At 45.6% G+C, this 288358-nt stretch overlaps 7 protein-coding genes, 2 long non-coding RNA genes and 1 other non-coding gene across 17 annotated transcripts; 6 read left to right on the top strand and 4 right to left on the bottom strand.

Annotated features, from left to right (window-relative positions):
* Positions 1-56429: 56429 nt before the first annotated feature.
* On the top strand, positions 56430-96062 carry DNAJC18 (DnaJ heat shock protein family (Hsp40) member C18). The gene is made up of 8 exons (XM_077823543.1): positions 56430-56518; positions 57923-58106; positions 60009-60154; positions 63065-63250; positions 78449-78561; positions 81261-81370; positions 85378-85550; positions 95852-96062. The coding sequence occupies exons 1-8, from the start codon at positions 56482-56484 to the stop codon at positions 95974-95976; spliced, it is 1074 nt and encodes a 357-aa protein (XP_077679669.1). The 5' UTR covers positions 56430-56481; the 3' UTR covers positions 95977-96062.
* Positions 96063-104894: 8832 nt separating this feature from the next.
* On the top strand, positions 104895-113440 carry SPATA24 (spermatogenesis associated 24). 2 transcript variants are annotated; one of them, XM_077823544.1, is made up of 6 exons: positions 104895-105006; positions 105795-105860; positions 108266-108396; positions 109505-109575; positions 111007-111109; positions 112497-113440. In XM_077823544.1, exons 1-6 carry the CDS (start codon positions 104905-104907, stop codon positions 112585-112587), a joined length of 564 nt encoding a protein of 187 aa, XP_077679670.1. In that variant the 5' UTR covers positions 104895-104904; the 3' UTR covers positions 112588-113440. The 2 variants fall into 2 exon arrangements, with proteins under 2 accessions (XP_077679670.1, XP_077679671.1); XM_077823545.1 differs by lacking the exons at positions 104895-105006; positions 105795-105860 and adding an exon at positions 106954-107410.
* Positions 113441-127801: 14361 nt separating this feature from the next.
* PROB1 (proline rich basic protein 1) lies at positions 127802-132331 on the top strand. The gene has a single exon (XM_077823567.1). The coding sequence runs from the start codon at positions 127802-127804 to the stop codon at positions 132329-132331; it is 4530 nt and encodes a 1509-aa protein (XP_077679693.1).
* Positions 132332-140713: 8382 nt separating this feature from the next.
* Positions 140714-152506, top strand: MZB1 (marginal zone B and B1 cell specific protein). Its single transcript, XM_077824021.1, has 4 exons — positions 140714-140975; positions 146923-147044; positions 149054-149158; positions 150058-152506. The coding sequence occupies exons 1-4, from the start codon at positions 140754-140756 to the stop codon at positions 150242-150244; spliced, it is 636 nt and encodes a 211-aa protein (XP_077680147.1). The 5' UTR covers positions 140714-140753; the 3' UTR covers positions 150245-152506.
* A 5057-nt stretch (positions 152507-157563) lies between these two features.
* Positions 157564-180350, top strand: SLC23A1 (solute carrier family 23 member 1). Its single transcript, XM_077824075.1, has 16 exons — positions 157564-157599; positions 159603-159692; positions 163333-163434; positions 164090-164247; positions 164385-164473; positions 165649-165716; positions 167646-167827; positions 169588-169708; positions 170404-170560; positions 171462-171609; positions 172780-172885; positions 175006-175135; positions 176248-176391; positions 177104-177199; positions 178466-178704; positions 179439-180350. Exons 1-16 carry the CDS (start codon positions 157564-157566, stop codon positions 179466-179468), a joined length of 1896 nt encoding a protein of 631 aa, XP_077680201.1. The 3' UTR covers positions 179469-180350.
* Positions 180351-181992: 1642 nt separating this feature from the next.
* PAIP2 (poly(A) binding protein interacting protein 2) lies at positions 181993-199137 on the bottom strand. Of its 4 annotated transcripts, none has more exons than XM_077825450.1 (5): positions 198989-199136; positions 196794-196901; positions 191791-191950; positions 186247-186426; positions 181993-183072 (listed from the first exon to the last, which is right to left on the bottom strand). In XM_077825450.1, exons 2-5 carry the CDS (start codon positions 196802-196804, stop codon positions 183016-183018), a joined length of 408 nt encoding a protein of 135 aa, XP_077681576.1. In that variant the 5' UTR covers positions 196805-196901; positions 198989-199136; the 3' UTR covers positions 181993-183015. The 4 variants fall into 4 exon arrangements, with proteins under 4 accessions (XP_077681576.1, XP_077681575.1, XP_077681577.1 ...); XM_077825449.1 differs by having other exon boundaries at positions 196794-196970; positions 198989-199127; XM_077825451.1 differs by lacking the exon at positions 196794-196901 and having other exon boundaries at positions 198989-199137.
* An 11999-nt stretch (positions 199138-211136) lies between these two features.
* MATR3 (matrin 3) lies at positions 211137-255877 on the bottom strand. 4 transcript variants are annotated; one of them, XM_077824502.1, is made up of 15 exons: positions 255733-255877; positions 241787-242851; positions 236149-236210; positions 235448-235489; positions 232262-232362; positions 230362-230414; positions 227736-227861; positions 226953-227078; positions 226138-226308; positions 223647-223778; positions 220245-220288; positions 219761-220151; positions 215641-216034; positions 214386-214507; positions 211137-212196 (listed from the first exon to the last, which is right to left on the bottom strand). In XM_077824502.1, exons 2-15 carry the CDS (start codon positions 242687-242689, stop codon positions 212146-212148), a joined length of 2718 nt encoding a protein of 905 aa, XP_077680628.1. In that variant the 5' UTR covers positions 242690-242851; positions 255733-255877; the 3' UTR covers positions 211137-212145. The 4 variants fall into 4 exon arrangements, with proteins under 4 accessions (XP_077680628.1, XP_077680630.1, XP_077680629.1 ...); XM_077824504.1 differs by having other exon boundaries at positions 255615-255735; XM_077824503.1 differs by lacking the exon at positions 255733-255877 and adding an exon at positions 255040-255198.
* A 6549-nt stretch (positions 255878-262426) lies between these two features.
* Positions 262427-266446, bottom strand: LOC144268966 (uncharacterized). Its single transcript, XR_013346870.1, has 4 exons — positions 266305-266446; positions 265483-265557; positions 263639-263738; positions 262427-262704 (listed from the first exon to the last, which is right to left on the bottom strand). It is a non-coding gene; the product is annotated as an uncharacterized LOC144268966 (long non-coding RNA).
* LOC144269710 (small nucleolar RNA SNORA74) lies at positions 262916-263114 on the bottom strand. The gene has a single exon (XR_013347016.1). It is a non-coding gene; the product is annotated as a small nucleolar RNA SNORA74 (small nucleolar RNA).
* Positions 266447-266494: 48 nt separating the features above from the next.
* LOC144268541 (uncharacterized) lies at positions 266495-287737 on the top strand. Its single transcript, XR_013346785.1, has 3 exons — positions 266495-266575; positions 268355-268438; positions 287534-287737. It is a non-coding gene; the product is annotated as an uncharacterized LOC144268541 (long non-coding RNA).
* Positions 287738-288358: the final 621 nt, after the last annotated feature.

The following is a 288358-nucleotide window of genomic DNA, read 5'->3' as shown; positions in this document are numbered from 1 at the left end:
TCTCGTCTATATCTAAGATCTCTCTAGAAACTATAAGTGGCTGTTGAAAGGGCGGGGATCACAGAGTTGCCTTGTGGTTGGGGTTGTGGCGGGCCTGACTTGCGGGTGGGTGCATTTCAAAGGTGGTAACTCTAGCAGCTACACTGGCTGGTGCACTGAGAGTTCGTGCGAGTATGTCTGTGTATGCGCCAGGGGAATCACAGCCCGGCTCATAGTATAGTGTCCCACTGGCAGGTGCCTTAGCTCACTGCACTGCCAAGGGGGACCACATTCAGATCCCAGCTGTTGCTCTCCGAAGCTGCTGCAGAGGCCTTCTCTGCCTCCCTGGGTGGGAGCTCCCAGGGTTATTCCCTGGCCATCATCATGACCCACAGGCCTCGAACGTGAGTCCACAGGAGCAGCCACGCTGCAACCCTCCACTTGGCAGCCTGCTGACCCGGGACCCATGAAGCCCAGCCCCAGTTTGAGGCTCCGCCCCTCATACCCCCTTGGCAGAGTCCTAGAGCAGCCATTGGACTGCTGGCCCTATTTAAGCCAGCAACAGGAAAGAAAAGCTGTCAGAACAACTGGGATCATAGAATCATAGAATATCAGGGTTGGAAGGGACCTCAGGAGGTCATCTAGTCCAACCCCCTGCTCGAAGCAGGACCAATCTCCAACTAACCCAATCCCTGCTCAAAGCAGGACCAATCCACCCTACTCTGGACTGTGTACCTTGTGCCTCCTGCTCCTGCTTCCCCAGCTTGACTTCCTGGCATCCTGACCTGGTTTGGCTCTGAACCTCTGATTTATGGGTCTGATCTCTGGTTTGTCTCCTGCCTCTGACCCCCTGGTATCCCAACTCAGTTTGACTCTGGTTACCGACTTGTAGTTCTGATCTCCAGTCTCTCTTTGGCTTCTGACCTCCCAGTATTCTGAGCCAGCTGACTCCCAACTTTGGACTCCAGCTCCATCCAGCTCCAACCACTATGTCTGGCTGTCCACAACCCAGCCCTAACAGCCACCCCCTTTGACCAACACAGCAAGATCCTCCTCCACTCCTTGACCAAAAAAGCCAGGCCAGTCTGACGTGTAGAAGGAAGGGGGAGGGTGAAAAACAGGAGGATCCCAGGAGAACCACCTTCCAAAAAGTTTGCTTACTAAGCAGATCTTCCTGAACTAGTCTAGCTCCCGCCCACACATCATTACAATACATGCTTCAAGTTCCCCAGAGGACTCTTCAGGGAGCTTCCGAAAACTGTTAGCAACGACCTGCAGGCTGTGCATCCAGGAATCCTGTTGTGTCACGGTAGCTGAGTCAGCAGCAGGTGTCCTTACGGGAAATAGTTCCAGTAACTGAATACCAGCACATCTCTGCTTTGAAAGTGGATCTTTGCTGTAACCCCAAGCCCGGAGCTGGCAGAAGGACTATGTCCTGTACACACCATAAGCAAGAGGCATCACTGCTGAGGCTTAGCCTCAGGGCCAGGTGGTCCAACCTCTAAGATTTGCTGGCTGTAAACCACGGGTGGACAAACTTTGTGGCCTGAGGCCACATCGGAGTTGCAAAACTGTATGGAGGGCCGGGTAGGGAAGGCTGTGCCTCCCCAAACAGCCTGGCCCCTGCCCCTCCCACTTACTGCCCCCCTCAGGATCCCCAACCCATCCAATCCCCCCTGCTCCTTGTCCCCTGACCGCCCCCTCCGAGGACTCTCCACCCCTAACCGCTCCCCTGGGACCCCACCCCCTTTCCAAGCCCCCCTGTCCCCTGACTGTCCCGATCCCTATCCACACCCCTGGACTCCCATGCCTATCCAACCCACCCTGTTCCCCGTCCCCTGACCCATCCAATGGCCCCTGGTGTTTATCTCCTGACTTCCCCATCCTGGGAACCGCCGCCCCTAACCACCCTCCCCCGGGACCCCAGTCCCTATTCAACCCCCCCCCCCGCTCCCTCTCCCCTGACTGCCCCCCGGGTGTCCTTGCACCTTATCCAACCCCACAGCTCCCCACACCTTTACCATGCCACTCAGAGTGGCAAGACTGGCAGCCGTGCTGCCCGGCCACAGCCAGCCATGCCACCGTGCTGCCCAGAGCGCTGGCGGCATGGCGAGCTGGGACAGCAGGGGAGGGGCTGGGGCTACCCTCCCCAGCTGGGAGCTCAGGGGCCGGGCAGGATGGTTCCGCGGGCTGGATATGGTCCGCAGTTCCGTAGGTTGCCCACCTCTGCTGTAAACCATGCAAGAGACTGGCTGGGACAAGCTTAACTCGGCTGCTGCTGTCTTGGTGAGATGGACCCCCCGCCCCTTTGGCTCATGTGGTAGAGCTGCTGCTTATGAACTAGGAGGGTCCTGGATGGAGCCTTGCTGGCAATAACCTGCAGGGTATGCACTAAGGGCACACACAGATGGCTTGGCAGAGGGGTTAAATCCAGCCTAGTGTCTGAGCACCACATGCCTGTGGTAGTCTTCAAGGTTAAGGACAACATGGTGACATTCAGGGATCAGAGCCGAGAACACAAGAGTGGCAGAGATCTCTTAGATCTCATCTCCAGTGCAGGATTGTTTCCTCTAGCTAGACAGTGCTTTGACCAAGGGAGAGCACGTGGCCTTTCCAGGTCCATCTGCATCTCTGTCTAGCATCTCTAGCCTAGGAAGGCTGCGGGTGCTTGGTACACCAGACTGCGTCTTGCAGTAGTTGTGAGATGACCACACTTTTCAAGCACTTGGCCACCTGGCCTCCAGCCCTATACCTCACCGGGCAGCCACGTGGCTAGTTGTAGGGTTTGATGCACTGCTCAGCTCCTGCGTTTAGGGGGGTGCTTCCATCTTTACACTGATGTTCTGGTGAATAGTTTTATTTTTGGATTAGACCCAGCAATTGTGTGGGGCAGTCAAGTGACTGGGGCGCCCTGATCCAGTAGCAGTGAAGGAAGAGGCATGGAATGTCACAACAAGAATTCTCATCCAAGATTCCCCAGAGTCTGGGGGTTTCCAGGCTGGGGGACTGGTCCAGGCCCATCTTGACAAGAAACAAGCGTGGCCTGCAGAGCCCTGGGACTCTACCATTGCACATGTGCTAGAGATGCAGACTGGGGCACAGAACTGGCTGCTACTGGAGTGACATCCACAGGAGCAAAGGTCCTCAAGCAACAGGAGAAATCATAGATCACTTTCTTGGGGTTGTGTGGCCCTAAAGCTAATGGCTGTGAATTACAGACCCAGTAACTGGAATGTTTAGCCCATTTTATGTTTATGTTTACACCATCTGTCAGGGGTGTACAGACCCATCCTACCACAGGAACTAAGGGGTTAACGGGCAGGTTAGACATATCCAGCTGGAGGATAAGAGGCTGCAGCTCAGAGGAGAGGGCAGGCTACTGAAGACCCAAGGTACAGAGAGGAGCCACCCTGAGCAACAACCTGGCAGGAAGTCAGACCCTCACCAGGGGAGAATCAGAGAATGTGAGTCTGCAAAGGGCCTATGCGAGAGGGGAGATGGGAGGCAGCAAGGAATTGTGGGGAGCTGGTCCCAGCTTCTTAACGTAGGGTCCTGGGACTGGAACTCGGGGCGGGGGGGGGATTCCCTTGCCAGCACACCCCCAGCAAAGGGGATAGTAAAATCCAGAGGACACTGCAGGGGCCTGAGATTATTGGGCTCCAGTGTATCAGACTTCTTACTGCCCTGGAAGGGGAGAGACTATAAATAACCCGGCTGCAGTCATAGGAGGAATCTCCTCTGGCATGGAGGCAAATGATTGTGGGTGGGGTGTGGGAAACTGAGGCAGGGTCACTGTGATGATGTGTGTGCACTGTGGTGAGAGGGTGCTGGCTGGCAAAGGCACCTCTGGACAGTACTTGAAAGGCCTGGATTGAACTTTTGGGTTAGAGAGCTGGGTGGAACTTTGCATGAGCCACCTGTGCGCTGACACTTGGCTTCTCATGGGCAGCGCATTCATCGTACTCCCCAGGCAGGCCAAGCAGCAGGAAGCAAAGAGGCCTGGCAGCCTTGCAGACCAGCCAGCCTGAACAGTAGGAGCAGTGTGTGCCCCCACCCCAGCAGCAGCCGTAAGGTGAGCCTGGGGAAGGTGACAGTGAATCCTTTGTCTCCGTGATGTGGAACAGGAAGCTAGTAACCTGGATGACTGGACTTGCCCCCTGCCTTCTCCCCCTTCCTCCTGCCTTTGCCTAATCCCGATGTAAGGGACCACAGCACAGCTATGTCCCAGCACATTCCTTAGTGCAGGCAGACTGAGGCTGCTCTCAGATGGAAGCCGGTGAAAGTGTTTACACAACTTCCCAGGGAGTGAAATGGATGAGTTCAGACAGGCCTGCTTCATCAGATACTTTCCCTTCCTCCCTCAGCTTTGGCCAGGAAGAACAGGGTGCTCAAGAAACGAAAGGGAAAGGAATTGGAATTACAAAAATCCACCCCGCACCATCTCCCTGCACAAACCCAAACCCTAACCCTAAGGGTGGGAGTTAATGCTGAGCCAGGCAGAATAAAATGAGGGGAAAAAAACAAATGCAAGTCTCCAGGAGAGAGCACAATGTATGTTTTCCCTGTAACATGCTGCAGCAGCTCTGAGAACAAAATGGCAGCCAGCCCTGATGCCAGCAGACTCCTTTGAAATTTAAAAGTGTAGTACAAAGAGAAAGTTTTGTACAAAATAACTAGTAGCTGAAAACCTGTATTATTGCACTGGTGTAGCAACTGGGCCAAGTAATCCACCATGTGTGCAGTCTCCCTCATAGAACCAATGAAACTGTTGCATGAAAATTAGCCGTAAAGAGGCTGATTGGTTGAGTACCTCTAATATCACAAGAGTCTAGAAAAACAACAAGGAGTGCGGTGGCACCTTAAAGACTAACAGATTTATTTGGGCATAAGCTTTCATGGGTAAAAAACCCACTTCTTCAGATGCATGGTTTTTTACCCATGAAAGCTTATGCCCAAATAAATCTGTTAGTCTTTAAGGTGCCACCGGACTCCTTGTTGTTTTTGTGGATACAGACTAACACAGCTACTCCCTGATACTTGACAACGGTCTAGGACTCTTGGCACAGCCTAGATACATGCCTTGCTGCAACTGTACACCGCAAAGGTGTAATTCATAAAGTCAAAATGGCTGAGAACTTAAAAACTGGACCGTACCAGACCATGAAATCCTGATGATTGACCCTGGGAATAATCTGAACAAAGAGTGCTCTCAGACATGCTTGTACCCGTTCTATCGCTTCACCCTGAGTCAACAGACAGTCCAGACTTCAGAATGACACACAGACAGGTGACAATCCTGGAATCTTATTAGCTAGAAATGCACCCTTTTCGGAGTGAACAGTGTCAGAACCCTGCACGATAGCTCTGTTCGTGGATAACGCTTGGGTTAGACAATAGCCATCAGCTAGCTAGGCTGGGAGCCTGCAGTGGGTTTCTGGTCCCAGCCTGAACAGAAGTTTTTCTCAGCCTATTTCACTCAAGCATGGCAAGCAGCAGATCCTTCCCCAGGCCAATCCCAGACAGACCCAAGAGGCCGAGAGCACCACTGCCATGGAAACCTAGAGCAAACACACCATTTTCCAAACAGAGGTGTCCTTAGGAAACTGGAAGCACTAGTAGGGCAGGGGATCTCCTGGCAGCAGCCAAGGACCTATTCTGAGGACACTGCTTCACAGAACGGATCTGTTTTGCTTGGACAGCTGACAATGTTAAGGAATGTTGGCATGGGGCGGACAAACGCAGGAGGCAGTTCTCCTAGGCCCAGACTTGAGGTTGGCACTGGAGGGAAGCACGTGCCCATGATTCACTGCTAGCTACTTGACTCAATGGAATTGGCAAAACAGGATTAAACAAATACCGTAACATGACTGCCCCGTCCCACACGTGCCACTTCCCCGCATTGTTTGGCTTTCGGCTTGCTGCTTTTTTTTTTTCTTCTTTTTTTTTTTTTAAGAGTCAAATGGTTTTTAATTGACTTCCCATAGAACACTGATCTGTCTCCAGCATGAGCAGCTAGAAAGCAAACCCAGTGAGTAGTGAACAAATGAGAACCAACCAGCCCACTGCTAGGAACATGGAGTTGTGGTTAAAGCTCTTGATTGGGACTCAGGAGAGCAGGGCTCAATTCTTGCCTCTGCTGTCAACTTACTGTGTGACCTTGGGCGAGTCACTTGATCTCTCTAGGTCTCAGCCCCCTGTCTGGGAACTGGGGACAATACTTCTTCCTTTCTCCTCCGCACGTTCTGCGTTAGATGGCAGACTCTTTGGGGCTAGCACTTTCTCTTACGATGTGTGTAGAACCATAGAAAGGTAGGACTGGAAGGGACCTCAACAGGTCACTAGTCCAATCCCCTGCACTGAGGCAGGACTAAGTAGAACATTCATGACAGATGTTTGTCTAACCTATTCTTAAAAAGCTCCAGTGATGGAGATTCCACAACCTCCCTGGGCAATTTGTTCCGGAGCTTAACTACCCTGACAGGAAGATTTTCCTAATGTCTAACCTGAATCTCCCTTGCTGCAATTTAAGCCCATTGCTTCGTGTCTTCTTCTCAGTGGATAAGAAGAATAACTTAGCACCCATCTCTTTATAACAACTTTTATGTACTTGAAGACTGTTATCATGACCCCCCTCAGTCTTCTCCTCTCCAGACTGAACAACCCATTTTTTTTTCCCAATCTTTTCTTGTAGGTCAGGCTTTCTAGACCTTTAATCATTTTTTTTTGTTGTTGCTGTCCTGTGGACTTTCCCCAATTCGTCCACATCTTTCCACAGTATGGTGCCCAGAACAGGACACAGTACTCCAGCTGAGGCCTTATCAGCGCGGCATAGAGCGGAAGAATTACATCTCGTGTCTTACTTAAAACATTCCTGCGAATACAACCCAGAATGATGCTCACTTTTTTTTTCTTTTGCACAACACGATTACATTGTTGACTCCTATTTAGTTCTAGTAGATCATAAACCCACAGAGCCTTTCTGCAGTACTACTTCCTAGGCAGTCATTGCCTCTAATTTTTCCTATCCATGAGCAGAATGAATTTTGTTATGTGCACCAATATGGAGCTGATGTGTGGCAGGGATGGGGCTGAAGGGTTTGGCGTGTGGGAGGGGTCTCAGGGATGGGGCAGAGGGTTAGGGTGTGGGGGGTGAGGGCTCCAGCTGGGGGTGCGGGCTGGGGATGAGGGGTTTGGGGTTCAGGCTGCCCCGGAGCTGGATCAGTTTAAACTCAGGCTGTGTATAGAAAAAATTCTTTTCTCTGCTTGTCTCTGAAACCCCAGTATGAACTAGTCTCTGCAAGCTCCCCCAGCTGACTGTACTTCTCTGGAGTTGTTTACAGCCTGAATGGGAGCTGACTGCAGGAATCATTCTGTTTAATGCCTGGAGGAGCTGTGGTAGCCCTCCTTCCCATAGAATTATAGGACTAGGAGGGACCTCGAGAGGTCAGCTAGTCCAGTCCCCTGCACTCGTGGCAGGACTAAGTATTATCTAGACCAGAGGTTCTCAAACTGTGGTCTGTGGACCACCAGCGGTCCATGAGCTCCCTTCAGGTGATCCACAGATGGCTCTCTCTGAGGTGCGCGGCTGTACACAAGAGAATGAAGGGCCACCCACCTAATTAATGGAGCCACGCATGGAGAAGATGCACATGTACAGTGAGGTGGTGGCCTTGGGGGAATAAGGGATAGGTGGGAGGGGGCAGTGGGGTGAGAAGAGTGGGTGGGGGGAATTTGGGACATGCCCGGCTGCGGCAGCCAGAGAAAGAGGCGACTTTCCCCAGCTCCAGGGCTGTGGCTGCCAGGGAGAGACGGCCCTCCTTCCCAGCCTCATCTCTGTGGCTGCTGTGGTGGGGGAGAGAGGGCACATCCATCACTTTAGAAAGGTAAGACTACTGATATTAAAATATGAGTTGTGTGCTTTTATTTGTAGGACAAAAAAAAATTTTTTTTTTTTAATATAGCACTTTTATCCAAAGTGCATGACAATAGTTAGCTAACGATACAAACATTTGGAAAGATCATTAAGTGGTCCGCAGGAAAAAAAGTGACAACCACTGATTTAGACCATCCCTGACAGGTGTTTGTCTAACCTGCTCTTAAAAAATCTCCAATGATGGAGATTCCACAACCTCCCTGGGCAATTTATTCCAGTGCTTAACCACCCTGGAGTTGCCTACAATCCATGGCCCTCAGTGATATATAAACTTAAAACAATATGGTCCCCAAAGTCTAAGATCCTGCATGTGGTTTCACTTGCTGTGACAGATATTAACTACAAAAATTATATACAGGATTCCACCCATCAAATTAAATTCTACTTAGCAGAATCTCCACCTGCAGCTTCAATGAGAGAGAGGATTTTCCCTCATTGCCATCATAAACTGTTCTTTACTGTTACTGTGTGCTGTTTAGCAGCTGCTATGTTTCACCCAAGGAGTGCATATCAACATTTTTGAAAATTGGGTCACTTAAGTGGCTAAATAATTTAGAAAGTGTTGTAGCAACCAGGCAAGGTACTAACAAACTTCAACAGGACTTTATTTTTAAAGTGGAAACCTCTTTACCAAGCTGCTGCTGCACCCTCGGTAGCTCTCACTCCGCCTCCTCAACTTCCCCCTTCCCGCTTCCTGTCTCCTGTCCTTTCAGACTCCCAACAGCCCGTGCTCCCAGTTCTAATAATTACAAGCAGCATCTAAACACCACATTCCCTCCTCTCTTAAGAAACTCTCCCAATAAAATAAACATTCTTGTTCTAATCACAGGAACAAATATGAAACAAGACACTATACTGTTGGCAGAAATATTACACTGAAAACACTGTAGATATTACATGACATAGTCTCTAGTCCAGACAGGTGGTCGTCTGGGTCTGACAGGCAGTCTCTCAAGCCCTGGTTCCAGTATAATGTCTTGTTGTGTTGATACTACGGTGAAGTCATCCAATGCAGACTGGGTGTTCGCCTAATCTCCTCTTGGTGCATAGGCAGGTGCAAGATAAGAAGCATTCCATACCTGCCCATCAGAAAGTTGATAGATGTAAAGTCCCTTCTTCTCTGATTTTAAGAGGAGCTGTGAATTTATGGTCCCCTTTACGTAAAATTCCAGATTTTCATATTCTAACAAAGGAACCACACTCAAACTTTGGTTCCTTAGCAGCCTACCACTTGTCTGTGAAAGCCTTCTACTTTGCTTGGTTCTGTTCAACTGTTTTTTCTCACATCATCCTCGATTGGGGCATCAGGTCGTGCCTTTAACAATCCAGCAATGTTCAGTTTAGTATTCATCTGTTTCCCATGCAGTAACTCTGCAGGTGATCTTTGCATTGTGGCATGTTGTGTAGCTCAGTATGCCTGCAAGAAATCAGTAGTGAAGGTTATACACAATCACCCTTCCAGTTTAGCCGTTTGCAAACTCTCTTTCAAACTTCTGTTAAACTGTTTGATTTCCCCATTGGCTTGAGGGTAATATAGGGATGACCTTCTGTGTAAAATGTTCCCCTCTGCTAGAAAAGTTTCAAACTCCAGGGAAGTAAATTGACTACCATTATCTGAAACCAGTTCTTTGGGGTTACCTTCCCTGCTAAAAACTGGAGAGAGGAACTTAATTACTGTAGCAGAAGAGATTTGCAATGTAAACACTACCTCAGGCCATTTACTGAAATAGTCTATTAAAGTGATGGCATAACAGCAGTCACTTCATAGAATATCAGGGTTGGAAGGGACCTCAGGAGGTCATCTAGTCCAACCCCCTGCTCAAAGCAGGACCAATCCCCAATTTTTGCCCCAGATCCCTAAATGGCCCCCTCAAGGATTGAACTCACAACCCTGGGTTTAGCAGGCCAATGCTCAAACCACTGAGCTATCTTGGAGCAGCATCAAAGGGTCCGTTAATGTCAATCACCACTTTTTCCCATGCAGATTCAGGAAGAGGAACAGGCTGTAATGGAAGGGTACGTGTCACAATGGAAGGGTACATTGGCCACCAATACAGATCCCATAGTCGTTGTTTGGTTCTGACACTTCCTTGATGAATATCATGTGCCAGGTGTATGAGTTTTGACTGTAATTCTTCTGGCACAAGTCACCAGTGTGTACCTCATAGCACACAGCCATCAAGCAAAGAAAATTCATCCCGAACCCTAAAATAAGGCCGCAAAACTGGGTCAAGGTTTTTAGGGTTACTGGGCCATCTCTTTGTCAGAAATTCCTGTCGTTTTTGTTGAATTGGACACGCTGAACAAGCAGCTTGAAATTGTTCTTTTGTAACTGCAGTAAGAGTGCTTGTAATAAGTGCAGCTACTACATCCTCATCCTCCGGTGGACCATCTGGTGAAAGCAAAGACAGGTGAAAAAGGCAATCAGCTACGACATTTTGGTTTCCAGGCTTATATTCCAGTTCATAATTGAAAGAGTAGTCTTGCAGACCATCTAGCAAAACAATATCCTGCTCTTCCCAGTCCTTTAGTGGTGAGCAACGTCATCAAAGGGCTGTGGTCTGTGCGCAACTTGAATGTGTGGCCCCACAGGTAAGTTCTCCATTTTTCAGTAGCCCAGACACAAGCAAGTGCTTCTTTTTCAACTGTAGAATATTTTCTCTCAGCATTACTTAGTGTCCTTGAAGCAAATGCAACAGTCCTCTCTGTGTTGTCCTCATGAAGTTGTGTGAGGACAGCCCCAAGTCCATAATCAGAAGCATCAGTAGTTACAATTCTGGGTAATGCAGGAGTGAATAGTGCAAGTACTGGACTATGTACAATCAAGTCTTTCACCGTTTCAAAACTAGCTTGTGCATCCGTTGTCCACACGCAGGTTGAACTTCTCCGTAGTAATTCTCGTAATGGTTCAATGACAGAAGCATAATTGGGAATGAATTTTGCATACCAGGAGGTAAGACCTAAGAAGGAACGTGATAAAGAAAAGAACCAGAAAACAACCCTGTAATCATGTAAAGCTAGGCTTCTGTCTTTTTTCTATGCTTATCTGTCCTTTCCCTATGTTTATGGGTAGAAAGAATTTGAACTATGTGTAACCTGTACTCCCCGTTTGGGGAAGGAATTCCTTATACAGATGGGCCTCCATGTTCATACCTCAGGACTCAGACCAACAGGGGTTGACCGGTTTGAACTGGAAGAGATATCACAAAGTATGTTGAACCAAGCTATAAAAGCTCTACCTTGTTCTTTGTTCTGGGCTTCGCCATATTCCTCTGTGTAGGAATTGGTGAGCCCTTCAGCTGTCGTACTTGCTAGCATTAAAGTGCCTCATTTTATCTAAGAGTCCTGACTCTGTGTTTGTTTGGCTAATACAGAAGTCCAGGGAAGGCTACCCTCCCAACCCTAGATGGGACGGAAACCCTTTTTCCCTAACAAACGTAAGGTTTGCAAATCTGTTGGAGGAGGAGCATTTGAAATTGCCAGGATATGATCTGGATCAGGATTTTAGTCCAGCCTGTGAAATTGTATGCCCCAGAAAGGAGAGTTCAGTTTGTCTAAATTTGCATTTGGACATATTGAGCTTGAGGCCTGCTTTGCTGATGCAGTTTAGTACAGACTGCAGGTTGTCATGCTCCTCAGAAGTATTTCCAAACATGATAATATCATCCAGATAGCACTGAACTCCACGTTGATTCTTCAGAATCAATGACATCATTTTTTTGGAAGGCACTTGGGGCTGATGCAAGACCGTATGGAACATGGTTAAAACGAAATAGCCCCTCATGTTTAATAAATGCTGTGAGGTCTCTGCTATCTTCATGCAACATAACCTGGTAGTATGCGGTCTCTAAATCAAGAGTAGAAAACATCTTTGCTCCACGGAGTTCTGCAAATACTTCTTCTGTGTGAGGAAGAGGATGGCTGTCAATCACAATAGCTTTATTTGGCTCCCTTAAGTCCACACAAAGCCTCCACCCTTCTTCTGCGTCACTACTTTAGGTGAAACTATTCCAAGGAGTCAATCTCTTCAATAATGTCCTTTTGAACAAGTTTTCTAAGTTCCTCTGAAACAGCTTCCCTGACTGAAAATGGTAAGCGCCATAACTTCTGTTGTACAGGCATCACATTATTCCATATTTTAATTTTATGCAGAAACCCATAAGCACAGCCAAGTTTCTCCTCAACCTGGTGTTGGGTCCCAGCTGAAACTGGTGTGTATACTGCAAGAGTGCTTTGCTGAGGAAGATCAATTCATCCATTAACTACCCTGAGATTTAAAGCAGCCAATAAATCTCTGCCACGGATAGGAGTGCCTTTGTGGACAATGAAGAACTCTGCAGTTACACAGCAATCACCAAAAGTAACTATTGCTGGCAGGCAGCCATGTACTAGAATATGTTTTTTTCAAATAGCACACCAAGTGGAGTTTGGGTTCAGTAAGAGACACATCTTTAAAGTAATGTAAATAGATGGAATCCGGTAGTATAGATACTGCTGAGCCAGTGTCCAACATTAGCTGAATAGAGTGTGATTTGCCTGAGGGTATGGCTGAAACGTTTACAGTGCACTTTATTTGTTCTGGAATATGTGCAGTAGTGATTATGTCCATGCTCAGCACAGTAACATCTGGTATTGTAACTGCATGCAACTGTTGATTGAACTGGCTGCTGCGAAATACTTTAGCAAAATGCCCAATCTTTTTGCAATGATTGCACTGAACTACTTTTGCTGGACATCCTGTGTAGCTTGCAAGGTATTGTGAGGATCCACAACGAAAGCATATTTTACTGTATTTTGAATTTGCTGATTCAGTGGTTTTCTATTAGTTTTCCTCTTGTAATCATTTGTCTGCAGCGATAGTGAACTTTTCTGCAAAGGAGTTACAGCCCAGACTGTGCCTCCTGTATCCATGCTCATTATTTTGGCTTCAGCTGTAGCTGACTCAATCTGGGTAGCAATGGTTATTGCTTTAACTAGTGTAAGTTGTGGTTCTAGAAGTACACGTTCTCTTACAAGAAGCATGGTTGTTTTCTCAATGAGCTGGTCTCTAATCATCTCATCTGCCATATTCCCAAAGTCACAAGTTACAATCAGACTCCTCAGGGAAGCAATATACTGCATTATAGTCTCCCCTGTTTTCTGCTGATGCTAGCAAAATCTGTAGCAATTAGCTACTACATTCACTTTTGGCACAAAATTCTTTAATGCAGAGAGTGCAGTCTCATATTTATCATCTGCAAGGGGAAAAGTGTAAAATATACGCTGCCCTTCTGCTCCAAGGCAGTGGATTAGCATAGCACGCTTTCTTACTTCAGAAATCTCTGTAGCACTGATTGCAAGCAGATAAGTGTCAAACATATGGATCCAGGCAGTACAAGCAATTGGAGGCTCAGCTGGGCTTTGCAGAAAGGGTGCAGGTGGGTTCAGAGGCAGAAGATCCATCCTCAGCACCAAAATGTTGTAGCAACCAGGCAAGGTACTAACAAATTTCAACAGGACTTTAAAAATAAAAGTGGAAACCTCTTTACCAAGCTGCTGCTGCACCCTTGGTAGCTCTCGCTCCGCCTTCTTAACTTCCCACTCCCCTTCCTGTTTCCTGTCCTTTCAGATTCCCAACAGCCAGTGCTCCCAGTTCTAATAATTACAAGCGGCATCTAAACATCACAGAAGCCTAAATTTAGGCTCGTAATTAGGAAAATCTTGGCTCAAGTGCTTTGAAAGACTGAGATGAAAGGTCAAAGTATTATTTGATGATTCCACTCTCTTCTCTGGAAGCATGTACTCTGTACCTCATAAAAAACAAAGGGGGGGTGTGGATCTCGGGGCAGAGGGCCGCTATAAGGTAACATAGGCCCTGTACTTACCATTTACAGAGCAGAGTGGGGGGGAGAATAGGAGAGCTCTCTGCACACTGAGAAAGGAAGGATTTCACCCCACCCCCAAACAGGCAAGAATCAGGCCAGGAGAGGGGCTGCTTATGTGACTCCAGTGGCATAACACCCTATATGTGTGATGCCAAGGCACAGGGTGTTACACAGCCCTCCTGCGGCAATGGGATGGAGTTCTGTCCCTCCAACCCCATACAGTTTGCCCTCATAAAGCCCAGCTCTGCGTCTTTTTATGGGTGACATGAATTTCCCCCCATGAGGAATCCAGCAATCTGCTAGCATGTGTCACTGAGCAGAGGCCTTCTGGGGCCTGATTCAAAGCCCAGTGAAGTCAAGGGAAAGATCAGGCCTCTGGTCCTGAAGAAGAAAATGAACCACAGCTGTTTGTTAAGTTCCTGCCACTGACTGTAACCTTCTTAAAGAGATCAAGTGCCTCTCTTTATGCTGCAGCAGAGCAGCTGGGAAATATGCCTGAGAGCAAAAACTCTTGAAACATCTGAAGTTCCAAAAATAAAAACCGACCGGGAATATCTAAAACCCACCACATCATTGTTTTAACGTGTGTGTGTGTATCTCTCTCTCTCTCTCTCTCTCTCTGTATATATGTAACCCTTCTGCCCGTCAGAGTTGGCAGCAACAAGGGCCGGGTTCAATATCTAGGGGATCCATTCCAATAACACAATGCAAACCGGCTCGAGCCCCCACCCAGTGACCTGGGACAAATATATACCACCCCCGCTGGGCGCCTCCAAGAGGCAATACTTCCCCTCTCGCAAGCACATAGTCTGAGTGTAGCAAAAGCCTTTTAATAACAGAGAGAAACAATGTGGCATTATGTTGGGGAAACACCACCAACAGGATTCATAACACAACCCATGAGCAAAAAAAAAACCCACCCCAGGCAAATTGGGGCATGCCCTTTTCCCTTTGGTTCTTGAGTCCAGCAACCCCAAATCACCCAAAGTCCCAAAAGTCCAATGCCCCAAAAGTCTCTGTCCCTGGTCAGGGCAGCCCCAGAGTTCGAAAGTTTATCTGCGGAGCTTTACCTCCCAGCCTGGGTGGAAATGGGACGGGGGTAAGAGGCACCTTACATGATCTGAAGCTGACCTCCCCATAGCTCCATAGCGGCGCTCCGCTCCGCCAGCCGCCCCACAAACTCCTTCGCTCAGCCGCGCTCCGCTCCGCCAGCCGCCCCACAAACTCCTTCGCTCAGCCGCGCTCCGCTCCGCCAGCCGCCCCACGAACTCCTTCGCTCCGCTGCGCTCCGCCAGCTGCCCCACGAACTCCTTCGCTCAGCTCCACGACCCACAAGCAGCTCCTGCCAGCCACACACTGCTCCGCGTCGAACTGCTTCACCAGCCATCCCGCAAACTGCTCCACAATATATCTTCAGGCTCCCCCACTACTTAACACAACACTCAGTGATTTCAGCTCTTAGGTGAATTCAGCTTGTAGTAGGGGAGCCCCAGTGCTGGTGCACTGTCAGCCCAAAGTGAGCTCAGCAGCCTATAACTAGACTTCCAATGAAATCAAAATTAGCTCTGATATTCCACAGTGGAGAGAGGAGGAAGTGCAATTAGCATGTAAGGCCCTCACCAAGGGGCCCATGCCACCAAGTATTAATACTTGTCCCCAGCCTCTCTCTATTCACACAGTTTTGGAACCCATGACCCTTGCCTAGCGAGTGCTACTTAGTTGATGGTGAATCCCTCCATCATAACAAAAGGCCACGTACAGTTCCAAGCACAGTTCCCATAATCAGGGTAATAACAATTTATTCTTCCTGCCCCAATAACAGAGACGCTGGGGATCCCACAGCAGCCAAAGTGACCATTTGGGCAGCTATGGCCTCATTCTAGGCGTGGTGGGTGTGCCTATGCAAATGACATCGGCCCCTGAAGTTCTTTTCCACAACTTGCCACACCTCACCACCAGATGTCAGGGTGGAGCTCATCCTGACACTGCTTACATATATATATATAAAATAGGATTAAAGAAGAAATACCACACATAGAATCCAAAATTCTCCTGCCTCTGGGCTAAAAAAAGTGCTCCATGAGTGAGGGAGGTGACATGTCTGTAGCCCTCTGGGAAGCCTGGATCACTGTTATCAGGACTTTCCTGTTACAGCAGGGCCAGAAACTGCAATATTTCCCGTCATGACTCACTCAGCAGCCTCCCATCCCCCACCTAAAACTGCACCATTTAACCGTAAATCACTCCAGCCTCAAAAAAAAGGGTAATTGGGCAGCACTTAAATTCAGTGGCAAGTCATTTGAATTGCTCTGAGGTTTATTGTAATTGCAGCCCTGCTGGAGGCGACCTACCTATTATTGTTACTTACTTCTATTTCAGTAGTGCCTAAGGCTGTTTTCGAGGGTTGGGACTGTGGTGTGATTGAGAGGCACTCTCCAAACACATAGAAGAATGTGTTGTATGACCCGAGTCACTCCGCCCCACCCCCTGCAGCGTACAACACGCACATTCTTTGTCAGCATTATTCCCCTCCCCACACACAAGGATTCACCACGTGGCAAGCCTGGCAACAGTGAGCCTGGATGCTTGGCATTTCCTTTAAACATACCCTTTGTGTCTCACTCCCATGCGTCGTTTGGGCCGGCTTTCATTGGGCCGGCTTTCATTGCTTCCCTGCCTCAGGGTTTAGTTGTCTATCTTCGGGTACGTGCACTCGAGATGGAAATTAAACCTTAGCTCCAGTGTAGACATAGCTGTAGGTGTGTGTGTAGGTGTGACTTGATTAGCATATAAATACTTTCCCCAGGAGAGAATACTGGGTACTAAAGGGCTCTTTAATCTAGAGGAGAAAGGCAGAACAAACAAGTCGGGACATTAAAGGCAAATTCAAATTAGAAATAAAGCACACATTTTCAGTGGCAGGCTTACACTGGTGCCAATGGCACTGTGGTGCTGGGCCCACACTTAGAAGGGGTCCCGGGCCCCGGATCGTGTTCCTGATCCCCGCTACGCCTGCACTCTGCCCTGAGGCCCCACACACCGCTTGCTCCTCTCCTGCTCCTCTCACCTGTGCGAGTGGCAGGCAGGGCCTCAAGGGGAAGAGGTTGAGCATGGGCGGAGCCTTGGGGAAGACACCAAGCAGGGGCAAGGCCTTGGGGCAGAGCATGGGCAGGGCTTCGGGCAGGGGTGGGAAGAAGCTGAACAAAGGTGGGGCCTCTGAGTGGAGCGTGGGTGGGGCCTTTGGGGGCCAGGCCACAGTCCAGGCACCAGAGCCCACAAAAGATTCATCAGGCCCTGCACATTTTTAATGTGAGGTTGATTTAACCATTGGAACAAACTACAAAGGAAAGGGGCAGATTCTCCATCTCGAAGACTTCTCAACAAGACAGGCTGCCTTACTGGCGTAGATGTTTTATTCAAACTCAAGTTATTGGGCTCAGTGCAGGAGTAGCTGGATGGAAGTCTCTGGTCTGTGTTACACGGGAGGTCCGACTAATCTAATGGTCCCTTCTATGGATCTCTGCCCTCCCCCTGGCAGACCGCTCGTCATGACTCCCTGTCTGAGTGCATGGTACTTCCATCAGGTAGCAGGGCTGATCAGCCCACTGCTCAACAGGTCAGCTGACTGGATGAAAAATCCCATTGTGTCTTTCCTGCTTTAAAGGGCCAGCTCCTAAGTGAGGCCAGGAGCCTGGCTAGCTCAGTCTCACTGGTGTTCTGCAGTCGTCAGTCTTACAAAGGTCTCCGGGAACTCTCAAGCCCTTCACTGACCTTCCTTTAACTAAAAAGAAAAGGAGTACTTGTGGCACCTTAGAGACTAACCAATTTATTTGCGCATAAGCTTTCGTGAGCTACAGCTCACTTCATCGGATGCATACTGTGGAAAATACAGCAGATGTTTGTTTTTATACACACAAATCATGAAAAAATGGGTGTTTATCACTACAAAAGGTTCTATTCAACTGGGCTGAAAACTGTATACATCAATTGCCAACTCAGAAGCCAATTCTCTTAAAAGTGCATTAGGCCCCAGCTAAGCTGTCTGGAAGTTACCAAGCATAAACAATAGCTATTGTAGAAATTCCAGGTGCTTGGAGTGACACGCATGCTCTAAAAAATATGGCTTAATCTAAAAAAGCAAATGCGATGATACAGGCAGTTAGTCCTCCAGGCAGGGTGACAGAACGGTGCCCTCGGTTTGGAAAAGTGATAGTTTGGGGAAAGAAGAGCTATTTGTTTTTGGGGAAATTTCTGTGGTACATTTGCAGCAGAGTATTTTTCAGGTAAGATATTTACAAACCCTGATGTTTAGGGCATTAATATTGCATCAATGCTTGTTAAGAGGTGTAGGAGGGATTGTGGCCCAGCAGCTGTTGTCAGTGCAGACTAACTTCCATTGAGATTGACGCAAATTGTTTTGCAGCCATGGAACGGAAAAGCAGGGGAGTATTTTCTGGGTAAGGGTGTTTTGTTGGGAGAAACTTTAGCTGGAAAGAAAACTATGGCTTAATATTATTCATCGAATTGTACGTGCTGTTACGCTCCTCATCTGGCTGGGATACTTTTAAAATGACTTTGAAAAAAACCTTCTAGCTGAGGAACTTCCATCTGAAAAATATGTACTAAGCATAAATTCCCAGGGGCCACACAAGCACAATCCAGTGGCTGGAAGTTGAAGCTAGACAAATTCAGACTGGAAATACAGTGTACATTTTGAACAGTGGGGGTAATTAACCATTGGAACAACTTACCAAGGGTCATGTTAGATGTTTTTCTAAAAGATCTGCTCTGGTTCAACCAGGAATCAGTCCAGGGAAGTTCTTTGGCCTGTGCTATACATGAGGTCAGACGGATGGTCCCTTCTGGCCTTGTAAACTATGAAAGCCCCATAAGCTTGGGTTCAGCAGGGCCAGGGTGTGATTTCACATCCACACCCACTAGTACTGCCCTGTATGGGTATCACTTCCATTACTCCCTTGCATGAGCTACTTGTGGGAGATCAGGGTCTGCTTGGCTACTGCTCCCTTCCCATGCAGGTGGGCGAGGGGGGGTATGCTGGTGGGGAAGGGGGCTGACCAGAACTTTGACTCCACTCCTACCCCTAGGGGCTGGTCAGAGAGTTGTGCTGCTGTGGAGGAGATATTAATCTGCGGCAGGCATAGGCAGGGTCAGAATAATGGATAAGCAAACTAGGCACGTGCCTATGGCCCAAATTAATGGGGGGTGCCTACATTTTAAAAATGTAGTTATTTTATTTAACTGATTTTATTTAACTAGGGTACATTAACTGAAAGACCGTCACTCCCCTGGATGAATGGCATTGTGACCTTGTAAAGCTGTTCAAATGTGCGGTTTCAGAGTAGCAGCCGTGTTAGAATGTATTCGCAGAAAGAAAAGGAGTACTAGTGGCACCTTAGAGACTAACCAATCGGCACCAGTGGATGAGTGGGCAGATAATTCTTACTCACAGCTGAGACTCACTTTGCCTTTCCCAACCCTGCCAAGGAGAGGGGAGGGGACTGAGTAAAGAAACCACTTCCTCCTCCAACCAGATAGGGGCCCAGGCATGTGTGTCTGCCTAGGGCCCAGCGATGGGTTAATCTGGCCCTGGATATAGGCTGATTTATCGCTTCTCTCCACGGGCAAAGGGAGAACCAAATGTGAGGTCCAAGCCTCCAAAACGATTTCTCTGGCCTGTCTGAAAGGGATTGGGTGGTCTTAATTATTCAGTGATGACAATGGGTCAAATTTTCAGAAGGGCCTAAATCCCATTTTTAAATAGAATTTAGGCCTGCCCCTGGGGCCTAAATGCCATTGACTTTAGGGTCCTAAATCACTTAGGTACTTTGGGTCAAATTTTCAAATGTGCCCAGCACTGTACAAAGCTCAAAAATGCAGTCAGCCCCAGTATCACCAACCCTAAACTTTCAAAACTCACAAGTTAGACCCCTCCAAGATCATGAGATTATCTTAAAAATCACAAGATTGCAAAATAAATAGAGTTGGAGTTCTTTTGTTTGCCTTCTGAGCCTCTAGGGCAGTGGTGGGCAACCTACAGCCCACGGGTCACATGCAGCCTGTCAGGATAATCCGCTGGCAGGCTGCGAGACACTTTGTTTACATTTGCACGGCCGCCTGCAGCACCCAGTGGCTCTCTGCATTGGCCGGGAATGGCGACCTGCGGCCACTGGGCGCTGCGGGCGGCCGTGCAAATGTAAACAAACTGTCTGGCGTCCCACCAGCAGATTACCCTGACGGGCAACATGCAGCCCGCGGGCCACAGATTGCCCGCCCCTGTTCTAGGGTACATTCAAGTGTCATTTTCAAGCATCTTCCCACAATCAGGAGGGCTAGATTTTTTTTTTTTTTGTCAAATGAAAGGAGATTCTCTTGTAAGCACAAGTGTCCAGGAGCTGGAGTGTGAATGAAACAGCAAACACCTAACGGACAGTGCAGAGAGGCCAGGCACCCTGGGGAATCCAGGGAAGGGACTCATGGTAAAATTGTTAGTTAATTATTATTATGTCTGAACTCACATTTTGGGGGCATTGTGGAAGGTCAGTTCCTAGCGAACAGGTGTGCACATCGCCGAATCCTGCACTCAGTCCATGCTCTCTGGGCTGTTATAATTCACCGGACTCCAACCAGCAGGAACAACGTCAGTAATGTGGTTTGCAGAGAGACGATACAAGAACAAGGTGTCAGCTGCCCGTTTGTTGGGCTACTCTCTGGCTTTCAGCCACGGGACCTGCATGGGAGGAGAGGCCCAACGTTTTCATTCTATAACCATGCTTTGGCAGAGGAATTATGGAAGGGATCATTATCATTCCTTCTGTACTTTTCCCTTCGGGCGGGGGTGTGTGTGTGTGTGTTGATAATCCTGGGCTATGCTCCGTCTGTGTGTAATAGCAACCATGGTGGGATACGCTCTGTGTGAGCACACAGACGCGTATGTGCCTGAGAACAGCAACGCAAGGGTACATCCTGGGCTTGCACTGTGAGGACAGAGCCTGTGTCGTGATGGGGCTGATTCAACCTCTGGGCGCTGTCTCTCGGCACCTGCAAAACAGTTTTCACCTGAGTATTGAAGAACTGACCTGGAACAATGGGTGCAAAGTCTCTGTGGCCTTGGCCTGTTTCAGGTTATATTACGTGCAATGATACTGCCGTGCATGGGACTGATGGAGCTGTAGGAGCCTAAGGATCACTTCCCCTGCAGCATTCACTGCTCTTAGAGCTATATGTGACTACTCCCTCCAACTTCTTCTACTTCTCTGGTCTGGTGGGAGGCCAGGTTGTGCCTAGAGAACAGGGAAGGGGAGATAGGACTCCTGGGTTGCAGTCCTGCCTCTGCCACTGAGCTGATGGGGGTTTTGATCATGAGCAAGACATTCCAGCTGTAGACAGTTCCCTGGCTATGGCGGTGCAAAGCAGCTGTAACCTTAGTTACACCCAAGGAGACGGTGCTTGTGTGAGGAAAGGAGCATTGGCTAGGGTGAATAGGGGATGTGCTGCTCCACTGCCTCCCATCTACAGAGCCTCACTGGGAACTAGACTCACTCCCCTAGCAGAAACCCAGAGGGTGGGGAATGGGGATGAGAACAAGGGATGAAGCACTCCTTTGAGAATAGGGAGGGGCGAGGTATTCCTGGCTGCACCCGCTTCGCCAGACCTGATCCACAGAATGCCCCACAGGCTATGAGGCTGCTCTTTGCCTAGGCAGCTGGGGGCTTTCCCACCTACACAGAGCCAGGTGCCTAGGGGTGGATTTACAGAGACCTGTTACAAATGGAGCCAGAATGGCCTGAGGGGCTCTGCCAAAAGAAATTCCCTCCCTGCCAGCCTCAAGGAAAATACCAGCCCATTGTTTCATTGACAAGCTGCCTTTTTTCTCTTTCAGATGCTGAGAACATAAATGCATCTCTCACTAAAGGAAGCCCAGCAGGTAAAAAACAAATCATCCTGGGATCTCAGCCCCTCCCTCTTCATATGTGTCTCTTAGAACAGTCACTAACTAGAGAACAGCTGGGATTATGCTTTAGGATGAAATTCACTCCTGGCTGCAGGGGCAATATAAGGTCCCCAGCATAGTGGGGTACTTCTGCTATCCAAGGGGCAGGCACATGGAGGTGGACTGGCTCCCCCTCCACCAACCCCACCCCACCCCACCCCGCCTGTGGTGGAGCTGAGCTCTGCACCAACTCCACCAAGCCCACCATGTAGAATGTGGGGAGGGATGGGGGCATAGCCATTGGGAGCCCAACTGGAGGGGTGGAGAGTCTGTCAAAGACCTATATTACTTGAACTGCCCCCACACGCAGGATCCATCCCCTGTCCCCACGTAGGTTCCTACTTACACTGCCTTTGTGCTGAGGCACGGAAGGCATCATAGTGAACAATCTGGCCCTCAGTTTGCAGACCGAGGGCCTGGCTTTCAAGGGAGTACAGTGCCCAGCAGCTCCCATTGCGACAGTCAGCATGCCGGGCATGTCAGAAACCCTAGCCCTGGCTGTAGGTGATGGGCTTACCTGAAAATCCAGCATTAAGACCCAGATCCTCAGAGGGATTTAGGTGCCTAACTTTCATGGAAACCAATGGCAGTTAGGCACCTAAATACTTCTAAGGGTCTAGGCCTAAGAGCCAGGTTTGTATAAGTATTTAGACATTGAGAGGTGCAGACAGGCACCCAGTGGAACAAAGCGGGTTGTTTTCCCCCATTAATGCGAACACTTTTGAAACTGTGGACCTTTAAAAATTCCACGCATGAAAACCCGCAAGGGCGAGGGAAACTGGAGCTCCAAGGAGAGCAAGGCAGGTCCAGAAGTGGGACAAACTAAAACGAGCTTTGTGCAATGCAGGAGAAATTGGGGACTCAGCACTGGTGGGTGTTGGCTGTGCTGTGGATAAGGAAGTTTACAAGGCCATTGGTTCTCTCTCCACAGTGGTGCAATCAGTTTTCCCACTACCTCACTCCAGATTCCCCTCCCCAGATGTTATCTCCCTGTTTACCATCAGAAATGTTGTATCTGGAAACCGGTGCTCTGGGGAACGTTATCTGTAAAAAAAGAATGGTGCCCCCAAGCTCCCTGGCTGGGGACTAATTCCTGTTGTGTCCCTTGTTTTGAGCTTCTGCTGCACATTTGAAAGCTGCTGTCACTTATCTAGGCACCATCGAGTTAGGAGCAGTGGATGCAAACTTGGACTCAGTATTGCTAACTCGTGCATTCAAAAATCATGGGTTAGGCTCCCAAAATTATGAGATTTGAACCAAATATTATAAAAATAATAATAATAAACTTCTGGATTTATTTATCTGGCCTTTGATTTCTGAGCTTTTAGGGCGTACTCAGCTTTTCTCTATAACCACGAGGACTAAACTTACTTTTTTAAAAAAATGGAAGCTGAGACCCTGCCCTAATCACAGGATTCCAAGAGCTGGGGGTTGAAGGCAAACACCAAATAGCACAAGATTCATGGTAAAATCGTGAGAGTTGGCAGGACTGGCTAGATGTGGGAAATGGTGCTTCTCACACATCCAGAACGGAGCTATCAGGTGGGAAGGACAACATGGTCAAGAGAAGAAAGGAAAAGGAATTGGGGTTACCAGAACCCACTGTGTCTCCAGCTCCCTGTCCCACCCAGGCCCTAGAGTAGGGGTGGCCAACCTGTGGCTCTGGAGCCACATGCGGATCTTCAGAAGTTAATATGCAGTTCCTGGTATAGGCACCGATTCCGGGGCTGGATCTACAGACGCCAGCTTTCCATGTGCCTGGGGGTGCTCACTGCTCAACCCCTGGCTCTGCCACAGGCCCTGCCCCCACCTCATCCCTTCCCACCCCCTCCCCTGAGACTGCTGTGCCCTTGCTCCTCCCCCCAGAGCCTCCTGCACACCACGAAACAGCTGATTGGGATGTGCGGGGAGGGAGGGGAAGGTGTTGATTGGTGGGGCTGCCGGCAGTTGGGAGGTGGTGGGAGCAGGAGGTGGGGAGCTGATGTGAGGGGCTGCTGACGTATTATTGTGGCTCTTTGGCAATGTACATTGGTAAATTCTGGCTCCTTCTCAGGCTCAGGTTGGCCACCCCTGCCCTAAAGCATAGTTAAGAGAGTTAAAGCTGAGCCAGGCAGAACCGGGTCCGGTGGGTGAGGGGCCCACTGGGGCAAAGACACCCCTACCCCAGACAATCCTGGGGGGCCGGGCCCCTTGCCCCCACACTCCATCCATGACAATAAGTTTTTGAGAGGGTGGCTCTGACTCAGTTCCCTAAGCCCCTGGCCTCTTTGGGTATGTCTACACTGCAATTAGACACACGTGACTGGCCTGTGCTAGCTGACTTGGGCTAAGGAGCTATTTAATTGTGGTGTGGATGTCTGAGCTAGGACCCCATGAGGGGGGAGGGTCCCAGAGTTTGGGTTGCAGCCTGAGCCCAAAAGTCTACACCACAATTCAACAGCCCCGCAGCCTGAGCCCCAGTCAGCTGGCACGGGCCAGCCACGGGTTTGTAGTTGCAGTGGAGACATACCCTTAGTCTTCCCCTACAGCTCACGCTGTGGGAGCTAACCCAACCCCAAGGCTGCAGTAGGCTTCCCAAAGCTGAGACAAAGGGGCCAGGAACCACAAAGAGCTGCTCAGGGAGTGGGGAGCTCTTTGGCAGCAAGGTGCTAATGCAGCCCTCGGAGCCCAGAGCTCCCGCATAAACCCTTTGCATGCCAGTAGGGACCAAGGTCACAGTCTTTACTGCTGTTGGCACAAGCAGCAGCGTGAAAGATGCAGCTACATTGAATGCCCCCTCCTCCCACTGCCACATCCACAGGCACTGAGATGGGCGTTTGGCTCCCAGGGAACAGCTTCTGTGTGCTGTGTAAGGTGGGGGTTTCATTCCTGGAAAGAATGCGAAAGAAGAGAAGATGGATGCTTGTTCTCTAGCAGAGATGGGCCTGACCTGGATCTGTGCTCTCCCAGGCTCTGGGGTGAGCGTTGTTCTTGAGATTCCCAGTCAGGAATGGCTCCGCTCTTCCATCGCCCCCCGGAGAACAGATTTGCCTGAAAGGCTTCTGCACACACAGGGTAGGATCCCATTCTCCACCCCGCATGGCAGATCTCAACTCCTCTGTCCCTGCTCACATGGAACTTTGGGAGGGTGGATCTGACAGCCAAATGTTGGCCTTACTTTGTTCCGGCCAGTCTAATCCGGGTACGGGGACACTCCCTGGCCCCTCGAGAACAAGGGGTTAACCTCAGCTCAGCTTCCCCCTCCCTTTGCAACACTGCTCAGGAAAAGACCCATAACTTGGCTGCTGGGGAAAGGAGGGAATGCTAATGGGAAGGTGGGTTCCTCCCCTAAAGGCAGAGGGCTGGGTTGCATCATAATCAGTGGGAATTTTGATAGGTTTCAGAGTTGCAGCCGTGTTAGTCTGTATTCGCAAAAAGAAAAGGAGTACTTGTGGCACCTTAGAGACTAACCAATTTATTTGAGCATAAGCTTTCGTGAGCTACAGCTCACAATTTTGATGTTACTCTTTTTTGCTTGTGTTAACTACAGTTGATTTCCACTGAAGGACATCCTCCCTGGAGGACAAGCTCTTGCTTGACTGTCCCTGTGTTTTCTTTCTAATGGTTGCTCCACCATCATAGAGGTGGGAAAGGTGATTGTGACAGCACAAAAGAGAGGCTTGGGAATTAGATTTCAGTAGTGTTAATGGCACCTGTCCTTGCCAGAACTGGTCAAGGGCATGCAAGCCCTTCCCCAAATACTGGAAATACTTTCCTTCCCCCGCCCTCCAAGGGGCTTTACTATGAAATATTGCTGATTTTCATATGCTTATTCCTGTCCCCTGAGGTTTATATTTTAATGAATTACTGGAAAGAAAGGATCTGAGAAGTTGCAGTTGGAAAACCGCTCTAACTAGGGCCCAAGGTAATTCTGGCATCTGCAGTCCAGTCCGGAGATGAAAACTCTGAGGAGACAGGCAGATTTTTAAAGCACCAGGTGGGATGCCTAGCTGCTTTTGAAAACCCCATTGAGCACCCAGCTGCATCTTTAGGTCCCTAAATATCTGACCCATGGTGCTCAACAGCATTAAGATCCCAATTTAACAAAGTGCTTTAAGTATTGCCTCAGCTCCAGAAAACCTCTCAAATGGCCTTTCTCCACCAAGATAGAGCAATGGGCACTAGTTTATTATTGCACGATGCCAAGCATTGGAAACACCCTAAGGAGCAGCACAAGAACAATAAGAGACCCACAAAAAACAGTTACCCTAAAATGAAGCACTGTTATACCCTCCTCTTGTAGCCCTGACCATTAGGAACCTGACTGATTATATTGCTGAGTTATACGTACCTGTGGGCCTTGTTCTTGGGGGATGAATTCACCCCAGGGCAGAGGTGTGGCACAAGACCTAGGCACCACTTAAATGAATTTCCGCATGAGTGAAATCATATCTGCACTTTTTGATTAAATAGAGAATAAAAATAAGATAGATTCCAACGGTGAAACATTGTGACCATCTAGTCTGACCTCCTGTAGCACACAGGCCAGAGAGCTGCCCCCAAATAATTCCCAAAGCAGATCTTTTAGAAAAACTTCTAATCTTGATTTAAAAATTGTCCGTAGTGGAGAATCCACCTCGACTCTGAATAAATTGTTCCAACGGTTAATTATTCTCCCTGTTATAAATTTACACCTTACTACATATACATATAGCTCCTTAAACAATACCATCAACAGGTGTCGCATTCTAAACAGTTCATCACCTCTCACTATCTGCTGCTTTTGGGAAGTGGGATTAAGTGTCTTCTGAAGCCTGACCAGACAGAAGATGGGACAGAGGACACAATCCAAACGATTAGCAGAGAAAAACATGGGAAGTGGGGTAGCTTGACTCTCCAGCCGTGACTCTGCACAAACTACCTTGGTCATGTCATTTCAGATACTACAGCCACGCCACGAATCACAGCCAGCGTCACAGCAGGTACAGTCAGCACCTCGATCCAGTTACAACATCCAGCACTAGCCGGTGGTGGTTTGAGAATAAATGGGGCCCAGATCCAATACAACCTGAGGGCTCCCTTCCTGCTGAAGGGTCTCTGTCTTTCCTATGGGACTGCATTTCCTCTCCAGTGCTGACTGCTGTGCAATGCAACCCCTCCTCCCTCAAGTCTCTGGGGTCAGAGGAAAGAGCAGACCCCTAATGGAGACATGAAGCATGGCCCCAGTCTGGCTCCTCCTCTCCTGGTCTGTCTGCCTAGGAGCAGTGAGTGGGAGGCTTAGCTTGGCTGCCTGTGGAAGGGAAGACTGCTAGCTGGGAGGAGAGTGAGCCAGGAGAAGAAGCTGTGAGGCAGGGATGGGGCCTACAAGTGGTTGTGTGGTGGCCCTCCTGGCTCCGTGCCTTGCCAATGCTCACCAATCCCCTCTCTCCCTGGGGCAGACCTCTGTGCTCTCTGGCAATGGGCCCCCACCCAGTCCAGGGGCTGGACCTGCCCTTAGCTACATCAGCCTGTCTTAGGCCTGGTGATGGATGAAGTCCTCTTCACTGCTGCTTCCTCCTCACCACATCAATTTCTGAACCCTATGCTGCATGGAAGGCCCCTTCCCATCGACCCATCGCAGCCTGCCTTGGGCCCAGCAGGATGACACCTGCTGCTGGGGTGTGAAGGATCTAACTTCATCACTTTGCTCCTGTTTCAGCTAGTGTTTCCTCACCATCGCCAGTCCCTGCAGGCCAGAACCACAGCTCAGGTAAAGTCGGCCAAAGGGAAAGAGCCTGAGGGATACTATGGACGTATAGCCCATGTGGCACTGGATGCCAGCAGAACCCACAGAGCAGTAGTGGAGGGAACATCCTGGCTGGCTTGTCCAGTAATTGGCCTGTGTTGTAGCCTGCTGGGCAGCTTTTGTGTTCAGCCAAGTGAAAACAGAAGCCATTTAGCAGGCAGGTGAAGGGGCCAATTGTGGGTCTGCATTCAGGAGGCCTGTCTGCTATGGCCTGCTGAGTGCCTAACTTTGGTGCAGGTCTTGCTTTCAATGCTTACCTTCTCCTCCCCCAGGATTGAGGATTTTTTTATCCGCCTGCTGGTTCACCATATGTATTGACTGTGAGCTCTTCAGGGAGGAGACTTGGTGTGGGTATGTGGGCCAGAAGGATAAAGTGTCCCTGGTGTCTGGCCTGGGCCTCTGAGTGCTACTGCAATAGAAATAAGGATAGCAACCACATCCTTCATTAGAAGAGGCTTCCCTGCACCACGCCCACTTTACAAAAAATTAAGTTTGAGTTACACAGGTGTCACTTTTTCATTCAAACAAGCTATTAACAATGTGTGGTGCTTGACACCCACTAAACACTCTTTACAACACCCCTGCTGGGTTGTTATCTCCATTTTACTGAGAGGGACATTGAACCAGAGCCGCCCTGTGAGAGTTGGGACTAAACTCACGCTCTAGGCTCCCAGTCCCAGGGTTAATCCATTAGCCCATGCAGGTCTGGCTAGTCAGGGCCGGCTCCAGGCACCAGCTTTCCAAGCAGGTGCCTGGAGCGGCATTCAGACTGGGGCGGCAGTCCGTGTCCCGCCGCGGCAATTTGATGGCAGCTCTGCTGCTCTTCCCGCCACGGCAGCTTTTAGGCGTCAGCTCCGCCGCTCTTCCGGGCGCAGCGGCAATTTGGCGGCAGCAATACGGCAGCGACTGCTTGGGGCAGCAAAATTGGTAGAGGAACCTTGTGGCCAGTAGAGGGTTCCTGTGTCTAGTTCCATGGAAGCAGCTGTCAAATCACTTAGAATGATGCAAAGGATTGAATCAATGGATTTTCAAACGAAAAGTGCTCCCTTACCTTATTTTTGCTTCTCTGCCTTCTGGTTCCACTGAAACTGGCTCAGGGAGGCTGCTGCAGGTGGCTAGAAGCAAGGACTCCTCCCCAGGAGATGGGAGACAAAGGCTGTCAACAGAAAGCTACAAGCTTCAGTCTTCAAATATAAACCCATATGGTAAGCAAGTCTGAATTTTTCCTATTTCGAGTCCACGTTTGCTATCTGGGTAGATTCCTCTGGAAATATACTACCCCTTTTGTCTGAAAAATTCCTTTAAAAACATAATTTTTCCCCAAACAAGCAAAACAAGTTGTCCTGGCTTAGAAATACCCAACAGTCCTTGGCTGTTCAACTCTGTGCTCTTTTTAACAGATTACCCATAACTCCCAGGAGGCCTGAGGACTTCCTGGGAAGGGCACTGCCTTTAGCTGAGCTGTTTCTAAATGAACATGGGTGATGAGAGCTAATCAAAAATAACCCTACATTTATTCCACAGCTTCAAATGTGTTGACTTTAATTACACCAACTCCCATGCCCTCAAAGCAGACAACAAAAGGCCATCTGTCTGGCCCAGCTGAGGGAAAATCAAAATCGGCATCAAGATCAGCTGCAGTTGGTAAGTGCCTGCTGTGTTCCTAGCACGGTACGGTACACTTAATTGTAGTCACACTGGGACTTTGCACACACCGGCTATGTCTACACTGCATGTGGAGGGTGATTGTAGCACAGGTTGGCATATCGGTGCTAGCTTTAATCTAGCTAGCAGGATAACACCACAAAGATGCACGCTAGTTGCTACACTGACATATCTACACTGCGCTACATGCCAAGTGTGCTACAGTCTCATCTTCCCTTGCAGTGTAGACATACAAAGAGAGTTAGATTGTACACCCCATGCTCCTGTCAGTGAGTGCTTCCTTATACAAGTGATGCCAGGAACACTGTGTCAGGAAGTCTGTGTAAGTAAAGGCCAGATTGTTGCATACCTAGCACCCAGTATCCCTTTGGAATAGCAGGCTCTAAGCGCTCATCAACAGGAGTATGAGCCATGCAGTCTGGCTCATATACTGTGTAGGAACTTCTCAAACTCTTCAGGAAGTTTCACACAACTTTCCCCTGTGTGGCTGTTCGGTTAGGCAGAAGAGTTATAGAATCAAAGAGCCATAGGATTAGAAGGGACCGCAAGGGTCATCTAGACTAACCCCCTGCCAAGATGCAGGATCTGTTGTGTCTAAACCATCCAAGAAAGATGGCTATCCAGCCTCCTTTTGAAAACCTCCAGTGAAAGAGCTTCCATGACCTCCCTAGGCAGTCTGTTCCATTGTCCTGCTGTTCTTACTGTTAGGAAGTTTTTCCTGAGATTTAATCTAAATCTGCTGTGCTGTAGTTTGAACCCCTTGCCTCTTGTCCTGCCCTCTGTGGTAAGAGAGCTACGACTTTTCTCCATCTTTTTTATGGCAGCCTTTCAAGTATTTGAAGACCACTATAATGTCCCCCCTTATTCTCCTCTTTTCCAAATGAAACATACCCTGTTCCTTCAGCCTTTGCTCATATGGCTTGCATTCCATCCCTCTGATCCCCTCCCTTGCCTCTGGATCCTTTCCAGTTTGGCTATATCCTTTCTATACATTAGTGACCAAAACTGGACACAGTACTCCAGCCAGGGCCTAACCAGCGCCGAGTAGAGCACTGAGTCTTTAGTTTAACATCTCGGCCGGTATCGCTGATGGTCACACAGGTAAGCGAATGCATGCCATGGACGGTTTATTGGCAGGCTATCTGATTTTGTGGGGAAGGGATGAGGAAGAGACAGCGCTTAGTTTCTAACAAAAGAGGTACGGAGGCTGCAGCAATTTTTTTACTTTCCTAAAAGAAGCAGGAAACCCTGGAGTGCCGGGGCTATGAACTGCCAAGCTAGAGGTGCCAGGACTATGAACTGCCAAGCCTAGAGGTGCCAAGGCTCAGCCCAAGCAAGCCCTGGCACAAATTAAGCACTGGGAAGAAAGTTTGTGGTTAAATTCAGGTTGAAAAAAAAATCGTCTGAAAGAATGCAGTAACAACTGCAGAGTTTTTTCCAGCTTGCAGTGTTCTCTTGTGAGCTGACTTTTGTGGGAGGTTTCAGTGAAAGCGACAGTTTCCCCAAGGAACTTTAAAAAACAAAGGGCAGCCCTACAGTTGACTCCCCTGCGCTGACACGCATTGTCTGGTGCATCTTCAGACCACGTTCTCCCACACTGCTGCGTTCAGGGTTTGCCTATTCGACATTGGTGAGGCCTCATCTGGAGTACTGTGTCCAGTTTTGGGCCCCACACTACAAGAAGGATGTGGATAAATTGGAGAGAGTCCAGCGAAGGGCAACAAAAATGATTAGGGGTCTAGAACACATGACTTATAAGGAGAGGCTGAGGGAGCTGGGATTGTTTAGCCTGCAGAAGAGAAGAATGAGGGGGGATTTGATAGCTGCTTTCAACTACCTGAAAGGGGGTTCCAAAGAGGATGGCTCTAGACTGTTCTCAATGGTAGCAGATGACAGAACGAGGAGTAATGGTCTCAAGTTGCAGTGGGGGAGGTTTAGATTGGATATTAGGAAAAACTTTTTCACTAAGAGGGTGGTGAAACACTGGAATGCGTTACCTAGGGAGGTGGTAGAATCTCCTTCCTTAGAGGTTTTTAAGGTCAGGCTTGACAAAGCCCTGGCTGGGATGATTTAACTGGGAATTGGTCCTGCTTCGAGCAGGGGGTTGGACTAGATGACCTTCAGGGGTCCCTTCCAACCCTGATATTCTATGATTCTATGATTCTATGCACTAATTTGTTCCCAACCTTGGCATTCAGCGTGGCAGGGTGGGGACTGTGGCACTGCAGAGGCTCAGGAAGCTCTTTGGGGTGGAGGGTGGTGGCAGCTGGCCAGCCGAGGGGTGGAATTTTCCAAAGCACCTCAATTGACTTATGATCCTGAGAGATCAGTGGAACTTGTGCTCTTAGTCACAAACACTTATGAAAATATGCCTCCCCCCGGCCTTTTGTTGGTGAGCTGGCACACAGCCAGCATTAAAGTTGAGCCTTCTGATCAGTCAGTAGCACAAATATCCTTGGCAAACGGCTTAGATAAGTTTTTGATCAGTCACAGGGGAATTTTTAATTCCTTGTTTCCCCATGGTTTCTATCTAACTTCAAAGCATGGAATAGGGGTGGGGATGGGGTACAACCACAGTAGGGGTTTCGTTTTGTTTGGTGGGGAAGGTGTTAAGCCTAAAAACAAAGCCCTTTTTCACTGGGTGCCACCTTGGTTAGGGAAAACCAGTATTTACCTCCATCTTGGTCTATAATTCTTTTAATCGCTACAAACTGTCCATTGACAAGTCTCGTGTTTTCCTCATCCAGATCCAGAGTCCAGGGGAATTGGGAGCACAGGCTGTGTCCCTTTATTTAACAACTTTTAATTTAAACAAGAATTCATTGCGATTGAACTAGTTGGTTTATGGGGTCCAGTGCTCTAAATGTAGTCTGACCTTGGAGTTCTGCTGTCCATAACACCTGGAATAAACAGGGGTGTCCTCCTAGCAGTCAGTATAGACCAGATGACAAAATCCAACCAATGCACCCTGACTGGACTGTGTTTGAATGTGAAAAGAATGACCTCACTTTGAGAGTAAAATGCCCCCTGTAATGTCTTGGAAAGACCTTTGCCATGCTTCTGACATAGGCCCTAACCCTGCAGTCCCTTCAGAGCAAGATTCCTGTAGACTTCAGGGAGAGTTCTCCCAGAGTAAAGGCTCGATCCAACCCTGAAGTCAGTGGAAATACTCCAATTAAGTTCAGTGGGAGTTGGATTGAGCTCTAAATCCTGAGTTCGGGCTTTGAACCCAAGACTGTGGAGCAACCAAAGTCCACCCCTGTCCTCTTAAGGGTCCATTCCAGATTTTACACAAGACCCAGTGCATGTGTAAATTAGTTCTATCTCTGTAGATGTTTGTGCTCAGTAAAGCTAATAGTTCTTTAGGGTATCACAGAGCCTGGTTTTAATTTGAATCCTGCTTTATGTAAAAGCTCAGTGCAACTTTAAGTATGGAGTTGCTACTGATATTTCCATTTTTCCAGGCTTTTGGTGTGGGATCTAACATTTCCCAAATACTAAGTACCCAAGCCTGGCTCAGCAAGCAGAGTAGCAAAGAAAGTCCTATAAGACAGTTGTCTAGTGACCATGGATAAATTAGAAGATGCAGCATTTCAGCACAAGGCAAACAACTTGATGACTAACAGAACCATTGTACAGCAACATCTGCAATCTGGATAATCCCACTACCAGTTATGTTCCTCCAGCACAGTTTTACTCTGGGAGGCAGCTGTTGAAGGCTGCTTGAAAATTTCAGTCAAAAAGGCGGTGTGTTTTTGGGTTTGGGGTTTTTTGGGGAGGGCGGGGGAATGCGTTGTTGGGAAATATGTTTTGTCTGCATTGAAATTTTCCATGGGTAAATGGCAGTCGGCATTAAAAATTTCCCTTTTCCAAAGTGACATTTTGAACCAAAACATTTCCATTCAAATTAACATTTTATTTCAACTAAAAAGTCAACATTTTTTATTTCAACACTTCCAAATGGAAGTTTTTCAGAATTTTTCATTCCGTGAACATTTTTTTGTCTTGATTTGGACGAAAATAAATGTTTAAACATTGGAATGTTCCACAGGACAAAAATTCCATTTTCTGACTAGCTCCTTTGGTTTCCACTTGTTAAATCTGTTTGTGCTCCAGTGTAGAAGCCCAAAGACGGTGTTACAACCCTTTGCACAGCATATCCTGGATTGGTACTGTTACATCACTGTGTCTCTGCCTCTGCTTATGGCAATGGCTTTGAGAGCTAACCAGTGTGTCTGATAGTTCCCATATGCTCTCTGGAAAACCTGAAAACACTACAGAAGTTTCCCTTCCTTGGGATGAACTGTTCAGGCGTGAAGGTCAGTTGGTTGAGCTAGGCAGGAAAGCTGGTTCTCTGAGAGGAATGCTGGTCTTGTGGCTAAAGCACACAAATGGAAATTGGGAAGTATGGGCTCTATACTTGGCTCTTGCTGCAGACGTGTCATGCCGCAAATCCCTCAGCCTCTCTGTGCCGGCTGTAAATGGTAGGTTGTGAGCATTTGCTCATTCATGTAGATCTTTTGATGAAAAGGGGCACAGAACTGCAAAATACAGTCCCGCTCTCATTGAGGCTAATGGGAATTTTGCATTGACTTCATTGGGAGCAGCTCAGTCTCTCTCTGCAGTAAAGCTAAATGTTCTTTGGGGGAATGAAGGCACCTTGCCAATGTGGCCTTGGAATTACATTCTCCCCGGATTCTGAGTAGAAAGTCTTTAAGTAAAACTACCTTTTCCACAGGCACTTCGAAACAAGTGACCTTTACAACCATTGCCTCTGACTGGAGCACAGGACCTTCCCTCCCAGACCCTGCCCCCACGGAGGAGAAATCGGCCCTGACGATGGCAGCATTTGGTAAGGGCCTGTCTTTTGGTGACGTGGAGGCGAAGCTTGGTGATGCAGTTGGTTTCAACCCTGGTAGGATTATACCAGGAGTAAACTCAGCCTTTTGGGTTAAAGATTCATTGGAAGTCAAGATGTATTGTCATTTGAGGAAAATACCAGTGAAGACAAAAGAGCAAGAGGTTTCTCATTCTAGGGAATATCACTTCTCTGGTCAATACACTTTGGTGTTCATTACAATAGAAATAAAAATCTGCTTAATGTTTTTCCTTAAGGATGCAATTCAAGTCCCATAGAAGTCAACAGGACTAACTCATTGACTTCAGTAGGAGTTACACTGGGCCCCAAACAGACTCGTTACATTAACATTGACTAATTATTCTTTTCTCCATTGCTCAGGTGTCATCAGCTTCATAGTCATTCTGGTAGTTGTTGTTATCGTCCTGGCCAGCGTGGTCAGTCTGAGATTCAAGTGTAACCGTTCCAAAGATGCAGAAGGTATTTGCATATGCTTGTGTTGTTACAGTCATTCCAGCAGTTCTATAGGGTGGTTGTATCCAGAGCTAAATGGCATTTCTGGTCCAGATCCCTGTTTTCAGTCACAGATGGGCTTCAGAACTGGGCCGATGTAATTTTGATATAAAAAGTCTTTGTAGGCCAAAACTGTCCATGTTTGGTCTCATCCTGGAATTATTCCTTTCCCTCTTCCGCTTTACCCCCACTAATTAGCAAAAAAATTGATCTGGCCACTTTGAGTAGAGGGGGAGGGGAATGAGCTTAAGATGCTTTTATTAAAAATGGCTTTGTCTTTCAAAATCAAACGTAATGCAGTGGAGAGGAGTCATTTTTGCCTATGTAAATAAAACAATCCAGTGTGAACGTATATTGAAAGACCAAGTCCTACCCTATACATACAAGGGACAGAGGTAAGTCTGGAGCTGCCTCAGTGCAATTTGCAGATTTTACTGGGTTTAAACCTCTTGCTCCATGTTGCATTAGCACAGATTTTTGCACTGAATTTGTAGAGCCTCAACAAAGAAAAGCGACCATGCGAGCTGCCATCAAGAAGCCTGCCCCCGTCGCCAGGCCAATGGAACAGGAGGCTGCGATCGAGAAGGTACCTGCTGCTTTGGGGAACATCACCCAGGTCCTCGTCAGCAGGAGGCCCGTCTCACCCTCTCATGTTGCCAAGCAAATCTCCATACTGAGACGACTTAGTGCTACCTTGCCACCTGTCCAGCATGTCCCGGTCCCCAGAAGGATCAGCGCCCCACCGCGCATAGCTGCTCGAGATCCTGTCGCCGGAAGAGTCAGCGCCGCCCCTCAGACTGCCCTGCAAACTCCAACCACCGGAGGAGCCAGAGCCCCACCTCAGACCACCCTATGAGCTCCAGCAGCCAGAGGAGCCAGTGCCAAGCCTCAGACCGCCCTGTGAGCTCCAGCCACCGGAGGAGCCAGCACCATGCCCCAGATCGCCCTACAAACTCCAGACGTTACTGGAGGAACCAGCCCCGCAGCCACAGCAAAGCACCTAGTCTTCATCGCCAGACGGCCCAGCACGGCCCCCAAGTCCATTCTGTGGGACGCTGCCTATGAGAGATCTCACGCTCCAGCAGCAACCGCCCAGGCAGCAGCCACTTCTAGAAGGACCAGCGGTGTCCCAGCAACCCCCGAGCCAAACCGCGTCTCTCCGACCACTAGCAACGCCAGCATCCCACCAGAGATCCCGCCCCAGCACCCAACCGAAGGGAATCCTGACCCACGAGATAGACAGCAGGCCGACCACGCAGGCTTTGAGCCTGCACCAGGCGAGGTTGAGGACTATGAGGGCCAGCAGCCGATGGTGAGGGCTGCCACTCCGTGGCAGACTGCCTGGACCGAGGAGCTACAAGCGGCAGCTTCCTTTGACGACTTTGACCTCCTCGTAGACAGGCTCACCCAAGAACTGTCTGAGGAAATCACTCCCAGGAGAAGTTCGAACCAGGAGAACGCCCCGCCTGCCCACAGAACGCCTGCTCCAAACCACACCACCACCACCAGGGGAACCAGAAGTAGAGACGCCAGCCGCCGCTACGATCCATCAGCGGCTTCAAGGATGCAAAAGCTGTACTGGGCAAATTGCTCCAAGGCCATGAGGGAGATCCTAGACGGGCCCTCGCCCTATTGCACGATCCCATCTGAGCGTCTCTACAGCTACTTCAAGGATGTATTTGACCGCATAGCCCAGAATGACACGCAGCACCCAGAGTGCCTCTGCCCCCTGCCGACGAAGCAGGTGTCCTGGAAACTGACTATACGCCCAAGGAAGTAATGGCCAGATTCTCAAAAACAAAAAACACCGCTCCTGGGAAAGACGGCATCCCCTACAGCCTCCTGAAAAAGTGAGATCCCGGCTGCCTGGTCCTTGCCACGCTCTTCAACCAGTGCAAGCGATTCTGCCCGACTCCCAGCTCCTGGGTGAAGGCCAAGATGGTACTGGTGTATAAGAAGGGCGAGCAGGATGACCCCAGCAACTGGAGGCCCATCTCCCTCTGCTCCATGATGTACAAGCTCTATGCCAGCTGCCTGGCATCGAGGATCACGGAGTGGTCGGTGAGCGGGGGAGCCATCAGCTCCATCCAGAAAGGCTTCATGTCCTGCGAGGGCTGCTATGAACACAACTTTGTCCTCCAAACCACCATCGAAATGGCCAGAAGGGCATGGAGGCAGTGCACGGCAGCATGGCTCGACCTGGCTAACGCCTTTGGGTCCACACCCCACCACCACATCTTTGCCACGCTCCTGGAGTTTGGGATGCCAGAGAACTTCCTTCGTGTGATCCGAGAGGTGTACGAGGGATGCAGCACCACCATTCGCTCGGTCAAAGGGGAGACCGCCGAGATCCCGATCCGGAGCGGAGTTAAGCAGGGCTGTCCCCTCAGCCCCGTCATCTTTAACCTCGCCATGGAGCCGTTGCTGTGAGCGACCTCCAATGGCACAGATGGCTTCAACCTCCACGGTGAGAGGATGAGCATCCTGGCTTACGCGGATGACCTGGTCCTGACCACGGACGACCCAGAGAACCTCCAACGTATGCTAGATGCCACCAGTCGAGCTGCCGATTGGATGGGGCTTCGCTTCAATGCAAAGAAGTGCGCAAATCTCCACATCGACGGCAGCAAAGGGACTTGGTGCAGACGACAGGATTCCAGATCCAGGGCGAGCCCATCATCCCCCTGGCAGAGGGGCAGATGTACCAGCACCTCGGCACGCCGATGGGTTTCCGTGTCTGGCAGACACCCGAGGACACCATCCAGGAGATCTTGCAGGATGCCGCCAAGATTGACGCCTCCCTGCTAGCACCGTGGCAGAAGATAAACGCCCTGAACACCTTCCTTATCCCCCGCATCTCGTTCACCCTAAGGGGATCCGCCGTGGCGAAGGTACCCCTCAACAAGGCAGACAAGATCATCCGGCAGCTGGTGAAGAAGTAGCTGTTCCTTCCCCAGAAAGCCAGCAACAAGCTGGTCTACATCACCCACAGGCATGGCGGTGCCAATGTCCCCCGCATGGGTGACCTGTGTGACATCGCGGTGATCACCCACGCCTTCCGCCTCCTGATGTGTCCCGACGCCATGGTATGGAACATCGCAGCAAACGCCGTCCATGACGCAACAAGGAAGCGGATCGGCAGAGCCCCATACAACCAAGACATCACCACCTTCCTGAGCGATTCCCTGGATGGCGAATTCGGACGGGACGGGCGCAACATCGCTTCACTGTGGTCCCGCGCTCGCAATGCCACGCTTCGCCTGGGGAAGTGCATCGGCTGCCACTGGGGGTGGTGCAAGGAGCACCAAGAGCTGGGAGTCCTGGTGCCGCAGATCAGGTCCGACGACAACACCATCGTCACCCCGAGCGCCAGGGGCATGCTGGAAAGGACCCTGAAGGCAGCCATCTACTCACTGTACATGGAAACCCTGAAGCGTAAACCGGACCAGGGTAAAGCCTTCGAACTGACCTAAGTGGGATGCCAGCAACCACTTCCTCGCCGGGGGCGGCTTCACCCGTTTCGCTGACTGGCCGTTCATCCACCATGCCCGGCTCAACTGCGTCCCGCTCAACGGAGCCGTCCACCATGGGAACCGAGACAAGCGTTGCAGGAAGTGCGGCTACTCCAACGAGACCCTGCCCCATGTCCTGTACAGCTGCAAGCCCCACTCCAGAGCCTGGCAGCTGTGCCACAACGCCATCCAGAACCACCTGGTGAAAGCCATCGCACCGTGCCTGGGGGAGGTCGCCGTGAACTGCGCCATCCCCGGTACTGACAGCCAGTTGCGACCTGATGTGGTAGTCCCCAACGAGGCCCAGAAAAAGATCATCTTTGTCGACATCACGGTCTCCTTTGAGAACAGGACCCCGGCCTACCGCGAAGCCCGAGCTCGTAAGCTGGAAAAATACGCCCCCCTGGCCGACACCCTGAGAGCGAAGGGCTACGAGGTGCAGATGGATGCACTGATCGTCGGAGCCCGGGGTGCTTGGGACCCCTGCAACGAGCGTGTGCTGCGGACCTGTGGGATCAGTCGACTCTACGTACGGCTCATGCGGCGCCTCATGGTCTCAGACACCATCCGATGGTCCAGGGACATCTACATCGAACACATCACCGGCCACCGACAGTACCAGAAGGCGTGAGCTGGTACGACATCGTGCATCAACTATGGGAAAGGGACTGAGAGACTTTTTCCATTGGACCATATGAACTGGAACCATAAACTCACTGAACATTAAATCCCACCAAATGAGGGTAAATCCATCCTCATCATCGTATCCACTCATTATACTCCACACCTGAACACAGCCATTATATGAACAACATACCCCCATATCTCAATGTCTGTACTTTGACCCCTTAACTTTTACCCCCAATCGGGGAGATTGCAGATTATGTATTCCTTACGCCACCTGTTCCTAAACTGAATTTTGCACCCCTTGATAATCTGTACCTTATTCCCTGATAACCAGAAACTTCTATGCTTAAACTCTGTACTGTTTTCTTTTTACTTCAACATCATCTTAATAAGTTTCAGAGTAGCAGCCGTGTTAGTTTGTATTTGCAAAAAGAAAATGAGTACTTGTGGCACCTTAGAGACTAACCAATTTATTTGAGCATAAGCTTTCGTGAGCTACAGCTTATGCTCAAATAAATTGATCATCTTAATAAGATTTCCTGGTGAAGCCTATATTCCAGTTCAAGCACTGTCCACTAGGGGGCAAAGCAGCTCAACCAACAGGACACATCATCTTAGCCAAAAGGCTGAAAAGAAACCAGTAAGGCAAACATCAGCACGCTGTTCAGCTCACTCAGCTTTATACAGTTTTCTCTAACCAGGGCTGAAATGCCTGGCAGAGGCTTTGCGTTCCATTGATGGCCATTTACGACACTACCAGGGTCATTCTGAATAACTCTCGCTTTGCTCATTGATAGATTTTTTTTTTCACCCAGCATCAACTTTGTTTCCCCCCCCCCAACAGATAAACAGAAACCGGGGAGCTCCGTCGTATCGGAAAGGTAAGGCTGCTCGGCAATCACGGCTTTCTTCATGGCCACTATGAAGCAATGGGGATTATTATCACTTCTTCGTATTGTCATAGCACCTGCAAGCTCTAAGCATGGACCGATCTCTTTTTTTTTTTTTTCAAAACTCACTCTAGCAAGGGAAGGGAAATGTTTAGTGCATTTGGGGTGCAGGGGGATGTTATGATATTTCTTTGGGATAGGTGAAAAGTGACACTGAGCCTGATTCTGCCCCCAATGGAGTTAGTGGAAAAACTGGATCTCGAGCCACGTATTTGGGTACCGAATTTCTGAGATGCATTGAGGCCAGTGGGGGCACAGCACCTTCAGGAAATCAACCTACTTATATTTAGGTACCTAACTCCTGTACTTAGATGCCTACGTTTAGGCCCCCAAATTTGAAAGCATCTTCACTGAGACAGGAGTGGTCCTAAAGACTAAGTTTATATGACACGCCCCATTACCACAGTATCTGAGCACCTCACATTCTTTAAGGTATTTACTCCCAGATTACAAATGAGGGATTGAGAGGCTAAGAGTCTTGCCCAAGGTCACTCAGAAAGTCTGTGGCAGGGAATTAATTCAGGTCTCCCCAGTCATAGGCTAGTGCCCTAGATACTGGACCACCCTTCTCTAAACGGTCTGACAATCCAATATGAATCAACAGAGTAAAGGTAAAGGATGCCTCTACCTGACTCACTTTTTTCACACTCCTCCACAGCACAAACGATAGAAATACCCTTGAATGCTGCTGCTACTTTAAAACCATATGTTCCTGGAGCTTCTTTGTACAACACAATCAGTACCTAATGCAGGGGTCGGCAACCTTTCAGCAGTGGTGTGCTGAGTCTTCATTTATTCATTCTAATTTAAGGTTTCGCGTGCCAGTAATACATTTTAACATTTTTAGAAGGTCTCTTTCTATAAGTCCATAATATATATATATTGTTGTATGTAAAGGAAATAAGGTTTTTAAAATGTTTAAGAAACTTCATTTAAAATTAAATTAAAAATGCAGAGCCCCCCAGAGCAGTGGCCAGGACACAGGCAGCGTGAGTGCCATTGAAAATCAACTCATGTGCCGCCTTTGGCACACATGCCATAGGTTGCCTACCCCTGACCTAGTGATTGCCAAAGCCCTGGAGGCTGAACGCCACTGTGTAGCCCCAGAACAGACACAGCATGAACGACACTCAGGGCAAGACTCCCCATGCCTAGCAATGTGTTCAACCACGATGTTGAAGGACCATGTAGTGAAAGGGTAATTCAGGCACTCTATCCATTGTGTCTTTGGCCTCTTCACGGAGTCTGCCAATGATGGTGCTAATTGTGCTGATAGATTTGTTACATGAACATTTATCGACTTAGGAATTGGTTTGAAACCACAACTTGAGACCACTGAGGAGACATCGGATGAGAAGAACTTTCATTTATAGCAGAAGAGATGAGTCAAAACCAGAACAGTGATTCCAAGTTCAGATAGAAATTTCACAGGACTGTGCTCTCTGTCACTGATCCAGTTTGGATCCATTAATCCAGATGCCTCCTACCGGGGTGAAAGTAAGTCTAGGGACTTACCGGTACGGGGCTGGACTGGAGCCGGCTCTGGCCCCCGGAAGGGGCAGGGCCTCAGGCGGAAAGGGCAGGGCTGGGGAGGTCAGAGCCAGCCCTGGCCCACCCTGTACCGGCAAGTGCCTCCTTCCCCCCCCCAGGGCAACAGCAGCAGCCGGGGACTCTGGCAGCGGTTTAAAGGTCCCTGGGCGGTAGCGGCGGCCGAGCCCTGGGCCCTTTAAATCGTCCCCGGAGCCCTGCCATCGCTTCCCCAGGGCTCCGGCTACCACTACCACGTCAGGCCCTTTAAATCAGTCCCTGGAGCCTGCCGGAGCCCTGGGGAAGCGGCGGCGGGGCTCCAGGGTCGATTTAAAGGGCCCAGGGCTCAGCCACCGCTACCACCCCAGGCCCTTTAAATCACCGCCCCAGCCCCGCCGCCGCTACTCCAGGGCTCCGGCAGCAGGGCTCTGGCAGCAATTTAAAGGTCCAGGGGCTCCAACTGCTGCTAGGAGAAGCAGGCCCTTTAAATTGCGCCTGGGGAAGCCAATCCACCCCAATACAGTGCACCGGCTCTTGCCGGTACGCCATATAGGGGCGTACCAGCTTACTTTCACCTCTGCTTCCTACCCATAACTATGGGGAGTGCCAGATCCAGATTTGAATTCTATAGCTTGGGCACCTTTCTTTGTGGATTGGAAATGAACCAGTAACCAAGAGGGGGAAAGCTCTAGCAGCTAGTCCTGGTCCACTGAGCCATCCTTTTCCCTAGCCTTTTCTGATTGTGATGAGAAACCTCTCCTCTTATGACAGTTGCTTTAATTTTCCAAAGACAATAATTGGCCTGCACCTTCTCTTGTTTGGCAGTTGTTCTGCTGCTACAGTCAAGGACAGCATCACTCTGATCTCCATGAAGAACTTAAGCACGAACAACAGTACGAGTTATCCCTCTTCGGAAAAGGTTTCTCTTTCTAGCCTTGCATTTTAGAGAATTGCTTAAGATTTTGTTTCTCTCCGTGGGCAGAAGATCCCTTTGCTTTCTTAATCCACCGGAAAGGTAGTAATAAACAGGTTCATGCAAACTTCCAGAGGTCTGAGTTGGTTCAGATGAGCATGGACGAATTTGGGTGCTTATCCAAAGCTTACCTGAACTATCTGAGTCCTATTTCAGAGTACCAGCCGTGTTAGTCTGTATTCGCAAAAAGAAAAGGAGTACTTGTGGCACCTTAGAGACTAACCAATTTATTTGAGCATAAGCTTTTGTGAGCTACAGCTCACTTCATCGGATGCATACTGTGGAAAATACAGAAGATGTTTGTTTTTATACACACATCATGAAAAAATGGGCGTTTATCACTACAAAAGGTTTTCTCTCCCCCCACCCCACTCTCCTGCTGGTAATATCTGAGTCCTATGAAGCCCCATTGGAATGTATTGTCTGTCTTTGTGGGTATAAGTGAGGGTTACGTTGCCATCTAGAGGCCAGCTGACAACACACTGGAAAGGGACTACCACTATGGGCTAAAAAAGGTCTTCTTTAGCTGGAGGTAGAGATCTGTGTTTGAGAGACAAGGACCACTGTTCTCCCAGCTCCCACTGTGGGTATGATGTATTGTGATTGGTGTTTGCAGTACATTGTTTCATTAACATATATGCCCTCCCACAACAGCTGGGCCATCACTTCCCTAGGGCTTACTATTTGACACCTGGTCTAGCATTTGGGATTGTTGGAGGGATGGACAGAGTTCCCAAGTGGCTCTCCAAGGGTTAGTCCCTAGGGATACTTTGCTTGTTTTCTTTTGCCTGCCAAGAAAGCCTGCTGATGCATCATGTTTTGGTTCTTTTGTAGGTGTTATGAAGACAGTGACATGACAGGAGCCAGGAGGAAACACTACTAGCCAATCTGCACTGACTTTCTATTTTGGCAGGGGGTGACATTTCCTTTATAAGTTATTACATCCTTTCCAATCAATATATGTACTCTAAAATCAAGCACAGTAACCCCATGTGGGTTATAAGAGTTTTCTCCAGCCAGAGCCAGCATCTCACAATGTGTCATGTTCTAACTATAATTCTGATAGGCACACAAACTTACAGCATGTTCTAGCAGCTCTTAGGGGGAGGAGAGCCAAACAACCTACAGCTTCACCGATGACACAGACCACTCCCTTAATGACCCTTTGGCATCCATGCCAGACAATCATTGGCTTGCCCCAGAGCTGATCACAAATGACCCAGTTCAGCTTTGCACTGAAAGGCATGATCCAAAGCCCACTGAAACAAACAGAAAGACTCCCATTAACTTCAGCAGGCGTAGATCAGGCTTGAAGTGCTTTTGCTAAATTGAGGCATAATTGCATAATCACCCTCTCCATGCCTCAGTTTTCCTATCTAAAACAGGAATGATATTTACCTACCTCCCAAGGGTGTTGTGAGGCTACATCAATTAATGCCTGGAAAGCAGTTGGAGATCCATGAATGAAAGCTGCTGGAGAGGTGCAAAGTACTTTTATTATAAATTACTACAAATTAAACTTCAGCCAGCAGATTAGCATGTTCCTATGACTACAGTATGCTCCCTGCAGGGAATAGCCATAACCCTTCCTTGATAGCAAATGTGGTCTTGGAGTATATGATGCTTCCAACAGGCCTGTGCTCTGATCCCTTCTGAATGGGGACAGCAACATCTCTCAGATAAAAGGATTCAATTACTTGGAATAACAGAAGTAAAATTACTTTAACAGAATGCAGCTCTCTCTTTTCTGCCAGTCTTTGGTTCCTAACAGTTCCAACAATCCACCATACTTAAGTCTATATCTACATTTAAAATGCTACAGTGGCACAGCTGCTCCACTGTAACACTTCAGTGTAGACAATACTGACAACAACAACCAGAGGGATTCCCCTGTCACCGTAGTTAATCCACCTCCCTGAGAGGTGGTAGTAAGGTCAACAGAGGAATCCCGTCACCTAGCACTGGCTACAGCTCAACTAGTTTGCTCAGGGGTGTGAGTTTTTTCACACCCCTGAGTGACACAGCTGGGTCAACTTAACTTCAGCGTAGACCCAGACCACAGGCAGAGAGACCTTGGCACATAATCACTATACACTGGTCGACCTGAACACCAGCCTGGGACAAACAATCAGCCACATGTAGTTACATTTTAGCCCTTTCTTCAGGGCTCTATTTATTCTTCAGCCCACAAAAAGAAATGTGGAATAACAACACAACCAAGTCCTGTTTCTGACTGAGACTGGCCTCCAATAGCAAATGGGTCTAATCTCCTCCAACCTGGGGGTCTGCTTGCTCCTCAGAGCCTTCTGCTGTAGCTACCAGAGAGGGTATACTGAACTCTCTCCTGGGCCCTCAGTGATATCCCTCAGCTGGGAATCAGACCCAATCATTAGCTGCTGTCCAGCTGGGTCAGCTGATCCGCAGCACCTGCCTGCTGGGCTTCCCTCCACAACAGGGCCAGGTGCTCCCTGGCCCAAAAAGCAACACACCACACCCTTGTTACACTCTCTATACAACACTTAACAGGAAACATCAATGACATTCTCTGCCTAGGCATTTATATCATGATCATCACTGTGATGTTTGAGCACTGGTACCTCAGGTTTAACACAGACGTTTCTTTGCTAACATGTCTGTGACCAGACCACCTCCAGAGTTTTGAACTTTCAAAAGCTAAGTGATGCTGAGCTAGGGTAGTATGTAGATTGGAGCCCTCCAAGGAAGATGAAAAGTGCTGCAGGAAATTATATTGATGGCTGCTCCTTCCACCTGCAGTCAGTGCTGAACACTGAGCATGCTGGAGGTGGTATCCTTTGGGCAAGACATAGAACAGAGATCCTGGGACACTTTTGGTAATAGCACAGATGACCCGTTCAACTTCCCAGCCTCCTGGTATGGTAGAATTACATTGTACCTACCTCCTACATTTTCCTCACTTTCAAAGGGATCTGGGGATGTTCTACAACCTAATCCACTGTGCACTGTTAAAGGTGATATGCAAAGAACTTTGTAAGTCAGACTTGCTCCTTTTTTTTTGGCTCCTGTGTGATGTATATGGAGAGTTGGATAGGGTTAATTTCAAAAGTTCTGTTAGTTCACCTTTAATAACAGGAATTACTATTATTTACAAGAGGGTCTCACCCTTTGTTGCTTGTGTTGGCTAAGGCTGAGCTGTACATCCAGTGCCCTTGCAGTCTCCAGTGTGATCTGAGAGATATAGAAGAGAGACAATAACAAAAGTATGCTGTCTCCTGGCATGTGTGTATGCGTGTTGCCTTCCTGCTTATTGCGTCCTGCTCCCTTCCTGGTCCCATTCCTGTTTGTTCCCTGGTTCCTGAACTCAGTGTTCCAGTTCCTGGGGTGTGCTGCTACATTCCTGCCAGTTGGACTGCAGTTAAATTTTGTTTGGACTGTTTTGATCTAATTGGTTCACAGTTGTTACATGTTTTGATTAACCATCTACCTGAGGGCCCTGCTTCCGTTTCCTTGTGTTTAGAGACTGCTCTTCTGGAGTGCATCAGAGTGTAACACCTGGCTCCCCATAGCAGCCTGGCCTGTCTAAGGAATCCTCCAGCCAGGTAACACATGATAATCCTCGAGGATAGCCCAGACTCTTGTGACTGGCTCCCTGGGTGGCACACCAGCCTAATCCAGATAAGGTTCTTGCAGCCAAGACATCAAAAAGGTTCATGGGTGAGCACCACAGAACCTACGAATACCCAGATGACTAATGGACCCCTGTCTCAGACTAAGGTGCCTGAGGTAACCCCAGCAGAAATCCCCTTGAGGCCAGACAGCACCTCCACTCAACGTAGCCAGCAGAGAACTCACAAAGGCCCTAGCTCAGCAAAGTGGCACTGTGTGGCTATGGGTTATAAACAGGTAGGGGATAAGACAAAACCCACCTACCCCAGTGGAGTTGAGGCACCCCAAAGTTGGTTAAATGGATCCTGAAACCCCTCTGCACTTGCCTCTGATTGGGCCTAAACACATTGGTTCCCTTCTGCAACCTTGAAGAGGCAGGAACTAACCCCAGGAACAAGCACTGCACTCAGCAATGAAACAACAAGCCCTCCAACAGCACCAGAGATGATTTGGGGGGTTTTCTGGAGGGCACGCACACAACTCCCCCAATCCCTGCAATAGTACAACCAAGAGCCAGGCACAGGCCTCAGGGCAAGTGTGCTCTTTCTAGCCCCACCCCGTGGCCGGCGATCAGCCCAGAGCCAGTCCGATGTCCTGCAGCCAATGCCCTGCCCCTGCTCTGAAGGGGCATTCCTCCTCTTCAGTGGGGCAGCTGGCGGGCAGCAGGCTGTCGGAGTGGGATTTCCTCCCCATCCTCTAGAGCTAGCTCCTTTTTCAGCCTACCCGCTCCTGGGGACAAAGCTGACCCTTCCACGCTGCAGCCACTCTGCACCAGCACTAGGTCATCAGAAAGGCGCCCTGGGTCAGTACAGGGCCCCCCCCGGGTTACAGCATCCAAGTCTCACTGCCTCTGTGCCCAGCTCCCTGCACGTCTCCCTCCTTCCATCCGCCACAGAGCTGCTCTTGTCAGCAGAAGAGCATTGTGCCAGTTTCCCATACCCAGGTATAGTGGTGCTTTCACCCTGGGCTTGCTGACTTGGCTGGGCTATAGACTAAAGCCTGAGTGAGGCTTTCACTTGGGCTGGTCACCCACCCACTTCGCAGCGAGGACGCAGGCTAAATCACTCCAGTCATGGGCGGTGGGTATAATAGGCCAGGGAAGGCTAAGTCTTCGCTGGAAAGCTGCTGCTGACCCGTCGCTGGACACCAGGCTGCGGTGGCCCCGCCTCTTCCCCAAGGTCCTCACTGCCCCCTGCTGCTGCTTGCCGGTTAGTCCTCCACTACACCACCGCCCTCTGGAAGTCCCCGCTGCTCGCCACATCCCTCCTCCTCTTGGGAGGGGGAGTGCAGAGGGATGCGGCAAGCCAGCGGTGGGCGAGCGGGGGCATCTGACAGGGAGTGAGGCGGCTCGGATGGGCGCTGGGGTCAGCCTGGTGCTGGAAGGGGGTGGTTCAGTGTGGTGGGGACTGGCAGCTCGGCCCAGTGCTCGGGGGGCCAGCAGCTTGGTCGGGAGAGCCTTCAAAAGAAGGGGGTCCGGCAGCTCGGCCTGATGCTCGGTTCGCCCAGACCAAGGCCCTGGTGCTCAGTGGGCCAGCGCCCATAACTCCAGTGTTGATAGTCCTCCAATGCCTTCTCACAATTCTCCCCAGTTGCTCAGGACAGGCAAGTTCTCCTACAATTCACTGGGACAGAATCATAGAGCAGCTCATCTTCCTGCAGCACAAAGAACCAAGTGCTGTGCCCCCAGCAATTCTAACTACACATGCAGTGAATGCAGCATGATTGAGGATGCATTGCAGTAGCTGGGGTATGGCTTGGCATGCCAGGTTGCTCACACAGGTGACCAGATCCAGGTGCCGATCCCTTGAGTTAAGAAAACACACCTACACTGGCTGAGATTCCCAAGGCCACCTAGGGGATCTGGATCCCCAGTTTCCATTTGATTGAAAGGGGAATTTATCCTCCAAATCCTTAGGTAGCTTTGAAAATCTCAGCCACTATATTTTGCAAGGTAACATTCTAAAGCCCAGATTCCAGGACTGATAACTGTACATTCCTCTCTGCCCAGCCTACGCTCATGACTCGCTCTAACAAAGTTAACTTGCTCCGTAGCCTGAAGGAACAGACTTTTCAAAATGCCTTATTTAACATGCGGCACAACAGGCAAATCTTGACTTCTTTTGAGGTGAACATCAAGATGTATTGATCCTCCAAATAAACATTGATGGCAGTGAAAGAAAAATAAATCTAATTTTCACTGACAGAATTAATATATGTATTCTTACATATACTCCATTGCACAAATCAATCAGGCACAATCATTTAGCCTGGTTTAATTTCATAGGGTGATTTAAGGATGTAGTCTGGAGAATGCAGGATTGAAACATGCTGATGCCAATTATGGACCTGCAGCTGGGTTTTACAGAAGATAATAAAGCGTATGGAATAATAAATGCAATGTTTTCACAAGTAACTATTGATTGAGTTTCTAAATATGTCCATTAGTTTCATAATTTAAAAGTGTGTGAAAGGTGGACTACAAAGGATGTTTATTAAATAACCTGCCAAACTCTTCTTTAAAATTAGGAAAGGGAAAAACATATAGTTTGGAGCTGATGGGAAAATGGAACTTCTGTCCCACTGAAAATTCTGGTTGTCACAGTCTGATCCAGTCCCCCTCTCTGGACAGACACCAGTCTGTTGTGAGTGAACCCCAATGCCTGGATTCCATGTGCTCTTAAACTAACTGGGTCTGGGCAGAACAGGGTCATTATTCCTAGTTCCTAGTTCTCCTGGGTGCAGACCCTGTGTTGCCACCCATTGTTGGGGTGCAGACTCTGCTGCCCAGCTGCCTTAGACCCCCATCTCTGTAGGTCACCTTGAAAATGAAAAGTGTAAAAATGTTTGCAATATTGAATAATATGAGGGTCAAATTCCAAGAATTCTCCTTCTAGCCCCTAAACCAGGGGTGGGCAAACTACGGCCAGTGGGGCATTTTAAGCCGGCCCGTGAGCTCCCGCGGGGGAGCAGGGTCTGGAGCTTGCCCCGCTCCAGCACTCCAGCTGGAGCGCTGGGTCGGGGGCTGCACCACACAGCTTGGCTCTGCTCTGGCGCTCCAGCCAGGGCACAGGGTTGGAGGCCGCACCACGTGTCTCCCGGAAGCTGCGGCATGGGCCCACTCCAGGTCCTATGTGCTCCAATGGCCCCCGCCGGCGCTCCAATGGTACCTGTGGATGGGGCAGCATGCAGAGCTACCTGTCCGTGCCTCCGTGTAGGAGCTGGAGAAGGGACATGCCACTGCTTCCAGGAGACGCTTGGGGTAAGCACTGCTCAGAACCTGCACCCCTGAGCCTCTCGCCACGCCCCCACCCCCTGCTCCAGCCCTGATCCCCCTCCCGCTCTCCAAACCCCTTGATCCCAGCCTGGATCATCCTCCTGCACCCCAAACCTCTCATCCCCAGCCCCACCCCAGGGCTCGCACCCCCAGCTGGAACCTGCACCCCTTCCCACACCCCAGCCCCAGCCCCGATCCCCACCCCCTGCTCTCGGTCCCAGCCCAGAGCACCCTCCTACACTCCAAACGCCTCATCCCCAGCCCCACCCTAGAGCCCGAACCCCCAACCAGAGCCCTCACCCTCTCCCACACCCCAACCCCAATTTTGTGAGCATTCATGGCCCGCCATACAATTTCTATTCCCTGATGTGGCCCTCAGGCCAAAAAGTTTGCCCACCCCTGCCCTAAACCATGTGCACATGTACCTCTGAAAACCTGTCCCTTCATGCTAATTGTTCCTAGGGTCCTACTGCCCCTTCTCAATCTCTAAACTCATGGAAGACACAGTCTACAACCAATTAACTCACTTCCTATTCTCCAGCTCTGCCTTGGATCGCTTCCAGTCTGTCTCCTGACATCCCCACTTTACAGAAATTACTCTCAGTAGGGTCTCTAATGACTTCTTTCTGGCCAAACCTCAGGCCCTCTACTCTGTTGCTTTTGACATTATCATTTATTCCCTCCTTGGCATCCTACCCTCACTGGGCTTTCAAGATACTGTCTTCTCCACCTACCTCTTTGACTTCTCTTTCAGCATCTTTTCAGCCTCCTACATATTGCCCTAATACAATTTGGTCATGTAACTAAGCAGTACAGTTGCTCCAAATAAAAGTGTGGAATGAGGCCACGAAGTTTATGAGGGAAGTTGGTCTCTGAGGGCGTCTGTCTGAGGAAGTGGTCAACAATAGGAACAAGTTTGAGAACCACAATATTGAATCATCCAGCCTGGAGGAACTGATGGGCCCATCTGATTGCAACCTGGGCTGTTCTTGCAACCTCATCTCCAGGTTCACTGACACTCACTTAGCTCCCTTCAGGCTGTATAAAATGCAGCTGCCAAAATGATCTTCTTAACATGTCACCCTCCTCTTTGGATCTCACCACTTATTACCTCCTTTTCCACTACATCAAAATCAAGCTAATTGTGACTTGCTCCTCTCTACCTATGGGACCTTGTTTCTTACTGTGGTGCTCCCCACCTCCTCCACTCTCAGTGATGCCAGTTTTGTTGCCCCATTTAATTGAATCTCCCACAACTTTCTCTGCATTTTCTTCCATGCTGTCCCTACACACTGAATGCCCTTCCCAAGCTGATACACTATGGCCTGGTCTACGCTATGAGTTTATATCGGATTTAGCAGCATTAAATCTGAATTAACCCTGCACCCGTTCACACAATGAAGCCATTTTTTCGACATAAAGGGCTCTTCAAACCGATTTCTGTACTCCTCCCCAACAAGGGGATTAGTACAGAAATTGACATCGCCGTTTCAAATTAGGGTTAGTGTGGATGCAATTCGAAGGTATTGGCCTCCGGGAGCTATCCCACAGTGCACCATTGTGACTGCTCTGGACAGCACTCTGAACTCGGATGCGCTGGCCAGGTGTACAGGAAAAGCCCCGGGAACTTTTGAATCTCATTTCCTGTTTGGCCAGGCGAGCTCATCAGCACAGGTGACCATGCAGAGTTCATCAGCACAGGTGACTATGCATTCCCAGAATCGAAAAAGAGCTCCAGCATGGACCAAACGGGAGGTACTGGATCTGATCGCTGTATGGGGAGAGGAATCCATGCTATCAGAACTACATTCCAAAAGACAAAATGCCAAAACATTTCAAAAAATCTTAGAGGCCATGAGAGACAGAGGCTACATCAGGGATGCAACACAGTCCCGCGTGAAACTTAAGGAGCTCAGACAAGCGTACCAGAAAACCAAAGAATCAAACGGACGCTCCGGGACAGAGCCCCAGACATGCCGCTTCTATGCTGAGCTGCATGCAATTCTAGGGGGAGCCGCCACCACTACCCCCCCCGTCCGTGGACTCCGAGGATGGGATACTCTCCGCCATGGCTGAGGATTTTGCAGATGGGGAAGACGAGGAGGAGGACGAGCTTGGGGAGAGCACACAGCACACCGTTCTCCCCGACAGCCAGCATCTTTTTATCACCCTGACTGAAATACCCTACCAACCCAACAAAGCCGGAGAGGGGACCTCTGGTGAGTGTACCTTTTAAAATATAATACATGTTATAAAAGCAAGCGTTTTTTAATGATTAAGTAGCCCTGAGGACTTGGAATGCATTCGTGGCCAGTACTGCTACTGGAAAAGTCTGTTAACATGTCTGGGGATGGAGCGGAAATCTTCCAGGGACATCTCCATGAAGCTCTCCTGGAGGTACTCTAAAAGCCTTTGCAGAAGGTTTCTGGGGAGAGCAGCCTTATTCCGTCCTCCATGGTAGGACACTTTACCACGCCATGCTAGTAGCAAGTAATCTGGTATCATTGCATGACAAAGCCTGGCAGCGTACGGTCCCGGTGTTTGCTGGCATTCAAGCAACATCCGTTCTTTATCTCTCTGTGTTATCCTCAGGAGAGTAATATTGTTCATGGTAACCTGGTTGAAACAGGGGAATTTGATTAAGGGGACACTCAGAGGTGGCCGTTCCTACTGGGCTGTTTGCCTGTGGCTGAAAATAAATCCTCCCTGCAGTTAGCCACGCGGTGGGAGGAGGGGCCACTGGTGCCGAGCTGTTCGCGTTTGGCTAGCAGGGATCTTCCCTGATACCAGTCAGGCGGTGCAGGGAGGGGAAAAGCGATCATCCCAGAGAATTGGATGGGGGGAGGGGGTTAGTTTGGTTTTCGCTGCTGCACGTTAACAGGAAAACTGCCGCAGTAAATGGCCAACTCAACAGGCTTTGCTTGGTATGGGAAAGGAGGGGGCTGTTATGAAGCCGAAAGACTATGGCTTACCATGGCTGCCTGCAAGCCGAATTCTGTTGCTCGGCCCTGTGTATATGCTCTCTAACACCAAAGCCGCAGGCACTCAATATAAGATGCAAAATACGACCTTGTACTAAAATCTCATGTGCTATGTAATGTGAATAGTGTTGTTCACTGTGAAAGAGTATAGCCATTGTTCTCTAAAATGTATCTTTTTAAATACTTCACTCCCTTTTTTTCCTCCAGAAGCTGCAAATGTTTCAAGCCTCCCTCCTCCATCCCAGAGGCTATCTCGGATAAGGCAGCGAAAAAAAACGCACGCGCGATGACATGTTCTCTGAGCTCATGCAGTCGTCTGGCACTGACAGAGCTGTGTGGAGGGACACAAATAGCAGAGTACAGAATGGTGGCTGATGAATGTGAGGAGAGGTGGCGGCAGGAAGATCAGAGGAGACATAAGGAAATGCTGGGGATACTGCGGGATCAAACGGACATGCTCCGGCGTCTGGTGGAGGTTCATGAATGGCAGCAGGATCACAGACTGCCGCTGCAGCCCCTGCTTAACCACCCTCCCTCCTTCCCAAGTTCCATAGCATCCTCACCCAGACACCCAAAAACGCAGGGTGGGAGGCTTTGGGCACCCAACCACTCCACCCCAGTGGACAGCCCAAGCAACAGAAGGCTGTCATTCAACAAGTTTTAAAGTGGCCTTTTCCTTCCCTCCTACCCTCCTCCCACACCCCGCCCGGGCTACCTTGTGAGTTATTTCCGTATTTTTATAACCAATTAATAAAGAATACATGTTTTTTAAATGATAGTGACTTTATTTCCTTTGCAAGCGAGCTGTGATCGAAGGCAGGATGGTGGGTGGCTTACAGGGAATTAGAGTCAACCAAGGGGGCGGGTTTTCATCAAGGAGAAACAAACAGAAGTGTCACACAGTACCCTGGCCAGTCATGAAACTGGTTTTCAAAGCTTCTCTGATGCGCACCGCTTCCTGCTGTGCTCTTCTAACCGCTCTGGTGTCTGGCTGCGCATATTCAGCGGCCAAGCGATTTGCATCAACCTCCCACTCTGCCATAAACGTCTCCCCCTTATTCTCACAGAGATTGTGGAGCACAAAACAAGCAGCAATAACAATGGGAATACTGGTTTCGCTGAGGTCCGAGCGAGTCAGTAAACTGCACCAGCGACCCTGTAAACGTCCAAATGCACACTCTACCACCATTCTGCACTTGCTCAGCCTATAGTTGAACAGCTCCTAACTACTGTCCAGGGTGCCTGTGTACGGCTTCATGAGCCAGGGCATTGAGGGGTAGGCTGGGTCCCCAAGGATAACTATTGGCATTTCAATATCCCCAACAGTTATTTTCTGGTCTGGGAAGTAAATCCCTTCCTGCAGCCGTTTAAACAGACCAGAGATCCTGAAGCATCATGAACTCTTCCCGGCCATCCCACACCGATGTTGATGAAATGTCCCTTGTGATCCACCAGTGCTTGCAGCACCATTGAAAAGTACCCCTTGCGGTTTATGTACTGGCTGCCCTGGTGGTCCGGTCCCAAGATAGGGATATGGGTTCCATCTATAGCCCCACCACAGTTAGGGAATCCCATTGCAGCAAAGCCATCTAGTATGACCTGCACATTTCCCAGAGTCACTACCTTTGATAGCAGCAGCTCAGTGATTGCATTGGCTACTTGCATCACAGCAACCGCCACAGTAGATTTGCCCATTCCAAATTGATTTCCGACAGAGTGGTAGCTGTCTGGCGTTGCAAGCTTCCACAGGGCTATTGCCACTCGCTTCTCAACTGTCAGGGCAGCTCTCATCTTGGCATTTTTGCGCTTCAAAGCAGGGGAAACGAAGTCACAAAGTTCAATGAAAATGCCCTTATGCATGCAAAAGTTTCGAGGCCACTGGGAATCATCCCATACCTGCAACACTATGCGGTCCCACCACTCTGTGTTTGTTTCCCGGGCCCAGAATCGGCGTTCCACAGCATGAGCCTGCCCAATTAACACCAGGATCTCCAAATCGTGGGGGAACGCGGTTTTAGAGAAAAGTGTGTTCATGTCCTCATCACCGTGCTGCCGTCACCTCTTCGCCTGGTTTTTCAGGTGCTGGTTCTGCATACACTGCATGATAATGCGCGAGGTGTTTACAATGGTCATAACTGCTGTGGTGAGCTGAATGGGCTCCATGCTTGCTGTGCTACGGCATCTGCTCCTGCTCAGGCAATCCAGGGAAAAGGGCGCAAAACAATTGTTTGCTGTTGCTCTGGTGGAGGGAGGGGCGACTGACAACATGGCTTACAGGGTTGGCTTACAGGGAATTAAAATCAACAAAGGGGGTGGATTTGCGAGAAACAGAATGGCCCCCTCAAGGATAGAACTCAAAACTGGGTTTAGCAGACAGTTGATTTCACAGAGGGAGGGAGGAGAAAATGAATACAAAACAAATCTGGTCTATTTCTTGTTTTGATCCACTTCATCTATCTTTATACATCTTGCTGGCAGTAGACTGTGCAGTATGACCACTAGCCATCGTCATCACCTGAGTGCTCGGCAGAAGACGGTGCAGTATGACTGCTGGCCATTGTCTTCTGCTGGCTGCAGATTAAAAGACAATGAGACGAATCGCCATGAGATGAAACTTAAAAGGGAAATGACCTGGCAGAGTTACTCCCATGTTTGCCCAGGCACCCCTGACCTCATTGAGGTCAGTTAAAAGAGTATCCTGGACTACATTGACAACGGCTACCAGTCATACTGCACTGTCTGCTGCCAAAAGGCAATAAACTGTTGCTGTGTAGCAATGCAGTACCACATCTGCCAGCACCCAGAAGACATACGGTGACGGTTAGCTGAGCAGGCTCCGTGCTTGCCGTGGTATGGCGTCTGCACAGGTAACTCAAGAAAAAAGACGCAAAACGATTGTCTGCTCTTACTTTCATGGAGGGAGGGAGGGAAGGGGGCCCTGACGATATGTACCCAGAACCATCTGCGACAATGTTTTAGCCCCATCAGGCACTGGGATTTCTACCCGGAATTCAAATGGGTGGCGGAGACTGCGGGAACTGTGGGATAGCTACCCATAGTGCAACGCTCCGGAAGTCGAAGGTTGCCTCAGTACTGTGGACACACTCCGCCAACTACATGCACTTAGAGCATTTGTGTGGGGGACACACAATCCACTGTATAAAAACGCTTTCTACAAAACCGACTTCTATAAACTTGACCTAATTTCGTAGTGTAGACAAGGCCTATGACACTATCCTCTCACAAGCAGCCACATGTCCAGGTTCAAGCTGTCCAGTCCTGTTTTTGCCCTGTCCAGCACTGATATAAAACTGGATGTGATTGTTTCCAGTATCATGCACAGGGGACGCCATTTTGCAGAGCACACTGCTCTGCCCCCGTCAGCAAGCCACATGCTAGGTCACGCAGGTGGGAGCAGGGCATTCTGCAAAATGGTGTCCTCCTTGCAGCATGACCTCACATGCACTGTGCGTGAGAGGTCACACTGGTGAGGGGGGATCACGCAGGTGGCAACAGGGACAGCCCAGGGGATGTCCTGTATTCTGTGGAGGCACCAGTGGCCACCCTACCCTCTCATCATGTAGATCCTTCAAGATCCACTTTTGCCATGAAGACTGCAAGAGGAAAAGAGTTTGTGCACCTCCCCACCCCAAAAGCAAATGGATCTACCAATATGTGCCAGCCACTGCCCTTGTCACCTGTGACGCCTTCCCCCCACCCTCCTCCTGTTGTACTTGTGTTTCAGGATGTCAGCCATTCAGACAAAGGACCGTGAGGCCCCCTAGGCCTTGTGTGCTTTGCGGGCGTACACAGTGACAATAACAGCACTGCTACCACACCGGAGCTCACTTCGGCTCCTGAGAGCTGCCGGGCAGAGCCTCCTCTGAGCCAAGCTGTACGAGACTAAACCTGTACTAAAGCCCAGTGCCAGCGGAGGGGATGCTCCGAACAACCAGCCGCAGCCAGCCCCGAGGAGCTGCCTTGGAGGGCGCAGGCCCACCTCAGGTCTCCCAGCATGGCGGGGCCAGCCGCGGGGCTGAGGCCTTCGCCGAGCGGCGGGGAGGGACAGGCGCTGGGCAGCACCAGGCGGGCTGTTGCCCTGCTGCCACAGACCTGGTGGCTGGCTGGGGGGTTGATTTTACAGAGTCTCCATGACGTTACTGACCGTTCCCGTGACGCCATCGCCTATTTCGATGACGTTGCCACTCGCTGACGGCGAGGGCAGGGGACTCGCACCCCACGCGCCTAACGCCCTCCCTGCCCCCAGCCGCGCGGAGCCTCTGGGTAATGTAATCCAGCGGCAGGACTACAATACCCAGGAGGCCCCGCGCCACGCCCCCTCTGCCTGCGCCGCAGTAACGCCGGGTCCCGCTCTTGTCCCAGCCCCCTCCTCCCCCCGAACAACATGGCGGGGCTGGGCAGCGGGGAGCGCTGGGCCGAAGGTAGCGAGCGCCGCGGCACTTGGCAGCGGCCGAGGGAGCCCGGGGGGCTGGGCGGGGAGGGAGTGGGGAGGGGCACTGTGGGGGCTGGGCAGGGAGGGGGGTTGAGCGGGGAGGGGCACTGTGGGGGCTGGGTAGGGAGGGGAGGGTGCTGGCAGGGAGAGGAGTGGGGAGGGGGTGCTAGGGGCTGGGGAGGGAATGGGGATGAGGTTATTATGGGGGTTGAGGAAGGGCCTAGGGCCTGAAGCTGCATTGCATTTTCCTCTGCATTCCGTTTTGTGCAATCTAGCCCTGAAGCTGTAGTTTTCAGTCCATGCAGCATTTATATCGTTCTGCACTATTATTAATTTGCAATGTGTATTTGGTTCTTGCTTTATTGATATAACTGGTGAATTTTCTCCTTTGTTTTCTCTATTACTTGCTTTGTGTAATGTTTTTCTCAGGTATAGCACACACACAGAAAAGACCCCCATTAAGGATAATCCATGGATAATGCTGTGATGAAAGATGAATTTTTTCTTTCATGGATTTTTGTATGTGAAAAGATGTTTCCATTAGACTGAATATTGGGATTATTTATGCAGGATATTATCACAACACTAAGTTAACCATAAATTACTTTATTAAATACGAAGGCTGACTGATAGTTATACAGTTGCTCTAAACATGCCTAAATAATAAGCAATGTACTACTCCAAACAATAACAAAATATTTATAAGCATTTGCTCAAGATATAGTTACAAATGGGCTAAACCCAGGGATGCTTAGACCAATACTGGGCCACTCCAACGTGGTCAGGCAGGTATTAACAATGAACCCTTTAAGAGCTTACTTTTTTTTTATACCCTTTAACAAACCAGTGATGTCCTTGCCAATTGCTGACTTCAGTGAAAAACTGATTTGAGGCAGTTCTCCCTTATTTGCAGTCTTAATCCAAATAAAGTTTCCAACCTTCTTTCTTCCAAAGGCCTTTCCTCCATGTCTCTCTCTTTCCTCCTTGCTGACTAACAGTTTTTCCTTTGCATATGAATTCAGATAGGCCCCAATTTTTGAGAACATTGGTAAGTGGGGTGGGAAGGTCAGTGTTGGTTATTTTTAAGACAGTCTCTTTGTCTTACCATCTGCAGTCACCATTATTGGTCAGAGGCCTTTTTAGGAACTTTCCCTTATTTCATTCTTTGAACAAGGTATCCTCCCTCCTTCATTCCTTCTGGCCTTATAGCTTGTTACTTTTAAGATCTTTCTTTTACTTGCTAGTTAGGGCCTTCCTTTGCAACACATTTCTTTAACCAAATTTATGCTAACTTTAATTCTCTAATTTTATATTTATTGTGCAGTGAAACATGCAATGATATGTCATTGCATTTTTGGTAATACATTCATAATGGGGACATGTTGCTTTGCAGCCTTAATTGATGCACTCAGAAGGAATGCATGCCCAACAGAGGAAAACAGTGAGAGTTCTGACTTCTGTGCTTGCAGCGACTGTATGAAAGGGAAGAAGGAGAAGTGTGACAATGAGAGGGGTCAACCGGGCTCTGGAGAAGCTAGTATGACTTACACAGAGGAGCAGTTGTATGGGGTACAAAGGTAAACTATTTTCAGTAGACTCTACATTAAATTGTATTGGCGGAGGGAAAAGTCTCACATATGTGATCTTTTAGTAACCAGATGTCAACTGCAAAGCTGCTGTAGTCCTGAGCAGCTAATGTGCACTTGTGGTTTGATTGAATGGCTTTTATGGGAGTTGTGAGTGTTCTGCACGTTTTGAAAATTGGGTCCTCTTATTATAAGTATCTCTGAGTGGTGAAATCTACAGTATCAACTATATTCTGAACCTAACTTAAACTTCCTTGAGGTGTTATGGGTTTAAGTCACAGTTAACGAACAGTTATGTCTATTATGAATATTTGTATTTAGTATCTAGTCAATTTAAACTATGGAGCCATCATAATCATAGGAGTAATATGCATAATAGTAGGTAATTAACAAAAGTTGCTATATATGAACAGAATATTAGTCACTGTGCCTTCCTAAATTTAACTGTGAATGTTTACTAAAAATACTGCAACCAATTTATCCATATTGTAATCTAAAGAATTTGTAAAAGATCATTTTAAAGCAGCTGTTTTTTTTAAAGTTAGAGGAGCACAAACATTTCCTTTTTAAATTACTAGGTTTTAAACTTTAAAAGGTAGAACCATTTTTAATTATTTTTTTTGTGGGGAGGAGACCTAGTTCTAGGTAAGACTTGAAATTCTAAGTTTCAGCCCAAGCTTACTTTTCCAGCTGAAACAGCCTCCATGAAAAGAAGGATTTGAAGAAAATAAGCATAACTATGTGTTTAAATTTAGGCCTTGTTCCTACAAGGACCTCTGCATGAGCAAGACCCCTGTTTCTGTTGACTTCAGTGGCTCTGTATGTAATGCTTCACATGAAAATGAGGCGTGGCTGAGGCAAAGGATAGTACAGTCAAGTACTATTCACCCTCCTGCATTGTCAGTGCATCTAAGTTTTAGCTCTTCTAGCCCTGAGTGCTTGAGTAGAGACTGAGGAAGGATGGTTCAGTGGTTAGATCACTAGTTTGGGTTGTGGGAGATCTGGGTTCAGGTCCTGCTCTGCCACAAACGTGCTATGTAACCCGGGGCCAAGTCACTTAGTCTCTCTGTGCCTCAGTTCCAAATCTGTAAAATGGAAATAATAATACTTCCCTACCTCACAGAGGTATTGTGAGCATAAGCACATTAAAGATTATGAGGTGCTCACGTACAAGATGGATGAAGGCTATATAAGTACCTGAGATAGGTAGACCAACATTGTAGTTTGCACAAATAGAGATAACAATGGGGGACCCACCAGGCTCTTTTTCACTTGTTGATCAATGTCAGGATTTTAAATGTAGTCTTCTCAGGTGAAAGTAATTTAAATAAGCTCTTCTACTGCAAATGATGCATATGCCTGGTTTGATATCCTATATGAAATGAACCTTGTGGTGTCCAGTTCCTGCTGGCCAGGTGTTCAGGTTCTGAAGTCATGTGCATCGTACAAATGGGCACACTAATGGCTTTCTTACCAGGGCAGGCAAGAGATGGATGAACGTGGAGACCAAATTACATACCAGCCCTTTAGATCGGCTCCTTTCAGTCGAGGGTTGAGCTGGATTGGTGGGGAAGCTTGTTTTACATCTGCCTGTGTTGTAACTGCTTTTTGACTAAACAGAGGACTTCAGTTTCTAGGATGTACAACCTGGCACCTTTCTTCAGCACTTACATTTTCACTAAGTGAATTTTAAGTGATACACATGACCCCATTCCTAAGACAGTGCTCTGATTCCTCATGCATCTTATCAACATACAATCTCTCTCTGCTGCTACTTTTTCCTCACCTATGTTAAGTGCTGTCTATTTGGTTTCTTGTAAAATTTTCTCTCAACTGTATTGTAGGAGGAGGCATGCAGACTTAAAAAAACCAAACAATTTTGTCTCTTTTCAGAATAAAGAAGTGTAGCAATTATTATGAAATTTTGGGAGTTGAGAGAGATGCCAATGAGGAGAATTTGAAGAAAGCTTATCGAAAACTGGCCCTTAAATTTCACCCTGACAAAAACTCTGCTCCTGGAGCAACAGAAGCTTTTAAAGGTATGTGAGATGAAGTATGGTTTATTTTAAAAAGAATCTTCATGCAAGGCTTGTTTCAGACTATGGCAATGCACCCTGGTTGAAGACTTCATAGAAACTTATAATTAGAAGCTTATAATTTTCATAGGCGATGGTAGGTTGCATACAGTTTTCTTCATAAAATCCCACAGCTGCCTGACAAAGAGTTGCTTTTGTTAGGAGGAGTTTCAAAGTACAGACCTCTGTGAGAAGCAGGATGGTAGTAAAATGAAAAGGCATGCTAAATCCCTTTGAATTTTTACGGTGTTGTTTAAGCAGTATTGTTTGTAACGAATAGCCCTCATCCATTTGATCAACAGTTTCCCTGGTTGTCTAATCACCTGTTGTTCTGTGTGTTCTATGTACTAGATTGTGAGCAGATCCCTACCATATTCACAGTACATTTTGATCAATTTCATGGTCAGAGAGTTTAAAAAATGGTCAATTTCACATTTTAGATGTTTACATGTGAAATTTCATGGTATTGTAACTGTGGGGGTCCCAACCCAAAGGTACCCAGAGGTAGGTCTGATCTCTCCTCCTCCTCCCCCTCCGCCCCAATCAGCCTTGCAGGGAATGGACAAATCCTGTCCCTCCCCAGCCTGCTGGGGTCTTGCAGCTAGGAGCCCCATGGCTGGGGTGCTACCAGCAGCAGGGGGAGATGGGACCCACCTCCACAAGCCTCCTCTAGCTGCAGCAATCTCAGGGCTGTTGCCCAGTCCCAGAGCTTCCGGAAGCAGGGGGAAGCTTCTGATTTTTGTCTGATTTTTCCCTCCCTCCCTCTCTTCCCCCACCCCCCCGCGGCCATGGAGGGGATGGACAAGTCCTGTTCCTTCCCAGCCTTGTAGCTAGGAGCCCCCGAGCAGTGGTGCTCCCAGATCAGAATGGGGAGATCAGATTTCACGGGGAAGGGCTTATTGCACTGTCTATGACCTGTTTTTCACGGCCGTGAAATTGGTAGGGCCCTAATTATGAGTTAAAAATCATGAAAACATTGAAAGTTTTTGAGTGTATTATTCTGATTCTCTGAATTTTATACTAAGATTATATTAACTGTATCAACAATCAGTATCTAAAGACTTAAATTAAATCTGTTATACCTTCTCTTTTTTATCTTCCAGCTATGGCCAGGACTATCTTAACACAGAGCTTGGCAAAGCCTTGCTTTCAATTAGCTAGTGTTAAGAGAGAGAAGACATGAAGTTGCAAAGTTTTTGGGTTTTTTTTTTTTCATCTTTGGGTTGGTTTTCAGTGTCAATTTGCCTATGAAAAATATATTTCAAACAGCGTTAAGGTGATACAAAAGTTCTAAATTTTAAAATCAAACTTCAATGTTCTTTAGTTGCATTATTATTTAGATACCTTGAACATTTGGAAAAACTATATGAACACAACTTTAGAAGAGAAAGTTGTTGCATACTTGAGTTTGTTGCAGCTATTTGACTCTCAGAAATTAATATCTGAAGATGTTGGTGTGTTCTGGGAGACATGGTGGCTGAAGGGTTTGGTAATAAAATCTGGGGTCTTTCATCTTTGGGACACTAGTTTAGAGCCAGCTCAGGTGGCTAGTGATGAGGTCATTGCCAGCTGACTAGCTGTATGGTGGCCAGTGTGAAACAATTCTCCTATTTCAGGTCCTGGTAGATACCTAAGTGTATCAGTTTGTACCTGTATTTTCAGTCTCAGCAAAGTGGCTACAGATTGAATAGGCATGACCATGGACACCAAACTGGTCTATTGGTGGCTCTTTCAGGTCAGAACTGAGACGAGTGTAGAGGAGAGGGGAAACTGCCAGGGATGTATTTATTCTATGAGGAGAGGTTTTCATTCTCCAAGGCTATCTCAGTGCAAAACATAATACGGTTAGTGGATTGCCTTTGGCATTAAAAACCATATTGGATAATTTTGAAAGCTACCACTTATTAATATAAAGGCAATTATTGTAAATTCCTTGATCCTTATTTGAGAATTCATTCCCCAAATGTTGTGATCGAGCCCTATTCTTGATAGTCTCTCAGGTGACTGGTGGAACTCCCTTAGCTCAAAACTACTGTGCCTTTGAATGGTGTTGCCAGCAAGTGGGCATTTGTAAGATAATGGCCATCCCCCACCCTCAGTTCCTTTCTTTCCACTGGTGCATGAGATCACTCTAACATTGCTGCCATTCTCACCTAGCTCTCTGTGGTATGCTGTACACGCAATTGCACTTGTTTAACTAAGGCCTTGTCTTCACTAGGGAAAAAGATATATTTTTAACCCATGCTAAGATAACCTGTGTTACAAGTCTAGTGAAGACAAGGCAGTTGTAACCTTTCAGCTGATTGAGGTAAATCCTAGGAGAAGCATAGTGTTTATCTTGTCCAACTCATAGGAATGTAACTCAAGTTAACTTAATACAAAGTTAAAAGTATACATCCTACAGGAAGGATGCAGTGTCATGTAATTAACCATATGGTGTGTGGACACACACTCTAATACCTACCATGTCACTAACTGGTTTCAGACTTGGCAAAAAGTTGTATTGTCACTCAGCCCTTTAACAGATTTCCAGAATGGTCTCTTCTCCAGTTTTCGGAGTATTTTCAACCTTTCCATATGCTATAGGAAATGTTTTAACTTCCTGCTTCTATCCACGATGAGTGAGCAGCTTTCATCAGTGCTAATACCAGTATCCACAAGAATAACTGAAAGGAGCACTCACTTTGCTTTAAGAATGACATCTCCAATGGACATAGTCTCTCTGTCCAGATGGTTTTGTGTTATACTTTGTCCAACAGAAAATGTCTCTATCAACTTGTTGCTACTCATCTTCTAAAATTCAGCTTATGAAAGGCATGACTTGAAAAGATTGGATGACATAAATGTGTAATTTTGCTCTCTCTTATTCTGTAGCAATAGGCACTGCTTTTGCCGTTCTGAGCAACCCTGAAAAACGATCACGATATGATCAATTTGGGAATGAGCAAGACACTTTCAGCACTCCCCGGGCTAGGAACTATGATTATTACAGGGAATTTGAAGCAGACATCACACCAGAAGAAATATTCAACATGTTTTTTGGCGGGCACTTCCCTACAGGTCAGTGTTCTGTCTATAGTGTTTTTGAAGTGTAAAGAGTTGGAAAGTTAGCTTTATTTGATACTGCTCAAGAACCTAAGGCCCTGTCTACACTACACAGCTAACTCAACATAGGCAGCTTACGTCAACCTCACTGTTGAGGTTTACGCACTGCAATGCTCCTCCCACTGATTTAACTTTCTTGCTATGCTCACGTAATAAAACCATCTCAACATTAGCTTCACAAATGTTATGCAGAGCACAGCAGGCTGCTATGACCATGGGAATATTTTCTTCTTTCGGGTTTAACCTGCCAAAAAAGCAGCGTCAACGACCCTTTAATCAGCAAAATGCACATTCAACAGTCATTCTGCACCTGCTGAACCTGTTCTTGAAGTGCTTCTTGCTGCAGTCAAGGTTTCTGGTGTATGGCTTCATAAGTCATGGGAGCAAGGGGTTGGCTGGGTCCTAAAGATCACTATTGGCATTTCCACATCCGCAGTTAGACTCCTCAGGTCTGGAAAGAAAGTCCTTGCTTGCAGCTTTCTGTACAGGCCAGTATTCCTGAAGACGTGTGTCATGCACCTTCCTGGACCACCATGCACTGATGTCGGTGAAATGATCCACCACATCATGCAATACCACAGAAAAATAGCTCTTTCTGTTGATGTACTCCATTGCAAGGTGGTCTGAGGCCAAAATGGGAATATACGTGCCATCTATCACACCCTGCAATTAGGGAATCCGTTGTCGCAAAGCCATCCACTATTTCCCGCACATTGCCAAGAGTCACAGTCCTTTGTAGCGGGAGGAGATTAATGGTCCTGCACGCTTGTATCACTACAACCCACATGGTAGACCTCTGTTTCACAACTGATCGGTAGCAGTCTGGAGTTGCCAGCTTCCATACAGCGATCACCACTTGCTTCTCCCACGTTACGGCAGCTCTCATTTTGGTATCCTTGTGCCAGAGGGTAGGGGCGAGCTCCGCACACGGTTCCAGGAAAGTGATTTTGCACATCTGAGAGTTCTGCAGCCGCTGCTCGTCATCCCATACCTGCATAACGATGCAATCCCACCACTCAGTGCTTATTTCCTATGCCCAGAACCAACAGTCCACTGTGTGCGGCTGCTCTATGAATGCCAACATCAGCCTGGAATTGTTTCTTTCCATGGCACACGGGGGCAGACACCACGGTGTCATCGGTTTCGTAGCTCATAAAATACTGCAGGATCAGCCACATTGTGTTCATAATGCTCATTACAATACAAGAGAACAGTCCAGGATCCTTGCTTTCAGACAGAGATGATGGGCAGGAAGTTTACAGGGGCTGTTGAAAAGTGGTGCAAAATGTAGTAGGAAGCCCATAGAACGATTGGACAGAGAACTGCATCATGGACCACTGAGTGATGGCTGGTGGTGAGTTGCACGGTGGGATAACTACCCACAATACACTGTTCCTCTCTGTTGATGCAATAGCACTAACTGTGGACACTTTCTGCTGTCACAAGGAGCATTATGTGGATGTGCAAAAGCGGTTTAATTACAGCGGTGGATGATCGTCAGCTTAACTTTGTAGTGTAGACATAGCCTAACTGTACTTTTCAGAATAGTAAAACCTGATAACTAAAGTGACAGTTGCTGTTACTTTTCTCACTTCTTCCTTTTTACGTCTAGCAAAACTCCTGAGATACACAATTTTAAATTGAGTTTGTTGACTTCAGATTTTCAGAATGTGAAAACCTACCCTAACCTTGCTTTCTTCACATGTGCTACTTCAACAGCATTCCCACATGGTTCAGTGAACCACTCATGCTGTTGCTGCTCTGGTGTGGCCAGCCAGCACACTACCAACCCCTGTCTGTGTCTTCTTGCCTCTCCTGAGAGTTCCTAACCAGTGCTGAGCTCCAGGGGTGAGAACCACTAATGCAGGAAGGGCTGAGGCAGGTTGAATTCCTTGTGGGCCACATTTTTAACTCCAGCTGTAGTTGGTAAAACTGCTTCTTCTCTCTCCCTGTTGCCTGAAGCCAGAAATGGTTTGGAGATGGGGAGGCGGTATTTATCTCCAGGGATCAGGAGTGTGCTTGCCAACCTCATTAACTGTAGTGCTACTGTCATAGACAGCTCACTGAAGCCTTGTAGACACTGGCAAGTTTCTGCGCAGTAAAGCAGCTTTCTGCAGTGTAACTCCCAAGGTGCACACGCTGCCAAGCCACTCAGTGGTTAGAAACTGTGCAGCTGCAGCGCTGTAAAAAGACCACCCCGACGAGAAGCGTACCGCTTTCCGCATCAGGGTGACAGTGCCGTGGTGCCAGTGTAGACACCCTGGTCGATTACACTGCTGCGATTGGCCTCCAGGAGGTGTCCCACAACGCGTGTTCTCACCTCTCTGGTCATCAGTTTGAACTGTACGGCCCTGCCCTCAAGTGACCAACCATGAGCCCTGCCCCTTAAATTCCTTGGGAATTTTGAAGGTTCCCTTCCTGTTTGCTCGGTGACGCATACAGTGGTCTCAGTGCATCTTTCCAGGTGACCATACCTGCTCCACGCACCAGGCTATCCCCTGCTTAGAGCAGTGCTGAGCTGCTGGACGTCATGAGCATTTGGGGAGAGGAGGCTGTCCAATCCCAACTGCGCTGCAGCATAGGAATTATGATATCTACGGTCAGATTTCATGACAGAAAGGGGCCATGAGCGGAACACACTGCGGTGCAGGGTCAAAGTGAAGGAGCTGCGGAGTACCTACCATAAGCTGTGGGAGACAAACCGCTGCTCCAGTGCTGCCCGTTCTGCAAAGAGCTGGACGCGATACTCGGTGGTGACCCCCATCTCCATTACAAAGGCCACTGTAGATACTTCGGTGGCTCGCATGCCAGTCAAAAGTGGACTGAGCCAGGAGGAGGAAATCTTGGACAAGGATGTATTGTGGGGAGACCGAGAGGCAGAGGACGACTCAGAAGTCAGAGATGCATGCAGCCAGGAGCTCTTCTCTACTCTGGAGTAAGCTAACCATTCACAGCTGTCAAAACTTGGCGAAGCGCAAACAGGAGAGGAGGCCCCTGGTAAGTGGCTTTGATTTTGGAAATTGCTGAAGCGAGTTGTTGGGGGCAGGGGGGTTGCAGAAAGCAGGCATGTGTCTATGATGCACATACCACCACAGGCCTTGTCTAAGTGATGGAACAGTGTTGATTGACTCCCTCACTTCACAGGAATCTGCCTCAGAGTTCTTCAGGAAACTCTCTTGGAGATACTGGGCAATCCGCTGCCACAGGTTCCTTGACCGAGCTGCTTTGTTTCTTGCCCCATTAAGGGTAACTTTCCCACCCCAATCTGCCGTCACTGTGGGACCACATAAGGGCCAAGGCCGGAAGCCGCAGTCTTGGCGAAGATCCTCCCTTGAATCCCTGCTCACCCTAAGCAGTGAGATATCTTCCATAATGAACACAGCCTGTGGAAAATGTGGGGACAGTAATGATTGTAAAGCCCCTGCTACAATGCTGGCTCTCCCCGAGAGCCACATGCCCAGTCTACAGTATGGTCCTGGAACACTGATTTTCCCTGCCCCTGAGGTTACTCACCATTTTGGGGGTCTTGTGTCTCAAGTGTGCTTGCCTGGCGTCAGCCAGTTAGTGACAGGTACGTGAATAGTGATTGTTTTAAATGACTGAATCAGTGGTCTGTGTGTTGCAAACAATAAATGTTTCTGTAAAATGTTGCATTTTGGCTTCACAGAGATGACCTTGGGAGCTCAGCCTCCCTCTTTGTTATTGCCAGCTGAACGGCTGCGCAGAATTAGAAAGTGGCCACAAAGAACTAAAGAGGATTTTCTGTGATGTCATGACACATTCCATGGCCGAAAAACAAGAATTGAAGGAGTGGCAGGACAGCGAGAAGAGGGACCAAAAGGAGAACGCGACACGCCAGAACAAAGCCACGGAGCGGCTCTTAAAGGTTATGGAATGCCAAGCGGACATGCTCCAGGTGCTACTAGCACTGTAAGTCGAGCAGCTCTGCACCCACCCTCCCCTGCAACCACTGTTGCAAAACTCTTTCCCATGCACCCCCAGACGCTGCCAACACAGTTTTATGAACCTCCCGGCTCCAGTCTGTACCCTCTGCAGTCCACTCTTGCCCTGTCACAGTCCAGCCCTGCGGACGCCCAGTACCCATTGCAGACAACACCCGTCCCTCTGCAGTTTAGCCCTGCTGAACTACAGTACCCGCTGCGCTATACTCCAAAAGACAAGGTTGTATATGACACCTGGACATACACAAATCTTTAACCATCCACGGACCCCACCTTTTCCTGGGACCCTCCCTTCCCCCACTCTCTACAGCTGATGTGGTTTTTTTTGCTTGTCTCTCCCTTCCCCTTGTTGCTTTTTAATAAAATAATTGTTTTGGTTTGAAAGCAATCTTTATTCCATTAACTGAAAGCAAACCAAGCCCTGCGAAGCAACAGGCAATTTTCTTAAACCTTCACAGTGCATCATCTGCACCAGTCACAATGACCTCCTAGCCTCACAAGCACTGCACTCCCGAGCATAGCAACAAATATTAGTAGCTTTCAGCTTCAAATTGCTGCCTCAAGACATTCCTGATCCTTATGGTCCCATACTGCCCGCCCCTCCAGTAACCCTGTCTCTGGCTGTTCAAATTCAGCCTCCAGGCACTGAGCCTCAGCAATCTAGCCCTGAGTGAAGCTTTCACCTTTCCCTTCACAAATATGGAGTGTACAGCACACGGCTAAAAGCATAGGAATATTGTCATCGGCCAGGTCCAGCCTCCCATATAGGCGGTGCCAGAGGGCCTTTAAACGGCCAAAAGCACACCCAACAGTGATTCTGCACTTGCTCAGTCTTTTGTTGAACCCCTCCTTGCTGCTGTCAAGGTTCTCCATGTATGGCTTCATAAGCCACGGCATTAGGGCTAGGCAGGGTCTCCCAGGATCACAATGGGCATTTCGATTTCCCTTAAGGTGATCTTTCTGTACGAGAAGAAGGTCCCTGCTTGCAGCTTCCTGAACAGGCCAGTGTTCCAAAAGATGTGTGAGTCATGAACCTTTCCAGATCAGCCTGTGTTAATGTCCGTGAAATGCCACGGTGATCCACGAGCGGCTGGAGAACCATAGAGAAATACCCCTTCCGATTAATGTACTTGGTGGCTAGGTGGTCTGGTGCCAGAATTGGAATATGCATGCCATCTATCGCTCCTCCGCAGTTAGGGAAGACCATTTGTGCAAAGCCATCCACAATGTCACGCATGTTGTCCAGAATCACGGTCTTTCGTAGCACGATGTGGTTAATGTCCCTGCACACTTCTGTCAACACAAGTCCAACAGTCAACTTTTCCACTCCAAACTCGATAGCGACCAATTGGTAGCAGTCTGGAGTACCCAGCTTTCCACAGTGCAATTGCCACCCGCTTCTCCAACGGCAAAGTAGCTCTCATTCTCGTGTCCTTGTGCCGCAGGGATGGGGCGAGCTCATCACACAGTCCCATGAATGTGGCTTTCCTCATCCAAAATTTCTGCAGCCACTGCTCATCATCCCAGACGTGCATGACAGTGTGATCCCACCACTCAGTGCTTGTTTCCCGAGCCCAAAACCAGCGTTCTACTGTGATCAACACCTCTGTGAATGCCACAAGCAATCTCATGTTATAGATAGTACGTATGGCGAGGTCAATGTTGAACTCCTCTTGCCTTTGTAGTTTAAGGAATAACTCCACTGCTACTCATGTCTTTGTTAGTGAGAGCGAGCAGCATATTGGACAACAGTATGGGATCCATTCCTGCAGAGCGTGCAGTACACAAACCACTAAAAGATGGCACCAAATGTGGACAGAAGCACAGGGATTGCTGGGATGCGAAGTAATGCATCACGGGTCATTTGGACAGGACCCAGGATGACCCGTGACCCCCTCCACCTTCCCACAACTCCTACTGGCAGAAGAGGAAGAGATGCTCTGTGGGATAGCTACCCAGAATGCACCTCTCCGAATACCGATGCAAGCGCTGCAAGTGTGAACACACTATTGTACAGGCAACTGACAGTGTGAACACATAACAGTGGTTTTCCTTCAGCGCTCTCTGAGCAGCGATGTAACTGCCGGCGCTGTAACTCTGCCAGTGTAGACATACCCTGAGTAAATGCAGATGTGCCACGACAGTTGCTGTGAGCGCTCCAGGTACAATAGAGTATTGCATCGATCCATAACCACAGATGCATATGAAAGGAAAAGCTCCATACGTTTGGCTTGTATACTGCAGAAATAAAGAACAAAAGGTCATAGGTCTACCTTCAGATTCACTGGAAGGCATCACCACATGTCTTCTACATACCTGGGCATAGGATACAACTGCACTTTGAACTTGGGGAGGGGCTAGCTACCCAAGTAAATACCTAGGGTCTTGGACATGACCACACTCAGGGCAGCTAGCCCCTTGCGCCACCGCAGCTACGCTTCTGTTTTTAGCACACTAGCTTGATCAGAGCTGGTGCGGGTGTGTCTCAAGCTAGAATTTATACCTCCTGTTCAACATGTGGACGTACCTGTAGATTCAAGACTTGTAGCAGTGCTGTGTGCGTATCTGAATCCAAATCTTTTTGGCTCCTGCATTTTTAAAATAACTAAAAACGGAGATTTCCAAATGATTAGTGGAATACACATGCAGACTTGGGTAGAAAATAATACATTTTAAAGATGCACTGGTATTTTCCCTGCTAAGATTGGAGTTCAGCGATCTCTTGATGACACAGTATTTAGCACCTGTGTTGTGTTTTTCACCTTCAAAGTGTCATACAAACATCACAGTAATCACTAACACCTAAAGCAGAGGCGGGATCTATGTTACTTATACTGATTATAATTATGGTGATTTAATATAGCCTCATTCATCTAAAAGAATCCTAAAGTACTCAACAAACATTACCAGCAAATTTACAAACTCTGGGCCAAACCCAGTATTGGCACAATTCCCATTGATTTTGTTGAAAGTTGCACCCGCTTACACCAATCACTTTATCCACTACTGAAAAACAACCACTTCTGGCATGTGGCAGCTATTCAACAGCACCCAGCAACATTATACAGCAGTTTAGAACAAGAAATGGAACAGCATTTGAAACTGCAGGAGGAATTTAGATGTCAGTGATACCAACTATAACAGGTGAAACAGAGTACCGAGTTAAGCTCTTGACAGATAACAAAGGCCTTGTCTGCACTACAGAGTTTTGTCGACAAAAGTCAGCTTTCATCAACAAAACAGTGGAGGTATACACACTAGAATGCTCCTTCTGCCAACAAAACTCTCCTGCTTTGACGACAAAATAAAGCCACCTCAGTGAGAGGCATAGAGCTTTTTGCAGCAAAGTTATATCGACAGTGTGTAGACACTGTGCTTGGTTATGTCACTATAAATGGCCTCCAGGAGGTGTCCGACAATGCCCGTCCTGACCACTCTGGTCAGCAGTTCAAACTCTGCTGCCTGAACTCAGGTACACAAGCACCTGTCTCTCCCTCTTTAAATGCCCAGGAATTTTTGAAACTCCACTTCCTGTTTGCTCGGCCTGGACAGCTCACATCACCTCTTTCCAGCAGACCACGCAGCAAATGCTCTCCCGCTTGGAGCACACCTGAGTTGTTGCATCTGCTGGCTCTGTGGGGAGAGGACGCTGTGCAGTTCCAGCTCCACTCCAGCCGTAGGAACTTGGATACCTACAGTCAGATTTCTCATGGCATGTTGGATAAGGGCTACAAATGCGATACCCATCAGTGCCGTGGGAAGATAAAGGAGGCGTACCAGAAGGCAAGGGTGTCAAGCCGTCGCTCTGGTCCTGCACTGGAGACCTGCCGCTTCTATAAGGAGCTGGACTCCATACTTGGCAGCAACCTTGCCTCCACCCCAAGAGCCTTGTGGATACTTCAGCAAGGCTAGAGACAGCAGACTCAACCCCGAGGACAGAGTCATGGACGAGGAGGTCAAGTTGGAGAAGAATGTGGAGCACACGGCAGGGTCATCCAGTGGTGCGGCAAGTCAGGACCTCTCTTCCACTCCAGAGAGGTCTAGCCAGTCCCAGCAGTCCGTCTCTGGTGCACATGATGCAGGAGAGGAGAGCTCTGGTGAGTGATCTTCTTGAGTTGTTGCTGCTTGGTTATATGAGGTAGAGCTGTCCTTTGCTTTGTATATTCTAGAAGTGGGTGAAGGGATAGCAATGTACTAGGCTAGTTGTGTTTGTGTGTGCTTCACATTCCCCAGTGCAGCTAAGCAGTGTGGTGGAACAGTGTGTTAATACACACCGAAACATCACGAGAAGCCTCCAGAGAACTCTCTAGGAAACTTTCCTAGAGGTCCCTTCAATCCTCTGCCGAAGGTTCCTTGGCAGAGGTGCTTTATTCCTTCCCCCATTGTAGGAAACTTTCTTGCGCCAATCAGCAATCACTGTGCAGGGACCAAAGCAGCACACAGGTGAGCAGCATATGGACCCGGTCTGAAGCCACACGCATGCAGCAGATGCATTGTTGCTTAACTTCAGGAGTGAGATAACCGCTTCAGTGACCCCCACCTGTGGAAAATGGTGGCAGAATTTACAATATTGTCCCTAGTTGCCTGCAATGATCCCCTTAAAAAAACACTTCCTAGATCTTTTGCCCCATCTTGAACGTCCTCCCCCCCAGCCAAACTCACCATGGTTAGGGTATTAGTGGAACTGTGTGCTTGCCAAGGGACAGTGAGAAACTCATTCATAATTGTAATAAGAGGTGTATTTTACTACAATGATTCGATGCTGTGTGTGCATGCTTCTGTTTGTTGTGCTTCTGTAGACTTGGCTGTCAGGGGAACCCCCTACACACTGGCGGAGCACCTCTGCCAGATAAGGACGCAACCAAGGAGGAGCAAGGAGGACATATTTCAAGAGGTGTTCCAATACTCGGAGACTGAACAACAAGAACGCAGGGTATGGAGCGAGTCTTTAAAGGAAAATTTTAAAATAGACAGACAGGACAGAAAGGAGAGCCAGGAGCAAATTTTAATGGGCCATGAGCAGATGATAAAACTGATGGAGGAGCAAACAGATGTTGAAGTCCATAATCACGCTGCAGGCAGAACACATGCGTGTTCACCCTCCCTGCAGCTGATACAGAACTGTGTTCCATGTTCTCCCAAATGCCTTCCACAAGTTCCTTGCAACTTCCTGGCCTGTGTTCAATACCCTGTTTACTTCATCCCTTCAGACAGCTTCCAAAATTATAGCTGGACTTACACACCTATACTCCCCTTCACTGTTATCTACTTAATTGGTATTTAATAAAAACATACTCTCTGAAAGATAACCAGTCTTTGTCTCCTATATGCGGTTGTTGCAGCTGGAATTAATACACAGTGCAATTTGATCGTTTGCTGAGTACAAATCCTGGTCAGGAATCATCAACATTTTCATGCAAAGTGGCAAATAAATAAATAGCATGGCAGAGTGCTGTGTATAGAAAAACACATTACTGATGCTTATTATCAAAATGGTGTCTTGAATAGCCTCTCATTGTGCCCCTCTAATTGCCCTGGTATCTGGCTGCTCAAAATCAGGTGATCCACCTTCACGCTCCACTCCAGGGGAAATTTTTCACCCTTAGTCTCACAAATATTATGGAGCGCACAGCAGGCTGCTATGACCATGGGAATATTTTCCTCATTTAAATCTAACCACTCATAAAGACAGTGCTAGTGTGCTTTTAGTCTACCAAAGGCACATTAAGCAGTCCTTCTGCAGCTGCTCAGCCTATTGTTGAAGCACTCCTTACTGCTGTCCAGGTTTCCCGTGTATGACTTCATGAGCTATCGGAGTAAGGGGTACACTGGGTCTCCCAGGATCACTATGGGCATTTAAACATTCCCCACTGGAATATTCTGGTCTTGAAAGAAAGCTTGGAGCTTTCTGTAAAGACAAGTGTTCCTGAAGATGTGTGCAGCATGCATCTTCCTGGACCACCCCACATTGACATCCGTGAAATATCCACCATGATTCCATCGCAAGATGGTCCGGGGCCAAAATTAGAATATGTGTGCCATCTGTCGCCCCACTGAAGTTAGGAAATCCCATTGCCGCAAAGCCATCCAGTATTTCATGCACATTGCCAAGAGTGTCAGTCCTTTGTAGCAGGATGTGATTAAGGACCCTGCACACTTGCATTAATGCAGCCCCAACGATGGACTTCCCAGTCACCAGATGCCACACAGCAATCCACACACGCTTCTCCACCAAGAGGACAGCTCTCATTTTGGTGTCCATGCGACGCAGGGCTGGAGTAAGCTCTGCACACAGTTCCAGGAGGGTGGCTTTCCGCATCTGAAGAAAGTCAAGGAAAGTGTGGGCCCCTTACTGAATGAGGGAGGCAACCTAGTGACAGAGGATGTGGTAAAAGCTAATGTACTCAATGCTTTTTTTTGCCTCTGTCTTCACGAACAAGGTCAGCTCCCAGACTACTGCACTGGGCTGCACAACATGGGGAGGAGGTGATCAACCCTTTGTGGAGAAAGAAGTGGTTCGGGACTATTTAGAAAAGCTGGACGAGCACAAGTCCATGGGGCCGGATGCGCTGCATCCGAGAGTGCTAAAGGAGTTGGCGGATGTGATTGCAGAGCCATTGGCCATTGTCTTTGAAAACTCATGGCGATCATGGGAAGTCCCGGACAACTGGAAAATGGCTAATGTAGTGCCCATCTTTAAAAAAGGGAAGGAGGAGGATCCTGGGAACTACAGGCCAGTCAGCCTCGCCTCAGTCCCTGGAAAAATCATGGAGCAGGTCCTCAAGGAATCAATTCTGAAGCACCTAGAGGAGAGGAAAGTGATCAGGAACAGTCAGCATGGATTCACCAAGGACAAGTCATGCCTGGCTAATCTAATTGCCTTCTATGACGAGATAACTGGCCTGTGGATGAGGGGAAAGCAGTGGACGTGTTGTTCCTTGACTTTAGCAAAGCTTTTGACACGGTCTCCCACAGTATTCTTGCCAGCAAGTTAAAGAAGTATGGGCTGGATGAATGGACTATAAGGTGGATAGAAAGTTGGCTAGTTTGTCGGGCTCAACAGTGATCAATGGCTCCATGTCTAGTTGGCAGCCGGTATCAGGTGGAGTGCCCCAAGGGTTGGTCCTCAGGCCGGTTTTTTCAATAACTTCATAAATGATCTGGAGGATGGTGTGGATTGCACCCTCAGCAGGTTTGCAGATGACACTAAACTGGGAGGAGAGGTAGATATGTTGGAGGGTAGGGATAGGATACAGAGGGCCCTAGACAAATTGGAGGATTGGGCCAAAAGAAACCTGATGAGGTTCAACAAGGACAAGTGCAGAGTCCTGCACTTAGGACGGAAGAATCCCATGCATCGCTACAGACTAAGGACCGAATGGCTAGGCGGCAGTTCTGCAGAAAAGGGGACCTAGGGGTTACAGTGGACGAGAAGCTGGATATGAGTCAACAGTGTGCCCTTGTTGCCAAGAAGGCCAATGGTATTTTGGGATGTATAAGTAGGGGCGTTGCCAGCAGATCGAGGGAGGTGATCATTCCCCTCTATTCGACATTGGTGAAGCCTCATTTGGAGTACTGTGTGCAGTTTTGGGCCCCACACTACAAGAACGATGTGGAAAAATTGGAAAACGTCCAGCGGAGGGCAACAAAAATGATTAGGAGACTGGAACACATGACTTATGAGGAGCGGCTGAGGGAACTGGGATTGTTTAGTCTGCAGAAGAGAAGAATGAGGGGGTATTTAATAGCTGCTTTCAGCTACCTGAAAGGTGGATCCAAAGAGTATGGATCTAGACTGTTCTCAGTGGTAGCAGATGACAGAACAAGGAGCAATGGTCTCAAGTTGCAGTGGGGGAGGTTTAGGTTGGATATTAGAAAAAACTTTTTCACTAGGAGGGTGGTGAAGTACTGGAATGGGTTACCTAGGGAGGTGGTGGAATCTCCTTCTTTTTTGGTTTTTAAGGTCAGGCTTGACAAAGCCCTGGCTGGGATGATTTAGTTGGGGATTGGTCCTGCTTTGAGCAGGGGGTTGGACTAGATGACCTCCTGAGGTCCCTTCCAACCCTGATATTCTATGATCTGAAAGTTCTGCAGCCACTGCTCGTTATTCCAGACCTGCGTAATGATGCGATCCCACCAGTCAGTGCTTGTTTCCTGAACCCAGAAGCAACAGTCCACTGTGTGCAGCTGCTCCATTAATGCCAAAAGTAATCTGGTGGTGTTTCTTTCCATGGCGCACAGCAGGTCAGGCACCTCTGATTCCTGTTCCGATTGGGTGCTTATGATATACTGCATGACCAGCGGTGATGTGGTCATAACAGTGAGCACAACAGTAGAGAGCAGTGCAGGCTTTGGGCACACAGTAAACAGGGGTCATTGAAAAATGCCATGAAAAACAGTCAGAACCTGGGAGGGGATAGCTCTGTGGTTTGAGCATTGGCCTGCTAAGCCCAGGGTTGTGAGTTCAATCCTTGAGGGGGCCATTTAGGGATCTGGGGCAAAAATTGGGGATTGGTCCTGCTTTGAGCAGGGGTTTGGGCTAGATGACCTCCTGAGATCCCTTCCAACCTTGCTATTCTGTGATTCTATGAACCTCATGGAATGATGGGACAGGGAAAAATGAGTCATGGGACATAGAGCCCGCACCCATGATGCACTGCGATCCACTCCACCATTCCACAGTTCCTAGCTGCAGAAGGTGGCAAGTAGGATAGTTACCCACAGAGCACTGCTTTCACTGTGGATGCTAAAGCTGTGGATGTGCCCCACCAACAAAAGGAACATTGTGTGAACATCCAAAAGCAATGTAACTATACCATTTTTTGATCATTGGTGTAACTTGCATCAAAAAAACTCTAGTGTAGACAAGGCCTAAATGAGGATGTTACAGATTCTGTGGCAAAGAAAAATAAGGGAGCACAGGGATTTTCATTACAACTCCCTATTAAAACTAAATAGCTATGATTTTAGAACATTTTTTTCTTCCCGTTTGCTATACAACTAAACATCTTCCTTGCAATTCTTTTGCAAAGCAGAAATTGTGTATGCTTTGCCTACTTCAAGCTTAAAGTTTAAAATTGTTTTGATATTCAAACCAAATCATAACTTCCTCCAACCAAATTAAATTAAATTAAAACCAAATCGTAACTTCCACCTCACTTTTGAGATGAACTTTCTGTACCTTTTCCTAGCTCAAAGGTTATTTTTCTCTTTAATTGAGGAAAATCCATCCAGCTATTTTGGTGCCCATGCACAAACCCCATGTGGACCAAAACGGTTGTAAGCTGCAGCATAGTCTTTTTGGGTATCGGAGTTGAAAACCTTTGGAGATGAGCAAAACTAAAGTTCCACACCTAACTTTTTCTTATGCTGGTAGGGCATTCTGCGTGAGGGTCCTGGGATCTTGGAACTTGCTCCCTCCACTTTGTCTGAAATATTCTGAACTCGATGTCCTTCTGTGCATGCCACAAAAGCCATTCGGGTTTTGAAGATATGGACCCAGAGGCATTAGGGATGGATGGATTTTCCTCAATTAAAGAGAAAAATAACCTTTGAGCTAGGAAAAGGTACAGAAAGTTCATCTCAAAAGTGAGGTGGAAGTTACGATTTGGTTTTAATTTAATTTAATTTGGTTGGAGGAAGTTATGATTTGGTTTGAATATCAAAACAATTTTAAACTTTAAGCTTGAAGTAGGCAAAGCATACACAATTTCTGCTTTGCAAAAGAATTGCAAGGAACATTTCTGTTCCTTTCCATTTGCTGGCCAACTGAGCCCTATTGGTCTACACTTTTAGATCAACCCCTGAATGCCATAGTTAAGTTGACCATACTTCCAGTGTGATGCGGCGAGGTTGACGGAAGAATTCTTCTATCAACCTAGCTGCTGCCGCTCAGGGAGGCAGATTACCAGCATTGACAGAAAAACCCCTTCTGCTGATATAGGAAGCGTCTACGTAACTGTGCCACTGTAACGCCCAGAGTGTAGACCTGCCCTGAATTAATTTGTTACTGTTTGTTTGAATGCTGCAAGTAGGCTGAGTTTATGGTATCAATGGGATTTTTTTTAATACTGCTGGATGGTCATTATGCTGTTGTAAATAATTGGCAGGGTGCCTCAAGCTTTGTGTATGGGCATTTTGTTATTTAGACTTTAATAAATAAAAGTCAAGAATTTATTTTAAGTTCAGTGTCTTGGAACAACGTTATCTTGTCCATGTTTGTAAAGTACTTTGAGAATCTTGAATGAAGGATGTTATAGAACTGTAAAGTTATATTAATTTCATGCGGGCTTAAAGATGGAGTCATATTTCTATGATTCTGATTAGGACAAACATTTTGAATTTGGAGCCTCTACTACAAAAGAGTTCTGAATTAGAAAGGAAAGAGCATAGCTATTCCGGTGTTCATGTGATGTAAAATTCATAGCTTTAAAAATTGGTAGAGCTTTTTAACAGCATCATTCTGATCAAAATAGCTTGTGCTTTTTTCTTCCCCCATCTTAGAAGTTCTAAAATAAATCAGCTATATACTGTGTCTCTCTTTAGCCTACAAGAAAAGGAAATCCTGAATTGTATTCTTTATCAAGTAGTACTTCTCCTTAATCTCTTCTCTCATTACAAAATCCTTAATGAGGCAATAAAGAGCTCAAAGAAAGAGAACAGAAATGATTACAGAAGGGCAAATTTAGTAATTAAGAGCAGCCTAATTTATGGACTGAATGATAAAGCCTATTTCTTATATTTGGAGCTTCAGGTTCCCATGCAAAATAGTCTCTCAATGGGACATGTTAAAACTCATGTGAAAGCAAGAGTTGCAGTATAAAAACCCCAATGAGTCTCTGGTTGTTGGTTTTTTTAGAAAATTAACTGAGATGGTTTTGCACCAAGTTTTGCTTTGCCTTTGGTGGTGGTGTTTTTCCTTTGTTTTTTAAAAAAAAAAAAAAAATTCATTTTCTTTTGGCACACCAATACACCAACATGCTGCAAACTGGCTAGCTCCCATGTGCTGTTTTGGAATTTCAGTTCTGAGTTGTATTATTTGAAGTTTACAATCTGGCCTTTCATGACTATGCCTGGTAACTCAGGCCATTTACTGTAAGATGGTATAGCCAGCTAGAATTTCTGAGGAATATTAGATACCTACAATTGAATGAAAATGGCTAGTTCACCTCTTTGGGTTTTTTTAAAACAGGAAATATTCATATGTTTTCAAATGTGACACCAGACACCCACTATTATCAGCGACGACACCGAAATGAGAGAGCCTGGATGCAGGACAAAGAGGAGGACGAGAACAGGCCTCAGGTACTGTGGGAGGAAGCTGTTAGCTTTAAATATTGATCATGGCTACAGTGGGTGCACTTCAAGATCATATTGGTTTCAGCAATGTTCCCTATACAGTAGAACCTCAGAGTTACAAACACCAGACTTATGAACTGACCAGTCAACCACACACCTCTTTTGGAACCAGAAATATGTAATCAGGCAGCAGCAGAAACAAAACAAATACAGTACGCTACTGTGTTAAATGTAAACTACCAAAAAAAATAAAGGGAAAGTTTAAAAAAAAAAATTTGACAATGTGAGCAAACTGTGTCTGTACTTGTTTCATTTAAATTAAGATGGTTAAAAGCAGCATATTTCTTCTGCATAGTAAAGTTTCAAAGCTGTATTAAGTCAATGTTCAGTTATAAACTTTTGAAAGAACAGCCGTAATGTTTTGTTCAGAGTTATGAACATTTCAGAGTTACAAACAACCCATTCTGGAGGTGTTCGTAACTCTGAGGTTCTACAGTTCTTAAAATGGGGAATGTCTCTAGAACCAGTAATATTTTTACAATTGGAAAGGACTTTTTATGTGGGACCACTGTACTTGTCTCTTTATTTGCTACTTCCAACATGTATCTTATTGCGAGAGGGCTCAGAAAAGAGCTAGTCTTTCATCAGTTGAAATGGATCAGTAGTGGCTAAAAATCATTACCATCCAATGTCAGTTGTGTAGCCTAATGGAAAATACATTTGTGGTGTGGACAGACAAGTGTTCATATCACATGGAGTTGCAGTGAGCATTCTTGTTGGTAATCTTGATACAGACACCAAGGACTGAATAGCTACAGACTGCTTTCTGCTCTTCCCCGTAAGGGCCAAAGTTGAGGCAGGTGGGCAAGACAATGTAAAAAGAAACTTATGCTGTTACTGTCCGGGCGGTTTGTTTTATGGAGTAACAGAAGACTTTTGTCCCTAGAGCCAACACTGTTTCACTTGCACTAAATTCACTTACTTTGAAAAACATATTCAAACAAATAAAAGAAAATACACGTATATAATTCCAAACTACACTATGTATTGTTTATTAACCTGTAACATTCTTAAGAGTTTCAGAGTGGTAGCTGTGTTAGTCTGTATCAGGAAAAACAACCAGAAGTTCTTGTGGCACCTTAGAGATTAACAAACTTATTTGGGCATAAGCTTTCGTGTGCTAAAACCCACTTCATCAGATGCATGGAGTGGAAAATACAGTAGACTGGTATAAATACACAGCACATGGAATGATGGGAGTTGCCTTACCCAGTGGGGAGTCAGTGTTAATGAGCCAATTCAGTTAAGGTGGAAGTGGGCTATTCTCAACTGTTGAAGGGGTGAATACCAAGGGAGGGGGGAAAATCACTTTTTGTAGTGCTAATGAGGCCAGTGTAATCAAGGTGGTCCATTTCAAACAGTTGACAAGAAGGTGTGAGTATCAGAAGGAGGAAATTAGTTTTTGTAGTGACCCATCCACTCCCAGTCTTTATTCAGGCCTAATTTGATGGTGTCCAGTTTGCAAATTAATTCTAGTTCTGCAGTTTCTCGTTGGAGTCTGTTTTTGAATTTTTTTTTTGTTGAAGAATTGCCACTTTTAAGTCTGTTATTGAGTGTCCGGGGAGACTCAAGTGTTCTCCTACTGATATTTGAATGTTACAATTCTTGATGTCTGATTTGTGTCGATCTATTCTTTTGCGCAGAGACATTCCCTGGTTTGGCCAATGTACATGGCAGAGGGGCATTGCTGGCACATAATGGCATATATCACATTGGTACATGTGCAGGTGAACGAGCCCCTGATGGTGTGGCTGATGTGGTTAGGTCCTATGATGGTGTCCCTTGAATAGATATGCGGACAGAGTTGGCAATGGGGTTTGTTGCAGGGATTGGTTCCTGGGTTAGTGTTTTTGTTTTGTGGTATGTAGTTGCTGGGACTGGGAGTGGATAGGTCACTACAAAAACTAATTTCCCTCTGCTGATACTCGCACCTTCTTGTCACCTGTTTGAAATGGGCCACTTGATTGCATTGGCCTCATTAGCACTACAAAAGTGATTTTCCCTCCCTAGGTATTCACCCCTTCTTGCCAACTGTTGAGAATGGGCCACCTCCACCTTAATTGAATTGGCTCGTTAGCACTGACACCCTCCCCCGCCCCCGCAAGGCAACTCCCATCTTCTATATGTGGTGTATTTATACCTGCCTATTCTTAAAAGTTTCAGTCATTGGGTAGAAAATAAATCTTAAGTATTTTATGGGATTTGAGAAAAAAAATTGTAAATTTTAGAAACTACAGGGCACCTGTAGATGTAAACTGTATCCAAGCAGGGTGTTCCTGGAATTGCATTGCCGCCTGGCAGCACAGTGTGCACATACTTTATGAGGAAAAAGATATTTGACTTATAAATGGAATTGTGCATTAAAGAAACTTTGCAAAAATTTGATTTGGAGAAAACTTATTTATTTGAAATTTAAGTTATTAAAGTGTTTTTCTAATAAAGGTAATTCTGAAATTTAACTAGTTTGAAATGTAAATGTCACACTTCTTCTGTAAACTCAGGTGTAGTCTCTGTTCTTGTTGTCTGTTTAACATCTGATACGTTCTCTACCTAGAGACAGCATGGCATCCTGCCTTTTACGAGCTAGTAGGTCTTATTCCCATCTCTAACTTTTATCATCCACTCACTATGGTTGTCCATTTCAGAATACGTACTCTGCATTTATTCAGTTGCTGCCGGTTTTGGTGATCATAGTTGTGTCAGTTATAACTCAGCTGATGGCCACTAATCCACCATACAGCCTGTTCTACAAATCGTAAGTCCAATTTTTAAAAAACTGTTTATCTGATCTAGGTTACTTGGGGTGGGGAGGTAGAGGGATGTTGGACTTAATAAAGAATTCACCAACTTTTCCTATCCGCTCTCTGCAGAAAGCATTATCATTTTGGAATTAAGGGACTAGGGCTATTTCAATTTTTATTGGTTGGTTTTCCTAGGCACTACCATAATACAAAACCATCAAGGAGCAGGGCCCCATTGTGACAGGCTATATACAGACAAGTAACAGAAGACAGTCCCTGCCCCAGAGAGCTCACCATCTGGTTTAAAACACTTTCATAGAGTGGGCTAGTAGCATTAGCACCTTCTAAGCCAGCAGGAGCTGGAGCATTACAGAGCAACCTGGTTAGCCCTGGAAGGAGTGGGGAATGCCTAGCATTGTTCTAATCAGGGCTTGGGGAAAACCCACTTGCCTGTTCATCCAGCGCAAGCAGAAATGCTGTCCAAGAGAGCAGGCCAATTCGGGATGGAGAGCTGGTGGGGGATTTTCCCTTGTGGGAGAGTAGAGCCACCCAAGTACCGCTAGTTGTTTTTTGGGGGAAAGGAGCCATAGCTAGGTGGAGCTGTAAGGCATGAGACCTGTGTCCTCAGGATGGCAGCAGCAAAGGAACCTGCAAAAGTTCTGGAGTTGCGAAGGTATTGTTGATTTGAATGGTAGGATGTGCATGGTTGATTTATACACCAGTGTAAATTCGATATCCATGGGCTTGGGTTTGTGGACTGCAGGTGTTTTTCAGTTGGATGAATAGGTGTCAGGGAAACATTGCAGACCCTCCTTTCAATCCAAAGCAGTTCTCTCATGCCAGTACTGGAATAGTATTAGCTTGGTGTTCAATCCTTGCTGGCTCAAAAGGCTTATCATGACTGTGGAGGAATATTTAAGGGGAGTTGGAACAAGTAGGTGGGAAAGAAACCAGCAGTACTGAACGCTCAGCCCACAGGGGTTCTGCTTTGTTAATCAGGAATAAATTGAGTTTGAGGGTTTAGGCATTTGCCTCCTTGCAGTTTTGTCATTTAAAAAGCAAATAGCTGTTTTGCAACAAAATTCCCCCCTCCTTTTGGGGCATTGTCACACGTTGTCTCCTCCTTCACTGGGGCCTTCCCAATGCTGAGAGTTGTTGGTTAGGTGACAAACTGGAGCATGTGTGAGAGGAGGGGCATAGTCACAAAGCATTCACTTCGGATGAAATCCAGTGTTTGAAAGGTCTGGGTTTGCTCCCTTTAAAGAACGGGGTCATTTCAGATTTCGGGGGGGCAACTTCTTGCAGGAGTCTAGGGGCTGCTTTGGCCCCTGGCAGCTGTTGAATGTTTTGAAGGATAAAAGGTAAAAATCAGTCTGTTTCATTTGTTGTGGTTATTTCCTATATTGTTAATAATAATTTATATAGGCTTTCTACAACAAAATTATCAACACAGGACAAACAGGAAACTTTTAAAGCTAAGCAATCTGCACCTAGGACCCACTGCCAAATAAAACCTAACTTTCAAGCTTATAAAGCAGCAAAGTTCAGACCATACAGGCTACAAATACAGTAAAATATTATTGATTCCAGATAGCAGTGCAGTCACACAGCAGTCTACTCCTAGAGCTGTTTGCCAGATATCTCTGCAATGACTATGCAGGATCACCCATCTTCAGTTTTTAAAACATAAAAGCATGAAATTTAGTGCTCACACCATACTTTTTAAAATCTTCTTTTCATCCCAATAACTTCCTGGCTTAGTGCAAGACTCCAACAACAACAACGACAACAAAAAACAAACGTCTTAAGCCCTTGACATAAAACATATTGTGCTTTCATTTGAAAAATGTGACAGAAAAACTTGAACTTCAGTTGCTGTTTGACAAGATAACAAAAGTGAAGATCTAATGATAAAATAACTGGGGGTTGAGGAAAGAAAAAATGGATTTGCATTGCCATCCATTTCTTGGCAAGCTCCAAGTGAGGAACCAGCAGTCTGGCGTTGGTCACAAAAGGGAACACATATTGATTAAAGCATGTTTTAGGGGCTAGTGAGGTAGGAGTACGAATCCAGTCACTGCACTGCTGGAACAGAGGCAGTGGTGAGATTGAGGGACTCCTTCAGAGAGAGATCACAAGAACATCACATGAATACGTAAATCCTGTGTCACAAGGCGACTGTCAGGCTTCTTGTGGGTTGTATCTGCTCCCACCTCCTTAGCAGAGACAGCTTTCCCCGTCAGCTCAGCAGGAACAGGCAGGATAAGGTTTCACCACCCCTCCTGTTGTGGGCGGCTTGCTCCCTATCCTGCTGCCTGTGGGGTGGAGTTTCCAGACTTTTCAGTGAACTTCTGGGGGTTTTGCTGCCTGCCTTTCCCAGCACTTGCTCCCTTGTACCCCTTCAACGGGACAGATGCCTGGCAGACAGGCTGTTCAGCATGCAGGAAGGTACCCACCCCACAGGCTTTGCCAGCAGCAGATGGCTCCTGCTCCAAGATACTGGCAAGCCCGATGGTCGGGAGCCCAGGCGGATGAGCTTTAGTCCTTAGTCTCTCCCCAGTGCAATGCAGAAGGACAATGATGCCAAGGAGGAGCTGCTGTGGGAGAGCTTTGCTTTCTGCCTCTGCCTGCCCTCAGCTACATGCTTCCTTTATCTTCAGCTGGGGCTGAGGCGCTTCATGGGGGAAGGAGGAAATTGCCCCTCCTAAATGGCACCCCTATTGGGGGTAGAGTAATTGGAACTCGCTGAGGTTGGACTCGCATTCTGTCCTTTTCCATGGAGCGTTTGTTTTTCAAGCTGCCCCAAAATTCTTATCACTGTTACTACAAGATGTCAGCCTGCATGTCTGGCAGACAGCAAGAGACTCCCCCACTGGGTCTTTTGAGTTGTGTCAATCCCAAGTGAAACCCCCCTGGCTGCTCCCAGAATAGGCAGTCCTTCCTGTTGCCTCCGTGCCCTTTGATCCAAGAGAGTCACACTTCAGTCCTGCACATAGGCACATATGCTCTGCCTCTAAACCTTATCTTTAGGAATTAAACTCTACAAACTTCATTGTTCTTAATGCAGAGAATAAAAACCCCAGACCTTAAGAGAGGAAGGAAAGAGGGTTTTTAATAAACCAAGAAGGAAGGGACAAACTGAACTGTGGAAGGAGGGAGAGGCATGTCAGATGGAGTGTGACCCTCCCTTCTTGGCTGCTTTCTCCTCATCCAGGGCAACAATTCTAAAGATGCAAAGAGAGGAGCCAAGGAGATTAGAAAGAAGAATATGGTTTAAACCTGCGGAGGAGACAGAGAGGCTAGCTCCACACAGCTCTCCTGACTGCAGGGCAGTTTCAAAACATTTGAAGAAAGTGGAACCAGGATCACCCCTTATTCAGAATTCCACATTCTATAATTTGCCCTGGGGTACCTAAAATGTGAGGCAGTGGAAATCTACGTGGAATGGGCTATATGACTACAGTCACATTGCACCCTAAGATATTTGGCCCTGTGCCCTAAATGCACCCTGAAGACTGCTGTCCTTTCAAATTTGTCCAGTCATTTCCCACTGATGTTGACAGGAGGCTGCTGGAAAGTGCAGGCAAACAAACAAAGCTGTGTTTGGGCCTTTTTGTCTTGGAAGTGACTTGACCAAGTTACCAAGAACTCCCCAGAAAAATGCAGTCTCATTAATGCATACTGTACTTGAGTTTGGGCAGTGTCAATTCTGAGGTTGCTCCTTTTAGATTCCATTTTTCATGTTAAATCTCTTTAGATAGTGTGTCTTCATTGTGTTTTTCTAGCCAGTCACGTTTCATCAGCTGTGTTAGGAAGGTGTAAGGTTGATTATGGAGCAGGGAGAAGTGTAATTTCTTTAGTGAATGATTGAGGGCGCTGTAGTTCTGCAATAGCTGCTGTAAAGAAGTTACAAGTATTTCCTGCTGGGAATATTGGAATGAACGAGCACTTCTCTCTCCTTGCCTTTTTTTAACATTCCTTGATATTTCTGAACACATTTGTCTCTATGCTTTTTTCACAGGTCCATAGGCCATACCATTCCTAGAGAAACACAAAACCTGCAGGTGCCTTATTATGTTGATAAAAACTTCGAAAATAGTTATAAAGGAGCAGAACTTCAAGAGCTAGAGAAAACCGTTGAAAAGGATTATATAGACTATATCCAGACCAGCTGCTGGAAGGAGAAACAACAAAGTAAGTAATCTTTGTTGTTTATAAGTGTATAGGTACACATCACATAAAAGCCAGAGCGTGGCTTTGCTTGAGCAGGTATTTCTATTATAAGCCCTAGCTTATGGAAATATATAACTTCCTAAACCATTGGTTCTCAACTTGCGGCCCAATCAGAACAGAGCTGTGGCCCATGTGACATCCTCAGGGCCATACAGGTAGTATATATATGGTGTGGATGCGGCCCACATAACACGTAGAGAGCTGCATATGCTACCCACAGTGGTAAATGTTTAGAACAGTGGTTCTCAGCCTAAATTACCCTTGCACTGTTTTTTGTCACACCTGCTCTCTTTTGTCACCTGGTGAATTTGTTGTTGAAAGCTTGACACAGTTCTCTTTGGCTGATTTTAAGAGATGAGTCTGAAGTGTTTTTCACCAGTGGACTTTTTTTTTTTTTCAGGTGCTTTCTTTTACACTTGAATAACTCGGGATAGCAATGTTTTAAACATGAAATCCACCACATTTATTCATCCAATCTTTGACAGATTCAGAAAATTTTTGAAAATGGCATTCACATACCATGTTACTTTGTATCATATTTTAAAAAGAGAGAGGCAGAAAGCATGTGCTTATTTGAATGTGCCACCTCTATTTGAGTCTGAGGTCATGTTTTTTACCATAGTCAAGCATTTATTTTACTTTAAGAAAATGCAATGCAAAAAGTGACAATCCAATAAAATGTTGAGACTTTAAAATGCACAAAAAAGTTAGGAAATTCAAAATTATTATTCTCACATCAACCTTAACTTGGTTACATGGCACATATATATTAAGGCATAAACTTTAACACCATATAGTACTGATATCTGAATTGATGTGCATAGAACAAAGATGCAGTCCTTGTCCCTTTCTTACATTTTAACAAAATATACACACACAAGGGGACCAAGTTATATGTGGAATCACAAGTTTGAATTTCCATAATTGAAATAACTAGACAAAGTGCATAGTATACTGAAAAAAAGAGAGAAACATTTATCATCATAAGTGTTTTAGTAATAGTAAGTTAAACCACTTTCACATAGAAGTTTTTCTTTTTAAGTTAATAGTATCCCTATAAATGTCAACCTGAACATGTTTTAACAAACTTTTTGCTTTTGATTGATCTCCTATTATGTCCAGCAATCAGGTCAATATGGCACAAACATTGTAGAGCACATGCCTTGTCCAAACAATATTTGCTGTATCAACAAAGAGGCAACAACAATGTTGCCAACTCTGGTAATCTTCTCACAAGTTTCATAATGTTTGGTGTTTTAAAAAGCCCCAGCTCCTGGATTCAGGTGATTTATGTGAGACTCTCAGCTTTCCTTAAAAAACAAACAAAAACCTAGCCATTTTGACTGCAGAGAAAATCTTGAAGGCCCAAAAACCAGAAATCAAGTTAAAAGAACCCAAGAGGCATGTAAGTTTGTTTTTTGTTTTTGTTTCTCAAATATCATGATTTTTAAGCTGCTACTCATGATTTTGAGAGGCCCAACTCATGATTTTTGGGTACTTGTGGACACAATACCAGCCTGTAGATACAACATGGCTGTCTATGAACTTGAATACAATGATAATGGAGTCTCACGTCAATGTCTACATACAAGGATTCAGCAAACACTGTAGGTGAACACATATATGTGAGGCAGACCAATACAGGAACCACAAACATGGTTACATCTGAGACACACAGGATTATCCAATACCATTGCTTTTATTCGTTGCTTAGTGCTATTCTTGTTTTTCACATAAGGTGTTAATGGGCCTTGCTTCAAAGCATATAACAGCGACATGACAAATCTGCTGCCACCTTGCTCTGTTGTGGGCTCTTCCTTCCCAGTTGCTCAGGTCAACCTGATATGCTTTCAGCTTTGACTTCAGTGTGTCTTTATATAATTTATACTGACCACCAGGAGAACAGATGTCTTGCTTTATCTGACCCTAAAACAGAGGTTCTCAAACTGTGGTCTGCAGACCACCAGTGGTCCACAAGCTCCATTCAGGTGGTCCTCAGATAGTTCCCTCTAAGGTGTGCGCCTGGGCAGTCGCGCACGAGAAAATGAAGGCCCACCCACCTAATTAGTGGAGCTGCGCAGGCGTGGCTCCACTAATTAGGTGCCTGGACCCTGAGAAGATGCACATGTAAGGTGAGGTGGTGGCCTTGGGGGAAATAGGGGTAAGGGGCAGTGGTGAGAAAGAAGTTGAGGGGTGAGAAGAAGAGGTGTGGGGAATTTGGGACATGCAGGGCTGCGTCGGCCAGAGAAAGAGGCAATTTTCCCCAGCTCCAGGGCTGCGGCTGCTGGGGAGAGACCCCCTCTCCTTCCCAGCCCCAGCTCGGGGGCTGCTGCAGTGGGGGAGAGAGGGCACATCTATTGCATTAGAAAGGTAAGACTACTGATATTAACATATGAGTTGTGTGCTTTAATTTGTAGAACAAATTGGTACAAACAACATTTGAAAAGATCATTAAGTGGTCCGCCGAGACCCTCAGCAATTTTCAAGTGGTCTGCGAAAAAAAAAAGTTTGATTACCTCTGCCCTAAAATATGGCCTTGGGTATTCTCAAGTTGGACATACGAATGAGATGCCCAGATTAAGGCAGCTGAGTTTTTATGAGCGTGCTTTGAATGCCAGACATCCAACAACAATTAAAGATTTCAATATTGGGAATCCTGTCCAACCACTTGATCCTGCAAATAGACCAAAGACAGCATGTATGGAACTGAACAAGTGACCTAATGTGGCAGCACTATATTGTCATGTCATGTCCCTCAATCATATAGAAGCATTGTAAGCATGACTGCTTGATAGACTTTTAGCTTTGTGTTTATTTTGACATTCCTATTGTTCTATAGGTGGTGTGACAGCATTCCAAATGCAGTGCTGGCCTTGGTTATGCAGTGGGTAATTTCATTATCAAATGTGGCATTCTGTGAAATCATACACCTAAGGTAGCAAAACTTCTCCATGGACTTGAGAGGAGCATTGTTGATCCTAACAATTGGGTAGACCTCCACATGTCCCAGAACAAATTGGTATGGTATGTCAGTTTTCTTTAGGCTGATGGTGAAATCAAAATGATTGCATGAGCAAAGTGATCAGATATAAGTTGAATGTTGTCAACCGAGGGAGCATCAGCAATTAAAAGGTCTTTAAAAAGTAAATCTGCCACTTTTGTGTGAGCGCAGAAGCATTGCAGGTTGAACAACTTCCCATCTGCATGGAACTGGATAAATACTCCTGTCAATGTCATGAAATGCATCCATAAGCATAGCCAAAAAAGAATGGAAAAGAATATGGGCACCAGCATGCAACCTTCTTTGGTGGCATTGGTGAGCAGAAAGGGGTCCGATATCATATTTTCAATATGACCTGTTCATGAATTTTCCCAGCAACAGAGTAGGGAAATGCCACAGTCATCATCACAATTTGCCCTATCATTTTTATGTTTATAGAGGTAGATGAGGTTGGCAGCCTTGAGAGTCTGTGGCACCAACTCTTGCTCCCAGATAATATGGAAGAGCCATCTGAGGTGCTTTGCATAGTGATAGCCACCCTGTTGGAATGTCATCTGGTCCAGGTGCTTTCCCTTGTGACATCTCCTGTGGCTGTGGTGATCTCATGTAAAGTGGGGGTTATTGCTAGTTTTTTCTTTTAAGAAGCATTGTGTAAGAGCATTAATTACTTCCTAAGAAATGTTGGGAAGGGTGATTAAGAAGCAAACTGAAATATTCTGTCCATCACTCAAGAATTTTTTTTTTTTCCAGCTAAGGGTCGATTGCAGTGCAGTTTGCATACAGGGCTTATCTTGTTGCACATGGTGCCGTATATAACATGAACACCAGCAAAAAAAGCTTTTAGTGTCTTTGCAGTCTGCTGCCAGTTGTAACTCTGCAGTTTTATTTTCTCATCACTGTTTTTGTTATTTGCCGAATTCTGGTCTGAACCATTGTTTTTGTTTGGTGGTATGCAGCTTTTCTAGCTGCTGAATCCTTGTGCTCTATGTAGGCTTGATGGGTAGCATGCAGTGAGTTCAAGAGCTGACATACTTTGGGGTCCTTCTCAACAAATCAGTCCTGATATTTCCTCTTAATGAAGCAGAGAACTTTAGCAGCCATGTTATATATTGTGTCCCCAGAATGTTTCCAGACTGCCTCAATGTCCACTGAGGCTTCTGTAACTGAGGGAAATGCTCCCATGAGTTTCTGTTGGAATTCAGACTGTTTGTCATGGTTTTCCAGGCTTGAAATACTGATATTCTTCGCTGGCTTGAGTTGCTATCAGTGTTGCTGAGAACACTACAGAGGAACATTTGACTTCTCATGAGTCTATGGGCTGACTAGAAGTCAGCGCCTCTCATGATGCAAGTGAGCCTGACATGGCAGAGATTTCTTCACCATATAGTAACATAATCATGTCCCAGTGTTTTGAACAAGGATGCATTCAGGTCATATACTTGTGGGCCTGTTGAAACGTTGTTGGTGATGATTAGGTTGTATTCAGTGCATTTGGAAAGTAGTAGCAAACCATTAGGTCGTCATGGAGTTGGCAATGCGAACTCTATACATTCCCCATGATTCATAGTTTTTGGCCATTTTAATGACAGGCATGATTGGAACCATCAGTTTATTATTCTGTGGGGCCAACCTGACAACGTTATCAAGGGTTTGATAGAAGTCCTCCGTATCCTCATCTGGGTAGATCATTGTTTGGTGCCTATACACTGGTGACAGTAGCATGACTGTTAGCAAGCCAGTGCAAAGGAGCATAAATGTGTCATTAACACCCTCCAGCAGTGACTCAAATCTGCAGGCAATCAAAGTCTGGATGGCAAATCCCACCCAGTGCATCGGCATTCATCCTCAGATTTGCCAATCCAGTAAAAAGTGTAACTAGCGCTCGCTGGTGAGTTGCAGCTAGAAGAAGTAAGTCTTGTCTCACTGAGCCCAGCAACATCTGTATTGTACTGCACCAATACTTTGCCAAATACAGTGGTCCTATGCTCAGGTCCATCGCCTCTGTTGAGGAGCATGTGAATATTCCAAGTTGCAAACGTTGTTTGTCTTCCTTATATTTTGACTGCAGAAAAGCTGGGTGACCAGTCATGTGGGACACTAACAGGTTTGGGTGGAGCAAGCATTTTTTAGGGTCCTTTCTCCATCCCACTCCCCCTTTGAAACGAGCAGCACTGTTCCTAGATAGGGCTGCTCTGACACTTGAGAAGGATACAAACGTGGCATCCAGCTATGACTAATGGCCATCACTCCCATTCAACCTGTGTGCAGGATTGTGACTAAGGACTTCCAACAGCATCCTCTGCCTGTCCCTGTTGCCATGCCCCCTCACTACAGGTCTTGGATTAAGAGATTGCGGAGTCACTATTGCCTTGTTGAATCACCTGCACTGTGATTGGGTTCTAGAGGGAAAGGTGTGTGCAGTTCCCGTCCCACTCTCCTGTCCATGCAAGCCATGTGCTGTTCTGGTACAGAAATTGCAACGAATAAGCGCAACAAACATGGATGCAGGTTTACATTTTGAGTTCTTTCTCCTAGTGAATGTCCTTGGCCCCTTGTGAGTCTTCCACCTTTCCAGAGTTACTTTTGGAAGGGCAATCACATGTCTCTATAGGTTGCTATTGGCTGTTGGCTTATTTGATGGTGGCCTACCATTTCCTGGTCCACTATTGACTTTAGGCATCTATGGCATTTTATAAGGCATTGCAAATTATTTCAGTTGTATACTTGAATACAGGTTTGGGTCTTTTCCTTTTACATAAAAAGATTTGATAAAATGACTTGGTGCTGGTGAAATGTGCCAGATGAAGAGCCCTGTGCTGAAGACCGAAATCCCTGTGCACAGAATGGGCTACACCAGAGGTTGTGGCAGTGCAAGCTTCCGCAGTCTGCTCCAGTCTTGTGCTTCAGGGTAGGGGAACACGTCAGTCTGCATGCACCTTTCAGTCCTTTGTCTCAGTTGAATCTATATTGAGTCCCTAGCTGTGTCCAAGCCTGTCTGTCTGTCTGTCTCTGGACAGGAAATGGTACTTTTGGTTTCACAGCATAGGGTGGAAGAAATGTCTAGTTTAGTCTGCTTATCTTGTGCTGATGATCCTGGGATTATCATTTCTCATACTCTTAAGATTTAGAGCCATTGCACCATGCAATTTCTTGTTTAACCAGCACCCTGGGACCTTCAAGTTTTTAAACGAAGAAGAACAGTATCTTCCTTACGTGAACATTCTTCTTCAGCGAATAATTGTTTTATAGAATTTGTGCTGTCAAATACTTCAGTTGGCTTCAGGATACTTACATTAAGCACATAGCTGATCTCCTTCATGTAGTTCTACAAAGGTCTCCAGAGCCAAGGAATGCAAAGCTGGAAATGGTTGCAATCACTTTGGAGGCCAGGAGTAGAACTCAAAATGACCATCACAAATTAGAGAAGTGGTTTGAAATCAACAAGATGAAATTTAATAAAGACAAATGCAAAGTACTAAGCTTATGAAGGAAAAATCAAAGGCATAGCTACAAAATGGTGAATAACTAGCTGGTGGCAGTATGGATTAGAAGGATTTGGAGGTTATAGTGAATTGAATATGAATCAACAAAGGGATGCAGTTGCAAAAAAGGCTAGTATTCTGGGATTTATTAACACAAGTGTCATATGTAAGACATGGGAGATAATTATCCCACTCTGCACAGCACTGGTGAGGCTTCAGCTGGAGTACTGTGTCCAATTTTGGACTTTAGGAAAAATGTGGATAAATTGGAGGGAGTCCAGAGGAGAGCCACAAAGGTGATAAAAGATTTAGAAAACCTCACCCATGAGGAAAGGTTAAAACCACTTGGTATGTTTAGTCTTGAGAAAAGAAGACTGGGGGGCTGGGAGGGAAGCACCTGATAACAGTCTTCAAATATGTTAAGGGCTGTTTAAAAAGAGGACGGTGATCTGTTGTTCTGCATGTCCACTGAAGATAGGACAAGAAGTAGTGGACTTAATCGGCAACAAGGCAGATATAGGTTAGATATTAGGAAAAACTTTTATTGTAAGGATGGTAAAGCTCTGGAATAGGCGTCCAAGGAAATTGTGGAATCCCCATCATTGGGAGGTTTTTAAGAACAGATTGGACAAACACTTGTCAAGGATGGTTTAGGTATACTTGGTCCTGCTGAGGGAGTCGACTCAATGACCTTTTGCAGTCCCTTTTAACCCTACGTTTCTAAAATTACATGCCCCAGAGTTTGCAAGTCTAAAAGGGTCTGAGAGTTAGAGGGAGGAGAAGATCCAAGTTCATAAATGCAAATAATCTTCCACTCATCATTTTACATTTGTACATTAGCTTTCAGCCCAAAGCACATCTTAAGGTGAGGTGGGGAGGGGAAGCGAGCCAGTGGATAGTACACTGCACAATCATGGGGAGAAGGAATATGCCTGTTGCTGACATGGAATGTGCTAGTGTAAACAAGCCTTCAGACTCTAGTAGGGCTGTATGTATTATGAGATGGCAATGGTTGCTCCATATTTAAGGTTAATAGATTGTAAGGCCAGAGGGGACCAATGTAATCATCTAGTCCAACCTCCTGCATGATGAGGGCCATAGGACTTCCCTGAATTAATTCCTGCTTCAAGTCCAATATGCTCTAGTTCAACTACAGCTATCTTTTACAAAAACCTCTCACCTTGATTTTAACATTGCCAGTGATGGAGAATCCACCACAACCCTTGTTAAGTTGTTCCAGTGGTTAAGTATTCTCACTGTCAAAAATGTGTGCCTTATTTCTAGTCTGAATGTGCCCCTCTTCAAGTCCCAGCCGTTGGATCTTGTTGTACCTTTGCCTGCTAGATTGAAGAGCCATTGATTGTAAAATTTCTTTTCCCCATATAGGTATTCATAGACTGTCATCAAGTCACTCCAAAACCTTCTCTTTGATAACATATGGTTGTAATAGGAGCCAGATCCTCAGCTAGTGTAAATGGTTGAGATCCATTGACTTCAATGCAGATTTATAGCAGTTGAGGATCTAGGACCTCTCTAAAATCCACAAATTTAAGAGAGATGTTTCCTAGGACCATTGTGCCCAGCAAAGGAAAACATTACAATTTTGCCATTCTGTTAACTAAAGAGCAAAAACATATGCTCCCATAATTAGCCATGGTATACGTTAGAAACACATCTGCAACTATATTTACAGTGTTCGAGATTAGCAGTTGACTGAGGACACCACAGTAATTAAAAACCGTTTAAGAATGATTATCATCTGGTCCGGTGAGCCAGTAATGAGTACAGCTGAGACTGTGCTAACTTTAGACAGCCAAGTTTGTAAAAATAAACTGTTTGAATGCAAAACACAGTCATGGAGAAAAGTTCTCTGGAGACCTTTAATTAGCTGTTTTGTAACTTTGGTCCATTAATTCCTTTCTGTTCAGATGTTTAGCCTCATTTGGGCCATGCATTTTGTTAAATGAGTACTTATTGATAGTAGGTAGTTTGTTTTATTTACTGGAGTTTACTTCGTTGCTGATGGATATAGATATATACAATTTTGCAAAGTTAAAACTACAGGAACAATGGATATTGTATTGTCTTTGATCTGACCATTGAAAAGGTTTCCGTCTGCTGTCTGTCTACCTCATTAATGGAGACTACAAAGTAGTCATTCAACAGCCTGCTAGTCCACTAAAGCACATGGTCGGCCGGTCACTTTTTTGGTGCCTCTTATTTATTTTAAAAGATTTGATTGCCAGCTGCAGGCAGTGTTTCTCCTCTTGTGGCTTAGTATTGCACAATAGGCTGGGTGTGCTGTGGCTTTTTGTCCTTTAAAACACCTGATATAGGCTGAAGGAAGGATACCAGATTTGGATGGACCGTTAGTCTGTTGTGGTAGAGCAATTTCTGTGTAAGACTGAAGTTAACAAAATTCAGGACCCAAGAACACCAAATAAAGACAACTGAAAATAGAGGGTTAAAATATGACATTGAAACAACATATTTGATGAATACCATATTACATTATTTTCCTTTATAAATTTTAACTGGATATTAAAAGATACAGGTATAAGGACAAATCAGCATAAAGAATCAGATAAAGTATAGGAGATTTACATGATGAAATTCATACCAGCAAAGGTGTAAACATCCCACAGTAAGAAGTTTGACCCCCATGAGAGAACTTGTAACAAAGGGACTTCATTTCAATAAGCTTTCATTTTAAAACTAGTTGACTGAGAGTCCCGCTGTGCTGAGACCAGCCTAGTCTTGGCTGACATCTGAAAACATGTTCTTATACAAGTGCCTGCTCCAAATCCATGTGTGTCTGTCAGGTGCATGCTGTACTCAGTGGATGGTATTTTAGTGTTCGGGAATGGAGGAATGGGTTCCTGATTCAAAATAAAAATCCTTGATGCTTGTCAGTGTATAGAGTCATTCAATAAATAAAAGAACAAAGTCCTACAGTCACTACTCAATCAAAACTTCCATAGATTTCATGGGACAGAGTAGCGACTACAAGATTTGTCCCATTGTGAGGTTCTTTCCATGCTGAATCAGCCTGTTGGCTGTGATATCTGACTGCTGTGTGAAGTTCTTCAAACAAATTGAATGACATCAGGTAGCTTGTGCATAAGGAAACTTTTCTGACCTGTTCAGAAATCCGTGTCTGCCATTCTCCATAGGTACATGTAACTGTTTTCAATTGGTAATTTCCTTAAGGAAAAAATTATATTAGTGAGCAAATCAGAAAGACTAAAAATAATTTTTCAGTGAATGGAATTAGGCAGTTTAGGATTTAGGCAGTGTAGTTGCTCCCTTGTTCATTTCCCTCCCCCTCACCCCCCGCCCCCCCCAATGTTCCTCCGTGCCCCCAAGAGGTGCACGCCTCACAGTTTGGGCACTACTGCACTATGCTGTTTGTTTACATTTTGTATTTTTCTTTGTGGACAATGAAAATAGACAATCAGTTTCATTTTTGATGTCTACTCAGTTTCATTTTCTGGTTCTCATACACTAGCACAAGGCTGCAGTGTTTGGATTACAAACACTGCAGGAGATGGTTTATTTCATACAGTTAAAATTTTAAATAATGATGGAAATATTTGTTTTTACTTTCCTAAATGCCTAGCCCAATTTGGGCTGACAACGTCTCCGTAAAGATAACTGCTAAAAAGTTATAGGATTTTATTAATCTTATAAAAATGTATTGAGGAAAATGAAGCATTAAACATGATTATACACATCAGGCTCAGTAGCTTTGTTCTAATGTTATCTTTTTCATCTTTCAGAATCTGACTTGTCGAATTTGGCCAGATTATACAGAGATGAGCGATTAAAACAGAAAGCGGAGTCACTGAAACTTGAGCACTGTGAAAAGCTCTCCAATCTTATTGGACTTCACAAGGGGGGCTGAGTAGGCCAGACAAATCCTGGGTTATTTATTGCTGTTTTAACTTGTTTCTATTTTCCTTTGTATTTATTAAAAAAAGAAAAGAAAAAGAGCCTAATGTAGAGTTTTAATAATTGGTAACTTTGTAATGTTCACCGAACTGGGCAACCCTGAGCCATAGACACAGTATTTGCTCTAATATACTGTATACTCTGGTTGGTTCCAAAAACCAATGGTATTCAATGTAAATTAACTCCCTAAAATGTAGCTTAGTTTGGCACCAGTCTTCATTTGATATAGTTTTTCTGCCACCCAAGCAACTTTGCTTCCCAGGAAAGTGTACATAATATCCCATATACCCTGTATTTTATTTGGACATAGACCACACTCAGTCATTCAGGCGATGTAGTTTTCAGTTATATGCTGACATTCCCATATTCATCTGAAGCTGATGTCCTTGCATCCAAAATGGCTTGTGAAAAAAAATTGAGAGAGGGCATACTCCCTGCTCCATTCTACTTTCCAGTGCTTACCTCAGGTATTCATCAAAGCCTTGATTCAGCTAAGTACCTAAGTATGTACTTAGGTCTCATTGAAGTCAGTGAGATTTAAGCATGTGCTTAAAATTAAGCATGTGTTATGTGCTTTGCTGAATTTAGATCCAAACTTATACTATTCTTTTATAATTAGTGATGTAATTAATCCAGATTGCCAGTAGGAATTTGGAAATTGTTTATTTCTGCAATAGCATATTTCAGTTGCTAACATTCATTTCTGTGCATGTGGGATGCATTCCTGGAGTCCCTGCTCTTGCCACAATGTCTCATTTGAACTCACCCATTTATCCTTTTCTCTCACATGGAAAACTTGCAATGATAACATTAATTGTGAAAATTACAGCTATTCTTTAGCTAAATTTGAAGGATGCCAGTGGATCTAATTAAGCAAAGGTGTATCCCATCTCTTTTGCAATGAGTGGGAGAAGCTTTCCCCCAACTAACTAAGAAAACAAGCTCAAACTTTGAGAGTTTCATTGTAATCAGAAACTTACAAGAGGTGATAATTTCTTAACTTTACAGTAGGAAAGGAATCTTAGGTGGATTCTTATGACTGCCAAGCCACTGGAGAAGAGGATGCAGCCAGATACATTGTTCTCGTGTATTCTATTCAGTGGCACAGTATTTTTATTTTTAAGCTTATTGTCTAGTTTGATTTTATCTCCAAGCCTTCTCTTTCTTGCTCCAACAGAGATTCTCCAGGCAGTTTTTTGATACAGTTCTTATTTAACACATTCTTGCTTTGATGTGCAATTGTCATGCATGTTTCACTCTAGAGATTGAATTTTTTTCTTTGTAATACTAATTTATTACTCTCCTGTTTTATAATTCTCTTTTATAAAATCTGACATTTAATGGAAGGCTGAGAAAGAGATGTACTCATATGTAAAGTCATGAGTGGTGTGGAGAAAGTGAATAAGGAAAAATTGTTTACTTGTTCCCATAATATAAGAACTAGGGGCCACCAAATGAAATTAATGGGTAGCAGGTTTAAAACAAATAAAAGGAAGTTCTTCTTCACTCAGTGCACAGTCAACCTGTGGAACTCCTTGCCTGAGGAGGTTGTGAAGGCTAGGACTATAACAGGGTTTAAAAGAGAACTGGATAAATTCATGGAAGTTAAGTCCATTAATGGCTATTAGCCAGGATGGGTAAGGAATGGTGTCCCTAGCCTCTGTTTGTCAGAGGGTGAAGATAGATGGCAGGAGAGAGATCACTAGATCATTACCTGTTAGGTTCACTCCCTCTGGGGCACTTGGCATTGGCCACCGTCAGTAGACGGGATACTGGGCTGGATGGACCTTTGGTCTGACCCAGTATGGCCATTCTTATGCTCTTATGTTAAGAGAACAAAATGTTACTACAAATAATCAAGTTACTGGCTGTGTTCCTCTAGTGCAGGGCAGCTACTGTGTACTGCATTACCATTATAATCTAGTTTAACTGGCCTAAGAACTGTAAGGCTGATCCTCCAGTGGACTAGATCTGATGTAGAGGCTCTTATTCCACACAACCACCCTGCAGCCAATGTAGCTGGGAAAAGAGGGCATGGCCCAGATGCTTCTGCAACGTTTCAATCCTCAGTTGCATTTTGGCCCCTTATAACTATTTCAGCCTGGTGTAAATTAGAGCATCCTTTCAGCTCCTCTAACAGTACAAAGAGACCAGCCTGCATGCAGCTGCAGGAGGATCAAGGCTGTCCAAAGGTGGGTTTTAAACCACTTATGCCTATACCCTTAATAGGACTCTGCAGCTTAGCTGCACCCCATGTTCTGGACTGTTGTATTTAATCTTTGACTTGACTTAGCAGCAGAAGGGGTAGGCACTCATCATACTTTTCTTTTTCTGTCTACAAATTTGTTGAACAGACTCTTCTAGAGGATGAAATTGCCTTTTTCCACGGACTATGTACATTACTTGTAGTGATAGTGCAGGCTTCTCCATGTTCAGCCCAGATCTTGTTAGTAATAGTGACTCTTGTAATGTGTTGACACCTCTCCACTAAGAACTAATCCAATACTCCACCCACTTTTAAACCTCACGATAGGTAGTGCAGGTAGCCACAATTTGCTTTTTTTTTTTTTTAAATCTAGGATATCACATACAAAATACTACCTGAGAATAACGTTAAAGTTGCAAAGTCATGGGCTCCAAAATTAAGAAATGGCAGAATTAAGGTTGCCCATGCAGCTTTAGTGCAGCCTCTGCGTACGTTATTTTGCAGTCTATAATTACATGATCACATACTTTTTTTTTCCCCCCCCCCACCGGACTGCTGCCTCGTTCAGTGTACAGGATGCAGTGCTGAGGAAAAATGAATCAGGGTTGCATAGAGACAGTTGTCTGTAAGACTGTTTATTGTAGAAATTGGAAGGTGCGTGGGGAATGAAATGGGATTGCAGTAAGAGAAAGGATAGTTTGATAGTTAAGGTAACTGAATTCCGCGCTTGAAAAGTTGGATTCTGTCCCTGCCTCTGCCATAAAGTTTTTGTGTGGTGCTGGGCAAGTCACTTAAGCCGAACTTTTTTCACAGATGGCCACTAGTTTGTTTGTCATCTTGTGAGTGTCTGATTTGAGACACCTGGGGGCTGATTTGCAGAAGTGCTGAGCACTCACAATTGTAGATGAAGTCTGTGTTTTGAACATATAAAGTGTTATAAAATACGAAGTTTTCTGAAAAATCAGACTACAGGCACCTTGGACACTTTTTTGACAGGAATCTCTCTGCCTCAGCCCCCCCATATGTGAAATGGGAATAATACCCGCTTTTCTCTAAGGGTGTTGTGAAGATAGATTGATTGATGGTTGTGAAGCACTCAAATACTATAGTGATAAGTTCTATAGAAAACCCACAAAGAAATTAAATCTGTATTTGATGCAGGGCTTGGATGGCGTGCAGTAAAAATAAGGATGGACGCCACAGACTGCTCAATGAGGATAAAACAAAATATTGAGTAGCTGCTTATTCAGCGAGCAACATCCATCCTGTGCTCTGAATGAGGCAGGGATCCTGCAGGGGGAAAAAATAGTATGTCCTCATATAATTAAAGATTGTATCATCGTGCATGCTCACAAGGGTGCCAAATTAACATTTCACAGGTGACCTTAATTCTGCTGTTTTCCTAATCTGAGTGCTGTACTTGACTTTATATTAAAAAACTTTATAAACAGCATTGTATATGTAATTTGATATATGCCACAATAGATTTTATGTGAACAGCAGGTCAGTGTTTACACCGAGTTTAGTATCCTCCAGTTATTTCTAATTTATGCTCCCAGTACTATCAAAAATGTGGTAGGAAAACTGAATGCTATGAGCTGGTTAGACATATAACATGTACTGTATATAACTTGAATACCTACATAATATTTTGTATTTACAGTATATTTCACCTTTCATCCAACAATCTTAAAGTGTTTTATAGAGGCAGGACATGATCTACAAGAAGCACCATCATTTTAGGAGTCTTCTGTAGGACTCAAGAAGAGAACATGATTAAGTGGAAAACAAGACTGAAAAGTAAAGAGATGTTTTAAAAAATAGTAAGATGTTCTGTATTCAGAATCATGGCCAGTCATATCAGAGATTAAAATCCTTCTCCGAGACTACTTCAATGCCAGTATTCTAGGGAATGTGAGTAAAAACAATTAGCAACATAAAGTGTCTTGTTCTAATGTTTGTCGCTACTTCGGTTTTTGCTAGGAAATAGATAAAATAGATCAAATCTAGTCAAATATTTCTTAAGGTAACAGTAACTCGTTAAATGAACTGCTTTCTTTAACCAGAAGGCATTTACCAAATTGTGATCAACTTCTATTTCCTGGTCTCTAAATTAGAGTGTTTTTCTGAGCAGCAAGTAGGGCGTGTTCATTTTTATTTAGGCTTCTAATATTTCCTGCCATGATATAAATGTGAGCTGTGTAAGGATATTTATTACTTTTAACAAGGTGCTTGAAGCTTTGTAAGCCCCCTGGGCTGTTTCTATGAGAATTCCAATAGATTTGTGAATATGATTATATTTTTAGAAATGAAGGATTTCACATTCTAATTTATGTACATACTGTGGGTGAAAAGATACTGAAAAGAGACATGGTTGTGGAGTTTTGGGCTTTATCATGTGAAATTGACAATGTGCAATGGTTTCCACAAAGACTTGTAATGAAAAATTAATCACTGTCCCACTGGTGGCCATAATCCTGAGGCAGTGGTTCTTCAGTTTTCTTGTAAAGATGGAACACTCTTGGCTTCTTAAGCAGCGGGAGGGGTGGGGAACAAGGCAGGGCAGCATAGCATTGCCACTTGAAAAGCCTGTTTTCTTCCAAGCAGAGAAAGCAAAGCAGTTTTTGAAGGCTGTCCTTGGAGAGTCTAGATTACCTTTTCAGACCAAGCCATTAACGCTGTCTTCCTATCTATGATCCACTTGAAAGTCCCAATCTCTCTTCCTCTTGCCAGCCCCCGAGACAACATAAGGTACAAACTCTATCCTTAGAGTACTCACACAAATATAGTTTAAGCCAATGGCAGTTTCATACGTGTATCCAAAGGGAGAATTTGGCCCTGTGCTTTGGAAACATGGCTCTATTGTGTGATCTTCTCTGATGCACTGGATTTTGACAGGAGCAGCCCACGGTAATCAATTAATTGATACTAGAAACGGTTTTTCCACTTTGATAAATTGCAAAGTGCAGTAATGTTACAACGTACAGATTTATAGTCAGGATTAACTATGTATTTTCTTCAATATTTGTCCAACTAAAGAGATGCTCACTTTGTGGGTAAATATAGGTGGTAATGTAAACGAAAGATTTGCATTTCCCGATGATATTATAAATTATTTCTTACCTAAGCACGCATGATGCATCAAAAGATGCAGCATTTATTTTGTTGGTTTCAAACTTTTGTTTAATGGAAAGTGCAATCTTAGTATTCCTATTTATTTAACTTATTTCAGTAGGAGATATTAAAGTATTTATTTTCTGAATGTATATTCCATTTACCTTAAGTAAATCCATATTGGCCATACTGTAATAGTGTATCAGTCCATTGAACCTTGATTGTACAGTTCTAATTTACATAAGTTGTATATTTGTGTATATTTCCTCTCTGTATTGTTACACTAGATGATTAGAAAATAAGCTGTTCTGTCCTTACTACAGTAAGAATTCTGGAAAAATCAATTCTGTCTTGATTGTTGGGTCTGAATAATCAGCTCAGTTCTTGAGACCTTAGTTTGTTTTGACTTGTGTACTCTTAATCAGAAGATGAAGTTTTTGTATTAAATGTAATGGAGTCACGCTGTTCATCTTGGAATGTTGATCTGAGCTATTACTGGGCTCCCTGAAGCACTCCTTTGGGTTATGAGATTTAACAAGGCTATATCTAAAGCTAGTGCCATCAAAAGTTATCAATGGGAAGTAGTAAGTGAAGCTACCATTCCATCGGTTTTGTGCTTATGTCTGTGCCAGAGTCAGGCCTGAAAAAGAGGTGCTAAGGCCAAGCCTAAAACCAGATCTGAGTACCAAACAGCTGAATAAGTGCTTAATGTGTTTCTGACCCTATCCCTATGCCTCACTGGAGTTTGAAGTGCAGAAACAGCCAAACCCATTGTACTGCTTAGGGTTGGCACGTTCCCTTCTGTGGCATGGGATGCCTGCCAGGATTCCAGGGACTGGTAGGCTCCCTGCCAGAGCTGTGAACCCTACAATGCTGGCACTTGTCCAGTAAAAACCTGCTTGCATTGAGGCAAAAGTTTTTGTGAACATTTAATAGATTCAACAAAACGTTTCACTGCAATGAATCAGCATTTGGTTTGTTGGAAATTTTCTGACCAGCTGTAATGATGTTAGCCAGTTGCAGCTAGGTCAGTACTCCTAACGAACAATCTAGCCTTTCTATAAAGATAATTGATCTGTTCCCTCTTCCCAAATCTTTGAGAAATATTTCACAGTTAACTGTCACACAGTAAACTGTTAACATTAGCAGACTCAAGTACATCAGCTGGAAACATCACATGAGGAAGTTCCTAAACCCCGATACAGCCAGATGCTTAAGTCCCAAAGGACTGACTTATCCCTTAAGCCTTCCAATATTGATAAATTGAGTACCTTGGAGTTTACTATGTGGAGGAAGCTTTCAGAAGGTACCTTTTAACTGAATTTCTACTTGCGCTCTCTCCTATCACACATGATCAAAGTAGCTGACTGCACCAGGCTCCTTAGCAAAATTGCCTACTCCCTGTCGTGTGACGTGCCAGGGCTGGCTGCTGATCTGTACCCCAATACTTCATAGTATAGTGCTTTGGCATCAAAGGTCATAAATGTAAACCATTTGCTTTTAATAGTCCTGTTAATCAGCAGCTGACAGAGGTTATCCATTGTGTACAGCCCAGCTACAGATCAAAAATATATTTAACATGAGTAAATCAGTACCTGTGCAACTGCATTTTCCATAGAACTTGGACTCATTCCCAGTGGGTCACTACTGAAAAAACAAGGAGAATGATTCTCAGTATAAACAGACACCATACAACTTTATTTCCTTAACAGAATCAGTGCCATTAATGCAGCTGGGGGGAGGGGCTGGAGTTTTGGGGAAACATGCGAGGGAAACATGCTTTAAGCAGAATGACAACTATTTAGAAGATGAGACCTACATTCTTTGATGTCACCTTATTGCTGTAAGATTCTCATTGCTTTCTAACTGCTCCTTTAACATATCTTTCCAGAGTTGCACCAGTGTTCCCTAGCTCCTCTCCTATATTTCCTGCTCAGACCAGTAGTTAGAACACCTGTACCGTGATCAGTGCTAGCGTGGATTCTGCACCAGCAGTGGGAGAATTACTGAAGTCTTGTATAGATAATGCCCCTGCATGTGATCTCATCTCTTGCTATGCTTTCAACTGTCACCAATACAGCAATGGCTACCATTTGATCAGGTATCAGAACAGAATATTATTAGAAGCAGAGCCCTGCCTATCGTAAGAAGAAATCACAGGGAGGGGCCTTGTCTATGACATTTTAGCAATTTTCCCACCATTTACTAAGCCCAAAACTTCCTGTACAGGTGAAATATAAGATCCACCTTTTTGAAGATGCTTTCCTATAGCAACAGTGCCTTTAACCATCGCCAGAAACAAAACCCAATGCTTCCATTAACAAAGCCAGAGATATCACTGTGCTTTTGGTTGACTGGTAATTTTGTGTGACAGCCAGGGGGGAAGCACCTTCCATGCTACCTTAGGTATTGGCATTAATTATTATTTGTGTTGCTGTAGCACCTCTGAGCCCGTGTCACAGACCAGAACCCTATTGTGCTAGGTGCTGTACAAACCCAGACCCAGCAAAGATGATCCCTGCCCTAAAGAGTTTATAATCTAGGCAGATAACCATTTATCCTCCATTCACTTCTACATCTGAACCTGTCTGATGGCTCCAGTGTCAGCTCCATGAGTCTGATGTTCCTTTTGCTTTACACAGGCATAAGGAAGGTGAATCCACACTGAATTTACTGACAGGTGTAAATGGGTTTTAGGCCCAACATGTCTAGGGTTGACTCACTCTCTTTCTGCCCAGGCTTCCCTTACTTAGTGTCAGTGCTCCCAGGAGCAGGCTGCCTAGCAGGAATGCTTACTCCTCTGGCTTGCAGGCCCCTGCAGCTGATACTGTGCTGGCCTCTTTGGCTTATCGTGGCCTCCCTTCCCTACCACCTTGGCCATTCCTCACCTGGCCTGTCCTGCAGGCCTTTTGCCACCTTGCCTGTGCTACCCCAAGCCATGCCCCGGCCCTCTCTCCTAGCAGCCAGTTCCCAAAGTCCCAGCAATGCTGCTGCACTGGAGAGAGACTCTTCCCTTCCCCATCTGTCTTAGCCACCGGTGCACAGGTCACACACCAAAGCTGGGGCTGCCCCACACCTGGGTTTATGGGTCAGCCTGCACAGCTTCCCTCTCTCCTCCTTTCTAACTCCTCACCCCCCTTGCTGTCTCCCTTCTTCCTCTCCCCCGCCCCATTTGTGTTTCCTTCTGTATATGTCTACACTGCAGTTAGACGCCATGGGCTAGCTCATGCCACCTGACTCTGGCCAAGGGGCTGTTTAATTGCAGGGTAGATGTTCTGGCTGAGGATGCAGCCCCACCTCTGGGGCCCTCCCCCCTGGCAGGCCCCCAACACCAGCCCGAATGGCTACAATGCAATTAAACAGCCCCTTAGGCCAGGGGTTTTTCTTCCCTGTGTAGACATACCCACACGTGGCTCCTTTCAGGAGTGGGCGTGTCCCCCGCCCGGTTGCCAGCGGGCGGTGCCTCGCTGTCCCCGTTGCTGGGGGCGGTGAGGGAGCTGGGTTGTGATTGGCCGGGGGGAAGCGGCGGCGGCCATTTCCAACGGCGCGGGGAGCGCAGAGATGGCGGCGGAGCCGGGGCCGGGTACCGGGGCTCTGGCCTTCCGGGAGCTGCGGGACCTCGTCGCGACCCAGGAGGCGCTAATAGAGCGGCTGCGGCTCCGGGTGCGGGCGGGGCCCATGGGCGGAGCGGCGACGCGGATGGGCGGGGCTTGGAGCGTTGGTGGGTGGGGCCATTTAGAGGCCCCGCCCCCTCACCCCTGTGCTTGTTACTCTTTGTCCTAGATGGTTCCTGCGGCCCCTCATCCGGCAGTAGGGCGCCTGCTGGGCTGCACCCGATACAGGGGTCTGAGCAATAGGTGCATGTGCTCACCCCCCCCCCCCCGCTCTATGATGTTTGCACGTGAGCAGGTGTGTTGTGTTGCCTCTGCCAGTGCTGTTTTCACGGGCATGCAAGGCCCCAGCTGCCCCCTTTTCCCTAGTTTTGTTTGTGTTCAAGGTAGTGAATTCCTCTTGCGACACCTCTGCCCCAGCGACTGGCTAGCTGCTGGCAGGCAGTAGGGTCTTTGTACCACACTTGGATTTTATGGCCAGGCCTTTAAAAAAACATGAGTGATTTGGGTGTGTCTGTTGTTGGGTGTCCAGGTTGAGACACCTTAAAAAGTGCTGATGATCAGAAGATGCTGAGCATTTGCCCTTGGAAAGCCAGCCTTCTTTGAAGGGTGTGAAGTTGGGCACTCAAAAGCTGTAGCTCACAGAAGCTTATGCTCAAATAAATTTGTTAGTCTCTAAGGTGCCACAAGTTCTCATGTTCTTTTTGCGGCTACAGACTAACACAGCTGCCACTCTGAAACCTGTCAAAATCACTAGTGACTCTGGTGGTCTGCCCAACATACATTGAAATTCTATCTGTGCATGTAACTGACTTATTGAACTTCAAATTCTTTTTGCAGATAGTAATACAGGAGGATAATTTTGTCCGTAAAGAGGATTATGAGGCTGTTGTGAAGAAGTTGGAGGTAAGTAACCTCTCGGGGGTAGGGACTACGTCTTCATACGTTTTGAACAGCATCTGGTACCATGGATCTCCAATCCTGGTGGAGGCCTCAATGAATAATGTAATATTTCTGTTTCTATTGGAAACTAGGCCAAACAGATTGAAATTAGCCTTGCAGTGCTCAATGAAAGGTAGGAGAGCTGCATTTGGACTCAAGGGTAGTTTTGATGCAGCTTAGCAATTCTAAAAAAAACTTGCTGAGTACCACATTAATTAGACACCAAAGAGAGTGAAGCTCATGGAAAGGACTGTTAATTGTCAGTGGACTGAGATTCCATGGGGCTACATGTGGCACAAACAGAATAAAAAAACGGTCTTAGTCCCACTAACGAGTCTTCTCTGGGTGTGTATTCTCTCTACCACCCCTGGGCCCCACTCCTTTTCCTGTCTTTTTGAATATTTGTGTCTAGCTATTTTGTGTTCAGTGGTGCTGTACTAGGGGCTCATGCTTGATTCATATGTGGTGAGCTGTCTAAAGAACCAGGTCAGTGCCCTGGAGCTTGCTTAGATGTTTGACATTTTAACTTTTTGTGGCTCCTGAGGTTATATAGGGTAAAGGGTACTAGGAGGCCCATGGAGCATGGATCTGGGGAGGAACACACACCTGTTCAGCCAGTGGAAGTGTTTGGGAGCTGGTCACTGAACTCCTTTCCCCTCCCCCTTCCCTCAAACTAAGAGCTATCACAAACCTTACCACCTTCCACTCCAAGTGCAAGGTTCATTTATTTGACCTTGCCTTCTTTAATATAAATACATAGCAACAGGTATATTTTAACAAAAGAAAAAACGCTCTGAGTGGGCAAGGGTGAGAGAGCAAACAACACATGTGAGATGTGCATTTCTACTACTGGATGGTGCTCAGATACTACCATGATGAGTGCCAATAAGAACCTGTGAAAAACAGAACAGAAAATAACCCTGTTTACTTTGGAGCTGTGAGCAGTTTGTCTGTTATGTGATGCCTGGTTGAAGATGAAGGTTAGGATGTTGCTTAAAGGTGATTAAAATGACAAATCCATTTACTTCATTTTAAAAAATAATTTCAATTCCAATAGGTATAAAATAATAGTGAATTTTAAATGCACTTTTCCAAAGTATCAAATATACCAAAAAATCTGCCACATGTTGGCCTCTTCCATGCCAGCTCCATAGTAACTGGGAGATCACAGCAGAGTGCATGTTCAGATGTCAAGGATGAGTGGGAGCTGGATAGCTCAGTGATAGAGGGGATCTAACAATGGAAAAAAGGTGTTGTGTTGAGAGCCACTTAGCCTGAATGGTAAGTTGTGTATGGTAGGAGCAAGTGAAGTGGGACACCCAGTCCATAGCTGGTAAGGTAGCCCACATATATTGTGTAATTAATGGATTTTTCCATCCTTTGATTGAGGTTCACCAGGAAAGATGTAACTAATAGACCCCCTGATTACTCAAGAGCTTGTAAGCAGAAGGATGAAATTGGTCAGTCAAGATCTTTTAATATTTACATTTAAAGAATTGTGGCTGGATAATTCAGTAAGTGGCACTCATCTCTCTGAGTAGATATTGAATTAATATTCCTTAGTGATGCTAGGGGCACCGTCCTGCCAAAGGTGGTATCTTTTGGAGAAGACAAAATGGTGGACTTGTCCACTTGTGATCATTAAAGATCCAGTGACACATTTCCTTAGAGTTTGGGTGTTAATGCCAGTGGCCTGGCCATTGTAGGGATTTGCATTCTGCCTCCTTCAACTCCCTTGCAGTTTCAACTGGCTATAGTAATTTTTTTTAACACATCCTGTCTTAACTTGCTTTGTAATTTTGCTGTGCACTGTTAACCAGCTACCACCTTCCATCCTAGCCATGGCTGCCTTTCATTAGTGGGCAAAATGATTAGAGTGTTCGTAAAGTGCTTTGGCAACTTCTGAAATGAAAAATCCTCTGGAACTGTAAGATAATGATCAACACATGTTAGATTTTGAGGGGGTGGGGGAACCTGATAAGTCTTCAAATATGCTAAGGGCTATTAGAAAGAGTACAGTGATCAATGGTTCTCCGTGTCCACTGAAGTTAGGACAAGAAGTAATGGACTTAATCTGCAGCAAGAGATTTCGGTTAGTTATTAGGAAAAACTTTAAGGCTAGTTAAGAGTTAACTCTAGGGGTAGTTAAGCTCTGGAACAGGCTTCCAAGGGATCCCTGTCATTGGAGGTTTTTAAGAACAGGTTGGACAGACTCCTGTCAGGGCTGGCATAGGTTTACTCAGTCCTGCCTCAGTGCAGGGGGCTTGACTTGATGACCTCTCAAGCCCCACATTTCTATGAGTCTGTGATTTACACTCTGTATTGGTCTGGGGCTGGCAGAGAACAGAGGGATGCTGTGTGTATTACAGAAAGAAGAGGAAGAGCACTCTAAGACCAAAATCCTGCTTGCCAAGGAAGCTGAGAAGCTGCAGTTTGCGCTCGGGGAGATTGAGGTTTTGTCCAAGCAGCTTGAAAGAGAGAAACAAGTCTTTGAAAAAGCGTAAGTTTGATTGGGGGAGAGGGGGGAGAGATTTTTGTGTTTCATATTTGAAAACAGGCAGCAAGTATTTTGTCTCGTTAGTAACCAGGCTGGGTATGACAGCATTGTACTTAATTAGGGACTCCATTCTCACGGGGGGGGAGTGTGTTTACCCAAATTTAATAGAATTAGAGATCGGAAAAAAGTTAAGCACATACTAAAGTGCTTTGCTGAATCGGAGCCAAAAGCTGTTAGCAACCTTTTTTTGTTCTGATTGTACAGCCCCTAGCACAATGGGGCACTCCCTGGTCAGGGAGTGGGGCAACTGGCCATTACAATAATACAAGTAATAAAATCTTCATCACAACAAACTCCCTTGTTGACTATATTTACCTATATATTTAAATTCAGTTGACTTAAATGGGACTTAAGCATGTGCTTAATTTGAAGCTCGTAATTAAATGCTTTGCTGAATCTGGACCCAAGTTCAACATTGTGAGGCCTGGAATTTAGGGTTTGGAAGACAAGGCTCTTTAGATTGCCTCTAAAATGTATTGCTTTGTGATGGGAGAGGTTCAGCAGCGTTTTTTAAAGGACATTTCTGCCTAAGGCCCCAGCCTTGTAAAGTGATTTGTGTGTGGAGATCATTTTGAAGCCACTGGGCCTTTGCCTGGTCTTACAGGTGTGCCCAAGTGGATCACTTTGCAGGATCAGGGCTTAAAATGTAGTCCCAATCAGTGTCATTTGGATGCCTGAGTACACAAGATGGGCTATGCTGGGCCAGACCAAAGGTCCATCTAGCCTAGTATCCTGTCTTCTGACAGTGGCCAATACCAGGTGCTCCAGAGGGAATGAACAGAACAGGTAATCATCTAGTTATCCATCCCCTGTCACCCATTCCCAGTCTGTCAAACAGAGGCTAAGCAGAGTAGCTGCCATGCGAGTGCACATCAGGTAATGAGATCTCTAAATGCTGTGGAGGTGGAGATGTTCAGAGCTGCCTAAGGGGGTTGCATGCCATTTGGGTGCAGAAGGAAGATCAGCCCTTGAAAATGGGAAGGTTCTTCAGCATTTAAAATTACACTGACACTCTTGTCACTTGCCTTCATTTTTGTTGCTTCTATTATAGACTTTCCAACATTAAGAACAAAGCGCTAAAAGAATCCACCAAAAAAGACAAGCTAATAAGCAAATGCAATGGTAAGTTTACCAGAGGCTAAAGTCTGTTATGCATTGCTCTACTGGCTTAGAAACAAAAGCCCAGTAACTAGGATTTACTTTAATTAGGAAGGGTGATGTGACTTAACATTGTACTCCGCCAAGACTCTGTACAGGCGTGTAAAGGGGAGTAAGACAGACACACACATGCCACCTGCCACGGGGTCTCTCTGAACCGTAGATCCAGGTGTAGGGGATGGGGGAGCAGGTTCCATGTAGTCACTATTTCCAGGCACCTACGAATACATGGGCATGAAGCAGGGCAGGGAGTTGGTGGAGCCGTAGTTCCATTCTCCCATTAGTATATCAGCTGAGCTGGTGCAGGAGGGAAGGAATCTGCGGCTGGGAAAAGCCTGGTGCAGATACTGGCCCCTCCTGGAGAAAGGGAGGAGCAAGGAGGGAATCATGCTTCTCTGAGTCACTGAGCAAAGGCTCGGAGTGGCCCTGCTTGACTGCTAAGGAGAGCTGGCTTTCTCCGCAAGCAGACAGCACATTTTAAATATCTACCCACTTTTTCCTCCCCAATCAGGTTAAGGTGCTCCCAGGGCATTAGGCTGAAATCCCAGGCCAGGCAGTCAGAGCCATGCATGGCCCAATCCAGGGTTTGAGCAGTAAAATATTTAACAGGGCAACGCTTTGTTCCACTCAGTGTCTTCTCATCTGTAATGAAAGCACCTTACTGTTTAGCTTCAGGAAGCACGACCTGGAGTTGAAGGCACAGGGGGACCTGGGCCTATCTCTCCCACAGATATAGCATGTGGTCAGGGGCAAGTCACTTAGAGCCTGATCCTGGGATGTGCCAGGCATCTCCTGGGAGGTGCCCAGTGCCTGCAGCTGAAGTCAGTGGTTGCTGAGGGCATTCAGGGGGTACTCAGCATTTCATAGGATTAGCCTTTTAACCTCTCTGTGCCTCAGCATCTCTAGCTGTACTATATTGCTAGTGATAAATACATGCTTCACGGGGGTGTGGTGAAGCCAACAGATGTCCGTGCAGTGTCCTGAAGCCTGCAGATGGAAGGGGTTAGACCCAATAACCTTTTTTTTTTGGTGTATTTCTGTTTAACAAGCTGTCCTCTCACCTTAACTGCCCAAGTTAGGTTTCATGCCGCCATTGCAGACAGTTCGTGTTTATGTGAAACCAATCCAGAACTGACTGTAGCCGAACGTCACTGTTGTCAGCATTTCAGCAGCACCTGCTGCAAAGCTGATCTCCATTTTTGGGGGGTGTGGGAACATTTTCCCCATGTTTTCGGTGTCTGTGTTTGTAGCTGTTACTATAAGAAATTCTTAAAACAAAGGCCAAAAAAACCCCAGCTGCCGTGCTGATGCCAGAGGAAATAGAAATGCACCTAAGATTAGCTGCATCTCAAGTGAGTTTTAAGCCTCAACTCCCCCTCCGCATTTTTTTGGTAGAAATTGAGAGCCATATTATGAAACAGGAGGATCTTCTCAATGACAAAGAGAATGAAATTAAGGAGCTGCAGCAGTTCATCACCAAGCAGAAGCAAATACTCAAGTAAGTATTACCTCCTTAGATCGTTATCGGCCCTACACTGCAGCCAGTGGGAGTTTGACGCTGACCTCAGTGGGAATATGGGGTCTGTTTTGTCTGTTTCAGTGTTTTAACAATCTACCCATCTGGCTCTCTAGCAGCCTCTGATGTCACTTCAAAAGTAATCCCGTTAAATTCATTCCAACTAGAAGCCACCTGCCTCCACACTGACCCTTTGCCCCTGTCAGTCCCTTTCCACCTCAGAGCCCTTGCAGCATGCCTGGAAGGTCAGCAGGCCGGTGCTGTTTCAGAGCAGGTGGGAGGGGAGTAGGTTCCAAAGTTGAGGGCCGCTCACAGAGAACATCCTGTCAACCCCCAACGTGTAAAGCAAGAGAGATCTAGCTCAAGTGCCTCTGCGGATTGCAACCAAGGCAGCATGGCACAAGGGCCAAGGCATCTCTCACGCAGGCAGATCCCAGTGGCTGGGAATGGGCATCTGCATTATGAAACCCATTCATCGGCCCCATTGCTAGCTGTCTCAGTAGAGCAGCTAAGGACTGAGCTGTCCATGGAGACTTCCCCTCTGGACCGTCCCTCCAGATCAAGGGGCAGGCACGTTAATTGGGGGACGTTTGCATTCTGTGCGCATGCTGTACGTGCTCTGTGGGTAAATGGAGAACGAACCCTCTCTGCGGCTGCCAGCCTTGCACTTTTCATCTGCATGAAATTCTCTTCAATAAAAAGCACTGCATTCTTCTTCAGGTGTATCTACAGCATGGGGCCCATGCTGGTGTCACCCACCAAGCATGGACACAGCCTACATTGGCAGACAGGGTTTCTGTTGGTGTAGGAACACCACCTTCCTGAATGACGTTGGCTACATCAACAGAAGCCCTCTTTCATCGATGCAGCTGTGTCCGCACTGGGGGGGTTTTCAGCATAGCTGTGTCACTCGGGGGGGGCAGGGGTTTCACACCCCTGGCCAATGTAGCAATGCAGACATAACTTTTAAGTGTGGACCAGGCCTGAGCTACCTCTTGACTGAGCAGTGAGTCTTCCCTTCACCTTTCACACTTGGAGTCTGATTTACCAACCTGACACTGATTGCCAGGAACAGGAAAGTTACGTTGCCAATGCCAAGAAGTGAAATCAGTGAACCCTGGTTTGCTAACACACCAGGCTATAGAGTGACAAAAAACTCCTGAGTGGTACCACCTGGGTAGCCGTTAGCTCTGGGTTAATGGAGCATCCTTGTTAATGCGGCCATTTCCTTAGTAAGTGCTTAAAAGATCCCTGATTAACCTGCCCAGGAAGCAACCAGGAGAATTGGTGATAAATTAGCAGTGTGATGTCTGCCAGTGCAACTTTCTGATGGGTGGTTTGTTTTTTGTTTTTGTTGGTTTTTTTGCAGGACTCAAGTGTCAGACTTAAAAATACAGAAACAACAGGAAAGTTACATAGCACAAGTGCTGGAAAAGAAACAGAAGAAGGGTTTAAAGTGAATGTATTAGACATTACACTACCATTCGTGTATCCCCTCAGTATGCAACCGCTGTTGCAAAAAGATTCTGGTGCTCACAGTTACTCTGGTGGCCAACAAGACCACTAGCAATATCCACCACTATCTCAGGAAGGTTGTAGATGAGTCGCCACGTTAACCCATCAGTGGGCCCTGGCTTACACAAACATACTTTTCCTGGCCTGGTGCAGAGGGGAGGCCCCCGGGGTAGGGGGGAGGTCAGGGCGGGAGTTAGAAAGCAAGCCCACCCTGCACTCATCCTTCATTGGCGGCTCCTGTCCTGTGGGGCTAGGCCCAACTCCCCATTCCAGGCAGTGCGACCTGGCACATGGGGTTTGCGTTGCTGCCGCTCACTCAAATTTGGCCCAGCTACCCCTCTGTCATGGCCAAACCTGAGTGCAGAGACAGACTCAGGCTGCTGCAGGTGTGGTTTAATACAATGGCCTTTCACCCCTGGAGCCTGGTGCAAGTGAAATTAATTAGAGGGGCTTCCCCTTGTCCTCTAAGCATTTGTGTGCTTCACAAAGCCACCACCTCAGCTGGGTCTCTGCTCAGAGCAGGCCCTGGGTTGCAATAGCGGCTGTTCCTTGGTCACTGCTGCTGTGGGCTAGGGGCTTATATGGAAACGCTCCCATTGCTTAGCCATGTTCTGCCCCTTCCTAGCCAGTGCTGTTTGTGTCTCACAGCTTCCCCTGTCTGACCCCCTGTACCCACCAAGAAAATGGCAGGGACAGTCCCCTGAAGCTTGGTAAATACTGTTAGACCCCAGAAGGGTGACAGGATGCATGTACAGACCAAGTGCCTTCAAATAAATGGTTTTATACTAAATACCTCAAGATCAGCTTCCCCTTTACTGCCCTGTCATGATCCGAGTTCAGTCCTATGTGTCCCTTGCTGGCTGAAGTCTTGAACCCGGCATCTCTGCACCATGCCCCTTCTTGGGGGAGGATGGGACTCCTCAGTGGTTCAAGAACTGCTGGTAAATTTCCTTCTTGACCCATTGGACTCAATTGGGACTCTTGGCACTGCATTCCTGCTCCCAGCCTTGCAGGTGCAGGTACCCAGGATGTAGTGGGGGGAGGGCCGGATGTGACTAGACTCTGACTCCCCTGCCCCCAGCAGGGAGACACCCCAGAGTTTCCCTCCAAGATGGACAGATGCTGGAGGGGTGCCTGTTGCTTTAAAACAGCCTGTGATGGGAGGGCAAGAGAAGCTGCATTGTATTCTGCATCCATTCAGCCCCAAAGGCTTGGCCAGAGATGCGTAATGCTCTGGGGAAGCCTTGCCCCACACTCCTCCTGAAGCACAGTTCCTGGCAGCCTCCTGCTGCCATCGCCCTGGCCTTCCAGTCGCTTCTGCATCACGTTCAAGCCTGGTGACACACAGAGCCCTGCATCCTCCATTCCCTAAGCTCCTGCCTCCCGTGGCTGTGCCTTTGTCCCCTGCCACCCTCATACTTTCCATTGTGCTGCACTGGAGCCCTCTCAGTTTCCTTGTCACCCCTGTTAAACCCAGCTCCCCAAACTCCCCTCCCTTGCCTGAGCCTTGTGTTTTTGGCTGCCCTAGACCCTGCAGTCCCTGTGGAAGCCTGTGGTGATAGGGGGGCTGCATAAGGAGCAGCTGAGAGGGAGCAGCAAGCTGCATGGGATAATGGTGTGGCCTAGCCAGAGGGGCCCCTGCATTGCTTGATTTGGGGTGGATGGGGGCGGAAAGTTGGGGAGAAGAACTGAGAGGAGCTGAGAGGGGTCAGCTAGAGAGGGAGCAGCCGTGGGGGGTGATGAGATGGGTGAAGCGGGAGAAGAGCAGAACAAGGAAAAGACAAACTCCACCCTGCAGGTGCCTGCTCTCCTGCCAGTCACAGCCAGAGGTGCCGCCTCCGAACACAGTGACACCCCCCTGGAGTGTGCAGATGGGGTGTGGAGGGGAATGGCAAACACCCAGTAAACTGAGACTCTCCACGCATGGACAAATGCCTCCCTTCCTCTTCCCTCTACTGCCCTACTCATGGCCAGGGAGCTTGTTAGCTCCCCCCTGTCTGAGCTTGAGCTATAGTGGGACACTCTGGATGTCAAGGGACTGCTGCTGGTGTACCAGATGGGGCTACGCTGGAGTCCTGGTAGCTCAAGTAAGACGAAACCCAGGGTCCTCCATAGGTGATGGCTGCAGAGCCCCTGAGGGATGTGTCGGGTGCAGCGGGTAGTTGGCAACATGATCAGTTGATCATGGTTGAGGGAAGTAAAGCTGAGGGAAGTAGACATTTTACTTCCGTTTTTCCCAAGGGTGATGGTTCCGGAGCAGTCTCAATTCCCCAGGGGAGACACAGTTTGGCCATCAGTTGCAAGTGTGAATCTTACACTAAGGAAGCAGCATCTGAGTGTATCCCCTGTGTAAATCTGTAGTGACTCCCCTGTTGTGCGCTAGGCTCACTGAGAGCAAGGTCCAGCCCCATGGGGGTTACACACGTATCCAAGGGCAGAGTTCTCGTGGGACAAAGCACTTTCTTAAGGCAGTGCCCCCTCATCCTGCCTCCTACTCTAGCCCCATTAGGATAAGCACATGACTAACCACACAGGGAGGCTTGTTGTTATACAATGGCCTTGCCTTGCTGATCCCATCTCACAGAGGACTATGGCATAAGCCTTAAGGAATGGTCTACAGGTGAAAATTAGATCAACCTAGCTACATTGCTCAGGCTGTGAAAAATGTTGTACCTTGTACAATGTAGTTAGAGTGAGCTAACCCCCACTGTTGATGTAGGAGGGTGAGAGAAGAATTCTTCCAGCGACCCAGCTACCATCGCTCCGAGAAGTAGATTATATTGACAGAAAAACCCCATCTGTCCATGTAGGAAGCGTCTATGCTATGGCGCTACCGGGGCACAGCTACAGCTCTGTAGTTCGGCTGCTCAAGTGTAGACATACCTTAAACTGCTTCGCTGCAGGTCCTGCCAGAGCTCAGCCTATAAAGAAATCCTGAGGCTAATCGACTGTTTCTGATCTGGACCAAATTCAGCTGTTTGTCGCATGGGGTGGAACCAGTAGGCTCTGAACCCTAATTAATGGAAGCAATATTGTGACTGTGAGGCAAATACTAATAGAACTAATAGAACAAACACTGGACAGCTGAGAGGGCTTTCCATTGTTGAGGGGGCTGAGCCTGAGTTCCTTTGCACACATGCAGCACAGAACTGGGAGAGTCTTGCATGTTCAAACAGCCCTGCCACACTGGTTGTATTTCACATAAACACACTGGGCTACCTCCTTTACACAAGTGACTTCAGTGGTATTATTCCAGCATTACCCTGGGCTACCTAGAGCACAATAATGTCACCCTCTTTCTCTGACAGGCTCTGTGCAGAGGGCCCTGTCTAACACACATCGCTGCAAAGGGCATTCTGCAGAGTTCACAGCGGACAGGCTTGGCCACGCATGTGAGTCAGTGCACAGAGCACTTTCCTCAGGCTATGTCTCCACCGCAATATGAGCCCACGCTTAGCGGATTTGAGTCAGCTGACCCACATTAGCGAACCCGGGGCTTGAGCAGCTACATTGTGTTTTAACCCTACATTAAGACATTTTAAACCTGTGCTCGAACCTAGGGCTCTGGCCTCCACACTGCAGAGCGCAGACTGGAGTCAAAATAACCATATCCCAGAGTCCCTAGCGTTCTCACTCCCCCCAAAATATGGTCATTCTAGTCCTAGGACCGTGATGCACTGTGGGAAAACTTTACTGCCCACCCTGCGCATCACAGGTGGTTTGAAGCAGCTCCCTTTGCAAAAGGTTTGAGGCCTTCACTCTCTATTGCAAAGCCCAGAGGCTCTCTGTAGTGTGCTTGCAGATTGGTGCTCAGGAGAGTGTTAATGCTGACTGGAGTGGCTGTCATTCACAGGGTGGAAACAGGCTCCTGTTATCAACAGCATGTATTTCAGATTGTTTGCCTAGAGAGGACTGAGGAAGTTATCCCATGGAATTGTGGGATACTTCTAGCTGACTCCTGGAACGTGAGTCAAGCGGGGCAGTGTCTACACTTCAAAGCAATAGAGCTTGGACCCTGGGTCCCAGCTTAACTCAAGCATGGACCCTCCAGCCCTGCAGGGTCCTGGGACCCTGGGTCTGAGCCCTTGGTTAGTGCAATTGCAGTGTAGACTCGAGGGGGGTTAGGCTTGAGCCCAGGTTCAAGCATGGGCTTACTTTGTAGTGTGGACGTACCCTTAGTCACGAAAGCACCAGCAGGAGGGTAGAGGGCACTGTGCTGCTTTCCTTCAGAAGAAATATAAACCCCAAAGCCTGGTCCCTTGTGCTCACTACAATCCTGCGGCACTCTGGCTTGTCTGCATGAGACGTTACTGTGCAGCAAGCCAGGTTGTGAGGCTATGGCACACTAGCTTGCCGAGAAGTAACAGTCTGTGTGGGCATGGCTAGAATGCACTGAAAGGCCTGGCATGGACTTTGGCTTATAACACTTTACAAGTAGTAGCCGCACTCCCGGCTTTTCAGTGCTCTGTAGCAGGGTCTGGACAGGATGTTACTGCACGGCAAGCTGGTGCACTGGAAGTCACACCCCAGCTTGCTGCACAATAATATCCCACATAGACCAGCCCTTTAGGGCCCAATTCAGAAAAGGATATAGCCCCCACATGCTGAAAGGTCTTTGGGCTCCTCAGTACCTTTGAGGATCTGGGCCTTAGGTCTTAAGCACATGCTTATGTGATATGGGGTCTGTACAAACAGTGTCCTGGCCAGATTTCCACTTGGTTAATTCCCATCTGCTACCTGAAGTCTTGCACTTTCATTTGGAGATGGGGCCAAATCTCCAACTGTGTAGCCCCACGGACATCAAGGGAGCAATGCAGTAGCCGAGGTTCTGGCTCACTATTCCTAAAACGGCTTTGTGGTGTTGTAGATGCTGTTAACAGCTACCACATCCACTCCAGAGGAGATTCTGTTCAGAGGGGCCTGTCCCTGCCTTACCTCCTGGAGCACTGTGAGGATTTCTTCATTAATGTCTGTAACATGTCATGAGAGCCTTTGCTGAAACGCCCCAGAGAAAGGAACATTGATGACTATTTAATACATAAGCAGGCGCTCACAGATGGCCAGCTGCAATGAGCTCGCACATATAATTACCGAAGAAGTACCTGACCCAGTTACAGACGGTCTGTCCTGCTAACACAGCAAGGACGGGGCAACGAAGAGATCTTTATGGACAAGTATTTCGCGTTCCTCCAGCATGTAGGGTGACCAGATGGCCCGATTTTATAGGGACAGTTCTGATTTTTGGGTCTTTTTCTTATATAGGCTCCTATTACCCTCCACACCCTGTCCCGATTTTTCACACTTGCTGTCTGGTCACCATACCAGCATGAGCGCTGAATAAAAGCGGCTTGTGATGAAAAGGGCCAGATTCTAAAATGCTCTCCCTTTTTCTGGCACTGAGTTCAGAAATCAAATGCTGGGGATCAAGGCTTGAGCGCTGAGCCAGCTGGGGCCTTTTTGGTGTAACAGGCTGTATGTCCCAAGCCCAAATATGTCCCACTCCCACTTTCATTCTTCCTCTGCTCTCTGTGCGTGATGTTATTCATCCTTGAGAGGCAAACGGGAATTGAACAAAGCAATCAATCCACCTTGAAAGCTTGTGAGAGCCATGCTGCCTCAGCCCTTAACTCCTCTAGGGCTGTTTATAAAAGATCACATTCAGTAGCACTTTTGGGTTCCTAGCTCTCCCCACCCCAATGATGGTGACATGAAATCACCTTTTGTGCTGAACAAGAGACTACTTCACAATGGCACTGTCTGATGAGCTCAAGGTAACACAGATTGACAAGGGCTCGGTCACCCCGAAGGCCACAGCTGCAAGGCTGCTGGGCAGTCATATGATTCTTCTTACATTTAAATAGCCCATTTGGGTGTGGTTGAGTTTGGCAGCTAAATTCCCCAAACATTCTGTCCCCACTGAGCGTGCTCCAGCACACTCAGTCCCTGCATGTGACCAGGCTGCTCGTGTGCCAAGCCCACAGAGTGACAGAGCATGTCCCAGCCCAGGGCTACAGGACTCAGGACTTTCCCTGTAATGCCAGCAGCTGGCTGCTCCAGGCTGGGCACTAGAAGTGAGAGTTGGAAGCCTGTCTCCTTGGTGTCTATGCCCCTGGCTGGTGCCCAGGCAGAAAGGAGAAGAAGGGTGGGGAGACTGGGGCAAGGGGTCAGAGGGATGGGAGGAGACTGGGACAAAGAGCCAGGGGAGTGGCTGGGAAAAGGAGCTGAAGGAGGTAGGATGGGGGCCCGGGCTATGGAGCTGAGGTGGGGTCTCGAATTGGGAAGTTGGGCTGAGGCAGAGGGTATCTGGGAGTGGGACACAGAGCCAAGGGGGAAGGGGTGAAGGGGAGACTGGGACTAGGACAACAAACTGAGGGGGCTGGGAAGAAGACTGGGACAAGGGTAGGCGGGAGGGGCCAGGAGCAGACGGGGTCAGACTTGGGTTACTTCCTAATTGCTAAGGGCAGGAGGCTGCAGTGTCAAAGTTCTTTGTGTGTAATACACGTTGAACAACACGGTAGGTATACGGCTCCCTCAGTGACATTCCAGCGCTGACCAGAACTGATTGCCTCCTCTCGTCAGTGACTGGACCTTCCGGAGACCAGACCCTCTCCCCGCCCCACCCCCAGCAGCATCCCTTAGTTGTCAGAGTTACGCTCTCTGGTCATTTGGTGGGGGACATTCACAGATACACACAATAGCATAAAGCATTGCTGGAAGGCTCTCAGCCCCAGACTTCAGCATATGAGCCAGGCACTAATGGTTGGGGAAAACTTGCCCCAGGGGCAGGTTATTTGGTAATTTTCCACGAGGGGGATTCTTGCACCTTCTTCTGCTGCTGGCAGTGGAGTGGCTGGACTGTGGGTCTGGTCCATGCTGGTAATGCCTATGGGACACTGTACGCCACATTTCCATCAGTGTGACTGAGGGAAGCATTTGCCCACCAGCCCTACCTGGCATGCCCAGAAGGCCTGCAGGCTAGCGCCACAACTCCTTGCTGCCTGTGTCATCGAGTGGTTAGGGCAGAGGACTGGACACTAGGACTCCTGGGTTGTGCTCAGCTCTGCCCCAGACTCGCTGTGCAAGCCTGGGCGAGTCACTCACGCACTCTGTGCTGCATTTCCTGCAGCTGCGAAAACCATAGTCCCTGACCGTGCACGGAGGTGTGTGCACCTGAGCGCCCAGGTGCCGGCAGCGCCGCAGTGAAGCCCGGGCAACTTGTAGCAGGGTCAGGCCCACTTCTTTACGTGCTTGTTTAGTTGGTATCAGCTGGGTCCATTGCAGCCTCTAGTGGCACAGGCATCGGTTTTTACACAGCACAGCTTCCTTGGCACCACGTCAAGCCCCGAGTACTCGGCCCAACAGTGACTCAGCAGGCGCCAGACTCCCGCTCCGGCCCAGCCTGAGGGCACAGATGGGCCTTTCTGCCTGTGCTGAGGGGCATTTGGGCTTGCTCTAGGGATGGGGTCTTACTGATGCCGGCCTGGCCTCCTTCTCAAAGATTACTGGATGTTTGCAAGGGGCTTTGAGATCCTAGAACGGGCGTGACACCTTGTTAATTGGCTCTGAAAGAAACCCAAGGAAAGGGGTGTGCAGGGCACTCAGTCTCAGAGCTGCCGTTTTAAGGTGTCTTCTTTACTAGGATGCAGCAGAGATCAACAGGATTTAGGCCTGTGGTTTTCCTCCAAGCTTGTCTCTTATTTCAACTCCAGCATGGCTCTCTTTGTCTTATGTTTAGCTGGCTGCCCCAGGCTGCCCCTGAATAGTCGAGATCTTTAAAGGGCCAAACTGCATGGACAGATCCTGCGACCAACTCATTTAGTTGTACATGCATCCTTGTGTGGCACAGCCTCTGGTGGTTTATGGGCCTTTCATATGCCTTCTGCTTAGGCGCTTCCTCTGTTTCCCTGAGCAAGGGCTTTGTGAGTTTGGGGCGTTCAAAGTGGCTGCCATCTGGAGCCTGGGTTTACACATCTCACTCTGGCACTCCCATGGTTAGAGCCTCTGCAGGTTTTTGATAAAGCTAGATGGTCATATGGGCTCACCACACTCTCATAGACTTGTGTCCTCCAAAGCCAGAAGGACTCCAGCAGCTCATATGCCAGGCTGTTTTGTGAGTGGAGACTGATGGCCAGTCAGAATAGGTGTTTATTATTTATGGCAGGTTTACTGTGGGCTAGATTGTACCTTCAGACTGAGACCTGAGCAAGGCGAGATTTATAAATGACACCACGCCGCACCCCCTGGAGCATCCAAGGGAGGTCCTATGCTGCAGAGACATTCCTCAGAGGCACAATTCCCTTCCTGGTTCCTCAGGCTGCAGCTTACTCCCCCATTATGTCTGACCAGCCACTCTGGGGGGAGTGGTTGGGAGCTTTGGCTCTGCTTCTCCTCTCACACTTCCTCACCCATGAGGATTGCAGAGGGTAAGGGCTCCGTACCACACCAGGCTTAATCAATCTGTCTGTCGTGTGCTTACACGGCCCTCATCCCCATAGTCTCAGAAACCCTGGACCCAAGATCCAGGTAGGCTGAGCAAAGCCATGAGGTGTCTTACTCCTGTGCTAGGCTGAGTAAGACAAGGGCATAGTAATGCTGCTCTGTGATTTAGCTTTATTAACCTACTGTCATTATGCATCATAGGCCCAACCCACGGCAGACCTTCAGTGCATTGAGCTCCTGCAGGATTTGTTTCTCTAGTCTCAAAAAATAATACAACTATTTGGATGTAAAATAATGATTGGGTGAAAAATACCAAAAGAACTGTCAATAACGATCTGGTTGCTTTAGCATATTGTCCTTTCTGGACATCTCCTGCAGAGTTTCATAGAGGAAAATCAACTTTCTATAGTGCTTGTCATACCATCCTATAGACTTTAATAGGGAATTCTATCCCCGCTACAGAATTCTACAGGACAGTTTAAAAAAACTATGGAAAGGACCTTATTCGCTATTAAGCTCTGTAGGTTTGAGAGTCCTTTCTATAGAAACTTCTTAATTCCTTGTTAAAATCTACAGGACATACCCATAAGGACCCAGGTGCCCCAAACATATGCTTCACAAGAGGGATTTTCAAACCCAAATTGCTCAGATGTCTGAAAATCCCTTCCTACAAACATACAATACAGTTCACTGCAGCTAGCATGTCTGTCGGGCTCCAGGCATGTCTCTGGTGAAGGAATTGACTGCAGGAGGCAACTCCTCCAGTAAGAGTTTGAGGAGTATGTAGCCCTGATTCTGCTGCAAATTGATGACCTCCGGCAACTCCCCTAGACTTCAGCACCCTGGAGGGTCAGGCCCCAAAGGCTGCACCTAAAATAACCCGGTGATCAAGCAAAGCAAACAGTCTGCAGGTTGTCTGAACACAGAAGAGTTAATTGCCCTGAGAGTTATTTCTAGTAACATCTTTTTTTAATTGCTAAGGGTTATATTTAGTCCCCTATGTGAACCCAATTGAACAGGAGTCTTCAGTTACTTCTGAACCTGGCACAGCTCTGATGCATCAGCACCTGCCGCTGTTATTTTGCTGATCTATATTAACAACCAACAACAACCCAGACCATAATCTCCAGTAAGACCAGCCTAGTGCATCTGATTTTATAGCTATGAAGCTGACACTTCTGCATCTCATTGATGTTCAGATGCAGATCCACGTGCTTTGAACCCAATGAAGAAGATCTTTCTTCACACAACTTTTTCTAAACATGGATGAGCTCGGAGCTGTCAGCTTCAAAGGCAGATTTGGTTTCAAGCTCTGCAGAGACAGAATTCATTCTTGGCGTTGACACAAGTTTGGCACCCACTTTGGGAATGGTGTGGTTGGATCCCTCCACTGTGAAATGACTGTCTAAGTCAGTGTCAGATGTACCCTTAACAGTCTCAGCTTTATTTCACTATGGCACTGATGTTCGGAGAGCTGGGTAAAGCCTTTGGCATTTGGAAACTGTGAAATGCTCACAAGAACACAGGTTACTTGCCACAGTACCCTGAGTACTTCCAAAGGTAATTTAAACTTTCTTAATTTAGCAGTCACTTGTGAATAGTTTTGTCCTCAGAGGCGGGGCGGGGCGGGGCGGGGGGTGGGGGGGGAGGCATCTCTGAAATGAGGGATGCAGAAAAGCCACATTAAATAAATGATCCTGGTGCAACTGATTTTAACTGTGGATTTCCTTCTGTCAGTGCTTAGGCAAAATAAGCTGGAGCCCCCTATGTATAAAAAAAAGAGGGGGGTCCAAGCAGGGTGTTGTCTGCAAGGGCCCTCAACTTGAGAGCTTGGTCCAAAAGCATCTATCTATGTTGCCCCCTGCATGCTGCAAAACACATCTATTGCCTGGCTTTTTTTTTTTTTTTTTTTTTTTTTTTTGGAGGGGAGTGGTTTGGGGAGAGTCTCAGTTCCTGCTTTTTGTCAGGCCCTTGCTGGCTGGGGGAGCAAGATGAAACCAAAGGATCTGTAGTGATAACACTTGTATTGGTAAATATTGCCCAGGGTGCCCTGAGCTGCAAAAAGGCAGCTGCTCTGTTATCCTTCATCTCTTAGAGAAAGGGAAATAAATACCACGCAAAGTGACCCTTCGGTTTAGAGATGGGTTTGAACTGCAGGGTTCAGCCCTGGATCTGATCCAAATTACCTCAACGCCCAGTAGGGTTCAGACTGAGGCCTTGAGTCCAACTTTTATCCTGTTCTGAGCTACCTAAGGGCCAGAGCCTATGCTCTTCTCCTAGGGCCCGATTCTGTTCCCACTGCAAACAATGGGGGGTTTTCCAGACTATAGAACTAATGACCCTACTGCTGCTCTCCTTGAAATCAACGGCAAACTATCCCCCGGCCTTCAGTGGAAGCAGCACAGAACAATGGAGGATTTGATGTGGCTTGTAAGCAAAATCCACAGCAAGGGACAGGCACTGCTCCCTTTGGAGCAGCTGGACATTGTTTCATTAAAATATTTTTGCATTAAAAAAAATTATTTTGCTCAAAGTTGGCCAGTTTTTCATTGAGAACCCTGGAAATTGAAAAAAATATCAGTAGAAAATGTTGTGGGCTTTGGTAGAGATTGTCTCATTTTTGTTTTTGAAAACTGAACATGTTTTATTGAAAATTGTGTATCAAAAACCGCACATTTGGGAGGCAGGGGGTTCCCGTTTTTTGTTGGGAACCCAACAAAACTTTCACTCGTTTAAAAAAAACTATTGTAATGAAAAATTTTCAAAATTTCCCATGACAAATAATTGTTATTTTTTCTAAGCGCGGAGTGAGAGGCGTTTTGCCTCAAGTAAGAAGAATGCCCCTGCACACAGCCAGTGTGCCCACTGCTACACAAAATAGTGGGGGATGGGAGACAGAGCCCTGGCACCATCTCTTCTCCAGGTATCCCCACCCCTTTGGGCTCAGGCCTGCACTCAGGGAGTGTAATTCTACCTGGCCCTCACTCGGGATCTCCTTGGATCCTGCCCTCAATCCAGACCCTGTAGGGCCAGGAAGGGTCTGGGCCTGAGCAGTTGGGGAAGGTCATGGGTATGAGCTAATCCAGATGTGTTGAGTAAATATCTCCTTTCCAGATGAAACATTCCCTCCATATACAATCGATAGCTGTGTTGCCGGCACCCAGTGCCGAGAGGCTGAACAACAGCTTGAGTTGGTTCGTTACCCGGTGTGCTGCACCCAATAATCACAACGGGGTGGAGAAGCAAAAAAAGTTTATTTGAAGCTTCAAAAAGGTACAGGGAGATTTGAATCTCAAATCCTGTACAACAAAGCAGGAAGTTACACAGGCTTTTATACATCCTTTTTCCCAGCATACTTATCCAATAGTAAGCTGCTACAAGTATCCATATAGCCAGCCAATCCAGTTCCCAGCTAGTTCCCTGATTCTCTGTATCATTTGTTAAACTATACATAAAGCTGCTTTATTCAGCATTGTTCTTCCATATCTCCCCTGTTTGGCCTTGCTTAGTTTCAGGCAGTCTGACTCTGCAACATACTGTTGCAGATTCTCAGCATAACTGCTGTGTGTGCCTCCAGGCGGGGGGGCCAAGGACACTTGGGCCTAGCACGCAGAGCTGCTGCGAGTGCCTCCAGGCAGGAGGGGGGCCAAGGACACCGGGGCCTAGCGCGAGGGGGCTTCATCGACACTCGTGGTCTTCCATCCCCTCGAGTTACCTAGTGGCCATGCCCCAGTGTTCCCAACAGCTGCATTCTTTGTCTCCAGACACTGAGTCAGTGATCCTGGCGGGCCAGTTTGCCAAGCATCTGTAATTCTAAAATGCCATCAAGGCCCTCCCTGAGAAGCTGGTTCTGAACTGCTGTGTGTAAAGGGATCTGTCACATTCCCAGCACAGGGCCCGTTTCTACTTGCTGTAAATTTTGCCTCTGGCTTGAGCCTAAAAAATCCCTCCTCAGACGAGTAATCCTTTCACACAATCCAGTCACTCCAAAGGGCCTGCCTGCATGAGCAACCGCTACTTGCCCGAGTGAAGTTTGGCAGGCCAAGGCCAGATCTCTGTAACCCTGAGCTGTATAAATACATTCTTATTAATCAATAACAACCGTTCACACTGAAATTGCTTTCTTCACTGTCTTTGCAGTTTTGAGTGCAATCCCACAATGATAGTAGCAAAATAAATATGCACTGGGGAACCCTGGGGCTACAGATTAGCATGAGGAGGACATGCCTGTGAAGGTGCTGACGCCCAGTAAAATCAGGTTTCAGAGTAACAGCCGTGTTAGTCTGTATTCGCAAAAAGAAAAGGAGTACTTGTGGCACCTTAGAGACTAACCAATTTATTTGAGCATGAGCTTTCGTGAGCTACAGCTCACTTCATCAGATACATACCGTGGAAACTGCAGTATCTGATGAAGTGCATCAGAAACTGCAGTATCTGATGAAGTGAGCTGTAGCTCACGAAAGCTCATGCTCAAATAAATTGGTTAGTCTCTAAGGTGCCACAAGTACTCCTTTTCTTTTTTCCAGTAAAATCAATTTGCCTGGAGGAAAACGATAAAAGCTAATGGCACTGCTTGCTTGTGAGAGGGTCTTTCCCCTACTGGGAGTTCTTTTGAAAGGCAAAAATGAAACCCAGCCTGTTGATTAATGAAAGTGCTTATCTGTGATTAACCATCATTAGTATTATAATTACATTCAGGTTTCTTCAAAAGCACCTTGTGCCTTCAAGGGCTAAATCTCATTAAAAGTCAATTGCACTTTGGCACCTAACAGTCAGGTCCTCAAAGGTTTTTAGGCCCCTAATTCTCAATGGGAGTTAGGCATCTAAACCCCTTTAAAAATCTGCACCTAGGTGCCTAAGTCCTCTGGAGAGAGTTGTGGTGGATTCTCCATCACTAGAAATCTTTCAATCAAGACTGGATGTTTCTCTAAAAGCTGTGTGTTATGTTCATGGCACACATACTGAGAAATTAGATAAAAAATATGCATACTCTTGCTGGAAGCTTGCAACATACCACTACTTTCTGTCTTAAAATCCAGAATGAGTACCATGATCCCAAGAGAGAGAAAACAGGCTGCTCTGTAAGGCAGCGAGAGGCACAACTCACCCCACCTTTCTTTAAACTGGACCTTTTCAGACTGACTCTGAATGTACACTTTGAGGCTTCCTTACCAAGCCCCCTAGCCTGCCAGCAGGACTAACAAGCCCTCCACAGTCTTAAAGTGATAGCTTGAAATTCCCATACAGCCCTCAATACTTCAAAATATGCTCTAGATCAGCCACAGCTACTGGATTTGAAAAGTAATTAATTCTGGGAAGTTCTATGGCCTGTGTTTTGCAGGAGGTCAGATGAGGTGATCACAACGGTCCCTTCTGGCTTTAAAATCTGGGTATGAATCTAAGTCACTTAGGTGCTTTGGAAAATTTCACCCTGCAGTGATATTATACGGCACAAGAGCTGCCCAACAGGGCTCGGATTTTTTCACTAATAAAACATTTTAATAATTTACGTGAAAAGTACAGCTGGAAATGATCCAGCTTTAAGGGGCTTGTGTTGTTACAGAATGAATTTTGAGGCTAAGACTTTCCGAACAGTCTAGGGGGGTTGAGAGATGCCTGGTTCTTGTTAATTTTAATGGGAATTGGGCATCCAAACCGCTTGGACCTGAGTATCTAATACTCATAATAAAGGGAACTTTTTTGTGAATGCTTGTTTGTAACACAAAAAACCTGGGCGTGTTCAGTCTTGAGAAACGAAGACTGAGAGAAGGGATGACCAGATAACAGTCTTCAGATATGCTACGGGCTGTTCTAAAGAGGACGGTGATCAATGGTTCTCCATGTCCACTGAAGGTAGGACAAGAAGTAATGGGCTTGATCTGCAGCAGGGGAGATTTAGGTTAGATATTAGGAAAAACTAACCAGAAGGCTAGTGTAGCTCTGGAATAGGCTTCCAAGGGAGGTTGCGAATCCCCATCACTGGAGGTCTTTAAGAACAGGTTGGACAAACATCTGTCAAGGATGGTCTAGCTTTACTGGGTCCTGCCTCAGTGCAGGGGGCTGGCCCAGACGACTTCTCAAAGTCCCTTCAAGCCCTGCATTTCTATAATATTATGATCTTTATCTCTGATTTATTCAGGGATGTTTAGTATTGTTCTCAGCATCCTGGCCATTTTTTGGGAGGGCGGCTACTAAATCGCCGTACATGAAAGGGGCAATCTAGGCAGAGACCTGTTAGATTATGGAAAGGGTGCTGCCTCTCACAGCACCTCCCCAGCTGAGCAGTCCGTGCATGAGAACCATGCGGGTATTTTGTTAGGACTGCATCTCACAGCTGTTTCTCAGAGCATAGTGTATAGCTGGCTGCATTTCGGAACGGCTTCCTGAATACATACTGTCGAGCTGAACTTTTCATTCCGTTGCCTTGCTTGAAAACAAAAATAAATCACTGATACCTTGGCTCTGGGCAGTTATTGTCAGTTGTGCTGCTAGCATATGATATCTGTTTGTTTCTCCTTTCCTAGGCTGGCAACCTATAACAGGTTTTGCTCTTTATTATGACCGTATCAAACGGTGGGGATGGAAAATGCGCCCCCGGAGAAGATCAGGTTCTCAAGTCCCAGGGGAAATAGCACCAGCTCCAACAAATATAAAGAGGTGCCTGAGTTGCATTTTCAAATGGACTCCTCTGAACCTAGCATGTGCTGCAGGGAATAAAAAATGATCCCTGCAGTGAAAAGAAATACTGTCCAGTTCTCTAGGCTGGGGCAGCCCCCTGAGCCTGATGGATTAAGTGGGGAGGGGACCTTCAGTGACTCTGAATGCAAAGAAGCTGCTTCAGAAAAGAACAGCCACACACCTAGCCAGTCCCCAGGAGACCCCCTAAAGGACACATCGGACTCCTCTGTCTCCTCTTACCACACTGCTCTGTGCTCAGAGGGGGCTGAGAGTTTTAAGGACTGCACGGAGTCTCTGGAAGACGAAGGGGACGCTCTGTTAACCCAGCCACCTGATGGTGACCCAGATGATGAAAGCGACCTGCATTGCAAGAACAAAACTGCACCGGTGAGCCTTCCTGAACGGAGCCCGGCTGGCGTGAAAGGGTTCTGGCCAAGCGCTTCTGAGGACACAGCGGGGCAACTACATGGGACGCTAAACGATTTTGACAAAGCCACATGGGAGCTGCCTGATAAGAACAGCAAAGATGCTGGTGATATTTGTGCTGCTGCCTCTGCAGCCGTAGCTCATTCAGCTTTAAATAGAAGCCGGGCTTCAGGGGGGAGTTTAACAGCCACAGCTGAGAGGACCTTGAGCCCCCAGGCAGGCAGGGAGTGTGCCACAAGCAATCAAGTTTGCAGATACAGAGGCTACCTCAGTGCCAAGGAGAAGCAACAGGTTCAGATGTCAATCACAGGCCCTGCTAAGAATAGCTCTGCTCCAGGGTACAGCAGCAGGATGGGTCTAGCCACAAGAGAGCTGCAGCCTGGAGGCGGTGGGTCTAAATATTTGGATCCACCTTTACGATTCAATGCACCGAAACCCAGGGAGATGTTCCTCAAAGCGCGCAATACGAAGGGCAGCAGAGCTCCTGTGATTAGCAAGGCCTCCTACCCCCAGTATTGCGCTGAGAACTCCAGCGCTGGGAGCGACTCCGAAGAGGCTGATAATGAAGTTCAGAAGCTCACTGCTCTGTCGTTCCGGAGCCTCTCGTGCCCTCACGGTGGTTCCCTACATATGTACAGTTCTAGTAACAGGACATCATCTAGCTTGTCCAATTCCTTGTCAGAAGACAGTAATGGAATGAACAGGTGGTCAACACGTAATGAGCTGAGAAAAGCAGAGGTGGTCAGCCAGGCAAAGGGCAGCAGACAATTCCCTGCTGGCAGCCAAGTCCCAGAAAAAGATCCGCCCAGTTACTCATTCGGGAAGGACCCGCTCAAGTGTGTTGATGTGGCTTTGGAAAGTGCCGACGGCAAAAAGGGCCACTCCAAAAAGAGGACCGTGCCCAAGAGGCAGATCCAGCTAAAGCAGAGAGACAGGAATCAGATGAGTTTCCTCAGAGCAGGGGACTGCACTGCTCATCAGCCCTTTGCAGCACCCAGGAACAACCCCTGCTTGAAGGGCAGGACCATCAGCGATGAATTCAGGATAAACTACAAACAGTTTATGAGAACAGCGTCATTAGACGACTCGTACAGCAAAACCAGGATGGCCTCCTGCCTGGTGAAAAATGTGCTGGCCAAGAAAATGCAGTATGAGCAGAGGATCAGAATGGAGCAGAAATCGATGCAGGGCAGCTTGACTTCTTCTGTACCATCCTCCGTAAGTACGGACCTTGTGGGGGATTTCACAGAAGGGAAGTCAAGTTCTCTGTCCAAGTCCGACTGCAGCTGTTCAGCTGAAGATCTGCAGAGTCATTCAATGAGTGAAAGGTCTGAGTCAATGAGCCAAGAAAGTACAGATGCCATGCGGCCTACCAAAGGGGTAGTGCTGAACGAGCAGCAAAGGGAAAATGTCTGCAAGCTGAAAAAGACATTCAATGAGCTGAATGAAAGACTGAAGTCTCAAGAAGCCACCCAGTCCAAGCCACTCCCCATCTTGGCAGATGATATGAACGGGGATTCAGGTGACAGCAGGAAGCAGGTTGCCAGAGAGAGGAAAGAATACTGGAGAGCTCGTGCCCTGTTTGAATCCAAGCAGGCTGAGGTGAAAGGCTTGGGTGTCACCCCGACGTTTTCCAAAGCACAAAAGCCATGGCCCAGTTTGAAGCAGCGAGCTATCAGCAAGAACGAGCACACGTCACGGAAAGAGGAGAAGGTCCCTTTCAAGCCAAAAAGCTTGGTGGTGCCCAGGGATCCGGCCAGGAACATCTTCACGTCCACAACGCAGGAGATGAAACTGATCCCACATAGCAAACCCGAGCAGCAACAGAAGATGCTGAATGTCTCCAGGCAGCTGACTCCGGAGGGAGGTGCTGAGGAGAAGAGGCCAGCAGCAGTGCAGAGCACCAAGCATTCTGCTCTCATTTTGCCCACTTCCTGCAGATCACGCAATGATGAGAAAAGCAGACCCCCTGAAGCATCATGCACTCAGAAAGCCAAGAAGACAGAGAATAAAGGGAAGGGGCGGATACATCAGCCCAGGGATGTCAGAAAGTTAGTTAAGAACACCTATAGCTTGTGCTTTAAATCTTCAGACAGCTTCAATATAGACCAAGAAACCAACAGTGGGGATAGTGTAAGCCTATCAACAAAGGAGTCCACTGCAACCTCCCCTCTGTTTATACACTGTACCTCGGTGTGTCGCAAAGATGATGTGCAAACAAAGACCCATTCACATGGAAAAAACCGGGAGCAGCCGCTGAACTTAGATGTGTCAGCGGTTTCCATACCAGATCAGAGAGCGAGTGACCTGCAACACAGTGCCACTTTAAACCCCATCACTAAGCCCCACGTGGATGGACCTGCCAGTCTTACTGAAAGCAAATGCACTGCAGTGAGTGAATCTTCAATGCACATCACTCAAATTCAGTCCAAGAAGAAGGTTGTAGCTGGGAATGAAGAACCCCAACTAAAGCCTGAAAATAAACAAGTGCATTATGAGAGGAGTGAGCTAAATGTAACACCATCTTCCAAAGCCACGAGGAAAGCACCTCAGATGGAATCCCAGCTTAATATCAAGGTCAACAGTTCTCTTTCCAAGCATCCACATAGAATACAAGCTGACCACTTCCCTGCTCCAACTTACTCAGCTTCGAATGGAAGGGCTACGAAAGACTCATTGACACAAGCTAATTGCAACTCACTAGAAAAAAGTGAAGCTGTTCTGTTTCCATCTTCAGCCTCTCCTAAGGACACCAAGAACCACACTGACATCAATCACAACACTGCCAGGCCAGGTCACAAGGAGTCTGAGTGGCCATTTCAGAAGCATTTATCCACTGAGATCATCTCATTGACACCTCGCAACAGTCAAGACTATTCTGTCAGTCCAAAAGAAGAAAACAAGGTCTCCGAACCGACCAAGGAAGGCTACAGACATCTACAGCCCATAAAGTCAACAGTGACAAGTACCCAAACATCCCACACAAACACGCCAGCAAACAATCAGTCTGCTAACAGTTCGCATCAGCAGAAGGCCCAGAACAAAATGTTTGATGCCCCCAGGCCATTGGATAGCCAAGTGTTTGTGCCAGCAACCCACATGTCTCCAGAGTGTGCCAATTCCAATACCCCCTTGAGATCAAAGGAATACAGCGAAGGAACCAGACTACCAGGAGTTCCTTCTGCTGCACCATCGCCCCCAGCTGGAAAGCTCCAAGATCAGAGGGAGAATTGGGATCACTTGAACAGACAGCAGGCAGGAAACGAGCAATATTTCACAGCCACCCATGCTGAGAATGCCAACTATTTAACGATTCCTGTGAAAGCCCAGAAACCCGAAGCAGCTCCTAAGCCCTTGGTGCCCTCCCATCCACATCACACTTTGGTCAGTTCCAACGTGTCCTTCCAGCCAGGCAGGGAAGCACCCATGAGCACAATGAGCAATGAGTCTCCTCAGCCGAAAGCACCAGAGGGCAAGACAGCCATGGACCACGCCGTGCATGACCAGCCAAGCCATGTCCAGCCCCACTGCAGAGTCAACGACTCACCCAATTTCCTGAGGAGGAACAATGGCGTTTCACCGGGCAGCAGAAGTGCCCCTAGCCCCACCAGGTCTTTTGCTCCCCAGCCCCAGGCTCACAGGAAAATGCTCGTTGATCCAGACAGCGGGAAGTGCTACTACATGGAACCTCCCAGACAGCCGCAGCTGAAAATGCTCTATGACCCAGAGACAGGCCAGTACCTTGAAGTGTTGATACCACCAGTCCCCTTGGCATCACATAGTAGGCTTTACCCAACTCCTTTCAACCCACTGGTCATGAATCCAGGGGTTTATGGACCGCCCTACATGCCATATCCGGGATTCCCAGGGTTTCCTCCTCCTCCTGTGGCTGTGCCATCCGTCCACCCCGATCTGCCAAACCAACAGCCTGGTCAAGAAAATACAAATGTTACTGAAATCTTCAGCCCTGGTCCAAAAGGCGAAGCTCCACCAGCTACTCAAGCCACCGACTGCAACTACATGGAGAGTTTATATTATATTCCTACTGGGATGAATTCAAGTCCTAGCCCTAATCAGCCTTTGTTCTCCCCAGCTGCAAGTTTCAGTCCTTCCATGCCGGAGAAAGGGCCCTTGTTCCGGATGTGAGACCCTCACCCAAATGAACCTGCAGCACACAGAGGGTTAAAATGGTGGGTTTCCCCTCAATGAATGTGTACTGCGTATTTATTTCTGACCATTCGTACTTGAAAACAAGTCAAGCCTACACCAGTCCCCAAGATGTGGTGGAAAAGGAGAGAGAGACCCACTGCCTGACCCTGCTGGTTACACTTTGCTCCCCTTGTCCAGATGTTTGGGCTTCCAAAGCAAATCAGAGGTAACAGTGCACCAAGAAGACAGCACGGGGCACATCACTTCTGGTTCATCTCATTGGTTTCTAATGAGAATGAAGAATGCAATAGCCAGACTAATTAAATGTAACCAGCCCTGACCATCCTGGTGCTCGTGAAGTCAATGGGAATTTTGCTATTGATTTCAAAGGGACCAGGATTTAGCCTAGCAGCCTCTCATCCATAACTGCTGATCTGTTTCTTGATGCGCAGAACAAACTATTCTAATGGGCCTGATCCTGGGAGGTGCTGTTCACCAGCCACCAGAGTTATATGTGCTCAGCACTAAGTGGATCAGGATCGGGCCCTGTGCCAGGTAACAATCATTTTATTTTGGTTTTTGCTTACTCTGTATTGGTCGGATGCTGTCCAGGAGAAACCCACTCTCTCGCTTTGAAAGACAAAACTTCCACTAGTCAGCATTACAAAAATTACCCACACAGCCTAGTTTTTATTTGTGAAGATCGCTGTTTCAAGGGGCTGCATGCATGAAGGCTGGAATGCATACCACCTCCCAGCTTGTTTTGTCCTGTCAAGCAAAGAGTCTGTGAAAAGGGGAGGGCATGCTGCGTTATGGGCTATGGTCACTGGCTGTGGAAGCTGACTGTAAAATTATTTCAGGGAAGTTTTCTACCCTGCAGGAGGGCAGCCTGGCTGGTCATGGTGTGACAGCCTGGGAATCTGTGAGAGCTGTTATGGAACTTGTCCAAGTATTTTCAGTATTAGCAAAAAGGGTCAATAATCATTTTTAAAAATAGGTTCTCAGACCTGTGGGAAATCTTAGCTGTTTCTTGGCTGCTTTGCGGGGCTGGCTGAATGAAATGCAGCCCTGCAGAGGAAAGGTACACCACGTAAGTCCTGCTTAAACTCTTAAGGCTCTTACCTGCCTGCTTAACCTCTTACCTGACACTGCAAACAGTTGCTATTGGGCTTGGCTTTGCCTTTTTTTGCAATGATTTGTTCTTGTTCTGACATATTTTTCACTGCATCGTTATTCCTTTGGTTTCTTTGGCCTACATGCTCCCAGGGTATGTCTATACTGCAGTAGGGTTAGTCGCAGCTTGATGAGACAGATTCGAGCTAGCTAGCTCCGGTGCGAGAGCAGTAAACCCACGGCAGTTTGGGCAAACCCAGCAAGTAATTACCCAGGCTAGATTAAAACATTGCAAGTTGCAACTCAAGTTGCACTCATGCCCCGTGACTGCAGTGTAGTCAGACCTCCCCGCCCCACACCAGCTCAGATCCTCAGCTGGTGTAAATCAGACTGGTACCACTGAAATCATATGAGGTTGTACCTGTTTTCCCCCGCTGAGGTCCTGGCCCAAAGAACTGAGTGAGAAATAATTAAGGAATCTGGCGCTTTTGTCCTTTGCTGTATAGAAAAGAAAAATTACAGTATGTCCAAAGCACGTCTGTTAATAACTATTAGGATAATTAATGTATTTATGTACACTGTGGCAGCGTCAAGGAGCTGCAGTCATGGCCCAGGACCCAGTTGTGCCAGGCCCTGTACAAACACCGAACAAAAAAGGCAGTCCCTGCCCCAAGGAGCTTCCAATCTAAATATAACAAAAGACAACACGTGGAGACAGACAGGCAGGCAGACAAGGGGGCACAAGGAAACAAGAGGTTCATATGGGTCAGCATGGAAGGCAATGGCTATTTAGTGATGTATTTAGTAAGTTGCATCTTAGTGCTCAGCAGATGGTCAGTACTGGAACAAAGGGACCCAGTCCAACCCCACTGGACGTGTGGAAAATAAGCAAGCAGTAGGAAGCGTGAGAAGAGAGTTAATCAATTATTAAACTTCTTCCAGTGTAAACGATCAGAGCTGCTGCTGGTAACCTGGGTACAGAAACTGTGTATGAACACGGTCTAAACCTTCCTCTGTGGCCAGGGGAGGTCCTGCCTCTGTCCACATTCAAAATGCTGGCAGTCTGCTGGTGTAGAAAGCACATCACATGCTCCAGCTCGGTGCTAGACCCAGCCTGCAGGCCCGATCGCGCAGCCCTTCTCAGCGCGAGTGGCCTTTGCCCCCCGCGGGAATCCCACTGACATCAGGGGCATGGCTCGGGTGAAGAACTGTGCATCTGAACGTGCCTCACAGGATCGGGCCCCAGGGGTGTTTGAGCTTCAGCGTCCAGGGCAGTGGTGCAGAGCTCTTGCTGCTGCTTTGCAGACAGCTCCCTGCTCATGGGCCAGCTCACTGGTTTCCAGCTGTTCTGCAGGTGTCAGGCTCAGTGTAAGGAAGCAGCCAGAGAGGCTGGAAACAAGGCAGAACCAGCTCAGCTGCCTTTCCTAGGAGCCACGGCACCGGCACCACAAGAGGAAAGGAAACCGGAGCAGCCCTCAGGGACCAGAGTCAGCCAGGGGGAAGGACTGTCTGGGGTGCAGAGAGTGAGGCTGCTCAGCAGTGTGTAGTGGGGAGAAACACGTGGCTGGCTCAGGGAAGAGGGGAGCAGAAGTGATGTGGGGGGAGGTGGAATGAGAGCAAAGGGCGACGGAGTTAGAGGGGATATTTGCCTTTCTGAGGCCAAAGTGTAGGCAGGGCCCTGTGCCGAGTTTTAACAAGGTTTAATGAGAATCTCTAGCTAACAGCTCAACACTGCTATGCTTTAGAGCTGCCAGCCCTGGAGTAGCTTGGACGTCCTGGCTGGGCAGGAGCCAGAGGTGTTAGGTCCAGCCATTCTAGCTCCTTGGAATTGATATCTGGTCAGGTGAAAGGAGGGTTGATGCAGGTTGAATAGTGTGTGCGAAATGGGAAGGGGTAATTTAATAGTGGTGCTTAAAGGTGAACTGCAAATCAAGCATGAAACCTGAGCTAAGCAGCGATTTCGATCCCTTATGCCCCCGCCCTGAGAGAACGCAGCATAGGCACGTGAATAGGGTGACAGAGTCATGGTGTCGGTCCTCTCTCTGCCACTGATTCACTGGGTGAGCTTGGGCAAGTCACTCAGATGCGGCATGTCTCAGTTTCCCCATCTGAGGGTTATGATAGTGACTCATCTCTGTAATGTGCCTTGAGATCTACCGATGAAGTGCATTCTGTAAGTGTGATTATTATTTATCACACTGCCGTGGGAGGCATTCAGCACAGAAATGATGCCCAGCACAGCAGGGCCCTGCCTTCTAGGCACTACTGCAGGACAAATTCATAATAAGAAGTAAACCTTTACAAATTCTTTCTAGCCCTCTTGGAAAGCCTCTCAGTACTTCCTGCTTCTCTGATGCGATTCCAGAATGCATCTTTTGGCGACATCCAATGGATTACCATGGATTACCCAGGCTGCAGTGCGACCTCCGGTATTTGTGATGTCACATCCTGGAATCTCGTCAGAACTAATGGGATTTCATGCAAGGGGGGGGGCAAAAGAATCGTATACAAGTAAATTAAACTGTATTTCTCTGCGGAATGCCCATCATGGCCTGGCAAGAGGTGGGGATGAGTATCTCTAGGGAAATCTACAGCCAGAAAGCAAGACATATGAGCCCACTAAACCTTTGCAGTATCATAGATAACACCTTTCTGTGCCTACTACAGAGCTTTTGGGAAAGTTCACTGTAGATGAACACAGCTCAACAGCCCTTGCCAGCCTTCTAAGCCACCTTAACTTTTCATCCCTTTGCTGTTTATCATGGACAGCAGCCAGGGAAAAGCTTGATCAGCCTTCTAAATTGCAGCCATCCTGGAACGCCTGACATGCTGACTCCATGACAAGCTGACCTGTTCAGAGCAAAGGACAACATGTTGAGCAAGCTGTAATCCCCACCATACCACACTAGGGCAAGCCATAGGTCTATGAGTATCCTAAATCCAATAAAGGAAGCACCCTTCCCTCCCATAATATCATATGTTCAGTGCCAGATCAGGAAAGAAGTGTCCTTCCTGACCCTATCAGTGATCAGCAGCAGCCCTGAAGCATGAGATTTTATTACTCAAGATGCTTTCAAATATTTTCTTTTTTATCTTAAACTAGGGAAGTTAAAAGCCAGTAACTATGTTAAATGCAACAGTAAAAGCTGGGATCTGAAAGCCACTTATGCCTGAAGAGACTCCCACAGGAACCATTCCACCATCTTCATGTGCACTGCAGTAGGGTCAGTCATTAGGTGACCACGTAACAATGGGGCAGGCTCGTCATTAGATATATAGGGTGGGATTTTCAAATGCACTCAGTTTTGATTGGCCTAACTCCACTCTCCATTCAAGCCAGTGGCAAAACTCCCGTTGATTTCAAAGGGAGTAGGGTTAGGCCAATGCAGAGAGCTTTTGAAAATTCCCTCCTTATTTGACAAATAAGAATGGCCATGTGGGGTCAGACCAAAAGTCCATCAAGCCCAGTATCCTGTCCTCTGACAGTGGCCAATGGCAGGTGCCCCAAAGGGAGTGAATAGACAGATCATCATCAAGTGATCCATGCCCTGTCACCCAGTCCCAGCTTCTGACAAATAGAGGCTAGGGACACCATTCCTGCCCAAATATAAGTGAAATAGCTGATATTATAGAAATGGGACAGACACTGAGGGGCACAACCTGCTCTCAGTTACAGTATGTTAGCCTGGAGTGAATCCACTGCAGGATCCGCACTGCAGAACATTGTGAGCTTTTAACAAAGAGAAGAAATGTGTAATGGGTCCATCATCTGGGGAATAAAAAAACAGAAGGCCTTTTTTCAAAGGTAAGCATGGGTTCATCTGCTGGAGACCCTGCTTGTGCAATCAGATCTGCTAGTGTAGCAGGTGAGAGGGGCGTAAATTAGGGTTACATTAGCCCAGACATCAAGATTCTTCACAGTGCTCTGGTCTGTGGGTCTGATTGCAGGACCAGGACATGGCGTGATCAGTATTTGGATTCCTAGTAAATGCAAGAGCTGATCAGTTGTCTACTGGTGCTAATCTGGTTTTGTTTTTTAAATGTGATCACGTGCGGCACCAGAAAAAAGCAACAGGAGTGACACTTGACGCTCTGAACTGCCAGGCCCTCTTCGCTCCGGAGAATATGCTTTGCCCAGCAAGCTGGAAAGATAGGTTCAGATGGACCTGCTAAAAGTGCCTTGTTGTCTCCCTTTGATGTATTTGTGTCTTTCCCCTGTTCCAGGAAAATTTTGTATACACTTGAGAAGATGAAGACACTGAACAAAATAGCTGGTGTTGAATACTTTGTTTTGCTTTGTAATGCAGAGGTTATATCTGCAATGAGATAGGACTGGACGGGACTGTCATACTGGACCCTGTCCTGCTCGTGGGGCTAAAGGAACCTTTCTCTAACATGCATAAAACAAATACATTTTTAAAGGGCAATAAAAGTGGTGAGATTTGAAACCATTATATTAATCATGTGTGTGAAATTGTATCGGAACCCACCTTACGGGGGGGCGCAGTATGTTGATGCAGATTCCTGATATGTTCGACTTGAATGCAATTCTTCTGTACAGTACAGGCTGATTCACTGAGGTGCCGATCCAAAGCACAGAGAAGCCAATGAAAAGCTTCCTGTGGATTTCAATGGGCCATGGGCACTTTGGTAGTCAACCTGCTATGCCAGTTCAGCCTCTGACCCCATTAAGGGGCTGGTCCTGGAAGCTGTCTATTTGAGGAGCCCCAGTTGAAGATAAGTCACCTCCGTTTGTAGGACTGGACCGTGACAGAAAACATCATTAAGAGACAATCCAAAAAAACTTGAAATCGAATACAGTGCTGCATGGAACAACAGCCCCAGGCTAAACCGATACTTGTTGCATTTCTGTATTGCTGCACTCCACAGGGTGTTTTGGGTAGGCAAAATATGCAGGATTCCTCGTGATGAGAGCTTCGCTCCTTCTTCTTTTATTATTTCTTTGCCTTTCTGTTGGGTTGCACAAACAGAAATGATTTAAGCCCCACAATGCCCCGGGAGGTAATTAAGTGGCATATTATTTTTATTTTGCAGATGGGAAAACTGAGGCACAGAGCTATGCAAGCTCTGATTCTGCACTGAAAGCTGTGCAGGTGGGAGGTTCGGGGGGGGTAGGGGGGAACCCAGGTTTAAGCAAAAATAAAATCTATCCACCTGGAAAGAGCAGCAACTGCCAGGAATGGTGCCACCTGGTGCTTTACTTGGCTACTGTATTCTATTCTATATGGGTTGTTATACCATGCTCAGCAGATCTATGTACTGAGACCTGCCAACTCATTTCACAGATGCCACTGACCTGCCGTCTTCCATTCACCAGCAGCCTGCTCCATTTGTGCCCATCTGAGCCAGGCTGACCTTTCCGCTGTATATCTGAGCCAGCTGTAGAGCCAAGCCCTCAGTGTGTGCTGCGTGGAAGGAAAGGGGTATGTTTGCTTGGACCAGGCCCTACATTTTCAAGCCTTAAGATTCTAAGTGGTTTTCTCCCCGAGGGCAATATAACTGCAAGTCTGCTCTTCCGATCTGCTGATTTACCTGGAGGCGACTGAAATTTCACAAAGATGGATCTGAACTTCCTTAGTGTAGCTAGGAATTGTGCCAGTCAGCTGATCGCGCCTGGCCTGCAGCCACCGGGCTAACCCTTCCTTGCACTTTTAGCTCTGAGCAAGGGACCTGCCGTGTTTTAGAGCACATCAGTGAGCCCAGGGGGTGGGGTGGGGGGAGCTTCTTGTAGCTAAAGCAAAGGGGGCAGAGCAAACTGCCATACAAATGTGAGAACCTGGTGGGAGTTTGGACAGAAGAGCTGGGGGTGGGGGGCTATGATGGATTTGTGCTTAGTGCCCAGCTCCACCCTCCAGTGAATTAATAAAGCCTGGATTCCCTGAAGATAGTTACAGAATCCAGGATACACCGACCAGCTGCCTGATTGCTTCAGTCAAAACACAAGGGGCCAAATCACCAGCTAGTGTAAATCAGGCAGCTCCAGTGAAGTCTATGGACTACCCCAGCTGAGGCCATTGTGTCATGGAACAGTATTTGTTAGGAGAGGCTGTGACTGTCCACAGAGCCTAGTGTAGTTAGGTGCCCCAATGAAACCATCTCTCACCTGTTGGAGTCATAGACTGTCTGAGCAACGTTTGGGGTCTGACCCTGCAGGCCTTAATCAGGTACTGCTCCCACTGATTCAGAGCCGCAGGGCTGGGCTCAGGCAAAGTTTGGCGCCAAAGAGAAAGTGAGCCACTCGTTACCACTGCTAGAAAAGCAACACAAGCTGTCACTTCCTCTATGGCACTGGGGAGACGTAGGGTGAGAAAGTGGAGGGAATGCAGCAGGGAAGAACAATCAAGTAATCAGGGGATTGTTGGGGGGCTGATTGAAAAAGAGAGAATAAAGGATTTCAGAGTGACCAGCTTGTAAGTGGGAACTTGAGAACTCTTTGCAAACCCTGGAAGTGTGCAACATCTCAGCTGGGGTGTGGAATTATTTAGGGTGGCATTATTTATCAGGAGGACAGAACTAGGGATCAGGGGGTGGAATTAAGCTGAAAACACTCCTAGGGGTTAGTGAATGAGGCAGAGGAATAAACTCTCCCAGGAAAGGGGTGGAAACCTGAGGCCTGGGGAAATGTAACCCTAGACTGGCCAGGAGGCTAGCTAATAAGCTCAACCCTGCATCAGCCCAAGAGGGAAGCAGTCTGGTTGCTCTCGTAGGACTTCCAGCTGTAACACCTTCATGCTTCTGTGTCTTTATATTTAGCTTTCAGAGTAACAGCCGTGTTAGTCTATAATTCGCAAAAAGAAAAGGAGGACTTGTGGCACCTTAGAGACTAACCAATTTATTTGAGCATAAGCTTTCGTGAGCTACAGCTCACTTCATGCATCCGATGAAGTGAGCTGTAGCTCACTGTAGCTTATGCTCAGATAAATTGGTTAGTCTCTAAGGTGCCACAAGTCCTCCTTTTCTTTTTATATTTAGCAGAACTATGGCCACAAGTGACCCCCAAACACCACAAATGCCTTGAGACTGAAGAAGGGGAAAACAGTGGAAAGCTGCAGCACCAATGCCCCCCAGGTGTTTGTACCAGGGCCTTAACCAACGGGGTTTTCATTTGTGTAAAAAATCTACAACAAAGCGGGTTGTGCAGAGGGTGACACTGCCTTAGTGAAGTGTCAGTGACTTCTCATTGGCCAAAGGGTTTGCTTATTGCTGACCTGCTGCTTCCTTTCAGCGCATTCAGCCTCTCTCCCTTCTCAGTAGCTTCCTGAGAGGGGCTCTCTAAGCAGGGGAAATGAAGTCACTGCTGCCGGCTGTCTTGGTGCTGACCTTTTTTGATCTAAGAGCAGCAGATGACAGAAAGCATTCTCCCTGCAGCAACCCCCTCGGGGACTCGGGCCCAGTCTCGGAGACGGCCTTCTCTGCTACGGCCCCCCGCTTCAACGCTGAGGAAGCCTATTCTGCCCATATGCCTGAGCACCTTCAATGTGATGCCTGCAGAGCGATAGCCTTCCAGGTGAGTTCCCGCCCCGCAAGCATTAGGGCCACTGGGCCTCAGCGGCCCGGGACAAAGGCCCACACAGAAACGCATTAAAATCTGAAGCAAATCAGTGGATCACAGAACTGAGGGTTCACCTGATGATAGTGACTGTAGTTACACTGAAGTTTATAATACAGTGACTGTAGTTACATTGTAGTAATTAGTGTATAGTCATAGTGTGGTTATGCTTCCAATACATGGAGATACTATTAACAGTCAAGTGAACTCCATGACTGAATTACTTGTTGTTGCCCTTTTAGGGTCACTCTTAACACATGACACTACAACAACTGGGAAACGGTAGTTTTGGGTACAGGTACCTAGCCTGAAATCCTTTACCCAGACAGTGAAGTAACTGGGTTACCCTCTAGCATTACGCTGTAACTGCCGTGTAATTACAAGTCGGCGTATTATAACGTATGAGCAAAAGGAGAGATGGACAAGACCTGTTAGAGTCTCTATTTTGTTGTTGTTGTTGTTACTGTTATTACATAGCAACCCCCTGTCATGGACCAGGACCCCAAAGAGAACAAGAAGACAGTCCCTCCCCTTGCAGGATCCTTACACAGGGATTTCCAATGCTGCTCAGCTGATTTTGCTGCTGGTATTTCCACCTGATTGACAGAGGAGTCCATTGGCACAGAGAGGCTGTATATGCTCCCCACCCTCCTGCCAGCCAGAGGAGCATGGGCCTCTTGGTTGTCCTGTGGAGGAACTTCTGAAGGCTCAATGGGTGGGTTGGATCAGGCTCTCACCTTCCGTGACCAGAGTAACCCAGCCCTAAATCTCTATGGGGCAAACACTACCTTATCCTCCAGCGCTGGGATGGGCTCTGCCCATCACTGAAGCACACAGGTTCTGCTGCTCAGGGAGCGAGGGGGCAGGCACTGAGAGTCAGAGCATGAAGGGGGATCAGAATACCAGAGCTGAGATCTGCCAGGCAGAGCTAAGAGGAGAATCCGTCTCTAAAATCTTGGCAAAGGAATTTTTGCCAGAGCTGCTTCCCTTGCCCACATTCCTAGAAACTGTGAGGGAAGAGGAATGGGTCAGCGGCCACTGTCAAGGGAAAGCTAGGGGAACAATGTCCATTCAGTCTCCCTGGCATGAAGCAGGCATTTCCTGGGCCAGAGATTTAGGACTCAGTCCTGCAATTGGATCCTCTAGCACTGGCTCTCCTGGGTATTTCTCCCCTTCCTCTGGTATAAATTCTGCAGTTGATGCAAGTGACTTGTAATATGTAACCCAGATTTAATGGCCTTTTATTTACTTTTTATGGTTGACATTGTGGACTGGGTACAAATTGCTGTGCCTGGCTATAAACCAAAGTTATATGCATCCCACACCGCTTTGCTGCAATAATCTTCTGGCTCAGCAAGGCACTCTGAGGCCAGATTTTGAGAACCTGGCCCCCAACACAATTTAGCACCCACTGTTATTCAGAGGCACAGTTTATGTTGTAGACACCTTATCCTCTCAGCCCATTCAGGGACTTTCCCATCCAAATGCCTTGTGCCACACTCAGAAAAACTCACTCCAAATCACCTCCTTAAAGTGCAGCTCTGCTCTGCAAAGTAACCCTGCAAAAGTGCAGCTTCTTACTTGGCAGATCTGTTCCTCATGGGTGTCAGAGCTGAGTTTATCTAGATTTGCTCTGAGCAGGGTTAGGCAATGCAGCAGCTAAATTCCAGCACCTTGTCTACACTAGAGCTGCCCTGGAGTTAGTAATGGTGTGAAGACATGTTAAGGGGGAAAGGCTAGAGTAGACAAGTGGTGCAGAGTCTTTCCGCTAACTTCAATGCCCTTTGGATCATGCCATTGTGAAACAAATGTTCAGTCCTAACAATGGCACAGCACCTTCCATCTAAAGCTCTCAAGGTGCTTCCTAAGCATGACTGAATTAAGCTTCGCCCCTCTCCCCCAAAAGCTAGGTGGGAATGGACAAACGGCTACCAGTGACCTGTCCTGAGCCGAAGTACTGGGCCTTCCCTGGGCTCCTGGCAGTCCTGCTCTCCTCCGGCTTATCTCCTTAGCAAAGCAGCATATCTGCATTGAACTCCAAGGCAGGAGCAACTGCTGAGGGCCTTGAGTCCCTGTATTTCAGACAGCCATGCTGCGCTGCACAGGAACTAATGCAGGAGAGCCCAGCTCCCCAGGAGACACAGGGGTGAGGCATTCATAGCTTGCCAGTCCAACATGGGCAGTTGCAGAAGTTAAATCTACATTAGAGGATGTCCCTGGTGTATTAAAAAGAAAACCTCCTCTTGCAGAGAGGGGCAGGATGCTGCCGTTAACAGCTGGCTCACAGCCGTCCCAAAGCAGCCTCTGTTTTCCCGCTAGAGGGTAAAAATGGATTTATGCAAATCACCCCAACCAGAAGCCTGCAGGTGCAGAGCGTCCCGGGAGAAAATCCCCGAGAAAACAGCCACACAGCTGCTTTCAATAGCCTTCGCTGGGCTCAGGCTGCAGTCAAGCCATATCAGCCCTGTGCGAGTCTGACTACAGCCCCTTCTGGCTGAGATCTCACAGCTCTTTCCTACCCAGGAATTCAGCCTTGCAATCCCCTGTAGGAGGTAGGGAAGCATTTATGCCCCATCCCTCAGAGGGTTAGGTGATTTGGCCATGTTCATGCAGCAAGTCAGTGTCAAAGCTGGTCATAGATCCCCCGCAGGAGCCCTGATCACTGACCAGCTGCTGTGTCTGTGCCCAATGCCTTTCTGCCCATGAGCTAATGAATGGGTTTCTTTTGCTGCATCCAGCATCCCGCACAGCTCACCGCTCTGACGTAGTACTAGAGCCCCCAGCTCTCTGGACTTGGCTCATTGATAGAGACTGTTGCATTGGGAACACTTTAGTGGTCTAGCTCAGCTCCTCAGAGGTCTTCAGGCACCTGACTCCCTTTGACTTCAATGGGAACTCAGCCATAGTGCCTATGCCTGGCTCCAAGTGTGTGTGTTCTGTGCTGGGCTGGCAGCCCCCTAGATAAAGCACTGCTAAGAGCAGCGCAAGCTCCCTCCCATCATGCCCTGCTTCCCTACATGTGCGTCAGACCTGGCCCGGAGGGACCACTCCTACAGGAGAGTGGGGGGTGCAGGCTCCTTGACCCAGAGCAGACAGCCAAGGAGAAAGCCAAGGCTGTAGCTGCTCTGAGTTACAGGGGTGGTTGCTGAGAGCTAAGACTGAGGCCCACCAAACTCATTACACATGTTCAGCAAACAGCTGCAAATGGGCACTGACACCCTGAGGCTATGGCAGGGTGCTGTGGTGACTGAAACAGGTCCTTTCCAACCATGCAGAATAAAGACGAGCTGAGCTGCAGCTGCCCCTGAGAGTAACTATTTTTTGGCTCTTGTGCCAGGCTTTGCCAAACAGCTTGGCATGTTGGGTATTGATAAATCAGTCCCTTGTTTAGGTGCTGAGCTCTAGCTAGCCTCACCTCTGTTGTGAGTGCTGAGCCTTCAATACCTAGCCTTTCAGCTTGGCAGGGTAGCACAGGGCTCATAAGAATTAGAGAGGGAGGGGCCTTAGGCCATCCAATGCAGGTTGTTGTCTTCCTATCTCTTTGTCCAGCTCTCTCTTCTCCATCGTTCCCCGCCCCCCTCCACCAGTCTCTTTCATCTGCCATCCTTCAGGGCCAATGCCTGTTTGGTTTTCTGTTGGCCTCAGGCTTTGCTCCAAACGTTTGCTAACAGGTGGCCTGCTGCTGCCTCTGCATGCCCACTGCAGCTGAGCCTTACTGGTATGTGAGAGGAGGATGTAAACTTATTTTAGCTTCTGGCCTGAAAGAAAGGAAACTCCGGGCAAGTGTTCGAGGACCACGTTGCGGACAGGCTCCTGCCCCCATTCACGTGCAAAATGGACTGGAGGCGTTGCTGCACAGCAATCCCTTGGCCTGTGCATCCATCCGTCCATCCCTCACACACTCACCGCTTCCCTCAGGGGTTTGGAGGGAGGGGACACGTGGTGTGTCCCACTTTTAAGCAGATTATTTAACGAGCTGATTTGCATTTTGAAAAGACTGCCCATATAACTTTCAGCTTCAGTCTGTGGGCAACAGGCCCTGGCCCCAGCAGTGGCCATACACGGAGCTGCACAAACCTTGGCATTAGGGGCTTATGTTCTAGAGAGCGCCAGGGGGCTAGGGATATGGGTGGATGCTGGCAGGTGCCAGAAGGGGAACCAGGGGTCAATGCTGTTCCCTGCTCCCCTTTGGTCCCTGCTCCCGCAGCGGCTGCTTCCTGGGCTGAATCCAGCAGGGGGTGCAGCACAGGGTGAGAGAAAGGGGTCTTCTGGCTGCCTGCGACTGCACCCCTGGTGGCCACCAGCTGCAATTGCAGGCCAGGCCTGCAGGATGGTTGGTGGCTTTGCTACCAGCTCAGTCCCCTCCAGCGCACTCTACTCCCCGCCTGTCCAGCCAGGCCCTGCCTTCCCCGCACCCAAATTCCCCCAGTCAGTGGGGGGTGGTTGAGGCAGGCCAGGGTAGTCAGAGCTGCCTAGTTAGGAGTCCCAGCTGCAGTCTGCCCAGCTGGGGACTGATGAGACCTGCTGGCCGAGCCCAGCAGCTGTTAGGCCGCTGGCACAGGAAGGGGGAAGGAGCTGGACAAAAGCTGGGGAGAGACATTGTTTCCTCCATTGACACCCCCCCGGAAAGTTGGGGATATATGTTGGGGGAGGGATAGCTCAGTGGTTGGAGCATTGGCCTGCTAAACCCAGGGTTGTAAGCTCAATTCTTGAGGGGGCCATTTAGAGATGACCTCCTGAGGTCCCTTCCAACCCTGATATTCTATGACAGACACAGCCAGGCTGGCTTTACGAGCTGCTCCTGAGCAGCCCCATTGACTGGGGCAGGCTTGGTAGGGCTTCCTAGCCAGTACTGGCATGGCTGCACCAGTGCAGGTCTGAGTGCCTCCTGGGTTCCTCCTCCATGCATCCCAAGGGGAAGGGATGGATCCTTCCACAGTAGGGTTCCAACTTTCTAATTGCTGAAAACCGAATACGCTTGCCCAGCCCCCTGCCCCACTTCTTCCCCCGAGGCCCCGCTCCTGCTCACTCCTCGCCCCCCTCCCTCCATCGCTCACTCTGCCAGGACGCACCTGGCTGGGAGGAGCTGACACAGAGCTTGCCCAATCAGGGCACTGCAAGGGCTGGGGCGGGGAAATCAGGGCAGAAGGGGGGTGGACAGGATCCCCACCACCACCAGGTGGCGGCACCTACCTCTTGGAGCCCGATCTGGAAGCCAGCCATTGCTGTGTCAGGCGTCCCAGCTGAGCGGAGAGCAGCGGCTCCAGCCGCAGCTGCTGCTCTTCCTACCCCCAGTGGCGAAGGCCAGTTACTGTGGCCAACTGGAACTGCCAGGTTCCTTTTTCAGCTGGACATTCTGGTTGAAAACCAGGCACATGGCAGCCCGATTCCACAGAGCAGGAGTCAAGGCCTGGAAAGAGTCGGTGACTTGCTCTAGAAGAGCCAAGAATTGAACCCAGCTCTTCTGAGTGCAGGGCCTTACCAATGACCCTTACACCACGGGCTGGAAGGGGCAGACATAGAGGCATGACACAGGAATCTCCTTATGCCAGGAGACCCTGGGAGTCATTTATCATCTGTTTACACCAGCAGAATGGTTTCAAGGGGCCACATCAGTTTGGAAGATTGGGCCCTGTGTGTGTAATTTAAATATATGGGTGAGGTACCCTGGCTAGGCACCATGAAAGCCTGCAGGTTTGTTTGTGTGTGCACTGTCACATCCGCTCGGTGTTTCCCTTCCACGAAAATCTAGGCACTAGAAGCACATTCAGACAAGTGGGTTTGGGCGTCCCCTGACCAGAGCAGGGCTGTGCATTGCTAACATCCCCACCATGCTTCATGGAGCAGTGTTCCCTCCTTAATATTATATCAGTCTCAGCTGACCGGTCTCTGTCTTGTATTGAAGATGCAGAAATACCTGACAAAAGCAGAATCCAAACGGTCATCTGCTAAAACGCCGGCCGCTCGCCTCAGCGAGTCCGAATATGTGGACACACTGGAGAACAGCTGCTCGCAGAGCTGGGAAAGGTGAGTCAGCGCACGCGTTGATCTGAGCCCATCATATGTGCGTGGTAGCCAGTATATCTGCCCAGCGTAGCCCAGCCTGCTCTCCTCCTCAGCCCCCAGAAAGGAATTGAGCTGCACTTCGGGACCCAGCAAAGCTAAACTCAGAGAGACCCGTGAGCATTTCCAGGGAGATGCCTGCTGATGCGTCAGATGGGAATGGGAAGGGCACCAGGCTCCCCACAGCAACTCAGTCCTCAGCAGTCCAGGGGGAGCTTAGAATGACTCAGGGAAGGTCATATTTAGACAGCACAGATGATCAAGGCAGGTCTTGGATTAGTGGGATTTCTTCAGACTGGGGAGTCGTGCTCCAAGCCCAAAGCAAAGGGTGATGGGGGGGCAGGGAACCACCCTTGGGCACAGCCCCATGCTCCGTGGCCCCTTAGGCACAGCACCGTGATCCTGGAAGGTGCTCAGCACCCATGGAAGACACCAGGAACCTGGGTGAACTGTCTCCCAGAGGTGCTCAGCACCTGGCAGCACTGGGCCCTGAGCAGGCTGGTAGCCTTTGTATTTCCCCAGCATCATTCAGCCTTGTGGTCTCCTCACTCAGGGCAGCAGCTCCCTGGCCTTTCTCACTGGAAAAGGTGGTTGCCGTCTCAGCTGGACTGACATCCCAGCTCCAAACACCTGACCCAGGCAGGCAAGGCTGTCGGTGCTGTTCGGTCAGCCTGGATCGCAGCTGGTTGGGAAAGGGGCTCTGCAGGCCCCCCAGCCTGGTGAGCCGACCAGTGACCAAAACAACAGTGCAGACCTGCAGCTGCTTCTCAGAGTGTTAGTCCCGCCCACGAGCCAGGCCACCAGTGCCTGGGCCAGCCCTTCCCAAACTCCGAGACCCGGGTGAGCCAGCTCCTTTGGGCCTCTGCCGCCACAGAGACAGCCTGGGCACCTGACACTGGCTTTCCTGAGTCCTAGGCAGCGCCCTGACCACTGGCCCATCCTTCCTCTCTACAGGGACAAGTCTGGGCTTTGTTGTCATGTAGACCAGCCCTATGTGAGAGCTGCCAGGAAGCCAGGCACTGTACAGGGTCCTGCAAGATGTGTGGGGAATTTTTTCTGCCTGCTGAAACTTGGCCCACTATGACACAGCTAGCCCTGCTCCTGGGAAATGGGCCTGGAGCCTTGAAGAGGCTCAGGACCCAATTTGACGAGACAGTGCCAGGAGCTCCCCTTTCCTGCCCACCCTGGGCAAGGCAGGCCCAGCTCCCCCCTCTTTCCACTGCAGGTGTGAGATCTCCAGTGGGCGGTGGGAAGGGGGCTGCACCCCCTGCCCTGGGTGTAGACTGGGAGGCATGCTGCAGCGCCCTCAGAGCTGGCAGAGGTGTGTCTCCAGTGTGCGCTCCCCATCCTGGCTGACTGCCACAGCCCTGCCTACGGCCTCCAGCCACGCTCTGGCCCCTCCACACTCCCTCTAGCTCACTCAAGGGTGCCAGGGGACAGAGCCCTGCGCTCGGAGAGCGGCCTGTTGTGTGAGGCTCAGCCCTGCACTACCCTGGCACTCAGAGCACTGGGATCCAGGGCTGCAATTCAGGCCCACCCTGGAGACAGGGGCCAGCTATGCCGCTCAGCTCTGGAGCTGCCCATCTCGACAGCTCCCGAGGGCTCAGCTCTGAGCTTTGGGCTCCAGCCCAGCCCTGCAATTGATCAAAGTTCAGATTCAAGCCAACCTCAGGGAGGGTGTTTTATTTAGCTGCAGGCAAATTCCCAAGGTTCAGTGACATGTAACAACAGGAACATAAACAAGGGGGTTAATAGATTCCTGCTTACAGGCCCCCCATGTAATCAGAGGAAAGGCCTGGGCTGCCCTCCCCTCACTAGCCCCAACCACCAACTGCTTGGCCTCACACTCCCCTTCCCCAGGGGACTTGGGGTTTGTGTGGAGCAGCTGCTTCCTCACAGCTTCTTAAAGGCACAGACTCATGTTTCATGTCACCATCACTGTGACTTTGTGATGTTCCCTCTTCTCTCCCCAGCTATGGAGTGAAAGAAGTGGGGGGCGTGAAACGCTTCGCAGGGCCTGGCCTGAAGAGCCAGGAGACCATGAGTGTCATGATGACGGGTGGACCATGGCCAGCAAGGTAAGCCCAGAGCCAGGCAAACAAGAGTGGGGGGCTGGGGAGCGTGTTAATGGAGGAGTAGCCTTGGGGGGCGCAGCAAAATTTGAAATACCAAATGCAATTCCCTGCTGTATTTGGGGGGAACAACCCCCCCTAGAAGCCAACTGGCTGTTTTTCTGGATGCTAAATGGGTTGCCAGTGGCAAACTGGGCTCTATTAATGGTGCCTTCCAAAAGAAATGGAAACGGGGCTTGCACAGGTCCCCTGGGGCTCTCGCTCCCAGCCAGGGACCAGCCTGAGCCTCCACTTCCTGCTGAGCACCAAAGGAGAGAGGGCAGCTGCTGAGCATGCTCTCCACACCTGACTCCCAGACTGGCACTGTGACCCGAGTAATGTTTGCAGAAGTGCCCAAAGGCCAGATTTTAAACGGGTTTTGGTGCCTAACTCCCAATTTAGATGCCTAAATACCTTTAAGAGTCCGGGCCTGAGTCCCATTTTCCACGGTGAACATTGCCAACCTTGTGCCAAGCAGTAGCAGATTTCGGAGCCATGCACGTTGGCGGAGAAATCCATGGCCCTGAGTCTGGATATTTTTGTAGTGTCACTTATTTGTTGACACTCTTTGTGCGAGTCCAGGAATGGCGGTGTTCACACAGCACCCAAACAATCCCCTCTTGCAGAAATCTCAGCCCCAGTGAGCAACTCTAGCTCAGGAGATTAAGGCAGAGAGCAAACTTGCTAGATGTTTGCAACAGCTCCCCGCAAAGAAACTAGATCACAACCCTGCATTGCTTCCAACTCCATGTATGGCTTACACGCTGAGATAAACAACCTGTTGTCCTGTGTGTGACAGCGCCACCTGGTGGCACCTGCCATAACAATGACGTGAATTCCTGTTTCTGTTTCTCTTGTCTTTGTAGGTTATATAAGCTGTGCCACAGCTACCTGGGTGAATTTGGGGAAGAGCAGATCTACGAGGAGTACCGACGCAGGCCGGCTGCCTTGGCAGAGTTCCTGTGCGCCGAAGAGCAGAGCACCTGTACAAGACTTCGCAACACCAAGGGCAAAAGCCTAAACAAAGCGAAGGCTCTGCAGATTGAGCTGTAGTTCTGCTCCCGCTCAGGGAAGATTGGCAAGTAGGGCTAAGCTGACGAGTGTGTTCCATCAGCCTGGCTTCTGCCAAGGCAGATTGGCCATCAAAGGAGACCAATGTGATGTTTCTGGGCTTTCCCCCAAAAAAGAAATGCTTCCAGGCTCTTTTACATTGTTGCTATTGCTTAAAAAAGATCAATCCCTGTAGCCTCGCAGGGCTGACAGGCAACCCAATAATAACAAACCACCGTGTGCATTCGGGCAACCCAATAATAACAAACCACCGTGTGCATCCGGGCAACCCAATAATAACAAACCACCGTGTGCATCCGGGCAACCCAATAATAACAAACCACCATGTGCATCCGGGCAACCCAATAATAACAAACCATCGTGTACATCCGGGCAACCCAATAATAACAAACCACGGTGTACATCCGGGCAACCCAATAATAACAAACCACCGTGTACCTCCAGGCAACCCAATAATAACAAACCAAAATATACAGTCAGGCAACCAAATAATAACAACCCAATATGTAAATCCAGGCAACCCTATTATAACAAAACGACACGTACAGTCAGGCAGCTTTATAAGAATAAAATTATATTCTTAGCCCAGCAATTATTTATTGGCAACCCTAAAATAAACCAACACACATATATAATTACACATCATATATCAATCCAATGCCAGAAACACATGGTGGCAGATCCTCAGTGTAAATTATCATAGCTTCAGCAAAGTCTGTTGGAGCTGGGCTGTAGTCAATGGCACTCTGACAATTTCCACCTGCTGAGGCTCTGCCCATTAGATCTCATATAAGCTCAGTACACTGAAATAGTTACATCCAGCCTGCTTTTTAGAAGCTCCAACTCCTCACAGGTCCCTTTGACTTCCTTTCCCGCATTGAGGCATGGGGCATATGTAGGTTTGCTGTTGAATTCCTCAGGTTTCTAGCTGTACATTCTATAAATAATGCATTTTACTAACTATATGAGTATAAATCAATGGCCCATCATTTCCCACTGTATCTCACATCTTTAAGTCATTCTCAGAAGGTCATTTCAATGATCGTCAACCCTATGGCGCCCATGGTGCAAATACATGTTTCAGGTGGTTTGAAAAATCTCTTTCTAGGCTGTTCCCTTGTATGGGCTAGTGCCCATTGCCTGGCAGTGCTAAGGTGTCTCCTCCACCACCCTAACTGAACACAAGGGCGTTGATGGCTTAAGTCAGTGTGGAAACTTTCTGTCTTTGTTTAGGTGGAGGGGTTTTAAGTGCATTTGGGGGCCTTTTACTCACTGTATGATCAATTGTTTTCCCTTGGCTATTCTTCCCCTGTTATTTCTATCTAATTTTAGGCTGCCTGTCTTTTGCTCATCACCTGTGGGCTCAACAGGTAACCCTGCTGCCCTATCTTCCCAGCACTTAGGGACGTTTCAACCCTTTCCCACCTAACTTCATTCACTTCTTCCTTCACAGTGGGATATTTCTGACAGCGAGAGTCATTCCTTTGGAATGTTTCCAATTATTAGCTGCTTCCTTTTGTGGCTCACAGACCTGCAGTCTGATGAGCAGGTTGTGCATTTAATACTTTGTTCTGATCCTGTTCTAGGTTCCTGCTTTACATTGTTAAGTTCTAGCTGGCCGAGTGTCTGGGCTGAATGGCGCTGTTATTACAGGGGATGGTTTGTTTTATAAAACATGATGGCCTGAAAACTGGTTTATTTTGCCACAGAAAAATACAATGAAAATTAAAGAAAACTTGAAAATGTTGACATTTCATTGAAAAATCAAAAAAGTTTGTCTGAAAAGCAAAAAGTGTTTGGTTTTCAGTTTTTCAATGAAAACTCAAAATATCCCAGGGAAAGCAGCCACTTTTGGGGAAAAAATTTATTGAGTTGAAAACTCAATTTTCTGTCAAAAACCTGCTGAGATCAAAAAATTTTGACCAGCCCTACTCATGGGCCTGGCTTAGTAAAAGGCTCAGGACAGTGGGAGCTGAGCACTCTGGGAGATCTGGCCTGATCTTATGTAGTGCTGAGCACGTCCTGAGCCAGCATTCTTCAGCTCTGATTACTGTCAGTAGGAGTTGGAGGCACTTAGCACCTGGCTGGATGAGTCCCTGCTTGTGTGTGTTCAGGCATTTGTGGAAATGTTCACAAGTGCTGAAAGTTTTCCCAGCTTAGCAAAGAGCGTGCTCGTCTGTAAAGCATGTTGTTCGTTAGCCTTTCATGTAACAACTTTTAATGATTCAACCATTTGCAGCTGATTAAAATGGTTCATTCTTCCAATCAGGGAATGGAACAATGTCATGTGACTTTTGGTAATCGACTACATGCCCCAAACAAGGAATAGTCTGAGTGAACTGTTCACAATCGACTTACGGTCTGAAAATTATTCACTCCAACACATTCACTGAAAAAAAGCCTAGACTGATTCATACACTGTTCTCTAACCAAGAAAGGGTCTGATGTCACAATGCATACTGTACATAATGAATAGCTCAACCAGTTCATGAAATGAGACCGTTTGTAGATCCTCTGTCGGGATCATCACATACTCTGACTTTTTTTACATTGTCCCTTTAAAGAGCCATTGACAAAACCAAAAGAAAAAGTGTAACGTTTTCCAAAGTGCCTATGTCACGTCGGAGCCTAGGACTCATTAAAAGTCAAAGGGCATTAGGCACTTTTTCAAATCGGATTTAGTTCCCAAGTCACTTACGCACTTTTGAAAATTTTACCCACAGCCTATGGCTGAATGAGCGCTGGCATCAAACTGAAAATGAGGGCCCGAGTCTGCTCCCCCTTATATTAGTGTAACAACACTGCAATGGAGTTGCTCCTGTTTTACACCAGTGTTAATGAGAGAAGAATAAGGCCCTAGGGCTTCGGCTACATGGGAAGGTTTTGCAGTATAGCCTAAAGTGTGAATTTAAACCATTATAATTCTACCAGCATAACTCCCTCTATGGACACTCATACCAGAATAAGTGTGTCCACACAGGAGGTTGGCTATGCAGTATAACTATAGCCATGTAACTGGCACAACTTTCCCATGTAGACAAGGCCTTAGTTAAGTCAAGTCAAGTTCTAATATGCTCCACGGCCATTATAGCATCCCTCCTCATTCTACATGAGAATAGCTACTACATTCATGTACAATGTTACCATGTCCCGTAGGGCTGAGTGCTCAAAGAATTAGGTACCTAAATACCTCTGAGAGTATAGTCCAGACTCATCTTCCCATCACGCAGCCCAAGCAGTGCTGGGCAAGGCAAGTGGGGGAGCATTGCCTTGTGCAGCATCACTTTGCATTGGGTCACTTGACCGCTGCAGGTGGCTTCAGGGGCAGTGACCAGCAGCCATCAGATGACAGCATGGCCAAGGGCTGTGGGAGCAGAGCAGGCAGCTATCCAAAAGCACTGGGCCTCCATGCAGATGGCATTGGCCTCTGCAGGTGTCCAAAGAACTGTGCAGAACTTAGCAACATTTACAGGACTAGGGGGCCAAACCCCCAGCTAGAGCCCTGTTCTTCCCAGCCCCTTAGGGAATGAGTTGGAGCAACTCTGGTAGTTTTCTGCCCCCTAGCTTGGCTTTTAATGTGGCCACCAAAAATTAGCGATGAAGAAGACATCTTTGGTCATCAAGTCAATCCCTGCCAGCATAGGATTGTACTTTGGGGTTTATCTATACATGGTGTTTGTATCACTATAACTCCAAGCCTCTAGTGTGGATGCAGTTATACTGCTGCTTATAGTTAAAGCAGTACAAAATCTGGTGTAGACCAGCCCTTATAGGGTCATTCTCAAGTGTGTTGCTCAGGCCAGTTCCCCACCATTCAAGCACTGGGCCTTGCAGTGCTTCCCATGGGGTTTCTCTCATTCCAGATGGGATTCCCAGATGAGCAGCCCATCCCATCTTTGTCCCACCACATTTGCCATCCTTCTGGATGCATCAAGAGCTAGGTTTCCTCTTTGTGATGGCAGTTAACATGACTAATTCCACACTCTGTGATGGGGTGTCCACACCACACAAGGCAGAGCAGGCTGCACCTTGGGGAGAGCACAGGATTGAAAGGTTGATTGATGATGGAGCCCAGCGGAGAAGGAACAGGTAGGGCTGGTATAAAGCCAGGAAGTTCACAGCAGAAAGAGGCTTCAGGAGAAGTAGTCTGCAATCACCCCCTGGGAGAAGGGAGTTTGGGCTGGTAAACCCAGAGGAGTCAGAAGACGTAGGAAGGAGTCCAGGGCAATAGCAGCAGCGTCTGGGAGAAAGCAGACCATAATTGCTAGACATAGGGTCCCTGGACTGGATCCTGGAGTAGAGGGTGGGCCGGGTTAGAAGTGGTGCAGACTGGACAGTGGAGCAGAAGACTGCCTGGGACTGTTGTACAATAGGACTTTGCAACCGCAGAATGGGAGAACTATAATGACCTGGCCTGAGGGCCAAGCCATGAAGAGAGAGCCTCCTGAGTCACACAGAGAGAGGGAGGGAGGTGGCAAGGTGTGTGAATGAGCGGCAGCAGTGGGTGTTGGACCCAGAAGGAGCTGGTCCCCAGAGAAGCCAGGAGGAGGTGCCCTAGTAGTGAGTGGACCCTGTGACACCTTGCCCTCTCCCATAGTCCTGGCCCCGTCATCAGCTGGGACTTGGAAAACATTAGCTCCCCCATCCATCAGCAAACATTCTTTAGCATCTAATGTTGCAGTTAATGCTTAATTTCATAGCAACCTTTGTAACTAATAGGCTACTAGAGAGAATCGGTGTGAATCATGGATAGACACGGGTACAGAGACTTTATGCCAACAGCAGCACAAGCCTGGGGCTGCGGACACCTTCCCACCAGCCTCCTGCCACCCTTGAGCTTTAGATGGTGAAAGACCCGGGATGGATAGCTCTGGTGACCAATTACTCTGGGTCTTCACAGCGTAGACAGTGGCAACACAAGCATCTTCCATATTCCCAGCCATTGTGACTCACCCCTGGCCTGGAGACACCAGTGTGAAAGGAGAGTTTGGTCTGCATGGCCCATTCAGTCCTTGGCCTATCTACTGTAGTGGTTAGCCACTGGGAACTGGATCAGCACCACCAAACAGCAGGATGACGGTGCTGACTTTCAGCTGCTGAGGTCCAGGAACAGATTAGAACCAGCATTATCAGGCCATGCCTTTAAGGGTGTGTCAACTCTGGGAGAAGTGTGTCAACTCTGGGAGAAGTAGCTCCCTGAGAAATGGGCTGTGCCCCTTTTCTGTGGGTCGAAGCATGTAAGCTGAGGGCCTGGTGCTGAACATAAACTGGGGTGAATCTCTGCTAACGATTCCCACCCATCCACAAGTTTTGTCAGGAACGCTTTTTCAAGAGAGAGATGCTTTTATGGGAAGGAAGAAGCTGTGGTGTTGTGAGATACAGGCCAGGTCTACACTAGACATGTTTGCCAAGGCAATGATGTTGTGGGCGGGGCCTGATTTTTACCACATTTCTGCATGGTCCAAGCCAAGACATTGGGATAAAAACCCAGGTCCAGAGCTGACTTGCCCCAGAGTTTGGGGCTGTCCTCTGACCGATGGTGAATCTGTTTGTAAAACAGCTGTGGTGTTTGCAGACCTGAAATGCCCATGTTGGGCTTGTCAGTATAATGTCTAGCCCTGAGGCAAGCATGACCCCAAATGGAGTGTGCGTTTGAAACTACTCAAGGCTGTAGCTTTGCCTGTGCAATGCACTGCTCTGTTTGCTCCTTGGGGGTCCCCCTGGGGAAGCCAACTCTGTGTAGCTGCCTCTTGAGTTGGGGAGGGTTCTGAGATCTATGAGGAAACGCTCCACCTCTTGTTGTCGGGTGATCTGGGACTTGGGATCACTGGGTTGCGTTCCCAGCTCTGCATCACCTTGGACAAGTAAGCAAAGGGCCTGCCACGCAATCCTTCCTTCATGAAAAAGGAGTGAAAGGCTAAGCCCTATTTGCCGTGCCTCAGTTTCCCTGTCTATAAAAGGAGGGTGTAAGAGGCTCAGTTCATTGATGTCTTTAGCATGCTGAGGACCCTGGGAGGGAAGCACAAAGTGCTGTTATTTAAGGAGCAGTAAATGCCTCCCATACTTAGTAAGGAGGACTGCAGCCTGCAGCCTGCTGGTCCCACATCTGCCATCCCACAAAGATCCCACTGGCCAGAATATAGCACACGAGCCTCTAACCATTTGGAGCAATAACACAGCTCTGATCTCATCAGCATGGACCTCCTGCCAAGTTAGCAGCTGGGGTAGAGGAAAGTAATCAGTGTCTGTAATAACCTCCACCAGTCCCCACTGGCTCAAGGTGAAAGGCAGCTGGAGCAGTAGCCTAAGAACAGGTCTGTCTAAGGTCATTTGTGCCTTCTTTGTTCTCATGGCATGACACTGACATATCACTGCACTCTCCTCTCCCACACAGACACCCTGGAGCAGCGGCTCTTTGCCCGCTGCTGTTGCTTGGCTCTGAGAAGCAGCAATGCCCATCAGCTTTGCCTGCCTACTTTAAAGACATCCCCCCACCTCCAATCACTGGCTCTAAAGGCATCAAGGTTTTGTGGGCACCAAGATCCAGACTTGCACACAGTCATTTTCCAGGCTCTAAAATATCCAGGTACCTTTTGTTATTTCTCTTTCTGCCTGTCCAGGTTCCATCCTCTGTAACAGGAAGTGCCATGGAACAATCTCTGATCCAGAGATGGCCAGTCCAGAGTTCAGCACGTGTCTGAGGTTTAGGGGTGTTCTGACTGGATTTGGAAAAGTCTGCTGGGCCCGAACCAAAACCCCAGATCCAAACACCCACTGCATTGTGGAACGTTGCATCTGGGGGGATCTGCTTCCAAACCAGAACCACCTGCCCAATGAATGTACACCGCACGCAGATCTAAGAGCCTCTGACTGGGGACGCTCCAGTGGGCTGACACATCAGAGAGTACAAGAGTGGGCGCAGATACATTGGCCCAGCAGGATGGTGCTTCCTGTCAGACTTGATGAGCTGATTAGTGCAATCTGTAATTCTGTCCATTTATGAACTAGTCAGTTACACTGTAACTCAGATCTCTAAGGTTTTCACGAAAGAGCTGTGAAAAACCGATACATTTAGGAGAGGCGGATCATTCCCCTGTGATGCCAAGCCTAATTAATGGAGTTAATATATTATCTTTAAAAACACAGCTCTCATTTCTTTCACAATCAGCAGCCAATAGCTGTGGTTATAGATTGACTCCGTGAACAATGTCGGGTGTATTGACTAAAGTCCTCCCCAGGACCATAAAACAGCGTCACTCTACAAAGTCCCCTTCGAAATCCCAGTGGCACTCTGCAGGAGAATGGGGAACAGTTCGGAAGATTTGTCTCAAACCAAGGTGAACATGTTGTTTGTTATTACCGTATTTTCACTCCCTCCTCTTCCCTCTCCCCAGATGCATCCATTTCCTTTCTTACCAGTGTTTGAGGTAACTATCTGAGAATTGGGTGGCAAACTATCTGTGTTGGTTGTTAGAAGGGAGGGGAGCAGCGATCACAGGTTCTTTCTTAGACTTGTGTCTGAAGGTAAAGGCAACTTATCATTTGATCATTTTTGGAAGCCAGATTTCACAAAGCGCTTCCCTTTGGACTGACTGATTAAACATACCCATCTATCTTAGAACCGAAGTGGAAGCGACTCGGCCCCCAGTGTGGGGTGACTCCGCTGTGCCACTCAGGAATGGAGCACTTGACATCAAACAATGACTTAATAGTCAGAATGAATAAGGTTCAAGTGATGTCCTTTTGTCGCTGCTGGTTCCCCTCCTTGGCTCTGCCTCACCCTGGGCAGCTCTCCCCTTCGACATGGCCCAGGGAGCCCTGGCAGCTCCACTATGCGTTCACGGACTCAGCTAAAAGCTTGTGAGGTTCTAAGAATCAGGCTGGGACTGGAGGTCAGGCAGACCCGTCAGTCAGGCCCCAGGAGAGAAGAGAGCCCGGAATCTGGGCCCCAGAGAGTAAGGACCACAGACAGAGAAATGGGATCCAAGAAACTGAGGAATCTTGGGGGTTTTGTCAGGTAAATTTGCAAGGAACTTGGCTTTATTTTGTACAGGCTACTGTAATACAGGGACTGATGCTGTTTTCTGCTGAGCGCATGCAGCTGCCACTGAAGATACTGGGTGTGAAGTGCACTGAGCACCCCACAGCAGCCTCAGCCCTTTACAGGATTGGGCCCATACTGTGGAGGATTTGGTGTGACTCCTTTACAATGCAATGTAGCATGTATTCAAGATCCAGCTTCCCTGGGGCGGGGGAGGGGAGAGCAGGGCGGGTATTAAACAGTAGTGTATTCTATAGCAATGATCCAGACCCTGTCAGCATTACTAGTGAAGGGAGAGTGAGCTGAGCCCCAGGAACTCCTGGCTGCTAATCCCACCACAGACACCAATGGACTGGGTGACCTTGAGCAAGTCACTTACTCTCTCTGCCTTGGATTTCCCATCTGTAAAATGGGGGTGATAGGTCACTACTATCTCCTGGGGTGCTCTGAGGTTTAACTAGTGTTCCGTAAAGCTCTTTGAATGTGCTACACAAATGGTGACAATGCTGTTAAATCCATTCACTTATTTTAAGGAGGGATATTATGTAGCTATGTAACTGCCATTTGATTTCTCTGTACTGTACCTTTGTGTTTCTAACGCCTGGCCTACACACCGACTGATATAGCTATTACAGTTAGGGAGTGTGATTTTTCACTGGTATAGTCATACTGGTATCAGTGGATGCAATTATACCAGTATAAAGGTGCTTCATACCAGTATCGCTCATTCCCCTTCCTGTATGGGGATTGCTCTACTGGTATAAGCACATTTATACTGGTTTAGCTGCCTCCACATTGGGGGATTGTACCACTTTAACTATACCATTCTGATAACATGTTAGATCCATATAGTTAAAGCTGAACAACTTAGATAAAGCCTAATCTGCTTAGCTTCAAGGCCAGCAGCCGTTGTGTGAGCAGGGCTGCTGCAGCGTGTCACAGAGGAGACACACACATGGTGCTCTCACTGAGCTGCTCCGTTTGTTTCTCGTCTCACATTGCTGGCTCCCTGTAATATCAATCCAAGCCACTCAGACTGGATCGTGGTGGCTGCTCTTTGCATGGGGAGCAAAGACCAATTCTTCACTCTCCAGTCCTGTGGTACATCTCTCTGGGTTCCCAAAACAGATAAGCTGCTTTTAGCAACAGCCACCAGCATGGCAGAGACAGTGGCATCCTTCCAATCCGCACTGCCTCTTCTGCGCTGCGATCTTTTATTTTCCTGGTGATGGTGCTTCCACCAGCAGTTTCTCTAAGAAGTGACTTGCTCTGTCTTCCATGCCCCTTGGGGAAATGCAGAATGGAAATGCAGCTTCCACCTGGCACGAGGGGACCCCCGAAATCATCACCGAGAATTCATATGGGAAGGAGCTGGAGAGCGAGGACAAGGTGAGACCAGCGCTCTGCCTAGGATGCCAGGCAGCTGAAACTGCAGCTTGCCACTAGCTTTAGCTGAGAGATGGGTCCATTGTTAGGTGAGGGGCTCAGCTGAGCTCTGAGCGAGGGGCAGCATATGGCTGCGCTGCCTGAGGGGCAGACCAAGGACCAGGTTGGGACTTGAGAAATCACAAACTGCCCCCTTTGGCTCCATGCAAGAGGCGATCTGTGCCAGCCTTTTACCCGGTGCACATTACTGCAGGCTCAGCTAGCATGCTGTGGGGATGCCACCAAGGCTCCACCCACTGCCTTCCTGCCACCCCTTCTTCACCCAGCTGGGTGCAAGGATGGGCAGTGGCCCCACACTTGCTGCCTGCTGCGATACAGGTAGCTACCACAGGAGAGAAAGGGGGCACTGTGGGCGCATTGAGCATGTCATAGTCTGCCCCTAAAAAAGTGACATTCCTTGTCTTTAAAGCTCATTGCGGGCTCGTTCCACCCTATCCCCTTGTCTCTCTGTTGCCCCCCGCCCTTGCTCAGGTAGCAGCTGGCCTGTCTCAGCACCTCACCACTGGCTTGGTGCAAGAGCCTTCTCCTCTGCAGCCATTGGTGTCTGCAGCAGCCCTCCTGTAGCCCACTGACTTGCTGGGTATTTTCCAAGCTCCCTGGAGAGTCATCCCTTCCCCTCTGAAACACAAACATTGGGGCCATTGCGGACTGTGGCAGAGTTAGAGCAGGTCTTTTTTTTTTTTCTTTTTGTTGGTCAGTGACGTTCCCAAAGCTGGGGATGTTTTGAAAAGGGATGGAGTGAAAAAAGGGAGGGGAGGAAATAACCCCCATGAGCGGTGTTCTATTTCACTCAGTGGCAAAACGGGGCAGGGGGGGGGAAGAGAGGGGAAGGAGGGGAACAACAACGACCCTTTCATGTCTAAAGAAACTTCGCTTTTTGAAAACTGAATCGACACACCAAGCACTCACTTGATTTTCCCTGGGAAATTTTCCTATGAATACTGAACAAAAGAGTTCAAAGGGAAATTTTTCATTTGAAATGTTTTGGAGGGACGGACAGGTATTTTGACCAGCTGTAATTGCAAGAGTCTAAAATCACTGGGGCTGGTAACACTAGCCGGAGGACTGGGGATAAAGCACTGGGTCTGGGCAGTGAAGCCAGAGGCTTGGTGGTAGCAGACGATCTTTTCTCTGGGTCTTGGCAACTGTTTCTGGGCTTTCAGAGGAGTACATTCACAGATTCCAAGGCCTGAGGGGACCATTCTGATCAGCTAGTCTGACCTCCTGTATGACCTAGGCCGGAGAACCCAGGCAGTGAGGCTCACATCTAGATCATCATTCCTGGCTGAGCTGTAGCATCTCAGTTAGAAAGACATCCAGTCTTGACTGACGGACATCAAATGATTCAGAATCCACCACATCCCTAGATCAAGTGTGCCAATGGTTAATTACCCTCACTGTGAAAAATTGGCACCTTGTTGCTAGTCTGCATTTGTCTAGTGTCAGCTTCCAACCACTAGATCTTGTTATGCCTTGTTCTGCCCTCTGCTGTCAGAAATCTCTTCCCATGCAGGTACTTATAGACCATGATCAACTTACCTCTTATTCTTTTCTTGGACAAACTAAATAGACTGAGCTTCTTTAGTCTCTCGCTATAAGGCAGGCTTGGCAGACGCCACATATTCTTGTAGCTCTGTTCCGCACCCTTTCCAATTTCTCCACATCTTGTTTGACATGTGGCCAGCAGAACTGTACCCAGTATCCAGGCCATGTGCAGAGGTAATAGCACCTCCTTATTCCTACTCGATATGGCCCTGCTCACACATCCAAGCATCACGTTCACCCTTTTAGCTACAGAATCGCACTGGGAGCTCCAGTTCTGTTGCCCCCAAAGTCCTCTGCAGCATCACTGCTTTCCAGGATCCTGTCCCTCCTCCTAAGCATGACCCACGTTCTTTGTCCCTTGCATTTGGCTGCATCAAAAGGCATGTTGGTCAAATGAGCCCAGCTTACCAAGTGATGTATAAGTGACCTGTCCATCTTGCCACCAATTTGTGTGTCTGTTGCCCATCTTACTAGAATAATTTTCTTCTTCCAGAGCTCTGAGAAGGATAGTGAATAGTGTTGGGCTGAGAACAGATCCCTGCGGGACCTCACTAGCAAAAGGGAATGCTGCAGGGGTTTGGGGATAGCGGCAGCTCCCTTCTTAAGCAGAAAACCTCAAGCAGCAAGGCCCTTACCAATGAGCTGTTGGGATAAGAGGAGAGCAGTTCTTCCCTGTGGATTGCACCATTCTGTACCACATCCTCATGCACAGCATTCCTCGGGAGAGGAGACACCCCCGGAGAGGCCTTTGCCCCTTGCATGTGAAATTCAGACGCCAAGCATGCACTTTGCCCAGGAAACCCTAGAGCTTTTGGAAACAGCAGGCAAAGGGCCAACAGCTGTAGAACTCCCGGGTAGCACATGGGGTAACACAGGGTCAGAGCCAGGCCCAGCTGACCGAGTTTTGGGGCCCTGTGCACTCTGGAAATTGGCAGGGGGCCCACCACTTTCCTTAAACTAGAACTCTGCTCCAGCTGCCTGTGCCCACTTATCCTGGCAGCCCCCACACATCCCAGCAGCCCTGACCTACATCCTGCTCACCCAACATCCGCCCACTTGCCCCCAGCCCCTCACCCACTGCCCCAGGGACCTTCCTGGCCACCAGCACCCTCTTCCCCCCATCTCAGCACCCTGCTCCCATCCCAAGCTAGGGCAGCTCCCCCTGATCGCAGCCACCCTCACCCAGCCCTGCGCTGCTCAGGTTTGACCCGGCAGCTCCCCTGTCATGATTGGAGAGCATGGTGCTGTGACCTGGCACACGGGGTTACAGCACCACTCCAGCTTGGATTGGGGTTGTTTCCTGTGGGTGGAGGCTCCCTTGAGACGGGGGCCCTGTGCAAGTGCACCCAATGCATGCTGGGTAATCCCGGCCTGCTCTGAGCACTGGCCCTAGGAACGTGTGGCTAATGGAAACAGCAGCGCAGTGGAACCAGAGGCTTCAGGGAACCGGAGACACCAGCTCTGGGTCTGAGTGGTGACACCCAGAACCTCGGGGGCCTGTTTGGAGCCGGCCCCAGGGGGGCTGTGCACAAGTGGGCAGGGAACAGAATGCTTTGTTCCCCCCTGTGCAGGAATGAGCCAGAATTCCACTGGAGAATGCAGCCCCGTCTCCCTGCTAGCCCTTCACTGTCTGAAGTGGGCATGAGAGGTGGGGCAGGGTGGTACTAAGTTCCCTTCCTCCCCTGCTGTGGGCATGAAGTGGGGAACACACTGCACTGGGGGCAGCACTATTGCTCCAGTGTGGGCTCCCTATGAGGAGCCAGCCAGGTGCTCGCCTATGGGCTCCAGCTGCAATGTGTCCCTTCAGCAGGCCCGAGGGCTCTCAGGACAGAGTGGGTGAGTATGTTACTCCAAGGCAGCCGGGGCATAGCAGATGTGTCTCAAGTCTCCCTGCACTGGGGCGATCGCTTCAGAGACCAAGTCATGGGGGAGCAAGGAAACCTATTCACATTTGATTTCTGTCAAGCTTCTCAGCCTAGCTGCCAGCCTCTGCTTTCTGCCCCTGCTGGTGCTGAAATCGTCCTTCCTCCATTTCCAGCGCCAAGCCACAGACACAGGGAGGGAGCAGAAAGAATTCGACATGATCTATAAAATTGAAGACGTGCCCCCATGGTACCTCTGCATCCTGCTTGGCTTTCAGGTAAGGAAGGAGAGAGCAGAGGGCTCTGCCCCACTCTCTTGCTCCCAGTGCTGTTATGGTCATGACATACACACAGAGAAGTTAGGATATTCTGTAGTTTTTAATCTTTCTGGAAGGGTGCAATGTAACACCACTTTATGTCTTAAAATCCAGTCCCTTACCAACACAAAGAAACAAAACCAGAGAGAGAAAAAGCAGGCTGCTCCCTAAAACAAGTATTACTCATTGTCTGGTGCAAACTGACAGTGGCTCACACACTTCCCTACAGAGCTCTCTAGACCGCAAGCAGGAGCAGGTGAGGGTGGGGTGGGCGCGGGGAGCGAGCGGAGCAGGGTGGCTGCGATCAGGGGGAGCTGCCCTAGCTTGGGATGGGAGCAGTGTGCTGAACATTTAAAGTGATTGCTGTACAATTTTAATATAGTTTTCCCTATACCACATGCCCTTATACGTGACTCTGAGTTTAAGTCTCATTAGCAGTGGCAAGAGCAAACCCCTGACATTCAGAAGTCCAGCACAAGTCACACATAGCACATTGGGACTTAAGTGTACCACAGCCTTGTGCAGAGGTGAACTTCATTCTCCCTGGGAATGGAGATGGGTTATCAGATCCTCCTGACAGCCTTAACCAAGGACTCCTTTCCCTTCCCCGCTCCAGCACTACCTGACCTGTTTCAGCGGGACGATCGCTGTCCCGTTCCTCCTGGCAGAGTCCCTGTGTGTGGGAAAGGACCAATACACAGTCAGCCAGCTCATCGGCACCATCTTCACCTGCGTCGGGATCACCACACTAATCCAGACCACGCTGGGGATCCGGTAGGTTGCACTCTATGGCAATTGTTCTCCACGCTTTCTTCTGGCTGTTGCTCCCTGAACCGTTGCACGGGAAGCTTTGAAGGTGAGGCAGAGCAGTAGGTGATTGCAAATGAGGCTTTTCCTTCTTGCTCATGCAGACTCCCCCTGTTTCAAGCAAGCGCACTCGCCTTTCTGGTTCCTGCAAAGTCCATCCTGGCCCTGGAGAAATGGAAATGTCCCCCAGAAGGTAACTGAAGCTTCGTTTACAACCAGGTCATGCGGTAAAGACCTTGAGTCACTTAACGGCCCCACCAAGTACAGCCCTTACAGGTAAAGATACAACAGGGCTCAAGGCCAGAAGAGGCCACCAGACCTCCACTAGCCTGAAGGGGCCACCACTAGCCTGACCTCCTGCATATCAGGCCAACAACCCAACCCAGGACCTGCACACTAATCCCAACAACCAAAAGGGGACCACGCCCACAGGAGACAGCACTAGAATGAGCACAAACTAGGGGGGGCTGAGATGCACCAGTGCCCGAGGCCCCTGCAGTGGCAGGGAACTGATTAAGTGAGAAATACCCAGAGGATCTTGGCAAGTGGCCTGCCCCCCACGCCACAGAGGAAGGTGAACCCCCCAAGGTCACTGCCAATCTGAGCTGGGAGAAAATTCCTGCCGTACCCCATGTAGTCCTGTGAGCAGGAACAGCCAGCCAAGCACCCGAAAGAGCGAACGCTCAGGGCCAGCACCAAGTCATGTCCCACCCTGCCGAGTGTCATGGCTGAAGCACAGCTATCAAGAGGTAGTATAGTCTAATGGGTAGGGCACCGGCCCAGGAGACCATGGCTCTGTTCCCAGCTCCCTGCTGGGTGACTTGGAGCCAGTCCCTTCCTCTCTCTCTCTCTGCCTCTGTTTCCCCTCCCACACTGGTCTATTGAGGGCACGTCTACACAGCAAATGAAGGTGTGATTGCAGCACCATTAGGCATGCCAGGGTTAGCCTGAATCCAGCTGGCATGGGTAATGTTGATCGTGGTGGCGCAGGCTTCGGCACAGGCAAGCCACCCCAGGACCAGCCCACCAGAGATCCTGGGTACCTACCTGGGCTGCTGGTCCATGCTGCTGCGTCTCCAGTGCTATTGTTGCCCATGCTGGGTAGATTAAAGCTCGCCCAGATCTGCTACCAGTGTTACAATCCCACCTTCACCTGCAGAGGAGACGTACCCTTTGCCAGTCGGCTCTTTGGGGCAGGGATCGGTCCTCGCTCCGTGGGTACATGGTGCCAGCACAACAGGGTCTCTAGATTCCAAGGGAGACGCACCAGTGTAAACAGGACTAGGGCAGCAGTGAATCATGCCCTGGGCGGCAGGGCCTGGAGGGCTGTTATCCCCGCGCGTCTAACAGCCTCGTTTTGCGTCTTAGAGGAGATCTACGGCAATTGGACGTTACCGCTGAACACATCTCACGTGTGGCACCCGAGGATGAGAGAAGTAAGCTGTGCTCTGTGACTACATGGCCGGGGGCGTACGTGGATCAGGGGCCCTGGGGATGAGTCTCACCAGGACACGGGAAAGAAGACTCCCCCCAGACAAATACCCAGCTTGCTTACATCTCGGACGCGTTATGGCCATGCACCTTGGTGTTTATGGCCTCGTCGGTGGGGTAGCGTGAGCGTGGATTGTTCAGCAGCACTGCAGCCTCCGCTCCCGAGTGAGATTCACCCCTGTGCAGGCAGCCAGTACAAAGTGTAGGTGCCACTTCTGTCCCTGGTAAACCACAGCAATTTCCCCCTCCTTCTGCAGTCATGTCCAGCCAAGGCGCACAAGCAGGAGGGCCCTCCAGGTGACTCTGGGGGCGCTTGGCTGGTCCATGGGAAATACCTTCAAACACATCTCAGGTCAGTGCTCAGACATGCCAATAGCACCATAGCTGTGAATGGTGCTGGTGTCTGTCTCAGTGCAGCACAATGGAGAGGAAGCATTGCCTATTAGTTAGGACACTGGGATAGGATGTGGGAGACCTGTGCAGAATTCCCTGCTCTGCCCTGTACTTCCTGTGTGACACTGGGCAAGTCACTTAGTCTGTCTGCCTCCGTTCTCAGCTGTGCAATGGGGCTAGCGCTGCCCTGCCACACGGGGTGTGGGACGATAAATACCTTTAAGATAGTGTGGTGCTTTGAGATCTGCTGCTGGAAAGGGCTATGTAAGAGCCAAGTATTGTTATTAGCAAGGTCTATGCTGATAGATGGAGAGATATCTAAATGACACCATCCTCCCTCAGCCCGGGAAGCTCCAATGTGCAAAAAAACCCAGTTTGGAATGGGACAGAATCTTCCAGGCTCTAGAGCATAAGCCAGCCTCTAACTATTGAGAGCTAGGAGGAATCATTCCCTCGGGGCTAGTTAGCCCCTAACAGCCCACTGCAGGGCTCCCTGCAGCTTCCGATGGAGAAGCTGGTGCTGGTCCCAGCTGGAGGCAGGATCCTGGATTGGATAGAGCCCTGGTCTGATCCATTGTGGCAATTCTTGAGTCCAACGGAAGGTGGTCACCAGACAGCATCTCCTGCTGGGAAGTAGGCTAAGACCCAGAAAATGCAGATCATCGCTGGACTGCCTGCGCCATGGTGGAGAGTTTCAGAGTTGCTGAGTTTTATAACGTGTAAAGTGCCGTTATTCTCCAGTGGCTTAATCTTCAACCAAACAAGAGGACTTACTTTACAGCAGCTACAAGAGTTCTGGCTCTCGCCCTGCATGCAAACAGGAGAGGCCTGGCCTGTGGCCTCCCAGACATCGTCCGACTGGACTGACTGTGGCTCCCGGGCTTATTCACTAGTCAGCTTCATTTTACCCAAGACACATTTTATGTGGTTTTAGTCATTTGCTCTTCTTTGAACCAGGATGCAGCCATTTAGAATTGCTCTTGCATGATACTGGCGTGTCCCCTTATGCTGTTCAACCCAACCTTCTCTAACTTGTGAAGAGCATGGGCTGGACGGATGGATGGATGGATGGATGGATGGATGGATGGATGGATGGATGGATGGACGGACGGACGGACGGATATATATAGTGACTGGATGGATGGATATTCCCATTACCATCCCAGTCCAAGGTTCTTCCATGCTTTAATCCTTCCCCTTCCTCCATGATGAAGCCTTCCCCAGCACAACAGCTAAACCCTTGTAGCTGATGGCCACGATGCTCCCTGCCCATGAGGGGCAGAATGTGCTGCCTCCACAGCCCCAGCGATGGGGGTCTGGGCTCAGCACGCAAGGTCAGAGCCATGCCAATGCCACTCGGCCTCCAGGCTCTCCCCTATCTCTGGCACCTGCACAGGCGGAGGAACCTGGCAGCATGTGACAGCTCTTAGCTGACCACATCTCCACACCTCACATGCTTTTTCCCCCCTTTTGCGCCATAGATCCAAGGGGCGATCATCGTGTCCAGCCTGGTGGAAGTGGTGATCGGGCTTGTGGGGCTGCCAGGAGCGCTGCTCAGCTACATTGGACCTCTCACCGTCACTCCCACCGTCTCCCTGATAGGACTGTCAGTCTTCCAAGCTGCGGGGGATCGTGCAGGATCTCACTGGGGCATTGCAGCACTGTACGCGCCTCGCTTATCATACAGAGACCAGCCACAGGGCTCACAGAGTGACATGCTGCTAGTACTTAGTGTCACACCCTCATGGGTATGCATATCTGGAGGAAAAATCTGGCCCTTAAGCTCCAAGTTACCCCCAGCTCAGAATTAAATTCCATCCTCAGACACATTTGCTGATTGCAGTGGGGTTTGCCCTATAGACCCGATCCTGCTCTTATTGAAGCCAATGGGAGTTTTGCCTACATTTGCACATTTCATATGGAAAACGTGCAGTGCTGCTCCATGTAACTTACAGCAATTGGTTTTTCATAATCAAGATCACTTGATAATGAGTATTCGAGCCAAAAAGGGGGGCAAAGGTTGAGAGGGGAAGAATAGATGACATTAGTCATTGCTTTGCTGAGTTTTCAATAGGATGCAAGGTTTAAAATCTGTCTGATAACTGATCTGTCTGTGTGTCTGTCTATCCTAGAAGCATATAGGGCACCAACCACCACCATATCAGAGCTGACTGAAAATACCATGAAAGTTCAACCTGTGCTTTTGTCCCAAATTAGGATGAAACACTGAAATATCAAAATTTTTGGCAGAGCAGAATGTTCTGAAAAATTGAATTTTCGTTGTGGAGCAAAAAGTTTGGAAAAATTTCTATTTGGAAATGTCAAAATATTTCAGCTCAGTTCTACATTAAGCTGTGTGTGCCTGAGCTGTACCAGTACTTCATGGGAGTTGTACTTCAGATGCCTCATGCCTCCATTCACCTCTATGGGCCAGGGTCCCTAGCCAGACTACACCTCCCATAATGCAACAGGGGCATGGGACTCTCAAGATGCACTGCGGCAGTTCAGCATGAAGGGAAACTGTGATGCATTATGGGAGATGCAGTCCAGTCAGGGAGTCTGGCCAATAGAAGAAAGTGGGGGCACAAGGCACCCAAATTACAACTCCCTTGAGGCCCTACCACAGCTCAGACAAACACAGGTTAACGTCAAACTGTCCCAGAACAAAACATTTGATTCAGTTTGACAAACCAAAATGTTTTGATTCAGCTGGACCTGACCCAAAGCAAAACATTTTTATTTGATTTTCCAAGTAGAAAACCAAAAAAATTCCATAAAATTGAAATTTTCCCTTGGAAAAATCTTGATTTTGCAGCCACTGCAGGAAAAAAACATTTTGACAGAAAATTCCTGAGCAGCTCCACTCAGCACCCAATACATCCTGCTGTTGTAGCCCAGCTAGTGAACAGTGGATTAGCTTACTCCATTCAACTAAACATATGTAAGGCAAACACCTCACCGGGATTATCTTTCACCATTTACTTGTGACACGTTCTCAGAAAACAACAGCAACTCTGAACTTAGCAGACACAAAATGATGAATGAGGAAATTGGCTACTGGCACCCACAGGCATGTTTGCCACACCAGCATGGATTGTGTATTCTTCTCAAACTCCAGATCTGTTCTCCTTCCCATTTCTGCATAGCCTAATGGACACTGGCTTGCATGGACTGGCCCGTAACTGTTTAAAAGCATTTGGGTTCAAATACACTATTGTTAATATTATTTATGGTAGTGCCCAGGAGTGCCAGTCATGGACCACGATCCCGTTGCATTAGGTGCTTTATAAATGCAGAACAAAAAGATGAGCCCTTGCCCAGAGAGCGTACTATCTCTGGACAATGGTGCAATTCGGCCCTCAGGGAGTTCCCCTTCTGCATTTCCTAGGGATGTCCTACTGACTCTTTTTCTCTTTTCAATAGATCCATTTTTCTGATTGTTTTATTTGCCCAGTACCTGCGAAATGCGACCTTTCGGCTGCCTGGGTACAAATGGGGGAAAGGCTGTATTGTGTTCAGGCTACAGATCTTCAAAATGTTCCCGGTATGGACAGTCCCGTCCTCTGCTAATTATCAGTGACAGGTGAAACCTCCCACAGCTCAACGGTCTGGGTCAGATCCATACGAGGGGGTCTCAGGCCTGTGACAGAAATGTCTGTGAACGATCTAATGCTGCTGGGGCTGTGGTGTCGGGCTAACAATCACTAGCACTTACAGCTGGGCTGGAAAGCCAGAAAGCGTGGCCGTGGCTGTGGCATTTTCGCACTAACCGTGCTGGCCATAACCCAGGAAAGCGAAATACTTGCAAATGTGAAATAAACAGGGGAAAGACTGGAGTTAACTGAAATTTTCCAGACCTCAAAATACTGTCTTGGATGGGTGTGGGTGCTGGAGTCATCACTACCCTCTAGAGTATGGACTGGGTACTATTCCACTGTGTAGCAGGGTCCTGCTACAGCCAGGGGCTGAGAGAGCTTCTTCACGGGGGGCTGAATTGTGGGGTTGGATGTGCTAATTTCAAGCCCTGCTGTTGCCATGCTGGTGTCAGCAGTCCCATAGCACAGGGATCTCTGTGAAACCATAGAGGTCCTGGAGTTGTTGGCACAGGTTGCGGGTTTTGATTCCATGGTGGAAAATTCTTGCTGTATTTGGAGCAGTTCTCCCATCTGGCTTCCGGGGTGTTGCTGCTCCGTGCGCCTGGACAATTATGTTACATAGGCCTCTGTTTTTCATCCCCAGATCATCCTGGCCATCATGGTGGTGTGGCTGTTGTGCTATATTTTAACACTGACGGACGTTTTCCCACGCGATGCTGAGGCATATGGCTACAAGGCCAGGACAGACGCCAGGGGGAAAATCATGTCAACTGCACCCTGGTTCCGCCTACCATATCCTTGTGAGTGAACGTGAGATTCTCTCGTGACTGGCTCTGCCCAATCACGAGGGATCAGGGAAAGTGTGTGCAGAAGTGTATGCACGTTTCCGTGCAGTGCACAAGTCGGGTTTGCCTACCATTGGTGCACATACCAGCCCAGCTTGCAGGACACTTTTGCACACTTCCCCAGGCAAGGCAAGGAGCTGGGGCACCTTGCCCCTGCTCAGTATCTTCCACTGATCCTCAGGATTTTCCCCCCTCGCTCTGCTCCCCATGCTGGAGCTCAGACTGGGGGAGTGAAATTACCCTTTCCCCTAATCAGATACTCAGCAGAAGCTGCTGTCAGGAAAAGCTCACCCTCTATCACCTCCCCTGGTGCACAGCACCATGCTGAGCCACTGGGGTCCGTACTGATTCACAGGGAGAGGAGCCCATTGGTAGCGCCCACAGCTGAGTGGGTGGCCCAGGAACAGAGGAGAGACGCTAAGGCTGGCTGGGTGTGGCCTAAGCTGGCATCCTCCTGCACAGGCCCTGCCCCCGTGGCTGGCAACACCACCGTAGCAGAGAAGAAGGCTGGGCGGTTCTCAAGTAGCAACCTGCAGCAGCAGGAGCTTATCTCCAGTGTGTGTGTGTTTGGGGAGGGCTCTAGGGGCTTGCAGCTTTTCCCACCCCCACTGCCCCACAGCTGGGGTTGGGCTGCCCGGGTCACCTGTGCCAAGCACAAGTCCATGGTGGGCTTTGTCAGAAGGATAATGGGCTGGGCAGCCTTTGCCAGCACACCCTGTCTGGTCCTCTGAGCTGGGCAGGGCGCGGTCCAGAACCCATGCTATTGAGCTAGTGCGGCTCCTGAGCGGGCATGGCCATGTTCAGGGCTTGGGATGCCCGGGCTAGCTCATCCCTTGCTCTGCTTTCCCCGATGCAGGTCAGTGGGGCTTGCCCACCGTGACGGCAGCAGCTGTGTTAGGGATGTTCAGCGCTACCCTGGCTGGCATTATCGAGTCCATCGGGGATTACTACGCCTGCGCCAGGCTGGCAGGGGCTCCAGCACCACCCATCCACGCTATTAATAGGTACGGTACAAGCAGCTCACCCATCTCTCTAAATCACACATGGGTTTGTGTGGGAGACCTGGGATTTGCACCACAGCAGGACGATTCCTACTGGGCAGCAGTGGGTGGGAGCCAGGACACCTGAGTTCTAGGCTAGCCAAGTTTTCAAATGCCCAGTGTTTGGCCCCCTCAGTAACTTTGGCCTGACTTTCTAAGGGGCTATGCACCTGAAGCTCCCATGAGGTCAGCTGGAGCTGCAGTTTCAGCACCTTGGAAATGTAGGTGCCAAAACATGGCTGTTGGTGCTACCCTTTGGCACCCAAATTTGACAACCGTAACAGGCTTCTGTTTGGCACCCGTAACCTGGCTGAGCTCGGCCTCCCCAGGTGGTAACTGGGACAATGCTCCCCACCTCCCATGTTTGTCGAGCATTTAGAACATGCAACATGCTGTGCAAGTGTCCCGTGCGTGAGTGTGAACCTCGCCCATGCTTTGTGCCAGGGACGGTTACAACGAGGCTGGGGCATGCCCCATCCATGGTGCTATTCCCCATCGCAGGGGAATTGCTAGCCACTCGTGGCAGGCTATGTGTGCCGCACCCTTTCCCATCACATGGGAGCAGAAGCCGCTGGCTGGAAATTCTCCCACCACAGCCCTGCCCCGTCTGCACCCCCTCCAGTGGAGGCTGTGTCTGCCACATGCAATCTGCCCCTAAGTGCCCTCATGCATCCCTGCCTCTCCAAATACTGCCCTCAGAGCTGCCGATGTGATGGGAAATGAAATTTCACCAGATGAAATTAATAGGCAGCAGATTTAAAACACACAAAAGGAAGTATTTCTTCACACAACACAGTCAACCTGTGGAACTGTCTGCCAGAGGATGTTGTGAAGGCCAAGACTATAACAGGGTTCAAAAAAGAACTAGATAAATTCATGGAGGATAGGTCCATCAGTGGCTATTAGCCAGGATGGGCAGGGATGGTATCCCTAGTCTCTGTTTGCCAGAAGCTGGGAGTGGGCGACAGGGGATGGATCACTTGATGATACCTGTTCTGTTCATTCCCTCTGGGGCACCTGGCAGTGGCCACTGTCGGAAGACAGGATACTCGGTTAGATAGATCTTTGGTCTGACCCAGTATGGCTATTCTTATGTTCTTATGAAATCTCTTGGATTGGCTTGTCTGTTTACAGAGGCATTTTTACAGAGGGGATCTCCTGTATCATAGCTGGGCTGCTGGGAACGGGCAACGGCTCCACATCCTCGAGCCCCAACATCGGCGTCTTGGGCATCACAAAGGTACCAGCCAGTGAGCTTCTTTGAACACCTTCCCTCTGTGCTGAGTCAGGAGGGATCGCTGCAAAGCTCTCGGCACCTGGACAGATCAGCTGGTGCCCAGCACAGCTCCCTGCCTCTCACCTGGGCTGCAGAGAATATCAGCATCTTCCACTGGCATCCTGGTTATTTTGTGGGTGCAACAGAGAGTGCAGGGTTCAGGCTATAAAACCCTTCATGGATCCATAAACACCATGGCCCAGGTTTTTTCCTTAGGAAGTAGCCCCTCTATGATGCTATTCCTAAGCCATAAAGAGGGCTTAAACGGCCCGTGCAATACTCTGCTCTTGAGGCTGGTGGGGGTTCTACAGCCAGCACAGAGCTGGCATAATAGCTCTCTCCAAGCCCCTGGTGTAGGTGATGGACTGGGGAAGCAAGAGATCAGGAAGAGGCATAACAGCACATGGAAGCTGACACAACTTAGAGCAGTACTAGGGCTGCTCTAAATTGCACCCAGAGCCCAGCATAACACTGAATTAGGAAGATGCTGTGGTGGCTTAATGCCATTTTGTGCGCCCAGTGTAGAACCAAAGGAGCAGAAACTCTGGCCTATTCTCACTCATAGTGCACTGGCCTGGCAGCTCCGCTCAGCTGAAAGTTGGTAGCCGCAATTTGCTGGGTCTGGGGCAGGTGGCAGAGCGTTCTCAGCAGCCAAACCTCCATTCTCGGATTCACACTCCATCTGGGCCTGAGTCCCAGGTCAGTATAGGGTCTATCTAGTTTCTGATGCTGGCCCTGAGGCCCTTCCTGGTCACTGTGTTTATATAAGGCATGTCTGCAATAGCCCCTCTACGACACTGCTGTGGCAAGGAGAGGGCAGCCTCTTCGGACCCTGAGTCCTTGGACCTGCCTGGTTCCTCTTGCCTTGCAATCAGAGTTCGCTTTCTGTCCCTGGCCACCTGTCAGTAATTCTAGCTATCTATGGTTCTTCTCTGCCCCCTCTTGTGTCTGAGTGCCTCCCACTCCCTGCATTTAACCTCACAACCCCACTGCGAGGTGTGTGTGGGAGGGGGGGTGGGGGGGGGATCCCAGAGCTTGGACTGCAGCCCAAGGCCAAAAATCAACAGTGCAATGAAACAGCCCCACGGCAGCGAGCACAAGTCAGCTGGCCCGGGCCAGCTGTGAGGTTTGAATTACAGTGTATATGTACCCAAAGTGCCTTGCCCAGGAGCGTGGCAGGGCTAAGATTGGAGGGAAGATGCTGTAGAAGGGCTCAAACTTGCTGGTGTTTCTTACCCAGTGCAGGGTAGAGCATGCACCACTGAGACTAACTAATAGTGCTTAGCCCATAGCGAAAGCTCTGGCTCACCAGTTTCTCCCCATGAAACAGAACATCCCTCCCCTCTTTAATTTCTAAAGTCTGATGCAGCTTGGTGCACTGAGCAGGGAGTGAGGAGGCCTGGGGTCTCAGCCACTGCATGAGCTTGCACAATTCTCACTGTATCTCAGTTTCCCCATCCCACTGTCACCCAGAAATCAGTGCCAGAGTCTGGGTATATTGTCAGTGCCGTGTATTTGTTTAGACTGTGTCACTCAGTCCTTGAGCAGAGGAAGTCACAGACAGCACCCAGAAAAACCACGTTCAGGGCTCTCAGAGAGCAACCCCGCTGCTGCAAAAATTCCCATATGTTAGAGAGAGTAAGGCAACGAGCAACTCCTGTCCTGCTTGCAAAAGGAACTGTATCACAAACCTAGCAACAACACAGCAGGTCTTCACAGACTGTGCTCTTGTTTGAGTGCTAAGAAAAGGAACTGGTAAAACTCTGGGTATGTCTACACAGCAAAAAGCCCCGCAGGTGCGAGTCTCAGAGCCTGGGTCTATAGTCTCAGGCTTGCAGTGCTCCCACTACAGTGCTAAAAACAGCCATGTAGACATTCCCACTCAGTCTGGAGCTTGGGCTCTGAAACTGTGTAGATGTACCCTACCCAGAGGCATCTGGTGTCTCCCACCATAACAATACTTACCTCCTTTGGGAAGTGCTTTGAGATCTCTGGATGAACAGAGCTGTATAATAGCTATGTATTATTAAGCCTGGAATGACTCTAGCCAATTTGCTTCACCTTGCTGCTGTTTTCCTCTACAGGTGGGAAGCAGAAGAGTGGTGCAATATGGAGCTGGGATCATGCTTGTTTTGGGAACCATCGGCAAGTTCACGGCTCTGTTTGCCTCACTCCCTGACCCTATCCTCGGAGGGATGTTCTGTACATTATTCGGTAACGTACCTATAAAGATATGTTTATAAATGTAATCAGCAGGGTGTCAAGGCAAAATTAACATTAAATTGCCGTGCTCTTTCCTACCAATTGTTTCCTAATATATTCTTTTAAATTTGATTTGCCTGAAGGTGACTTACAGAGCTTGCGCCAGGCTGAGATTTGCAACGCTGCCTAAGAGAGTTGGCTGCCCAGTGCCCATCAACATTGGCTTTGAAGCTCTCCACTTAAACTGCTTGCTTTCCTTTCAGAATCAGTTACAGGGAACAATCTCAAAGATGCAAAAGAACTGCAGCTCCATAGCATCACTGGGGATAGGGAGGGTAGCAGTGCGATGCACTGCTACTGCCTGTATTCTAGGGTTCAAGTTTTCCTCCAAACCTGAGACTATCATTAGTGCGAGCTATACTTTTGTCTCTTGACCCTAAGTGGTGGGGCTGCCAATGCATTATAGCAGCCTTAGGCCGTGTCCATATTTAAAGTCAAATCAGTGTAACTTTAAATTGGTTTCAGAAGTGATTAATTTAAACTGGTGCAGAATACAGTGTGACTGCAGTTAATTCAATTTCAGGCTGGTTTATATTGATTTAGCTTAACTTGGTAATGAATCAATTTAAGCTAAATTGATATAAACCAGATTTAAATCAAATTAAGAGCGTCCACACAGGTGTTTGCACCAGTCTGATTTTATCAGATTCAGATTGCTCTTTCAGGCTTGATCTACACTTCCAAGTTAAGTCAACATAGCACAGTCAGAGGTCTGAAAAAAATCACACCCTTTATTGACATAGCTGTGTCAGCCTAACCCCCGTGTAGACGCAGCTATGTCGACAGAAGCAACCCCTTCTGTCAATGTAGGCTGTGTCTACGCGATGGGTTAATGCCAGCATAGTTACGGCGATGTAACTATGCCAGTATAGTCTCTCTACCATTAGACATACCCTTAGTTAAACTGGTGCAACTTTCAGAATAGAGATGGCTTTAGTGGTACCTAATTTTTTGCCTCTCAGTCCCAATGACTCAGCAGGTGGCCACCTCTGCCTTGTCCCGAATGCACACAGACCCTTTGTGTCTGTAACAAGGCTGCGTTTTCTCTGTTTGCACATTTGCAGGAATGATCACAGCTGTTGGCCTTTCCAACCTGCAGTTCGTTGACATGAACTCATCCCGCAATCTTTTCATTCTGGGATTCGCAATGTTTTTTGGGCTGACGTTGCCAAACTACTTGGATTCACGCCCCAATGCCATTAACACAGGTATGCCTCTCTGAATGAAAGCCTCAAAACATGCTTTATATCCCCTCTTAGTACTGCAGTGAATGGAGGACTCTACTGAACTCTCGGTGTCTAGTAAGATAGGAATGTGGGTCTCTTGGGCACTATGCTAATGCGTGATATAAATGATTATCAATATTGCAATTCTTAATTATGATGGAATGACATTAGGAATTTTATGTAGCTTCCATAGGAATGTGGGGGGCTTTAGGGCGTTTGTCATGCTCCAAATGAGATCTAAACCCTAGTTAGCTTGCTTTTGTTTGCAGCTGTTGGTCTCTTCTCCCTTTTGATATGTGCCTATAGCTACTCTCAGCATTTCAACATAGAAGTGTGCTTTGTAAACTAGATTTTTAGGAACTCTAATAAAACAAAATGGACAAGGGGATACGAGATAACACATACACTGAGTCAGTGGGCCTGAGATACTCATATAAGCAGAGTTACAAGGGAAGGCAGGTAGATAAAACAGATGTCTTGGAATATCAATTTAATCTAATCTGGGCCCACAAATACCTTCGTCATAATCATAAAGTTATTGATTGCATGGCATCACTGGTGTTTATTGGTAGAAAACAGCCAGTCCTCCTTAAATATACACACTCTAGTCTTATTTTTCTTTTTCAGACAGAAGATAGTAGCATCTAACTTTGTTCTCCGTGTTAATTGGTGTAACATTCTGCATGTTTTGTAGGTGTTCCTGAAGTCGACCAAATATTAACAGTGCTGTTAACAACGGAAATGTTTGTTGGGGGTGGCATTGCCTTCATATTGGACAACACCATTCCAGGTACAGCCATTGCAAGCTTTCACAACAAGGCCTTATAATGCACTGGTGCTGTCAGCGGCTTGACTCACTTTGTGCATGTCTGGTTGTATACTGTTTTAGTTATGATTTCAGTCCTGGCTGGAGAAGCTGAGCTATATTAATTGCTGTCAGAGAACTGTCTTCTGGCAGAATCAGTGATTCAGGGTTGTAGCTGGAGGTAGAGCAGGATTTGTATGCGATAAGAGACTCTTTCTTTGAATAGAGTTAGAACAGTGATACTCAGACCTCAGTGGTTCAAGAGCCAAATCAGTGATCAATGTTACGCAAAAGAGCCACAGTTGTGTGAATTCATTGTTTCATTTACTAGTTATATATATATATAATGCTCACAGCAAAATGACTCACCAAGTATTCAACAATTGGTTAATAACATAGTAAAAGCATCTTGATTGGTTAATAACATAGATCGGTTATTAATTAAATCACAGTGTAACATAGATCGGTTATTAATTAAATCACAGGCAGGAGACACATTAAAGAGCCACTGGTGACTCATGAGCCTCAGTCTGAGTATCACTGGCCCAGCACAGTAGGGCCCTGTCTTGATTGGGTCCGCCAAGTGCTAAATAATAGGAAAAGAAAAGCTTTGAGAGAGGAATCTATTGAGTAATTAATTCCATATAGTGATGGGTAAAACTGGTCAGTCCTTCCTGTATATCCCATCTCATTCCCTGACAACAAAGGGTCACTCAGTGAAGTTAAACTATGAGGACATATTTTATGTAGCACATACTCAACCCGTGGAACTCACTGCTGCAGAAAAACACTGAATCAAGCTCAATGGCAGAGTTTGTTTTTAAAAAGGGTGGGATAATTTTACGAACACTAGCAAGATAGGTAGCACTACAAGCTTGATCCTGCCATGTTTCCTGTATGCAGAGGTCTCACTGGAACTCAGGATCATTTTAACTGCATCTCCCATCCCCTGATAGAGAGGTAATGCAATCTTATGCTTTCAGGTATAAAAAATAGGGGTGTCCCCCCCACAATAGAGCATTGAATAACTGGCCAGGTGCATTTTTCTGTCTTTTTGGAAGCATCAGGCCCTGGCCATTTCAGAAGGCAGGATACCAGCCTAGTCCATGGTCTGAGCTGCTGTGGAACAATCCTTTCTCCGGACCACTTTTTGTGCAGAACTAGAACCACATCCAGTGAAGGTTACTTTGAATGAATAAGCTATTTAGTTATTTTGCTGTCCTTACACTCAGGATCTCTCACTCTCCCCAGGGACACAGGAGGAGCGTGGGCTGGTTCAGTGGAAGGCTGGAGCACATGCAGACAGAACCACAGCTGCAAATTTGAAAAGCTACGATTTTCCATTTGGAATGAGTGTGGTAAAAAGGATCCAGTGGTTCACGTATGTGCCAGTATGCCCTGTTTTCAAGGGATTTCATTCAAGGAAAAGGAATTGTGACACAATGGAAAATGTACAAGAGAACACAGACAACCCGTTCATATGTACTAAGGTCTGAAAGACTCCTGTAATGTGACAAGCACAAGTTGTTCAGTGCCAGTTAGGTACAATGTACCACAGTTCTAGTTCGTAGGTTACTGAAGGAAGGCCAGGGCAGAGAGCAGTGTCAAACTGAAGAGGGGAGAACAAGGGGATCAGTTCATAGGGGTTCCCGCATAGTTTTGATTCATGTCCCTGTGGAGTCTACAAACGGCAACACACCCTAGTTTGAGTCATCTTTACGCTGTACTGTACATTCGGTCTAAGCATCTGAGACAGTTGTGGCCTGCTTACTCTTGAGATCACAGAAGCCTTCAGTATTATACATATGGCTAGTGTGTGTCATCCTAACAAACCCCAAACCAGCTCAGCCAAAACAGCAAAGTTGTGGCTGGACTGACTTCAAAACAACTTTTGCATAGTTTCCAATTCTAACCCCAAACTGGTTTAAGATTTGTTCAAAACTTGGCTCAGATTCACTAGAATGTTTATGAACCTAGGCAAAACTAGCTCAAGTTTTACACAGCTCAACTGGTCATCCTGTGTAATAAACTGCTATCTGGACACTCTGGGCTAAATTAATTTCTGGTGTAACTCAATAAACTTCAGCAGACTTATACCAGGGATTAATTCTGGATCAGCATGGCCACCATGGCACACTTAATATGGGGACTATGATGTTTTTTTGGGGATAATGTATTCGATACATTAATATTCCAAATCATTTGTTTCTGTTTTCATTGACAGTTGAGAGAACTGCCCCTTATATTTGCCTAACTAGTCCTGCAGCGTAACCCTGGAAAAGTTTATGTTGGATAGCTCTGCTACACCGACCATCTTTCCTATTGCCTGTTACATTGAGCGTAAACTACCTTGGCCTTTGCCACACTGCTATTTAATGGACAATTAATAGTTAAGATTTTTGCCAGGTGGGTGTTAGAATTCTTGATCTGTCATGCATGGAGGCCCATTAACACCTACCTGAATCCCTGATCCAATGGGCTGAGATTCAGAACCTTTTGTTAGCACAGGCTCTGATGGATAGCATCAATGTAGCAATGACCTCCATACTCAGCAGTTCATGACCAGAGTAAAGCAGCATTTTTCCACCTTATGAAGAAAGTTCTGCTAGACAAATGCTGCACCAATAACAGCTGAGCAACTACCTAACTTTCAATAGTTTGCATAAGTATAATTAGATCTTAAATAACTTAATTATGTCCAAGGATGAACAGACAAGCTCATTTTCTGAGCTGCCTTGGCTCTGCAGGGCTAAGAGAAGTAAACATGAGAAATTGACTCTGAACACAGGATCAGATATTGTGCCCGGTCACTTTCCAGAATTGCCTAGTAGGAAACTTCTGCAAGAAACCACTACACTAAGTCATACCTGTGAACACATCTCCCTAGGAAATGGAATGCACAAGCACTGCAGCTTGACTGGACTGAATATGGATATGTTTAATGCAAAGGTGATCCCGCCCTGGACCCTGATGAATTGCCCTGTTAACACCAAAATGCAGCTTGTGACTGGATATGCAAGTGTGCCTGAGCTCCCTTGCTGATAAGTGATAGGATCTAAAAGGGGAGGGCTTCTATGTGACTGACTAGCAACGCTCCCAGAGAACACCCACTGCCACTTTGAATATCATTAATAAACTTCTCATACTACACATGCTTTGTTAGCTCTTTTCTGCTGTCTAAGTCATTTTAAAGATTCTTGGTTGCATTACTACTCTACCACTAGCAGGCTCCTACATATAGTGTATGCAAGTGACAGGTTTCAGAGTAACAGCTGTGTTGAAGTGAGCTGTAGCTCAGGAAAGCTTATGCTCAAATAAATTGGTTAGTCTCTAAGGTGCCACAAGTACTCCTTTTCTGTATGCAAGTGAAAGCATTTAGCAGCCACATGCCTCCATAGCATCACATCTCAGAATTTAATCAAGTCGACTCACCGAGAGTTTAGAGACCCTTTCAAAGACAACTAAAGCTGGAGGAGGAAATGGTATTGGCAATGCAGGAGCACTCTTCTGGGGTGAAATTCACCCTACTCCCCAGCTGCAGGTGGGGGGGAACCCTAGTAGTGTGGCATTTCTTTTTTATTTATTTATTTTTTTAACTTGACACATTTCATGTTCACCTAACATTTGATACTGATATTAGGCTCTAAGCACTATTCTTCAAAGGAAATGGAAGAAAGGAAGTGATGAGATCAAGGTTTTTGTTGCTTCCCTTAAGAAGTCAGCTACAGACCTGATGAGACATGTATTAGAAAGGGGAATGATTTAGGAGGGGACAGGGCTAGTAAATGGAGACAGATGTCATAAGATGTTGGAGAGGCCAGTGGGTGCAGTTTGAGGTTAGTTGGTCTAGTTTGGTAGAATCTGTAAATATCTTGAAAGTGGGCATGGCCTCCAATAGTGTGGATTTATACTAGATTGTCAAATTCATCTTATTTTCCCCCCTAATCTCCAGAGATTCTTCTAGGTGGTGATTTCTCATTCTAAATGTAGAAAATATTAAAGTTGCTGATCAGTACTAGAAATGGGTGCTTAGATTACCAAATACCCGTGTGTGAATAAATTACTCAACATGCCTACCATCAGAAGAGGAAGTAATCCAGTAGATTTGAATGGAAACAAAGCTTCTAAAATAAAATGCTGGCATTGTCAAGAGTACATATAAGTAGAAGGACAGAAAGGATTCGGGTTCATCTCAGAGAAAGTCAGTTCAGCTTTAAGTGCAACATTAAACAAAGCTAGCTGGGTGGAAATTAGGATCCATCTCTATTCTGCCAACCCTCTGAAGCTACCCACTATACCCATAATGATCATTTAAGTCCCTTTCCAGTGTCTTCCAACAGCTTTTCATTATCAGCTGCATTCAGGCGCAATTTGTCTGTGACACCCAAAGTGTGGCAGGACTCAGATTGTGCCATAAAAGCTTCTGAAAGCTTCTGACAGTTTTAGCCATTGTCCCTCAATGGTGCCATCAGCTGGGCACTGTCTATACCAGGGTTTGCAATACTGCAAGCAATGATGGAGTTGAACTGCCATTAGTAGTAGTAATAAATGTACCTAAGGGAAGATTGTCAAGGAAATGCTAGTATGAAGAAAGGAGAAGTAAACCAGATACCAACTTCAAGTCATTACTTTGGTCTAGCCTGTTACAAGGAGCACCACTCATTAAAACCTAAAGTACTAGTCTTGCTGGGGTAGTGCAGAATTATCCCCCTCATTTCCTCACACTACCAAATGCAAGTGTCTGAGCAGGGTGCATATTAAAAGAGACAATCACCAAATCATTTCTACTATTATTTATTTTTTTAAATATTTTTGAAAAAATATAATTTTTTTACAATATTTTCAACTTAAACACTATTCACACTGAACACGTATGGCAGCTTAACCTACCCAAATATGAAGTTTAAGAAGCCAAAACTGTTCTAGCTTTATTAAAAGAAAAAAGTTGTTGTGCTGTAGACTATTGTGTAGTGATGATTAAACAAAGCAAGGGAAAAGCACCACTCAAATCACTAACGCTAAAGGTTTCTTGGTTAAATCCAGCTATCTTAAGGTTGTATGCTAAAAGTTACATAGACAGTGTGCTATGTATCCAAGTTCTTGGAAGAAATTGTGATGAAACTCACATCTCCTTAAATGTAATTAGGAAGTGAAACAAACATTTGTAACATGATAGACTGTAAATACAGGAAATTTCTTCCAACTGCTTATTTGTTAGTTCAGTAGCTGAGATCTAGGACTCTGTACAGGTCTGTGAAAGTCTGGTATGATAGTTCATTTACACTTCTCAAAAAGAAGAGCATGAAGTAAAGTTTTTCTTGATAAGGAAAAAATTAACATTAGTAAAAATACTGAAACGGAAAGTTAGCTAATTTGCATAATGATCCGATAACCTTGCTTTTATTTTTAAGTTAAGGCATTATCAGGTGCAAATTAACACCAGTTGACATGTTTTAGTAACAGACCATCCTTAGTTAAATCCTGTTAAAAAGACAGAGTCTGCAAGAGGTTTTAAAAAATTTGGTACTTTGTCTCAACTTGACTGGTGCTTCTTACCTCACTGTCTCCTTCACAGAAAGCCAGGGTCCAATTATGTTTTCATTAAACTTTTGACAGCTTTTTACTTAATAACAGTCTCAGCACTTTTATTAAGCATGCAAGACTAACAAAACTTTGGCAATGCATAAGTGTAACACAGTGACGAGAAGAGAGAGCTTTTACAATTAAATCTTCTAATACTGGCTTCACAGTGTGGAAATTGTGCTACATCCACCAAAAGAGGGCCCAGTCTACTCATATATTTAGTACTTCACCCCTGGAACAAACTCCTTTGCGTTTGGATTCAGATTACTCTTGACCTGGGGAGAAAGACAACCAAATCACGGTATTACTTATATCTCACTTTTCCTGACCAATCAAAGCATTGTTCATAGCCATAGTTTACAAGTTTAAAGTGACAGACAATTTAACGTGAGTTCTTGAATACACTAAATCCAGTGCAAAGAGGTTTAGAACCCTTCACCTGTTCATCATGGCTATTAATATCTTTTTTTAAAAAAAAACAAACCCAAACAGCAGCAGCACCTAGAGGCTTCAATTAAATCAGAGTCCCATTGTGTTAGTACTTATTTAGTTTAGTGTTTAGTTTAGTTTTGTGTTTAGTACTTATTCGCATAGTGCCTAAGGAGAAAGTCCCTTCCCTGGAAAGCTGTAAGTTAAAGCCTGTAGTCTCCCAAAAACACCCAAAGCACCAGAGTTTTAATTCAGTCAAATTGACTCTGGACAAGTGTCACATGGTCTTTAACCTTATACATTTGTTTGTAGACCCATTCTGTATGTAACATAAGCAAACAGACTTGACGTTAGATTTAAATAATTTTAAGCCATTGACTGACTGGTTTTTCCTTCAAAGAAGAGTTATGTTGAAATATAATATGAATGTGCTTATTTCATAATTAGCCACCCTATAGCATTTCCAGAGAACTCAGGAATGTAAGAACTTCCATTTGGGCAATAAGCAGCACCAAGAGAAACTTCACTTTACACAATTTCCATGTATTGCCTAACAAAGGAAGAGAACAGAAACTGGGATAGCTGGAAGCATGAATTTATTTAAACTCTTAATTGGTTTACACATTAGTTTTGTCATCAGCATCTTGGTTACCACTTTATATTTTAGGCCAGTTGTATGTTTTGCTATCTTGAGTCATTGGGCTGAAAGATACATTGGCCTAGAAGTTACAATTTTATTTTTTCAAGGCTTATTGTGAAGTATCGATATTTAACAAGAAACTTCAAGTCCACAAGAACATTTCAGCAGTACAGTTTAGTGTGTGGTTGATCACTAGCATTAATCTCTCTCTACTGTCGGATTTCTAGAGAAGTCCAACATTACTGAAAGTACCCTGTGTACCTCTATCATGGGTCAATAGCCATTGCACTGAAGGCAGCTGCAAGAGGGTGTGCACTGAATATCAGGGACATTAGGCAGCTGTAATAAGTGTCAGCGTATGTCTCAGCACTGCCATGTAGTTCCCTTGCTTTTGGGAGTGTCAGTGATAACATTTTATACTAGTTGCTCTTGCAAGTTAACTATTCTGGGCTAACAGGTACTTTCTGAAGCTTGTTTGGGTACTTTTAGTTCATTTCAACATCTTTGTAAATTTAAGAACAGTTCTTATTTTAGGAACCTAGACATTAAAATACTTCCAAGTACTTGTTAGGATATAGATATTCAGGCCTGTCTGTAAAGGCCTATACTCTAAGAATTTAGGTGTATCATCACTTAGCTAGTTATAGCAGTATAAAAGAATCAAAATCACTGTCTGCTGGTGTAAGGGCCTTCTCTTACTGTGACAGTCTGAGGCCCTGTTCTTAGGCTAAGGCCTTTGTCTAAGCAACAGAGGCAGCCATAAGCTGGGAAGGGACAGGTCACATCCTCACATTCCAAACTAGTCACATTGAAATAAGGTGCTATTGGGCTGTTAGGAATACAATCCTGTCCTGATAATGCCTATCGCCTCCAGAGAAAGGGAAGTAAGTGCCTAGAAGATATAAAAGGAAACTTAGTTTGATAGCATCCTGTCTGGCAAGAACTCACTTATCAATAGCTGGGATGTGAAATCCTCATTTCTTTGTTGTTCTGTCATTGTAGTCCCCATTTCCCTATTGTTTGTCTGTATAATCTCTGTCTGGTTCTAGAAGTGAGCTGTAGCTCACGAAAGCTCATGCTCAAATAAATTGGTTAGTCTCTAAGGTGCCACAAGTACTCCTTTTCTTTTTCTCCGGTTCTGTGATCATTTGTCTGCTGTATAATTAATTTTGCTGGGTGTAAACTAATTAAGGTGGTGGGATATAATTGATGAAATAATCGTGTTACAATATTTTAGGATTGGTTAGTTAAATTTCAGTAAAATGATTGGTTAAGGTATAGCTAAGCAGAACTCAAGTTTTACTATATAGTCTGCAGTCAATCAGGAAGTAAGGGAGGGAAATGGGAACAGGGAATGGAGGTTGGAAATTGGAATCATGTTTAGCTAAGGGCAGGAATGGGAACAGGGACACAGGTAAGGCTCTGTGGTTTCAGAGCTGGGAAGGGGGACACTAAGGAAGGAAACTAGAATTATGCATGCTGGAAGTTCACCCCAACAAATATCGAATTGTTTGCACCTTTGGACTTTGGGTATTGTTGCTCTCTGTTCATGAGAGAAGGACCAGGGAAGTAAGTGGGTGAAGGAATAAGCCCCCTAACACTTGTAAAGGAGAGTTAGCAAGATTTACACTAAGTTTTTGCAGAAGGTTTAGTTTTCCTGGCACAAATAATCATTCCTAAGTACAAGTAACAAGATCATCTCCACCTATTTTAAAGTTTTGGCCTGACAAATCAATAATTAATGATACTGGCTACAGTCAATACAAATTTCGGTAATCTCTTTCAAAATGTTCTTCCAATATATCTCAAGCTATATCTGGACTGTATTATTTCAGTCCTAAGGCTCTATTTCCAACATGCCAAATTCTGTGATAGTTAACATGAGGTCTGGATGTATATCAGACTTTGTCTGTAACAAGAGCTGTTAAATTAAACCATTGCTGTTGGATTACATGCTATGCAGTCAGTATGTTCAACCTTTTGCCTTTCATTTAGTAATGATTTCTGCCAAGCAGCGTATACACCCACACACCACTAGTATTTGTGGCATGAACTGTGCAAAACACCCATGCAATTCTATGGACAATCCCAAAGAACTTCAGCCACTATCACATTCCATACCATTTTTGGTATAAACAGTACTGTATCTAATAATTTAGTATTTCCCCCTACAAGTGCATATCAGGTTAAAGAGATTTCTGGATTATGTATGGGATCCGAGCTGGAGAGCCATGATATTACTGATAATTGGTTGTTGCTGTTGGTTTTTTTTATTAGCCATTTTAATGACCCATCAAAGCACGCAGAGTCTTTTGGAAGGTGATTTTTTTTTAAAATTTCAAATACAAAGTTATTAAGAACAAGCAGAGAGGAAACATACCACCAGATCCTCCAGTGATGAGCTGTCACTGATAACGAGGTCATTAAACTGGTCCTGGATTTGATCCATTGTTTGTGGGAGGTCTCGAGCGGGAATAAACCACTCATGTTCTTCCTCCTCTTCCAGCATTTCCTGGAAACAACGCTCAATAAATTCTTCTTCCCATAACTCCTCTTCAATCTAAAGTTAGAAAGGGGAAAAGAGTGTTCTGGTGGGTAAGTGTCTCTATGGCAGTGGTTCTCAACCCTCGACCCAATCAGCACACAGCTGCAGTCCATGTGACATCCTCATGGCTACACCGGTAGAATATGTATTGTGTGGACACAGCCCACAACACAGACAGCTGCATATGCAGCCCACAATGGTAAATGGAGCAGTGGTTCTCAACCTATCATATCTGCACAGTTAACTCAGCACCCAGGTGTGAGCAGCCACAGTGCAAAGCCCTGCGTGAATTACCGTGCGGTCACTGGTTCTGTGCCCGTGTGTGTGTATAACTAGGATTTTTGGGGGACATATAAGAACACAAAAACAACCCCACTGCGTAATACCAATGGTCCATCTAACCCAGTACCCTGTCTTCCAACAGCGGCCAATGCCAGGTGCTTCAGAGGGAATGAACAGAACAGGTAATCATTGAGCAACCCATCCCATCATCAACTCTCAGCTTCTGGCAGTCAGAGGCTAGAGACACCCAGAGCCTGGGGTTGCATCCTTGACATTTTGGCTAACAGCCATTGATGGACCCATCCTCCATGAACTTATCAAGTTCTTTTTTTGAACTGAGTTAAAATTTTTGGCCTTTACAACATCCCCTGGCAATGAGTTCCACACATTGACTGTGCATTGTGTGAAGTAGTACTTCCTTTTGTTTGTTTTAATCCTGCTACCTATTAATTTCATTGGCTGATCCCTGGTTCTTGTGCTACATGAAAGAGTAAACAATACCTCCTCACTTTCTCCACCCAGTCAAGATTTTATAGACCTCTCTCATATCACCCACAGTGGTCTCTTTTCCAAGCTGAAAAGTCCCAGTCTTTTTAATCTCTCCTCACAGGGAAGCTGTTCCATACCATTAGTTGTTTTTCTTGCCCTTCTCTGTACCTTTTTCTATTCTAATAGATCTTTTTCAGATGTGGTGATCAGACTGGCGCACACTATTCAAGGTGTGAGCACATACCATGGATTTATAAAGTGTTACTATGCTATTTTCTGTCTTATTATCTATTCCTTTCCTAATGCTTCCTAATATTGAGCTTTTTTGACTGCCACTACATATTGAGCAGATGTTTTCAGAAAACTATCAACAATGTCTCTTTCTTTAATGGTAACAGCTAATTTAGATCCCATCATTTTGTATATATAGTTGGGATTACATTTTCCAATGTGCATTACTTTGAATTTATCAACATTTAATTCATCTGCCATTGTTACTCCTGGGGGAATTCTGCTCCAAAAAATTAAAAATTCTGCACACAATATTTGTCAAAACAACACTATGTAATCATGCCAGTTTCAATTATTTTGTTAATTTATTTCAAAACACCGGTCAGCATGTCTGTAACAATACAGACAAAAGAAACTTCCCCAGGAGCAGAGAGTTAAAGAAATCCCTATGACAACCCAGTTCCTGTTTCTTTGCCCTCTCCCACCCGAGCCTGCCAGACACTCACTCTCCCCCAGAGCCCAGCTGTGGCCCCCCCCGGCCCAGACACACACACACACCCTACCCCCAGAGCCCAGCTCCGCGTTCCCTCTCCCCCCAGCCCAGACACGCAGACCCTACCCTCCTAGAGCCCAGGGATTCAGAGGGAGAAACAGCCTGATGCTAGGTCCCAGGGCTTGCTCAGCATTTCCTGCGTGTTGCTGTCTCCTTACTTCAGGGTGTGTGGGAAACTGCAGCTGCTGGAAACCTTCCAGTTCCCTCTCCCTCAACACAGCCTTGTCTTCTATTTGTGAGCTGGGCTCTGCCAGGTCCAGCAGCCCCTAGTGGTGGCCAACATCTCTGCAGCCTATTTCTATGGGGAAAAATGGAAATTCTGCAAGCCCAACATTAATTTCCACAAAATTCTGTATTGTGCAGTGGTGCAGAACTCCTCGAGGAGTACATTGTGTTGCCCAGTCACCCAGTTTTGTGAGATCCCTTTGTAAGAAGGGTTTCTTCAGGTATGTTGGCAACAAGAAGAAAGCCAAGGAAAGCGTGGGCCCCTTAATGAATGAGGGAGGCAACCTAGTGACAGAGGATGTGGAAAAAGCTAATGTACTCAATGCTTTTTTTGCCTCTGTCTTCACTAACAAGGTCAGCTCCCAGACTGCTGCGCTGGGCATCACAACATGGGGAACAGATGACCAGCCCTCTGTGGAGAAAGAGGTGGTTAGGGACTATTTAGAAAAGCTGGACGTGCATAAGTTCATGGGGCCGGACGAGTTGCATCCGAGAGTGCTAAAGGAACTGGCGGCTGTGATTGCAGAGCCATTGGCCACTATCTTTGAAAACTCGTGGCGAACGGGGGAAGTCCCGGATGACTGGAAAAAGGCTAATGTAGTGCCAATCTTTAAAAAAGGGAAGGAGGAGGATCCTGGGAACTACAGGCCAGTCAGCCTCACTTCAGTCCCCGGAAAAATCATGCAGCAGGTCCTCAAAGAATCAATCCTGAAGCACTTACATGAGAGGAAAGTGATCAGGAACAGCCAGCATGGATTCACCAAGGGAAGGTCATGCCTGACTAATCTAATCGCCTTCTATGATGAGACTACTGGTTCTCTGGATGAAGGGAAAGCAAGTGGATGTATTGTTTCTTGACTTTAGCAAAGCTTTTGACACGGTCTCCCACAGTATTCTTGTCAGCAAGTTAAAGAAGTACGGGCTGGATGAATGCACTATAAGGTGGGTAGAAAGTTGGCTAGATTGTCGGGCTCAACGGGTAGTGATCAATGGCTCCATGTCTAGTTGGCAGCCGGTGTCAAGTGGAGTGCCCCAGGGGTCAGTCCTGGGGCCGGTTTTGTTCAATATCTTCATAAATGATCTGGAGGATGGTGTGGATTGCATTCTCAGCAAATTTGCGGATGATACTAAACTGGGAGGAGTGGTAGATACGCTGGAGGGCAGGGATAGGATACAGAGGGACCTAGACAAATTGGAGGATTGGGCCAAAAGAAATCTGATGAGGTTCAATAAGGATAAGTGCAGGGTCCTGCACTTAGGACGGAAGAACCGAATGCACAGCTACAGACTAGGGACCGAATGGCTAGGCAGCAGTTCTGCGGAAAAGGACCTAGGGGTGACAGTGGACGAGAAGCTGGATATGAGTCAGCAGTGTGCCCTTGTTGCCAAGAAGGCCAATGGCATTTTGGGATGTATAAGCAGGGGCATAGCGAGCAGATCGAGGGACGTGATCGTCCCCCTCTATTCGACATTGGTGAGGCCTCATCTGGAGTACTGTGTCCAGTTTTGGGCCCCACACTACAAGAACGATGTGGATAAATTGGAAAGAGTCCAGCGAAGAGCAACAAAAATGATTAGGGGTCTGGAACACATGACTTATGAGGAGAGGCTGAGGGAACTGGGATTGTTTAGTCTGCAGAAGAGAAGAATGAGGGGGGATTTGATAGCTGCTTTCAACTACCTGAGAGGTGGTTCCAGAGAGGATGGTTCTAGACTATTCTCAGTGGTAGAAGAGGACAGGACAAGGAGTAATGGTCTCAAGTTGCAGTGGGGGAGGTTTAGGTTGGATATTAGGAAAAACTTTTTCACTAGGAGGGTGGTGAAACACTGGAATGCGTTGCCTCGGGAGGTGGTGGAATCTCCTTCCTTAGAAGTTTTTAAGGTCAGGCTTGACAAAGCCCTGGCTGGGATGATTTAATTGGGGATTGGTCCTGCTTTTCAGCAGGGGTTTGGACTAGATGACCTCCTGAGGTCCCTTCCAACCCTGATATTCTATGATTCTATGAACTCCTTGCAGTCTGCTTTGGACTTATCTTGAGTAATTTTGTGCCATCTGCAAATCTTGCCACCTATTTACCCCTTTTTCCAGATCATTTATGAATATGTTGAACAGCACTGATCTCAGTACAGATCCCTGGGAGACACCTCTATATACATCTCGCCATTCTGAAAACGGACCATTTATTTTTACCATTTCCTGTCTTTTAACCAGTTACTGATCCAGGACAGGACCTTTCCTCTTATCCCTTGACTGCTTGAAATATCGCATGGTTCTCTGTACTGCAGTAAGCTAAGCCACTCTGATTCTTTCCTAGTGAATTGTGGGAGAACCTGTCTACTTGTCTGTCCTGGGTGTGCAAGAGGAATTGTGGGAAGGCAATGGAAGGCTATCAGCACTCAAATAGGTTTAGCCTGTGTCCTCACTGCACGATAAGAAGGTTACCAGCCTGAATGAAGGAAGAACCCAGGCTCTAACCCACGACTCCAACCAGGCCAGCTAGCCTGGGTTGAAAACACCATTGAATTCACTTGAGCGAGGGGTGTGTGTGTGTTTGGAAAAGGGTTAGGGGAAGCACCTGAGTAAGAGCGTAAGTGAATACTCTAAAAACGACATAATTAAGGCTAAGATGATGTCACGGAAGCTGTGCCCTATGGCAACACTCGTGACAGTGGGAGCCCCGCAGCTGACCAGCCGCAGGTGGCAACCCCACAACAGCCCAGCCTGGCCTTCGCGGGCAGCAGGGAACCCCCCTGCAGCTGCCCATCAAAGCAGCTTCAGATTCCCAAAGCTGGTTTTGAGTAAGGATGTTCATATTTAATTATTTTGGCAGCACAATATTGCTAACAGTGCAAGTGAGAAGAAAATGGAGATTTTCATAAGTTTGTAACACAAACAACAAATGAAATTTCATAGTGCAGAGAAAGAAGCACTTTTCTAAATCCAAAGTCTTCTAAGAATTTCAGAGGCCTGCTGTAAACAGGTGTAAATCCTTCAAGAAAGAAGTCAAAAATCTTTTATAAAGGAAAGCATTAGGCACTTAAATATAGGGGTCACTACCAACTCCCCCTCTAATACTATGTTGCCTCAAGATTCCCATGACCAAGTAGGGTTCTGCAGGTGGATTTATAAAGGCCAATGGTGTACTTGTAGGCATGTTTTTCACCTAGTTATATCTTAAAAGCACAGTAACCTGGCCTCATGAGATTACCCCCCCCCCCACACACACACACAAAGGGTCTCATGAGAAGTCTTCGAACCCACAGTTCTTTCCTGTAAGCCACACTGTGGAAGACAGCTTTACACATAGCATATTCTCATGTAATTCTGTGCTAATAAAACAAAACTGTACTTCTACAGTGTTTTTCATCCAGTCATCAAAAGATGGGCAGTTACTTATTTTACTGGTGGGGTAATCGAATCACTGATTGAAACTTTCCTACAGTAACATCAGCAACCCAGTGGCAGAATCAAGACTAGAGCCCAGGTCTACAGACTACCTAGTCTCTACTCCAGTCACTAGACCATGCTGTCTTCCCTGTGAGCTAGAAACACAAGTGGAATACACCACAACAGATCTGAAAACTGTAAAGCAACTTACCTGTCTGTTAAACTCCTCTTCATTTTCCATCCACATATACTCAGCGAATGGATTGTCGTCTTCATGAGAGTGACCATTAATAATCACATCTTCGTTGATGATGCTTGGGCTAGTACTGCTGCGACTTGGATCTTTCATGGTTGAGCCTTTGAGTTGAAGCCTGAAAGTAATTGCAGTAATCAAAGACTTAAATTTGGCATCTGTATAAACCCCATCCAGTAACCATTAGTAAACACCGGACCTGTATTTACAGACTCCAGTCACCAACAGAAAAATCAAGCGTAGTTGTGGAGCTTGTAAATGACCACCACCCCACAGAGTTACAACTTCTGCTAGCTAAGCAAAAGTCACATAATGGCAAAATGTGGGAGAACCCTAACAGAAGTTCAATTTACATTTTAAACTCTGCTCTGTGTACATTCAAGAAGTTTTCCTTGTAATTACCTCAATAAGCCCCACCAAAACACTAAGAGGCCTGCTGATCTACACCTAAAGCTTAGGTCAACCTAGCTACATCACTCAGGGGTGAGAAGAGTTCAGAGAGATGAATTCAGGTACGTTAAGCCAACCTAAGCCCCGGTGTAGACACCCTACGTCAATGGAAGAATTAGTCCTTTGACTTAGCTACCACCTCTCATGGGGATGGATTTACTAGTGACAGAAAAACTCTCTTCGTCACTGTCGTAAGCATCTACACTACAGTGGAGTTGCTGCAGCACTTGCCAACACACACAACTTTGAAAGCAAAGGTTTTTTTGTAGATATGAGCAAAATGATTGGGAAAGTGTTCAAAAGTGAGTTTTCAACATACCTGTACCTTTATAACCTCTTTTCTGAATTAAAGTCCCCATAAAGACATTATCCCTACTACTACAGATGAGGTAACTAATGTTTCAGGGGATTGAATTCTTTTGAGGAGACTGGGGCAAGGTGGAGGTGGTCTAAAAAGTGAGACTTTTTACAGAACACCACGCATGCATGGATGGACTTTCAGATGGTCATTTCACTGCTCAGACACCCTGGGAAAGTTCAGAGAGACTGCAGTCACTGTATTTTAATTTGGTTCTCTCATACGCAGCCACTTTGGGCTTGTCTACACTTGAAATGCTACAGCAGCACAACTGCACCACTGTAGCACTTCAGCATTAAAACTACCTAAACTGATGAGAGGGATTCTACTGTCAGAACAGGTAATCTCCAGGAGAGGTGGTATTGTAGCCATCTATGCTGGAGGTTAGGTTGCCTTAACTATGCTGCTCAGGGGTGTGTGGATTTCCCCCCCCTCCTCCAGTGATGTAATTAAGCAATCTTAATTTTCCTAGTGTAGACCAGGCCTTTGATGGGACAATTCTATAGTTACCCCATTAACAAAAGCCCACTGACTGAGGAATTTCATCTAAGAGATCATATTTAGGATAAACTGGAAGACAAGACAAGCTTGTCATAGATCCCAAATCACTCTCAGTATGTTTAGCATTAACACATTTGCATAAATTCTAGAGTCAATTTCTCCTTTTGAGGTCAGGATTCTGCATTAGCCCTGCAGTACACAAGGAAGTCATCATAGCATACAGAGTTTTTGAGTTCAGGACTCTGGCAGGTATAATATGTGAAAAAATTCAAATCTTTGTTATAAAACTGCATTTGTAATTTAAACCTAGACTTTAATTTTAGTCTTTGCCAGTTTACAAGGTGTAGGTTCAATAGTATTCAGTATCATAACCCTTTTACAAGGCTGGCAGGCCATGAAGATCAAACAGAAACATATCACTTCTGAATCTATTTGAGTTGTAAACAGAAGAGTGGTTATTCAGCCCTTCATTTTCAGTTTATTTTGTTTAAGATTTCCCTGGAATTTATCAGTGTTTATTACAAAAATTAAAAATGGGTGAAAAGTGGCACAAAACCTAACTATTATTCTGGCTAAATATTGGGATTAACATTCAGGGATGGGAGGACAGAAAAAAGCAAAGAGAAAAGTAAGAGTATTGAAAATAAAAGCAGTTTAATGCTGTGGTTTATTCTGAACTGCACATTAAGAGTACGTACACATGCACATCTTTCACGACACTGCCTTGCTCTGACAGCCAAGCATTTACACTTAGACTCAATAACACATCTACCTAATGTAATGGATTGGATTTTCTTAACATAATCAGTATTTTCATGTACTTTAGTCCAAAATCTGGGTGAAAAAAAAATCAGTAAAAACTGAATAGCTTTTGTAAAACACAAACAAAATTTACAAATTTTAAAAAATGGTAAAAACTGAAAACAAAGAACCTGACAGTCCAAACTAAAAGGCCAATGTTTTGGTCTATGCTGCATTTAAACCTAGACATTCTTTTACTAGTCTTAGGAAACTTGACTATTCTGACCCCAAGACACCATGTTTACTTTTGAATCTAATCACCTTATGCATTTCATGGTGTTTTTCTCGCCATTTACTATAATTAAGGGAGCTGTGTTCACATTCAGAGTTCCTTCTTGGCAGCCCAATTTCTCCTCCTACTGGATGCTGTAGTGAGGTCATTGATACTACGACATCACAATAATTTGTGTGAGATATTAGTTCAAAACAAGATTATGACTTTGCAGATCTCTTTATTGAGATGATGTAAAAGTGGATCAAGCAGAAGGTGAACAAAATCAACTTTATCAAACCAGCTGGGGATACAGAGAGATACTGTCAAAGTAAGTTTTTGAGTAAGTAATTGGCTGTATCGAAAGATGAGAGTCTTAAAAACCACCCATGTACACCCTGGTACGCTTACTACAGTAGCCATATTAGCTATTAGGGCTTAGAAACGCTGGATTCTATCTTTGGATAGATATGCCATAGATTGCTTCAGAGAAATTGATTCTTGGATTATGAGAGTTCTAGGTCAAAGCTTCAGCTTGTCTAAATATCAACAAGACATTGAACAAAGATCTTCTATATGCCTTTTTGAAATCAACCTGGTATTGTATAGTGTTGATGAGGAAGATTAGCAGCTACCACTCCAGTTTGTTCCATTATGGACTTTATAATCCAAAACAAAGGAAAACAAAGTCAGTTTAACTCAACAGAAAATGCAACAAAATGAGATCAGAAATGAGATTACTGCCTGGTTAGCAATTAGCAGGATAAAGAACATAGTGGATTCTTTTTCTGGAGTTTTACTGAAACACTTTTGTAGTCCTATATTAAGCTGAAGAGCATTAAAACCAACATGACAATTCATATGCTTGTTTACATTTGTACTTTTTAAAAATGACTTTATTTACAGTATTTTACTCTTCACTCTTTGCAGCTTACATTTAGAAGTTTACAAAATTAAAAAGCTTTCTAGAATTTATGTCATCTTTCCCTTCTATGGCAAGTTCTTCCCCACCCCCTTAGTTTGGAGATCAACATTACATGTGACTTTTTGCACACCAGCGTAATTACCCAGATTTTTTTCCAGGAATTAGCATATAGATATAATCTATCCTGTTTTATTAAAATCCATACAAAGTATGAAGAAAGATCTATCTAGTCATTTATAGTCCCCCAATATAGCTAAGCACCTCCCAAATATGTATGGTATTATCCTCCACAGCCTTATGAGGAAGAGAAGTGTTTTTACAAGTAGGAACTTAGGCACAAAGTGATTTGCCCAACGACACAAAGAAACTGAATTCAGATTTCTTGAATCCCTTGCTAGTGCCTAACCCAGAAAGATAATTCTGTGTATTTCAATTTTCTGCAGCTCTTACTGAATAAAAAAATCATTTTTAATGCAACATGCAGTATATCTCCACTTCTCCAAAGCATGATCAGTTAATCTTCATAACTGATCACATTCATTAGGCAGACAAATTAAAATAGTCTTGATAGTTTCTGTAGCACTAGAAATAGGATGTGGTTGCACATGTAATTTGGCTGGTTCAGTAAAGCAGTGGATAAAGGAGGGCAGGCTGACAAACTAGACTTTCAAAAAGCCTTTGAAAAAAAATCCCACCCTAGAGGCTACTAAAGGAACCAAGGAGTCAGGAAGTGAGAGGCAGAACACTGTCATGGATCAAAAACAGCTGACACACAAAACAGTAGGAATAGTGGTCAATTTTTATTGTGGCTATAAGGAACACTGAGGCAACCTGCTGTTCACTTATCAAACTGACAAAAAGAAAAGAGTACTAGTGGCACCTTAGAGACTAACCAATTTATTTGAGCATAAGCTTTCGTGAGCTACAGCTCACTTCATCGGATGCATGAATGCATTCATGCATCCGATGAAGTGAGCTGTAGCTCACGAAAGCTTATGCTCAAAAAAATTGGTTAGTCTCTAAGGTGCCACTAGTACTCTTTTCTTTTTGTGAATACAGACTAACACGGCTGCTACTCTGAAACCTGTCATTATCAGATTGAGTGTTTAATATATTGATGACTATGTAACAGGGTGGGGACTTCAGAAAAGTTATGCCATAATGAAACAGCTTCATCTGGAATAGTGTGCGTGGTCACTCAATCTCAAAACAGATATGCCATAACTAGAGATGGGTCAGAGAAAAGCAATAAGAATGATTAGGGGCATGGAAGAACTCTCATGGAGAGATTTAAAAGATTGAGACTGTTTAGTTTAGAAAGGAGGCATGATTAGCACATATAAAAGTAAATGGTGTAGAGAAAGTAGATCAGCAGCTTTTGTTCTCTGTCTCATAACATCAGAGTAAAGGAACATTTGCTGAAATTAAAAGGTGGCAGGCAGATTTAGGATTGATTAAAAGAAAATATTTTCACACAATGCATATTTAGTTTGAAGATTAAGGACAAGAATTTAGCACGATTCAAAGAGACTAGATGTGAATATGGATCATAAGACTATCCAGACCTATAGTAGTTAACGTTAACGAAAAGTTTTGAAAGAGAAAAAGGCTCATGTTTCAGGTCTTAAAACAGATCTCTATTATGGATTAAGAGGAGACCCTTCATAGGGGGAGATTAACCCATATCTACTTACTGAGGGGATTCTTGCACCTACCTCCAAAGCATCTGGTGCTGACCACTGGACTGGACGGTCCACAGATGTAATTCAGTACAGTAATTCCAATGTTCCTCTACAAAAACTGATAGAGCTCCTTCCAAATTTCTAAAGTATTAAGCAGTACTGTAGAGACTGACCAACAGCATCCTCTTAACATTTACTGGTAGCAGTTGACTGAACATTAAGCAAAGTTATGTTACTATGCCAAAAGAATAAAAAACCTCACTGCAGTGTTATGTTTGTTTACACTACTGCAATTTTATTTCTCTGGCTCTGGCTTCACTAAATTCTTGGTCACATTATCTAAACAGATTTAGCAAGAGCCAATTACTAAATAAACAAGATTAAGAAACCAATTAACGATATGGGGAAGCCATATGATAAAATCCATGCAGGATGCAAACATATCACTCTGCATAGAAGAATATTTCAAAAATACTTCAGTTTTCCTTAATGGACGTGCTAGTGAATAAACTGAGAAACGAAGCTTTGTTAGCGTGATCGGACAAATAGCATAGAAATCACTATTAATACTAAACTGAAATCAAGATGCAATAAGAACAGACTTGAAAGTCAAGGCAGCCTGTTCTGTTTCAATTCTAAGTCAGAACTGGTTAGCCCAAGTCAGTTTCATTCAGGTAAAAAATGCCTATATTTTAACAGCAAGCCTGCTAAAACTCCTAAAGCCTTTTGTAGCCAACTGTAGAAAGGCATTAATACAGAGATCCACCCACTTACAAATTTCAAGGCATAGTGAAGAAAAACTTACGCTGTGTGATTTTGGGCAAGCCAAATATAGTATATATATATAAAATGGACATAGTATCTTCTTCACAGGGGCGAAGATGGTTTTAATTAATGTTTATGAGAAGGCTTTAAAGTGCTGAGATGGAAGGCATCACAAATTTAATTAAGTTGTGAAATAAACATTTTGAAGCTCTCAGATAGAAAGCCCTATAGAAGTGCCAACTATTTGTGTGGGGTTCCGTTACACCATTATCTCAATTAGAAGTTTAAGCTGTTTCCGTAGCATCACTCAACTGGACAAAAGGAGGACTTGTGGCACCTTAGAGACTAACCAATTTATTAGAGCATAAGTGTTCGTGAGCTACAGCTCACTTCATCAGCATGCATCCCACGGAGTGAGCTGTAGCTCACGAACGCTTATGCTCTAATAAATGTGAGAGTCTCTAAGGTGCCACAAGTCCTCCAGTTCTTTTTACGGATACAGACTAACACAGCCGCTACTCTGAAACCTGTCAACTGGACAGACAGCAGCTGGACTGGAACTATTTATTACCGGAGCTGAGCTCCAGTACGGTTCCTGCCCAGGGCATCCCCCGAACCTGGGCAGCACTCGGACCTAGAGGGGCTGCTCTGTTGCAGAGCACTCCGCACGGCACGGCGCCTTACGGCAGCGAGAACGGGACCAGGCACCGAACGGCAGGTGGCTGAATCCCTGGTCCCGCTCCATGCAGGGGGGCAGAGTGCCACTGCCCTTCCCCGGCCCGGATCCAACTTGCTCCCCTCCCGTGGCGGCTCGCCAAGCACATGTCTCTGCCTCCCGAAGGCTGCCCCAGCGCTAGGGATGGCCACGCCAGCTAGGGCTGTGCCCCAAGCCCTCTCCTCATGAGCCCGCAGGCTCCGCGCTGCTGCCCCGGAGAGCCCACCCCCCACCAGGGCCGCGCTCCCATGTGGAGGTCCCTGCAGGGATGCCCGGCGAGTTGCCAAGGAGGCAGGTCCCGCAAGCGGAGTAGCCGCGGCATGCCCAAGCCCCACCCCCCTCCCGGTGACGAGTCCCCGCGCGAGCCGCAGGGAGCAGCTGAACCCCCCAGGCGCGCGCCCGAAGCTCACCACTCTGTCGCGCGCGTGTGCCCGACGCCCCGCCTACTCCCCGCCGCGCGCGCTTTGTTCGCCAACAATAAGGCCACCTCGCCGATCTCGTCTGTGTGTGTGAGGGGGCGAGTGCTATCCCATCATGCCACGCGCGCGGCCAGAGACACCCCTTTCTTCCCCCACAGTACCCGGATGGAGAGCCCGAGACAATAGACAGGCGCCATTAGACGACCTAGGCCTTCGGCTCCGGATCCTTCAGGGGAGCCTCCCTCCCCCGCACAGAGCCCGGGGGGAGGAACGGTCCCCACCACCTTCCCCCAGCCGGGCTGGCTCGAACCCCACCTCCCCGGGCCCACCTGCTGTTGGGAGCGGGATGGCAGAGGGTGCGCGCTGGGGCTCCGAGCTGGTCTCTTCCGCCTCGTGCCCCCCCACTCTTTATTCGGGTTCTTCTCCCTCCACCCCTTTCCCCTTCCAAACACAACAGCCAGGCCGGATGTGAAATCACTTCCGCTACCTATGTGACCTCACAAGCCACGCCCCCTCCGCTCCGGAACCAGACAGTGCACTACACTTCCCGGCACGCCATGCGCCGACTTGGGGCAGGTCATCTAAGGGACACCGGCGGAGAGGTGGCGCGCTGCAAGCCGGGATTCGCAGTCTTTTCCGCGTCGACGGCCTCCACTTGAAGCGCAGGAGCAGAACGCTGACTGGCTCGGACGCGCCGCGCTGCATACTGGGACTTGTAGTCTGGGGCGGGGGTTATGCCTCCATCTTGAACATCGAAGGTAGAGCGATGAAAAAGAAGCATTACATGCTGGGACCTGTAGTCGGAGGGGGTGAGTGCGGAGTGAGCCAAGTCTCCATCTTCTGGCTCTGTGGGAGAGGCCAGGATGGAGGGATGCATGGGGCAGACTCAGCGTATGCTGTGGGGCCAGGACTCCTGGGTTTTGTTTGCTTTGCAGCCATAGGTGCTGAGCAGGTGTTGGTGCAGCTGCCTCACTAGTGTAGGAGCTGTGGGGTGATCACTGGACTCCTGTCCCCTTCATAGCGGATCTTCCACGGCCCCGCCACATGTGTTGGCAGCCAGGCACTACCAGAGCTCGGTACCGTCTGGACTGGGGTAGCCTCGTGCTGGGAACAAACAGCCAAGCCCGCAAGGAACAGGCCAAAACAACAGGGGAGGTGGGTGGCAGTCATGGAAAAGTTAGTACACCGATGCTACCATACCCAGCAAAATAGACAGAGACCTGACAGTTCCGTGGGTACTTGGTTACCATGTATTCAATAGCCAAAGTACATTCACCTGCGAACAAACAGCACCCTATCCAATGTTTGTGAATGTTAATGTGTGACAGACGTGTCAAATATGTGTGTGCAGAGTTTCACTCAATAAAATCACTAGAAACAGCATAGGTGTTGGAATAATGCTCACTCTGTAATACCTGTTAAATAAAAGCTCTGAGGACAATATTCCTGTTAATGTCTCTTTAAACAAAGCTCATTGTTGTAATGATTGGTTTGTGGCAGAGATTTACATGGCAAGGATTTATAAACTTATGAAAACCTCCTACATAAATAGTTTTAAAAAATCCAAGTCCTTCTGAGAACAATCCTGCAACACAGGATGGGTTGTTACTGTCTAAAGGCACCACACTTCAGTCTTGCCTGGTGCTGGAATACTGTTCAGGAGACAAAGGACTAGGGAGCCTTTCACCTTATTCGAGCAACAAGCACGGGAGAATACTAAGAGGTGGGCTTGTGTGAACCTGGTGTGTCCAGGCATGTCTGGGAAAGGTGACATGTAAAACCTCCACAACCCAGCTTTGTATGTGCCACCAGCAACATGTGCTGACAAGTCAGAATGCCTTTACTCCTGCTCCCCACACTATGGGGGCCTCAGCCTGCCCTGTGGAATTCTGGCCTAGCTGGCAGGAGCCCCGCAGCAGTGGATATCCTGGCCAACATCTCTGCTCCCATCGCTGCAACAGCCAGCCCAAAATTTGGCACTCAGCCTCCTGTCTGTCTAGCACGCTGGGTGTGGTAGCACTGGAGTATTACCACACTCTTTTGTCTTTCTGCTCACTGTAAATAACTTTCAACTCATGTGACTGTCTGAGAGAGGAGATGTTACTGAGGCCTTGTCTACACTATGGGGGGGTGGTGGGGAAGAGAGATCCACCCAAGTTATGCAATTTCAGCTATATGAATAATGTAGCTGAAGTGGACGTACTTACATCTAGGGGACCACACTATGCTATGTCGACGGGAGACACTCTCCCGTCAACTCCCCTCACGCTTCTCCTTCAGATGGTGTACAGGAGTAGATGGGACAGTGATCTGCCGTTGATTTAGTGGGCCTCCACTAGACCCATTAAATCAACCACTGATGCATTGATCGCCACACACCACTCGTGGGGTAAGTGTAGACAAGCCCTGAGAGGAAGAAAAACCCCATACGCTCTAGGACCACATAGGAAATGTGCTGTGACATAAGTCACACTGAGAAACAAATAGCACTTGAAGCTCTTTCAGGGCAACTCCACCGAGTGTCCTGCTAGCAATGCTCAAGAGGACAGGGCAGAACCACAGCAGCCTGTGCCCGGGGTGCAAACACCCCATGTGCTGTGTACCACACCATGACGGGACTTCTTCACCTCCACATGAGTGTGTGAAGGAGCAGGGCCAGTGGAGCTGTAACAAGGGCCACTCACCAGCTATTAAGGAGGGTGAAGGTGGTGGGAGGGTGCATTAGCCCTGAGGTAACATTAGCAAACAAAAGGGAGGCCAATGGGGATTCCCATCCCCCTTCAACCTCTTTAGGGATCCTCACAATATACAGTTACTTCATCTGTGTATGGGGAAGAGGAGTTAGTTTAGTGTTGATGACAAGGACCATATCAACAGCTGGGGAGAATGAAGTTTCATGGAGGTTCTTCCTCCATGCTGCCCGAGTTGTGATTGGGCAGCCCCCTTTCTGAGTTCAGTCACCACCACGCCTTTCTTAGCCTCATCGTGGCTGATGTAGCCAACAAAAGGAACAACTGTGAATGAGCACAGCCATCCATCTGGAACTAGAACAAGTTCATCAACTCATTTCTAAGGCCTTGTTTACACTACAAAGTTTTGCCATCAAAAGGCAGCTTTTGCTGACAAACCAGGAGAGGTGTACACACTGTACAAAACTACTTTTAGCAGCAAAACTCTGATGTTTTGCCAATAAAATAAAACCACCTTAAGAAGAAACAAAAAGCTTTTTGCAGCAAAGTTAAAGTGACAAAGCATCAATGTAGAGACTGCTAGTTGTTCTGTTGACATAACTGACTTCCACCACTATCCCACAATGCCTTGCTCTTGCTCACTGTTTACATCTCTGCTGCCCTGCAAGCATGCCTGCCTCCCCTTTCAAAGCTTCGGGAAGTATCTGACAGCTGAGCCTGCTGCTCTGTTTGGGGAACAAAGAGAAAATCATTAAGGTGGAATGCTTCTGTTCTGCCCTGCACTAGGAACACAGCAGCAGGCAGACTACTGCTGGGGGGAAGGGGCGGGCAGGACGACAGCTGTGCTGCTTTGACATTCCTCAGCACAGAGAACTCACAGAGCTGTTCAGGATGCTGCTCCTGGCTGTGGGAGAATTCGGAGGGAATCACAGAACCATAGGCAGGCAGAGAGGCAGCTTGGGGAGAGACTGCTGTGCTGAGCACAGCCAGGGGTGTCCCCCCCCCCCACCTCAGGATGGGTCAGTCAGCCTGCTGTCTCCCTCCCGCCACCACACTTCAGTTGAAAATCTACTAGGATGCCCCTGGAACGAGGAGCTTGAGACACCTGCCCCAGGAGGCATTGCAGACCCTTCCCAAAATACCCTATGGCCAGTTGCACAGTGAGATAGCTACTGCAGTGTACTGCTTTCTGTGTCGATGCAAGAGCTGTTAGTGTGGATGCACTTTGACAACACGAGGAGCTAGTGTGGACATACAACAGTGGTTTTAAAGTGCTTTAATTCAAGCAGCATAACTTTTATTGACAAAAGTTTATAGTGTAGACAAGGCCTTGTTGAGGTGGTTTTATTTTGTTGACGAAAAACAGGTTTTGCCACCAAAAGTAGCTTTGTAGTGTATACACCTCCTGTTGTCAGCAAAAGGCAGCTTTTGCTAACAAAACTTTGTAGCTCTATAAACCCATTCCCCCCAAGCCTTTCGAACCCCCATTCAGGGATATTTGATTTTGTCACCCTCAATGTCTGGCATACAACAGCGATGTTACAGACAAACAAGCCAGGCACTGTATGAGACAAAGGGACATACTTCCTGCTCTGACTGTGAGCTGGGCATTATCCAAGACACATTCAGGGATGTGGTCCTTTATAACCGAATCAGGAGCTGTATGTGACCTAGAAGAATATAGTTTTTGCCCCAACACTGAGCTGGGTGCTATAGGCTGATGGTGAGATGGACACTATGTGAAACTCCTTTTCCCAGTGGTGAGTGAGGCAGCCTATGAGAGGGCAAAGTTCTGTTCCCAACTGCAAGCCAGGAACTGTATATGACAGAAAGAGAGATGTTTCCTGTCCCAGGGAGCTTAGCTAAAGAGTTGACACAAGTCACAAAATACACTGAGTGAGCCAGAGAGTAGTTCTGGGTTAGTCTGCAGCTGTGTGAATAAGGAAGTTGAAAAGCTTTAAGTTGTCTGAGAGTAATCAAGAGTACAAAATGTTACTTTTATCCTCACCTTTCCTGGGAGAAGGAACAGCTGCCTCCTGCCCCATTTATGTTTGCTAGTAATGCAGATACCTGTGCATTAGACTTAGTTCTCTGCACTAGCTAATGTTGCTGCCAGTGATTTCCCTACCGCCCCCCCCCCCCCCCACAAGTTTTGTGAACTAGTTACATGCCAATTTAGTGACTGTTTGGAAATCTGAATTGAAATTGAAACATTAATACACACTTTAAAAGCATATAGAGTGTATGATAAAATACTTGTATCTGAAAAAGTATAATAGATTTGAAAAGTATGAACATAGACTAGCTTCCTTACACAGCTGTTGTTTTTTATGACAATGTCAGTGCATTCATTTCGGTGATGTTGGCCAACCTGATAATTTCAAATGATGATTTGTAAGCAAAGTCTAAATGAGCTCTCCCTGACAGCTAGTGATGAGCTGGGGGAAAAGGCCGCAGGACTAGACTATATTTTCATTCACACCTAATCTACCTAGGTATCCAGCAAACAGAGCTGCGTTGCCCCATTGACAGATTTTGGCTGGGGTTGGGTTATAACTCAGTTGAATGCGGGGTGGGGGGGGGGAAGAGATGAAATAATGTTTTTATTGTAGGAGTAAAGGGCAGTAGAACTGTACTTAGCCTGTGCTGATTGAGGGCATCAAGAGAGAGGGTGGGGACCTGTCCCTCTCCATTGTTTAAAGACAGAGCTCATTAGGCTCCATAGATAGTCTTTTGTTAAGTCACCACTGCAGCTGAAATCACTGATAATCAGGTCTAAGTGCTTAGTCCTGCTGTGGGGACAGTGTTTCTGTGGAAGACATAGCCCAGATTGCAAGAGCTGCGAGGTTCCCCCACTGACAGCTCAGCTGAAATCACTGAGAGCTGGGTGGAACCTCAAGAGACCAACTTGCAGAGGTCACAGTGGCAGATGGCAGCAGAAGGTGACTGCGCAGGGCCACTGGCAACAGAGTGGTGGAGTGAACAGTGGAACAACGCACAGCAGTGGCCAGAGCGAACAGGGAGCTGCTGGAGGAACAAGCAAGGTGCCTTCTTGCCCCCACCTGGGAGGTGTACTCATGTGAAAGCATCTCTGAACTCTAAATCTCCACTGACCAGGGACAACACCGGCGAGTGGGGTGCGGTGGAGGGAAAAGTGAGGGGCACGTTAAATAAACATTTGTTTGTTGGACTATATTTTAGTGACTTTGCTCCAGAATGCTAGATGTGTGACTGGGAATGGAAACTTATATAAATATATTTCCTAGTAGACCAAGATTTTTAAAATGCATTATTTGCCAAGGTTGTTATCCCACATCGTTGCTATCTTGAGAGTTTCTGTACTAAACATTTTTATAATTAATTTTTACATAAGAATGGTCATACTGGGTCAGATCAATGATCTATACAGCCCAGTATTGAGTCTTCCAACAGTGGTCAAGGCCAGGTGCTTCAGAGGGAATAAACAGAACAGGTAATCATCAAGTGATCCATCCCTTGTTGCCCATTCCCAGCTTCTGGCAAACAGGCTAGGGACATTCAGAGCATGGTATTGTATCCCTCCCGATCCTGCCTAATAGCCACTGATGGACCTATTCTCCAGGAATTTATCTAGCTCTTTTTTTTAATCCTGTTATAGTTTTGGTCTTCACAGCATCCCCTGGCAAAGAGTTCCACGCGTTGACTTTATGTTGTGTGAAGAAGTACTTCCTTTTGTTTTTTTTAAAACCTGCTGCCTGTTAATTTCATTGGGTGACTACTAGTTCTTGTGATATGTGAAGGATTAAATAACATTTCCTTATTCACTTTCTTCACACAAGTCAAGATTTTATAGACCTCTATCGTATCCCCCCTTAGTCGTCTCTTTGCTAAGCTGACAATTCCCAGTCATTTTAATCTCTCCTCCTGTTTCATACCCCTAATCATTTTAGTTGCCCATCTCTGTACCTTTTCCCATTCCATTATCTCTTTTTTTGGGATGGGGTGACCAGATCTGCACATAGTATTCAAGGTGTGGACGTACCACTGATTTATATAGAGGCAATATGATATTTTCTGTCTGAGTAAGAAAGGGATAGCTAATGATTCCCAACATTGTTTGCTTTTTTGACTGCTGCTGCTGCAGTGAGTGGATGTTTTCAGAGAACTATCCATGCCTCCCAGATCCCTTTCTTAAGTGTTAACAGCTAATTCAGACTCCATCATTTTGTACGTATAGTTGAGATTGTTTTCCAATGTGCATTACTTTGCATTTATCAACGTTGAATTTCATCTACCATTTTGGTGCCCAGTCACCCAGTTTTGTAAGATCCCTTTGTAACTCTTCGCAGTCTGCCTGGGACTTAACTATCTTGAATAGTTTTGTATCATCTGCAAATTTTGCCACCTCACTGTTTATCCATTTTTCCAGATCATTTATGAACATGTTGAACAGTAATGGTCCCAATACCGACCCCTCAGGGATACCACTATTTATCTCCCTCCATTCTGAAAACTGATAATTTATTCCTATTTACCATCTTTTAACCAGTTACTGATCCATGAGAGGACTTCCCTCTTATCCCATGATGGCTTACTTTTCAAGAGTCAATTTAAATTAAATACATTTTAAAAAAAATTATTTTTTTAGAAATCTAGACCTTTATCCTTATGTTAAATTTGCATTATCCTAACAAAACATTTACTTTATCTCTCTTTTATATGTTGCAGGTCAAAGTGAAAAGACAAAAAACAATTTTTCCACTCAAAAGCCTTAAAAACTAACCAAGGTGAACACCACATCAAGAACCAAGAATATATCAGCATGTCATCTGAAGGTTCAAGTGGTATATCTACATCCAACCCAGCCGAAGCACAAATACAGCTACCTATTGAAGAAACAGTGTCTCCAAAACCTAAAGGCAGTTCCCAGTGTTTGTTGGTCAAAGTGTTCCCATTTATTGAAGTTACAAAAGATGGCTACTGGTGCACCTCTTGCAAAAAAGCTTACAAAGAAGGAAAGCTTCCCAATGCTCTAATTGGTAAAAGTGGAGGAGCTTGGTTTGTCAAACCGATCAGCAAAGCCAATGCTGACAAACTATGTGAAAAGGCTGCAAAAACACCAGGCCTCTGGAGTACATCAACATGTAGAAAGTCTTATAAGCCCACTTTCAAAGCCAATTTTAGAAGTACTTAATGAGGCTATTAAGAATGCTGGAGACAACACAGTTCATGCGAACAAACATGGTTGTGGCATCCTACTTTCTATTTAAGCAAGAGATACCACACTCTACAAACTGGAAGCCAATGTTAAGTTCATTGTCACTTGTTCATCCTGAAGTTGAACACTGGTTCCGAACAAGACCAGCAAATGCTCACTATCCTTCTGCGAGAAACTCAACTGACTGGCTAGAAGCATACGATGCAACAGTGAAAGACTCAACAGTTGAAAAAGTGAAGAACTCTCACCACATTCAAAAAATTTGCATACATGGCTGATGAATGCACCGATGCAAATGGGCATCAAGTCATTGTGTACATTATCTTGATATCAGGGGTAGGCCAGTAGATGCATTTCTAGATGTTCAAGTTATAGAAGTCACATCGGCCGCATCTGTGACAACCCACATCTTAGAGGAGTTAAATGCTCGTCAATTGGACCCCAAACAGATGGCTGCTTGGGCATTTGATACAGCTGCAAACTCCTCTGGAAGACATGGTGGAATACAAGCTTTGCTCAGAGAAAAGTGTAACCCTAATCTCTCCTATACACACTGCAGAGGCCATCTACTCCAACTAGCACTAGTACAAGCTGCAGAATCTTAAAGACACTAAAAAAAGCTATACATTTAATGTCTTCATTACATTTTTTTCAGCAAGAGTCCAAAAAGACTGAATATCTTGGAAAATATAGAAGACACACTGGGACTGAAGTTCAAATTAGTCCAACCTGGGAAAACCCGCTGGCTTTCTCATGAGCAATCCTTGGCTGTTGTCTTAAAATTACTCCAGCCGTTATTACTGGCTTTGGAAAGTATCTACCAAGATGGGATGGATCTAAGTAGTGAGGCTGGTGGATTACTTTTGCTACTATGTTCAGAGAAGACTATTGCCATTCTCTCTCTTGTAAATCTACTGTTGAAACCACTTGGGTCATTAAACAATGCCATCCAGGCATCTGCTACAACAGTAGCAGATCTTTGTCCAGCAATAGAAGCTACATTTGGATCAGAGAGCTATCCATTGAAAAAGTACTGGAAGAAGCAAAGACTTCAGTCTAGAAGTTGACTAATGAAGGCATTTAAATCCAATCCTTAAGTGAAGAAGACAGTAAGTGTTTGTTAAGACAACTGAAAAAAAGTATACACTTGATTCTTAATCTACAACAGCAACTTCTAGATTCTACTCAACCTTTACGTAGCTTTTACAGATGCCTGGCCTATAAAACACCAACAGTTGAGTGGAGTGAGGCACTACCAGCAATGGGGCCGTGTGATCAGGACCGAATAGAGAATTTGAACAGAGTGGAATATCATATGATGAATGAATGACGGTTTGACTTCAACTTTTTTATCATCACTAGTGGCTCGACCCGATCTTTGTGCTCTGTTTCCTGGGATGAAAGAAGTAGGAATTCATCTCTTGTTACTCCCAGTCACAACAGCTACAGCTGAGCATTTTTTCATCATTGAATAGAATTGTGTTCTGAAAGAAGTCGCCTTCTGCCTGATCATGTGAATGAACTAATGAGCATATCAGTTGAAGGAATGGAAGTACCAGACATACGAGAAGCCACCAAAGATGAATGCACTGCATTCAAGAAGTTCATTAACAGAGTTGTGCAAAATTATAACAAGAAACCAAGAAGGATGTAGATGATGTGTTTCATAGAAGGCTTGAGTAGCCAACTTTAATTTGTGTGATGATTTTAAAACATGAGTTAAATCTCATAAAATGGTCATGAAACATTTCAGTTTTTACTAGGTGGGCTGTATGGCACCATTCACCCTCACAGTCTCAACACTCATCGGCCCTGACACCTGCCCCCTGCAAATTCGAGCACCCCCCCCAATTTCAATTCCTGGGGAAACCACTGGTTGCTGCTGTTTGAATGGCAGGAGTTCCATGTGGCTGACACCTTTTGTAGGGAAGGGGAAGTTGCTTCAAATGGAAGCAGAGGCTGCCAGTCTCCCCACTTTGCCCCCTTGACCCACCTTTTTGATTGTTGAAGGCTAAGGCCATGCTGGGTAACTAACCCCAGTTATACCTCAATTGTTCCAGTTTCCCAGAGAAGTTTAGTTTTAGAATTAGGTGTGTCCTGGAGGGGGCTTTTTGGGGGGAAGGGGAGGGAAAGGTAAGCATCTCCTCTGGCAATGGACATAGATCAAGGATTCATACTATTTTATTAGCACAGTCTTTACTAGCATGAGCTGTTGATGACTGCTCTGCAGGACCTGGCAAGGGTGAGGTCACCCTACTAGTAGAGAAGGCTTCTAGGGGCATGATGAGCCATAGCTCATTCCTGACTAAAAGCTCACTGCACTGCTGCCACAGGTTTCCATCCCCTCACCCTTGATTAAGGTGTATTTGCAACACCCAGGTGAGACATTTGGGGCTGTAGTACAGCTGATACAACTACAGTACTCAGTTCTATGCCTTATCCTCAAACCCAGTTTTATTCTACCTTCACCCTCCCAAGGTCTAGCTGGATTTTAATGAATCCATCACTACTCCAGGCTTCCTGACTGACAGAAGATCTGAAAAAATGCCTGTCTGGTTATCTTAACATTTTCTGGCTTATCTAGCAGATCTCAGGAGCTATGCCTTTGTCACCTCTCGTCTAGATTGATGCAATGTGCTCTAATTAGAGTTACTCTTGAAGTCTAGTCAGAATATGCAGATAGTAGCAGGCACCTAATTTATGCATCACAGTCTGATCTGAAAAATCGTTCCCACAATGCTCTATTGGCTCCGAATTTGCCTTTGGGAGCAAATCAAGGTGATAGTTATGTAAAAATCCCCAAGACACCTGGCATATGTCTGTACATTGCAATATGAGAATGTTCTTGATATATGTCCCCAGGATTGGATTATTTTGAGGGAAGGAGTTGTCAGATGGACAATTTGCTTCCTTTTTTATACTACTATATTGATTATTAAGAAACCATACAATGCATGCATCCACTCGAACTCAGTGTAGGTAGAAGGTGCTGCCCTTATCAATGATCGGAGTAGGTTTGAGTTATCAGTAGTTAGTAACAGTTATTTTCAAAAATTCTGTACTATATCCTCCAAAGGAGGAACAGGTGTATAAGGTAGGTAAGGCAGCTATAAAGGACATAAGGCTGAATTTTCAAATATCTTTAGGCACCTAATGATTCAGAGCACCTCATTGGATTTTCAAAAACACCTAGACAGATTAGGTGCTTCTCTGAATCTTTAGGTGCCTAAATACCCTTGAAATCTGGGTCACAGTGTACAGCATTTCTAGAATAGCTGATCTCTGGACTATGTCACCTTAAGACAACACTGTGGTCTTTAATTCTCTAAAGATTCCTTTATGCTCAACACCTGTAGACCATTCAATATATTACTTGTTTAATCCCTACTGTAATAATACACCTTCTATATTTACCACTTCATTGAGAGAACAGTGGATATTAAATCACTAAACTGTCTGGTATTTAGGAGGGCTGCTATAAGATGCCTAAATGGCTAAACTGAAGGGGATTTTGTTTTGTTTTTTTAAACAGCTTTGGGAGCATTTAAATGGATCAGTCAACTATATATGCTGTTAGGAACCAGGTCTCTCCTCCCCCAAAGGCAACTTTCTCCACACCCCCTCCAAAATCTATTAAGAAACAGATTAAACTTATTTTTGGCAGTCAGTGTGTGGGAAAAGTCAAATCCATTACATCCTCCAACTTGTCAATTAATGCACTCCTGGAACCATCTCCCATTCATCTGTTGCCTTTTGCACTAATGGCAGGATAGCTTCTATATTAACTAAATCAATGCAACTATTATAGGATTTATATAGCAAGTCTTATTCAGGGACTTACTCTTCTCTTTTTAAGGGGTACGGCCTACTGGCAGAATTGGTGTTCAAAGTGTATTGTATATAGTTGTATTTTACTCTATGTTTATCCATTTAACAATCAGCAATTAACTAATTAAAAAGACTGAGTGCAAAGCAAAGAATGTCACAACAGCTTGCTTACTGAAAAGGAAATACGGAAAAATGAATTATTGCAAATTACAATTTAATTTTGTTTTGACAGCATTTTAGGCTGTGCTATTTAATGAAGATTTGTGCACCCAAAGCCAAGCAGCATTTCACCCTCATATCTTGCTGATGTTCAGAAAGCTGCATACAGTATCAATTCAAATTCTCATTTTACCCAAACATCATAATTCTCTCAGAAAACAAGCTGCGCCCAATGCCAAGGGACAAAAAAGTCCAAAGAGTTACTCTTTACATTTCAGCCATTCTTAATGATCTTCATTCATGAAAATCTAAAGGAGTTTGAATCTTAGCATTAATGCAAATGTATTACTTCCAAGAGGAATAATAAATTCACTCGCAGAAGCGCCTAGAACCATTTCATTAAGTGGCATTTTAATTCATTGCGGTGCAGTGTGCGTGCATTAGGAAGGGGAGTAGCATAATGAGCTACTAAATCACACAAACTGTTAAACAAGCAAAATTAAAAACATTCACTAAAGGTTATGAGTTAATCAGATACCATGAACACACTGGTCTCAACTGCAGTAAACACATTGCTTAACATGCCAAACAAAAACAAATTACTGTTGCCTAGGTTTGTTTATTGGTAAATCACTTTAGTAACCTGAACCCACAAATAAGCAGTATATAATCAGAAAGACTACAGATAAACACAGATTATACATGCAAATTCCTGATCACATGTCACATGTGCAGGTACATTAATAGCACAGTTCTAGGAATTTGATCAAACCAGTTTTAAAATGCAGGTATGAAAAATTACATATGAAGAATATAAAGATATTTATTTTTTTACATTTCAGGACTCAAATGCTGCTTTTGCTTATATCAGAGATGTATGACAGCTACAGGATTCAAGTAGCAAGCAGTAAGAGGTCAAGAAAATAATACTGGTCAGAGAAGAATAGGACTTTACATTTCACTAAAAAGTACGCTGAATAATAGAACAGGGGAAAAAACCTATCAAGAACTTAGAAAAGAATCACAAAATTTTAAAGCTGACTACTTACTAATTTTCTTATTATCTAGATAACAGCAATGACATTAAAAGAAACTGCATCCAACATTTTAAAAATGCAACCTTTACATTTAAAGACTTTCCACAGTGAAATGCAACGACAATCTCACACTCCAAATTAAATATATGCTAGGCTCAGAATGAAATCTGGAATGTTCTAGATGAAAGCAATAAAAATACAATACCACGTTTTATTTTTTATTGAAGAATGGAATCAAAATTGAAGGATAACTTTGAAGCCGGAAAACAGTAGGTTTATATAAAGTTTGCTTTTTGTACATGAGCTTTCATAGTGGTGCAATAGTTTCTATAGTAGCTTGAAATATCAATTGAAAGAAAACTTTCTTCTGTTGCCATTCCCATATTTTCCATGAACAAAAAATTTCTATTAGCTTCATTTATGTTATAACATTTAACACATGAACAGAGCTATACGCCTACTGTATTTCACTAAAACAAAAGAGTATAGTATTTTCCATCTACTATTTGTACTGCATTTAAAAAAGGTTAACATTAAAAACAAAACCACTTTCCTTGAATCAAGTTTTTTTGCACTTAAGCCTCTTTCTTTTGTCTATGATCTTCTGCCATTTTATCCAGAATTTTCTGTAACAACAAAAAAGAATGAATTACAACAAAGCCAACCTGATTAGGGATTAATTAAATGAACTAAATAAGACCATAATTCTAAGTATAAAACCATTTTAAAGGTTGTCAGATTTGTGAACTTAAATGTATGACATAGTAATATGTCATACAATTTACTAACTACGCAAATGCCAAATAAGCCTGGCACTGGGCAAAATATGCCTGGTGCTCTTCTACTGTACCAGATACATAACTGATCCACTGAAATGAAAACTGCTAGAGCTCCTTTAAGAGTACTGCATTTTCCAGCCGCCTGAAGCTCTGAACAAATCAACAAGTAAAATTTACTTTCTACCTATGTCATACATCAGAGTCTTCATGAACATTTACCCAGTCCATGCACAGATATCTACTGTACTTGAGAGTCAGTCTAATCTGCGACAGCAGAGAACTGGAGTCAGAAAAAATGGTTTCCATCCCCTGTTCTGACACTGATTCACATATGACCTTGGCAGTCACTTATCCTGTGTCTCAATTTACCCATCTGTAAAATGGGGAGAATACATATTTACCTACCTCACAGGGGTTGCTGTGAGAATTAGTGCTTTGTGGAGCACTTTGAACAAGCAAAGCACTATATCACTGTCAAGTTTTATCATCTTTATCCACCTTTGCCATTATGAAGATAATGAAACTAGATGTATGATCCAAGATAGAGAGGGGGCATTATACTTATGCAAGTGTTGCTTTCTTTTCAATACTTTATCATTTAGAAATAATCAAGCTCAAATGAAGCTAAAGGTTACTGGCTGTGTGTGGCAGAGAAAGCAAATTAAATGGTTAATTTTACCTGTAAAATTAGAGAGATAAAATTCTGATAAGACTATTCAACAAGTCACTGGATTTGTTTTTCTCTTATACAAGTATCAATACTTCAGTGTCCCATCATTATGTACTTAACTGCACAAAGCTATGGATGAGGTGGTTTTCTACCCTAAGATTTGGATTGCTCCCTGGATTCTCTCATCTACTCCCTCCTTGCTGATGCTGTGGCTATTCCTCCTTTGCAGAGGCTTCATGATAAAGGCCAGGTCTATACTACAGACCCCAAGCAATGTAGTTATACCAACTTAAACCCCTCCCAAAGTAGACAGTGCTAGGTCAATGCAAGACCTTCTCCCGCCAACACAGCTACCACTTTTTGGGGAGGTAGATTAACTATGCCAACAGGAGACTCTCTCCTGCCAGTGTAGAAGCATCTTCATGTATAGCAGCACTGTAGTGGCACAGCTGCACTATACAGGAAGACAAGCTCACAATCTAGTTGCCCTTGTGTTCTCTCTACCACTTGCCCCCTTTCAGTTCCTGGGCTAGTTTGAGGCATTCCCTCTCCCACAGATGCATCCCCTCCACTGGTAACTCTCAGACATGTGCCTGCTTCCTTCCTATAGGACAGGAGGAACTTATATACAGCTTGGCAATGAACTGAAGTGAAATCAACTAAATGCAGAAGCTTGGAATAATTAATGTGAAGACTTACTGTGTTTTAATAATGGTGGTAATTACTTATTGTGTTAGGAGCACCCCATCCTCCCCCCGACACACAAAGTGTACAATGTCAAAGAGCAGCTCATAGTACACAAGCAGCACTAATGACAGCATAAACACATGTTGTGTTATTGCACAACATTTCACTCAATCAGGAACTCTAATACATGCCCATAAAATCAAAAGTTAGATATATCAACTTCAAAATATGCATGGGGTTCGGAGCACTATTTAAAAAAACCAAACCAAAAAAACCCCTCTAGCTTTGCTCTTGCAGTTTTTGGTCGTAAGCCACCCTCAAAGGAACTGTAGGGACAAGATTCAGTCACCTTTTATTCCTTCTTCAAAACTATTCTAAAGCTTACCTCTACTGCAATCAAAAAGTCCTATATATTCTCAATTCATAGAGAATCATAGGGTCCCATATTTGACTTGTTCATTACGCATTCAAATTTGAACAGAGGCAACCCTGGAGAGGATTAATTTAAAACAACTAAAATTACTGTGATATGAAGCAACAGCTCTTAAGCATGTTTGGATAATCCAGTGTTCTAACTGGATGAATTTGTTTTTTCCTTTTAATGAAGCCCCAACAAATCTATTCCTTACTCCTTCCCAACAAAGAATCACTTCACTTAAAATGGACAGTTTTACCTTACCTTCAACTTTTGATAATGTGGAAGGCTGCTGCAATGGGTCTTTTTTGCAACATCTTCATTTGTGTAAAACAAGGAACACAGTTTGCAATAAAACCCTGTTTTGGGTACCACATAATTCACACCTAGAGAAGTAAAGACCATAAAGTAACTAATAGAATGAATTAGAGTAATGTTTAAAACCTCAAATACACTGCTCACTAAGTGAATCTTACAGTAACAACTCAATTTGCACTGAACAGCTGCTTTACTTTAAATATCCTTGTTTTTATTTGTTCAAACCAGAACCTGTAATTAAATATGTACACACTTGCCTTTAGCATGTTTTTGGATTAAAACATGGCAGTTCTATTGGTTCCCTTTTCAGAAAGGTATGCAATGGTTTTAGTTACAATACATAGCGTTAATTTCAATACTAGTATATCTACTGCACATTACCCATGTCATGATGACAAATACATAATTTCATATATCAATCTAAAGTAACTCATCACTTCTGAAAGATATTTTGTGCTGTCATAATAGGTCTCTTTCATCATAATTCCAGGCTGGAGAGAAGCCATTGTCAAAGACTGCATGGGAAGAGTAAAAGGGACCAGAGATCATCATAGAAAGAGAGTGTGAAGTTCTAAAATGAAATGTTTCAGAGTAACAGCCGTGTTAGTCTGTATTCGCAAAAAGAAAAGGAGTACTTGTGGCACCTTAGAGACTAACCAATTTATTTGAGCATGAGCTTTCGTGAGCTACAGCTCACTTCATCAGATGATCATTCATCTGATGAAGTGAGCTGTAGCTCACGAAAGCTCATGCTCAAATAAATTGGTTAGTCTCCAAGGTGCCACAAGTACTCCTTTTCTTTTTGTAAAATGAAATGGCAATCTTTGATCTTACTTCAATGTCTACTGGCAAATCTACACTAAAAATGCAGCTGCACTGCTGTAGTGCTTTAATGATGCTTTATGCCGAAAGGAGAGAGTTCTCCCATTGGTGTAGTTAATCCACCTCCCCGAAGAGGAGGTAGCTATGTCGGTGAGAGCAGCTCACCTGCTGACACAGTGCTGTCTACACTGGGGGTTAGGCCGGTATAACTACACCCCTGAGCGATACGGTTATACAGAAATCGGCCTATAGTGTAGACCAGACCTAAGAGCCAGTGCGCACTGCAAAAAATAAAGTTAATTAAATGAAAATGTTACCATAAAGCCCCCCCCCCCCCCAAAAAAAAGCAGCATTTGAAAAGAGATGGGAAAATTCTTACCAACAGGAACATTTGGCTGATACGGTCCAATTCTATATTCGTCTGGAACAACAGATTTCTCCTGGATGCTTTTTGTTTCCTGTTCATCCTGTGCATCTGTATTTTCATTTGTATTTTTCTCCGTATCCTGGGTTGCTGTGTTGTCAGAAACTTCAACAGTTTCTATCTTCATATTCTCCTCAGTTTTGGTTCCATTTTCCAAGGTCTCATTTTCCTGCTCTGGTTCCTCCATCTTGTCTACCTTAATTTCAGCCAAACTATCATCATTTTTCCCAGCAGATTTAACTGCCATCCCCGATTTACGCAGTTTCTGATGATCTGAGTCTTCTTCATCACCAACCTCATCTAGAGTGACAAAACCTTCCATGCTCTGGGGGAAGCCACCCACATATCGCTGTTGAGAGACAAAGGTTTTTCATGTCTACAACTGTTAATTTACATGCATAAAAGTATAATTTCTCTTATTTTTTAAGTTACAAAAGAAAAAAAAAACCTTTTAACTTTTTTTTTTTTTTGGAAGAACCCTGTATTTCCTGCCCCCAAAGCTACCTATATTCTTCAGAAACACTGTTCAAATCACATGAATGGGTATATCAAATTGCTTATTTTTTGCTTGATTTGTAGAATACTTATTTTATTTTGAAGTATTTTAGCCTCCATTTGAAAAATATTTTATTTTGCCAGGTTTCCACCTGGCCTTTAGTTTTCAGCTTTTTGCACTTGCTTCACTGGATTACATTGATTCCTTCACTGCAGTAATTTATAAATTATTCAGATTAAAAACAGTTGCAATTTTAGAATGGTAATTTTAAAAAAATAAATTTTATCTTTTGTTTCTCTGCAACAAAGTAATTTAAAGATATTTACAATCTGGAAGACATTCCCACTGGATCCTAAATTTCAAGGGTACCTGATGGTACAAATTAAAAAAAACCCGAAAAGGTCTGAGGGGAGAAATGAATAAAGTGCTGATTAGAAATGCAAGGCTTACCTTACTATAAATAATCCAAGATGTACCTACCTAGCTTTTTACTGAAGCTACAAGCTAGCTAGGTTATACATACTATTTCTTTTGTTTATATCCAACACACTATTCTTAATAAACCTTATTTTTAGCATGGTCACTAAAGTCTGCCCTCGAAGGGCAGACAGACAACCTTCTAAACTCATGAAGCAGCTGGAGAGAAAATTGTTCCTATGCTGGAGCACTGAGTTGAAGCAATCTCCTAAAATGTACCACTGAGATACTGATAGCAGTCAACAGGGGCAGAGAAAGCCACCACGCAAATGAGGTGGGGAAACCAAGTTACAGCATGTTCGAATAAAGGATAAACAGTGTTCTCTAAATCAGAGTGGACAGTTGTAAATTTAAGCGATTTTAATAATGATTTAAACTGATAAGCAAGAAATCTTGATGCAAATCAATTTTAGTCTTGTTTTGTATTTTAGTTATTTTCCTGAAGAAAGGTTGTTTCTCATTGGTTGGTATAATTTGGAACTTTCTGCTAACCAGGAAGCTACGCTATATCTATAAACATTTACTTAAGCAATTATATAGCTTAACACATTTATTCAGATTCTTAATTTTTATTTTTTTTTTTTGTTAGAAAATGGTAACTGACGCGTTTCCTATTTACTAGACGATTAGTATGTGCAGGTGGTGGAGTCCCTATTGGTGCACCAGAGGTTGGTCCTGGCAGGAGTCACCAGGATCTGAGACCTCCTAGATAACGACCAGGGAGACTGGGTGGGTCCCCTTTGCGCTCACTCAGCGCATGGTGCTCTCCACCCTTTTAACTCCTGAGCATGTACTTCAGGAGGTTACGGCAGCCTTGTCGTCCATCTCTCAGGTTTACCTTGAGTGGGTCCTGTAGCAGGGTGCTCCCCACCCACCCTACACCCCAGGCCCTCTGGATCTCTTTACAGGGCCCCTGCCTCATGAGCCCCTGCCCGGCCGTCCCACCCACCCACCGTGAGCCAGCTGCACGACCTGTAGCCGGTTCGCTTTTGAACCGCGCCACGGGCACACCTGTACATGCTCATGGCTCCATACTCTCCATTTCCTCATCCTTGTGCCCCAATACTAAGTGGTGGAACCTATTGCCCCGTGAAGGAGCCACCAACCAATATACCTGGCGGGCTGTGGGACTAAGGTGGGATATAGGCTAGCCCACCTTAGTCCCACAGCCCGCCAGGTATATTGGTTGGCAGCTCCTTCACGGAGCCGTGAGCACGGGCATTTACCTAGCACAGTTCATCCCCATCCCCGATGCCTGTCCCTTTTGCGGCCTGAGGGAGATCCTGGCACAGGTTTACCTTGAGTGTGCCAGGTTGCAGCCCCTTTTCTGGCTCCTCCTAGACTTACTGTTATGTTTCTGGCTGCATTTCTCCCCACACCTTCTCATATACGCACACCCTATCCATGGCACCACAAAGTCGTGGAGCCTCCTCGTCAACCTCCTCCTAGCAATGGCCAAAGTGGCCATCTACACCACCAGGGAGAGGATGTTGGCTGAGGGGGTTCTCTGTGACTGTGAGGCCTATTTCTGATCCACCCTCCGTTCACGCATCCAGGCAAAGTTCCTCTGGGCAGCATCTGCTGGCTCCCTTGACACCTTCGAGAAGAAGTAGGAGCTGTCTGCGGATCTCTGCTCGGTGTCCCCTTCAGGTTCCCTTTTTTGACGCTTTCACCTTCACAGCTATCCGTGTTATTTTTTTCTGTTGTCCCCCATAATTATTTGAGTCCCGGGCTCAGTGGATCCTTCCCACAGGCTGCGGAAGGGTCCTTTAGCCGCGGGTGGGCCTGTGCCCATCCACCTCCCAAGAACCCCATAGAACTAGATGATTCATTTTACTTGGGATTTTGTCAAGCTATATTTCAATTAAAATTGCACAAAAACAATTAAATTTTTTGTTTATTAGTTAAATAAAAGTGCCTTAACTGTACTGGAAACAAGGAAAAAAATCATCAAAGCACATTTAAAACTAACTGATCTACTAAAACAAAAGTAGTATTATATAGTTAGTGAGATAAACGGATTTCTTCTAATCACCATGTCCTGCAAGTTTTTAGGACTAGATCTCAGCCTCACATCTCTCTTTCTCTCCATAGACTGGAAATGGGAAAACAAGCTTTCCTGCTTTTACAACTCTCAGTCTTGTTTCTCAACTCTGACTGAACTAGTCATTTAACTGAAATGAAGAAAATATTCTCTCTGCACCTGCAGAAGAGTTTACTACTTTTAAAAACTGGTTTTAGCTCTTCAAACTCTAGTTTCAACACTTAGCCAGTGATTCCTACCAGTTCAGTGGTTTGACTTTGAAAGTTTGGCAGCAAACATGGCCTGCTTGGAATTTTATATAATATTATTTTAATAGGTTATATTTAAGGCTACGATTCTGGCATGGAATTTTTTAGTACATGTCATAGTATAGATGGGGGTGTGGGGGGGGGGGGGGAGAGAGAAGACAAGTCACAGAAAGGTCAAGGAATTTTGAAAGATGAGACCTGGAGAGGTGGGCAGGTTTGGAGAGCGAGCCTGCGTCGCACACCCTCTCCAGTAGTTGCTCTTGTCCCACAGGGCTGGCCCCGCTCCTCACTCTGGGCTGCTGCAACCTGGCACCTGTGGCTGCAGCACCACTCAGGTTTGGCCTGTCCACTCTTCTGTGAATGGAGATGGAGAGGCGGATGGGCCAAACCTGACTGGAACTGCTACCCTGTATACCAGGTCGCAGTGCTGTTCAGTTTCACAGACCTTATTCAAATTCAAAATTTCTGTGACCCTTCCCAAGACAAAATTGTAGTTCTAATTATACTATGTTTACAACTTAATATAGGTTATCATGCCAAATGGATTTAAAAGAAAAATGTATTAAAATAAGAATTTTTTTTTTAATTTTTATCCACCCTACTTTGAATACCTGATCTCAAATCAGCATCACATTCTTTGAGGTACTGTATTTTCTTCACAGAAAAGCCGAACACAAATTGTTTCTTTCCAGAAAAGTAGGAGTGGGTGTTTGTTTTAAAGTCCTGCACAAAAGAATTGGAACTATGTGGAGGAGCACAAATTAAACAGATAAGGTTGCTCCCTATCCATACACCATGCCGTCGGATTACCTTTTTAAGTTTTTTCTTTGCTGCTGGGGGCACGCCAACATTTCCTTCAGTTTTTGTGGTAGTGTCATCTGCTGTATCCTTTTTTTCTTCAGCAGCCACATCACCTAAATTAGCAACATCAGCATCATCTCCTGCTGAGCTGCCACTTTCTAGCAATGCTGCTGCTTCTTCCTCATCTACTAGCAGCTCATCTTCAGATTCAAGAAGTAAACTAGGTTCCTCTTGGTCTGCCTGTTCACTGCCTTTTGCAGCTGATTTCTCAGCATCATCATCCTGTTTCTCCTCTTTATCTTTATCTTCAGCACTGCCGCTTTCAGTTTTCTGAGTTCCATCGGTCTTAGATTTTTTATCACTTGGAGAGTCTTTACTATCTGGAGAATACGTTCTCTTTCTGTAGGGGAGAAAAACATTTATCTTCATTATGTTTTAGTTTAACTATTTCAATTCAGGATTTTTAATAAATTATATTTAAAGACAACATTACCTAGCTTTATCTTTTTTCAATAGTTCAACTCCTTTGTTGGGAATCTAAAAAATAAAAAAAGCTTTCATAAGGTATAGCAGGTATATTATGTATTAACACACAGTTGTTACAGGATTCATTCAGAGCATGAATTGCACCTTGGCTGCTCAATTCCACTGGCCACGTTCGATGTCTTCACCTTTCTTCAAGACATTGTGGAGAACACTCCAGTGGTGGCTCTCCCTAGCACCAGAGGTGCTGTTATATTAATTAAGTAGTCCTATTAGTTGCCAAACAGATGGCTTAAAGGCTTAAGAACTGCAGCATTACTTTCCTTTTAGGAGCAACATTCCCTCCCCACTGTCCACACCTTTGGTCTATTTTCTTCCCCTTCTTTTAAAGGATACGTCTGCACTGCAACAAACCAAACCAAAACGAACAAACCAAAACCAAAACCACGGCAGTGAGTTTCAGAGCCTGGGTCAGCTGACTTGGGCTTGTGCTATGGAGCTAAAAATAGCAGTTCCTACTTAGGCTCTGAAATGGTGAGTGGGAGGGTCTCAGAGCCCAAGCAGGAACATCTACACTGCTGTGTACAGCCTTGTAGCACGAGTCCTGCGAACTCAACTCAGTAATGCTCAGACTCGCTGTTGAGGCTGGGGTTTTTTTTTTTTTTTTTTTGCAGTGTAGACATACCAAAACTTATTTTTTCAAAACTGCCTTTCTGTGCAATCAAGTCTTTCCTTTTAAAAGCTGCAGGTGGAAGTCCAGAAGTATAAACTGACACTTGAATGTGGTATTAACACTGGAAATCTGTTATTGTATTGGTTACCTATATGAACTTGGCACAATCCATTACACCGCAGGAAGTGCAGTGCAGGGCGGATAAACAAAGCCACCATCTCTATTAGTCAGATTTTACACAAATTATTCATTTTGAAGTGCTCAGTTATGAACAGCTTGATCGTTGCCATCCAGTGCCTCAAAACTCTGCATTAGCCCTTGCACATGTATAGCCAGTAGCTGTTTATATTCTTCCCTCCACCCACAAAATACACACATGCAATATAATAGAAAGAAAGATTTGGCGCTTCTTCACGTACCCTATCTGCAAAACAGAGAGGCAGGATATGCAATCAGAGAAATTAAGGGGAAAAGCCTTGTCAAGCTGATTTTTACAGCTCCAATAAGGTATTTAGATGAACGAGTTTCATTTAATCCTATCCTCTATTCAGAGCAGACTTTAAGAACTTTTAGGAATTAATGTGAATTTTTTTTTAAATTACACATTGCAGCCTTAAATTACATTTACTGAAAAAAGCTCAGTGCATACAAATGTGTTCTTGAATAGGTGCACTTCCAGGACAACATTTAAACATATATTAGTCATGTAAATGTTCAGAAATTTGTCAGTGCTTCCTGTATAAGAGTTTTGAAAAAATAACCAAATTCCAAATTTAACAAAAAAACTGTTACCGAACACTTGACCCAAATGTCAAACTGAATTGATTATAGAGATGAAGTGTTAATCACTACAATGGCTTTGTCCTATAAAATTAATGGGTCATGGCCAAATATTATATATGGGTCATTTTTTGAACTTCACAATTCAAATTCCTTAGATGACTTTGCTGCTATATGTTTTACAGAATCCTGTGTATTAAAGCTTCTAGTAACAGTCCTTGAAAAGTGGACTTTAACCAAACCTACTCACCAACCCTTTTTTCTGCAAGTCTATACATGTCCTCCCAGGCCCACTACCAATGCTGAAACTACCCACTGCAGAATTTTGCGTTTCTGTTGTGTCAGCCACCCACTCCTTTATTCAGATCTTTCACTCTTTGGATCAGGTGTGCCCAGGACTCATGGGGGAGGCTCTTTCAATAGAGACTGCAAGGTCTGCTGAGTTTGTACTACAGAATTAGCAAGGAGTCAGGTAGAAAAAGAAAACCTGCTAAGAGTATGCAAGGTAGTTATCACAATCAGCCCAAGATTTAAAGGTTCAGATCAAAATTTGTGCTAGTTCTTATATTCCTATATTAAGAATTATAATCGGATGGAGAAAGTCTTAGTTAAAAAAAAGAACACCCACACACATTTGAATTCTATCTAAGCACTCCACTGCCCGAAAAGGCCACTATTTTGTAAGCCAATTAGAGTCCCTCTCTTTTTGGGAATAATAAGAATTGCTACTGCAAAGTTGGTTTATATTACTTAAGAATCTATACAAATATCCTTTTCATGAACAAAAACTCATGAGAAATTAAGCCACCTGCAGTTAGTATTAATCCCCTTAGTCTTGCATCCAACATAATATAAAACGTAAGTTTCAATACTCTATCTTAAAATGCAAAAAAAGCCCCAAATAAAATCTTCTATGTACTAAAGAGATATTTAGAGCACAACATAATGAATACAACTCCCAACTGTAGAAATCAAAGGAAGGAAATCAAGAATGAAGTAGAAGGAACAGGTGGAAGAGTAGATAGTTTTAAAGTTAGAGGACCATTTTGAGGAAAAAATAGTTAAGAGGACATTTTGAATAGGATTCTGACATGAAAAGGAGTAACGAGACATTCAACTAATTCATCTTCTGCTACCCTTTTTTTAAAAAAAAAACCCAACATTTAGAAGCAAAAAGAAAAGGAGTACTTGTGGCACCTTAGAGCTGACAAATTTATTTGAGCATAAGCTTTCATGAGCTACAGCTCACTTCATCGGATGCATGCACAAGTACTCCTTTTCTTTTTGCAGATACAGACTAACACTGCTGCTACTCTGAAATTTAACAAGCAGAATCCCTTATTTGTCTGTAGCAATTAGTCACTTGGAGTCTTCACACAATGCACAGTTCACCTGTGGAACTCATTTGCCAAAGGGTGTTGTGAAGACCAAAAATATAACTGGGTTAAAAAAAAAAAATTAGATAAGTACGCGGAAAACAGCCATAGTGGCTAATAGCCATTGATGGATATAAGCCTCTGACTGACAGATGCTGGGACTGGATAACAGGGGATGGATCACATGATAATTGCTCTGTTCTGTTCATTCCCTCTGAAGCATCTGGCATTGGCCACTGTTGGAAGACAGGCTAAATGGACCATAGGTCTGACCCAGTATAGCCATTCTTATACAGAAACAATCTACCAGGGGAACCATGTTTCTTGTTTTTGCCAGTGATGCAAGCACACCATTTTCATGATGTGCTACATCAGAACACTGAATACGGACAGCTACTACACTTAAAGGGAAAGGATGAACTGGAAACATTCAGTTTACAAATGGCTACATTCTTATATAAACAAACTTGATAGGTGTCCTGTAATTATTGTTACTTACTTTCTCTCTCCCCTCGCCCACCCCTCCCCCCCCCAGCCAACAGAACATCTCAACTTAGAGTTTTCATTTTAAAACAGTACGTACCCTTAATACCAGCTTCTTGTATTTTTCAGACAAGTCCACCTTCACACATCTGCCCTGGAACCAAAGTGCTTTGTTTGAACAATGCTCAACCATAGCCAAAGCATCTTCTCTGGTTTCCATCTCTATGAAAGCCTAAAAAAATTAGAATACATATAAAAACTATAGGAAGTGTATGTAACAATGCTATTACACAAAGTTCTTTAAACTAGAATATGGCTAAATCCTACAACTTTGATTTCACTACTTGATGTTTCAAAATGAGTATCTCCAGTTTCTACACGCTAATCAACCCAGTTTTACATTATACTTGCAACACAAACCAGGTGCACAGATGCACTCAGTCTTTGCAGTAAGCAATGTTTTCACTGCAAAGAAGTTCTGAAATTAGACGGCAGGAGCCCAGCTGATCTGAAAGTAATCTTAAAGACAGTGTCAATGTATCCCTTCTTTGAAATCTAATTAAATGATAGTTCGTAAACAGGAAACACCCTCAAGTCAATAACCGTATTCTGTGCTAAAGCTAAAAAAAGGGCTGAAAGGCCTACTCAAGACTCATTCCATTCACAATTTCTGGAATGAAGTGTTAGACAGTTGCTCTCCCACAAGAGCTCTATGGTGGATGGATCTATTCTGTTTAACATGGATAAATTTGCTGGGGAAGACAGTGAGGCAGTTTTGGCTCAAGTGTCATCAGTTCACAAAGGGTATAGCTTTTGCATTAAACTCTGAGTGGGTAGGATCTATGCAATTTTAACACGCAGCTGAGATGAGGGTGATCTGGTTATGGCTCAAACCAGATTCTATCTCGCTGGGGAAAGCAACTAGAGAATAAAGTAGGTTTGGTACCTGTCCCCATTAGTGAGGGGGTACCCAACTTTGCCCAAAACATTTGCAACATTTTAAGAGGCTTCTGAATCCCCAGAAGAGCACTGAGTGGCCCGTAAGGTTTTTGACTTCTCTTGGCTGTGGACCTTCTGACAGGCATCCATGGTTCTTTCACTTCCTCAGTGGATTAATGTAATACATGGCACACTGCTACACTGGAAGTTGACTCAAACTTATTTCCCTTCACTTAGCAGTATAAGCAGAAGGATCTTTATATCACAAGTGTTCCAACAGAGAGCTCTAGCTGCAATTCAAGGTGCTATTGGAAATATAAAGTTCTCTTTAAGGGAACTAAAATGTCCTCTGATTTGGGTACTCATCCAAGAAAACCACCTCTCCTTCACAATCAATCTGCTCAAGCACTCAACGTAACAGCTGTTAAATTTAGAAGTCTGGGAGGCTCCTCAGAAGGTGCTTTCAATGGAAAACTCTCAACTCTGGAATTTGATTTACTTTTTTACCCCAGAGCCAGTGTGGTGACCATGGTGCAAGGCTGATCTGCTTACAGAGTCTCTTGCTTGTTGATGGAAGTATGTTTTTATGTTATCGAGTTACACTTTTGTTTGTGGATGGTGTCATATAAAAATTTTTGCAGTTTTGTTTTTGTGCTTGTGTCTTGAGATGGGACATTTTAATAAATTAAAAAACTAAACAGTAATACATCAAGCTACATACTTAGCCAGAAAAACAGGGACAGAAAAAAGTATATTTGTAGTAAGCAGCTAACATTGCTGTTGGATCTTTAACTTTTTTATTTTCACTGTGCAAATTTAATGTGTTAATGTATTTTGGCATCTAACTGCCTTAAAAAAACCCTCCAGAGCTAGTTAGCTTGTGAAGACAACAACATTTACCATCAGAGCTCATAAGGACCTTGAAGCAATTGCTCACAATTTGCTGTGCATGCACACATGCATGTTCAAGCTTGCTTGCACCCACTGAATTAAGAAAATGTTCTAATCTACCATACATGCTTACTATGCAATTTTCAAGCAGATTTGTGAAACCAAACCCAAGGGTAACTGCAGTATCTTTAGAAGGAGTGAGGGAGTAAAACGAAGGGCTTTTTATTGTTGCTATGTAATTATTTGTTAGACTGCCCATAAGAAGCTTATGATTGGCTTTTGATAATGTTTTTAATCAATGCAATGATCCCACAGATTTTTACCTATATAGGAGCTAATTAAATATTGTACCCAATACTGCATAGTTTCATAGGACTAGGATGCTTATGAGTTCCTCTTCTTCTACTAGACGTGTTTACTGGGAAACAACTCCTATATTTTGCCATGTTCTCCAGTAGTTTCCATATCCATACTGAATCAGAAAAGAAAAAGATGGCAAAATAGAGGTATCAATCTTCAAGATCAAATGTAAACATTTTATTCTGCCTTGAACATTTCTCCCTACTTCAAAAACAACAACACTTCAACTTAGTTTTTGAGATATTCAGACTGTATCCACTTTGGAGCTCTCACAATCCATTTAATCAAGTTCCCTACTTAAAATCTTGAAAATCTCTGGTTTCTTGCAGGCAGATCTATTCAACGTTCCACTTAATTATGCATGAATCAACTCAGTTATGTAAGTGTCTAGGGTGAATTACCTGGCTTTTCATTCTCATCAGTATGTAATTCTTTATTTTTCCATATGGCTCAGCTAGTTTGATTACGGCATTGTCAGAATATCCTGAATGAGGTAAATTACTGAGGTGAATCACGCGACCAGGTTCTGGTTTTGGTGGCTCAGTTTTTTGGTCAGGCTTCCCCTCTGGTTTCTAAAATTAAGAGTTTGTGAAACCTTAAAAATAAATACTACATAAAATCTGACATTTATATAACAAACAAACAAACAAACAAACATTGATATTAAAGATTAAGTTCCTAATTTTATTATATGCATTACAACTGAAATATAAGGCACCAATTTTGTCATGGAGGTCGCAGAAGAGATGGAATCTGGGACCTCCGAAGACCTCTGTGACTGCAGCCCCGGTGGCTGGGAGCTGCAAGGTCCTGCCGCCTCCCACGAGGGGCAGAGTTGAGGTACCCCTGCTGCGGGGTCTGGGGGACCCCCACAGCTCCTCTCTGCTGCTGGGGAGAGCTCCAGGGTCTCCCTGTCCCCTAAGCCCCCATGGGTGGTGGGGGCCCCAGACCTCCCAGCCACCCCACAACTGCCCAGTCCCTTCCCAATTTATCATGGATATTTTTAGTAAAAGTCAGGGACAGGTCACAGGCTTACATGAATTTTTCTTTATTGCTCATGACCAGTTTGTAACGTTCACTAAAAATATCCATGACAACCTTACCCGTAAACATAGCTAAAAACAAATTAATGCAAAAACTAAACATTAAGATGACATAACACTGAATATATTATATTGATTAAAAATAAGATTTTAAAATGCAAAATTGAATTTACCTTTATTCTTTTATACTTATGGGACAAGTGCACTCTTACTGGCTTGCCAAATACTAGAGCTGGTGTTGTCATATAATATTCCACTGCAGCCTGGGCATCTTCAGTAGTGGACATTTCAATAAATGCCTGAAATTGTAAAAATTTATTTCTGCATTTATTTCAGTAATACTCTTTTAGGAGTGAATACTTTGTCTAAGAGCTTGTGCTGTTGAGTGCCTCTCTGGCAAAAGAAGATGCACTTTTAAAAAAGTGCAGTCAGGAAATGCAAAAGTAAAAGCTTTTTACAGTAGCATTAACTGGCCCCACAGATATATACCCTTATGCAATTAGGTATAAATTGCATATAGCATATTACTTAGGTGTACACCAGATATGCTCAGGACAAATTAGTGTTAATATAACTTTAAACAATCAGTTATAAATTTAAATACAAGTTAAATATAATGTTGCAGAATACTCTCGGTGTATTTGATTTCTGTGTGCCAAGGGGGAAAAAAGAAAAAAGACAAGACATTAACCCTCCTTCCCCTTAGTGTTCCCCTCCTATGATAAGATGATACACAGTATATTCCAGGGAACATGGAGAATTCCAAGAACTCATCTGGTCTGAGAACAAGCAAAAAATTTCAATCTAAATAACTAACAAGGATTTGTAACATAAGTGGCTTTGTAAACTAAGAGTGCTCACTTTCACAAATGCCGTAAAGTTGTCTGGTGTTCACCGATACCAGTGAAATGTTACCCAGAACTAATTATGCCACCAAAAGATTTAAATAAACTTACCTCATTAATTTTGTTTAGAATCAGATGATTTGTAATTATTCCAAATGGCTCAACAAGCTGCAGCAATTGGTACCTCAAGTTTTTCCCTCTTTGAAAATCCATAATGTGAACAACTCTGCTTGTTTCCTGATAAAAGCAGAAAGAACTAACTAGTAAAGTTTACCAGTAGCATGAATTGAAATAGCATGTCAACTAACAAAGACATTATCAAAGGATTTCAGCCCCCAAATTTGACCTAAAATTACCAAGGAAAATAAGAACCATTTTACCAATGTCCTCTCTCCAGCCATAACTAAATGCATCAGGGCAAGACAGGGAATTCCAAGGGTACATAAGTCAATTCTGTACACCAAAGAAGAAGTTTATTCTGATCCAAGATGATGACTGTGACAATCTGGGGATAAGTCAATGTCAATTTATGAATTTCTTTCTGGTTTATGAATTGCATTTAACACTGTAGCCCTTCAGTGTGGATTGGAACAGCTATTTTGTAGCAGGAACCGACTGCCTGGGAAGCTGAAATACAGCCTTCAAAATTGAATAGAAGAACTGTGCTGCTACTAACATTTACTTTTAAAGACTCTCTGCCCCAGCAATCTCACCGGGGGTCAGAGCAAGGAAAATCCTGAGCAGAAGAACAAAGGTGTCACAGACCACTTTAAAGGTGACATGCTCTCTAAGCGAGGGAGTAATTACATCCCCAGAAAAAGACAACAGGTGGAGGACTGGGGGCAGGAGGGATTTTGCCATCCCCCAGGGACTCTCCAGAATGGTGAGGACTCAGAACGAGATTGTGTTCTGGCGTTTTTTGTTTTGCCTTAGATTTATAAGCTCTAGTGTGCCAAAGAGTAAAGGGCATGGGTTTAAGAAGTTCTCTGCAAAGCCTGTATTCCTTGCTTTAACTATCACATGTTCCCCAAGGGTTAAACTGTAAACCAGAGACCCCACAGCTCGGCTGAATTCTGGGAGAACATGCAAAACAGCTGGAGAGGCTTGGGAGGTCTCAGTAATAGCTTCAAGGCCAAGGGCAGCTGGACTGTGGAGTCCTTTATCCCAGGGAAAGGGACCAGACAGGGAACCTGCATCCTAAAAATGTACTTGAGAAGCCAGATCTAGAAACAGTGTCTGGACACAGCCCAGACCCACATGGGATAGAAAGTTTGGGTCCATTTAACAGTGTGGTGCCCATTCACTTGGTGGATCGTGACAATGATCTTAGTAGGTGGTGAAACATGATGACTGATAGACTTCGTAATTTTAATCCAAAAGAGTATACATTAAATATATTCTTACCTTTTAAAAAAAGATTTGTATATTGGACTAAGATGTTTGCTTCAACATCCAATACAACTTTGAATAAAAATAAATCTACCCTAATACATTTTAAAGCACCCCCTCCACCAAAAAAGTAAGTTTGACATTCCTTGAAGCACATGCAAGATTATTATCCCCTGTGCAAATGAGATTTTAAATTAAAATGAACTTTTGAGCATAACAGTAATGACTAGCACCAGCAGCACAGAAACAATTTCAGTTTCTTACATCAGTTTGCATCTGCTTTAATGGTGATTTAAAAAAAATAAAACCCGAAAAATTAGTGCATTTGTGTAAGCATTATGTAATGTACAAACAGTCAGACCAAAAAAGCTCAAACAAAGGAGAACAACATTCTAATGTATAGATGACCATGTCCCTCGCTGCATCTCAACCTAAAACTGACTTATGTACTAGACTACACCACTCAAATGCAATGCTTGAAGCTTCAAGGAATTTGGAAAAAAGACTTTTGAATGTTTTGGTCAGGTTTGTCTTATTTCTTCCCTCTTCTGTTTCTCAGGTGCCTCTCACCAAGGTATGTAACTACCCAAAGGGCTGAGAAGTGATGGTCAACATTCAAACTCTCTAGTCTTTGTTGTAAAACAACAGAATAGCGTGAGGAACCTCTCTTACAAAGGAGTTATAAACCTGTTTTTTCAAGGTTGTATGGTTAGTCACGATCAGGCATAATATGGCTAAGGGAAATGCAAGCGGTGTCTCAATATCAACCTTGAGAGATTACCTCAAAGGCTGTGTTTGTCTCCAGGTTTCTTCAATTCTTGACCTCTTTGCTAAGACTACAAACAAGATTTCCACTTGGTACCAACAGCAATGAGGTCCGTATGACTGTCTGGTATGTGGACTGAGTACCAATCCATTTTACAACAGCCAGCAAATCACAACCATAATGACTGTCACTATCAACTTGTACTGTACTCAAGTGAGCTAGATATGAAAGATTCTATAAAGGACGTTTGGGTCCACTGGCCAAAATGGACTGGGAGTCAGAAACCTGGGCTCTATTCCTCGCTGCGCTACTGACGTGCTGCATGATCGGTAAGTCACCTTTCCGGTCCTCTATTTCCCCTACCATCCATTTAGACTGTAAGCTCTTTGGGGTAGGGGTTGCCTATTTGTGTACACAGCACCCAGCACAATAGGACCATCATACAAATAAAAATAATTCTACCTCCCAAAGACATCTAATTCCCTCCTGTCGAATATATTAAAATGGGCAAGCTTCATAGCAGTGTAGCTGGATATTACTGTTTTGTAAAGCTGATTGTTAGAATAATAATTTAATACTAACCATTCTGTCTTTCTGCATATGTCGTGGTCCTGGCATGTTTCCATTTCCAGCCCCTTTATATTAGAAATTAAAAGTATATAAGCAACACTTAAATGCATTATGGTTACTGTTGACATTTCATCTTTTAAAAATGTAACAAGTTAAAGATCACTTGTAATGCCATAACGTGAAGTTATTTGTCAAACATTTCAAATTACTGTAAATGTATAAAAAAAATCAAATCCACATGTAATATTTTACAGTAAACCTTAAGAAGCAAAATCCATGGCTTGTGACCCAAAATTGGGGTCGCCAGAATGTGTCAGTGGCCCAGAGGGCTGATTCAGCTCCCTGCTCTGCGTGTTGCAACCTGTGCACAGAGCCACAGTACTATTCAGGTTTGGCCCAGCTGCCTCTCTATCATGACCTGGGGCTGGCCTGAGCAAGGCCAAATTTGAGCAAGTGGCACTGCAACCGTATGCATCAGGTCACAATGCCACCTGGGCCAAACCTGAGTGGCTCAGCAACCCTGGAACTCTCAATGCCCAGTGCAGGGAGCTGAGCCCAGCACACTCTGCAGAACAGAAATGGGAAGAAAGCTGTTGGTTTCACATTCTCTATTAAGCACCGCCACCCCTCTCCCCTGCCCCCACAAATGTACCCCTGCCCAGAAGCCAGGACACACCTCACTTTCCATACCCTGTGTCCCACTCCCCAGCCCAGGTCTTTCAAATGTACCCCTCCCAAACAACCAAGCTATCCGTTTTGTCATCCCACCTGTCCTAGTCCCCAGATCTTCCCCAATGCAGCCCAGTTCCTTCCCCAAGCCTCCCCACTTTATCCCCAGGGCCCTAAAATCCTCCCATCCCTTACCCTCTGCCCTCTCAGGGAGCCATGGGGGGCTGTCTCAGCTTGCTTCCTCCCCCAGCCCCAATTGCTGGTGGGGAGTACCCAGGTTTTCACATCTGGCTGGAGAATATGGAATCTTAGTGCCAAGCCCCCGATAGACCCCTAGCTGGGGAGGAGGCCTACACTAGGTCTGGGGGCATGCTGAGGAGTGTCTGGGTCACAACAGGCCATCAAGGTTTACAAATGGGTCCTGATCCCAAAAAGATTGAGAACTACTGCTTTTAGATATTGATCCAGAGCCCACTGCTGAAGTCACTTAAAGGTATGCATTGACCCCAATAACCCAACTGGAATTTAACAGAACTGCTATACTGAAAAGTCTCCCATATTTATTTATACGTAAATGAGCTGAAACATTTTTATTAAAGTGCAAAAAAAAAAAAAGTTAATGTTTTGGTTGAGATTTTGGATGCAAACCTCAGAATTATGACCCTACAGCAACACTGATTCTACCATACTGCATATATTAAGGAATAAATTAAAGTAAGTCTGTTAAGCAGTTAGTTAAGTCAAAATTTCGGCTTATGAAATTTCTAAGTATGAATGAAAAGAAACTAATGAAAACATTAGTTCTCTTTAAAACATTTTTCTGTAGCGTTTGCAAGACAGATATGCACTAACATGATGCTAGACTCTCGAGAATGACACCCAGAAAGCTAGATTGTCTCATCTATGATTCACATTACTTGAAGTGGAAAAGTAAACAGTATAAATGAAAGGTAGGGGTTTTTTTTTTGTTTTGTTTTAACAATATACGGTTTTAGTAACAAAAGAAAAGTTAACTATTTTTAAAGTTCTTGAGTTTTTTAATCTGACAGTGCCAACTTCAAACAAATTCAAAATAAAAACTTGTGGCTATGTTAATGTTGCTGTGAGATCCTTCAGTTTCCTTAGCTAAGTTTTGACTCTCATCCTGCATAAAGTTACATGCGTCATTTAGTAGAACCCAACATTTCAGATAACCAGGAATTTGAGAGGAGTGTATTGAAAAAGATTTGTTTACTCATGTTACCTCTTGGCCCAATTGGTGGTCCAAGATGAAACGGAGGTGGTGGAGGCCCCAAAATTCCTGGTGCAGGATTTGTAGATTGCTGCAACATAGACCGATCACCCCTTGAAATGTAGATACAAAACAAAGCATATTAACCTTTAAAAGAAAAACTTTTCACTGAGCCCCTAGAAAAGTTGTGTCCACATCACAAATACATTTGATACCATATCCTTGAGAGAAAGGAAAATTACAGCTAATTCTAGAAACCTCCCAAACTCACAGTAAGCTTTTCTACAAAGTTTGAAGAATTTAGCCAATTCCCAGTAGCCAGAGAACTAATCCTGAAGCAAGAGACAGACCCAAAAAGATGAAAAAAGAACGAGGAGTACTTGTGGCACCTTAGAGACTAACAAATTTATCTGGGCATAAGCTTTCGTGGGCTAAAGCCCACTTCATTAGATGCATGCAGTGGAAAATACAGTAGGAAGATAGCTATATATACACAGAGAACATGAAAAAATGGGGGTTGCCCATGTTCTCTGTATATATCTTCCTACTGTATTTTCCACTGCATGCATCTGATGAAGTGGGCTTTAGCCCACAAAAGCTTATGCTCAAATAAATTTGTTAGTCTCTAAGGTGCCACAAGCACTCCTCATTCTTTTTGCTGATACAGACTAACATGGCTACCACTCTGAAACCTGTCACCAAAAGATGAAGGTCACCATCTGCTAATGAAATCCAGGGACAACACATGCTGAGAAGCTTTGAGAAGGTGGAGGTTGGTGGGATTTCTAACAAGGGTGTTACTGGACTCTGTCTTGGAACTTCACCTGTATCCACCACCTCTAGTGAGTTGGTGTCTGAAGAACTCAGGGGGAAAAAACCCTGTTTACATTAAGAAGATTCTTTTTGCAACCATAAGGGCTAGAAAATAGATTTTTTTAAAACAAAATCCTAAATCTGTTAAAGGTTTAAGGCCCTTCTATGCATCTGGGAAAGCTTCCTCCACACAACCAAAGAGTGGATTTTTAAAGATGTTCTTTCCTACATATAATGCTTCAATAATAGTCCTGTCTTAGGACGTACCAGGGATAGCGAGCAAGTGCTGCATCACACGAAAACCAGTACTCTACTTCTTCCAATGGTATGTGTTGTCCATTTATAGCTGTGATAGATCATCGGATGTGTGGTGGTATAAAAGCTTTACTGGCACTTATATGGGCTAAACTGTATAAATCAGTAATGTCTACACTATTAATATTATTACAGCTAAATATAAAATTACCACAGTAATAATTAAAATGTACTTCTGCATCTTTATTGTATCAAGTTGTATACAGTTTAAAGATGAATTACTTATACTAGTAGTTTAAGAATTAAGGGGAAATTTGTAAGAATTATGCTATTTTAGCAGCTAATAGCTACAGTATTCATGATTGGAAGATTACAAACACAATATAATATATACACCACTACAGTGTGAGCACCCTAAATTCTACATATTTGTATGTCTAGGGGAAAAGATTACTGAAAACAAAAAGTCTTAACATTGCCTGATCAAAAGAGCAACCCTGAAAATCTTCTCACACAGAAGTTTTCAGGTGTCTGGCATTTGCCTTAGAAGTCTGATCATGAAGTTTTAGCAAGTCTGCCTACTCCTTAGAAAAAAGTAGTTTGTGCTTTATTAAAAAAAGTTTGTCCAGCTTCAACCTAATCATTTTGGGACAGTGAAATTTCCAAGACAGAAATTGATCATATTCTTCCCATGCTCCACATCTGTGATCGTTTACTGAAGTCATGATCTGACACTGAACTCCAAATCTGAGATTTGGATTCCTAGGTATCATAGGATTTATTAACCATTTTTATCCCATAGGTTTTATGGCAGGATTACTTCTCAAAATATGGCAATTTTATAGCTAAGATTTCAGTTTTAGTGTAATGTACTTTAAAGGCAGATACTTTCCTAAACAATGGATTTCTTTAGTTATTTTAGGCAAATGTTTAGTTAGTTAAATAAATATTATTTGATCACCATGTAAAGCTATTTAATAATGAATTATTTCAAGTTTTCATTCTGCAATTTATTATTCCCTATTCTCTGCACAAACTCCTCTAGAGCGAACATGAAGGAGTGAAGGAAACAGACATCAAAGCAGATAAAAATCAGGATTATTTTTATAAATCAAATAACTTAAAAATCACTTTTTTTACACTTATATGCTGCTAGTTGTTTACTTTCTTCCCCTTTTTAGTGTCTTAAATTGCTAAAGTGGCCATTTATATCTAATTTTCTAATCATTAAAAAAATTACGTAAAATCTGAAATTCTACTAAAGTTTCAAACTTAAAAAGTTCCTATTTGCTGGAAAAGAAAAAAGTCTAGAGCCTCATTAACACCCTCACTGTAAACATCACAAACTCAAAATTGATCAGCAAAAAGCCCATGCTCTATTTGGAATCAGCATCACCTTTCCATACACTGAACTTCCACAAGTCAATGACCTGATCCTGGTCCCACTGAAGTCAATAGCAAAACTCGCACCTATGACAGTGGTGCAGGATTTAGTCTTCAGTGCTCCTAAGTCATTTAGGCTCCCAAGGGTGAAATTTAAAACAAACCCTAAAAGCAATCTTTAGATTCCCATAAAAGCAATTAAGACTATACTTAATTATAAGCAAGAGTAGTCTTGTTGAAGTTGGAATCACGGCTTTCATTTTCCAATATTTTAGTAGTGGCATTTAGTTCTCTCCCGCTACCGCCAGGATTTATAATATAGTTCATTATAAATTTTTATCTAAAGTTGCAATAGCAAAAAAATTCAGATTTTACAAAGCCTCAATCTGATTTAAACAGCTACACTTCAGAAAATGTCTGTTTCCTAGATATAATTACACAAGGAAAGCCAACTCAGCTGAATCAGTGCTGCTTTTCAGCTGGTATAAAGAGCAGTCCACCCGTAAGGAAATTTGGACAAGTATCCAGATAGGATAAAACTTTAAAAAACCAAAACCCTGCACTCTATCCTACACTGCGAGATAGGAAACCGAGCCCCTTTGTTCTGACACACTGAATGATTTTAGTATTTCCAATATTTGACAAAGTTGAAAAAAAATGCCAAGTTTTAATTACAATCATTTCATTGCATTATGTACTTCCAATACAAAAGTAACTTATATTTTGCATTGTTCATGTTTTACTTACATTCCATGTCCAGAATCACTATCAGGATTCCACTCTGGATATCTTTAAATAAAAAAAGGTCATTTATAAGAAAGATATAAAATTGGGATTGCAAAGGACAGTATCTACACAAAACTACTGCAAATTCACATTTTTCACAGGAAGCAGGAAAACATGAACACATTGTACAGGAATAATTTGGATAGCATGATTGGCAGCCATAAAACAAATGCAATTTGTAACAGCCATAAGCACTTTAATGCTAATTAGGAGATTAGGTGGGGGGGTGGGGTTCCAGACTAGGAAGTGTATTGTACTTAAATATCAAATATCTAGCAATAATCTGTAGTATTACAAACAGGAGAGGTTTGAGTCTTCACTATGTAGAATAGACTGAAAGGAGAACCTCTTGGAAGTTTGCACTACAAGCACAACTAGGGAATATTGCAAGAAGTTACAAACATTGAATACCTGCAGCTGGCACTGTCTAACATATGTAAATTGTAAGGACTTAGTAGTCTAAATTGCCTTTCTCCAGCAAATTTGATTACTTTTTGGCCTGTAGATGCTTAAGGGGAATGGCTAAAACAAGTTTAACGTATGGTCTTCTCAGTGCACACCAGGCAAATTATTTAAACCTGCTCTGTAAAATATAGTTAACAGCTGTTGAAGTCTACATGCCCTCATGCCACAAGAATGCTTAAGGTATTTCAAACTCATACATTTCAAGAAGAAGCTGACAACGTCGACTGTGGGTTGCTCCATTGATATGGTGGTTCCACTCCTGCAGTAAAGTAAACAGTTACAATTAACATAGGATCAAATATTTTGTAACAAAACATTCCCTCTGACCAGCTATGTACCTACTCTTCTATGCAGAGGTATTTAACAAATATTTGTGCATAGATGCCGAAGTCTGTTTGTAGTGCTTTAAAGATACAATGAATTTTGACCTACCTTAAAACTGTTATAACCTGACAAAGTGTCCGATGGAAAATGTCCTCTGGAATCTAAGGGCTTGATTCTGGCTTCAGATATCCAAAGCTCATCATGAGAAAATTTGCTAGAGTATGCCTGCAGGGAGCCCAAGGTTTTCCTTTCATAGCCTTGAGATTTTTTCCTAACCCCTCTGCTTTACACCTCAGACCTTCAAAGACTAACATACTTACAAATACTGCATTCAGTAGCACAAAACCCAGAAGACGAAAAATTGTAAGGAACTCAAAAAACAACAACAAAAATCATTAAGGGGTTAGAGGGACTGACATATAAGGAAAGATTAAAAGAACTGAAAGTGCATAGCTCGGCCAGACGACGTTAGGGAAAAATAGAAATGTACAAATATTTGAATGATACAGACACCAAAGAGAGGAGGGACTTGTTTAGGATGATAATTAGGACTAATGGAATTAAATTAGGCAAAATAATATTTAGGTTAAACATCAGAAAAAGTTTAATGAAAAGAACCCCTAGAATGTGGGAAAGACTCCAAAAGCCAAATGGTAGAATCTCCATTTGCTTAGGTCATTAAAACAGGACTTAGTTTATCAAGTAAAAAACCATATTTTCCAAAGCTTTAACAGATCTACCAGACAACTACTAGCCAGAGTCAGATACAAAAGACAAGTACTGGGGAAGGGCAGAAGGGTCTCACATCTATCAGGTGCAGAGGCAACGACCTGATGATAAACCCAGTACTTCAGTTTGTGGGAAGAGGGAGGTTGCTGGGATTTCTATAAGGAGGCTATTCCTAGATCCTATCTAGGGGTTCAATTTTCCATATCAGCCTCTGAGAAAGTATCTGATAAATCTGAACTATGACTACAACTATTGAAAGAACTGAGTCTCCCCTCCCACCCACACTGTTCCCCAGTCTTCCAACCATCAAAGGGAGCTCTCTGCTACTCTATTCTTTCCCCAATGGCCAGTTTTGGTTCTCTTCCCTCATGAAGATGTCCAGTGCCTGCTCTTGCTGTTTCTCGCAGCTTTCATAAGCAACTGCAGAATGAAAGGGACATGATTTTGAGTTCCACTCTTGATCAGGGGTTCCAAACAAGTAGCAATGAAACTGACCAGAACCTTATTAATTCCACTCTGCTGCAGTCAAAGAAACCCATGATCATCAGCAGAAGTACTGGAGCAATTATAGTGCAACTATATTTTCAAGCTTAAATTCTGCACACATTGATGGCCTCTCTCTGTTCTCCAGAAAAATCTTACTCCGTATGGGCAACGTTTCCATTTTTAAGATGTTATAACCATCCTCCTGGGTAAAGCAATGAAGTATCTGAGGCTAATTGTACTGCCTTGCCTCCAAGAACTCGGAGTTTTAATGGCCTTGCAGCAAAAAAAAAAAAAATGAATGATCATTCAAGTCTCCCATGCAGCATTGTCACTAAGTTATAATTAGGGCCCTGCCAAATTCAAAACCATTAAAAATGCGTCACAGACCATGAAATCTGGTCTTGTGTGCTCTTTTACCCTATGCTATATAGGTTTTACGGGCGAGACCAGCGTTTCTTAAACTGGGAGTCCTGACCCAAAAGGGAGTTGCAGGAGGTCACAAGGTTATTTTAGGGGGGTTGCAGTATTGTCACCCTTACTTCTGAGTTGCCTTCAGACGTGGGGGGCTAGAGAGTGGCAACTGTTGGCTGGGTGCCCAGCTCTGAAGGCAGCGCCCCGACAGCAGCAGTGCAGAAGAGTGGCAATACCATACCATGCCACCCTTACTTCTGTGCTGCTGCTGGCAGCGGCTCTGCCTTCAGATCTGGGCCTCAAGCCAGCAGCTGCCATTCTCCAGCTGCCCTGCTCTCAAGGCAGCACCGCCACCAGCAGCAGCACAGAAGTAAGAAGGGTAGCAGTACCATGACACCCCCTACAATAACACTGTGACCCCCCCCCCCAAATCCTTTGTGTGTCAGGACACCTATAATTACAACACCATGAAATTTCAGATTTAAGTAGCTGAAATCATGAAATTTATGATTTTTTAAATCCTGTGACCGTGAAACTGACCAAAATGGACAGTAAATTTGGTAGGGCTGATTTTTTTTTTTTTTTTTTTAAGATATACAAAACACATCAGAGAGCAGGATGAAATCCTGATCACTCACTCTGTCAGAGGTTGGTTGGTTGTTTTTAAAAAGGAGGACACCACTTGGTGCAGGATTCACAAGATCTGAGCTCCCACTGTTGGCTCTGCAATTGTGAACTTGTAGATCAATGATTTTAACGCACAAACATGTGAACAAGCGTCAGTTTATTCCACTATATACCAAACATTCATTACTTAAAAATAAAAGGAGGCCAAATTTGGAAAAGGAAGATCATTTAAAGCTTTTAAAAGGTGGTGAAAACAGATTTAAGTCATTTAATACAAACAGGCATCCCCTAAACAATAGGAAAATGTAAACTTTGGAGTTTACAATGCACTTTTAATTTGAAAAGTTTCCAAGGCTGGCTCGGCTAGAAGTAAATGTGTATATGAAGTTGGCTTACAAGTTTATTCTTTAAAAGTGACAAACTAAATTAAATATCCTCTTTATAACCTGGCTGGGATTTTAACATATAAAGAAGTTGGGCAGCCAATTCCACACTGAATTTCAAATTCCCTCAGGTTCTTTTGAAAACCCATCCTATACATACATTTACAAATTAATTTTTACAAGTGAAGTTTTTTTTTTTAAACTAAGGTGAAGTTAGCTTGCCTAGTTAGTTTTTTCTTTAATAGTTTTACCACATTCTATTAAAAGGGTTCTAGACTCCTTAAAATATTACTCAGGTTGCTTCAGGATCCAAGTTTTCCAATTCTGAATTTTCAGGGCATATTTACATACAGACATTGGTCTAGGTGCATGTCTGAAATTAAACTCTTAAGTACCCTCAGCTCCCACTGAAGTCAATGGCATTGCTCATGACTTTAGAAAAAAAATCAGGCCAAGCTTATTTAGGAGCCTAACTTTAGACATATATATTAGAGAGTCTTAGCTATTACTTTTAGAAACCCATGTCTCTTGAATGTTTTACTTTCAAGTTAACCTACTCATGCTCTTCCGTCTACCACAATGGGTCTGTTTTATTTTACGGGGAGAGTTAACATTTTCCTAAATCCTGTTCTATGATGTAAGGGGTCAAAACTGATAAAGTTCGTAATCAGACAATTTGGGCAGTGTTTCTTTTCACAAGTAGATGTTAGAACAAGCTATCAATCATCAATGAATATTTATACACAAAGTTAAAGGAACAACCAGTAATATATACAGAAAAGGAGCGCAACTTTTTATATTTGTGAAGTCAAGTTAAGTTTTTCCCTTTGGCAGACTTTGATAAACCACATAGTCCCTTCTCTGTCCTCCTGATATTATTTCATTTTAGAGGAAAGAGAAGATATTGTAGTAATAAGCTAGAGTTGTCCCAGCTCAGAGAAGCATATTTCAATCTGCTTCCCCTAGAATCTGCTTCAGATCTTAGTGTTTTATCTGTGACTCAAAATCAGAAATACTATAACGTAAGGAATATCTAACAAAACTGGAGAAAATATGGTACCTATATCATTGCAGGAAAATATTTTCTTCTTGCAGTGGTGTTATTTCTGGATAAGAAAGCAGACCCCAGGATTTGGATCCTGGCAAAATAGAGGAACCAGTTTCCAAAATATTTTATATGATGTATTGGAAGTTTAAGTCTGCACATGTATTATGTTACTAACTTGATCTTAAACAGTTTAAAGTGAGCTAAAGAATGTTTATAAATTTAAAGTGTTTTCAATACACTGTCAAAACGGGGGAAATATTTTTTCATATTCTAAAAAAAGCTTCCTTTCACAATTGGCTTCTTTTATGCCAAGTTCCTGTACAAAACAAAGCAAGCAGAACAGAGTAAGTGAAAGTGCTAAAAAAACCCTTTATAACAGAAGAATTAGTTGATACCATTATAAAGTATCTCAAGATGTTAACATTTAACTTCTGTAACCAAATAAGATGTTTTCATAGAACTACTGGTTTGTTGTTTATTTTGTTTGTATCAGTTACAAAAATAAACTTCAAATAAAGGAGAAAAAAATATTATTATTGGAGTTACCGGAAGTAATAATTCATATACCTGTATTTGCTTTGTCAGGTTAGTAAATACAATATAACAGCTAAATTCTCAAGTTATATGGACACTTGAGGTTTCTTAATTTTAGTTGTTTTACACAAAATATTGCTTTAAAATGTTTTCAAGTGTAGGTAATACTTCCAGATGTTACTGTAAAGAAAAAGTTAGTAACAATACCACCACATTAAATCAATTTTAAGGCAAACGTATGTATTCTTAACTTGAATAATTTTCCCCAAAGCCTTCAAATGAAAAATATAATGTAATTGATTTTAACCAGAGGGGCATTAAAAGCCAATTTCAAAATTCAGCTGCCTAGTATATTGAAAATCAGCAAGAATGAATAAAACCAAAAAGCTGAAAGTAAGAGGGCTCTGAAATAATATCTGAGCAAATAAGCCAGTTTGAGTGAATTGTCACCTTATCAGAGTCCTGAACTATAATTATGAATAATTTAAGAGGGAAGTCTGATAAAAAAATAAATATACCAGAAGATCCACTCTATTTGCAAGTCAAGTAAAAGAACACTACCAGGAACACAGAGCAGGATACTGCAGCAGCAGACTGATTTTTTCTGAGCTTCTAAAGGGACAGATGCAACATGTGACAATAAAAAGGGAGTCTGAAGTGTGCTTAAGAAAGTTGTGAAAAAAGGAGAAAAAATGACAAATTTCAGCCATAGTATGAGATAGAGTGTTAAAGTGAAATTAAAAAGGCAAGAATGACCTAATCTAAAATGTGAATTATACTCCTGCAAATAAGTTCCAGGGCTCTACATTAACTCTTTCCCTTTGGCCATGGACAAGGAAAAAAGCAGTATTGTGCAAGAATGCATCTTAACTACATATAAATCAGCAATCAAGACAGATGTGGAGGAGAGCTGAATCTAGCTTCCTGAATAGCACAATAGATACACTGCGAAAAAAAACACAACCAAAAACAAAAATACCAAAAAAACTGCTTAAATGCCAGATGTTTGTGGTTAAGAGAACATGTAGGATGTAAAATATAAATAAGATATCCCAGCAGATGATAGCTGTTTGGTCTGAAGTTAAGCAATCTGGGCAAATAGAATATTAATGTAAAGCCCTGGTTTAAAGTGTTCATTAACAATTACTTTGTAAATAAACAAAGTGCCTTTTTCACTCTCAAATTTTCAGATTTTAAAAGTAATTAGGCTATAGAAATAGTCAAAGAAATAGGTAAAAACAGAATAGATACTACAATGTAAAGGAAAATAGAAGCATCTGATGCATAACTCACCTTATTAGAATGAACTGGCATATCACATATAGAGCACAGATGGGGATAACCCTTCGGTAAGAATCCATGGAAGTCTTCAATATTGCTATTTGGAGGAGCACCTCTCTTTTTCTCAAAGAGAGATCTCTCAGGACCAGGACCACGACCCATTCTGTCATACTCACTTTCATATTTATGATAGTTATGCGAAGTCTCACCATAAAAAGAGTCATCCCTACACCTTTCTCCATCTCTTAATCTGTCATCTTCATAATCCATTCTGTCATAATAACCAGATTCTTGAGAACGACTTCCATGGTCATAGTCAACCACTGGGTTGAGACTAGGACCACGATCATCAAAACTATCTCTTCTAAAGTGCCTTTTTTCTTCCCAATCATCCCTAGGTACTCTGTATGGTGGCTCCCGTGTAGATGATCTGCCATCTCTACCATAACTCAATGAAGGACCTTCTTCAGCTCTCCTCCTTTTAAGTTGTAGAAGGATTTGAGGCAAGTTTTCAGGAGTAATCTTGTCCTCGGGATAGCGACTCAGTTCATCTAAGTCTCTAGCAGACAGACCAAAGCTGGCCAAAATATTAGTGGCCTGGTCTGCATCTCCACGGTGCTGAGAAGACAAAGGGAGTGGACCTCTACTTCCAATGTTAAAAATAGATTGTAAATTATGGGAAGAGGTACTAGCAGAAGACAGTGCACTATGAGATCCTTGTTGGTTCAATGAAGAACTCATTCCAAGATTCATTAAGCTAGCAAGCCGTGCAGTACCCTGGTTCATCCTTCCAAGAGATGCTGGCATACTTAAAGACTGGGTAGCAGCAGTAAGAAGGCCTATTCCTGCAGATAGGTCACGCCCATGACCTTGTGAATCCCTACTTAGAGATGACTGCTGGAATGACTTGGACATTGTAGAACTATAGCTTGTCTACTTTATGGATCAAAATTTTAAAGATGGCTGAAAAGAAAGCTCACACTAGAAAGGTAAACTTCACTTCAAAATGGTAACGCCAAGAAAAAAGGATCAGTAATGACTGTAGATCTTCTTCAAGCTGAGAAACACCAGACAATTCTGTAGAAAAACAAGCAGTTTTAGTCATAAATCCCTTTAAACAGATGCAGTTTTAAACTTATGCATCATGTTGATCTAAAAAACATTTAAGATCTCAATCTTACAAGGCTTTTATTACATAGCTTAAACAGATTTGAGATGTACTCAGAACCTACATATATTACTTCAGATAAAAATACAATAGTTTTTCCTCCTATACAAACTAGTCTTCTCCGACAAAAAATGAGTCATACTGAAGATAAGTGAATTTCAGAAGCTTTAGATGTTAGAAAGCATCTCAAGTTTACTAGCACACAAGCCTTGATCTTTAATGGTTTTGTATACACCCTACATTACTATGCTAAATTCCAGAAGACCACAAAAAAAAACAAAGCCATGGAAACCAAGATGAATTTGCCATATACACATTTGGAAATGAAAACTATACCACTATAGAAAAGGACGAAAGGGAAGTTATAAGTAACTGAAGTTTGGGCAACAAGCGTCTATTATAAGATCTAGTAAATAAGACCAAACATAATATTCAACCTTTATGCAGTCAAATCAAATTACTGAAGTGAAGACAGATGTGAACAAGAAAAATAAGGTTGAAATTTTAATTTTGGTAGAAAGTTTTAATTTGGTAGAAAGTAAATAAGACCTCTTGCTCAAATTGCAATTATATGGTTAATACCACATATGAAATGAATCTATTCACTATACCACAGCCATAACACATCAGCCTGTGCTATCAGATCTCAAGCTAAATAAGGCCAGGTTTCGTCAGTACTTGGATGGGAGACGTCCAAGGAAAACCCTATTGCTGCAGGATGAGGCACTGGTAAATCACAAGATGGTGCTACTTTCCCTGCCCCCAATCCCCATCAGTTCTGAACCAACACACTGTTAGGAAACACTGATGATACTGCTGTCTTTTGGATGTGACTTAAAATTGAGATCATGACCATGATGGTTGTTAAAGGTCCCTGAGCATTTTTCACAAGAGATGAATATTATCTGGAATTTACCTATGATACTAGAGCAGAGTAATATATTCTGCCTAATTACATTTCTTCTGCAGTTTCAACTGGATATGGTATTCTTCACTTCCTACACTGTTTTGTAGGGTTTCTGTGCACTTTTTGACAGCTGTTTTATTCCAATCCACAGATGCTGTATTTCAAAGGGATTTCATTTTTGTGGAGAGGTGTGGTAGTATATTTCCCCTCACATTTACACCTCTACAGACTTGTGGCATGCGCTGCCTAAGCAATTCAATTCCCCATATGAATGCCCTTCTCTGGTAGCAGAGGACGACTGCATTTGGGTCCTGAAAAGAATACACCCGTTGAATTCCTGCATGGCCACTCACCCATAAAAGCATAATGGCCTTGCAACAGAGAAAAGAAACATTTTGGGGGAGAGACAAGGGAATAAATGCAGGGGTCTTCCTCTGAAGAGATGAATAGCGGAGAAGCTCTATGGCACACACCAGGCACTTAGCCTTGCAGAGTTTCCCGTTCCCAATACTAGGAGAATTCAAAAGTACAAGCAGGGGTTTACAAGTGTGTGATCCTCATAACTGCATACTGAATTTAAATCCATTTTTCGGTGGTGACTAAAGTAAAATATTTTTTCAGCAATATTTTTAAGTGTAAAGCACTTTGGTATCCTCTGGGGTGCAAGATGCTATATATGTCATATGTATCAATGCTTTACCAAATATTTATGATTTATATCAGAGATGTAGGGAATCCTATAATAGATGTGAATAATACACAAAGCCAACACAAAGGACCACCACCAATGCATCCAACGTTATGACTACAATTTTGCTTTACCAATGGTTAAAAATATCTGAAGCCTTTTGCAGTCAATTGACATAAGTTGCATTGTATATATTTCAGATGGGATCTATAAGATTAAGCAGCATGGGAAAAACTTATTTGGAAAGAGCAAATGATGTGGCGAGGTAGAAGGATACTTCAGACATCAGTAGTTGCACAACAGATTACTCAGTGACAAGAATGTAGGGAGGGACAGAGAAGGCAGGTGGCTAGGTGAAATGGTGAGATCCAAGACTCAAGCTGAACAAGTTTCAGGAGTCTCTATTTAAAAAAGGGACATTTTTGGACTGTATTGTAAAATTAAGAGCCAATTAAATGTTCAAGTATCAGAAATATGTTCAGACTTGCTCATATTCAAGATAAAGTTGGTAGCAGCATTCTGGAATAGTTCACACTACCTTCAAAATACTTCACAAACTACTCTACAAAATAAATTTTACTTCATTTTATATACATCTGCATTAACTTAAATCCTTAAAGTATAGTTCATGTACACATTTGTAGCATGGGACAGAATTTGGTTTGTAATAGTACCTTTCTTAAGGTTGATCAAGGAACTTTGCAAAACGGTGAGTTAGAAACTGGTAACAAAGGTTGAGCATACAGCCATATGCCCAGCAATAGCTTGATGTACATAGCTTTGGACATCAGAACCTGTTTAAACTAGAAGTTGAACAGGACACCAATGTTATCTACAGTATTATTCAAAAAGTAATGTTTCCCTCAAAAGCAGATCCACCACTAATCCTCCTGCCACACTTATTGTGAGTTCACGATCCATAGCTTTGGTCAGAATACCACTGAACAAAACCAGGAGTATTTGAGTAGTAGCACCTCATAGTTCTGCTGCAGAGAGAAACTGAGTTTCACTCTGTAGCCTGGCTCTACATATGAATTGCTTCTGCAGAGTGTAACTGCAAAGATGCTGCAGATCTGCAAAGAGGAAAAGAGAAAGCCAGAAAAACAGAAATGAAGACTACAAACACAGAAAAGACAGAGCAGGGAAAGAAACTCAGGGGAGGATGAAGACAGACAATTATGTGGAAAACCACTGCTGACAGAATTGTGGGTCTTTTAGTAGTTTGTGTACTATACCATAAATCTGTTTATCCTTGTTAACTTTCAAGAAGTAGAATATAGAGGGAAACTAAGCTTCTGGGTGGATGTCGCTAAACATTTCCTCATATCATTGGCATCTGATGATTGCCACCAGTCTTTTGTTTGTACATTAAGATCAAAAGTGGGAAGGGGACAAAAAAGAAAGAAATAAGAGCCACTAATTTCATAACCAAAGGATGTTTAATTTCTACATGGTCAAGTTTAACATCTCATTCAAAAGACAGCATTTCTAACACTGCATGCCCTTGAAGGATTGCAGTACAGTGTCTATACCAGGTATTGACAAGTCCTGATGAACCTATACCCCAAGATCTTCTGACTTCCAAGTGAGTGTGCCATCAACTGAGCCACACAAACAAGATGACCATGACTGATCAAAGCAGTGGAAGGAACTGAGGTTTGATTTAGCTCAGTTCAAAGTGTAGTGCTATGAAAGTGTTGTTCCCAGTATAGATAAAATTGTAACAGATGTGTTTTGGAATCTAAATTTTATTTAAAGATTTATAGTCAGAAAATGGATAATATCAAACTTTGAGAGTTTATAGTAAAAGCTATTTCAACATTAAATCATTTTTAAAGTCGAAATGCTACTAACTACAGATAAACATGAACAATGTCAAACAATCTTTAGAAACAAGTTGTGCAAGAAAGTTCTCCAAAATAAATCTAATGAAAGGTTGACAAAATGCAAAAAAGAAAAATTGGAACCATACTGAATGTGTAGCTGCCATATACAAAGGCAGATTAATGCTGATTTTCAAACAGTACTGGGATTTTGTTCTATTTTAATATAGAAACAGTATTCATACTCTGTTTCTAAACATTTAGAAGTCTGACAGCCATATTGTGCCATCCATTTTCAGTGGAAATTCCCCATGAAAATCAAGAAGCAGTCTACTTTAGCAAATGGATAGCACTACATAAGTCTAAGTTCTAAGGATACATCAATCTTCGGCCATACAAACCTTAGCAGCAGCATCTTTTTAAAGGTACACTTAGGCTGAAAATACTTTTAAAAATTAATTTCCTTACCTGTGTAAATACCTTGGGCTATTAAAATAAAGTTTTAAAAATCTAAATGACATTTCATAGTTCGTGCTGTTTTACTCTTTGTATTTCTCAGTTTGGACATTGAAAATCAAACAATTTTCAAAAATCAAACTTGTGTTTCTAGTCAGTTTCACTTTCTGGTGTTCCCGCACCAATATAGTACTGCAAACACTTGGAGGGAAGGGGTTAAATAAAAATACTATTACTGAAATAAAAATCATGATAAAACATAAAAACAACATCGTAGGGTTTTTTAAAACAATTTTTTCACCTAAATTACCTGACAAATGCTTCCTTTAAAAGGATACTAACAAGAGTTAAAGTCAAAAATGTAACCCAGCTTAATGTTTTCATGTTTGACATGCTAATTCGAAGTCTAATGTGTTAAACTATGTGTAAATTTTCTCCTTAAGAATTAGACCTACTAAACACACACCCCCACCCCTTCCATTAAGGAATATTTCAACCCTTAGTCTTTAAGGACTGATACACATGTTATGGCACAAATGTTTATATAATCTACATATGTCACCAAAAACCATTTAATAATGGGATGAATTTTCAAAAGTGTATAAAGCCTCTGAAGCTCGTTTGCACACTCCCGAAAATAGTTTTTATATAAGTTTAAATAAAAACCCTAGTCTCTAGTTGAGACTGTGTACCAAATTTCAGACAGCAAAACACAAACATGAGCACATAAAGACTTTAATTAAAGTGTTGACTAATTTGACTGTAACAGTATTAATATGCAATACCAAAATAAACTGACACTAAATACTGTACACATTTTGAAAATTAGACAAAAGCTTCAACGTCTGTCTTTTATGTTCCACATCCATGTTGCCTCACCTTGTGAAGTGAGTGGACAAGAGTAAATCTACTCAGGTTTATTGCAGCTGTTCCATTTCCAATATGAACAAAAATCCTAACTGTCTACTGTCAATGCAATTTTTGTACTTACCCCTATGTTCTTTGTTCAAACTCTGTTTTACTAGTCACAGCAATAATCCATAACTACAGACATGCACAATCTTCTTCCTACATTTGTTTCCAGCAACAGAATACCACTGTTAAAAAGTTGTTCTGTGTAAGGAAACTGGCTATTCCTATGCTGAAATAGACTGAAAGAATAGGCTGTGGACTTAAAAGAACTCCTCCAACTTCAGGGTTTTGTTTTTGTTTTTTTTAAAAAAACCTTTTAGTAACAGTTAACTCCTATAGTTTCTGTAACAAGGATTAAAGGAAACATAGGAAAATGCGATAAAGTCACAAAAACAGGCAGGAGAATCAGGAGCAGATGAAATACAAAAAATAACTGGTTTATATGTTAAAAAGCTTTGCAAGTCCTATTCTCAAATGCTAATTTTAGCATATAAACACACACACACCCCAAATATAATTAACAGAACTTATTCTAATATAAAGACAGATCCTACAGTCCTTAAATAAGTTATGTATCTATAATGGAGGTGTAATTTCTCTTAATAGGAAGCAGGTTTCACTTCTGCAGGGAGCCAAAAATCTGCCGTGTGTGTTTAGGATTGTAAACAGATGCAATAGACTGAAGTTTGTTCAGTTTGAAAGCTAACTGTTCTAACTTATGAATGATCAATACAGATCTTAATATGTTTGCAACAATCTCTATATTTTTTCTTTAGTTTAAACAGAAGCCCATTATAATTAAATGACTTTTTGTAATTGTTGTCCAATCTTTAATTCTAAAGGGTATGGCTTGAAAAATAAACCCAGTACCTAGAAGCCTGAGGATTAAGTTTGCCATATTAAACTGCATTGGTTTAAATCAATCCAATCACTGATTTAAATCTTGTTTTGCATTTATAATTTTTAATTTTCTAAGGAAAGGTTGAGTTTCATTCATTGGTAACCATTAAAACATGTTGATTTACAAATTAAACAAGTGCAACTAAAACCTTTACACTAAATTTGGTACGCATTGCTAACCAGGAGGAATACACTATATCAATACACATGTATGTAAGCTATATAATTGCTTAAATAAATTTGCTTACACTCTTTATTTTTACATTTTTAATATGTCACAAAATGATGAAAGATGCCTTTCTTATTTATAGATTACTACTTTACTGGAGACTGCATTTGGATGAAAAGTAGAAATTAAAAGAGCACAAAACAGCATTTTAAAATTGTTTATTAGTTTAATAAATCTACTTCAATTGTGCTGGACACAAGAAAATTTATCGAAACATATTTTGCATTTAAAACTGATTAAAACAAAGGGAGAGTATTCTCTGTAGTTAGTGAATTGAACTGATTGTTTCTGGTCACCAGACCCTTCCATTGTAGAACTGGCAGAATTCAGCCTCTCTCACCTTGTTTTTACTGAGATTGGAAGAGGAAAATAAGCTTTCCTACTTTTTCAACTCACAACCAATTTCTCAACTCTGAATGAACTAATAATTGAACTGAACTACTTGAATAAATTAAAATGAAAAAAACCAAAAAACAAAAACCAAACCCTGTATCTGCAGACATGGCTACTTCTGTCAAAACACAGTATAACACCAACAAATTCTGGTTCTACTTGCTTAGCCAGTGACTTCAACCAGTTCAGTTGTTTGACTTTCTCTAAAACTTCAGTGCCAGATATATCCTGCTTAATGTTATTTAATTTAAACTATTTTAACAGATCATAGTAAGTTTAGGCCTTAACATAGGTTGCCAACTTCAAAAGTTTTTTTTAATTTTAATAAAAATAGTTTAAGTAGAAAATTGATTTTAATGTATTTATTTTTATCCATTGTGTCCACAGACACAAGAGGTTGCAGGATTAGGGCCTCAGTTTCAGACCTGGGAATGCTATGTAGCAGATAACTGCATCAGAAAGCAGTGTCTCCATTGTTGTAAAAGAAGTTCTATTGTTTACCACAAAAAAAAATAAGTTACGTCAAATCAATGTTAAAAAATAAACTTTAGCTTAAAGTTAAGAAAGTTTCAAGACAGCATGGACGTGGAGACAAAACAGCTCTGCCAAAAAATAAGATGCCTGCTTCCTATCTCAGTCATATATAACTTTTTTTTTAAGTAGAGTCATACATTTTTGTTGTGCTCAAGTATGCAAACGAGGGGACAACCAGAAAATCATTATTTACCCCCCGCCTTTTTAAACAAAGGCTTTACTAAAAACAAAACAGCAATCCTAGAAAAAACAGATTTTAAAAAATGAAGAGGCTGAGCTAAAGAAAAATAAACGGGCACAAGAATTATTTTTAAAAGTTGAAAATAGGGAAATACAGAGTAGAGATTTTTTTTAAATGTAACTGAGTCAGATTCATCACATGAACAAGCTAGCCTATGCAACCACATTACCTTATCGGTGCTGTCCCTGTGCCTCTCCCCTTTTTCAATCCTGTTTGTTAAACCCAGTCTATAGAAAATCATAGAAACACAGGACCATTTCAGCTCGAAAGAGGTCATCTAGCCCACCCCACTGAGGCAGGGCCCGAAAAGGTGTTTGTCCAAACTATTCTTAAAAGCCTGCCATGACAAGGATTCCACAAGCTCTGCTGGAAGCTTATTCTGCTACTTAACTGTCTAGTTAGAAAGTTTTTCCTAAAACACCTAACCTAAATCTCTCTTGCTGCAGATTAAGCCAATTACTACTACTCCTATCCTCAGTGGACATGGAGAACAATTGATCACCATTCTTTTTATACAGCCTTTCATATGTTTGAAGACTTATCAGGTTCCTTCCCTCTCCCCCCGATCTTTTCTCAAGACTAAACACAACAAGTTTTTTTTTTTTTTAATTTTCCTCATAACTGAGGTTTGCTGAAACTCATCATTTTTGTTGCTCTCCTCTGGCCTCTCTTCAATTTGTCCACATTGTTCCTGAAGCATGGCACCCTGAACTAGAAACAATATTCCAGCTAATGCCTCACAAGTGCTGAGTAGAGCAGGACGTTATCTTCCACATGTCATGTATAACACTCCTGTTAATACACTCCAGAATTATATTAGCCACTCTCACAACTGTATCACTCTGTTGGGCGACATTCAATTTGTGATCTACTATAACCCCTAGATTCTTTTCTGTAATACTACTTCCTAGCCAGTTATTCCCCATTTTGGATCTCGGTGATTTTTCCTTCCTAAATGTAGTACTTTGCACTTGTCTTTATTGAATTTCATCTTGCGGATTTCAGAACAATTCTCCAATTTATCAAAGCCCTTTTGAATTATATATAAGCCTGTCCTTCAAAATGTTTGCCATCCCTCCCAGCTTGGTGTCATCAGCAAATTTTATAAGTACACTCTCCACTCCACTATCCAAGTCATTAATGAAAACATCGAATAGTACCTGACCCAGCATAGACCCTTGCGGGACCCCACTACAGTTTGACAGCAAACCATGTTAACTACTCTGTGTTTTCAGAGTTATAGTAACTTATAGTAATTTCATCTAGGCCACAGTCTCATAAGCCAACTAAGGAGATATCATGTGGGACTGTGTCAAAAGCCATACTAAAAATGAAGACATATCATGTCTAGGTCAGTGATCCTGTCAAAAAAGGAAATTAGATTGGTTTAGCATGATTTGTTCTTGACAAATCCATGTTGGCTATTATCCTCTAGGGGCTTATAAATGTACCTTAGGATGAAATTCATCCGGTCCTGCCAACTTGAATACATCTAACATCTAAATATTCTTCAGCCTGTTCTTTCCCTTTTCTAAAATGCATTCCTTCCCCCTTGTTGTTAATATTAATTTACGGCTTGTCTTGAACAAAGGCCCTGACCCTACAGTGAGATACAGTCAAGCAAATTTCTGCACTCAAGGGGAGCCTGACTGAAGTCCATGAGGCTCCACTCAGGACCGTGAGTCAACCTGTGCATGTGCCACTGAAGGACGGGGACCTTAGGTTTTAAGCTCACTGTAGCAGAGACCATTATTACTATGTGCTTATACAGCACTTTGCCACAATGAGGTCCTAATCTTGATTAGGGTCTCTATGCACTACAGTTACACAAAGAATTTATAACAAGAATTTTGAAAGTGAGATGGAAGATTTAAACAAGTAAATAAGACTTGCTGTTATGAACCCTCAGGGCATCGTGAGGTAATTACATGGAGGGTTGCGAGCTGTCAGCCTCCACCCCGAACTCCGCTTCGCCTCCAGCATTTATAATCGTGTTAAATGTAAAAAAAAAATTGGTTTTAATTTATAAGGGGGTCACACTCAGAGGCTTGCTGTGTGAAAGGGGTCACCAATACAAAAGTTTGAGAACCACTAAATCAGAAACAGTCACCCAAACATGGAGCAAGTCACAAGTAGCAGAATAATACAGACATCCCAACCTTAGGTCTCTTGACACACCAAGATATAGAAGCTAAACAAAAACTGCATACCTACAGATAAAAAGAAAAGGAGCACTAGTGGCACCTTAGAGACTAACCAATTTATTTGAGCATAAGCTTTCGTGAGCTACAACCATCCGATAAAGTGAGCTGTAGCTCACGAAAGCTTATGCTCAAATAAATTGGTTAGTCTCTAAGGTGCCACTAGTACTCCTTTTCTTTTTGCGAATACAGACTAACACGGCTGCTACTCTGATACCTACAGATATTTCTGTAATTGGACCAAGTTATTTTCTTTCCTGATGAGATCAAAAATGCTGTTTGTGAACTTGCTGGCACATATTTTACTTGCAGAGAAGACAACGTGATGGTTCATTCAACAGTTTTACTGCCGAAACCAAAAACCCCCTTGTTTAAGTTAAGATGACATCATAATACATGTGTGAAAACTGAGAAAGCACAGAAATACTAGGAGGCATTTATACTTATTTCTAAGAATTTTTGATTAGTTCTCTGATCAGCAAATGGCAACCAATCAAGAAGTCAACTGGCACAGAGGCAAGCAGCACAGGAATAGATACATGGAGATCAATTCCTTTTGTGTTTGGTTGCAGCAATCTCTCTTCCCATTGTCCGTGGCAGATCTAACCAAAGCTCTATTAGATGGGAACTTACCCAGTCCCCATCTTTCTCCTTTACAACATCTCACTAGCACTTTTTATTTGTATGGAAATGGCAAGGGAGGAAATCTATCAGTTCCTGATTTTCTCCTGTTAATGAATATTTGAATTTTTAGAAGTGAATTTCAGCATGGTTCCCTAATTCATTCTGGGGTATTTGAAAGTTCTTCCTGTTTTTTATGATGCAGATATTGCTGATAAAACTAGGGGATAGAAAAAGTTGTAGGCAGGATCAGTTTATAAGTACTTACTCTATTAGTTACTCTCGAATCATTTAGTCTTGGAATGCCTGTAGCATCCCAGTTATTTCCAAATCACAACTAACTGTAAAGTCTTCAAGTATGGAATACTCTGCAGATGAACTCTTCAAAAAATAAAGACCCTGTTATAAACAGAGTCCCTATTTAGAAGATAATTTGTTGTTCATTCCTTCCCTTCTGAAATATCCTATTATCACTTTATATAAGAAGTGTGGATATGTCGTTGTGACTGAACAGATGAGCTCAAAAGGTTCCCATTAACCTAGGTTGCAATTATTGAGTCAACATTTAGATACATGGCATCAGAGAGGTAGCCCTGTCAGTCTGTATCCACAAAAACAACGAGGAGTCCGGTGCAGACTCCTCATTATTTAGATACATGGAGTATTATTCTAAAACTAGAGCAGACTTTACTTTTTTTTTTTTTTTTTATAATTCATTAAACAGAAAAAGATTAAGACAAATATGTGTATTGCATTTGCACGTAGTACAAAGTTTCAACATTTGGGAGACAGAATAATATTTTTCTGCTGATGCTTTTATAAATAAAGGTAAGGTACTCACACACCAATGATGGGTAACCCTATTTAAAAAAACCCTTAATGATCAAGGTTTTTTTTAATTAAACAAAGAATATTAAGTCTCCTAGATGTGAGCTGCTTATCTCATTCTGGATGGAAAAACAAGACCCCTTATGTTCTTTGAGCTTCATGAAACTCGAGAATTCTTTAAGCTAAAGTTCTTTGTTTTTTTTAATTTAAAATATAGCCAAAGACCATTAAACAATAAGCTTTTACTACTTTCTGTATTTAGGGCACTATCAGGTAGTTCTAGCCCAAACTGTATGCTTTGTAAAGCAAATAAACATTTAAATAGGACATTTGACCTTTTTAAAGTCGTATTTCTGTCCGAGGATTTTTAACCTAAAGTTGAAAGTAATGCTAATGTAGCTATAACTCAAAGCTTTTTAATATCTCTCTTTCCCCCCTTATTTTATGCATTTAACAGCATTTTGTATGTGGTCACTTAGGCCCTGTGCATGAAGTTAAAACATGTGCATGTCTGCTAAATCAGGGCCCTAGTTGCCTATTTGTCTGGCTCTCTCTAGTGGCAACAGAATAATTTTCTGTTCTAAAAAAGAAAATGCAACTACAGAACCACAAAAAGTGGAGTGGGGCACACTGAAGGATGTGTGTAACACTTAAGGTAATTTCAGTTCACTTTTTGAAGTTCACTAGATTTCAAGTTAATGGTATTCTATTAAAAGGGACGTTATATATCATTTTAAAGGTCTAAATGACAAGTTTTCTTTTTCTGAGCCCAGGAGGCAAAGATTTAAACATGCCTGTGCAGTACTTGCAGCACACATATGGTTCAAGTTCCATGAAAGTGAAACAGAGTAGAAACATATGTTTTTAAAGTTGATATTTTCCTCTCTGCCTTTGGCCAGGATAGACATCTCTGGAAGTCCTCAGGAGCAACAGCCTTCAGAAATGCTATTAACAGAAGGCACATGTATTAATGTGCTCTTTAGCCTCAGAATGTGTGTTTATGAAGCAGGCTGCTCACCCCACACAGTCTATATGGGAAGAACAAAAACTTCACCTGGGGCACATCCACCTGAGGACACGGTTTATATGCTTAAACACCAGCGTTCCTGAGTCACCGACCAGTCCCCTGCATCTGAACACAGGCCAGGAACCTACAGCAACTAGAGGCAAGTTCACCACGTGGTATGGGGCTGGGTTATCCAACGTGGTGAAACAGGCTAGAGAAGAGTGAGTATACTGAACTGCAGCTGAAGGGGCCCAGCAGGACGCTGCGTGTCTCAGAACCACAGTGAAGAGCAATGTGGGGGAAAGCAGGCAACCCCCATAAGGAACAGAAACCAGGAGCGAGGCACGCACTCACTCACATGGGGTCATCAGAATCAGGGAGTTCGCACAGCACAGCACGATCTGTGCCTGGAGACAGGCGAAGTTCACGTTGCAATACGATCGGGGCCAGGCAGGGTGCGCGGAGTACGGTATGTGGTAGGGAGGCCCCACGAGACGATCCATGCTCAGGAACGCGCAGCGCTGTACAGCGGAGGAGGCACTGTGACCGGCCCAGGGAAGCACCAATAGCAAGGCATGGGTCCACACGGCTCGCTAAGGGGGAAGGGCAGAGCGTAATACTGCGAGCCGGGGAGAGGGGGCGCGCGCCGCAAGGCACGACAATGGAGGAAACCAGGCCCGCACGAGCCAGGGCTGCAGCGCGGCGCAGGGGAGGCCTGCTGGGCGGCCTGGAGCGCGGGCGCTGTACTGTTCTCCCCCCCCCCCCCCGCCGAAGTCTCCGCTTAGCTTTCGCACGTGCGCTGCTGTCCCCAGGGGCCGACTAAAGCCCCGCTTGTGTCGCCATCAGGCCCGACACCACCAGGGACACACACCCGCCATAAGCTTCGGCCACTGAGCAGAGACTTGTCACCACCTCCCGTAGAGCCTGGCCTACCCGTTCCGGTCACCAGCGGCCCAGGCCCCCGTCGCTGCCCTCACGGTGAGAGAGAGGAGGAACAGCCAACACCAGCTCCTAACATGGCGGGGACAGCGAATCCCAGCCCCGCGCCTACCTCAGGCCCGCGATAGCGTCTCCATCCGCTGTCGCACCACCACCAACGGCTCCAGCGGGGGGGAGGTGGCTGCAGCCCGTGCGCGAGCCTCACACCTCTCGCGATACCCCCACAAACAAACACTTCTCACTGTGCTCTCGCGAGATAACGACTACCCCTCCGCGCGCGCGCACACACACACAGTTGCTTCTCCGAGATTTAGCGAATTCCCACCGTGTTGCTACCTCTGAGATGTCGCGAGGCTACCTGCCTGCGCCCGCAACTTGTTGCCGTCTCACCGAGATCTCGCGAAAGCCCTTATTCTCCCGCGCATACTGCCGCCACGCCACATCTCTTGTTCTCTTGGACAACTCTCGCGATAGTTAGTCCAGTTATCTCTTCTCGCTCTCTCTCTCCAGATCCGCGCGGGGGATGAATTGAACTAGGCGGGGGCGAGCTATGGCTCTGTGCCCGGGCCCTCCGCCCCTACCTCGGCGTGCTCCCTCACGTGTCCCCGACTGTCATCAGCATGGGCCTGTGCCCAGCCTTTCCCCGCACCTACTGTCCTCACAGGACCCAGTCACCAGCAAAGGCCTGTGCCAAGGCCCTGCCCCTCACCTCGGCCTGCTCACCTCATGGGCCTGTCACCAGGCCAGGCCTGCGCCCAACCTTTCCCCCTCCCCACCTTCCCTCATGGGTCCCTGATTGTCACCAACGTGGGCCTGCGCCCAGGTCCCCACCCCTTGGTCTGCTCTCCTCACAAGCCCCTGACTATCACGAGCACAGGCCTGCCCCAAGCCCACCCCCCTCAGGCCCCTGACTTTCACCAGCAGTAGGCCTATGCCCAGCCAGCCCTCCACATGTCAGCCTACTCCTCTCACGGGCCCCTACCCCACTAAACAGGAACAAGGCCTTTGTCCGGAAGTTAGCGGCAGTGATCGATCATACCAGGTTTATTGACACAAACCGTAGATAAGGGGGCAGTGGGGAGTTCAGTAACGTCCTGACCTGCCTAGATTTGCACTGCCCCAGCATATCACAGCACCCCCCATAGCACCCAGTGACAGCCCTGGGATTTTGAAAACTGAGGGTGTGTGAAGTTGCACAGAAGTCTGAGATGACAGAGGTCCGCTCGCTCCCTTGCCAGATGCTTAATTCCTGACCTTAGGTTAGATTATATGCAGACCACAAGGTGAGATGCCCATCAAGCTCTTGTAAGGCCATAATTAGTGGCACAGGAACATGTCCGCTCCTGCTGAGCTCCACTACTGTATGACTACCTCAGATAGGTTTTCTAAGCCATGAATCAAGCACTCAGAACTGACACTGGACTAGAAAGTGGAAACCATTCAGCACTCAGCAATGCTAGGCAACAGCACAGGACAGGAAATGAAAAAGAATACTGGCTCCAACTGAAATTGCCCAGGTACTTTAATTACCCAAACTAGAATTTGGTCAGTATAGTGATGCTAATGCGCTTCAAGTTTCTGTCCTGGCCAGTTAAGACCTGGAGTTTAGCTCCTTAGCTCAGGCTTCTTGTAACTGTTGTCAGTGCAATCATACTCTTTCACCCTGAATCTCAACTGCCTGCTTTATCGAATGAAAAAAGATGTTACTGTCCCCAAAATGTTTGAGGCAACAGGCACTCCTTGCATACTAGGTTCATTACAAACCTTTGTTGTAGATTAGGAGATCCTGGTAAAAATATAAGAACACTGACTTTTGTATGTAATCCTTTCCACTAAAGTTGTGATGCCACCTTGCAGTCACATGAAGACAGAATGGTATTGTACTTCCATTTGTGTGTGTGGAGCTGAAGGCTTGGTGACCAAAATAATTGTAGAAATTGTACTGTCACTTTCAGGTTGTGGAAATTATTTCATAATCAATACTTTTCACTCCAATTAAATTTTCAGACTGGGCAAAGTTTACAAGACTGATTTGCTTTGGTTGCTTTGCAAAGGGGAGAGATGAATTCACTCTTCAATATGGTATAGTCCAATTATACCTGAATTATGAGCTTTTGGGGGTGGGAACTGCCTCCTGTTTGAAGTCACCAGTCAGGGAAAAACTATTTTTTTTATCCATTTCAGAGCACAGAAAACAACAAGATAATTTCATTGCCTGGAACAATTTGAAAAGGGGGAGAATTAGCACTAAATCTATACTGATGTTGTTAAAGAGCTGGGAGAGTAATTATAGGAAATGCAGAATTTATAAAGTTCCAGCATTAAATCCTTAGAACACAGACACATAAATCTAACCTTAGAATATATTTAATCCATTTAACTAACTCCATTTTGTGCTACAGTACTGTAGAGTAGCAATGATAAATGATAAAGCTTTTTAGATGAGATGTAAGACAACCTGACTACTTTTGCCCATTAAATATCTGTGATAGGAAATGGCTTTTTGTTTGTAAAGCATCAACAGAAAACTTATTGAATGATAAATCCCATGACACTTTTTCCAAGCACAAAAGCAAAGGATAACCCCACTGTCCTGACTTTATTCCAGTTTGGATATTTTCTTCACATTAGACTGCCTGCACAGCAATCGATACAGTATTAAAATCCTAATGTCTTGTCCCAGCCAGCACCAAGATCAGAGTCAAACCTCAGTGGTTTCTCTAGCTTCTGTCTCTCTTCAATTGTTCCAAAGCCATGGTCAGCAGGAACACAAAGGAGATCTTATCCTACCATCTGATCCATTTCCATGTCTACTGAGGACTAATCTGGTCCTGTGGATCTGCACAGAGGGTGGTGCATAATCCTCCCTCTCCTCAGCCTTGTAAAGAGGGAAGCAGAAGGAGCTAAGAATATTGAGAGCTTCTGGGCCTGGAAGAGGATCTTGATTCACCCATCTGAGACCTTGGTCAATTATGAGAAGAAAGTGGACTAGGGAGAGCTTCACCCACCTTGATCCCTAAAGGGACAGCCAGGATGAGATCATCACTCTCGCTATCAACAAGAGCTTCCAGGGTTCTGCCCCTCACTTCAGGTAATGGCCCTCCCCAACTTTTTCTTGCTGCATGTCTGAGGTGGAGCAACCACAGGGTTGGTCTTGTGAGCTCTGTGTTCAGCTCTGACAGGATAGGAATAGTTTAAAATTGTATTATAGCAGTTTCTCAAACACCTACTGAGGTGTATAAATTGTCCATATACCACATGCTTTCTTGTGCAACTGTGTCTTTTAGGGAATAGTATAACTATTCTATATTTTTCATATGACCTGTAAAACTGTGTTAATCTATTTCAGAAGTTAGCATCTGAATAAGTGAACACAATTTTTCCAATATTAACTGCTTTGGGCAGTGAAAATTTGTGTGTATATAATTTGTAGAGTATTGATTCAAAGGTCAATTTCTAGCTGGATAAGAAAAAGTTGACAAGTGTGTTTTCAGGTGTAAAGTATTTGAATTGGGGATTTTTAATCAAATGGAACACCATTTAGTGCTATAATCCTGAAAAGCATTAAATATTGTAATTCATTTCTAAATTCCTGTCACTACCAGCACATTTTCACAATTGTTATTTCTTCTGCAGAAATTATTTTAGTTGGTTACATTTCATCCCGCCCCTTATCTCAGTTATCTGAACTTAAAAAAAAGAAATAAATTACACAACATACACTATTTTTATGTGTGTGTGTATATATATAAACAAATCAAGTACTTATAACTCAGAAGAATATATCAATAATAAAACAAAGTTATTGCAATACATGACAGGATCTGATTTCCTCGCATTATTTCAATCTACATTAGTAGGACGCCCCCCTGGTTTAGGTGGGGTTAAGTAATAAAAAGAGAACAGAAAAACGGGGGAAGAGCGTGTAGTGGAGTGTAAGGAAGTCTAACAAAGTTCTGATTTTTCCCATGACGACACTTCAATGCTTTTTTTGAAATATCAAATATCAAATTTTTTCCAAAAAAAATCTTTTTTTTTGGTGCCCCCCTGCTTTGCTGGTGCCCTATGCATGTGCTTAGTCTGCCTATAGGGTAATCCAGCCCTGCCTATGATGAGATATTAGATGAGGTGGGATCTGAGTTACTACAGAGAATTCTTTCCTGGGTGTCTGGCTGGTGGGTCTTGCCCACATGCTCAGTTTAGCTGATTGCCATATTTGTGGTCTGGAAGGAATTTTCCTCCAGGGCAAATTGGCAGAGGCCCTGGGGGGTTTTCACCTTCCTCTGCAGCGTGGGGCACGGGTCACTTGCTGGAGGATTCTTTGCACCTTGAAGTCTTTAAGCCATGATTTGAGGACTTCAGTCGCTCAGAAATAGGTTAGGGGTTTATTACAGGAGTGGGTGGGTGAGATTCTCTGGCCTGCATTGTGCAGGAGGTCAGACTAGACGATCATAATGATCCCTTCTGACCTTAAACTGAATGAGTCTATGAGGAGCGGGCTCAAGGCAGGGGGCTGAGGTGCAGAAGGGGTTCGGGGTGTGGGCTCCTGGCCAGCGCTGCTTACCTGGAGCGGCTCTGGGGTGGCAGCAGCGCGAAGACAGGCTCCCTGCCTGTCCTGGCCCCGCACCACTTCCAGAAGCAGCTGGCACCCTGTCCCTACAGCCCCTGGGAGAGGGGGAGCAGAGGGCTCCGTGCACTGTCCTCACCTGCAGGTACCTCCCCCGAAGCTTCCATTGGCCATGGTTTCCTGTTCCCAGCCAACAGGAGTTGCAGGGGGTGGTGCCTGCAAGTGAGGGCAACACACAGAGCCCTCTGCCCCCCATCCCCCAGGGGCCGCAGGGACTTGGTGCTGGCCGGTTCCAGCAGCAGTGCGGGGCCCGCGGCACCACAGGGGTGGCAATCCCGCGGGCCGAATCCGGCCCACACGCCGTAGTTTGCCCACCCCTGCAGTAGAGAATGGGTTACCAGACACCCAGCATGCACTTTCACCCCTATGAAACAGAAGGTCCTGGCACTTCATCATCCCAGGGGCATATTTTAAGGAGTCCCTGTCACCCAGGAGGAGTTGGAACTGACTTTCACACACCCACAGGGGACAACCACCTCAGAACACCCCCTCCCTCCCACAGGGAACTGCTGATCACTAACCCCAGGCAGGCAGAAGTGGTCAATGGGCTATGGTGCAGCCAAAAGGGATTTTAGGTTAAAGCACTAATTTCAACAAGATGAGCAGGCAGGGTTAAACATAAACAACTGGAATAAACCAAAAAAAAAAACCGCAAAAGCCTAGTATTTATTTTTAAATAAAATTTTAATAAAAAGGGTGAGAGGAAACCATCAATCCATGTCATCCTTCTCCCCACCTTTCATGTTTTATCTTACTAGGCTCCTACCCTGCAAACACTTCTGCACAGGAATAGTCCCATTCAAGGCCTGGGACTACTCACATGCTTACTCCCACCTCTCTAAATATGTTGGCAGTCACTCTTTAAAGCAGCAGTCGGCAACCAACGGTGCACAAGCCGATTTTTAATGGCATGCTGCTGCCTGCTGGGTCCCAGCCGCCAGCCCCGCTCAGCCCACTGCCGAACCCAGGCCAGGACCCCAGCAGGCAGCAGTGTGCTATTAAAAATCCTGCCTGCCCTGGCCTGCTCTTCTCCGCCCCCCCCCCCCCCCCCCCAGGCAGGATGAAGAAGCTTGGTCCTGCCGGCTGCTGCTGCAGGGCAGGCAAGCTGCCCTGTCCCCCGCCTCTTCCCCCAGCGTACTGCGTTCCTGCCCCTCCTCCTCTCCCTGCCTCCTCTCAGCTGATGGCCCTTGCGAGGGAGGGAGAGAAGCAGAGCGGAGCCCACTCTCGCTGCTCTGGGGAGGAGGTGGAGAAGAGGTGGGGATGGGGCCTTGGGAAAGGGGGGTGGAATCAGGACATATCCCCTCCAGCCCCCTGCCATGAGCCGCTCTGGGCAGGGGGCTGGGAGCACCCCCACAACCCCAGCCACAGCCCTGACTGTTACATCCCCCCCACATACACACCCCCCCCAGCCCCCTGCCCTGAGTCCTGCACCCCCCTCACACACCACCAGCCCCCTGCACCCCACACACCCAGTGCTCTGCCCTGACCCCTGCACCCCCCCACGACCCCAGTACTCCCCCACACATACCCAGCCCCCCCCACCCCATGCCCTGACTCTTGCACACCCCCACCCTGAGCACCAAACAGGAGCTCCTTCACCCTCCCACATTCCCACCTGTACCCCTCACACCAAATGGGAGCTGCCCACGTAAGCACTCCACACCCAAACCTCTTGCCCCAACCCTGACCCCCCTCCCTCATTCTAGCTCCTGGCCAGACCCTGCACCCCAACCTGCTCCTTCGCCCCCAGCCCTGTGCTCAGTGCAGTCCCACCCTAAGCTCAGTGCAGAGCGAGAGAGGCAGAGAATGGGCTAGAACCAGGGAGAAGGTAGGTACTCATTCTATATGGGCAGGGCCAGGATCCCAGACCGGCAGCGGGCTGCGCGGGGCCAGGAGCCGGAACCCTGGCTGGTAGGAGCCGGCAAACTGAACCCTTCACCAGCAGCAGGCTGAGCCACTCAACCCACTGCCAGTCTGGGGTCCCGGCCGCCGGCCCCACTTAGCCCACTGCTGGTCTGGGGTTCCGGCTGCCAGCCCCTTGCCAGCCAAGGTCCCAGCCGCAGGCCCCGCTCAGCCTGCTGCCAGCCTAGGTGAATGGAACCCCAGGCTGGCACCAGGCTGAGTGGGCCAGCAGCGTAAGAGCAGCATTTTAATTTAATTTTAAATGAAGCTTCTTAAACAAGTTTTTCAAAATGTTTACTTCACATACAACAATAGTTAGTTATATAATATATAGACTCAGAGAAAGAGACCTTCTAAAAAACATTAAAATGTAATACTGGCACGCGAAACCTTGAAGTGAATAATGAAGACTCTGCACACCACTTCTGAAAGGTTGCCAACCCCTGCTTTAAAGCAACAGCAACAGTTCCTCTCTTCTCTTCAGGCAACTACTGCTGCCCCCACTAGCCTCACTCTTGCAATAATCAGTCCAACCGAGAAGGCTTTTATCTGTAACTAGGAAAAAAAAACAAGTCAGCCAGTGGAGCCCTAAAGATCCATATTTCACAGGAAAAAAAGAACAGGGGTGGGGATTGTCTGCATTTTTATATTTAAAAAGAGACCATGATTGGACCAGCCTGTGCCTAATTTTCAGAAGGGTGGATTGGAGGAGGAAAAAAAAGCATTTGCAGCCCCATTTTATATTACAGTACAGCAGGGAGATGATTGTGTTCGCATCCAGTCTAGGACTAACTCTACAGAGAGTTATTCCACTCTCAAGGATGCAAAGCGCTATCAAAACCTGGCACTGACAGGCACCAGAACAGTACCAGCAGTACCAGGTAACTTTGATGGCACGTTTCTCTCCCAGCAGTGTAACACTAGCACAGGCACAGAACTGCACTGGGCAGCTGACAACTGCTGGATTAAATAAACAGACCTTCCATGCTTTGGAAAGTGTGTAAGAGAAATACCCCCAAACGGACATTCCTTTGAGTAGTGTATATCTAAACTCCCCTCACTTGGGTCTTGCCTCACTGAAAAACACTTCCTCTAGCAATCTGCTACAAGCCAGGCTGAACTAGAGGAGCATTGGTTAGCACTCCCAGGCTGGAAGTGCTGCCCCAGCAGGCACCCCATTCAAATACCAGCAAAGACTGAGTATTCTGAATATTATTGATCAAATATTCAATTTGCCCATCACTGTTTGTGGCTCACAGAGGGATTTACACCAGGAAATTTCAAGGGTTTCTCCCCACCCCACACCCTAACTGCATTAAATATTGTTTCACATCTACAGAGCTAAGCCCAAAGGAGACATTTCCTAAGAAATAAGTTAGTGAGATGAGAAGAACCGCTTTCTTCTTAAGACAGAACTGAATGTGCTTCATTGGCTGCTCCCACATTTTGTAAGGCTCATTAGATCTCTTCAGTGCCTAGGAAGAGTTACCTGTCAAGTCTTAATTTTGCAGAAAGCTCTTTGCTCCCCTGAGACTCTTGGTTTACATTGTTCCCTTATGGATGCACAAGCTGCAGACCAGTTATGATACCTTAAACAGAACAGAGAGACACAGCACATCTTGAGTGTCAGATATCTTTTAAACTAATACATATTGAACAGCTGGGGTTTGAATTGTGGAAGTACTAAGGAGGTTTCCCGAAGTGAACATTACAAAGAATTCCACTTAAACAGGATTTGTTGACCAAATATTCTTTGACCCCGTTGCCTCACTGTAATTAAATGCAATTTCCCCACATATGCTGCATAGAATAATTTACAGAAATGCACAAAGCCTTGTGTATTTCATCCATTGATCTGAAAGTCAGCTGAAGAACAAACTCAGTTTCACATCTAAAAGCACTCCTGTTCTAGTAATCAAAATTCAGTTCACAAGCCCAATTCGCAAAGGGAAGTTAATTGGCTCCATAGAATTGCTATGATGACTTTGAAATAAAACAGAAACAGAGAGATTCCAGGCAATCCTCCATGCTAAAAAAGCTAAACTGGGCCTACAGTTTGTAAAATCATAATCGTATCCTCTTTAAAGCCAACCTCTGTCATGTCTACAAGTTTCAGCATATGGCACTAGCTGGGAAAGCATGTTGAGGCTGCTGTTTCTTCGGCTAAACTGTTTTATTACCTCTTCCTCCCTGCCACCCACTAAGTAGGGTCCATGTTACCATCAGTTGCATCCTGACACCTAGACTGTAGGCTATCTGGGGGCAGGGACTGTTTTCTTTATTACTTATCTGAACAGTGCCTAGCACAAGGGGGCTTTGATCCTCGACTGAAATTCTTTGGCCCTACCATTATACAAATAAATAAAAACAACTAGGAGTCTGGTGGCACCTTAAAGACTAACAGATTTATTTGGGCATAAGCTTTTGTGAATAAAAAACCCACTTCTTCAGAAAGATTTATTTGGGCATAAGCTGTTAGTCTTTAAGGTGCCATGGGACTCCTCATTGTTTTTGTGGATACAGACTAACACAGCCACCCCTGATACCTGACAAGTTACAGTTCTAAGTTATGCATCCAGCAGGTCATTTGTACACCCAAACAAGCTCACAGTCATGGTATTTGCAAGCACAAGTTAGCCATGCCTAAATATTTAAAAAGAAAAAGTCAGGCTCCAGAAGATTAAGTGGGTTTTGTGAGAGTAAGGTATGTGTGGACAAATGTTAATTCAAGTGTATTAGCATCCAGAGAACTTAATGCATTAATATCAGTTAAGGAATGCTAAATACCACAAAAACCTGTTATCAGTCAAAATTAATAAAACTTCCCCGACACAGGATTTACAAGGTAAATGCTCTCCAAACAGTGTAACACCATCAAAGGTATAAAGTGACCCTCAATAACTGATCACCACTGAGTACAGACAAGTGCTTTAGAGCCTGATGGCACTGCCTAAGAAGCATGCTACTGGCCACAAGAAGTACTAGAAAAGTTAAAAGAAAAGGAGTACTTGTGGCACCTTAGAGACTAACCAATTTATTTGAGCATAAGCTTTCGTGAGCTACAGCTCACTTCATTGGATGCATACTGTGGAAAATACAGAAGATGTTTTTATACACACAGACCATGAAAAAATGGGTGTTTATCACTACAAAAGGTTTTCTCTCCCCCCACCCCACTCTCCTGTTAAGAACTCATTAAAAAAAACAAAACCCCATCATTAAGTCTCAGGGTAGGAACTGGTCACCATATTTTACTGATTGCCAAGCATCATATAACCAACAATATTTTTCATAAGACTACATTCTATTAGCAACATTTTTGCTAACACCAACCTCTCAGAGGAAGAAGCAAGTTTCTGCCTTTGCATGCTTGCTTTTCTTGCCCTTTTCAGATTTTCACTATCTTCCCTGAAAGAAAAGACACATGAGCATAAATATCCAAAACATTTGTTTCAGCAGCACTGACTTAAATCCATCCAGACATTTTAAAAATAAAATTAACAGACCCTGTTCCCTTGTCATCCCTATGTGCACACACAAAAATGTCTGAGTTTAGGAGCGGATCTAAGCCGGTTTACGTATTTGCAATGAATCGCCTCAAAACCAACCCTCACGCCAGCAGCTGTGACCTGTAAAAGGGTCTTGGGACTGCCCGTCTTCTGGTAAAACACTCAATGAATGAGATCAACTGAGCAGCAAGGTGCATTGGGCAGTGCAGCTTAGCAGCTAGGACACTGGCTTGGTACTCGGGAGAGTACCTGGGTTTTAGTTCCAGGCCCTGCCGCTGGCCGGCTAGGTGACCGTGGGCAGATCACCTCCCTCCCTGTGCCTTGGGCACTACTGACGGAAAGTGCTCCAGGAGAGTTCAGGATTGTTATTGCTAGGTCCAGCCCAGCAGCCCCAGGAGGCTTGCTGTGGACGAAGGGCCAGGCCCCTCACAGGCGCAGGAAGACTGCCGGGTCTCAGCTGCACGTGGGTGGCCCCCAAGGAAGCAGGGCCAGTACAGCAGGGAGCCCAACAGCAGGGAGCCCAACCTTGCCCCGCCGGAGCCAGCGCACGTGGCCGCTCACCCGGCCCGGCGTAGGAGGGCTCTGCACCCCGCTGCTCAGCCCAGCCTCGCCTTCACCCTCCACCCCACGTCCGGGGGTCACATACTGAGTTTCTCCCCCAACGGGGCGGCAGCTCCGAGCCCAGGCCGGCCGCTACCATGCCGCATAGCTTGGAAGCCCCGTGCGCTGCAGCCTTAACCAGCGCCGGCCGAGAGAGGAAAGGAAGGAGGCGGGGCCGCCAGACCGGAAGGGCAGGGCGCGCACTCGCAAACCCCGCCCAGCGGCGGCTGCTTCCTGCCTCCGCCTCCTCCTGACCCAGAGGCGCAAGCGCAGGCGGGTGCGCTTCAATGCGCCTGCGCAGGATTCAGGCGACGCCTGTGCGTGGGGGCGGGCGCTGTGGTTTGGGATGGTGGGGGGCAGTGGGGTGCTCAGGGTACTGGGGAGAGGAGGCGCTGTGGCTTGGCGTGATGGGGTTTTTGGCTGTGGTGGGATGTGGCTTTAGGTGCTGGAGGATGGCTGTGGATTCATGCTGTGGGCAGGTTGGCTCAAGAATGGGGTTGCAGGTAGCTCCCTCCTGTCTTGTGCCAAACAGAGGGACCAGCTGCCTCTCATGCAGCGTCTTCTCCAGTCCTGGTGGGAAAAGAGAGGCATCGCTCTGACAAGCCCCCTCCCCAATGGGCATCCTCTTCAGTGACAAAGGGACCTCATGACGTAGCTTCCCCAGGGTATATGTATGTGGGTTGGGACCAGGAGGGTGGCAGAGCCAGAATCCACACAGAGGGCCTGATCTCTAGCTGCTCTGTCAGAATCGCTGGCCGGTGGATAGGGGTGGCAAATCCCATGCTTTCAGGAACAATTAGGGAGAAATCTTTGTGAAAGCCTCAAGGAGATGTCTGTCTTTTTAGCCTCCTTTCATGGTCTTTCCCACTGGAGCTGGCGCTGTGATTTTATATTTTGCGTATATGTAGATATGCCAGCAGGTGGATTTTGTAAACTGAAAAACATATCTGTAGAATTTTCACAAATAAGGCCCAGCACCGATTCTCAGGCACATGCATTAGTCAGTGCTCAAGTGGGAAACATCTAATAAGGTCCTCTCCATGAGGGATGGCTTTATTGTTTGTGGAGTGATTTTTATTGTGGGAGCCAGTGCGAGGGACCCATATTTTCCACTTTGCATAGGGCACCAGGATTTCCGGAGTAATCTGTCTCTTGCTATACAGAGTTGACTGATTCATTTTGTGGGCAAGGAACCATACAGCGACTGCCTAGAAGGGCCCAGGAGAAATGGAAGCACCTTGTTTGCTCTGGTGTTAATGGACTATTCAAGGTGTCTCAAACCCCAGACATTACTGATGTTCTGAATGCCCTGTGGGGTGCACTGTTGCTCTCAGACCACATGGTCAGGGTTGCACCAGCCACCAACATCCCCAGGCTGTGGAGAGCAGCCAGCATATTAGTCTTTGGAGGCTTCATTTTCTGAGGTGCTGAGCAGCCACAGCTTCCACTTACTTTAGTTAGTGGCTACTCTACACTTCTGACAAACAGGCCTTTCGTACTGACTTTCTTTTTCTAGAGGTCTATGAAATCCTCAGTCCCTGATTGGCCTTAGATCACCACAGTGATAGACATCTTCTTAATACCCAACATAGCAGATTAGTCTTGGAAGCAGTTAGATTTCAATTCCCTGATTTATCAATGTGATTTCACTCCCTTTCTTTGGCCTGGCATTTGCCCATCTTTTGCTGATGTCCAAAAGCGTTTGTGCTCTTGCCTGCTTCTTTTATTTCCCTGAAAACTCATGCGGGAGAGGGAGGGTATTGACAATCTGGAAGTCTAAACCAGAACAACATTAGTAGCATATGTGCTGAGTTCCCCAAATAAAAGGGCATTTAGCAATTTAGTAAGCTAAAGCTCCCAAGAAACAAAAAGTAAGACTTAAATCACAGATGAAGAGAGAGTGCAGTCAAGTGGTTAGAGCTACAGAGAATCAGGACTCCTGGTTCCTCTTCCAGCTCTGTAATTGAATTGTAGTATGACTGGGAGCAAATCACTTAATCACTGTTTTACCCATCTGCAAAATGAGTATATTTACCTACGTCAAAGGCATCTTGGGAGGCTTCATTTAACATTTTGTTTGTTGGGGTTTTTTAAAGGTCTTTAAGAAAAAAAAATCAAAGTGAGAGATGAAAAAGACTTAACGAGATCATCCAGTCCATCTCCCCCAGGGCCAATACCAGGTTAGTTCCTGTTGTACATTTAAAGTGTTTTGTTTAGTTTTAAGTCCCAAGCAATAGGGTTTCTACCCCTTCTCTTGGGAGGCTACTCCACTACCAATACATCTCACTGATATTCAGCCTATATTGTCCCTTTCTTTGGGCTTAGCTACACTTGCAAGTTAGAGCACATTAAAACAGACCTAGGCTCCCTAACTCCCAACCCGTCCACACTGGCAAGGCACTTAGAGTGCCTGGACTCTGCAGCTGGAGCACTCCTGGTAATCCACCTTCACAAGCAGCATAATGGTTGCTGCGCCTCCGTTGAAACACCCGGGCATCAGTGTGAACAACGTGTTGCATTAGTGCGCTGTGATCGGCCTCCGAAAACATCCCATAATCCCCTGAAGTCAAGTGGCCACTCTTGTCATTGTTTTGAATGTGGCTGTAGGAATGTAGATATCCCCTTTCAAAGCTCCATTTCTGACAACCGGCATGCTTATCCGCTCTGGGACAAAGCAATCATTACTGTGGAATGCTGCTTGCTGTGAGTGGGGGGGGGGGCGGTGGGGGAGGGTGGTCTGCTGCTGTCTGAACTTACAAGATAGCATGTTCACACACTCAGCACCCCAAAAAACCACACTCTCTCCCCCCACATACACACAACACACGGTCACACTCCACCGCCCCATTTGAAAAGCACGTTGCAGCCACTTGAACACTGGGATGGCTACCACAATGCACTGCTCTCTGTGGCATTGCAAGAGCTGATGTGGCCACACCAATGCTCTTGAATCGGACAGCGTGAACACACTGCAGCGCTTTCCCTATTGTGCTCTCTGAGGGCTGGTTTAACTCACAGCGCTCTCTACATCTGCAAGTGTAGCTATGCCCTTAGTTCCAACCCCACACCTACTCATCCTCTTGTGTATCCCATGTAATGATCTCTCTCCCTCTTTGCTGCTTACACGCCTCAGAGGCTTGTAAACAGATTCTCTGCACTAAGGCACTAGAAAAATGCAAATTATTACTACTCATGCTGAATGCCCCTCTTACCCTGCTTGTTTTAGGGAATTATGCTTTTTTTGTTCACATTTCAGATAGGTAGCAATACACATACACATCTCATTCCAGAAAGGTAGTCTTCCATTAGCGATTTTACTCCCCCCTCCTGCCTGGATAGTTTTGTATGTGTAAATGTAAAACAAAACCCCCTCATTGTGTGTAGTGGGGGTTTATCAGTTCCCCAGTACTGTCAGATCTCCACATTTTAAAATGTGGAACTAGTTTTAAGCAATAAAGAATGTCTGATGCCATCTAGTGGTAGATGGAGATTTATATATTTCAAGAAATCCGCAGAACATCCAAGAGGCTGAATTCATCAGTGTTTTTAAGAACTGTTTTCGCTGGCAGGTGATTTCGCTGTTTTTCCTCAAGTATCTATTAACAAGGTCTGTGAAAAGAATTTAAAAAATAGTGACATTGCGATGCGTTAGAGGTTCACCCAGAGCAGTGAGGCATTCTGTCATCTCCTGCCCTGGAACCCTGAATGCCTCTGTGCTCATAGAATTATAGAATATCAGGGTTGGAAGGGACCTCAGGAGGTCATCTAGTCCAACCCCCTGCTCAAAAGCAGGACCCATCCCCAATTAAATCATCCCAGCCAGGGCTTTGTCAAGCCTGACCTTAAAAACTTCTAAGGAAGGAGATTCCACCACCTCCCTAGGCAACGCATTCCAGTGTTTCACCACCCTCCTAGTGAAAAAGTTTTTCCTAATATCCAACCTAAACCTCCCCCACTGCAACTTGAGACCATTACTCCTTGTCCTGTCCTCTTCCACCACTGAGAATAGTCTAGAACCATCCTCTCTGGAACCACCTCTCAGGTAGTTGAAAGCAGCTATCAAATCCCCCCTCGTTCTTCTCTTCTGCAGACTAAAGAATCCCAGTTCCCTCAGCCTCTCCTCATAAGTCATATATTCCAGACCCCTAATCATTTTTGTTGCCATTCGCTGGACTCTTTCCAATTTATCCACATCCTTCTTGTAGTGTGGGGCCCAAAACTGGACACAGTACTCCAGATGAGGCCTCACCAATGTCGAATAGAGGGGGACGATCACGTCCCTCGATCTGCTCGCTATGCCCCTACTTATACATCCCAAAATGCCATTGGCCTTCTTGGCAACAAGGTCACACTGCTGACTCATATCAAGCTTCTTGTCCACTGTCACCTCTAGGTCCTTTTCCGCAGAACTGCTGCCTAGCCATTCGGTCCCTGTGCAGCTTTGACTCAGAGCCCTGACACCAGCCACCTGCCCACAGCACAATGGCCTTACCCTGGCTTCTGGCAGCCTGGTGACACCACTAGACCCTTCCAGCCCCAAGTCTCCTCAAAACTATTTCCCCAGTCCTCTGCAGCACTCACACCCCCATATCCAGTTCACTGCTCCTTTAAAGAGACAATCCATGGCACCTCTGTTAATTTGGCTGAAGATTTTACTCTTTCAGTTCAGAACACTGTACTGAGATGGCTGTTTAATAACAAGATTAAGTTTGTTAACAAAGAACAGAGATTTAAGTGATACCAAGTGCAAGGAATTGAGATAGAAATGGTTACAAACAAGCAAAAGTAAAAAAAAAAGTGCTTTTAAGATTAAAGCCTAATTTAACAATCTAGAGTCTTGGTTTCTCACGTATATTCAGTTTTCAGAAACTTACAACCCCTTGGCTGAAAGATTCCACTTTTCTCTGATGCACAAGAGCTCTGGCCTGTTGGCTGTGCCCCCTAATGGAGACCAAAATGGCTCTTGTCCTTGCTTATGTCTTCCAAAGTTCAATGACATTGCTTCAAGAGGCAGGAAGGTTTCCTGGAGCTGCAGCTTCCATGACCCACACGACTGGTTTATCTGGTGGCTTTGTCTACTTTGCATGTAAATGTAATTTAATTGTCTCTTTGCTCAGTTTACATTGGAGACACATTCAAGCAGGTGGAACCATGTTCCTTTGTCCATAGACTTAAACCTTGATGGCAAAACCCCTTTAAAATGCATTTCCAGCACATATTTATAATTTTTCATATATCTCCCATCCATACGCTATGCAAAAATATTAATGACCAGCATGTTGCCAGTTTACATATGATACCTGACATGACACCTTTTAGAGACAAATTATGACAATTGTGAGTTGGGGTACACTGAGAAGGTCAGGTCAACTGAGGTTCACTGCTACATACTGAGGAGCCCCTTGCTCTCTGGCATTGGGGTGCTCTTAGGGTCACAGACATCTATTGTAAGGTTCTACCTAAAGTCTGGCAATGTTTTTAAGAGTCAATATAGAGTATATGGTATATTGCCCAAGCCAAAACCCATTAGAAGTGTGTTTCAGTGGAGTCCAGCTAATGCCCAAAAAGCAAATTTTACATTCTTTGTTCAGTGTTGTGGCCAACTGGATGTGTAGTCATTACAAAAGGTAGTACTTACAAAAGGAATGTAGAACGAAATATACAGTAGAACCTCAATTTTATGATCTTATGAATGACCAGTTATATGAACCATTTTTCCCAACTGGGGGGAAAAAAACAAAAAATATAACTAATGTGATGTTGAGGAAGAACAAGTTGAGATCCATTCACATTCTGCTGCCATCAGTGCAATACAAGTCACTTTGCAGTGGTTTGAAGGATTAGAAGAAATACAGGGCACAATACTGCAACTTGTGTAGTGTATTGACTGTCACTTGGAGGTCAGTTTTAGGAACTCTTCAATCCCCATGTAGTACATAAAATAGGGGTGCTATTGTATTTATGTTGCTTGCAAATGTTTCACTAATTTATTGACCCTGCTCTTTAGTCTCACAATACTGGGCATATACTGGATATATCTCGGTTTTAGTAAAGCTTTTGACAGTCCCCCCCATGACATTCTCAAACAAACTAGGAAAATGTGGCCTAGATTAAATTATAAAGTGGGTGTAAAACTGGTTGAAAGACTGTACTCATGGTTCACTGTCAGTCTAGTGGGATCCTACAGGGGGTCTGTCCTTGCTCTGGTAGTGTTCAAAATTTTAAAATTAATGACTTAGATAACAGAATGGAGAGCATGCTTCTAAAATTTGCAGATGAAACACTGAGCTGGGGAGGGGTTGTAAGCATTTTCGAGGACAGAATTTGAATGCAAAAGGACCCTGACAAATTGGAGAATTTGTCTGAATTCAACAAGATGATACTCAATAAGGGTAAGTGCAAGGTACAATTCAGAAGGAAAAATCAAATGCTCATACCCAAAATAGGAAATAATTGGCTAGGCAGTAGGGCTGCTGAAAAGGATTTGGGAGTTATGGTGGATTACAAATTGAATACGAGTCAATAATATGATGCAGTTGTGAAAAAGGCAAATATTCTGGTATTTATTAACAGGCATGTCATATGTAACACATGGAGATAATTGTCCCACTGTACTCAGCACTGGTGAGGCCTCAGCTGGTGTACTGTATCTGGTTCAGGGTGCCATACTTCAGGAAAGATGTGGACAATTTGGAGATAGTCAGTGTAGCAAGGCAATGACTCACCAGTGCAGTGCCTCCTGCTGGTTGTCTCAGGAATTAGCTCTTCCAGCCCAGAGCTCCCTCTGCAGGCTGGTGTCTCACCTGCCATTGGCCCCTGTATCCCTCCTGGACCCCAGTGCCCCTCTACATCAGGGTTCTGCCCCAGCAGTAACCCACAATCAGGTCTCCCCACCCAGGGGAACCCCCAAACCCCTATCCCCACCTTACAGTCACAGTCTAGCCCCCTGCTCACTGGGGCAGACTGCAGTCTGCAAACCACTCATCATCGGCAAGGGGGTTGGACCAGCTGCCTCAGCCTATTCCCAGCCTACCCCTCTGTAGCCCCATACCTTTCCTGGCCTTTAGCAATGCCTGCAGCCTGGGGGTTTTGCAGGTTGGCACTCCCCAGCTCCTCTGGCCTTCCCCCAGCCCTACTCCACTCTAGGTGCCTACTCCATTCACAGGCAACCAGATCCTTCTCTCCCTACAGCTAGAGAGAGACCATTTTTGAGTTTTTGGCTCACAGCCCTTTTATAGGGCCAGCTGTGGCCTGATTGGGGCGTGGCCCCAGCTGTGGCTGCCTTCCCAATCAGCCTAGCCTTTTCTCTCAGCCCCAGCCCTCTCCAAGGGCTGGCTTTTAACCTTTTCCGAGCCAGAGCGGGGTGACCACCCTGCTACAGTCAGGAAGAAAGCAACAAAAATGAAAAAAAGGTTTAGAAAATCTGACCTAGGAGGAAAAGTTAAAAAACTAGGCGTTTAGTTGTGAGCAAAGAAGACTGAGGAGGGCCCTGATAACAGTCTTCAAATATGTTAAGGGTTGCTATAAAGAGAACTGAGATCAATTGTTCTCCATGTCCACTGAAGATAGGACAAGAAATAATCAACTTAATCTGCAGCAAGGGAAATTTAGGTTAGATATTAAGAAAAACTGCCTAAACGTTCTAAGTATAAGGCTAGTTTAGTGGAATAGGCTTCTAAGGGAGATTGTGGAAACCGCATCATTGGAGGTTTTTAAGAACAGGTTAGACAGACACCTGTCAGGGATGGTCTAGCTCAGGGGTGGGCAACCTTTCAGAATTGATGTGCCAAGTCTTCATTTATTCACTCTAATTTAAGGTTTTGCATGCCAATAATATATTTTAACGTTTTTAGAAGGTCTCTTTCTAGAAGTCTATAATATATAACTAAACTATTGTTGTATGTAAAGTAAATAAGGTTTTTAAAATGTTTAAGAAGCTTCATTTAAAATTAAACTAAAATGCAGATCTTATCAGTTTAGTGTGATCCTTGCCTTTGCTTTTCCTTGCTGAATTTTCCAGTGTCTGGCACGTATTTGGATGCTTTAAGCTCCACACAGGCTTCTGAGTGATCAGTTGTTAACCGGCTCTGAGAGGGACAGAGGACAGATTTCATGTGTGAAAATACAGGTTCACACAGGTATGTGGATCCAAATGCTGAAAACATTGCAAACCCAATTTTCTTCAAACAGTTAAATTTCACTGGCAGGGATGTCCAGCAGGTCAGAAAAGAGGCCCCATGATCTCTCTTAGTAGCTTCAAGTGCATTCCGCAGATCTCCAAACTTTGATGCCCACAATTCTGATCTTTTTAACTGAATGAGATGCATTTAGAAATCTTCAACACCCATCTACTGAAATACAGACAAATCCAAGTCGCTTTTGTTGAACTTTTCAGGTTTAATTAGAAAAGAAAGCATTTGCCCAACTCACTGGAAATCTTGAAATCTGTCAGAAAATTCTGATTCCAGTTCTTGCATGTACATTCTAATCTCAACGTCAAACACAGTGCGCTGTTCCACATGGCATGATAGTGATGTAAGCAGCAAATCAGGACTTAAAAATATCCCAGTACAGTGGCGCTGGAACAATTTTTAAAGTGGGGGTGCTGAGCTGCACCCCCTCTTGCCCCTGTCTGGACCACTCACTGCCCCAGGCTGGGGCTAGTGTGCCACAGCTGAGGGTGGCTGCAGAGCTCCGGGCCGGCGGCCGGGACCCCAGGCCAGCAGTAGAGCCCCCCGGACCGGTGGCCGGGACCTGGGGCCGGCAGTGGGCTGAGTGCGGCCGGCAGACAGTACCCCAGGCCTGCAGCGGAGCCCCCAAGACCGGTGGCCAAGCTCTGGGGCCAGCAGTGGGCTGAGCGGGGCTGGCGGACGGAATCCCAGCTGGCAGGGGGCCAGCATGCCAGGCCAGCAACGGAGCCCCCGGGACCAGTGGCCAGGACCCGGACAGTGTGAGTGCCACTGAAAATCAGCTCACATGCCGCCTTTGGCACGCGTGCCATAGGTTGTCTATCCCAGTCTAGCTTTACTTGGTCCTGCCTCAGTTTGGGGGTATGGACTAAGTGACCTCTCAAGGTCCCTTCCAGCCCGACATTTCTATGATACTATGATTTCTATAGCTCCTTCCATCCAAAGAAGGTGCTGTACAAACATTAATTAATTAATTAAGCTTTACAACATGGGTTATATATGGATCATGTTATTCAGCCTGAAATACCTCAGCTGGATAACAGCATGCTCCAGTTTAGGAGCAGAAGTGAATACATCTCTAATTGCAACTCCAGGGGGAATATGGGAAGAGCAAACATAATTACCAGAGATTTAATTTGGCTACGAAAACGCAGTTGAACACCTCTACTCTTGTGAAAAGAGTTAGAAGAGCTTTAATGATCACAGGTGCTCAGCAGCTTATTATTCAGACTATTATTTTATCACAGAGGTCACAGAAGTCACAGAACCTGTGACTTCCGAAGACCTCAGTGACTTCGGCCAACAGGCAGCTGGGAGCTGCAGGGTCCTGCCACTGCCCAGGGTGGCCAGGAGTTGCGGGGTACCCCTGCAACCCAGGCAGCAGGGCCCCCCCGAGCTCCGAGACAGCGGGGGTACCCCACAGCTCCCAGCCGCCACGAGCAGTGGAGGCACTCCACAGCTCCTAGCCACTGCAGGCAGAGGATCCCTGTAACTCAGCCGCCACAGGTGGCAGGGGAACCCCACAGCTCCCCACCACCCTGGGCCACAGGGGGATCCTGGAGCTCTGAGCCCCCATGAGTGGTGGGGGACCCTGGAGATCCCAGCCAGGCCCCCACAGCTGCCTAGCAGCTCCCCATTTTGTAAGGGTAATGTAATGATATTTTTAGTAAAAGTCAAGGCTTCCGTGAATTTTTCGTTATTGCCCGTGACCTGCCCCTGACTTTTACGTAAAATATCCATGATAAAATCTTAGCCTTACTTATTATTACATGGAACTTCCAACAGCACAGTTCCCTCCTCCTGCTATACTGAGGTACTGTTTCAACAATGATTTCTAGGGAAGAGTGCCCCCTACTGGATCACCAGCACCACTTCCTGCAGGACATGCATGTTCCTTGGAGGACTCATTCAAAGGCCATGGGCACCATGGCCACTTTGGATTTTATGTAGCATTATAGCTACATAATGGTGCAAGTCCCTCGCACACATGCACTGTGACAGTATAAGATGATGCTTGCTCTGGTTCAGGTCACCCTAGTAACTTACAGAGCCCTGGTTTGCACTGGTCCAGTGTATCTGCAGTAGATATTTGCTGTGGTGTAACTACGTATATGTACTACAGGTTTCAGAGTAGCAGCCGTGTTAGTCGGTATCCACAAAAAGAACAGGAGTACTTGTGGCACCTTAGAGACTGACAAATTTATTAGAGCATAAGCTTTCGTGGGCTACAGCCCACTTCATCGGATGCATAGAATGGAACATATAGTGAGAAGATACATATATACAAACAGAGAAGGTGGAAGTTGCCATACAAACTGTAAGAGGCTAATTAATTAAGATGAGCTATTATCAGCAGGAGAAAAAAACTTTTGTAGTGATAATCAAGATGGCCCATTTAGACAGTTGACAAGAAGGTGTGAGGATACTTAACACAGGGAAATAGATTCAATATGTGTAATGACCCAGCCACTCCCAGTTTCTATTCAAACCCAAGTTAATGGTATCTAGTTTGCATATTAATTTAAGCTCAGCAGTTTCTCATTGGGAGTCTGTACTACAACAGTGCAAGAATCCCAGTGTAGACTTGGCCTTTAGGTGAGACCTTTACTAGCCTTTCATCTATGTAGTTACATCCATGTGCTAGACAGGTGCTGTAGAAGCCCTCTACACCAACATTCCACACAAAGATGGACTACAAGCCATCAGGAACACTATCCCCGATAATGTCACGGCTAACCTGGTGGCTGAACTTTGTGACTTTGTCCTCACCCATAACTATTTCACATTTGGGGACAATGTATACCTTCAGATCAGCGGCACTGCTATGGGTACCCGCATGGCCCCACAGTATGCCAACATTTTTATGGCTGATTTAGAACAACGCTTCCTCAGCTCTCGTCCCCTAAAGCCCCTACTCTACTTGCGCTATATTGATGACATCTTCATCATCTGGACCCATGGAAAAGAAGCCCTTGAGGAATTCCACCATGATTTCAACAATTTCCATCCCACCATCAACCTCAGCCTGGTCCAGTCCACACAAGAGATCCACTTCCTGGACACTACAGTGCTAATAAACAATGGTCACATAAACACCACCCTATACCGGAAACCTACTGACCGCTATTCCTACCTGCATGCCTCCAGCTTTCACCCTGACCACACCACACGATCCATCGTCTACAGCCAAGCTCTGCGATACAACCGCATTTGCTCCAACCCCTCAGACAGAGACAAACACCTACAAGATCTCTGTCAAGCTTTCTTACAACTACAATACCCACCTGCGGAAGTGAAGAAACAGATTGATAGAGCCAGAAGAGTTCCCAGAAGTTACCTACTACAGGACAGGCCTAACAAAGAAAATAACAGAACGCCACTAGCCGTCACCTTCAGCCCCCAACTAAAACCCCTCCAACGCATTATTAAGGATCTACAACCTATCCTAAAGGATGACCCAACACTCTCACAAATCTTGGGAGACAGGCCAGTCCTTGCCTACAGACAGCCCCGCAACCTGAAGCAAATACTCACCAACAACCACATACCACACAACAGAACCACTAACCCAGGAACTTATCCTTGCAACAAAGCCCGTTGCCAATTGTGCCCACATATCTATTCAGGGGACACCATCACAGGGCCTAATAACATCAGCCACACTATCAGAGGCTCGTTCACCTGCACATCCACCAATGTGATTTATGCCATCATGTGCCAGCAATGCCCCTCTGCCATGTACATTGGTCAAACTGGACAGTCTCTACGTAAAAGAATAAATGGACACAAATCAGATGTCAAGAATTATAACATTCATAAACCAGTCGGAGAACACTTCAATCTCTCTGGTCACGCAATCACAGACATGAAGGTCGCTATCTTAAAACAAAGAAACTTCAAATCCAGACTCCAGCGAGAAACTGCTGAATTGGAATTCATTTGCAAATTGGATACTATTAATTTAGGCTTAAATAGAGACTGGGAGTAGCTAAGTCATTATGCAAGGTAGCCTATTTCCTCTTGTTTTTTCCTACCCCCCCCCCCCCCGATGTTCTGGTTTAACTTGGTTTTAAACTTGGAGAGTGGTCAGTTTGGATGAGCTATTACCAGCAGGAGAGTGAGTCTGTGTGTGTATGGGGGTGGGTTTTTGGAGGGGGGTGAGGGAGTGAGAGAACCTGGATTTGTGCAGGAAATGGCCTAACTTCATTATCATGCACATTGTGTAAAGAGTTGTCACTTTGGATGGGCTATCACCAGCAGGAGAGTGAATTTGTGTGGGGGGTGGAGGGTGAGAAAACCTGGATTTGTGCTGGAAATGGCCTAACCTGTTGCTCACTTTAGATAAGCTATTACCAGCAGGACAGTGGGGTGGGAGGAGGTATTGTTTCATATTCTCTGTGTATATATAAAGTCTGCTGCAGTTTCCACGGTATGCATCTGATGAAGTGAGTTGTAGCTCACGAAAGCTCATGCTCAAATAAATTGGTTAGTCTCTAAGGTGCCACAAGGACTCCTTTTCTTTTTGCGAATACAGACTAACACGGCTGTTACTCTGATTCCTTTTCGTGTTTGCTTACCCTTCAATTTTAAGTGCTGCTCCCGAATGTGATTATGGTAGAGTTTTATGCCAAAGAAAAATCCAACAAAAAACAGCTATGCCGGGGGCAGCGAGGGGCTTGGTTTGCGGAAAATTTTTAGATTAGACTATCAGCAAGCCTCTGGAAACTCATTCATCCAAGTCATTAATGAAAATATTATAGTATCGGATCCAGGATTGAGCCCTGTGGATCCCACTAGATATGTCCTCCCAGTTTGACAGCAAACTATTGATAACTACTCTTTGAGTACAGTCTTTCAACCAGTTGTGCACCCACCTTATAGTCATTTCATTGATAACTCTTGATCCAAAATAGCTTAAATGTAGTGAGCTTCCAGGTATACCGCAGATGATATCTCCTGGAGAATCTGAGGATGTTTCCTACATTATGAAGGATGTAGGTGGCTGGCTGAGCAGGTTCACGTGGAAGTGACGATTTCAATGCTGCTGAGATTGTATTTACTGTACGATAAAGTATGTTAGGGCACGTAGAGCCTTGGATAGAGGTTCTTGTTATTTTAAATCTACATAGAATAAAATAAGAGACAAGGTGGGTGAGGTGGTGTAAAAACCTGAAGAAGAGCTCTGTGGAGCCGGAAAAATTGTCTCTTTCACCAAATGAAGTTGGTCCAAAAAAAAATATTATCTCCCCGACCTTGGCTTTCTCACATGCTGAGACCAGCATGGCTACACCAACATTTCAAACATAAAATAAGGATTAGAGAGACAAGGTGGGTGAGGTAATATATTTTATTGGACCAACTTTTGTTGTGAGAGACACACTTTCAAGCCACACAGAGCTCTCCTTCAGGTCTGGGAAAGGTACTCCCAGGGTCACAGCAAAATGCAAGGTGGAAGAGATTGTTTAGCATAAGCAGCTAGCACAATCTTGTAAGGGACCATTCAAGGTAGAATGGCCCAGTAAGACCTCTGCAGTCGTAGGACAAAAAGGGGAGGAGGTTAGTCGGTTACTTACAGATTATTGTAATAAACCATAAATCCGGTGGTTTATTACAACAATACGTAATCCACTAACCCCCTCTTTTTGTCCTATGATAGCAGAGGTGTTAATAGGCCACTCTACCTTAAATGGCCCATTACAATATGTGCCAACTACTTATACTAAACAAACTGTTCCACCTTGCATTTTGCTGTAACACTGGGAGAGTACCTTTCCCAGACCTGAAGGAGAGCTCTGTGTGACTCGAAAACTAATCTCTCTTGCCAATAGAAGTTTGTCCAATAAAAGATACTAGCTCACCCACCTTGTCTCTTTAATATCCCGGGACCGACACAGCTGCAACTACACTGCATGAAATAAATATAACATTTGACATCTGCTAAGTGCTTTATGAGCAGTAACTAATTAATTTTCCCAACACTATGGGGAGGTAGGGAAGTTTTATTATCCCCATTTTATCAAATGACTCAATAAAACCTAATACTGAAATTATTCCCATCTGTGGATTTCTCAGTGCATCTCTCTGGAGGCCTTAATCCTGCAATCAGATATGCATAGGAAGGCACCTGCACCCAGCTAGAGGTCCATGTGGAGTCATCAGAAAACACAAAGCCTCAAAACAAAACAAACTGGACTTGTTTGAAAGCTTGAGAGTATGAGTCTCTGAGCACTGTGAGGATGCTGCTGGGTGCATCTTGCAATATGCTGAGCATGGAACAAGAATGGAGGAGTGCTAGTGCAGCTCAGTGACGCACGTAGTGCATTTTGTTGCCGAGCTAGGGGCTTGCTTGCTTGCTGAAAGGCATAGCTCTGTGCATAAGAGCTCTGTGCAAAAGAGAACTGGATAAATTCATGGAGGTTAAGTCCATTAATGGCTATTAGCCAGGATGGGCAAGGAATGGTGTCCCTAGCCTCTGTTTGTCTGAGGGTGGAGATGGATGGCAGGGGAGAGATCACTTGATCATTACCTGTTAGGTTTGCTCCCTCTGGGGCACCTGGCATTGGCCACTGTCAGTAGACAGGATACTGGGCTGGATGGACCTTTATGGCCATTCTTATGTTCATAAAGGGAATTACAGCCTCTGGTGTGCCTGACAGCACTGCTGCTGAGTGATCTAAAATTGAGGGAGTGTCACATTCAACCCTTTTCAAAGGCATTTCCTAAACAATGCAAAGGAATATAGTGGACATATGTGTGGTGTTAGAGAGCACATAGACAGTGACATGGGCAAAGCAGTGGGCTTTGCTATCCAAATGGCAGAGATGCTGGATGTCACCCCAATCACACTCTTCACTTATATAGCATCTTGAGTACCTCCCCCCCCCACCCCCCGGGGCACATTGGAAAGTTGGCGCCTGTGGCTCCAGCCCCGGAGTCGGTGCCTATGCAAGGAGCCTCATTTTAACTTCTGAAAAGCCACATGTGGCTCCGGAGCCACTGGCTGGCCATCCGTGACTTATTGAAACAAACAGTACCTGGCAACACCTTTCATCCCCACAGAGACTTGAAAACTTCCTTGAAACAGTGGGTGGTGCTGAGAGACACTGAACCAAAAAAGTAAACCCTGTTAATAATGGAAACCACTTCAAGCACCTAAGTTCCCTCTGAGCTGCGCAGCAGCCTATTAAGCACCACGCAGATGGGGCGGGGAGAGATGGCTTTCCTCCAGCCCTGGACCTGCCACGGCGGGGAGAGGCACCTCTCCCCGCTGGCCCCAGCCCAGGCCCGGACCTGCCGCAGCCAGGGGAGAGGCGCCTCTCCCTCCTAGTCCAGGTACTGCTGCGGGGAGAGAGAGCTAGGGGAAGTCCTCTCTCCCCATGGGAGCCCCAGGGCAGCCTTCACTGCAAACCCCGTATCCCCAGCCCCACCCCAGAGCCCTCAACCCCCTGTACCTCAACCCTCTTCCCCAGCCCAGAGCCCCCCACACACACTCTGAAACCCTCAGTCCCCCCACACATGAATTTTGTCATATGCACCAATATGCTGCACATAACCAAATTCATTCCACACATGTGTGGAAAAATTAGAGGGAACACTGCACAGCACCCCTAGTTCCAGCACCTATGCCTTAAAATGAATCCCAAGCAAGGGAGCCTCCCTCCTAAGGAGTGTCTCAGCAGGGCTATGTGCTCGGCCTACTAATTTTAGGGCTCAGTGCTGGAAGCTTAGCCATTGACTTCAATGGGAACAGCATTGGGTCCATAGTCATTTCTAAAGTGCCTGTCACTGCCCGGTACATCTCTTTTCACAAGGCTGTGGTGAAACAGTTAAACAGAAAGCAAACTAAACTGCAAACTTATGGTTTCTGGTTTAAGGCTGAATGTGTTATAAGCCCTGTGTTTCCTGGGCCCATTCTCCTAGCTCTTCAACATCATGCCAGCGTGGATTTTGTGCTAATTCTCCCCTTTCTCAAATGGATCCAAGCAATGGGCTCTCTGGTGCTAAACAGGGAAGAAAAATAGCTTTTCTCTATAACTGTGGAGACTTCAAACCACAGACTCTTTTCACCCTGCATCTCGTAATTCAGATGTAACTGGACTCTGCCATATTGGAGAGTCAGTTCAGCCGGCCCCTTCACAAAGCAACCGGAGCAAATCAAATTCCTAAACTTTGCAGAAGTTGATTCCTTTGCCAGAAAATGAAACTGGAGAGAAAGATATTGATTACGAAAAGAATAGTTTCTACATTCCGAAAGTGACAAAGGGGCAAAGCGCCATCAAATGACATCCATTCTCTTGGCCCCTAATTTGTTACATTGTTTGAGTTGCTCTTGGTAACTTTATCCATCTGCTTCCCACTGATTTGAATGAGAACTGTGCATTTCAAGCTCTTTGAAGAGACAGCCTAACCCAAGTAGCTTTTAGCTAAGCAGTGCTGAAATTCCCACTTTCTGGATCTGATCACAAGATGGCATTATAGCCTCAAAAGCCGAGCTAACTGCAATTACAGAAGAGATCTTTCCCAAACCCCTAGGTGTCCTATTCCAATAGGCTTTTAAAGAAGCTGTGGGTTTAACCCTGCCTGCTGAGCTTTCCCACTTAATCAACAGATTCAAGGATGTGGTGTTTTATTTTAATTGTGCCATGTTAATGTCAAGGCTGTGGTTTGAGCATCCAGAAATTCCACATGCGGAATGGCTACCTGCAGTACTTGCGCCTGTAATGTTGTGAGCAATCTGATTGCATTGGGTTGAGCTAGTTACAGTGCTAATAGCTTATGCCACACACCACCCCTTAATATTGACCGGCAACAGCCCATCTCTTCTTCTGCTGTGCTCGCCCCTAGCAGACACGTCCAATCAGACCCAATGGTGGAGTAGTTTATGATGTGGCTAGATGTAGATGAGGGCAAGTCATTGGCAGTGCTTATGTGGATCCATGTATTTTAAAAGTGCATTCTTTGTACATCCTGGAACTGACTGGGGATGGTAATAACCTATCTCTTAATAATTTACAGATACATAAACCAAGAGAGCCAATGCCTCACTTTGGACATTTGGCTCATTGTAAAAACCAAAGCTAATTTTGAGTTATGGGCAAAAAACACCTGTATCTTATCATCCCAGAGGGTCATTTGCAGTGAACCAACTCTTGTGTGTCCATGTGTAAATGTTACCCTCTGCTGGACAGCATCAGAATTGTTCAGCCAAACTGCACAGGCCCTGACCTACTCATGGAGACTGTCCTTCAGCTCAGGTGGCAGATGCACAGCATATATTTACAGTTGAGTTTAACCCCAGAAAAACACGGTTTATAATGGAAATTCTGTGACACACTAATAGCGACACGGGTGAAGGGCATTAGAGATCCTTTTCTGACTTGTGATGTTGAGAATCATCTGCTCTTTACTGTGGTTTAAATAAATAATACCACAATGCCATTAAGGCTATGTAATTGTGTTTGCCCGCTGGCTAGCTTCTCATAGACTCATAGAGGCCAGAAGGAATCATCATGATTATCCAGTCTGACCTCCTGCACATCTGTTTTCTGACAATTATACACCGAGTATAACTCAGCACATTGTCTTGTTGTAGGATAAATGCAAAAAGTTCTGCTAATTGCTTTGCTGATTCCACTAACCCATTACCCTGACCTGTTTGTGAAGCCTGGAATGAGGAAATTGTCCTGCCATGGCATTCAGCCATGCAGGCAGTAGGAGACAAACTGGGCTGAGCTAATGTTAGCCTAGCACTGCTTTGAATTGTACTTTCAAGCAAAAGGCTACTGGTTTACATTGCATAATCTGCTTCTGTGAAGGAACACCAGAGCAAGGAGCTGTGCAAGCCCCCTACATATCTGTCAAGGACGTGGATGGATATAGACAATTTATTCCCTCTACAGCTTCACTGAATGTTTTCAACACCTTTCTTTTTTAAAGGTGATAATGACATTGCTGCCCTCCGTGGCAAGGAGGGAGCAATGGGAGCTAAAGCTGCATTGAAGGGAGATACTTCTCCTGCACTGACTCAGAGGCTTGCAGGAGAGGTAAAGATATATCCATAAGTATCTATTTTGCTAGCAGGATGAGCTCCATGTGTGTCAGCCCAGGAGAAATTCTGTAAGGACTGCAATGTCTCATATAATCAAAGTATTTCATTAATTGAAAAGACTTTCCGGCTAGTGAGGAGCCTTTTAAGGCCAGAAGAAAACAGTACAAACAGCCGCTACCATACACACACACACACAGCAGTATCTCAGAAGGAATACCGGCCCACCCAGTGCTGGGGCATTATAAAAGCCTGAGCCCTGTTTGGCATGTGACTCAGATGCATAGGAAGAACATGGATTATTATTATTTGCTGAGTCAAAGCAATGTACAAGGCACAAAGACATAGCCCCGAGATCACAGTCTAAAGCTGACGTGCATGCAGGGTCACTCAAAAGTGGCTGACAAATAGTAAGGAGATGACTGTGAGTGGGGGGAAAAGTATCAAAACCCCGGTACCAAGGTCCTGTCTGTGCTCATGTTTATTAGCAATGCAGATGGAGCTAGAGAGAGAAATGTGCACCGGCTGTCAAAAAAGCAAACAGAATGTAAGGAACCATTAGGAAAGGGATAGATAATAAAACAGAAAGTAGCACAATGCCACTCTATAAATCCATGGTACACCAACACCTTGAATACTGTGTGCTGGTCTGATCACCCCATCTCAAAAAAGATATATAAGAAATGGAAAAGGTACAGAGAAGGGGAAGAAAAATTATTGTGGGTATGGAACAGCTTCCATATGAGGAGAGATTAAAAAATCTGGGATTTTTCAGCTTGGAAAAGAGATGACTAAAGGGGATTTGATAGAGATCTATAAAATCATGAATGGTGTGGAGAACATGAATACGGAAATGTTATTTCTCCCTTCATATAACACAAGAACCAAGGGTCACCCAACTAAATTAACAGGCAGCAGGTTTTAAAGAAACAAAAGGAAATACTTCTTCACACAACGCACAGTCAACTTGTAGAACTCATTGCCAGGGGATGTCCTGAAGGCCAAAACTATAAGTGGATTCAAAAAAGAACTAGATAAGTTCCTGGAGGATAGGTCCATCAACGGCTGTTGGTTGAGATGGTCAGGGATGCAATCCCATGCTCTGAGTGTCCCTAGTTTTCTAACTGACAGATGCTGGGATTGGACGACAGGGGATGGATCATGCAATACTTGCCCTGTTCTGTTCATTACGTCTAAAGCACCTGGCATTGGCCACTGTCAGAAGACAGGATATTGGGCTGGATGGACCATTGGTTTGACCCAGTATGGCCGTTCTTATGTTAAATCAGAGAGATCTGCTAGGGAAGCACAATAGAGCGCTGAGGATCTGCTTCCTAGCACTGTGCCATCAACACACGGGGCCTGGTGGGAGCCAATGGGAATGATTCCTATCCTGCAGAGGGAGTACTCTAAGCTACTTCCCTTCTCCCAGGGAGTGACAACAGCCTAATTCCCTGCAGTCCCTTTCTGCTCTCAGCTTCTGTGGTTTATATTGGCCCCTCCTGTTCCCATTCAGCTGAGCCTCATTGAGCACCCAGCCTCCTTAACCTCTTCCAGTCTTGCATGGAGTGGACATCCCATCACAGGCATGTTTACATGAGAGAGTTATAGGTGTGAATTTAAAACGCTCTAGTTATACTGGTATCACTGCACATGTGGACACTCTTATTCCAGAATCCTAGGGGCTTTTCTCAGCTTAGATACACCCCTTCCCAAATGACATAAGCTAAGCCGGTGAAAGGCCAGTCTTCTGCTGGAATAAGCATGTCTACATTGGTGGTCATACCGGTATAATGATAGCGTTTTAAAATGCACACCCTCTCTCATAACCATATAACTCTCTGGAGATAAGCCCTTAGGTTCACTCAGAACCAGCAGAACCTGTTCGCCCTTCATAGGATATATACTGGTACTGTTTCTTTATGCTGGTATAATTATTCCAGTGTAAGTAGAAAAATCTTCTGTGGAGACAAGCCCTTAGCTTGAGGCAGTGCTGAGTCCAGGAGTCTTTTCACGCATTTTCCTTCTCTGTCCCGCAAAGGAAAAGAGCACACTGAGGAAAGGTACTGATCATCCAAAGCTGCCACCAGCCGTTCCAGAGAGCAGTTAAATTTAGAGCCCTCTCAAGAACGTGGGCTGCTGATAAGTGCGTCAGGAGCCAGGGAGGGCGCTGGTGGAGAGTTCCGAGAACGCAAATCCTCTGCAAGGCTGCTCCCACTCTGAGGTTGGTGGGATACTGAGCCACAGGCTAATCCCCTTGCAGTTCCTGTGCGGGCTGGAGCTGCCTGGTCCAGTCATGCCTTGAACAGTCCTTGGAAGGTTCCCCAGTTGAGCCAAGGCCAGAAAGCTGGATGTTTGCCTCTGTGATTTGTCCTCCAGACCCTGGGACCTTCCAAACTAGGGATCTGATCCTGTGGGTAGGACTCCCATTGAGTTCGAAGGGGCTGATCCTGTGCAGGATGGAGCACCCTCAGCACCTTGCAGGATCAGGCCCAATGAAGGCTTTGCACACTAAGGGCCCAGTTCATCATTGCCCTGAACCTCGAGTCACCATTTGCACTAGTGCAAAGCAGGCGTAAATGCTACCACATCAGAATGGGAGCGTTTAGCACGGCCACTCCAAAAGGAGCAGGGCAGGGATGAATGATGCACACAGGGCAGGGCTGTAGCTTTTCAAAGTAGAGTAAAAGATCATGGATCATGCATAGGCAAAGGCAGAAATGGGTTTAATGTTCATCCAGAACAAGCAAGATGAATTCCTACACTTTCACAGCTCTGCTTGGGGTTCTAGCCAGCAGTTCTTCTTGCAGTGGGTAGAAGCTGTGGGGCTAGACTCCAGGACATGCTTTGAAAACATATCCCAGAGGGGGACGATATAGTTCAGCAAGAAGAGAGGAGAAGGGGTTGTTTGACAATGACTCTCTGGAGTGTATCTCTAATGTATGAAACAATCATCACAGATTGTATGTCCTGCTTGTCATGCTGTGAAATCCATATGCATCGTCCAGTCTTGACATTTCATTTCTGCTGATTTATTCCAGTGTCACAGTGATATGAAGCCCAATGCTTAGCACGTCTCAAGAAGCCTGATCCAACTCGCACTGAAGGATGAGGATGCGAATTGGACAAAACAAGACAATCCAGGGCAAATATTAAAAGTAAGAAAATGATCAGAAAATGGATTTTTCCATTCCATGAAAAATATAGAGATTTTAAAATATTTGGTTGCCCTGAATCAGGACAAAAAGCCAAAATTTTGAAATTTGCAATGAAATAAAATTCCAAAACAATGTCCTTTGGGGCCCAACATCATTTAGACAAAATTGTACCTGTGATGGGCTGACTACCCCTCACAAGGCCAGAATGGGTATAAAAGGTGTGTGACTGGTGTACCTGGGGGAGTCAGGGCTGATAAGCTCTAACAGATGATAAAGCCCAGCTGGGCAAGCACTAGTGCCAGGTTTACAGTGGCACCAGTGGCTCCATGAAGCTGGATCCATGCTCAGAAGGGGCCCTGGCCTGCTCTGCTTGCACTGCACCCCAAGACCCCGCTGGCTCCCCCCGCCCACCACTTGCTCCTCTCGGCCTGCCCACCAACTGGCCGAGGGCTCCTCTCCGCCTCCCTGGCCCCACCCCTGCTCCTCTCAGCCCCCTGGCAGGACCCCAGTGCACCTCTGGCTCCAGGCCTGTGGGACCCCGCCTGTCTCCTGGAGCAGAGCCGCCTGGGACTGGTGCAGAAGCCTGGCCAGTCTCAGCCTGGGCGGGGAGGGGGACAGTGTCAGGCTTGGCTGGGCCCCTCCAGGCAAGTGTGTCTTGAGGGAGCCCGGCCGGGGCGGGCCTTGGCCTGGCTGATCGCACCACTGCTG

Source organism: Eretmochelys imbricata, chromosome 8 (genome assembly GCF_965152235.1).
Source record: "Eretmochelys imbricata isolate rEreImb1 chromosome 8, rEreImb1.hap1, whole genome shotgun sequence".
NCBI lineage: Eukaryota > Metazoa > Chordata > Testudines > Cheloniidae > Eretmochelys > Eretmochelys imbricata.
The sequence above is the reverse complement of the archived record's forward strand: the minus strand, read 5'-3'. Positions and strand labels throughout refer to the sequence as shown.

Coding starts and splice junctions, on each gene's coding strand:
- DNAJC18 (XM_077823543.1), top strand. CDS start 56,482: ATGGCGGGGCTGGGCAGCGGGGAGCGCTGGGCCGAAG. Junction 56,519..57,922: donor CGGGGAGCGCTGGGCCGAAG/GTAGCGAGCGCC, acceptor GTTGCTTTGCAG/CCTTAATTGATGCACTCAGA. Junction 81,371..85,377: donor TACAGCCTGTTCTACAAATC/GTAAGTCCAATT, acceptor CTTTTTTCACAG/GTCCATAGGCCATACCATTC.
- SPATA24 (XM_077823544.1), top strand. CDS start 104,905: ATGGCGGCGGAGCCGGGGCCGGGTACCGGGGCTCTGGCCTTCCGGGAG. Junction 105,007..105,794: donor TAGAGCGGCTGCGGCTCCGG/GTGCGGGCGGGG, acceptor TTCTTTTTGCAG/ATAGTAATACAGGAGGATAA. Junction 108,397..109,504: donor AAACAAGTCTTTGAAAAAGC/GTAAGTTTGATT, acceptor CTTCTATTATAG/ACTTTCCAACATTAAGAACA.
- PROB1 (XM_077823567.1), top strand. CDS start 127,802: ATGATCCCTGCAGTGAAAAGAAATACTGTCCAGTTCTCTAGGCTGGGG.
- MZB1 (XM_077824021.1), top strand. CDS start 140,754: ATGAAGTCACTGCTGCCGGCTGTCTTGGTGCTGACCTTTTTTGATCTA. Junction 140,976..146,922: donor GCAGAGCGATAGCCTTCCAG/GTGAGTTCCCGC, acceptor CTTGTATTGAAG/ATGCAGAAATACCTGACAAA. Junction 147,045..149,053: donor TGCTCGCAGAGCTGGGAAAG/GTGAGTCAGCGC, acceptor TTCTCTCCCCAG/CTATGGAGTGAAAGAAGTGG.
- SLC23A1 (XM_077824075.1), top strand. CDS start 157,564: ATGGGGAACAGTTCGGAAGATTTGTCTCAAACCAAG. Junction 165,717..167,645: donor GGCACCCGAGGATGAGAGAA/GTAAGCTGTGCT, acceptor TTTGCGCCATAG/ATCCAAGGGGCGATCATCGT. Junction 171,610..172,779: donor CCCATCCACGCTATTAATAG/GTACGGTACAAG, acceptor GTCTGTTTACAG/AGGCATTTTTACAGAGGGGA.
- PAIP2 (XM_077825450.1), bottom strand. Junction 186,427..191,790: donor AAGAGGAGTTTAACAGACAG/GTAAGTTGCTTT, acceptor TTCTAACTTTAG/ATTGAAGAGGAGTTATGGGA. Junction 183,073..186,246: donor CATCACTGGAGGATCTGGTG/GTATGTTTCCTC, acceptor CTTTCTCCCCAG/GTCAAGAGTAATCTGAATCC.
- MATR3 (XM_077824502.1), bottom strand. CDS start 242,689: ATGTCCAAGTCATTCCAGCAGTCATCTCTAAGTAGGGATTCACAAGGT. Junction 236,211..241,786: donor TGCCAGTTCATTCTAATAAG/GTGAGTTATGCA, acceptor ACTTTACTGCAG/GAGTGGAACCACCATATCAA. Junction 235,490..236,148: donor TGTCAGCTTCTTCTTGAAAT/GTATGAGTTTGA, acceptor TTTTATTTAAAG/ATATCCAGAGTGGAATCCTG.